This window comes from Equus przewalskii, chromosome 28 (genome assembly GCF_037783145.1).
Source record: "Equus przewalskii isolate Varuska chromosome 28, EquPr2, whole genome shotgun sequence".
Taxonomy (NCBI): Eukaryota; Metazoa; Chordata; class Mammalia; order Perissodactyla; family Equidae; genus Equus; species Equus przewalskii.
In genome coordinates this window covers 7,446,930-7,735,287 of record NC_091858.1, presented here as the reverse complement: position 1 = coordinate 7,735,287, position 288,358 = coordinate 7,446,930, and the positions used below count along the sequence as shown (strand labels likewise).

The 288,358-nt window shown below is 37.8% G+C and overlaps 1 protein-coding gene and 1 pseudogene across 1 annotated transcript; both read left to right on the top strand.

Annotated features, from left to right (window-relative positions):
- The first annotated feature begins 110,492 nt into the window (after positions 1 to 110,492).
- On the top strand, positions 110,493 to 260,894 carry KCNU1 (potassium calcium-activated channel subfamily U member 1). The gene is made up of 26 exons (XM_070598090.1): positions 110,493 to 110,768; positions 113,479 to 113,598; positions 129,185 to 129,246; positions 130,336 to 130,426; positions 131,616 to 131,727; positions 132,669 to 132,744; positions 133,994 to 134,069; positions 139,485 to 139,655; positions 140,580 to 140,671; positions 142,259 to 142,369; positions 162,691 to 162,796; positions 163,924 to 164,006; positions 165,132 to 165,201; positions 171,438 to 171,590; positions 174,836 to 174,948; positions 175,319 to 175,387; positions 179,020 to 179,109; positions 179,248 to 179,345; positions 195,084 to 195,183; positions 233,697 to 233,793; positions 237,221 to 237,445; positions 238,815 to 239,001; positions 244,871 to 244,942; positions 248,010 to 248,149; positions 255,453 to 255,647; positions 257,662 to 260,894. The coding sequence occupies exons 1-26, from the start codon at positions 110,574 to 110,576 to the stop codon at positions 257,785 to 257,787; spliced, it is 3,030 nt and encodes a 1,009-aa protein (XP_070454191.1). The 5' UTR covers positions 110,493 to 110,573; the 3' UTR covers positions 257,788 to 260,894.
- A 17,816-nt stretch (positions 260,895 to 278,710) lies between these two features.
- LOC103567592 (exocyst complex component 3 pseudogene) lies at positions 278,711 to 280,913 on the top strand (annotated as a pseudogene).
- The last annotated feature ends 7,445 nt before the right edge of the window (positions 280,914 to 288,358 follow it).

Here is a 288,358-nt window from a genome sequence, read left to right as displayed (position 1 = left end):
GAGTCAAAATGGCAATCACAAATGAAATTTCAGAATACTTAAAAATAATGATAATGAAAATGCTATATAGCAGAACGTAATTTACACGATCTTCCAGAAAAAGATTAGAAGAGGAATAAGAATTAGAAGAAAGATGGAAGAAGAGGGAACACTTCCCAACTCATCTCTATGAGTCCAGTATTACCATGACATCAACAATCAGATAAAGATAGTACACAAAAAGAAAACCAGAGAAAAATATGTCTTATGAACTTAACGCGCAAATGCTCAACAAAAGATTATCAAACCAAATCCAACAATATATAAAAAGAATTCAACACCATGACTAAGTGGAATTTAGTCCAGGTATGCAAAGGTGGTTCAACATTATAAAATCAATCAATGTATCGACTGAAGGAGAAAAGTCATATAATCACATCAATTGACAAAGTAAAAGCATTTGAAAAAACCCAACACTCATTCATGTTAAAAACCATCAGTAAGTTGGTAATGAGGAGGATATCTACCTCAAATTAATAAAGAGCATCTACAAAAACCCTACAGCTAATGTTACACCAAATGTGGAACACTGATGGCTTTCTCTCTGAGATCAGGAACAAGGCAATGAGTTCTGCTCTTACTACTCTTATTCAACATAGTACAGGAACCTTTATTTGCTACTATAAGGCAAGACAAGCTAAAAAAATCATCAGGATTAGAAAGAAAGAAAACTGTCTGTATTGTCAGATGATATTATCGTCTAAGTAGAAAACTCCAAGGGATCTACAAAAATACTCCCAGAAATAATAGAGTTTAGCAATGTCACAGGATACAAGGTCAACATACAATAACCATATCTATCTACTAACTATTCACATGTGGAAACCAAAATTAAAGCCATAATACCATTTAAAATCATGCCAAAGAAAATGAAATCATTTAGATATGTACTGAGAAAATAGGTACAGGATCTGTATGCTGGAAGTTATAAAATACTGATGAAAGAAATCAAAGAAGAATTTTTAAAAAGTAGAGAGACATATTATTTTCAAGGTTGTCAAGATTCATTAGCAAATTAACCCAAATTGACCTATACATTTAAAATAATTCCTATCAAAATCCCAGCAATGTTTCTGTAAAGAGATATAAGCTTATTCTAAAATTTCTATACAAAAAAGACAATTTAAAGACTGGGAGAAAATATTTGCAAACCACATATCTGACAAAGGACCAGTATCTAGAACAACCAATTCAATCAGAAAATGGGCAAAAGATATGAAAAGACATTTCATCTGAGAGCATACAGATGACAAGCACATGAAAAGATGTTCAACATCATTAACCATGTAAGTAAATTTAAATTAAAATAATATTAAATGTAAATTAATGAAAATCAAAACACAATGAAATATCACTATACACTTATAAGAATGGCTTAAATAAAAAATACTGATAACACCAAATGCTGACAAGAATGTAGAGAAACTGGGTCACTCCTACATTGCTAATGAGAACATAAAATGATATCGTCACTCTGACAAACAGTTTGGCAGTTTCTTAAAATACCAAACATGCAACTACACTTTGATCCAACAATTGCACTCCTGGGCATTCCTCCCAGAGAAATGACAACTTATGTTTACGCAAAAACCTGGCCAGGTGCAACCAGCCAGAGGGAGCTTGACACAGCACGTGGCCTGGACTGAGGAGTCTCTTTGCCCTTGCAGGCAAATAATTCATCGGATATGGTGTCTTTAAGCAAACAAGTAGAAAGAATTTAAAAGTCCATATGTACAGGGACTGGTTAAAAAGAACAACTACTGTACAATGGTTAAAATGATCGACATAGTTTCATATATCCTAATAAATTATACTCCAAAATGCATTAAGGGAGGAAAAGGTTAAAAACCATTTATGTAGTATTCTACATATGTGTTAAATTATACAACATATATAAATCATATATTTGTGTGTGTCTTATACAGTTATGCTATAATGTATACATACATATACATGCATGTATACATATGTATAAATACATATTTTAAAAAACAGCTCAGGAAGAAGGTATAGCATTTTAAATGATTTATTCTATTTTTATAGCAGTTTAAATTGGATTTTCTTTTACTTCTACTTGAACACATTCTAATGATATACTCCATAGACTGAATACTTTAAGGTAATTGAGGAGCCACAATACCCTCTACTCCTCTGTATCCAGAGATACTATACATATTTGTTCCGAGAAGAACAGTGTCTAAGGAACAGAAGCACATGGATTTACCTTAATTCACCCCATTAAATGGACTCTGGAGCTTGGTTTTGACCAATAACATCTAATCTGTTTTCTTTCCTGAACAAGTAAGAACCAAGACATTGTTTCACATATAATATCTTTTCCTGAAGCTTAGGAAACTATAAAAAAGGGTTATTTCTAAATTATACTAAATTTTTTATAAACTATAGAGTTTGCATCTCTACATCAATGTGTGGCCAGCATACAATCAAAATTTTTAAGTGAGGAGAAACTGTATCTAATCTACCATCCCCTATTTTACTCTAGAGAAGTAAAATGACTTGCCTAGATCATAAACTAGTGAGAGGAAAATCTAGACCCCTAAATGCAAATTTAATATACTTTCCATTATGCCATATGGCCAAATAGCTAATAAAAATGTGCTAAACTGCCTTCAAAAGATTAGTGTGGATTCCAAGTCGAGGAAATGTTGATACCCTGACCAATATAGTTCATCTTCTCCTGCAATGGGTCCAGACAGCAATATCTGTGAAGAATTTCCACTCTGACCTGTAAAAACAAAAGCTGGGGGGTGTACAAACTGACAAGCAACATCCATATAGACACTGTTTAATGGACGAGAACAAATAGCCCATGTTCTCATTAAAGAGCTTTTTGTAATGACTCCAGAGTATGCCCATAAATGTAATTTACTCTCCGGCTGTCAAGGCCTCCTGACTAATTGCTCCCCAGTCCCTTGATTGTCTTGAACAAGCAATGTTGACTGGTTTAAAATGTCAGGTGACTCAATTGAGCAGCGATATTGAGCAGCAAAGTAGAATGCACATTTTTTGGAACAGTCTTGTAAATTTGAATAGTACATCATTTTCATAAAAAAAGATAAAACAGCACAGAGATGTGTCAGGCTCATAAATAAACCCTCACTACCAGCCATGAGAAAAGAATAATAGAAATCCTAAAATTCACACCCGAAATAACCAGACGTTATATTCCTGAGATTCTATGGTTTCATTATGGGTAAAGTTCCTCATGATCTTTTAGATCACGTGCCTCACGTGTGTCCTTGCTGTAGAATATACACTGGTGATAGAATGACTGGGTTAGAATCCTTCCTCCACAACAGTGACCTTGGATGAGCTATCCAACTTCACCTGTACAGTAGAGTTAATAATGTTTTCTACCTCTTGTAGTTATTTTATTTGTGATCTGGCACTCATCCAGTCTGTCTACAATCAACAGGTGCTCAATAAATGAATGAATGTCAACCAGGTTTCAGGCACTCTGCTCTAGTGGGGTCATATGGAGAGGAGTAAAACATGGTCTTGGTCTTGCAATTAAATAGGGGAGAACAAAGGACAAGGTCAGTACAGTAAAAGTGGTACAGGCCAAATTCTTCAAACATTCGGAGTGGAGCAAAGTCAGATTCAATCAAAGAGAATTGGAAATTTATGCAGGAAGAGGGAATGGGTGAGATAACACTTATAAGATAGGCAAAATGTTGACAATATGAAGGTAAGGATATAGAGCACATTTTTTGAGCACACTGGGAAGTCCAGTTTGGTTGAAATAAATAGTAGAGGAATGGTAAGAGAAGATATTAAAGCTAGGCTAAGACTGCATCAAATTATCATTGTGAATATTTTGACTTAATTCTGTAAGCAATAAGCAACAACTTAATATTTTGAGCAAGGTAACCATATGATTGCAACCTGGCTTTAAGAATATTAATTTAACCAATGTGTATATGAATTGGAAAGAAGAAACTGGTAGTAGTGGTTGGGATACTGCAGGGACAATTACTGTACTAATGTCCTAAAGACAGAAAGCAAAGTGCCCACCATCATGGAGCTTTTAGTGGAGGAGATATACAAAATATAAATAAACTAATAATGGTGCTGTCAAGTCATGATAAATAAAGCAAGGTAAGAGGATGGAGTGTGGGGAGGGTTGATGTTATATACAGTGTTGACTAGGGACGAATACTGTGAGGAGGTGTGTTTTGAACAAAGACTAAATAAAATGAAAGTCCTTGATAGAAAAACTTTGCAATTTTGGAAGAAGAGCAAGGCAGTCAGAGTGGCTAGAATGGAGGGAACAGCACAGGAAGAAGCAGGAGATGAAGTGTGAGAGGAAAGAGGCCCAAGTCCTCCAAGGCTTTTAAGTTTCTGTAAGCAATTGAGATTTTCTCCTGAAAAATTGATGGAGGTGTTTGGATTTCTTACACACTCTAGAATTATCTGATCGCTGATTTCTCTCTCAGTTTCTAAGCCAGTAAGAGGAAGGTAGACACTAACACAGCTCTGGCATTCTGTGTTTGATTCTCCAGTGAGTAATTTGGACTTCTAATGTTCTCTTACTCTTTAACCTATTGAAGCTCCGGAGTGAGGTACCATCCATTATGCATAGATGTAGGGTATTCTCTAAAGGGAGTTAACATTTACCTTATCAGTCATCTAAGGAAGAGTGATGTCCTTGAGATGAGGTGGACCTTGGAGGTCAGCTTTTGCCAGGTGAGGAAGTGTCTCTGTTTCTCGGGACTGCTACCTTGGGCCTGGATTTCAAGGAGTCTAGTTCAGTGGTTCCCAAATGCTAGTTACATCAAAATCATCCATAACACTTTAAAAAGTAAAGTTTGTCAGATCCCATGAGTCAGAATGGGTAGGGGAAGAAGTGGAATGAATGGAGCATGGGAAGAAAACAATTAAGCATATTCTGAGAAACCAGGCATTTGGGAATCATTTCCTAGTTTAATATTCAGGATACTGTTACTGCATTCCCCCTAAAACTCCATCCTCACTCATTCGTGCTAATGAAAAGTCACCTTAGTCACATTCCAGGAAGCCTATGTTCCCTAAACAAGTTTAGTAAGTTATTTTTGGCGTTAGTTTCCATTTTGTTATCTGTCTTTGAGATAGTATTATTTTTTTTTAAGATTTTATTTTTTCCTTTTTCTCCCCAAAGCCCCCCAGTACATAGTTGTATATTCTTCGTTGTGGGTCCTTCTAGTAGTGGCATGTGGGACGCTGCTTCAGCGTGGTTTGATGAGCAGTGCCGTGTCCGCGCCCAGGATTGGAACCAACGAAACACCGGGCCGCCTGCAGTGGAGCGCACGCGCGAAACTAACCACTCAGGCACGGGGCCAGCCCAGAGACAGTATTATTTTTAATGCTGCAGCCTGTCTTCTGCTGCTCCGTGAAAAAATGAAGAATTTATGACTCGTTTGAGCTCACTAGTGTATCAGTAGCAATTAGTTAAAAAAACAAGAAGGAATAAGGTTAATCGAAGGAAAAAATGAGTCAAAACTTTGAAGTTCAGGAGGCCCACTATGTAGAAATTTTTTCGCCACTGCCAACCTTGAAAAGTCATGATCTGAGTTTATGCAGGAAGCTTCAGCTTTCTTTTTGAGGAGAGCCAAATAATCAGAATATATACGTAAACTGACGTCAAAACAGTGACAGCTACTTTAGCCATTCATTGCTCTGCCCAATGCCAGTACTTTACAAAGTAGGGACCAAATTCTCTTCTGACTCCTGTATGAGTTATTGAGTCATTTCTCTGCCTAAAGGTATTTTCCCCTGCGTTATGTTATGTTATGTTATTTACATTAATTATAATTTCTCCTGGGTGAAATGTTTTCCCTTGCCTAAACAGTTAGTAACTGATTGCCACATAGAAAATATTTGTGGAGTTGGTTGGTTGGTGAATAGAGAGGAAGCTGAGGCATCTGTCATACCAGAGACAATGTCTCTGGTCTCTGAAGCTGACACATCCCTCATTCCAATGGCCTTCAGTAAAGTCTGCAGTCAGTCAAGTGTGCATAATGACTCTCCAATATCAATCTGTCTCTAGAGGCTCACCATCACCACCACCATGGTGAACATCATCCATGCAGTTGAACATGACACACATATAGGATGATAACTACGTAAAGTAACACAGGACATGTGCAAATGTAATGGACAGACCATAAGTGTAATATGGAACATAATTTCAGGAAAAGATCTCCGGTGCACACACAGAAGACTTGATTGAGGAGACAGATCTTGGAACTTGAAGAAGAGAATGAAGAGGGAGTTGGCTGCATTCTAGGAGGGACTGCATGTAAATTCGTTTTAGGAAGCTAAATCTAGCCTTGATACTAAGCATAGATTTGAGGAGGTGGTAGGGAATAAAAAGAAATCAACTAGGAGTGTGTCACAAGGAAGATGAGGAGACCCTGGAAGATGGTGCTAAGATGAAAAAGTACAGATAAATACATCACAAGAAAGTCTTTTTTTTTAATTGAAATTACTAATTGACTTACTTTAATAAAGAATCACAGTCATAGAATGTTAGAGTTGAAATGACCTCTACAATTTGTCTCATCTAATCTATTCATTTTACAGATAGAGGAATTGGAGTCAGTATTAAGAAAGCATTTTATCTAAAAATACACTGTACTCTTATTTCTTTTTTATGAGAAACTCTTGGTGAAATAGACAACCGTCTAGGAAAATATAACGCAAAAATGGACTGAAGATCAAAGAAGGAAATATGAATAAAACAATAAACAAGAAATTCAAAATTATTCCAAATAATTACTTTCAGAAAAGGTGCCAATTTCAGATGGTTTTGTGGGTTAATTATATCATATTCTTTAAAATAATATATATATATATATTTTAGAATATAGACAAAGTTGGGAGTCCCAAATCATTTAATGAATGTAGCATAACCCCAATGCCAAAATCTCACAGTGAACTTCAAAAAAATTAGAATCCAATCCTACTTATGTACATAGATCCAGTTATCCTTAATAAATATTATGAAATCAAGCCCAGAAGTTTATTGAAGAATACTTCGAAACCAAATAAAGATTGACTCCACCAATGTAAAAATGGTTCAATAACATCTATTAATTTAATTCAGAACTGTATTAGATCAGACTTATAAAAGCGTGACATCATACAGTAGATGCCTGCAAGATATTTAATAAAAGCAACACTATTGAATATAACTTTTTTAATTTTGTAAATTAAAAAAACAATACTCCACCCAAAAAAATAGTAAAAATTTACTTTTTTAACAATACAAATATTATGCATCTAAAGAAGGACCATGCACCCCATGTTAACAGAAATACTTCTCATCTTTTATAACCCAGGAACAAGACAAGTCCATCTATTATCACTACTGTCAATTTGCATTGTTTTGGAAGTTGTAGCCAATATAATATAAGAACTAAAATGAACTTTAGGTATTAGAAATAAATATCCAAAATTTTCAGTATTGTAATAATATTTTCTAATTCCTGCATGAAAAACTAAGATAACCAACTGAAAAACTATTAGAAATAATCTGAATTTAGTGAATTAGAATCTAGTAAAAAAAAGTCTTCCTTCTATATCTACAAAGCCAATTAGAAAATATGGGGACATGACCCTACTCATAAAATTTAGATAAATGAGCAAATACATATTAAAATAAATCTAGCAATAATTATAATAATTGCTTTTATTTGTTGAAGAGTTATTACTGTGTCAGGCAATATGATAAGTATTTTCACACATATATCTCAACATTCTCTTGTAAGGGAGCTACTATTAGTAAACTCATTAAAAAAACTTACACTTGAGGTTAAGTAACTTGCCTAAATTTACTTTACTAGTAAGTAAATGTGTAGAAACATGAAAATAACTTTAAAACTCTACTGAGTGGCCTAAAAGAAAGCCTGAATACATTGAGTACTATATCTCTGGATGGGAAGATTCGATAGTATATCAGTTTTCTCATTACACTTTTACATGTTAAATTCTAAAGTTTATTAAAAAGAATAAATAAGGGAGCATAACTCTAAAAATTTGCAGAGGGAAAAAATTAAGCAGTCTGAGGAAAAGCCTCAATCGTGAATATTTGGATAGCTTGGATGTATAATATAATACGTATACATATAAGCCATTAAAAGCTGTGAAAGTGTACTGAATGACTTGGGAAAATATTTATCATGCATATTTATGTGAAAAAGAAAAATGTAATATTTTCTATGAGGTATTATTTCTTACAGCGATGCTGTCTATTTGCAGCCCCATGTCATTCTTAGCCTGTCTCTCCCTGTGGCTTCTACAGCTGCTTCAAAGAGACCATGCTTTCTAGCTCATTGAGGATGGCATTGGTAATCTTATTTTTCTGTTTCCTGGATTAAATAATTTTTGTGGATGGGGTGCCCCACAGAGTATAGTTGTGAATTTTCCTGGATCAAAGTATTTCCCATAAGCTTTGCTGCCGGGGTGTGTATGTGTGTCCTGGGTGCTTGTTCAGGATGGAGGGGAGTTCTCTCTAGACAGTGTGTTTGTCAGTGGGCCTTGTAGAGTGTCTTGTCTTGGACCTTACGACTGACCATCCCATCTCGTGGTCACACAATTAGACTACATTTCCCTGACTATCTTGTTAGGTGTAGTCATGTGACTAAGTTCAAGCAAGTGAAACATGAGCAGAGCTATTGTCTGCTATCCAAAGCCTGGTCCATCAAGGACTCCCTGCTCTTTTCCTCTCCAATGGCTTTGTACAAACACACATAGAAGTCACTTGCTCAGGATGGGAGGTGGCTCGGTTCCTGAATTGCTGCTTAAAAGGGAGCTGTCCACTGATTGGGAACCCTTGATTTGGACTGGAGGAAAATGAGAAACAACCTTCTATTGTGTTATAACATTGAGGTTTAGGAGTTGTTAGAGCAGGCGCCATTGCCCCAATACAGCTGGATAGAAAAACAATTAAGATAGAGATTGTACATTCTCGTTCTGCCACAGTAGTGGATAGAGAAATTCTCCCAATTAGATTGTCATATGAGGGTCAAGAAAGATCCTGCTCAGATTGTTCTCTAGCTCAGATGGCTAGAAAATTAACTCCTAGCTTCTAGTGATCAGGTTACTCACGTTCTTGTGCACCATGTAGGCTAGTTTCTACTTTGGTTTCTGAAGGAAAGAGAAGTAAGTCTAATTTCCTTTAATGAGAGAACAGGGATATTTGATAGCTGAAATAAAGGGATACAGTGATGTGGGACGTAATATCTGCAAGCTGCAGTCAAGGTGATGGATGTCCTGGCCTCTTGGATGCTCTTCCCCAGCCCCTGCTACCAAGTTGTCTTTGGGCCCAGATTTTTCTGTTTCTTACTAAATGCAGGTCAGGACTCTTTTGGCAGGGCGCTATGTGTGACCTGGCCCCAATTAGGATGCTTGGGTCATAAAACTTTCTAGGTTTTTATGTTATGAGGTATTCCTATGTCTGGGGTACTGTAGTAGGTGTTTTGTATGCATTATCACACTCAATATTCAAAACTACCCTGTAACATAGTCCTACTAATTACCTATCTTATAACTGAGCATATGTTAAGTTCATTATTGGTAGTCAGCTTCCCAACTGAGGAGAAAAATAACAGAATTAGGGAGGAAAACAAAGAAAAAAATCCATTGTTCTCTTGGTTGGGCTGGAAAACATCACAATGAAAAAGAGGGAGATACAGAAGGGGAGGGGAGGTTTCAGCATTGATAAAGGAGGTCTGCATTATATCAGACTAAAAGTGCTTTATCCAGTCATTGTTATTGACTTTTAATCTTTAATGTGGTTTGCTGGCCCATTTCCCTGATTGTGAGGAATCCACTTTCACACTAGGAGAAGGACTCTTTGTTTGTGTACCAAGGGGAAAAGTCAGCTTTTCTCAAACATCTGAAAGCCCACAATTCATTTTATGCCATGCAAATAATACATGGGCTTGTTAAACAGAACAGCTGGCAAGTGTACCCTTGGGTGAGGGGAATTCCCTTTTCAGGTATACCACGGGACGACAAATTAAAGTGTCTGGCTACTAGTTTCTCTCTCATGAGACGAAGGTATTCTTCTCCACAGGCAAAGCAGGATGAAGTTGAGCCACCTTCTGCTATCTTCACTCCTTTTCTTTGATGTACACAGAGGTGAAATACATGAGCAACAGGTGTTCCCAGCCTGCACCTGGGCTGCTCCCATCTTCACCCCATCCCGCAGTTCACTTGGGGGAGTTATAACTCCCAAAACTCAGTGTTCTACCACCAGCCGCTTCTGCTTCCTGTGCTTTTATTTTCTAGAAAATATCCTGGGATAGCCTGTTTTCTGTTGTTGCAGATCTTGGGTTTCTTGTTCAAAGACGAGGAGGAATACGGTGCTACCCAAAAGTTCTTCAGGATAAAAGTTTGCTCTCCTTCATGTATGTATCAGCATCTGTCGCCAATCATAAATCTCTTTTTGTCATCACGGACCTTCCAAACTTTGGGAAATTACATACTGTTACAGTAATTGATTTGACTGTGTGCATGCACGTTTGTGTTTGTGTGTTATAACTAGATTTTTTTTCTCTCCAAATTTTCATAAGAATTTCAAGGGAGTTGAGAATGGCAAGATTATCTCTTAAACAAGAAATTTACTTTATTTTGAAAGAGGACTTAAAATGTGTTATATTTTTCAATATAAATTTTATTAGTAGATTTAAGATCCTTGTGATATTCCCTATCTGATGTTCTTGCCTCTGGGTCTGAAGCTCTTAAATCTTATTCCAATAAGGAAATGGCCCACCATTGCTCAAGGACATGCTTCTCTTGGCCCAAATAATCTAGCCTCCTACTGAAAGCACTTGTAGAAAGCTCCAGACCCCTGGGTCCTGATAGATAACTTCACATTCAGTGACAGGAAGCATTCTCCTGAATGACTCGGGAGCTCTTGTTCGGTGATGGGGTGAATCAAGGTTAATTTACATTTCTGAGCCTATTCTCTTCATTGTTCTATGGTGACACAATTGGGTTTCCAAGAGACAACCAAAATAATATAGTAAAGCATAACTTTAATGCTGTTGAAAACCAAGAAGAGTCATGATTAATTACCACCAAAGCTGAAAGGAAGAAGGGAGGACTCTAGAAATCAGTTTAATTAATCACTTGGTTTAGGATTAGTAAAATTCCTGTAAACCTGGTAAGAAAGAAGGGTTGACAGAGAGTAAATAGTGTTTGCTCTTCAGGAAACTGACACAAGCTCTTAATCTGGAGAAAAACTGAGGCATCTTTGAGTCATTTGCTTTTATTTTGCTTTATTTTTTAAAAGTAAACAACATTGACTCTACTTCTCTCTTTTTGATAAAATAGATGGCAGTGCAGTCTAGGGGTTTGCAAAGAGGTAAATGAGGCAAATCTCATTTCTGCTATGTGCAACCTACACAGTGAGTGTGCGCTGGTCCTTCTCTTGATGCTAATCAAAATCCCACAGAGACTAGCTGCATTTGGAGTGTGGGGTGAACGACAGAGTTTCATAATTATACAGTGCCTGTGATCAATGAACATAACCAAACCAAACAGCTCCAACCCCAAACTGTGTGTTTCAGCTTGAATGATCCACGCATCTACTTGGCGCTCTAGATTAACCAAGTAATTGAAAACTCTCTCCCTTATCACATGATGGTAGAAAAGACCCAAGAGATAAACTTTAAGTTTATTAGGAAAATGATGGCATATCTTTGGGGTAGCCTTTATTTCTCTAAGATGAATTGAATCAAAGTGAGAGTCAGAGCATGCAGAGCTGTGCAGAGCTCCAGCTGTACTTAGCACAGGCCACCCCATGTGGGTTGCCTTACATTCCTTCCCACTGAAGCCTCTTGACCTTGTGCTCAGGGAAGAATAACAAGAGTGAGCACCAATGCAGCAGTAGCTAGTGACTGATGAAAGCTTTTTATTTATCAGGCACAGTGTTTTCACATGTTATCTTATTTGACTTTTTGAGTTGTCACAATAACCCTCTAAGGTCCTATAGCTACGAATGGATAGGTCAGAATTTGAATTCAGGCTTAGCTGACTCTAGGCAAGAGCACTGAGAGAAACAGAAATCTTCACTTTATAGACCTATTTATGCATGGTAGTAACCAACAGTTTCTTAACCCAAAGAATAAACATGAAAAGAAATATAATTGTTATTATTTATAATCAATGGCTGGTCATTATCTCTCATCTGAGGCCCCCAAAAATAAAGTTTGGATGTTGGTATCATTAATACAGGCTCCGCTTTCCGAAGTGTGACATCAAAAGCTGAAATTCTCAACCCATTTTTGCTAAAAAACTATCTTTGGAGTTTCACATTCCAGAATGAAAGTCTGACCACACGTCAATGCAGGTATCATTCAAATAATCAAACAATGAAATGAACATGAATGCTTTCAGCATCATGGAGGTACATCAAGCATTATTTGTGGGGGAAGTCCTTCAGCAGAACACTCAGGATTAGAGAATATTTCTAAGGTGAAACTAGAGTGAAGACAGAGTAGAATAACAGTTTTTATACATGTTGATTTCTAATGTCAGCTCTTAAGCAAAAATCACATACGTTGAAAATTACCCATAAGAATCTCTTAGGCAATTGGCATGTTGAAAACTATACCATCTCACAAATCAGTGCGCCAGCATTGGATGAGACAGCTGTTTCTTCATTTGGGCACAGAGGAAGGAATTGGTTTTTGCTGGAGAATATGTTTTCTGAGAAGTGTATACCTCTAAACAATCAAATAGCACTGAATGTGACTAAACACTCATTTCCTACTCCTAACCTTGAAGTGAATGATTATTGAGTGAGTCATTTTAGCTCCATTGTTTAAATACTCTTTTCCTGTGTCTCCTCCTTGTCTTCTCTTCTTTCCTTGGCTTTCTATCTCTCTCCAGAAAGTGTGTTTAATTGAGTTTATTAAAGCTAAAAGTGCACATGACAACCTGATTAAGAAACAAGCCAAAGCCCTTAACCGACACCTCACCAAAGAAGACATATAGATAGCAAATAAGTACATGAAAAGATTCTCCATGCCCTATGTCTTCAGGGAAATGCAAATTAAAACAATAATGAGATAACACTACACACCTATTAGAATGACCAAAATCCTGAACATTGGCAACACCAAAAGGAACTCTAATTCACTGCTGGTAGGAACACAAAATGGTACAGCCACCTTGGAAGACAGTTCGGTGGTTTCCTATGAAACTAAACATACTTTTACCATATGGTCTAGCAATTGGCCTCCTTGGTATTTACCCAAAAGAGTTGAAAATTTATGTCCACACAAAAGCCTGCATACAATGTTTATAGCAGCTTCATTCATGGTTGCCAAATATTGGAAGCACCCAAGATATCCTTCAGTAGGCAAGTAGATAAAGAAACTGATACATCCAGACAATGGGATATTATTCAGTGCTAACAAGAAGTGATCTATCAAACCATGAAAATACATGGTGGAAACTTAAATACATATTACTACACGGAAGAAGCCAATCTGAAAAGATTATCTACTGTATGATTCCAAATATACGGCATTTTGGAAAATGAAAAACTACAGAGACAGTGAAACAATCAGTGGTTCAGGAGAGGGTGGGGTGAACAGGTAGAGCATAGAGGATTTTTAGAGTAGTGAAACTACTCTGAATAACACTACAATTATGGATATATGCCATTACACATTTGTCCAAACCCATAGAATATACAACACCAAGAGTGAACCCTAATGTAAACTATGGACTTTGGGTGATAAGGATGTGTCAATGTAGGTTTATCATTATTAACAAATGTACCACTCTGGTGGGAAATGTTGATAATGGGAGAGGTTATGCATGAGTGGGGAAAAGAGGCACATAGGAAATCTCTGTACCTTCCTCCCAATTTTGCTGTGAACCTAAAAATGCTCTAAAAGTTAGAGGCTATTTTTTAAAAATGTGCATAGGAAGTAAGTTCACTTCACCTTGTTGATTCCTACTTACACAAGCATGAAGTAGTACAGTATATATTTGGTAGATGACCAGATGATATTGAAAAAGTTAGATAATGATTCTCTCCTGCACCTCCTACTGCATTTGTTAAGTTAGAGAACAACTTCAGTATCTTCCATTTGAGCCAGAATCATTTAGAAATAATGATGCTGATGAACTGAAGAAAATGGTGATAAAAATAATAATAATAGGAAGAAGAAGGAGGAGGCAAGCAGGCGGAGGGGGAAGAGGGGGAGAGAGGGGAAGAATGAGAGAAGGAGAAGGAAGGGGATGGGGAAGAGGAGCTAATATTCTAATATTTATGGAACCCTTATCATATGCCAAGCACTACGCTAGCTATTTTTCTTGGATTATCCTCTACAACAACTATCTAAAGTTAGTACAGCTTTTATCACCCCCAATTTAGAAATGGGGAAACTGATGCTTAGTAACTTGTCTGAGCTAGTAAGTGATATAGCCAGTATTCCAACCCAGACAGTGTGATGTTAGAGCCTGTGTTATCAGAGTATGTGCCTGAGTCATCTCCAGTTCTATGCTCTCCACCCACTCATCCCACCACCTTAGTTTCTGCCAGTCATCAAGTCACGAATGATCGCCTCTATTTGGATGTTGCCCCTGGCTTCACTAGGTGAGGCAGCCCCTTCCTTCTCTATTCTCTCATACTTGTTACGCCTACCTCAATAACAGTACTTAACCTCTTGCATGATGACTTTCTGAGTGGAGGCCTGTGAATTCCCTAACAGCAGTGATTATGTAACATCCAGGGCCCCCTACAATCCAGTCCCCACCTATATTTGTAGCCTTATCTAACTACATGTAACTAATATGCCTGACATATCATACTAAATCATATCCTCTGGATATCATATGATTTATTTCTTCTGTGTAATTAATTGGTCATCCCATCTCTTCTATCTGAATACGTTCTCCCAAATCCCAACATACCAAAACCATTCCTATACTTTTGGGTCTGGTCTAGATATTACGACTTCCTCAAAATTTTCTCCACCCAGAAATGTTCTCTTTTCCTTTGAACTGCCATAAAGCTCCCTGAACTTTGGCCTCATCTCCCTGGTACTTCATCATTTTCTACTTTGTATCCAGCTTCTCTCTGTCCATGTCTTAGTTCCTCCATTCTAAGTCAGCCCCTTGAGCCTTTTATTAGAAATCAATTCTTAGTCATCTTTGTTTCACCTTCTTATCCAATCTACTCATCCTTACTTTCCTCCTGCTTCAAGCCCAGCCAGGTGTGATGAATGAATAAATAAATGTTAGTGACTAGCCATGTTGGTCATGCCACTTTCATCCTCATATTCTCCTTTTGCAAAAAAAAAAAAAAAAAAGCTCACGAGAGCAACAGTGAGCTAAGAAATAGTTAACACTGGAAAATGGACTGAAGGCTGTCCTTTGGTTTATGCTTCTGGGTCTAGTTTATATCAAAACTTAGTTCTGTCTGATCTGAGTATATTGAACTGGAGTTGATAAAACTCTCACTGGAGAAGAGCAATCATGATAGATAACAAATGCTTGTGTTTTTAGGGTATTTGCCAAGCATTTTGTGTACATTTGCTGATTCTTCATAGCAATCCAATAAACTAATACCATTGCTAGTTTTACACCTGAGAAAACTGAATTGTAAAGAAGTTATATAACTTATCTAAGATCACAGAGCTCAGTGGTAGATCTGGGAGTAAAATCCATGTCTGTGTGACTCAAAGCTCATTGTGAGGGTCTGTCTTGTGTGTTTCAGGATTTTTAGCAGTTGTCTAGGATCTACCCACTAGGTGCCAGTAGTGCTCCTGCACATCCCTCCCCCTCCCATTTTTGGCAACCAAAAATGTTTCCAGGCATCACCAAGTCATCCCCCTGAGAACCACTTGGTTTAAAGGAAAAGAAAGCCTCTTTGTTAGGATAGCACGTCTCAATCACTATTCAACCAAAATGCTAAATAAAATGATATTGCAAGAGAAAGAATTTAGGCTAGAACAGTTCGTCTCGCCTGAGTGGCCATTAAGGCGGAATTTCCTGAGGTGTTTCTTTAACATTCATGCCTCTCCAAGGAAAGTGTATCAGAACCATGGACAGCGGTTAGGGCCGCTGAGGCAATAACATAAATCTTTCCTCAAAGGGTGAGGACGCTGTAGTATATACAGATGTCGAATTACAATGCTGTACACGTGAAAATTACATGATATTATAAACCAATGTTACCTCGATAAAAAAAAAAAAAAAGGTTTTGAATAGCAAGGCAAAACAAACCGAGAGAGAGAGAGAGAGGTAACAGGACCAGAGGCATTCCTATGACATTATTTAATCCATGTGGAGCCAACATCTAACATTTTTACACTAATAAAATCCAGTTAAAATGGTCATTGAGAGTGCTTTTTCAGAGGAATAGCTATAAAGGAGCACTTTGAGCGGAAATATGTGGAAAAGGAGGGAGGCCACCCCAAATTTGCCGTGGTAACAGGATCAGGTGTTTTAATGGATTGCTCACATGCGAGTTTTAGTTTTCATTTTACTTTATTTATTTATTTTGAGGAAGATTAGCCCTGAGCTAACAACTACCAATCCTCCTCTTTTTGCTGAGGAAGACTGGCCCTGAGCTAACATCCGTGCCCATCTTCCTCTACTTTATACGTGGGACGCCTACCACAGCATGGCTTTTGCCAAGCAGTGCAATGTCCACACCCGGGATCCAAACCGGCGAACCCCATCCAGGCTGCCGAGAAGTGGAACGTGGGAACTTAACTGCTGCACCATCAGGCTGGCCCCAGTTTTAGTTTTTAAAAAATTAGTGGTGGGGGAGTTCCCTTCCAAACGCCTATCTTCCATTACTACAAAGAAGGCAGTCATAGATCTTGGCGTTGTAAAATTCAGCTGCAGTACCCAATAAAAGATTACAGATAACTAAAATCTGAACAAAGAATGACTTAGCTAAATTCATTGAGGGGCTTTTGCATTTTTAAAAAGGACAAAAGCTGAAAAGTCAAGAATTTTTCAAAAAGCATTAGCGGTAGAAACACAGCCAGTGACTTTGAAATTCTTAGCTTGAAATTAGATGTGTTGAGGGCACTCTTCTTATTAGCGCTCAGATTTTACCTTGTGGCCATCACCCTGGTCCTCCTGCTCATTAGATGAGACCTCATACAAATCATTATATAGATTTCATGAAATTCTTAAGCTGATTCAAATTTCAATCAACAAGTACAAGGGAACCATAAAAAGTACTATTTGTATGGCTACTGTGAAGAGTAAGTATAAAGAAAGGCAGCCCTGTCTTTTCCTCATGGTAAGTACTTAGTCACATTTTTTAAGAATGTTGATTTTGGAATTTACTGTTATAATGAGAACATTTTGGAAATGATGTGGGAAAAATCCATGCTTCTCCTCTTACCAGCTCTCTAACATGGGATGTGTCACTCAATTTCTTTGAACCTCAGTTTTTTTCCTCCAAAAGATGAGAATAACAATACCTATATTGAAGAGTTGATGAAGGGTGATGTTATTTATTTTCTCCTCTTTTTCCTTCTAGGCTTTTCTGTGCTTGCCAGGAAGGGTATAAAGTATTTAAAACATCACATATGCTATTATTCCAGTACAAGATGGTTTCTCTCCCTTTCTGTTTATTCATGGATGCATTCATTCACCCAGCAGATTGATTTTCAGCAGACTGCCAGCCAGCAGTTACATATAGAAAGTCCTGAATACTCAGCTTCATTCACTTTGGGCAGCTCTTTCATGGTCTCTGCTGCACAAATATCTGTTATTTTCTATTATTTATGCTGCTGTCATTTCTATAAGACCTCACATAGCATATACTTTGTCAAAACAGGGACACTATTCAGATTTCATCTGCTGACCTGCTTTGGCATCATCAGAAAGGCTGGGAGGCAATGTACCAAGCTGTCCACAAAGGCTTGACAGCTCCCTCATCTTCAACCTTCTCCCGTTTCCTGCCCTTGGCTCCCAAAGTTCTATAGAGTAACAGTCAGGACAGCTAGAACACAGCAGAGAAATATGGTAAGAAAAGGAATTGCTTACCAAGATGGTGTTTTTGAAACCAGGCACCATTTAAATGGTGTTTGGCTGCATTCAAACTTCACTAGGGTCTCCATTATCTTAAAAATCTGTTATTTTGTTCTGTACCAGATATGTGCTGATAGCAAATGACATTTCTCAGTAACTGTCCAGGAGAAGGCTGTGGGAAAAATTTCAGAACAAGGAGGCTGATAGTCAATCTCTTTCAGTCCAAATAAGCCATGAATTAGCCATGAAAATGTTTAAAATCATGATTTTAAATATGAGTTCCTTGGATCCTTGGATCCCTAGGGTTCTTTAGAAATGCCTGTGAGGAGCCATCTCGGAAAACTGGTAAGGTACTTGAGTTTGGGCCTCCAGACCCTCCATACATGCTTAGATCAAAGCAGCTCAGAGTTAATCTATTTTTAATATATTAGAATTATTCATGAGATTCTTTAGAAAACAGTTGTATTCCTAAAAACACATTCATTTGAAGTGGTGCCTTTGGGGCCTCGTGTGGAAACCTCCAATCCCTCCCTACACTGGATGAATTTGGGACTTTTGAAAATCAGTGACTTAAATAGCTACAAAAATATGAAGGATGTTCAAAGGAGCCTTGGTCAATTTCCCACCACAGTCATCCTTCCCTTCCATAAATGAGCACTTACCCCATTGTATTGTCATTGTCTGTTTACCTTTTATATCCCCCATCTAGACTCTAAGACTACAGAAGATGGAAACCTGTTATATCTCCAGCACTTAGCAGTGTATCTGGCATTCGGTGAAGAATTCCCAATGAATGAACAAAGGAATGGCCTCTGGAGAACAAAGAAGAAAGTATTTTAGATTAGGGACTAAAGATAGTCGAAATTTGAGGTGTATAAAAAGAAGAAACTGAAAATAGACAAACAGTGGGGAATTTAGTTCCAGTGTGAAAGGATCATTCAACATCATTTGAAATATGAGCCCTGTAAGTCATGTAAGACAAGATATGTAGGATTTAAGGAGTTCTGGAATTTGCCACATAGATGTGAAACCAAGTTAGATTTTTTTAACTGGACTTCTGGGACTGATATGGGAGAATAAATGTTAAAAAGGGAAACCTGAAAAGTAACAGAGCCTCTCAAATATAAGCCCTAAGACTAGGGTGGAGGACAGTGCTCCATTAATAAATACTCAACAAATATCACCCATAAATAAGGGCTATACTAGGAACTGAGGATTCAGAAATGAGTAAGCCGTTTTTCTTGGTTTAATGAATTCAAAACATTGGGAGAAAACCACCACCAACAACAACAAGGAATCATTGCACTGCATTGGTAGGCACAAAAGCTACAAGTGAAGAAAATACTATAATTTCATGCAGAAGGGAACCACCAACTCTACTTTTCAGGAAGACTTCCTAGAAAAGATGACAGTCAAACTAAGGCATGAAGAACAGATGAGTAGGATTTAATCTGACAGAGAATAGAAGTAGAGGAACTTTAGGAAATTCTGAGCAGAGAAAGTGCCAATCACTAAGAAAGAATTATAGGGAGAAGCATAGCATGTTCAGGAATAGCAAGCAGACCCATGAAACCCATCATAAAGTTTATGGAGAGCAGTGGAGATGATGAGGCTGAAAGGCCAGCAAAACTCGGACCTTGAATACCATGGTAAAGTGACTAAAGGAATGAAGTGGACACCAAGTTTTTAAAGGAGATTAATAACATAATCAGATGTAACCTTAAGGAAAGCTCGTCAAATGATTGGAAAGTAGAGAGATTAGAAGAGACTTAGATGAGTGCCAAGGAAATAATCCAGGACCTTTGGATAACTTTAAACATAAATGGCTCACTCACAGAAATGATGAAGTGTGTGGTGCGTGTTGGCGGGGTGGCTGTGTGTATGACAGGCAGTATGTTGAGAGAGAGTAGCTGAGGTACAATTTCTGCTCCTCCAAATCCTTGCTTTTCCCACAAGCAGTGCCTTAGCAATCTTATTCTTCCACACAGTTTGAAAAGGTCAAATTCCTGAGTTCATTTCATGAGGTGAAGGGAAACTCAGAGAAAAGATAATAAAGCATATCACAGGAAATAAAGTGTTTCTTAATCTTTAAAATGATATCTGTCTAAGTAAATCCATCTGCCAGGTTTCATCTCGTCTCTTCAGAGCACCTTCCTAGGTAGGAGGGAAGTACTTTTCTTCAACATATTATACATGAAATATTAAAATCCCAGGTAAGTTCAGAATGCGAAGGTCAATGCATTTGTTAAAATATCAATACAACAAGAACAGCTGGCTTGTTCCCTTCCTTGAAAAAAATAGTCTTCCTGAATATTCCTGGCTGATCTGTCATCTCTTCCTCAAGCCGAGTGACAAGTGAGTTATACAATGGGGCTTCAAAAGGTTCTAACCATATTGCACAGCAGATGCTCTGAAACTATTATTCAGAGAGTCTGCCTGGGCCCCCTATTGCCCTCTGATTCCCTTGAAGCAATTTATGACCCACTCTTTCTTTACATCAGTTACGTTATGACGACATTAATCCAAAGGATGCATTAACTTCACCTTTTCTTCAATTTCTCTAAATCCTCACCCCCCACCCACATACCTTACATCTCACCACATATGTATATATATATATATAATGCTTTTTCATATATCGTCTACAGCAGGATTGTTTCAGAAATGTATTAGTACCAAAATGACCAGTTTGATATATAGTGAACTTTTACCTAATTCACTAGTTCTGGTCCATTCTGCCTTTGTTCCACCATAAATCCCCCAGCAGTTTGTATTTTGGAGGACAATGATCTTCTTCTCTTTTCTATTTCATCTTACTTCCCAATCAATCTCACCTTAAAATTAACCAAGGTTAGCACTTCATATGATTCTTGCCCTATATGAAATTCTATAGATCGTCCTTAGATTTACATTTTAGAGTACTCAGTAGTGTTCATTATAATGCTACTTTCAGTGAAATCTTATCTTTGACATATTGAGAACACAAAATACTTTGCATTTATAGATCTTGTTGAATTCATGACTATTACCCACATAGCAGCAAATCATGAAAATTAGAGTTGGAAAACTCTTATTAAGACTGAGACTCCATCCCCAGAGGCTATGTAAGAATGTTACTTATAATTCAACATTTATTAATCCCCCAAAATGCACTAGGCTCTTCACAGAACAAAGGGCTTGATGGAGTCAGAGCCTAAGTTATTTATAATAATGCACCATCACCGAGTCCATTTTTCTCCCCCAAGGACTCCACAAATGGGGCTTCTAATGTTTTCCACAAACGATTCTATGGCTTGAAAAATTTTTCTGGTGAGAAGTGTTTTTCTGGTATCTAGCATATATACTCATTTGAAGACAAACTTAATTCACCTTGTGCCAGTTAATAATCAGCAGAAAAATAAACCTACGGAATATGAACACTGGGAGTAACTTCTTTCAGAGTTGCATGCAATTTCCTTTTCTATCTGGGAGCAGGACAAAAGAAAACAAATTCTCAGTAAACATAGTTTACATAGCTTGTAATAATTGAATAGCTGAATAATGTCTCCATGCTCTTTCTCTTCTTTATTTTTCTCTCTCTCTTGATAAAAATTCATTTGTAAATATACCTATCACTTACCACAATACATTACACTATTCTTGGCAGGTGGTAAACATGTAACAAATTTTTAAGTGGAGGATAAGAAAACAATTTTTTTTCAACAGCATATGATTGTGGTATGCTTGGCTCATCTTTGTATTATGAGACTAAGACAATTAGGGGAAATAGGCTGGCACTTTGAATATTCACCAGGCTTTAAAAAATTCACTGGTTCAAATACACAGTTCTCTAGTGCACCTCTAAGATACATAGATTCACAAATCATAGAGAGTTTAAGCGAACTAACATTCACACCAGGAATTTTGATTACCATTCAAAAATTATTTTGACTGAACTATACCAATGTCCAGTGGGTGGGAAGTTTTAGAACAAAATAAAATCAGGTCACCAGGGAGGAGAGGTGGTGGGAACTATCAGGTGAACTAGTGTCTCATTTTTTCTTTCACATAATTGATTGAACTGAGAAGTTATTAGTTTCAGATAAAAACTTATTATTTAAATAAACATACAGGTGCTACAAAAACTATATAGCTGGTTGACGAACTGAATATATTACAACTTCTCACCACTGTATCAGTGCCAGAACCTGAGCATTCAACGCAAATACCCCAGGATGCAATTTATAACCCATTCTCTCATCTGGGCTCTGGCAATAGAGTGATAATTATACTTAAGTTTTTTTTTAAATCTCATGATAATTGCCATCTAATAAGTGAGACATTGATCCTCAATTCTCATGCCAAAGAGAAAATGGACACTGGGGAGTATTTCCTTTTCCAAACGCTCTCTCACAGCATCCCCACCCCAACCAAACAGGGGACATATGGAGATGTATCACAAAAGTATTTGCCTGAAAACATAAAGGAAACCTAATATTCTTAATCCATAGCCTCTGGAGGTGAAGAAACTAAGTGTGAAAATATTTGCAATTGAAAGTACAAAGACCTTCGCTATTTAAACAGTAGACAACTGCAATAAACTGTAGCTGTGTTAGAAGGCTTGTTTGGGAGCGCAGCTGTGGGAGAACCCGTAGCAGCTCTGATCTGCTAGTCAGAGACAGGAGGCCAAACATGTGACCTTCAGAAATAACGCACGTGCCTTTTCTTGGTTTTGGTTCATTTGACTGTATGATAAAAAGATTGAACTAGATTATTTCCAGGGTCTTTGCTGCTAATAAATCTCGTGTTTTTTCATTTTTATGATTTACAAAGCAATTTTACAGATCTTGAGGTGATACAGAGAATATGATTGGACTCTTGGTTTTGTAACTATGTATAATAAAATTCTGATATGACATTAAACATCCATAAGGTAAATATGAAGAATGCCATTCCTTACTGAGTATTAGCATTTAATCCTTGTCACTTTGTCACATCCCTACAGAAAAGGCATTCATATCTTCACTTTACAGATGAGTAAAACTGAAAGAAGATAATTTGCTCTGTCACATGGTCTCGTAAGAGGTGGAGCTGGCTTTAGAACCCAGGTCCAACCGCAAACCCAGCTCTTTACAGCACACAAGAATGAGGCTTAAGCAATGAGTTAGACTTTGGTACTGTATTAACAATTTCCAATTTTTTATTCCAGGAGCCACTGAAATATAATAATGATACCTAATATATTTGATCCTTTCCACTGCACAAAACACTGTTCTAAGCACTTTATGTGTGTTATGTCATTTAAAATTACAACAATCCTAAGGAGAAACGGAAGAAGACAAATGGACAGAGAGATCAAAGTCACACAGAAAGTAAGTATGAGAAGTAAGATTTGAATCCCTCTATCTGATGTCAAAGCTTGCTACCCCATACTATCTCTACACAAAATACCTCTGGATTTGAAACTGAAATTCTTACTTAAGCAGATAGAGAAAATGCTTACGAAACTGGGTCACCGCATTGTTACCTGAAGAAAAACATTTTAGGGGCCGGCCTGGTGGTGCAGCGGTTAAGTGCACACATTCTGCTTTGGCAGCCCAGGGTTTGCCGATTCCGATCCCGGGTGCGGACATGGCACCACTTGGCAAGCCATGCTGTGGTAGGCATCCCACATATAAAGCAGAGGAAGATGATCACGGATGTTAGTTCAGGGCCAGCCTTCCTCAGCAAAAAGTGGAGGATTGGCAGCAGTTATCTCAGGGCTGATCTTCCTCAAAAAAAAAAAAAAAGAAAAGAAAAAACATTTTTTGGTGTCAATCTCAATGGGATACTCCACAGTATATCCCAAACTAGAGTATTTGTTTAAATCACTGCTTTCTCATACTTTGGAGTGCTCACAAACATTTCTAGGCACCATCTGATACTGCTGCTTATCTCCTTGTTCTACCACCTATTTCAACTCCAGTACTCATCTCTAACCTATTCCCATTCCAGATTTAACCTGTGAAGGGCACCTGATAGCTCTAAGAGATTGATGTGGACACTGTAATAGTGAAGATGGGCTTCACTATTTTCAACAGCTGAGTGTTTAGTAAGTGATACGTAAATTGGATATGTGTAAAATGAATTACACTTCAGAGTATTTTAATGTACAGGAGCCAAGAAGCAAGTAGATGTATATAAAGCAGAGATTCTTTTTGTTTTCTTTTCAAACATATCTGCACTAAATTTTCAATTTTTCAGATATCAAGTTGTAAAGGTTGGCATAGCAGAAAAATTGAATATTTGGGAAATACCAATTCCTGGGTTTGCTTTCTGAGAAAGAGTCATTCCCACCCCTGCTGACATGCCACTCTTTGGTAAGATTTTCATTGATACTAAACATGCCTGAAGTGTCATCTTCTGAGGGTGGAATTCACAGTCTCCTGTAACTTAGAAATGCTAAATTGTTCCTTTCATCAGAAGGGTTATGCTTCTGGCTATGACACACTGAATAAATCCATCATTTTTTGGTCAGAAAGTAGTATCCCAATTTGGATTCCTTAACTCAAGCAATCATACTGTGTCCACAGATAAAACCTGACATGAAAGGAAACAACCAGCTATTGACTGAATTCAGCAAAGTTTCTCTTTCATCATCTTCAAACAATCAGTTCATTAAATTTATTCACTTTCCCAAGCCAGTTTGTATACGTCAAGATAGTTTGAAAGAACACATTTGACTCCTAAGAATATTCTCACCTTACACAGTGAAGAGGACAACTGACGTTTACCCTTATTACCCCCTTAATTTAATAAATATTGGCAACCAATCTCCATGATTTAGTCTCTAAAATGATGAAAATCTGGGAATATCTCAATAGCTCCACAGAAGTGCTCCTTCTATCTGGAATGCTTCTCCCCCAGTTGTCTGCACAACTCGCTTCCAGTTCTCTGTCAGACCTTTGCACAAACATCATTTGATCTGTGAGGCTTGCTCTGATCCACTCACTTTAAATTGCCAATGCACTCCTCTTCCTCATTAGCACTATTGCATCTAAATTTCCATATATTTTCTCTTATTTTTAGTGTCTCCGCACACTAAAATGTAGATTCCATAAGGGCAGAGAGTTTTGACTCTTTTGCTCTCTGCTGAATCCAGTGCCTAGAACAGTGCCTGGCCCATAGTGGGTGCTAAATAGGCATTTGTTGAACCAGTGAGGGACTGATATCAGATTCTCAGAACCTTAGTTTTATGGGAATGTAAATTAAAGAACGTAAACTAAATGATGCTTGATTTTGTTCCATATTCTGAAATTCTATGATTCTTAGGATATTGTCTTCCATCTATCCAATGTTTTAAGCATTTCATGTGTGTATAATGTACTGGTTGATAAAAAAACATATAGACAAAATAGAAGACCTAAGTGTTCACTAAATAGATATAGAAAATAAGGAATCAGGAAGATCTATTGTCCAGATTTTTATATGTAAATTTATGTGAAAGTTATTTAAAAAGTCAAATTCTTTGGCTTACTTGCCATTACCTCCATCATTGACAGTTCTGAACTGGTGAATTACACCCTGCATAAGCACAGCTTCACGATTCTTTTTTTATCCAGATTACAAAGCCACTGAACTGTCTTTTCATCTTGGATGCTCCATTGAACATGCTATACAATTTTTAAACACCATAATTTGATCTGAGAACATCTGCAAAAAATCTGGAACACATTTTTCCCCTTCTCAGCACTTGACTTCAAGCCTCAGATATCAGACATTCTTCCATAGTTTCTGTGACATACTATTGGGCAAACCATCAGCAACACTTCTGTTTTGGAAAGTGTCAATATGAACAGAAAATGAGCACGATTAACATCATCATTAACAGAATTCTAAATTACAAGCTTACCTATGGACAAATCTGTACTTTTGGAAATGAGAATGTTGTGGCATTTTCCCCACTGTTTTCTTCATTTGAAATTGCTTCTTATATACAATTGAGATTATTTCACTTACGTATCATCTCAAATAAAGTTTTCTGAAAATAACTGCAAGACTTTCCCTGAGGTTGGTGTTTTAAAAGGTGAAGAAGTTCAACTAAACATTTTACCTCAATGACGCACACGTAAAACCTAATGTTTACTTTCTCTTATTGTATTCTTTCCTTCTATGCCTGTTAGTCTTCTAGGCCTCATTTCCTCCTTTCCACAGAAATTCATCAAGAAATGCCCCCATATCCTTTGGTTCTCTCTCCTCGTTTTCTCCTTCCTTTCTTACTTGCATCCTATTAATCATTTCTTTTCATCTCATTTTCTTGTGGATTTCTAGATATCTACTACTTTTCTCTATTCTTTCTATTTATCCTCAGACGATTTTTTATTTTATTTATTTTCTGGTTCTGACAGACTAGGTGTCTTAAACAACAGATGTTTATTTTCTCACAATTCTGGATGCTAGAAATTCAAGAGCAAGGAGCCAGTAGGGTTGGTTTCTTCTGGGGTCTCTCTCCTTGACTTCTAGATGGCCATCTTTTCTCTCTGTCTTCAAACGGTCTTCCCTCTGTGTGAGTCTGTGTCCTAATCTTCTTTTCTTGCCAGGACACCAGTTACACTGGATTAGGGCCCATCCACAGGACCTCATTTTACCTTAACTACCACTTTAAAGGCCCTATCTCCAAAGACAGTCACATTCTGAGTGCTAGGGGTTAGGACTCTTAGGGGTTAGCATATGAATTTGGAGGAAACACAGTTCAGCCCATAAATGGTTCCCTCCTTTTTCTTTCTCTTTGGTTATTTAATTACAATTTTTCTATGCTTTCCTGTTTTATTTTTATAATTTACATTTTTCCTCTGATCTCTATTCTTTAGACCTATCCCCTTCCATGACTCAGGGATAATCTTATCCCCACTGCTCTCCAGGGTCACTCACTCTCAAGAATTCCAGCACCAAAAACCCTTGTGGCTTTTGGTCTTGAGACTAAAGAGAAGAATAAGAAGATAAGATGTGAAAGTGGTCATGCGTGCCTACTCCACCCCGAATGGCTGGGAGGCCTTTTCCAGACAGCACTGCCACAGCCAAAAACGAGAAGGGAGACAAAAAGGCCAGGCTGCCAGATTTTATCTTTGTATTTGTTTCCATGAAGGATTAGAAGTATATTATCAATTTTTTCATTTTAAACTTTCTGTTGACTCTTTGCTCTTAACAACTAAGCAGAAATACATGTATACTTTCACATCCACCATCTTTACAGAAGAAAAAGCTACTGATCTTGTCAATTACCCGCTGAAACACTGCTAGCCACCGAACTCCAGAGAAAATCTCCATGGTTATCTCACTCAGAGGTACGAGGAGACAAACATTCAGTCCCTGACTAATCCCTTCCATCGTAGATGTTCTTACCTCCATTCTCTTGCTCCAAGTGTTTGCTGAATCTGAACCTTCATTCCGTTTCCCAATCTAGAGCGCAAGAGAGATGCTACCACTCTGGAGACATACTGTGCTGTGTTCAGTCAGTTCTGAGTTTCCCAAAAGGCAGAGAAAGCATATGCTTAGGGCCCTCTGCAAAGCAGGAGCACCAAAAAGATCTTTGAAAGAGTTTTATGATTAATAATGATGTTTCCCAACAAAAGCATTAAATGAGCCATCTTTGGAGGAAAAAAATTAGATCTTTATCAGACTTCTTTACTTTTATTTTACATCTTGGTATTAATATTTTGTAATTTTTAATTATTTATCTGGGAAGAATGGGCACACCATAAGATTCTCAGAGCCACTCTCTCTAATTGTCTTAGTCCATCTTATTTTATATTTAAATTTCAGTTAGAGATGATAAATTCTTTGTTTGAATAAGTTTGAGGGGCCAGCCCCATGGCCAAGTAGTTAAGTTCACATGCTCTGCTTTGGAGGCCCAGGGTTCACAGGTTTGGATCCTGGGTGTGGATCTGCATGCTGCTCATCAAGTCATGCTGTGGTGGCATCCCGCATAGCAGAACTAGAATGACTCACAACTAGGATATACAACTATGTACTGGGGCTTTGGGGATAAAAAAAAAAAAGAGGAAGATTGGCAACAGATGTTAGCTCAGGGCCAATCTTCCTTATGAAAAAAAGCTTAAAAAATTAAAAAGTAAAAAGAAAGTTTGAATACAACTAGTATTTTAACCACTCTTGAATACACTTAGTTTTCAAAAGCATTGAGTTTGAGGCATAGATGAAAGGCATGATTCAGAATATTCATTAGTCCTTGGCTTGTAGCATTTTTATTTCATTGTGAATTGTACATATATTTTTCAAATTCCCTTAAATTATTACTTATTGGTGTCTCTAAGTATTTTGTTCATGGGAACCAATCCAACATGAATTGCTAGAATGTCTCCCCAAGGACCAAAGCCATAGAGTGACAACTCAGTCCTTGTCCTGACCCCATCTAGAGGCTTCAGCTCCATGTAGACATTAGGACACATCTTCTTCACGTTAGAAAGAATTTAAAGAACTCTAGGTTAAGAGTAAAAAATACCCCCATCCAACTAGCCTCTTTGCCCTCCTTGGTCTCAAGTTTTAGTAACTGAGTGCAAATACTGGGATTGTATCTTCTCTTGCTTTCAATTCCCTCAGTACAATGTCTCTTCACCAACAGAAGTTCATTCAACCTAAGGACAACACTGGGAAGGACCTGTGGCAGATATTACTCCCATTTTCTTCTGAGTATCTTCTACCAATTCTACTAGTGAGGAAATTAAAGCTCAACGACTCACCCCAAATCCCATGTCTTAAAACCAGGTCTTCTGATTTGGCATATATTGTCCTTATCTCAGCTCTATTCTTTCTCCCAAACAGCCCTCCACCCTGCAAGATAGTGTGCTTCCTGCTTACCACACAAAATAATCTGATGCTCAATTAAAATGAGAAGTTTCAAATGGAATTTAGACACCCAGGGATTATTCAAGAGCAACAATTAGAAAGAAGAGTTAAAGCATCTGGTTTAGATGTTGGAGCAGTTCCTTCCCCTGTAGTCCAATACAAACTCTATGCTTCCTTCTGGAGAAGAGGAAGTCAGTATTGGCACTCACTATGATCTTTTGCTCCACTTTTGACCTTATTATATCACTCATAAAAGCCCAAGGTTGAGAGTCTAATGCTGATTCTTGTCCCTGCAAATATAGCTGTGTTTTGTTCAACTTCTCTTGTTTAGCAATTTACAGTACAACTTTTGCTTTGAAAGCTACAAAGCTCAGAAAGTAAGGTAAATACCAGAATAATTTACGAATCAATGTTGCATTTACCAGAATTCTGCTTTTGGTTTATCTAAATATTTTCCACTGAAGTGAGCTTTAAATGACTTGTATACAGTGTATGTCCCTATATCTATAAGAACCACTTGAATAATATTGTAATTAATATTCACAGTCACACAAATTTGCCCCATGAATATAAATACACTCTCTACACAGTGTATGTACATTTATACTTATTCTCTAAAATAAACATCAATTGACTTAACTGGAGTGACAGGTACAACCTGTAGCAGATTACTGAGCATGTAGAATATACTAAGAAAGATGCATATGTGATGGAGGCAATGTTAAGCGTGTAACAACATGACTGATGGGAGTTCTCTGCAGTAAAGTCCGCTGAGTGGGAAATATCTTGCTGTGAGATTATACAGGGCGATGTGTGAAAGCTAATGTATAACAGTTGTAGAAGCAGATGATTTGAATGAGTCTCTATTCAAACCTCCAGAGGGCTGCCACTGATATTGAATCTTAGTTTTAAATCAGAGCAAAGCAGCAACAATTTAAACAAGCTTTTAAGACAGAGCTTCCTTTTTTCCTGTTGTATGTGTCACTTGCTGGGCAAAGGGCTAAGTGGTCAGAGCACCAGCATGTGACCTTTCCTGTCAGGAAAGAAAGAAGAAGGAGAATTTATGAATGACCTTGGGGTCCAGTCTTCCGTCCGGTCTGTGGCCATGAACACAGGGACTCATGCCTATCCTCATGGTAGGGAATAGGAACAGGAAACTTGAGGTATTTTCCTCAAATCCTGCCTCTCCACTTTATAGATGCCAATTTGAGAGCTAGAAAAGCTATGTGACTAACTTAGGACCACATAAGTAGTTAATGGCAAAGCCAGGACTTTATCCAGACCTCTGAATTTCCTACCTCTGCATGTTTGGTATTTGGAGATGAGGTAGGTGTTGATGATAGTCAACTGATAATCAATACATGAGGCTACAAAATAATTTGTATCTGAAAATTCTTTTTTTTATTATACTGACAAACTGACCTCCAAAAGATGAGGTCAAAAGTGAGCACTGATATCCAAGGGACCAATTGCCATTAAGAAATCTGTCGTCTCCATCTGCTGCAAGAGATGTTCACACCCAACTTCACACACAGGCCTGCAATAAATGGTAACAGGCCACTTAGCTGCCACAGTGCTCTGGAAAGTCATAAGGCAGGGGCAGAATTTCTGGGTCAGGAAAGTCTGAGAGGCCATCTATCCCAAAGTCTCGCCCATCACAGTCATCTTCCCTGTAATATTGCTAATAGGTGATAATGATTCAGCCTTTGTTCTAGAACTTCTAATGGCAGAAGCTTGTTATATTCTGAGGTAGTGTGATGCATCTCATTGTACTATTTATCTGGAAATTTGTAATCAAGACTACAAAGTATGGTTGTATAAGCATTTTGAGATCTGCATAACAATGTTCTGCCAAGCAAAGAGAGAAGTAACTCAAATATAGTAGCCTGTGACCTGCAGTGATTGTGCCTACCTGGATGAAGGGACATTCTTTGTACAAAAGCACCTCTGTCTCCCAGGCCAGTTATCAGTGGGACTCTTAGCAGCTGGGGGCAGGGAGGGGGAGGAAGTCAAGCTTTTTCCAATTTACACTCAGTATAGCCTAGTGGTGGCCCTAGTGGCACTAAGTATAATGCTTCCAGACATCAAGAGATAACTGAGAAGAAAAGGCTGTAAGAGAAGAGTACTGACCTGGGTACTGAAGCCCAGAAGTGGTTTCTCCAGGGTGGTAAGTGGATAAACCAATCCTTCGGTCTAACACCAGCGGTGAGCTCCTGTACTCAACAAAAGTAAAGGTTTCTGGACCCTGTTAGAGATTAAAGTAGTACCTGGGGACTCTGGTTGGACAACCTCAAAGATGAAAGTAAATATTGCGCTGCTAAAGGCCCACAATTGTAGAGCGTCTCCTAATGTAGCAAGATCCCAGACTCCTTGAGCACCGGGCTTTAACCTAACTTCCCAGCCTCATTACCTGCCACTTAGACCCCTCCCTTACCTTACTTAGCATTCCCCTTCAGCAAACTGACACCATCGATATTCCAGCCACACTGCACTTCTCACCATTGCACAACATCAGGCTCTTTGGTCCTCTCTCCCTCTGTGGTAAACTCCTCCCTCCTATTAGTCTAGCTTCTCCCCTGGAATTGACCTGGCATGCTCTCATCCATAAGCCTGACTCAGCCCAGCAGTCAACTCCTTTGGGAACATACCCTCCTCCAAGCTGTTTCCATAAACTCAGGTCTCAAAGATGGGGACTATTTCTTACTTATCTTTGTGTCCTTGATATTTAGAATGAATCAATGCACATCTTGTTGTATCTGTCTCCAAAGCAGGGCTGTCTGAAACAGTCCACTGGACTTTGCTTTTATTTGGCTGTAATTTTTCTACACTGTCTTCTGCTTGTTTTGCTCCCAAATTCTTGAAATTCCAAATCTATGTGATCTCTGGCACTTCAGTTTCCTCATCTAAAATTGAAACAATGATATAAATATGTCACAGGTTTAGAGAATTGAATGAGATAGTATATGTACAACGCTTAGCAGAGTGCCTGATAAATTAACCAGGGCTCGATTATTGTTGACTTATATTCCACTCCCATGATGTATATGCTTTTGGATTAGACTGAAGGATTTGTATGTGCTAGACGGTAACAGATCAAACTTCTAAGACTAAATCAGGAAACCACTCATGTTAAAGTAAGAGGAGAATAAACATAAAATCAAGGAACATGAATTTTGCTTTAAATTGTGACCCATGTCTATCAGAACTGATAGTTGTTTCTTTGACATTTTTGGGAACTCACTTCCAGTTCTAAAATTTCCAGAATTCCATGGCTTTCAAAGACTCAATTCTCTTAATTCTAAGTAGAAATGAGGCATATATAGCTGGTTTACTTTTGATCCATTACCCTTTTCGGCCTCATTCATAAGCTAAGTGTCTGCATTATAGAAGAAGCCTGCTCAATGTATAGTCTAAATATTTCATATCGTATTTAAAAAATCCATAATCATTGCTCTGAATTTGGTTGACATTGGAATCAGACTATCCCTCTCTTCCACATAAAATCCACTTTACTCTAATTTTAAGTCACAGGTCATGATTTAAGCTTTTCCTTCATAAGGCTAACTCATCTCCATTCCTCACAGACCTCATTTGCATTGTGTTTTTAAACTCTACCTATTTCAATTTAAAATCACTCTAAAGTGTATCAAACTGGGCCCCTCCAAACACATTTTCTAGTTAATGAAAACCAGTATCATTGCCACATCTATATGTCTCAAAGAACAAGTTTAATCTTACCCAGATCTGTCACAATTATTTGTCAGGCTGAAAGCTATTGATTATTAATGATAATTACTTGCTCAAGGAATCCCTTCCTAGGTTCTGAATTTCAAGTCACAGCCCCTCCAGGCTTGCTGGCAGAGACTATTACTGGGACTGAAGAAAGAGGGAGGGAGCTGAAGTGGCAGGCCTTTCCTCTGGGAGGCTGCTGAGGAGATTGATGAAATCACAGATAGTCTTTAACCAAATACCAAGCCCACCTGACAGAAACCACACAGCAATTCAAAGGGTCCAGGAGCAAGAGCGATGCATTTTAAACACACTCCCAGCTGTCCGTCTGTCAGTAACAAATTAGACTTGTCACTTTCTCCAAGCAGATTTAGTGAGGACATTACCAATGCTAATGATCTGTGCTTGCCACAGGAGGAAGAAGCTAGAAGCAGAGTTTGGTAGCGCCCAGGGAAAGCTTTCATTTTCTTTTCATTTCTTTTATTTTGGGTGCATGGTAGCATGACTTGTGCTGCTTTTCCACAGTCATCCCTCTCTCAAGTTTGGGAAATGTCAGATAATATAAAAATCTCTTATATATTCTTCTCTTCAACAGACAGGCTGACACTTACTCACCGGTTACTCCTATGCGTGAATTCAATTTAGGAATGTCAGGAGAATTAACCTCCAAGTAAAGTGTGTATGTTTGTGTGTGCGCGCGTGTGTGTGTGTGTGTGTGTAAATGGAGGGCTTGTTTTTACAGGATGCAGGTTCCCCTGGGTTGCTTATGGAGAGGTAATGTTTGAAGAGTGGTGTGATTTAAACAGGATCCAAACTCCCCTGGGTCTTGCTTCTACTGAATCCCATTTTCTAGAGGAAGGAACTTGAAATTAAAGTTCAAGCAGGAGCCCAGTGTTATAACAATGAACTATCAACATACAGCATCTCCACCTTTAGGAAGAAAATGCCTTTAATTTATCCCCAATAATTAAAGATTTTTCTCTAAATGCACAGACGCAATGCCATTGATAAGCATACTCTACTTTCCTAAAGCATTTTCTTTAAAGCTTGCTCAGATAGGAAAACAATAGGGGCCGTCCCCGTAACCTAGTGGTTAAGTTCACGAGCTCTGCTTTGGCGGCCCACGGTTTCGCTGGTTCAGATCCTGGGCGTGGACGTGGCACCACTCATCAGGCCATGCTAAGGTGGCGTCCCACATAGCACAACCAGAGGCACTCAGAATTAGAATATACAACTATGTACTTGTGGGGGGCTTTGGGAAGAAGAATTAAAAAGAAAAGAAGATTGGTTGTAGATTATTAGCTCAGGTGCCAATCTTTAAAAAATAAAAAGAAAAGCAAGCAACAGTAAAATCAGGATGGTTCTCCATCCCAATTGAAGCCATTTACTTTGTAGTGAATCATGGAAATCAATCCATCCTAACCTACTAAGCTCCAGCAATGATTTCTGTGACCCAAACTCCAAAGCTGATAAAAAATTATTGATGATGGCTGAAACTGGTTGAAAATTAAATTCACCAAATGCTCACAGAGATTACTAAATATAAGACAGAATAAAATGTTGTGTTATAGTAAAGGACGTAATGCATGTCGGAGAGAAGACTCTGAGGCTGGGCATATTGACTTGGGCTATTTATAGAGGGACATCTCCTGAACGTGTCAATAGCTTTTCACTTGCCTTTGAAATCAAGCTGCCCCTTGCACAACCTGCAGTCCTGGGCCCAGCAATCCACAAATGCGTTAATAAAAACTATAATTAATGACTATTCAGGAAGGAAATTTACTTCATGTTCTTGCTATCACGGGCTGTTCATTAACTGTTATGATTCCTTGGATTGTGGGGGAAAAGATCAATGGCAAAGAGCATACATCAAAGGGATGGTCTCAGCTCTCCTAATTTTCCTGAAGACTTGACAGAGTCAGCTTTGCGCCCTGAGTCTGAGCAGCCTGGTAGCCGGAAAAATACCAAGAACAAGGGGAAAAGAAAACAAGAGCCCAGACAGGCAACCCAAGGAAGGCTTTCTGAAGCAGCTTGAGTTTATTCTCTCACCTTTTTTAGTCCAAGCCAGCACGTGCTCCAGCACCGAGGCAGTAGCAGCAGAGCTGTGTGCTCATCTCTTACTGGAGGCTAACGCCTTCTCTGCTTTGATCCTCTGGACTTTGAAGTATTTTACTGCACACACCCAAGTCGAATTTCTACAGGGCAAACTTCAGGGTTTTTTTTTATCAGAATTTTTTTCTTTTTCTCTCCTCTTGTCTTCCTGCCTCTTTCTCATCTACATTTCTTTAGCAGGCACCTCACCCCCAACCGCACTTTCCTTTTAAGAGCTGTCATCCCTAACCAGCCATTCTTAGTCAAGAAGCGATGAAGTTCCGGGAGGCATCTCCCACTGGGGACCTTGCCTCAGTGCGAGCGGGTTTGAGTTGCAGGTTGGCTGCATTTCTGATAAGTCCGGAATATAATGTACTATCAACCAGGGATGGAGGCAGCCAGTGGCATTTGGACTGAGTGGCTCAAGGAACACATTTTTCAGACATATTGCATTTTGCAAGTCTGCGTTGGATTTTGCCCCACAGGTGTACTACTTATTTATTCCTTTAATTTCCAGTCCTTTGTGGATTTAAGAAGGCCTGAATCCATAGGAGCAAATGACAACGAAGCCTTTTAAAGTTCAGCTTAAAACTCAAGATGCAAAGAAAAATCTAAATGAGTGGTGATTCTGAACTTAGTAAAACATGGTTTGTGTCTAACATGTACAACTGTTTTTAAAGTTCAGCAGTAAACAAAGGATAAACACAAAGTAATACATGTTAATGTATATATTTGTCAGCTTTTGCTGTCGCAAAAGATGATCTCAGTAGTTTATAACACAAATGTTTATTTCTTACCCATGAGTCTGTGGATTGGGTGCAGCTCTGCTGGCCTCAGCTGGGCTTGGCTGGGCTCGGCTCCAGGTTGCACTTTAGCTCAGGTGTGCTCTACTAATCCTCGTTCTGGCAACCAGGCTCAAGGAGCAGCCACTATCTGGGCCATGCTGTTCTGGTGACAGAAGACAGAAGCTCAAGAGGATGAGCAGAAACATGGAATTCCTCTTAAATCCTTCACTTGGAGCTTGGGAGCTTGCATTATGTCACTGCTCTGCTGCCCACATTTCACGGTTCCAACCAAGTCACGTGATGAAACCCAAAGTCAATGGGGCATGGAAGGTATGGTATAATAAAAATTAAACATTTGGTCTTTGTCCCTGGTTCCTGGCACAGAGCTCCTAAAAGTCTTGTAATTTACTGTCTTTTGTATGCTAACGAAATGACTTATAGGGAGGAGCCCTAGGCAGCTTTAGGATGGGAGCTGGTTACCAGAAAAAATCAACCATGTGAACACAGGTTTAGAACTTTCAGCCCTACCCAGAAAGGAGGTACAAGGGGTTGGCAATTGAGTTCAATCACCAATGTCCAGAGATTTAATCATATGTGACTTTGTAATGAAGCCTCCATCAAAACTTCTATGATGCAGTTCAGGGAGCTTCAGGGTTGGTGAATACATTGATGCGCTGGGAGGGTACCCTGCCTGGAGAGGGCATGGAAGTTCTACACGTCCCCACTCCCACCTTGCCCACTATGCAGACATCTCTTTCATTTGGCTGTTCCTGAAGTTGAATTCTTTGTAATAAACCAGTAACACAAGTGAAGTGCTTTCCTGAGTTCCATGAGGCATCCTAGCAAATTTTTGAACCTGAGCGGGAGGGTTGTTGGAACCCCTGAATTGGTTGTCAGCAGACAGAAATGTGGGTAACCTGAGGAAACCATTTTTCAGCCAACATCTGAAGTGGGGGAAGGTTTGTGGGACTGAGACCTTAACCTGTGGGTTCTGCATTATTTATGGGTAGTTAATTCAGAATTGAATTGAATTGTTGAACACTCAGTCCGTGCTAAAGAATTGGAGACTTGGAATGACACATTTGGTGTTGGAAAACATCAGGCACAGGGGTATTCTAATCACGGGGAGATCAAGCTTAAGAAATGAATAAATACTAATGAGCAAATAATATAGTTGACCACAAGGTACTCTGGAACAGATTTAAAAGCATAAAAAATACTTAGCACTATCAAGGATCCTCAAATCCCAATTTCCCAAGCTTCTCCCCATCCAACTGTAGCAAACAATATCATCTTTTTCATAAAAATGTCAATATCAGCATTAGGCAGAGGAGGTCCTCTGTTTCCTAGTAAACATTTCATATAACTTGAAATGACAGGACTTTTGGAGGTATGTTCTGGGGCCCTAGCTAGGCTTCAAGTATTTGAAGAAAGATGCTTCTTCTTATGTATACCCTGTGCTGATTCACACAAAGTGTGGCACATAGACAGTGCCGGGTACATTTTGCTCATTGATATGCTGTACTAGTTAGCAGAACTTTTACTCTTATGTGTGTAATTATAAAGACATCTACTTAAAGAATGTTTAAGAGAGTCCCCCAAAGAATATCATTTATTTGTTTTCTCAAGCTTTACACATACCTCTGGCTTGTCTCCCACTCTTTACAGAGTTAAAAAAAAATGTAAAACAACACAGACAAGACCAACACTGTCCTGGTGCTTCCTTTCCCTTAGCTCCTGTGATCCTCACAACACCTCTGGACGGGGGACACCACCACCCCCACGTTCACCCCCAGTCATCCAGATGAGGAAACTAAGACACAGAGACAAAAGTGATTTGCCCACAGTGGCACAACTAGCATGTAATAGAACCAACATTTGAACTTAGTCCTGTACAACAACAGCTTTTCTCTCTACTCTATACTTTTTCATAGAAAAGGTCCCAGGATTGACTCGTCTCAAGGAATGATCAAATAAGAAATGCTATCACTTATATTATGAAATCTATCAATGATACCTGTATTTGGGGAAGAAAGTGGTAAAATAAGGCTATATTAACCCGAATAAAGGAAGCTAGTGTTAGACATCTGTGTCATAAGTTATTGTTTACAACTAGGGCTGGTTTTGCTTATTTTCCAGAGCCTTCTAGGTGCCTTACACTCTAAAGTTATACAACATATTCGAATGACTAAAGTAAGAAAAGGACAGCCAACAACAAGTATTCACAATGACGTAGAGTAACTGGAACTCTCATACACTGATACAAAGTAAAATTCTATAATGAAAATTGTACAACAGCTTCATAAAAGAGTTTGGCAGTTATTTAAAATAGTAAACAAACCATATGAACCAAATATTTGACTACTAGATATTTACCCAAGAAAAATAGAAATATGCATATGTATGCAAAAGCATTTATACATAAATGTTCATAGCTGCCTGATTTGTAACAACCAAAAATTGGATACAACTTAAATATCCATCAACAGATGCCTGCATAAAGTGTGGTATATCCATACAATGAAATACTACTCATTGATAAAAATGAATGAACTACGGATACACACAACGACAAGGTTGAATCTCAGATATTTATGCTAAGTGATATAAGCCAGACCCCCCCCCAAAAAAACCTATATGATTCAATGCATGTGAAATTCTAGAAAATACAAACTGATTTATGGTGACAGAAAGCAGATCAGTGGTTGGACAGGAACAGGAGGTAGGGAGACATAGGAAGGAGGAATTGCAAAGAGCATGAGGAAAATTCTGGAAGTGATAAATGTTTTTTATCTTGATTGTGATGATGGTTTCATGGGTGTATACCTATGTCAAAACTTATTAAATTGTATGCTTGAAGTATGTGCAATGTACTGTATGTCAGTTATACCAAAATAAAGCTTTTCTAAAAAAGTACATCACATAGACACATTGTGAAGAATAAATACTTTCAAACACGAAAACTTAGAACAGTGTCTGACACACTGTGGGTGTTCTATACATGCTAAAATCTGACTACTATTATTTTTATTGTTATTGAGAGGAATGTTGCAGTTGTTGCTGGTGTTAAGTATAATCTGCAAAGATCTACTTTCTACTTTCTGCAGCAGCTGCCTTCCTATGTCATTGCTCAACCATGACAGAGTTGACAAAATCTAGGACAAGGTCTTAGGACTCTGACCAAAGGGCATTTTCTTATGTCTACGTTTCACGATGTGAGAGGTATGTTAGGAAAACAGAACCTGTTCTGAGTGAAGTCAAATTGTTTCCACTAAGAAAGGCTTTTGATAATCCTTAATGAGCCACAATTTAGCATCACTGAGCTCGAGTTTACGTTCTCTCCCAAACATCTTCCTTTTTCACTTACTCTGAAGGCAGAATGGGACTCCGAATTTTCTGAATATTTCATTGCTTCTTGGGGAACCGGAAGATAAACTAGTCCAGCTCTCAGGTAATCAGAATCTGCATGCTTTGGCAGTTGTGCCAATTTCCCAGGTATTAAAAAAAATTACTTTCTTCTGCACGCCTTACTTATGCCCCACGTGTTCTAATATTGCCTGGTATTTCACTTTGATGGTGAAACAGATTCCTATCGAGGCCCAAAGACCCTGCAGGAAGTGGCTTTGGACAGGTAACAATTTATGAGTTTCTCTTTAGGTTGTAAACACAGGCAAGAAAGAACATGTACTAAGAGCACTGGGGACTGGCCAGGAAAGTCAACAGCAAAGTGGCTGTAAGCCATGTCTTAGGTGGGAATGTACAAGTGACTGCATTTGACAGGTAGGGCCAGGTTGAATGGTGATCAAAAAAACAAGGGAGAAACTAAAACTTTGCAAAGATTAGGCTTGAAGAACACTGGTGCTATAAACATTTCTAAGTTTTTTTATTATACCACCCTGACAACTTTCATCTTCATTATTTAACAATAAGATCTTTTGGTCTCAACTTTGTCCTGGCTGCCTTATACATAGACGTACTTTCTATTTTAATATCACTAAGAGAGGACGGGGGTTGAGGGAGGCAAAGTTCATGTCATTTTTATCTTCATCAAGTATGAATTTTACTGCTTTTTGTCACTTTTTAGCAACACTGTGTGGAAGTTAAGAGAGAAGGTTGAGCTCAGGTTGGATCAAATGTGATCTTGTCCTCACATCTACAAACAAATGCAACTTCATTGAATTAAGGAAATCATCTGGCTCACCCATGTAGCCCCAGCACCTAGAACATATTGGACAATAGACCACACTAAAGAGAAACAAAGAGAAAAGAATTCTTCCTTACACACTGTGAAACAGTTATTTATTCCTCCCTTTTTAAAGATGGGAGAAATAAGATATGGACTAGTCTAAGTGATTTTCCAAAGAACAAAAAGCTAGTAAGTCACCTTTTCTTCAAGTACAACAAGTGTACAAAAACGCCCACCCATCGTAAGTATCTAGCTGGATGAATTGTCACAAATTGAATCCATCTATGTAACTACCGTCCAGATCAGAAAACAGAAAATTACGTGACCCCAGAAGCCTTCCTCATGCCCCATCCCAGTAAATACAGTTCCACAAATTAACCGTTATTCTAAAAATTAATATCATAGGTTAGTTTTGCTTGCTTTTGAACTTCTTATAAAAGGGATATGTAATGTGTTCTTTTTTCTGACTGTTTTTTTTTCACTCAACAGCGTTTGTGAAATTCATACATGTTGAGTGTGCAATAGTTTGTTTACTCTTCTTGTTGTATAGTATAAACATAAAAACATTTGTGTATCTATTTTTCTACCAATGGACATTTAGATTTCTGCAGTTCGAGGATATTACAAAGAGTGCTACTATGAATATTTGTGAATATTCATATTCATGTGTATATCCACTGGGTATATACCTAGGTATGGAGATGCTGGGTGTTGGATATGCATATATTCAACTTTAGTAGAAATTGCTAAACAGATTGCTAAAATGATTGCTACAATTTATGCTCCCACCAGCAGTGTATGAGAGCTCCAATTGTTCCACATTCTCAACACTGGAAATTTTCATTTTCGCAATTATGGCAGCTGTGCTAAGGTACTTTCTTGTAGTTTCAGTTTGCATATCCATAATGACTAATGAAGTCGAGCACCTTTAGATATATTTATTGGCTATATGGATAAGCCTTTTGTGAATTGTCTCTTTAAGACTTGCTCATTTTCTCTAGTGAATTTTTTTTCTTATTGATTTGTCTAGGATCTTTACACATTCTGGATGTCAATCTTTTGATGAAATTATGTATTGAAATATTTCTCCCCACTCAGGGAATAATGACTTGCCTTTTTATTTTCAAATATATATTTGACAAATAAAAGTTTTTAATTTTAATGTTTTCTTTTATAAACCAATTATTTTATGATTAGTACTTTTTCTGTCCCATTTAAGAAATCTTTGCCTACTTGAAGGTAATGAAATCATTCTCCTATGTTTTCTTCAAAAAGATTAATCATTTTAGCTTTCACATTCAGATATACAAACCATCTAAAATTTATTTTTGTGTATAGAGAGTAATAGGCATTGATATCTTTTCTCCATATGAATATCCAATTGATGTTATATCATTTACTGAAGAAAGAAAAAAACAACGAACTACTTTTCTTCCATTTCTTTGCAGTGGCAATTTTTTCACAAAACAAGTGAGCATGTATGTGTAGGTCATTTTTTGGAGTCTTTAATTTGTTCCATTAGCCTACTTGTCTTTCCTTGAGCTGATATTACACTATTGTAATTATGTAGCTTTATGCTAAGTTTTAATATCTATTGGGGAAAATACTCTACCTTTTTTTTTTTTTTTCTCTTTTTGTTTTGGCTTTTCTTGAGCCTTAGACTCTTTACATAAATTTTATAATCAAATTCTCAGGTTCCAAAAACAAAACAAAACAAAAATCTTTCTGCAATTTTGACTGAGACAGCTTTAAATTTAAGCAATCAATTTGTGGGAAAATTGACATCTTAAAATATTGAGTCTTCTAATTCATGGACATAATAATTCCTTCAATTTATTTGGCTCCTTTAAAATTAATCTCAGCAAGTAGGTTTCAGTGTAGAAATCCTGTCCATATTTCATTAGATTTGTTCCTAAATAATCAAAGTTATTTATGCTACTATAAATGGTATTTTTTATAAATTTCAGATAAAATTTATTTTAGATGATATATAGAAATATAATTCATTTTTGTATGTTGACCTTGCATCCAATGACCTTATTAAATTACTACCTCTTCTAGTGTTCTGTGGATTTCTTTGTATTTCCTAATCACACACTAAGGCTTTGTCTGAATAATGACAATTTAATTCATCTTTTCAAATCCTCACAATTTTCATTTCATTTTCTGACCTTTGTTCATTGTCTAAGATTTTATTACATATTCAATAAAAATGGAAATAGCATAAATCCTTTAGCTGTTAGTAAGACACTGTTAAGTATATTATTTCTTTAGGTTATTTTTTGATAAATGGTGATTTTTATCAGACTAAGAATATTTGCTTACATCACTAACTTGCTAAGAGCTTTTATTATGAAAGGTTGTTGGATTTTATAAATAGTTTTTCCATATCTTTTGAAATGAGTACATCATTTTTTCCCCTTTGTTCTATTTATGTAGTGCATTTCATTGATTGAACTTTTTAATGTTAGATCAAACATACAATCAAAAAATCAATCAAATTATGTTATGCTATAAAAAATGTTCTTATATATAGTCAGATATAATTGGTTAATATTTTACTTAAAATTTTGCATCTATGTTCATGGTTTGCTGATCTATAATTTTCTTTTCCTGTATTGCCCTTGGTACAATACTTTTGTATCAAGATTTTGGTAACAAAATTACTCATGCTTCATATGAATATTTCCTTTTTTTTTATTTTGTGAAAAAAATCGGTAAGAGATTCTTAAGCTATTCATTCATTTTATCTAAAATTTCTGGCATTACATTCTTAAAAAGATATCTTTTTTTTAATACCTTATATTTTTAAAATATTTTTGTAGTGCTGTCCCTCTGTCTAGTCTTGATATTGGTGATATGTGCTGTCTCTCTTTTTTCTTGATATGTCTTGCTAGGGCTTTAGCAATACTATCAGTCTGTTAGAGAACCAACATTTTATCTGTTGATTTTTCTCTATTGTATATTAGTTTTCTATTCCATTAATTTCTACTTTTACTTTGCTTCATTTTTTCTACTTTGAGTTTATTATTCTGCCCTTTTCCTAACATCTTGATTTTGATTCTCAGATAATTAATTTTTAGAGTTTCTTTAAAAAACTCTGTATTGTGAATTATGCTCTAAGAACAGCTTTATTTTTATTCCACAAGTTTTAATATGTTGTTTTTCCATTGTGAGCCACACAGTAGGATTTAAATCCAAAATGTCCAATTCTAACCTAGAATTTTTTCAGTTGGTGTACTATTCTTAGTTCCTTGTCATGTTTTTAAACTTTTATGTGAAAAATTTATTCCAAAAGGAATACAATTACCATTTTTAGTTTGCATATTCTGTGCCAGTAGATGGTCAAGCTGTGTCTTTATTTATTTATGATTTTATATTTAATACAACAACCTTGGGGGTTATGAATTATTATCTCCTCTCTACAAATGAAGAAACATGCACAAAGAAATTAAGGGATTGTGTCCATCCAACTAATATGTAGCAGAACCAGACTTGAAGATAAACAAGAAAAATTTCTCTAGCTCTAGAGTCTATGTTCTTTTTGTCTTATGCTCTCCTACGTTTTGCTACTTCTACACATGTACCGTGCATTCACATCATAGAATCTAAGAAGTACAGCAAGGATGAGCAAGGCATCTTAGACCCTTATATTTTTCAGGTGAGAAAACTAGGTCCCAGAGAAGCTGTATCACTCATCAAAGACCATCTTCCCAGTGAACGGTTGAGCGAGAACCAAATCTAAAGTCTTCTAATTTCTAGGACAATGATCCTCCTGCACTTCTAAACTGCTTCACAGTTCACCTTTTGGGAAGAGGTGGCTGTGCCACGTCATCAACAATGTTTACATTACCGCTCAATTCATATGGTTGCAAACCTTAAGAAGTTAGTTTGTCAGTATTACTGTAAAAGAGTACAGAACACTGATATTAGTCCTCATTAGCTCCTTAAAAATATTTTAATAACTTCTTCAAAAGTCTTCTTGTCACTCATTGGTAGTCACTGAGGGGAGTTAATTCCGAGAATAGAGGATGAGAATTCCCAAGTTGTCAGCAAGACTATCCCCTGGAAGTGCCAAAAACTGTCATGTTGGTTTAAATTTGATGTCAGGGAACAGAGTTCAGGTATGTGGATTCTATTAGAGTTGACTAATAAAACTCCACCTGCCAGTTTTTTCCATCGCTTGGACTCTGGCACTTTCAGCAGCTTACCCCCCTGCCCACTGGGCAATTCTATTAAGGGTACCCAAACCTTTGATATGGGGTCCCTGTGGGCTGTGACAGGAAAGAGGAGATTGTAGCTGCATGATTTAACCTGTCTTCGCCATCTAGCCTCCTTAGCAGAGAGAATCTCTGTCACATAGTCTAAAGGCAGAGATGAAGCTAGTGAGAAAAACTATAAACAGTAAAACTGTATTCTGAGAAAACACATCATCCAAAGAGTGCCTTGTAGTTTTTGCTGAGAGACAATAAATGGTACTGCTTTACGGTAAGGAGAAATGAGAAACCCTATTCCCAAGGGAGAGAAAACACATCTCCACGTATGACAAGTAGTTAACATTATGTATAGCATCTGCCTGGGCGCTTATCATGATCTACATTTGTTTTCCATCCACTGGCTTGAATAGCAACAAAATAATATTGAAATGTGAATAAAGCACCAAACACAAATTTTATTACAACTTCCATGGTAATCTGACCGTGGGGGAAAAAGTTTAGAAGTGAACAAAAGCAGACAGCAGTTAATCAAATCTAGTATTTATAACCTATATTGGAAAGCCAATATTTTTATTAATAATAAGCCAAATGCCTCTTGGAATGAATAATTATTTTAATCTTTGCCAATGTTATATAATCGGAGTTTACATAAAGTTCCTGAAATGGTTTGTACTAACTTGTTGACAAAGATTGTTTATCATCCCTTTTGGATGAAACATAAAATGAAATTTTGGCCACAAGGCTCATAAAAACTATCTTATGCCTTTTTTTTCCCTAGAAGTAAACATACTCGTAGTGAGGTTCTGGATAAATCTACTTCAGATTTATCCTTTGTATTAAGCCGCTCAGAGACAGGACTCATATTTCTTATAAACTTAGTGTAGCACATAATTTTAGGTGAGTTTGAAGGTGTGCATTGACAATAATGAACTGGGGACTTTTAAGACTTATGGGATGACAACAGAACTCCTGCTTGAAATGAACTCTAGCATTTCAAGTGGACATAGGAGATTTTGTAAATTTTCTTTCTATTATTTATATATGCAGTTTTCTCAGGTGTCTGGCCTGACTTTTAGAGAATGCTCATTTTTACCATAGGGCTAAATGCTTTTAAGAAATGGAGATATATGTTTACTCACTGCTAAATTAGAGGCTCACAAATTGTTACTTGTAAAAGGAAAGCGTTAGGTAAGTGACAGAAGCCTTAGAAGTGAGGTTACTGGATGAGAGAACGTGAATATTCTCAATATCTCTTATAGGAAGGTATCAGAGTTAGCGTGTCCTAAGCAACCATAGTAAGATCTACGTATACTGGTGAGGGATAAAATCAAATGTGGCATATTTATTTAGTAACATGTGGTCAATAACAAAAATGATATTTTCAAGTAGTATTCTCCCCAACATATTAAGTTTAAAAAATGGGGGGCTGGAATAGATACAAAAAATATAAGGAAGTGAAAAAATACTATATGTCAGGACAGTCAATGCATTTGTTAGAAAACATACTTTTAAGTTCTTGGAATTAGAAAGATCAATCCCGAGGAAACTTGAGTGATGGTGGCATTGTGCTACATGAGGCACAGAGAGGGATAAGGCTGTAATACAGGTAAGGGAAAGGAGAGTCGAGAGAGAGAGAGAGAGAGAGAGAGAGAGAGAGAGAGAGAGGAAGAAGATGGGGAGAGAGAGAGATCACAAACATGCAAGGGAGCCAGGACATGAGAAAAGGCCTGGCATTCTGCATTATTACGTCTTCTCTGACCGCCATCTTTTAACCCAGTCTTCAGCCAAAGATCAGAAAATTTGAAAAATTTTGCAAAAATCTTTGTTTCTTGCAAAAGTCAGGTAATTAACTTGGTTTTGCTTTCAAGGAGTTGCCAGATGTCATAAAGACTAGAGGTAAAAATATTAGGGCTCAGAAGCAGAGAGAGAGACAGAAATCTTTGGAAAAAGCACAGTAATAATGAGTTCTTCAAATGATAGTCAGCCGTGCTTTTGGAATTTGGACCCAGTTGCACAGATCTGTAATGATGGTGGCAGGGTGGGGTATAGCTGACATTTGGATCAAATGTTTAATGTATAACAACAGTGTACAATTTTGTGGCTATGTACGTGCATGTATGTGTATTTATATAAGTGTGTGTGTACATGAAGGGATTACATAGATACATAAAGGAATTACGTATGTCTATATGAAAGAATAATATAAAATATTGATAGTGATTGTCTCTCTGGTTGATGATGTTATATGAGATTTTCATCTCTATCTTCATCTATTTATTTTCCAAATTTTCTACAATGAATATTCATTATTTTAATGTACACAATTAACTATAATTTTCCTAAGAAAGTCTAAAGTTATTGAGCATCTCTAGCTAACTTCTGAAAAGACAAGAACTTGAGCAGACTTTAATTCCCTTTAAAGCAAATACCTCTCCCATCTGCATCTTTCTAGTTGTTCAGAGATTTTATTGGTAATTTTTAATAAAAGTAGTAATTTTTACCAGTTAACTAAATTTAGGATTCTACTTTATTAATGTCTCTGCTGCTGGTTTTCTTATGTCCTGCTTTTTCCTCAGTATTCACTTTTCCTTGTGCTGAAGTATTACTTTTAAAATATCTTTCAGTGAGAGTTTGAAAGGTTAATTTTCTTAATCTTCATCTATCTGAAAAAGTCTTGATTTTGTTCCTTATTTTTTAAATGGTAAGTTAGGTGGGTATAGAAGCCCAGGTTGTCAATTAGATTTCCTTCAAACTATAAGGATATATTTCATTATCTTCTGCCATTATTACTGTTGAGAAATCTGCTGTCAGTCTACTTTTTTGATTCTAGTAAGAAATCTGCCATTTCTGGTAGCAATTTTTTTTATTTTTATATTTAAATAATTTCAGATATATCACATATACAGAAAGGTGCATTAAGTATTTATATATAGTCTAAGGAAAAATTATAAGTGAACACCCATATAACTATTATTTGGATCAGGCCATAAAACATCACCAGCATTTTAGAAGCCTCTGATATGTTTCTTCCCAATCACAATCTCTTCTCTTTTCTCTAGAAGGGAAATCTTGATATTTATGATAGTCATGATCTGATTTTTTTTCATTAAAGAAGTTTTACTCATTATATTATACCTGTAAACAATATAGTATATTTTACCTGTTTATGAAAAATATAACTAAATGCCCCCATACAGACCAAGACCTCTTTCATTTATATTAAGGAGACAGCCAAGTGCCTCTCATTTCATTCAGTTTTCTGGTAGCTTTTTAGAATGTCCTCTCCTTGGTGGTCTGCAGATTCACTGCAATATGCCTATATCTTATTTTGATTTATCCTTCTCAGTATATGGAGCATAATTTCAATCTGAAACTCAAGATTTACTTTTAATAGGGAAAATTCTTACCCATTACGTCTTCAAATATGATTCCTTGGAAAGCTCCTCTATAAAAATTCATGTATATATGTTGGTGTCTCAAAATCTGTGCTCCCTAGCTCTTAATTACACATTCATATATTTATGAAAATCTCTGCCTTTCTTTGCTCTTCTATGTGATTTAGTTAGTACTACTTTTCAATCTACTAGTTTTATGCCTGTATTTAGTCCAGAGTTTAAATATTTTAAAAAATATTTATTTCAGTAATTACATTTTGTATTCCCAAGATTTCTAATTGGTTCTTTTTCATTTTCTACCTGTTCATGTTTTGTTTCTGCATTTTTTCTTTTCTTTAATAGTCGTTTTACATTTATCTTCTTGATTATATGAATATTTTATAGAAGTTTTTCAGAATGTTTTATTAATTTAGTATCGTCTAGAGAAAATTTATGTTCTGGTTTTGGCATTTTGTAGTCTTTCTTAGCACAAATTTGTCTCCTTGTGTTTAGGAATCTTGGTTTGCAGTTACATATGGAGGGGGGAATTTCTCCTTTTTTCTCTCACTTATGCCTACTGTCTAGTTGTAGTTTCTGTCCTTAGTCCCTTCCAGGCTCCCAGCCTAGAACTTAGTCTTATGTCACTGATCTAAAGATAGCACAGATCTAGTTCCTGAGGCCATGGGTGGTTTGGCTCAGATTTGATCTTACGTATGTGTCCACATCCTCCTGTTCTCTCCCTAGAGATGCAGCTTCATGGAAGCCACAGATTCTGTCAACTACCAGGAGCAGTTTTCAGCTTCTTTTCACAAATGGCTTGGAGAAAAGGGACACTGCTTCCTCATTTCCTGGTGTCACTGTGTGTTTTGATGTTTTATCGATTTATTTTAAGTGTTTGGATCCTAGAGAAGTTTATTTCTGAAAAGTATGTATTACTTTTGCATTAAAAAATGGTATTTTGTTTTAAATACCATTGAATATGGGATGCATTGACCAATGATATAATAGTCAATTTTAGAATAATATAAGTACAGAAAGGTGGTCTCAGGACCCAAAGAATGATTTCAGAGCTGGAAGTGTCCACAATTATCATTGATTCCAACCTCTTCAGTCTAAAACGGTGGAGCTGAGATGCAGAGAGGCTGTGAGTTGCCTCTCCTACATTTAGATTCCAAAGGTGTGGGAAAGAGGGACAGAGTGAGATTTCATTCTTTCAACAAGGCAAAGGCCATGATAAGTCTTCTTTAAGATGAGCTGTTCATCTCCTTAAAGGATTCTGTCCAAGGGCCATGGGAATGTGTCTGCATTATGGAAGGCAGAAACAAAGAAATCAAGATTGTTTCTAACCTACACCACACAAACTGCAAGGCTGAAGGAGCGAGGTCAATCAATATGTGTGTCATTGCATTTAGTCCTGGCTGGACCACTATCACAGACAAGCCAGAATTCTAGTTTTTGCTCCTTGTAGCTGCAAAGGTCTGCCGGATCCCTTGTGTTGAATCCCCGTTGGTAATAGTCCTCTCTGTTGGAAAGTGTCAGCATTCTGTGAATGGACAAGGCTATTCGCATCTATAAATTGATTCCAGGAGCCAAGTGAGAACCTTCTTAAAATGACAAAGTCAAATTAACTTAAAACACACACATTGAGAGAGTATAGTAATTGGTGGGAAAAAAAAATGAAGATTTTGCGAACCCTCTTAGTTCCTGATCCCCTTCACTAAGGAAAAAGCCACTGACAGGAACACGAGAGCTTTCCAAAAAATAAATTACTTAATAAATTTAAATTTCCTTTCCCTTCCACTCCAGTAACTAAATGTAATATTAAAATCTTAATAATGCTTCCTACGTTTCACATATCTTACATAACTTAATTCTAAATAAGACTTTGGGAATTAGTTACTGTAATAGCTACTGTGGTCTCTGCTCAGATCTCCTTGTCAGGACTCATTACCCATTCAGCAGCTGCAGGGGAATATTAGCTCTGACTGCTCACAGCTGCCTTCCTCCTGAGGCTTTGCCCTTGGCCTCAAGGAACTGCCACACCTAAGAGTTTTGCCTCCTTCGAGAATGTGACCTTATGGCCACCTCCAAAGAACATACATGCTATTAATCTGGCAAATGCATTCTTTTTCCTCTCCATCAGAAAAGAGATTTAGAAGCAGTTCTCACTCAGCTGGACTTACTGACAACAGAAAACATTTACAGAGTATAGTCTGTTAAAACATTAACAGAGTGAAGTCAAGTAGGCACAATTATTGTAATGAGTGTCAAGATATGAGCAGTAGCTGAGAGGCCTGGCCTGCAGAGATCTGTGAAAACGGTTACTGGAGGCAAGATAAATGGGCAGCTACCAAGGATAACATTTGTTTTATGCAACAAATAAATCAAGAATAGATTATCAGGAGGCCAAGTCTACCCCACATGATGTTAAATAATCAGTATCCTCTGTTATCTCTTCCACCTTCCAAATAGCCCTGGACTGTCTGGCCTTTTCTCAGACTATTACACTGGTCCACTCTATTGATAATATAATGCTAGTTGATCAAATTGAGCAAAAAGTGACAAGTACATTAGAGACCTTTGTAAGAATGTGCTTCAGAGGATGGAAGATAAACCCTATGAACACTCTAAGGCCTACCATATCACTAATGCAGTTAGGGGTTTAGTAGTCTGGGTATGCTGGCACATCCTCCCCAAAGTAGAAGAGACGTTGCATCTGGTACCTCCCATCACTAAGAAGGGAACACAGTGCCTATTAGATCTCTTCAGGTTCTGAAAGTAGCATATTCCTACGTGGGAATACTGCTCTTAACCATGAGAAGCGCCCAGTGAACTCACTATGAGCCAGGCCTGGGTCAAGATTCCACATATTATCTGAATCCCCATATGCCCCACTGTAATAGCGAGGCATGATAACTTTGCATCCCAGAAAATCAATGTTGGCTTGGACCCAGTATCAAACAGTTCTTGAAAGGTCTAAGTATTTCTCTTTCCCCAGCATACATTTACCTGAGCAGAGGGTGGTACTTCTCTCTGGGAGGGACTGGGAGAATCACTGCTCTATCACTACTGCCTTTTTTTGCCAGGGTGCTGTAGAATCCTTCTTCATTGTGACCCACCTCTCCTCCATTAAAAGGATTATGGGTCTGAGAATTGGCTCACAGCTGAAAATTGAGCAGGGATACTGATTATTTAGAATCATCTAGGGTAGCCTTGGCCTCCTCATCATCTATTCTTGATTTATTTATTTATTTGTTGCATAAAATAAATATTATTCCTGGTGGCTGCCCATTTATCTTGTCCCCAGGAATACTGTGTTCCAGTAACCATTTTCATAGCTCTTTGCAGGCCAGACCTCTCAGCTACTGCTCAGATCTCAACACTCATTACAATAATTGTGCCTACTCTACTTGACTACGCTCTAAGTGAAGTCGCCTGGACTCTAATTTCAGATCGTATTATCCCGTTGCTGTCAAGGAGCCCAGTTGTATAACAACATCTGCTGCTCTCTTCTGTGCCCTACAGAAGGCAGAGTACCATTCAGCTTTCCCATGATATTTTTACCCAAATCTCCAGGGCGTTCTTTATTGCTTTGGTAACTACAGTGCCCTCTGGACCCTCTAGAATGCAGTTGGTAGGTGAATTTTCTGGACTTCCTCTAGGATGCTCACTTCTCTGGGTTTTTGATCCCTCCTTCCACTGTGTTCCATGTAAATTCTAGCATTTCAACTTAACTTAGTGTGGGCCTCAGCTGTCTCCAAGCTTCTAAGAGCATCCTATCAGCGTATTAGCATTATCTCCTAAGGTCCTTGCCAGGGCATTAAAACCTCTGTGTCCACATCTTTAAATTCTTCATGAAGTTGTATAACTTTATATTCTGCTCCTGTTGACTTTGCACCATCATGTTCCAGTCTCAGGTGTATTCTTCTTACCCTTTTTTTTATTAAACATTTTTATTGATTTATTTTTCATGAGGAAGATTGGCCCTGAGCTAAAATCTGCACCAATATTCCTCCATTTTGTCAGTGGGATGCCACTAAAGCATGGCTTAATGAGTGGTATGTAAGTCTGTGCCCCGGACATGAACCTGTGAACCCCAGGCCACCAAAATGGAGAACACAAACCCAAGTACTGAGCCACCAGGCCAGCCCCTATTCTCCTTATTTTTGCCAACTAAATCCTTAGTTTCCTCAGTGTATTAGGCTTTTTCCTCCCTTAGCAGGCCCAGTACTTCCCAGTCAGGGCAATATGTTCCTTGACCCTAGATATTCCTCCTATGAGGGCTATGAAGGGAGGTGGGAGGAGATTCTGAGGTGGAGTTGCCCTACAAGGCAAAGATCTCTGCAGTCTTCAAACAAATGGAGATTGTTAGTCTTCAACTGGAGGAAATGAGTCACTTCTGCAGTCTCAGAACATTTGAGGCAGTCTGTGGATTCAAGATTTTCAATTGCGTAAACTCTGATGTGCCAACCCAGGTATCAAGGTCTTACTTCTTCCTGATCAGATCCTTGACCTTGATGTACCAAATTTACCAGGGCTGAGAGGTCAACCCTCTCTGGAATTCTGCTACCCTTAGGCATTGGGTTAACAGCTGCCACTGGAGAAGAAGCATACTTTGGATGAGACAAGCTCCCTTTGGCAGAGAGCAATTCCCAGAAAGGAACTCAGCTTTGAGACATCAGCAACCATCATTTCTGACTGCTGGGTGAATGAATCTTCAGTCCTAAAAAAGCAATCTGTACTATATACCATAGCATCTTTTATAGTGGCCCTGGGTTTAGGGATAAAAGATAAGGGTCTGTGTCACTCCACCAAGCAATCAACCTAAACCAGCAAGTGGTTTCCTCCACCAGCAACCTCACAGCAAGTGTGAGGTTAATCTAGAGTGTGTGGAGGATGAATGGGCTAGTGAGTATCAGTCGTGACCTTGAGATCTGCTGTGCCAGTAGAGGCTATCGTGTGGGCCAGTGACTCTTCTCTTATAAGTTTCTCTAGAAATGAGACCAATGAGAATCCTGAAGATGATTTCCCTTCATAGGTAAACTTACTATATGAAGCAAGTGGATTTGATCCACACAAAAAGTGGAGTGTAGATGATTTTGTCTGAAACTTCTTTTGGGGTCAAATCACATATTCCCTAAAACTGAGAATGTTAGCTGCTAACAGTTTGTGGCTGTGTCGTTCACTGAGAATTGCCTTCCACCAAGGGATCTGCTTTGTCCAATATTATGTCCCTTCCCAGCAGGTGCCCCTCAGGCAATGACTGGATGATATGGGGATGTAAAAACTTGGCTTCTTGCCTTGACTTGAGACAATAGAGGTGGAAGCTCCCCTGACCTATCCACATTGTCTTGAGTTGCCAACCCAAACTTCAGAGTTCTCTGTAGGATCAGCTGAGCCTTTAGTTGCAGCAGCACTACAGGGAGATTCTCTTTCCAAACAATAATGCATTTTTCACTTCCTGAAAGGCATATATTCCAAGTGTTACTTCCCAACAAACCTTTAGAATTCACCTGTCCATCTTACAGATTGCTTCCAGGGAACCCAATCTAAAAAGTTATTATCATTTTGCTCATTTATACTTAAGGTTTGTCAAAGTCCCAGGTGGTAGCTGGCAGAGCCAGGGCACTTATCCAAATTTTCTATCATCAAATCAATTCATGTTCTACTCTACCGCAATACTAGTATTTATCCCCCACTCTAGTACTGTGCCCAGGGAAAGGATTGAATTTCCCATTCATTTTCCTCTGGGTTATAATGGCACCAAGAGAAGGCATCATCTTGACAGATGGAGTAATATGCCCTTCAGAGCATAACTACTCAGAAACCTTTCTTCAATGGCATTATTCATTCCAAATTGATACATGAATTCATCATCTTTCTTAATCTTACCAATATCCCACATAGGTGTAACATCCATTTCACATCCTCAAAAAAGCCTTGACTAACTGTCCCAGGTCACATTTTTGTCTCTGTTAATAATGCAAGCATCATGTCCTCAATGGTAATGTAGAGAAAGTGTCAAGTTTCATTCTTGAGTGAATTCTTGGGATAAATATTGTCTCATATACTTTTCCAGAAGCAGTATGGTATCGTAGTGAGGGGAAAAGGTTTTGAGTCAGACTAACCCAGGTTCAAATTTTGACTCCACCATTTATTATCTGTGAGCTCGTAGTAACTCAAGGAAGTAAGTTAATCTCTCTGCATCTCAGTTACCTTGGACTGTCAAATGAAGATAATAATAACCACCTCATAACCCAATGATCAATCTGAGCATCATAAATAGTGGGATATCAAGCTACTGATATGCCTCCTAATATGTTGTACTATGATATATACACCACCACTTATCAATAATTTTTGTCAAAAAAATCTTTAACCTGGATCTTTAAAATAACTTCCACTTAAGAAATAGGAAATAGAGGAATATGTTAAACAACATGACAAGGAAACAGAGAAATCCAGAAATTACTACATTCTACAAAATAATTAGCCAGACTCTTTTTTTCTTTTTCTTTTTCTTTTTTTGTGAGGAAGATTAGCCCTGAGCTAACATCCATGCCAATCTTCCTCTATTTTGTATGTGGGATACCTCCACAGCATGGCTGATGAGTGGAGTAGGTCTGCACCTGGGATCTGAACCCACAAACCCCAGGCGGTCAGAGCAGAGCACACAGAACTTTAACCACTTGGCTATGGTGCTGGCCCCTCTTTTTTTATTTTTAAGTAAACTTCGTTTTTAGAACAGTTTTTGCTTTACAAGAGTAGTTCAAAGATAATACAGACAGTTCTCACATACACAACACCCCGTTTCTTTTATTATTAATATCTTACATTAGTATGGTACATTTGTTACAATGAGTCAACCAATATTGATACATTATATTAAACTAAAGTTCATAGTGTTTTCAGATTTCCTCAGTGTTTACCTAATGTCTTGTACTTATTTCAAAATCGCATCAGGATTGCACATTACATTTAATTGTCGTGTTTTCTTAGACCCCTCTTGGCTGTGACAGTTTCACAAACTTTCCTTGATTTGATGACCTTGACAATGTTGAAAAGTACTGGTAAGTTATTTTGTAGAATGTCCTTCTATTAGAATTTATTTGATGTTTTTCATGATTACTCTGGGCTTCAGGGTTTGGAGGAGGAAGACCACAGAGGTGAAATACCATTTTCATGACATTGTACCAAGGGTACATACTATCAACATAACATATCGTTGTTGATGTCGACCTTAATCGCCTGGATGAGGTAGTGTTTATCAGGTTTCTTTATTACAAACTTTCTTCCTCTTTTTCCCTCTTTCCACACTGTAGTCTTTGGAAGGAAGTCACAAGTGCAGCCCACACTTAAGGAGTGGGGAGTTATGCTCCTCCTCTTTGAGGATAGAGTATCTATATAAATTATTCGTAATTCTTCTGCATGGGAAATTTGTCTCCTCTACGCTATTTATTTATTCAATCATTTATATCAGTACGGATTCAGGGATATTTAACTTATGCTTTGAGTTATAATTCAATACTACTTTATTTTGTTTCTTAAACTGTTCCAGCTTGGGCCATCGGGAGCTCTTTTTTTTTCTTTTTTTTTTTTGGAGGAAAATTAGCTCTGAGCTAACTACTGCCAATCCTCCTCTTTTAGCTGAGGAAGACTGACCCTGAGCTAATACCCATGCCCATCTTCCTCTACTATATACAGGGGACACCTACCACAGCATGGCCTTTGCTAGGTGGTGCCATATCTGCACCCTTGATCCGAACCCATGAACCCGGGGCTGCCAAGAAGCGGAATGTGCGAACTCAACCTGTGTGCCACAGGGCCGGCCCCTGTCAGGAGCTCTTTTACTTGACCCCTATGTCCTTTTGACATATCCCCACCAATGTGAGGTTTGGTTTTTTTTTGTTTTTTTGTTAGCATTTCTTTCATTTCTGGAACTACAGGATGGTCCAGGCTCATCTTTTATGTTTCCTGCCTCAGTCCTAGAATCAACCATTTCTCCAAGGATTCTTTGGGAATTGTACTAAAAAGCAAGATTTGGGCAGTGACCATGCTTAATGCCACCAGGGTGTGATTGCTTCTAGTCATTCTCAGCTGTCAGAGTGAGGAAATACATGCATGTATATTAATCCTCGTTGTATACATATCTATAATATTTCTCTCTACAACCAGCTCTATCTATATTAAACTAGACATGAGTTCAAACTGTTATCTCCAACTCTGCTCTGTTACTACATGGAGCTTTCTAACCTCCTCCCCTTCTTATCTGTAAACTCCCACCCCAACAGTGAGAAACCTGGCTCCAGCCATTCACTATCCACTTACTTAATTCTTAAATTCCAGAGTATACGTATAATAGTATCAGAATTGTTAACCCCTACTGCCATGGGCAACCACTTTATCCACTGGATTACGCTGCTATGTGCAGTCTTTAGTCTCACAGACTACTCATTTCCAAAATTACTTAGGTTATTACCTCTCCTCCCTACTCTCTTCAGTGAAAATTGTTTCCTACATGTGTAATACACTTAGATTATTTTTGGCCACAGTGTGCATTTCATCCTCGGATCTCCTGATCTCCTAAATGATTTCTTTTAAATTTGAAAACATCAAAGTTGACTCTTTGTGCAAGAAAGTTCTCCGGGTTTTGACAAATACCTTATGTCCTATATCCACATTATAGTTTCACAGAGAATAGTTTCACTGCCCTAAAAATTCTCCTGTACTTCATGTATTCAAGCCTTCCCATTTCCCTCTGAATCTCTGGGGAATGCTGGCCTTATAGAATGAGTTAGAAAGTATTCCCTCTGCTTCTATCCTCTGAAAGAGACTGTAGAGAATTGGTATAATCTCTCCGTTAAATATTTTTTCAAATTTAGTAGTGAACTCTGGCCCTGGTGCTTTCTGTTTTGAAAAGTTATTAATTATTGATTCAATTTCTGTAATAGATATAGGTCTATTTCTTCTTACGTGAGAGTTGGCAGATTGTGTCTGTTAAGGAATTGATCCATTTCATCTAATTTTTCAAATTTGTGGGCACAGAGTTTTTCATAGTATTCTTTTATTATGTTTTTAATCCCCATGAGATCTGTCACGAATGTTCACTCTTTCATTTCTAATCGTAATAATTTGTGTCCTCTCTTTTTTACTCAGTTAGCTTGGCTATAGACATGTCAATTTTATAGATCTTTTCAAAGGACCAACTTTTGGTTTTGTTGATTTTCTCTATTGATTTCCTGTTTTCAATTTCATTGATTTCTGCTCAGATTTTTACTATTTCTTTTCTTCTGCTTACTTTGGATTCAATTTGCTCTTCCTTTTATAATTTCCTAAGGTGGAAACTTAAGTTATTTATTTTAGGTCGGTTTCTTTTCTAAAATACACATTCAATGCTATAAATTTCCCTTTAAGCACTGCCTTTGCTGCATACCACAAATTTTTAAAAATTGTGTTTTCATTTTCATAATGTTCAAAATTTTTTTAAATTTCTCTTAAAATTTCTTCTTTGGCTTGTGTTATTTAGAAGAGTGTTGTTTAATCACCATGTAATTTGGGGGATTTTCCATTTACTTTTAAACTGTCTGAGTCTTTATATTTAAAGTGGGTTTATTGGAGATTGAATTGGTCTTGGTTGTTGTTTTTCATTCTGAAAACTCTGTCTTTTTTTTTTTTTCCCTAGTGAGGAAGACTGGCCCTGAGCTAACATCTGCTGCCAATCTTCCTCTTTTTGCTTGAGGAAGATTAGCGCTGCTAATATTTGTGGCAATCTTCTTCCATTTTGTACGTGGGATGCCTCCACAGCATGGCTTGATGAGCAGTGTGTAGGTCCATGCCCAGGAGCCAAACCCGTGAACCCTGGCCCATCTAAGCAGAGCACATGAACTTAACCACTACGCCACTGGGTCAGACCATGAAAATCTGTCTTTTAATTAGTCTATTTAGAATATTTACATATAAATCAATTATTGATTTAATTGTATTAATATTTATGATAGTTGTGACTTTTCTATTTGTTGCACTTCTTTATTTTCTTTTATTCCTCTCTTTTTCTCCCTTTTCTGGTTTTAATTGAGAATTTTGTGTGATTCCATTTTATATTCTCTTAGCATATCAATTGTAATTCTTTTAAAAAAAATTTTAGTAGTTTTCCTTGAATTTGCAATATATATATTTACAAATAAACTCTGTTCACCCTTAAAAACTCTATACTGCCTTGCGTAGTGCAAGTATCCTATAGCAAATGACTCCCAATTCTTCTCTCTCATCATTTATTACACTACTGTCATTTATTTCACTTATCCATATGCTATAATCACCTAATACGTTATTAACTATTACTATTTTAAACATTTATCTTTTAGGTCAATTAATAAGAAGAAAAATAAAAGATTTATTTTACCTTCATTTAATCTTTCTCTGATGCTCTTCGTTTCTTTATATGGATTCAAGTTTCTAACCTATATCATTTTTCTTCTCCTTGAAGAACTTCTTGTAAGATTTCTTGCAGGACCAATCTGCTGGTAACGAATTTCCTGAGTTTGTGTTTGTCTGGAGAAGTCTTTATTTCTCCTTCAGTTTTCAAGAGTAATGTGATGTAGATCCAGTTCTACCTGTCCAGTTCCCATGTCTCCAAATTTTGGTGTGAAACTTTTTCCTGAGACCTCAACTCTCTGATAGATCCAAGAAAAGTCTCTAATAGTCAGTTTGTTTAACCTTTTTCTTGTTGTAAGGTTGGGAGAGATGACTTCTAGCTCTTTATATGCTAGAGCTGCAGCTGGAAGTCTCCTAATCTCTTTTAAAAGTTAGTGTCATAAAGAAAAATGATGGAGAGAGTGGATTGGTGTTTACCAAGGGTGAAGGGGGAAAGGGCAAAATGGGTGATTAGGCTTACATGGAGGATGGACTGTAATTAGTTTTTGGGTGGTGAACATGATGTAATCTACACAGAATTCGAAATATATTATGATGTACATCCAAAAGCTATATAATGTTATAACCCAAAGTTACTGCAATTAAAAATAAATAAACAAATAAAATTGAAAAAAAGAAAAAAACTTATGGAGGGAAGACTGTTCTAGAGGAAAAGAGCGTTAACATAAACACTATCAAATGAAATTTGTATTACTTTATTGGATCGCAGTTGGGACAGCATGTATTTCATAATCCTACACATTTTGGGCACAAATTGGCACACTTTAGTATGAACTTGATATCAGATGATATTAAGGAAATGTTGCTATATTTTTGTGCTATACTGGTATTGTTAATAGTTATTTCAGAAACTATGCTTTCCTTGAGATATATACTGAAGAATTTAGGGTAAAGCATTATGATATATTTAATTTACTGTTAAAAACCTAAAACAAAATAGATAAAGTAAATATTGCAAAATATTAGCAATTAAATTATTAAATCTAGGTAATAGGTATATGTATGTTCATTACACTATGCTGTCTACTTGTCTAGATGTTTAAACTTCTTCATTATATAATTTTGACATAAGTTTAAAATACAATATAATTAATAAAATTTAAAAATAAGTTTAGAATAAATTCACCTTGTCATATTAATGAGTTATAGGAGATAACAAATAAAATGCAATGGGAGACACATGGAAGGTGCTCAATAAGAGCTACATAATATCCCCAACGGGGAATTTTCTGTTCTAGAGTAAGGATTCATGTGTTCACGTAGGGTAAAGAATGTGGTTATCTGAAATTAGTTTCGCTTCACCTAGTACTCATCTTTTTAGAGCAGTGAAGGGTATATCAATGTTGCTTGACAAACAAACACTATTAGCGTGAATGCAGCATATGTTAATGCTACTGAAGCTTAACGATAAATGATCAATAAGTAAAGCAAACACCTACAATACTACCTAGTTGTGAATTTCCTCACCTGTGGTAGACATCTATTAGGTAATTGATGTTTACTGAGGAATTGGCAGGTGAGCAAATTTCTTGATTTTTCTGTTCTTCACAGAATGTTCCAGTCCTTGGAGATAAGCATTCAGGAGGTTAGCATGCATTTAGGATGTGCATAGTTTAGAAATATGAAGTTGTATGCCTTCTTACCACCCCATTGGGCTATTTGACAATTCTATATTCTATGAGAGATGCATTACTTTCAAAATCAATGAGAACATAGAAATCATCTGACACAAATCTCTCATTTCAAAGATGAGGAAACTGAAGCTTAGGGAAATCAAATTACTGGCCAGACCAGAAAACAGAACTCTCAGTTTTCAGTTCTGTGTCCTGATATATAAAATACATATAAAGGATGCTTTTTCAAAAACCTTTGGATGAGACTTCAACATAATTTAAAAATTACTTTTTGTTGTATTCTCAAATAATTTTGGTTCCATCAAATACACATTTATTAGTTGTTTACCATGTGACAAGCAATCAGGATGCTAAAATAAATGAACTGTATTTCCTGCCCTCAGCAAGCTCACAATCCAGTGTGGAAATAAAATGAGCAATGGTAAACAAGTCAACTGAGAGCTGTGGAAACATCAAATAGAGAGGAATTGATTATAGCAGAGTTGGCATGCAAAGAGAATAGATGTCATGGAGGAAATGGATTCAATCTGGGTCACAAGGACAGTAAGTACGTATTCACTGGAGGAAGTAGGAGTGACAAGGGACAGCATGAGCAATGGCACAAAAATATAAAAGGACTTGGTACCTTTAGAGAAAGGTGATGTTTGCGGTGCAGTGTTGGTGTGTGCAGTAGGAAGGTGGGATATCGGGGGATGAAGTTATCAGGAAATGACCTTCAACTGTGGCTATGTATTAGAATCACCCGGCAACTTTCAAAAAATGCTGATGTCCAGGCTGTCCTTCCAGACTAAATTATACCTCGATATCTGAGGGTGGTTGCAGGTGTGGGTATTTGAAGTGTTCCTCAGGTTATTCTCGTCTGCAAGGTTGCATACCGGTGAATTAAGGTGAGCTTGCTATGAAAGAAAAAGGTTTTAAGTCAAGTTATCTGGATCACGTTTATCTGAACCAGGATCAGATCCTGAATATTAAATGCCTTTTTTATTTCTGAGCAAGTAGTCTTAATCTAAAGACAGTAACTTTATCTTATGACTCAAGGACCTAGCTTCTGCTGAAACAATTAGTTTTAAAAAACACTTCCTAATTCTCTGTAATAAGGTAAACGTCAGAATCGGGGTAAGAAATTCAATTTAAAATCAAAAGACTCTGTTTCCCCAAATCTAGCCCCCACTCAAATATCTAATGACGCTGGTATTAAAGAAAGCACGACGTAGGACATCAACTTCCCTGGATTTACCAAATCCTCATATGGCAATCCTAACACAAAAGTTCTCCAGTGTTGTTTTGATTCAGTCATTTCAACTTTCATTCATTTAAAAATATTTATTGTATATTGATTGTGTGCCACGCACTGACCTAGGTTCTGAAGACATAGCTATGAAGAAGGCGCACTCATGGAGTTCACATTCAATCAGAGGACTTCCTTCTTTCAGTTCACTTCAGCACTTCTAAATTCACCCTCTAATTCTTTAATTATTTAAACCACAACAAATTTGGGGTTTGATTAAAATATATACAGTCATCCCTTGGTACCTGCCCGGACTTGGTTCCAGGACTCTCAAGGATACCAAAATCTGCAGATGCTTTGGTTTCTTATATAAAGTGGAGTAGTATTTGTATATAACCTACTGCACATTGTCTCATATACTTTATTTATTTATTTATTTATTTATTTATTTATTTTAATTTTATTATTTCCTTTTTCTCCCCAAAGCCCCCCGGTACATAGTTCTATATTCTTCGTTGTGGGTTCTTCTAGTTGTGGCATGTGGGACGCTGCCTCAGCGTGGTCTGATGAGCAGTGCCATGTCCGCGCCCAGGATTTGAACCAACGAAACACTGGGCCGCCTGCAGCGGAGCGCGCGAACTTAACCACTCGGCCACGGGGCCAGCCCCTGTCTCATATACTTTAAATCGTCTCTAGATTACTTGTAATACTTAATACTATGTGAATGCTATGTAAATAGCTGTTATACTGTATTGTTTAGGGGATAATGACAAGAAAAAAGAGGTTGTACATGTCCAGTACAGATGCAATCACTGAAGACATTTTGATCTGCAGTTCATTGAATCCATGGACACAGAACCCACAGATACTGAGGGCTGACTCTAATAATTTTTTCCATCCCTCTTCTTATTGTCCCTTTTCCACTCATCTTCTTGATTAGTCTTAAAAATACCATTGTCAGTACTTATCACTCACTGTTCAAAAATCTCCTATAGATCCCTGTGGCTCATCACAGTGAATCTGTGGCCATTTTTTAATCTCTTGTCCCATCTCACCCTTTTTGAGGATCAATGTTGTGTCAACTCCTGTTATTGAGATGAGTGGGCACATTCCCTGGGTATATTAGGATGGAGAATAAAACACAAATTCCTTACACTAACTGTAGCCACACTTGACCCTACAACTTCCTGTTCAGCTTTGTCAACCTCTGATACAGGAACATTAGTGCATTCAGTGCTATTTACATACTTTCTGCATCACTGCCTGAAATCTCTTTCTTCACCCTCTTTCTCTCACCTAAAAGGCCCCAGTGCTTTTGGCCTCTTTCATTCTTCTGCACTTGTTTTTTTTTTTTTTTTCTTGAAATATTGCTCATGCTATTATTTTCATCTCTATTTACCTGGACAGATGAATAACCTCTTGAGGGATCAGGGTCATATTTCATAAATGTGTGCATTATTCATATCACCTGCAAGCAGTGGGCACCCAGAGAAAGTACATGATAAATGCAAGAGCTTTGGGCTTAGAAGACAATAGATCTTGATTCAAATCCAGTTTAGAATCCAATAGACCTTGGTTCATTCAGATACCAAGGAATAAAAGAAAAACCAGTAGATTTTTTTAAAGAATTGCAACTCTGAGTCTAGTAACTTGACAACAAGGGAACATATAGCCTTGAGATAATTCACTTAGTTGTTCACTAGGTAGAAAAAGAAATCGAGGGATTTTAAGTACTAGAAGGGAGTTAATGGTGGCTGTTCTAGTTAATCATTGGAGACTAGCATTATGAGTAGAACAGAATGAGTCCACAGGTCCAGCACAATGAGTTGAAATAAGTCCCATTGTTCATTGGCTAGGATAGTGACTTTAGTTAGGTCCAGTAGGGATCCAGAGTGCTGGGATCATTCAAAGTTCATGCCTCCTATCTGCTTCAGCTGTTCAGAGTCAGTTATTACCAAACACAAGAGTGAAATTTGATATCTCCTAGGAAAGTCCTACTTTAAGTGGAAAATTTCCTTTATGAAGGACTGTTTAAACTTTTTTTAAAGAATTGCTTAATATGTATGCATTGTTTAGCACTTAGTAAACACATAATAAATTTACTTGTGGCATTTTTATTGAGTAATATTTGTTCACTGATTAATTTTTAGATTGGCCCCAGAAGGCACATCCTTGGTTTTTTATTATCTTTGGAGAAAATCTGGAAAATGAGGAGAATTAAATATATTGATTTTAACAAACATTATGCAAGGGGCTATGTGGCTGAACTGTGGTCCCCTCAAGTTCATATGTTTAAGCCATGATCCTCAGTACTGCAGAAAATAACTATATTTAAAGATAGCGCCTTTAAAGAGGTAATTAAGGTAAAAAGAGGTGGGGTGTGAGGGGAGCTAATCCAATGTGACTTGTGTCCTCATTAGCAGAGATGATTAGGACACAGACACATGCAGAGGAAGGACCATGTGAAGACACTGAAAGAAGACATCCATCTACAGGCTAGGGAGAGAGACTTCAGAAGAAACCAACCTTACTGACACCTAGTCCTCAGAATTCTCACCTCCCACACTGTGAGAAAATAAATTTCTGTCATTTAAGCCACCCAGTCTGTGGTACTTTGTTATGGCAGCCCCAGCAAGTTGAAACAGATTTTGGTACTGGGAACCAATATCTGAAAATGTAGAAGTGGCTTGGAACTGAGTAATGGGTAAGACCGGAATCATTTGAGGTGTGTGTTAGAAAAGCCCAGATTGCCTTGAAAAGGTTGTTGGTAGAGATAAAACCATTAAAGGTACTTCTGGTAAGGTCGCAGACAGAAAGCAGAAACACATTATTGGAAATTGGAGAAGTGATCCTTGTTACAAAGTGGCAAAGAACTTGGTTGAATTATGTTCTAATGTTCTGTGGAAAATAGGGCTTGTAAGCGATAAATTTGGATATTTAGCTGCGGAGATTTCTAAGCAAAGTGTCCAAGATATGGCCTGGTTTATCCTTGCAGCTTGTAGCAAAATGCAGGGGGAGAGAGAGAAATATTTAAGCAAAAAGGAACTAGAACTTAAAATTCGGAAAATTCTCAGACTAACCATTGTAGTTTAAATTTACATTTCCCTGGTGGATCGTGATGTTAAATGTCTTTTCCTGTGCTTATTTGTTATCAGTTTATCTTTTTTAGTGGAATATCTGCCCATATCTTCTGCCATGTTCTAACTGGATTTTTGTTTGTTTGTTTGTTCATTTGTTTATTGTTGCTGTTGCATTTTAAGAGTTCTTTGCTATTCTAGATATTTGTTCTTTGTTAGATATATGGTTTACAATATATCTTGCAATCCACTCAAAAGATCTTTCAAAAAGAAAAAGATTTATTTTGGGGGGCTGGCCCCGTGGCCGAGTGGTTAAGTTCACGTGCTCCACTGCAGGCGGCCCAGTGTTTCGTTGGTTCGAATCCTGGGCCCGGACATGACACTGCTCATCAAACCACGCTGAGGCAGCGTCCCACATGCCACAACTAAAAGGACCCACAACGAAGAATATACAACTATGTACCGGGGGGGTTTGAGGAGAAAACGAAAAAAAAAATAAAATCAAGAAAAAAAAGAAAAAGATTTATTTTGACAAAATCTAATTTAATTTTTTCTTTTATGAATCATCAAATTTATGGATCTTCAAGTCTCTTTGTATCAAGTTCAAGAACTTTTGCCCAGACTTAAATCCCAAAGATATTTTCCTTTTTAAAAGTTTTATATTTTTCTGTTTTACATTTTAGTCCATGGTCCATTTTGAGGTAATGTTTGCATGAAATGTGATACTTTGATTGAGTTTCACTGTTTTGCTGATGTATGTCCACTTGCTGCAACTTCATTGTTTTTTTCTTTGCTGAGGATGATTCGCCCTGAGCTAACATCTGTTGCCACTCTTCCTTTTTTTTTCGCTTGAGGAAGATTAGCCCTGAACTAACATCTGTGGCCAATCTTCCTCTATTTTACATGTAGATTGCTGCCACAGCAAAGCTGAAGAATGGTGTAGTTCTGCATCCAGGATCCAAACCTGTGAACCCAGGCTGCCGAAGCAGAGTGTGCTGAATTTAACCACCAGGCCACGGGGCTTGGCCCCACTTTTTTCAAAAGACTATCTTTCCTCCATTGAATCACTTTTGCACTTTTGTGGAAAATCAATTGGTCATATTTGTGTGGGCCTATTTCTTGGTTCTCTATTCTGTGCCATTGATCTATGTGTCAGTCCCCATGCCAATCACATACTGACTTGACACTGCTAATACACATACTAAAAAGTCTTAAAATCAGGTGGACTGAATCCTTCTTCCTTCTTCATTTTCAAAATTAGTTTAGCTATTTTAGTTCTTTTGCATTTTCATATACATTTTAGAATAGTTTTATCTATACCTACAAACAGTTTTGCTGGGATTTTGGTAATAATTGTATTAAACCTGTACCGTCATGTGCCACATAATGACACTTTGGTCAATGATGGACCACGTATATGACAGTGGTCCCCTCACACTAGTACCGTTTGCCTCAGGTGTGTGGTAGGTTATACAATCCAGGTCCATGTAAGTACACTCTGGGATGTTTGCACAACAGCACAAATGCCTAACAATGCGTTTCTCAGAATATTTCTCTCATTGAGTAACCCGCGACTGTATATCAATTTAAGGAAAATTGACATCTTTATATGTTGAGTCTTCCAACACATAAACACCATATCTCTCTCCATTTATTTAGATATTCTTTAATTTCTTTCATTAGGGTTATATAGTTTTCAGGATACAAGTTCTACACATGTTTTGTTAGCTTTACACCAAAGTATTTAATTTTTTAGGTGGCTGTAAAAATGGTATTTTATTATTATTATTATTATTTTGGTGAGGAAGATTCACCCTGAGCTAACATCCGTGCCAATCTTCCTCTATGTTATTTGTAGGATGCCTCCACAGCATGACTGATGAATGGAGTAGGTCCGTGCCCAGGATCTGAACCCACAAACCCAGGTCGCCAAAGCAGAGTGTGTGGAACTTCAACCACTCAGCCACCAGGCCGGCCCTTGTATTTTATTTTTAATTTCAGTATCCATGTGTTTGTAACTAGTATATAGAAATACAATTTATTTTTTATGTTTATCTTATATTCCGCAACTTTGCTGAACTCACTTTATGTAGACATGTTATCTGCATATGGAGGCAGTTATATTTCTTCCTTTCTAATTTCTTTGTCTTTACTTGCTCTTCTTGCATTATTGCATTAGCTAGAACAGATAGCATGAAGAGTAAGAGTGGATGTCCTTGCCTTGTTTCTGATCTTAGGAGGAAAGCATTCAGTCTTTCATGACTAAATATAGCATTACCTGGAGGGTTTTGGTAGATGTTCCTTGCCAAATTGATGAAGTTACCCACTATTCCTATTTTACTGAGAGTTTTTATCATGAATACCAGGTGAATTTTGTCAAATGATTTATCTGCATTGATTGAGAGGATCATGCAATTTTTGGTTTTAGTCTCTTTTATAGAGGGTTATATTGATTTATTTTTGAATATTGAACAAGCCTGTATCCTTGAATTAAATCCTGTTTGGTCATGGGTATAATTCCTACTATATACTGCTGATATCTATTTTTGTTTTTTGAGGAAAATTAGCCCTGACTTAACATCCACCGCCAATCCTCCTCTTTTACTGAGGAAGACTGGCCCTGAGCTAACATCTGTGCCCATCTTCCTCTACTTTATATGTGGAACACCTACCATAGCATGGCTTGATGAGTGGTGCATAGGTGCATGCCCGGGATGCAAACCAGTAAACCCCAGGTTGCCGAAGCGGACCGTGTGAATTTAACTGCTATGCCACTGGTCTGGCCCCCTACTGATATGTATTTGTTAATGTTTAGCTAAAGATTTTACTGTCTGTATTCATGAGATAGATTGCTCTGTAATTTTCATTTTTTTGTACATTGGTCTCTTTTTTTATTGTTGTTGTTACCTTAATCCTAGTTTTATAAAATGAAATGGCAAGTGTTCCTTCCTCTTCTACTTTCTGGAAAAGTTTATTTAGAATTGCCATTAGTTCTTCTTTAAAAGTTTGGCAGGATTCACCTGTGAAACTACCTGGATCTATAAATTACTTTTTTGGGGAATTATTAAATTATGAACTCAATTTGTTAACAGTTACAGGGATATTAATAGCATCTATTTCATATTTGGTGAATTGTGGTGGTTTGTGTTTTCTGAAGAATTAGTCCTTTTCATCTAAATCATTAAATGTATGCATATGGAATTATTTATAATAATCCCTTGTTATTATTTTAATGTCTGCAAGGTCCCTAATGGCATCTTGTTTCATTCTTGATATTAGCAATTTGTTCTCTCTCTTCCATCAGTTTCATGAGAGGTTTGTCACTTTTATTGATATTTTCAAAGAATCAGCTCCTCGCTTCTAAGGTTTTTTCTATTGCTTTTCTCTTTCAGTTTCATTTATTTCTGCTCTTACTACTACTATTTCTTTCCTTCTGCTTGTTTTTTTTCTATTTTGCTCTTCATTTTCTATATTCTTTAGATAAAAGCATAGATTATTGATTTGAGACTTTTCCACTTTTCTAATATGCATTTAGTACTATAATTTTCCGTCTCTGTACTGCTTTTGCTGTGTCTCACAAATTTTTTATATGGTGTACTTTCATTTTCATTCAGTTCAACATATGTTTTGATTAATCTTCAGACTCATCTTTGGCCCATAGATTATTTAACAGTGTGTTATTTAGTTCCCAAATATTTATGTCAACATCCTTCTCTTAATAATTAACATAACAATTAGACAGAAAATCTGCATGAATATAGAGCTCAATACCATGAATGAATAGGACGTAATCCACTTTCATAGAAAATAAACCACATTTGGGCCATAAATCCAACCTCAACAAATTTAAAGAAAAATGAACTCAGATTGAGTGTGTTGTCCAACCACAACTGAATTAAAGTAGAAATCAATAATAGGAAGATAGAAAAATTCTATTGAAGACTGTTGACTTCTCCAAATATGATTGTGGTTTTTATCTATTTCTCCTTTCAGTTCTATCAGTTTTTAAAGAATAGACTTTATTTTTTAGAGTAGTTTTCAATTCACCGCAAAAATGAGTAGAAGGTGCAGAGATTTCCCCTATATTCCTTGCCCCCACACATGCACAGTTTCCCCCATTATCAATACCCACCACCAGAGTGGTACATTTTTTACAGTCAATGAAGCTTCACGGGCACATCATTCTAATAAAAAGTCCCTAGTTTACATATAATGCCAAAGGTTTTTAGTTGTACTTAAGAAGAAAGGGGAAAAGTATGCCTAATTTATCTTCCCAGAAGTAGGAATCCCAATGCAATATTTTAAAAGTCAAAATTTATGCAAAAAATACATGTGTACAAAATGTCAACTTTTAAATAAACACAGAATCAGTATTACTGAATTACCTCTTCTCTCACGCTCCAATATGGCCCATCATAGCACGGTTATTAATCTTCCTTATACTTAAGATTTAGAATTTACCTTCATATAGCAAACAAAACAACAACCAATGGGTTAAACAAGAGAGAAACTTCATTTTTTCCTGCCTAGAGAAAGTCCTGAATCAGCAACTCTGGGTTGGGAGAGAGCTCCACAGCACTGTAAGAATCTGGACTCCTGCCTTTCTATTACGCCATCTTCAGACTGTGGCTTTTTTTTCAATGTTACCTTGTGGTATGCATGACTGTGTTGCGTAAGAAGGAGGGGAAATGACAAAAAGAGCACAGAGGAGTCCTCCCTTAGCTGAGACAGCTCTCTTCAAGCAGACTTTCCACAAGTTGTACACATTTCCACTTACGTCTTCTTGGTAAAGATCCATCTTTTGCCATTTCTAGTTGGTAACGAAGGTTGGGCATAAGAGTCTTTTATTCTGGGCTGCAATGTGCTCAGATAAAAATTAGAATCCCCAATCTAAAGAAGAGGCAACCAGATGGGGGAAGGGAATTAGCCATCTCTATCATACGTACGATACTCCATTAGATCCCAAAGTCTGAAGGGGGCTGACCCAACTTCTATTTATTTCATGATGCCATAAATATTGGTAAATAGTAATAATTTTATTTGTTTTTTTTATTTGAGGAAGATTAGCCCTGAGCTAACTACTGCCAATCCTCTCCTTTTTGCTGAGGAAGACTGGCCCTGAGCTAACATCCATGCCCATCTTCCTCTACGTTATATGTGGGACATCCACCACAGCGTGGCTTTTTGCCAAGTGGTGCCATGTCTCCACCCAAGATCCAAACCGGCGAGCCCCGGGCTGCTGAGAAGCAGAACATGCAAACTTAACTGCTGTACCACAGGGCCGGACCCCCGTAATAATTTTCTTTGACTGAAATTGTGAAGAGAAGTGCACTCAGTATAAGTGCAAGAATTTGAAGGTACATGCATGCTGAGAACTGCTGGAAAATATCAACATGAACGGTTCCTGCCCACCATCTTCCTAGGGCTGTCTTGGAAGTTCCAACGTATCACCCTGGTCAATACGAATGTGTACTGTTTTAGATCAAAGGGGTAATTCATCCCATTCACTGATACAAAGCATATGGGGTTTTTCTTCTAATGATGGGTGCATTGCTCTGGGTGTTAAAGAGGCAAGTTCTCATCAGCTTCAAGATACTGTGATTGATCTCAATATGTTCACACTTCCCTTACTTCTCATTGCTGACAGCTATATATAGGTGGCTGTAGTTTTCCAGGGCAACTCATCAGTCCTGGAGCAGCATATCTACTCAAAGAAGAGCCTCATATTGTAACAATTTTGAACAAGGTCAACAGAGCTTTTTTTTTGCATCATCCAAACCAGAGCAATATCAGGATGGGAGCCCCAAACCAAGTGCTGAAAGGCAAGATTTTATTAAATCACTACGGGAAAACACAATAAAGCCATAAATCTACAATAGGGAAATTTTTGTTTGTTTGAAGACCAAAAATATATAAATAAATATATAAATCACAGAAAATATATAAAGCACACATGAAGGAAGCATACCATTTTAGTTTTCATTGCTTATACTTGATTTATAGATTTTTGAAGTAAGCAAGCTTTATTAAAGATAAATTCAGAAAATATTTTAGTATACTTCAATTTGGGGAAGCAAGGAAAGAAAAGAAATAAATAACAGTTGAAAAGACCTTGTCACTTGCAAAACACTATCCAGATGTTAGGAATAGGATCCGGACGTCTCCACAACACAAGTGCTAAGCATGTGGTACTGTCTCTCAGAGAAATGAAGACATTCCCCTAAGGTTATACATTTGGGATGAGTCACAGCTAGGGCTCAGACAGATCTAAACCTTCTAACTGCAGCAGAACAGGCTGCTGTCCAGATACGGGGAAAGAGCAGACATGAAAAGAAGAGCGACAAAAGCGGTAGCCAGGCCAGTGTTTGAGACCAGCAGGAAGGCAGGAGTGGGTGCAGTTCAGGGGTCCCCAGGTTTCATAAATCACTGACATCACTCTCTGCTCTCCACTAAGGATCTCAAAGTTTCTTCCACCTCTTACTACAGTGTTTTGAAATGTGATATTCATGTGTAATCACTGTTCATAGTTCTTCAATTCTATTCTGCTCTTAAGCCACATGAAGTGCCCAGAATGGTGAATTTGGAGGAAATTATCAACAGGATTAAACAAAAATGACTCTATCCACTTAACTCCAGAAGAAAATTAAATTAATTTAGAGGACCCTTCCTCTCCTAGGCTGATGGCTTCTCACCTTGATTAATGGTATGGTGGGAAAAAAACATTTTGCACCCAGCTCCACTTCCCCCATAATATGACTGCACACAAATGCACAGAGGGGCAACAACTGCCCCATTCGTCATTGGAAAATTTCCGTCTCTCCTCTCACCTGCTTGCTTCTATTTGTCAAGTGGTCTCAGTGTGTCAATCACTTGTAGCAGGGCACTCCTGAAACAGTTATGCATGCTCCTCCACTAACATACATTTCTCTAATTTTCCCTTTATCTCTGTTCTATCAGTCTCAAGAAAACAGTTTTGTAATTCATTAGTGACTTGTTAGTATTAGGTTGCTGTATTAATTTCCATGAGAGATGTTAATATTAACAAGAGAACCTAGGAAAGAAAATATCTTAATCAAAAAGTAGCACTGGTGAATAAAACATTGTGAAGAAAATAGATAGGGATGTTGGGGTTTCAAGTCCCTAGAGACTTCTGCCAGGATGAACCTGCTCACAAGGATGGAATCACGAGCTCCCTGGCTATCAACAGCTGCCTGGCCGTCCTTCCAACTTGAAGGCAATACAGAGAACATGGTCATGGTCTCTCCTCAGAAGTTCCACTGGATTTTCTAGGTACCCAAAAGACCCAGGGGCTGAGAATGGAAAAGGAGATGCTTTTATTATCAGGAGAAATAGCCATAGCTACAACTTTAGCCTCCTGGATTCTAGGAGGTCTCTTCTGTAACACATTGTCCTTCAAGATTACATGGGTAGGAGGAACATTTATGTGGTATATCAGAAGCATGAAGTAAAGTTTAAAATAGCAAAATAGTACATTCAGTCACAACACTGTATATAATCCTCTTTAAGAAATGGTTCTTTCTTTTGTTTAGTTTATTTAATTTAGTCTAAGGTTCTATCACAGATCTATGGCATCATCATAAAATTTTAAACTGAGAAAATTAGTTCACTATGTTAAAGGGTAAAAAAAATTTCTCTTCAGAAATGTTAGTAAAAATGGATTAAAATGTTGAATACCATTCTCTCAAATAAATCTGACAGAATGTCAGTCACTCTTAATGTGTCTTATCCCCTTTAAGAAATTCACCAGGAGATAATGGTATCTTTTCTTCACATACTTTGAATGGGTTTAAGTGTCCTCATTTGTCTCCCGACTCAGTTGCAAAACAAAGGGCACTAAAGACCAAGATTAGAGTTAAAGTTCTTACGTAAAATGTGATTTGGGGTTTATTCAGGACATCATCTAATCCAGGAGAAATGACAATCCCAGAACAATTTTCAAAATAGGATCCAGTTATGAGTTTTCCTGTCACCTGACATTATCTGAGCTTGCCTTTTGTCCAGACGCAGAATTCATTCAAATTTTAAGCAAATTTGTAGACTTATCAAGCAGATAGGAGCAACAAACCCAATGTAGATAGATTTTCTGTTCTTCAGAGCATGGGCAGCCCTGGCTAAGAGTTAATTTATGCAACATTTTTGGTGGAGGGAAAGGAGAATGAATTGAATTATTCCTTCTTTATTGAAGAAATGGTACTCCAGACTTTGAGATTGCCTTGTCTCTAGTTGAATTATAAGCTTTTATAACTCAATGTCTCTCAATGTCAACAAAATTAACAATTATTTTTACACCCTCCTTAAGTTTCTTGAATTGTTCTTTTTCTAGCTTTATTGAGTTATAATTGACATATAACACTGTGTAAGTTTAAGGTGTACAATGTGATGATTTGATACATGTATATATTGCTAAATGTTAACTACAATAAAGTTAGTTAACACATCCTTCACCTCACATAATTATAATTTTCTTGTTGTTGTTATCGTTGTTATGGTGAGAACACTAAAGCTCTACTCTCATAGCAACTTTCAGGTACACAATACAGTATTGTTAACTACAGTCACCATGCTGTACCTTAGATCCTTGGAACTTATTCATCTCATAACTAAAAGTTTGTACTCTGTGACCAATGAGCTCTATGTTTTTAAATTCCACATATGATTGAGGTCATATAGCTGATAAGAAGAGTTAGAAAACCCTTTCTTTGCCAAAACAACTCTCTTGGTTAAAAATACACATATTTGCTCAGAAAAAGCATTTTCTTTAAGATATTCTTCACTTAAAGTTTAAAGAATTAAATATTTAAGAAGATAAAATTCATGTGCCCTAAAATATAAGGTATAGAATATATTTTAAAAAACCAAGGGCTCTATTGTATTGAATCATATAAATCATTGAAATAATCCCACTTTATCAAATTAGAAACACTATTTCAGCAAGTTAGTCTCTACTAGATCCTACGTTTGGTGGACACTCATGCCCATATGCATGAGTGTTGACGAGCCAGTACAGTCCAAGTAGTTTAAAAATCTCTTATATGCCTAGACCTGGGCTGTTTGGGCTCAATCAATATTCATGAGAATTGCTCTGACAATTAGCAGTAGGAAACAGAGAGAGTGTGATAGCCTAAAGCTTAGAAAATTTTTAAGATTCAAAATGGTGCGATATTTTAAGGTAGAAATCAATCACATAGATTTCAATTCTAGATTCCTAAGAACAGTTGCAGAAGAGTATGTCTAGTGTGGACTGATGAGCCTTTCTCTCCATGGGTTATCCAGCAAAGCACTTTATTGAAAAGCAGGGGCTAACTCTGAGACAGAGAGGAATGAAGTCCTATAGTTTATAGGCACGCATTCAATGACAGACACTCTAAGCTAATGTGACAAGGCAGAAGATTTCTGGAGAAACCTCAGAATACTCCATGGCTAAACTAGGATTGTGTGAAGGCTAATAAGAGATGTCACAACAGAATCAAAAGCAAGAAAGCCAGAATTCTGAAAATATCCAAGAGCCAAATCATTTACATTTTATTGATTCAAGGGACTGAAAAGGAAACTAATATTTGGGGAGCAGCTCAGACATACAAGAAAGTACTAGATACTCTGAAAGTATTGTTCCTTTTATATTAAAAACCTTATAAAGCAGGTATTATTAGCTTTCAAAATCACAGAGTTTATTAGCAAGCTTTATATATATTAATTATATATTATAATTATATACAATTAATTATATACTATATAATTATATATTTTATTATTTACTAATCAGGACTCAAACCCAGGTCAGTGTGACTCCAAAGTCCAAGCATTTCCTACTGAATTTTGCCACTTATGTGGATGAGGCTGCAGACATTGGAGTGTAAGTAAAATTAAGTTACCTAAATTACAGATACACTCATGCTTTGACCTAACAATTCTACTCATGGTAATTTACTTTGAAAATGTACCTGCACAAGTTCAAAATATTATTCACAAAGTTATTTATTTCTGCATTATTTGTAATAATAAAAGTCTAGGGAAAAAAAGGACCACAAATTATCTCCCAGTAAAGGAGTGATTGAATAAGGTGTGATGCGTTTCTACATTGAATTAGCCAAGTAAAAAGAATGAAAAAGATAACTACATCCTTACAGGGAATAACTTCCGGAAAAAAATTTTAATTAAAAAATAAGGTGCAGAACACTGTATACAGTGTGCTAGCATTTGTGTGAGGAAGGAAGGAAATAAGAATAAATATATAATTATATTTTTATATAAATATAAATATTATACACTTATAATGAGAATCATCAAAAGAAAGAACCAAAAGTAATAAAAATGGTTACATAGAGGTGGTAGAGGGATAAGGGGTGAGAGGAAAAAGAAACTAAATTTCTTAGAGTTTGAGATTTTACTTTTAAACTATGTAATATTTTACAATGGCTAAAGGCAAATGATAAGAAAAAGGAAAACAAATCTATCAAGTCCTAAAATTAAAAACTATCTGAAACAGGGGTCAGTCCAGTGGTGCATTGATTAAGTTCATATGTTCTGCTTCAGCAGCCCAGGGTTCGCCAGTTCAGATCCTGGGTGCAGAGCTATGCATTACTTGTCAAGCTATGCTATGGCAGACATCCCACATATAAAGTAGAGGAAGATGGGCACAGTTATAAGCTCAGGGCCAGTCTTCCTCAGCAAAAAGAGGATGATTGGTGGTAGATGTTAGCTCAAGGCTAATCTTCCTCAAAAAAAACTTACAGATCTCATCAAGATGGTGGCATAGGCGGACTCTGAACTCACCTACTCCCACAAATGCAACCAGGTTACAATTATTCTTGTAAAAATCACCCTAGAGAGAGAACTGAAAACTAGATAAAAAGAACACCCAGAACAAGGGATAGTCCTGAGTGAGGCAGAAGAGGCAGAAATTCCTTCTGGAGAGAAAAAAAGCCAACTTCCTAAGCCAGCTTCCTGAGCCAACTTCCACAACCAGCCAGGTGGGAGCTGCTCTAAAGTACTCAGCCCTCCCTGGGGGAGTGGGGACCTTATTAGGGGCCTGTTACTGCTATAAACATCCTTCAGACTCAGCACAACTGAGATGAGTGTCGTACTATTTGACTTTGCTTTCTATTAACTGCAACAGGAGAATAGCCCCAGAAAAACTATCAGACAAAAGCTGAAAAAACCCAGCTCTTAAAGGCCCATTCACAAATTCATCCAGCTCAGAGAGCAACCTAAAATCACCAGAAAGAAAGCAGTGAAGGGTAAATCAATGTTGCTTGACAAACAAACACTATTAGCAAGAATGCAGCATATGTTAATGCTATTGAAGCTTAACGATAAATCATCAATAAGTAAAGCAAACACCTACAATACTATCCTAGTTGTGAATTTCCTCACCTGTGGTAGACATCTATTAAGTAATTGGTGTTTACTGAGGAATTGACAGGTGAGCAAATTTCTTGATTTTTCTGTTTGTCAGAGAATGTTCCAGTCCTTGGAGATAAGCATTCAGGAGGTTAGCATGCATTTAGAATGTGCATAGTTTAGAAATATGAAGTTGTATGCCTTCTTACCACCCCATTGGGCTATTTGACAATTCTATATTCTATGAGAGATGCACTACATTCAAAATCAATGAGAACATAGAAATCATCTGACACAAATCTCTCATTTCAAAGATGAGGAAACTGAAGCTTAGGGAAATCAAATTACTGGCCAGATCAGAAAACAGAACTCTCAGTTTTCAGTTCTATGTCCTGATATATAAAATATATATGAAGGATGTTTTTTCAAAAAACTTTGGATGAGACTTCGACATAATTTAAAAATTACTTTTTGTTGTATTCTCAAATAATTTTGGTTCCATCAAATACACATTTATTAGTTGTTTCCCATGTGATGAGCAATCAGCATGCTAAAAGAAATGAACTGTATTCCTTGCCCTCAGCAAGCTCACAATCCAGTGTGGAAATAAAATGAGCAATGGTAAACAAGTCAATTGAGAGCAACCAGCTACACTGGGTGCCTACCCAATTAACAGGAAAACTGAACAGTAGTGTGCTATTAGATCTTGTAGCCAACAGTACTGGGGCTCCCCAAATCCGATTTACAAAAACCAGCCAATGAAGGAAAGACTATACTCCCTGGGTACCTGCAGTAAGAGCAACCTTGTCACAGCAGAAGGACACAAGTAGCCAAAACAGTGGTCACTCCTGGATAATTTGGACTGGTGATATGAGGGAAGCACACTGCTGAGCCTCAAAAGGCCTCTCTTACATAAGGCCATTTCTCCAAGATTAGGAGACATAGCTGACTCACCCAATACATAGATATAAGCACAGTGAAAGAGGCATAATGAGGAGGCAAAGGAATGTGTCCCAAGTAAGAAAACAAGACAAAACCTCAGAAAAAGACCTAAATGAAACAGAAAGAAGCAATCTACCTGACAAGTTCAAACAAAAACTCATAAGGATGCTCACTGATATTGGGAGAAGACTGGATGAACACCGTGAGAATGCCAACAAAGAATTGGAAAATACAAAAAAGAACCAATCAGAAATGAAGAACACAAAACTGGAAATGAAAAATTCACTAGAGGGACTCAATAGCAGAGTAGATGATACAGAAGAAAGGATCAGTGAGCTGGATGAAAGACTAGAGGAAATCACCCAAGCTGAACAGACAAAATAAAAAGAATTAGGAGTTACATCACTGTCACAGAGTAGTGAGCTTGCCCAGGACTCTCCTCCCACATACAGCAAAAAGGAGAACCATATTCCAACAGAAAATACCCTAAAAGCACAAAAATCCTTGGAAAGTCATGGAAACCACACAATGGAGTGCAGAGAGGCTGGAGACCCTCTCAGAGGAGCAGGAACAGGATAAGAGAGAACTTTGCTCCCTCCCCTAAAGACTGCAGTCACTGCCATGGGAGGCTCTGTGAGAGAAGGAGTAGGGGACAGGTCCCCCATCTGCGGGATCACCCAGGACTACCTAGAGCCCTTGCAGACTAGAAGGATTCTCTAAAATGGTGAGAAAGCTTTCACGTGGGGGTGACCTCATCAAGCCAAGACCCCAGGAGACCAGATAGCAAGAGCTGGTCAAGAAACCTGGGACTGAACACAGGATAAAGTGCTCCTACCCCCACCCACCCTGCACCATCATGGCTGAAGACAGAGGGCCCAGAATACTCAGCTCTTGACCCTCATTCAGTGGCGATAGGCTGTACCTGCTACTGAATAATATCACAGTGGAAAACATCTGTCCTTCCAGCATCAGGCAATTCGTCAAATCTCCAGACCAGAGACAAAACGACAAACATTCAGAATTCAGTCCTGAGGACGCAGTAATAAGTAAAGTAATTGGCAATGAATTCAAAATAGCTATTGTCAAAAAACTCAATGAGATAAAATAGAATATAGAGAAACAATTCAACAAGTTCAGGAGCTACTTCACAAGAGATTGAAACTATAAAGAAGAATCAATCAGAAATATTAAAGATGAAAGACGCAATGGAAGAGATAAAACAAAATTTGGATTTCCTGAATTCTCGTGTGGATGCGATAGAGGAGCAACTCAGCATAATTGAAGATGGATATGTTGAAATGCTCCAGACAGAGGAGGAAAGAGAACTGAGACTAAAAAGAAATGAAGAAAGTCTCCGATAAATATCTGACTCAATGAGTAAATGCAACATAAGAATTATCGATATTAAAAAAGGTGAAGAAGAGAATGGAACAGAAAGCATACTCAAAGAAATAATAACAAAGAACTTCCCAAATCTAGGGAATGAGAAGGAAATGCGTGTGGAGGAAGTTTTCAGATCTCCTAGATTTGAAAATGTAAAAAGACCTACTGCAAGGCATATAGTAGTAAAACTGGCAAAAGTGAATGATAAAGAAAGAATACTCAGGGCAGCAAGGCAGAAGAAAATAACCTACAAAGGAACCCCTATCAGACTTTCAGCAGATTTCTCTGCAGAAACCTTACAAGCTAGGAGAGAATGGAACGACATATTCAAAACTTTAAAAGATAAAAATCTTCAGCCAAGAATACTCTATCCAGCAAAAATATCCTTCAATATGAGGGAATAATTGAATCTTTCCCAGACAAACAGAAGCTAAGGGATTTCGTAGCCATGAGACACCCCCTACAAGAAATCCTCAAGAAGGCGCTCATACCTGAAAAAAGAAAAAAAGGGAGAAAGCAGTCACAAAACACAGAGTAAGGAGACAAATAAATAGACAGAGTCAGAATAGGATAGCAAATATTCACCTACAGCATTAGGCTAGAGGGAAGGAAAACATCAAAAACAAAGACAATCTTGTCACTTTAACCATAAACTCACACCACAAGTTGGAATAAGATATGAGAATAATAACTTAGGAGGGGAGGAGGAAAGAGACTGAATCAGTTTAGACTACGGAAATAAGAGGCCATCAGAAAAGAGACTATGTTATGCATGAGATGCTGAATAAAAACTTCAGGGTAGCTACTAAACTAAAAGGCAGAACAGAGATGCAAAGAATAAATAAGGAAAAAACAAAGAAACACAGTATAGAAAACTACATAATTCAATGAGTAGACCAAAACACACAGGATGAGAAACAAAGGAAGTGCAGGAAAGCCAGAAAACGAGTGATATAATGACAGCATTAAGCCCTCATACATCAATATCACCCTCAATGTAAATGGATTGAACTCTCCAAGAAAAAGACACAGAATGGCAAGACAGATTAAAGAACAAGATCCAACAATTTGTTGCCTGCACGTAACACATCTCAGCTCCAATGACAAATACAGGTTCAGAGTGAAGGGGTGGAAAATGATGCTCCAAGCTAATGGCAAACAAAAGAAAGCAGGTGTCACAATACTTATATCAGACAAAGTAGACTTCAAATAAGGCAGGTAAAGAGAGACAAAGAGGGCCAATATGTAATGATCAAAGGGACATTCCATCAAGCAGAATTAATGCTTATAAATATCTATGCCCCCAACAGAAGAGCACCAAAGTTCATGAAGCAACTATTAACAAACCTAAAAGCAGATATTAAAAATAAGACAATAATAGTAGGGGACTTCAACATCCCATTCACATCATTGGACAGATCATCCAGACAGAAAATCAACAAGGAAACAGTGGAATTAAATGAAAAGCTAAAACAGTTGGACTTAATAGACATATATAGAACATTCCATCCAAAAACAGCAGAATACACATTCTTCTCAAGTGCACATGGAACATTCTCAAGGATAGACTATATATTGGGAAACAAGACAAGCCTCTATAAATTTTTAAAAATTGAAATAATAATGAGCATCTTCTCTGATCATAATGCTATAAAGCTAGAAATTAATTACAAGAAAAGAGCTGAGAAAGGGACAAAGATGTGGAGGCTAAGCAATATGGTATTGAACAAGCAATGGATCATTGAAGAAGTTGAAGAAGAAATCAAAAAATATCTGGAGAAAAATGAAAATGATAACATGCCATACCAACTCATATGGGATGCAGCAAAAGCTGTATTAAGAGGGAAATTCATCACAATACAGGCATACCTTAACAAACAAGAAAAATCCCAAATAAGCAACCCCAAATTACGCCTAACTGAACTAGAGAAAGAAGAACAAACAAAGCCCAAAGTCAGCAGAAGAGAAATAATAAAAATCAGAGCAGAAATAAATAAAATAGAGAATAGAAAAAACAAAAATAAAGTCACTTTTTGAAAGGATAAACCAAATTGGCAAACACTTAAGAAACTAAAAAAAAAAAGACAACAAATAAATAAAATTAGAAATAAAACATATTACAATTGATGCCTCAGAAACCACAAAAGACCCAAACAAACTAAGCAATTTGAAGCAAGAAAAATAAAGTTAAAGGCATCACATTTCCTGATTTCAAAATATATTACAAGGCTACAGTATGAAAAAAGTATGGTTCTGGCATAAAGACAGATATAGAGCACTGCAACAGACTAGAGAACTCAGAAATAAACCCACACATGTAAGGTAAACTGTTTTTCCACAAGGTTGCCAAGAATACTCAGTGAGGAAAGGATAATTTCTTCAACAAACTGTGTTGGGAAAACCGGATATCCAAAGGCAAAAGAATGAAATTGGACCCTTATCTTATGCCATAGAGAAAACTCAACTAGAAATGGATTAAGGACTTAGATGGAAAATCTGAATCTATAAAACCCCAAGAATAAAACATAGGGGAAAATTTCATGCCATTGGTCTTGGATATGACCCCAAAGCACAGACAACAAAAGCAAAAATAGACCAATAGAATGACATCAAAATAAAAAGCTTTGCACAACAAAGGAAACAATCAACAGAGTGAAAAAGCAATCAATAAAATGGTAGAAAATATTTTCAAATCATATTTCTAATAAGGAGTTAATATCCAAAATACATAATAATTGTTACAAATCAATAGCAAAAAAACAAATAATATGATTTAAATATGGACAAAGGACTTGAGCAGACATTTCTCCAAAGAAAACATACAGATGACCAACAGATTTATGAAAAGATGCTCAACATCACTAATCATCAGGGAAACGCAAATCAAAACCACAACGAAGTATTACCTCATATCTGTTAGAATGGCTACCCTAAAAAACAAACAAGTGCTGGCCAAGATGTGGAGAATTTGCAACTTTTGTACACTGTTGGTCGAAACGTAAAATCGTGCAGCCTTTACGGAAACCATGGAGGCTCCTTAAAAAATTAAAAATAAAACTACTGTAGGATCCAGCAACCCCCCAACAAAAAAAGCATATATCCAAACTAATTGAAATCAGGATTTAAAGGATATTAGCACTTCCATGTTCAATGCAGGATTATTCACAATAACCAAGACACGGAAACAATTTAAGTGTCTGTTGAATACATAAAGAAAATTTCATACAGTGGAATATTCGGCCTTAAAAAAGAAGGAAATCCTGCCATATGCAACAACATGGATGAATCTTGAAGACATTGTACTAAGAGAAATTATCCATGGAGAAGGACAAATACTGCATGATTCCACTTATATGAGGTATCTAAAATAGTTAAACTCCTAGAAACAGAGAGTAGAATGGTGGTTGCCAGTGGAGCTGTTTTTCAACAGAAATAAAGTTTTGGAATACAATATGAATAAACTCTAGAGATCTGCTTTATAACATTGTGCCTATAATTAATAATACTGCATTTTGCACTTAAAAGTTTTTAAGAGGGTAAATCTCATGTTAAGTGTTCTTACCATGTTAAGTGTTCTTACCACAATTTTAAAAAACTGATAAAACTTATTTTCAAAAATAAGTACAAAAAAATCTTAAATTTCACTCAGTTTTATTTCAATGGTAATATTTATTTAATTATTTTGAAACTCTTTTATGAATATTGTATTATGCTACCAATAAATAATCATGTTTATATTATTACATGTCATGATTTCAATGTATGGGAAAAGAGAAACAAATATAAAGTACAAGAAATTAAGTAAACCTCCTGCTATGTTAAAATTGAAATGAAAAATATGTAAACTCATGATTTTTAAAAAATAATATATTTGAAAGAGGCTAAGAGCAATAAAACCCAAGTGGCATTGAGGACCTGTTGTACCCAAATTCTGTTTTCTAAATAATATTCTCTACTAAAGAAGACAGTGCTCTTTTCTAAAAATGACTGTTTCCAGATCCAGTAGAAAAAGTGCAAGGTATTGGGACATCTTTTTGTACCAGAAAGCAAAAAGGCATTCAAAGAACAACGGAGCCCGTCAAAAGAATGCAAAACCCAGTTGAAAGGGATTCTATTGGTCAAAGTCGAAACACTCTGAACAACAAAATAAATACTAAATGTCTTTGTTTGAAGAATGTTGTGTGTATACAATTTCAGTGCACAATGGTGTATATCATTGTGAAAATTGTATGCACACACATATAATAAAGGCTTCCATTGGAGATTACAGGTGTATCAACACCTGTAAAAATTAGTGAATTAATGAGAAAGAATTAATTAAGCATTTATACTTTTATTTTAATGACTATAAAACATCACCAAATAGCCCTAGTTGATGAAGGAAAGCTCTTTTGTTATAAAAGACTCAGCTATCAATAATAATAGATGAAATAGGGAAAAAAGCATCACCATTTAGTAGCTTCTAATAGATATTCTATTCAGGCAAGGATCATCAATGAATGCCAAAACCATTAAATGAAAAGTTGATGGGGCTAAAAATACTGCCACATAGATTATTTCCCAGTCATAAAGGGGAAAATACACCTTTACAATGGAGACATCTGATTGTCACCATGATGATCATGAATAAGGAATCAACTGGTCATTCCGTGTCCCCTAATGTGATGCAATATAAAGTACTCAGCATCAATAATGAGTTATTTTTTTAAATTGGGATCAAATTTACTATTTGATCATTTTTAAGCATACAGTTCAGTAGCATTCAGTACATTCACATTGTTGTGCAACCATCATTGCTATTTATGACTAGAATTTGTTTTCATCTTCCCAAACTAAAATTCCATACCCACCAAACACTAATTTCCCATTCTTCCCTTCCTGAAGACCCTGGCAACAACTGTACTACTATCTTTCTTTAAGAATTTGACTACTCTAGAAACCTTGTATATGTGGATTTATACAATATTTGTCCTTTTATGAATGGTTTATTTCACTTAGTGTGTCATCGAGATTCATCCATGTTGTCAGAATTCCCCCCTTTTGGAGGCTGAATAATATGCCACTGTATGTATATATCATATTTTGTTATCCATTCATCCATCAACAGACATTTGGATTGTTTTCAGCTTTTAGCTATTGTGAATAATGCTGCTATGAACATGGGTATTTAATGTCTTTTCAGATCACTGCTTTCAATTCTTTTGGATATATATCCAGAAGTGGAATTGCTTGATCATGATGATAATTCTATGTTTAATTTTTTTAGGAACTGTAATACCATTTTCCAGAATGATTGTACCATTTTGCACTCCCACTAGCAGTGTACAAGGGTTCCAGCAAGTGCTTTTTCTGTTTTTTCAATAATAGACACCCTAACTAGTATGAAGTGGTGTCTCATTGTGGTTTTGATTTGTGTTACTCTGATGATTAGTGATATTCAGAATCTTTTTAAGTCCTTATTGGACATTTGTATATCTTCTCTGGAGAAATGTCTATTCAAGTCCTCTGACCATTTTTTAATTTTTTTGATGTTGTTTCGTTGTTGATTTGTAGTTTTATAATATATTCTGGATGTGTATTAATGACTCATCAGATATATAATTTGCAAATAATTCCCATTTCATAGGTTGTCTTTTCACTCTGTTGACAGTGTTCTTTGAAGCACGAAAGTTTTTAATTTTGATGAATTTCAATTTATTTTTATCTTTTGTTACCTGTTCTCTAGGTGTTATATCCAGGAAATCATTTCAATTTAATCTCATGAAACTTTTCTCCATGTACGTATCTTTTCTTCCAAGAGTTGACAGTTGTAGCTTTTAGGTCTAGGTCTTTTGGTCCTTCTTTAGCTCATTTCTGTGTAAGGTAAAGGTCCAAGTTCATATTTTTGCAAGTGTACATCTTTTTCCACACTCGATTTGTTAAAAATATCGTCCTTTCCCCATTAAATGGTCTTGGCACCCTTGTCAAAAACCATTTGATCATATATGCATGGGTTTATTTTGAGGCTCCCTATTCCATTCCATTAATCTTATGTCTATCTTTTTGCCAGTACCACACTGTTTTGAATACCAGAGCCTTGTGGTAAGTTTTCAAATCAATAAATGTGAGCCCTCCAACTATGTTCTGTTTTTGGAGATTCAGGGTGCCTTATGATCCCATAGAAATTTTAGGGTGAATTTCTCTGTATCTGCAAGAAACATCTTCGGGATTTTTATAAGGATTGCATTGAATCTGTAGATTGCTTTGGGCAGTATTGGCATCTTAAGGATAGTAGGTCTTCAATCCATGAACACAGAATGTCTTTCCATTTATTTGTGTCTTTTTAAATTTCTTTCCAAATGTTTTCTATTTTTCAGTGAATAAGTGTTTCAGCTCCTCGGTTACATTTATTCCTAAGTATTTCATTCTTCTGGATGCTCTTGAAATGTACTTGCTTTCTTAACTTCTTTTTGAGGTTGCTCATTGTTAGTGTATAGAAATGCAACTGATTTTTGCATGTTGATTTTGTATACTGTAACTTTGCCAAATTAGTTTATTTGTTCTAACAGTTTTTTTTAATCGTTAGTGTTTTCTACACATAAGATCTGTGAACTGAGATAATTTTACTTCTCCCTTTCCACTTTGAATGCATTTTCTTTCTTTCTCTTGCCTAATTTCTCTGGCTAGGGCTTCCAATCCTATGTTAAATAGAAGTGGCAAAAGTAGGCATTTTTGTCTTGTTTCCAATCTTAGAGGAAAAACTTTGTTTTTCATCACTGAGTATGATGTTAGCTGTGGGTTTTTCATACATGAATTTTATTATGTTAAGGTAGTTTCCTTGTATTCCTAGTTTGTTTAGTGTTTTATCATGAAAGTGTGTTTGAATTTTTCAAATTAAATTGAGATCTGCATCAATTGAGATAATAAAATGGGATTTTTTTTCTTTCTGCTTAATGTGGTGTTTTACATTGAGTTATTTTTGTATGTTGAACCAACTATGCATTCCAGGTATAAATCCTTCTTGGTCATGGATATATCCTTTTAACATGCTGTTGAACTCAGTTTGCTAATATTTTGTTGAGGATCTTGGTTCAATATTCATAAGCAATATTGGTATGTAGTTTTCTTTTCTTGTAGTGTCTATCTAGCTTTGGAATCAGGGTTATGCTGACCTCATAGAATGAGTGAGGAAGTGTTTCCTCCCCTTTAGTTTTTTGGAAGAGTTTGAGATTGTGTCAATTCATCTTTGAATGTTTGGTAGAATTCACTAGTGAAGCCATTTGATCCTGAACTTTTCTTCGTTGGGAGATTGTTGATTACTGATTTAATCTCCTTAATCTCTATGGATCTGTTAGGATTTTCTATTACTTAGTGATTCAGTCTTGGTTGCATGTTCCCAGGAATTTGTCCAATTCTTCTACGTTATTGAATTTGTTGGCATATAATTGTTTATAGTCCTCTCTTACATTCCTTTTTATTTCAGTAAAGTCAGCAATAATGTCCCCATTTTCATTTATGACTTTAGTTATTTGAGACTTCTGTCTTTTTTCTCAGTTAATCTAACTAAAGATTGTCAACTCTGTGATCTCTTTGAAGAAAAAACAAAGACCCAGTTTTGCTGATTTTCTCTATCTTATTTATCTCTCCTCTGGTCTTTATTATGTCCTTCCTTCTGCCAGCTTTGAGTTTAGTTTTTCCTTCTTTTTCTAGCTCTTTAATGTATAAAGTGAGGCTCTTCATTTATGACCTTTGTTCTTTTTATAATATAAGCATTTAGTGTTATAACTATTCCTCTTAGCTTTTGCTGCATCCCACAAGTTTTGATATATTGTGTCTTTGTTTTCATTTGTTTCATGATATTTTTTAATTTTCCTTTTGATTTCTTCTTTGACTCATTGATTATTAAAGTGTTATTTATTTTCCACCTATTTGGTGGATTTACCAGTTTTTCCTTTGCTATTAATTTCTAGTTTCATTCTATTGTAATTAGAAAAGATAGTTTTATGATTTCAATGTTTTTAAATTTGCTAAGACTTATTTTGTGGCCTAAAATATGATCTATCCTGGAGCATATTTCTTGTGTACTTGAGAAAAGTGGATTTGCTGCAGTTGTTGGATGGAGTGTTCTGTATATGTCTGTTAGGTCCAACTGATTTACAGAGTTGTCCAGGTCCTCTATTTGCTTATTGATTTTCTGTCTGGTTGTTCTATCATTATTGAAATGGAGTATTGAAATCTCCTACTATTAGTGTAAATCTGCCTACTCTCTTCATTTCTGTAAATGTTTGCATCATATATTTAAAGCTTTGAATTTTGATGCATATATATTCACAATTGTCCTCTTTGTGAATTGACCCTTTTCTCATTATATAATGTTCTTCTTTGTCTCTCATAACCATTTTTGACTTAGTGTCTATTTTGTCTGATATTAGTACAGCTATCCCTGCTCCCTTCTGTTTACTATTTGTGTGGGGTACTTTTGTCCATTCTTTCACCTTCAATCTATGCATGTCCTCAGATCTAAAGTGAGCCTCTTGTAGACAGCAAATAGTTATATCCTGTTTTTCAGTCCATTTACTCAATCATTTTTTTCAATGGGGATTTTATGCCAGTTATATTTAAAATAATTATTGATAGAGCAGCACTTACTATCACCATTTTTCCTTTCTTTTCTATGTATCTTATAGCTATTTTTGTTTCTCATTTCCTCTAATACTGTCTTCCTTTGTGCTTTTTCTGTTGTTGTTGTAGCGACATGTTTGAGTCCCTTCAATTTCCTTTTGTGTAGCTTGTATAGATTTTTTCTTTTGGTTACCATGGGAATTACATATAACCTTCTAAAGTTATGGTAGTCTATCTTGAATTGATATCAATTTACTTTCAATTGCATACAAAAACCCCTCTTCTTTTACACCTATGCGATTCTTTTTGTTATTGATGTCACAAATTATCTCTTCATATTTTGTGTACATATTAACATAGATTTATGATTAATTTTTATTTTCAATTAACAACTTTTTCTAGAAATTACTCCATATAAGTATATAGTTATCTCTTCATCCTGACTATGCTGTGCTGTGCCAGGGAAGGAGTCAGGCAGGAGTGAGAAGAAATGCCATGAAGCTTCCTGCCATTTTGAATGTGGTTTGTTCTTGATCTTTGACTGGTTTCCAGAGCTCCTATAAAATTATTTTAGTAATTCTGCAGTTGTTTATTTAATATTTCCATAAGGAAATGAGGGGCTGAAACTTCCTAGTCTGCCATCTTGCTGACATCACTCTACCAATTATTTATTCTTAACAAAAGGTTTAACCTAAACATAATCAGATCTTTAAATATAACCTCTAGATTGAGGGAAATATGAAAGATAGGGAAATGACATAAATTACACTATAAAGAACAGACAAACCCAGAATATGAAATATTCCACAACAACTGTTGGCAAAACAAGTAACATAAACAAGAAAGAAAAATTGGTGAGCTTTATGCTCCATTAAAAGAGATAAGATTAGGGTAACCATATGTCCTAACTTGCCCAAGATGGTCCCTATTTATACTTCTTACTCTATTATAATTATTAATAGTGTCCTTTCACTCTTTTCTGAGTCCTGATTTAGCTGATAAATTATATGGTCATCCTGCTCAAGAGAAATAAAATCAAGCAAAGTATATGATCACTAATTGGATAGCAAGCTTAAAACACATTACTGGGACAAATGGTGTCATTTGAATATAGATTGAAATTTTTATATCATGATGGTTTTTTTTTTAGCTTTGCTAACTTTGGAGATGCATGCTGAAATATCTAGGGGTGAAATATGATGTCTGTAATTAATTTTGAAAACGTTCAGCAGAAAATTTAACATATGTATGATTAATTTTTATTTGTACATGGACATGGACATTTTTATGTCTTTTACTTATATATGTAATTTTAATATATGATATATATATATCTATATGTGTGTGCTTGTGTATGCATATATATGGCATATGCTTGTATATGGCAAAATGTTGACAATTGTTTGATTTAGGTGGTGGGTTACAGGGTGTAATTGTAGTATTCTTCATGCTTTTAAATGTGTTTAAAATTATTAGAAATAAATGTTTAAAAATCAAGAGATTATCTAAATTGAGTAGAACAAGATTAAAGAGGACTTTGAAAATCCCTCAGAAGAGCTCAGATGTGTGGTCTACTTGAGCTGAAGTAGATAAACAAAGATCATTGTGGTTCAACTACTTCCCACTTTCAATAATCTTTCATCCATGTTTCCCTAGCATATATATATATTTGACTATTTATTATAAGATAGGTATGCCTGTGCCTGTAGATCTCAGAAGAGTGTAATGTTTTCCTTCCTACTAGATTATAAGCAACTCGAATATAGCAACAGTATTTTTTGCTCCTTTTGTCATTCCTTATAGCACCTACACATAGACATACTGCAATGATTATAAGTCACCAAGAGACTCATGAAAATTGCAAGAGGAAGGTGACAGATTACAAAATATGCCATAATTCTCCACTCCAATGTTTATCCATGCCTCCTTGCAATGTGACTTTACAGGACTTCCCAGCAAGAGGCAGAATCTATTCCTTAATCCTTTGCATCTGGGTTGTGCTTGCTTTGACCACAAAATGTGGCAGAAACAATGCTGTACCAGTTCTGATGCCTCATTCTCTCAGAATGCTCCCAGCCACAATGTGAACTGACACAGGCTAGCCTGCTGTACATTAAAAGATACTTGCTCTATTGTCCCCACTACCTTAGCTAATAAGCAGCCAACCCTCTGAAGTAGAGCCTCCTGGCTGACCAGAGCTGACCACAGACACATTACTGAACAAAACTGAGAGCGGAATTGCTGACTCATGGATCTGTGAGCTAAATAAATGTTGGTTGTTTCAAGCCACTATGTTTGGGTTGGTGTTTTGCATAGGGAAAGATAAGTGATGCAAGAAATGAAAGGGAAGAATAAGGAAGAGAAGGGGGAGAAGGAGGCAGAAAGGGAAAAGAGACAGCCTGAACATATGAATGACTTTTTTCATGGAAGCCCTGAATTGGATAAATTTTTTAATCAGAGCTGCTGTTACGTTGGTAGCATTCAGCAAAGTCACAAAAGTTATGTTGTGTTCTTTTCCTATTTTATCAAACTTGAGGTTTGAAATATTCATACAGATAAAAGAACTCATTATAATTCAGGAGAAATTTCTTCATTTGCCGTTAGTTCATATGCACAGAGGCAGCATCTGTCTTTTAGCGTTGGGTAGCTACTTAGTCTTGCCTAGCAATTTTCCCTTTGATTAAGCCCAGATACACGAACATTATTGCTTCTCTGTGTCTATTAGGGTACTGGTGCTTTACTTTTTCTTTTCTTTCTTTTTTCTTTTTGAGGAAAATTAGCCCTGAGCTAACATCTGCCACCAATCCTCCTCTTTTTGCTGAGGAAGACTGGCCCTGAGCTAACATCCATTCCCATCTTCCTCTACCTTATGTGGGACGCCTGTCACAGCATGGCTTGACAAGCGGTGAATAGGTCTACATCCAGGATCCGAACCCGTGAACCCCAGGCCGCCAAAGCAGAACATGCGAACTTAACCGCTGTGCCACCAGGCCAGTCCCTTGGTGCTTTACTTTTTTAAGGCTGTTGGTAGAGTATTGAGTGAGGTGATTTTTTTTCATAGAGACATTGACCAGATTCCTGAAGCCACAGGAATTCTGGACTCCAATCTGAAGCTCCTAATTTTTTCCCCTCTTCCAACTATAAACCTCCTCTGAGTACAAAAAAAAAAAGAAATCAGGAAATATATGAGGAACATTATTCAGTGAAAAATACTGACAAAGACATGAAAAAAAAATTGATCAGTATCACAGTTTAGATAAGAGATATTTATCTGGCACACCATTGGAACATCAGTGTTCTATCTTGATTCCGTGCAAAGACCTCAAAGAATATCTGTGGAGAGAGAAGATTAAAGAAAAAAGCAGAAAGGTAAAATGAGAGAAAGACCAAACCCAAGAAGCACTCAATGGCTTACCCCCTTGCTAAGGGTTTTTAAAAATTGGAAGAAACCTGGGGTTCTCTACGAAGATGTTCAGGGCAGAAGTGCTTACACTAACAGAGACTTGATTGGGGATAAATAGAGGAAACATGGGATAGAAACATCTGACCTGCTTTTCCTCCTGTGATTTTGGCTTCAGCCACTTTTCTCTTGGATCTTGGTCTTTTCATTTGGTGGACTGCTCTGGCAGATCAAAATAAAATTATTAATGCCAATAAATTTAATTCTACTTATCAGGATTCCTGGACCTGTCATGCAGTCACACTTCAATAGTTAATGCAATTATGTGTCCCCTCCCGACCCCCCCGCCAGCCCTCCTTCACTCTAGGGTAAGAAGGGCTGGAGGAGATGAATGGTTCCCAACACACTTGTGCAAGAGAATTGCCCTAGATATTTTAATAAACAAGGTAGACATCTCTCAGATTAGAGCCCTGAAAATTCAAATTCAGACAACTCCCCCAGTTAATTTTCCTGCAGTCAAATAGATATTGGCTCATGACCAGATTTTTGGAAAACATTGGACAAGATAAAATTAAGGTCAAGATTCTGCGATAGGGTATTCGAAGAGTTTTTGGTAGAGTAAATTGATTTCTATAGGAATAGTTTGGGCACTTCCATAAAAACACCACTTGAGTGAGGCTTTAAAGCAGAGAACATAAATATAAATACCTACAGAATGGAGTGGGCCAGTGGAAAGTGTGAAAAACTAGAATGCAATACCCTCTCTAAAAGTCACAGCTTATTACTGCCATCTGGGAATGAGTGTGCAGTATGATTTTTCAAATACATTTAGAAGTCCAGATATTTTAAAGTGAAATTTCTTGACTTTAAAACGTTAACAACTTATTTTTAAGAACCTGAAACACTGTCCTTGGGCCCAACTAAATGTTTCCCTGGGCTTGAACATGACAGCTCTACAAGCTACCGTAGGGTATCTGCAGATGTGATGTTGCCTTTGTATAATTCCACTCTGCAATACAGATTCTGATGTGCTCCAAGTATCAGAAGATGTTAAGCACAGCAAGAAAATTACTCTAGATTGAATAATGACTAATTTTTACCAAATATAATTTTTTCACCTTGGTATACATCAGTGTAGTATGACCTCATACTAAACAGACAGATGTGGGGCTCAGTAGCGCCCCTCTCCCACACATCAACTCAAACACACACACACGTATTTCTCTTTCAGTGTCTATTTATGTGAGTTTATACACATGGAGTGTTGTTTTTTTGACTGGAGGAAGGCACGTGGTAGAGGGACGCTGGATGTGAGAGGTACCAGAACAACAACTACCGCTGTCAGTATTTCCTGAGCTGTGGCTTTTCAGTCCTTGTGGAGAACGGTGTTAAAACCACTGGATAAACAGCTCTTTCCTTAAGGGATCTCATGAGACTCGGAGCCCAACAGTGCTTCTTAGAGGCACAGGTGAGAAAGTCAACACAGAGCCAGGGAAATGGTCATTCTCTCTATTTCTCTCCAGATTACCACATGGCTCCAGCACCTGGAGGACTCAAAAACAATACGGCTTCATTTGGCACCTCTAGGATGTTGTGACACATAGTGGGTTGGGGTCGGGGGGTTCAGCATCTTACTGAGGACAGCACTGGCAGTGACAAATGACCTACTTCAAATTGCTTGCCAGCAGACACCACCCAAAAGGAGACCTGAGTTGACATAAGCCAACTCATTCCTTATGTCAGTGAAACCACCCAGGGAACGACCAGAAAATTGGTCCCTGCTTGCCATGTCCCTGCCATCATCACCCTTTGTGGCCCTACTGAATGCATTACTCACCCTAATGACCTAAGCCAGTTTAGCCATTCGAAGTCTTTAGGTTCTTTTTGGTGAATGTCGATTACCTCTGGTCATCGGTAATGTTTGAAGCCAGTTGTTTCCTCTGCAATGTCATGGCCAGATATTATGTTTTAAGAAAAGCAAAACCATACCTAATTCTGCCATAAGTATTAATATTTATTAGTGAGCAGGCACCAAAACATATAAATAATGAGGTCTTGCAAATTTGATGAAATTCCCACTCTCCATCCTTTCCATTCTGCCGTCTCTAGGCACTCCACTAGCCCCTTACATTAAAGGCTCATCTTGCCACAATAAATATTCTGATGGCAGAAACAGTTATGTTTCTAGTTTGATTGGAGCAAAGAATTCTCTATAATGTGGGGAACTCAAGAATAAGTGGAGTTCTAGACCGAGGGTACTACTCAAAAAACTTTAGCCTGCTGGGATTGTCAGAGTATTAATCATGCAAGCGTAGATTTTTCTGTACAAATCTTTCTGGTTGACATGTATTGACACTATTCATTTCTCCAATGACATAATTTAATATTCTTTATGTTAATAAACCCTCCACATATCAGACTGTGATGTGTGAAGCACTTTCTGTAGCCTGCTCTGGGGAGTGTGAGCTGTAGACTAAGATTTTCAGATTCTAACCCACCACCTCTGAAATATTTTGAAGTGTAAATTACTAAGTAGCATGCTTCACATGTTATGTGACCATCCCTACAGTATATATTAATGTTAATTTAGACATGCACACACACCTCACACTGTCAACTGAAGTACTTTAAATAAATTTTAGAAAATAGAGTAATATTTCACAGAACATTGTTTTGGGGCAAGGAATCACTTTTCAGTGAGTCAGTTTACAGTGAAAGAATCCAAACCCATGGAATTCACTGATCTTACCGTCTAATTCATTATCTAGTAGCAGCTATGTCTGTGTCATTAAGACACAATGTCAACTAAGAGAAAACACCAAACAAGACAGGGGTGTGGTCCACAGGTTTGGTATTTGCTCTACACCAGAAACCAGTGATGCAGCTCCTTCTCCCAGAAAGTACAGGTGTAGGATCCAGGAAGCCACAGTGAAAAGACCCTCTCTTAGTTTCACACACATAATGACCCTCTCACAAAATTTCATCTTATGCAGCAGTGAACATATTCCCCCTTGATAATCAACATCAATTTTTTTGACCAATATTCCAATATCACAAACCTCCTTTATTTCTATTTAATCAGTTGCTGGAGAAGGCCAAAATAGCCAGGTGTATGTTACAGCCTCAGATTTAATGGAATCATTGTTGAGTTTTTTAGTGAAGCACTATTCTGAAATATTAAGATATGGAAACCATAGAAGCCCAGGGTCTATATTGGTATTGGATAATGAAAAGAGTGATATATAGCAGTAATAACACTTTTTTCCAGTCTATTATTTCAATTTCCTTTCAATATTTGAGGAATTCCTCACATTGTGGGTTGAAGTGAGGCAGGACCTACCTCCCACTATAGAAGCTCAGGTGCTCCATTTCCACATGGGCACATGATTACATAGCTAATAATAAGCACTCATCCTGGAACTTGCATAAAGAAGTGGTAAAGCAAGACATCTGAAAATAGATGTAAAGTGCATCCAGTTTCCAAGAGCACCAACATCTGAAATGCCGGCAAAAGCATTCAGTTGAAGGCTGTGACTATTATAGTGCCTAGAGCTTATGTCAGTTTCCTATTGCTGTGTAACAAATTACCACCATCTTAGCGCCTTAAAACAACGCAAATTTATTCTCTTGCAGTCCTTTAGTTCAGAAGTCTGGATGTAAGAAGAAATCAGGGTGGTGGCCTGCCTGAGCTCTTATCTGGAGCCTCTGGAGGAGAATCTGTGCAGGAATGACTCTGCCATGGCACCCTGCTGACTTTGCATGTATCCACATAGGTCACCCAGGCAATGGCTGGAACCACAGCTTGTCTGAGCCTTGGGAGAATGCCTTGTGATCTTCTCAGCACAAAAAAGGATGGCAGGATTATAGGGAGCTTCCATGAGGCCATCTCCCACTGCACCTATCTCCCCTGGGAGGCCTTCATAAGACAGCTAAGACAGTTTCTCATCTGTCACCTTCCAGGTTATGATAAGGTATGGGACTTCTTTCCCTGCCCCTTCCTCTCATCAAAATAGAATTGTAGGATATGAAGCTGATTAGCCTTAGCCTGGAATTGACTCATCAGCAATGAGATATTCCACAATTTGCATTATAGTCACCTTTCACTTAGGTGTTGATCTTTCTGGTGTGTGCAACAAGGACTATGGGGAGCCAGAGCCTTTGGCTAATCTTCCTTTTGCTGTTTGCATAAGTAATAAACTGTCTGAATCAAAGAGCAGCTCACTGTATCTTTACCAGTCGAAACAGTAGGGTCTTGGTCTTAGTCTTGCCTTGTGTTGGGTGTGTTTGATGATCCACTTCCAAGCTCATTCAGGTTGTTGGCAGGACTCAGTTCCTTGGAATAATAGGTTGAGCTCCCCAAGTTTTGGCTAGCTATCAATCAGGAACCTCTCTCAGCTCCTTAAGGTGACGTGAACTCCTCATTACATTGCCTCCATCTTCAAATCAGCAATGGTACAGAGTCCTACTCATACTTTGAATCTCTCTGATTTCTCTGCTTGCCACATGGCTTCTGCTACCAGTCAGAAAAAGTTTTCTATTTTAAGGCTCATGTGATGTGACTGGGTCCTCCTGGATAAAAATGTCTGTTCTCAGGATCCTAGGATCCGTCACCTTAAACACATCTGCAAAACCCCTCTTGCCACGTAAAGTAGCATATCCACAGGTTCTGGGGACTAAGATGTGTACATCTTTGGGGCTCAATTCTGCCTACCACAATTAGCAATGATGCTGGTATCTCAACAAGCCAGATTCGTGGCACTGTTTTGATCGCTGCTTTGGCTATGTGGTCCACAAGCTTGATTGTCCAACACTCAGCTACTCAAGCTACTCTGGTTTTCTAATATTCTACAAATTTCTTTTCTTTTTATCAGGGTCAGTTTCTGTTTCTTGCAACTAAAACTCTGACTGATAAAGATACACATGATATTCAACACTATTGACAAGTACGGGATGAAATTTCTCGAGGCTTAAAATTCTTTTCCAAATAATTACAGCTCATGGACTGGGCTAACAAATATGTTCTTTACCACTCTTTAGTAGAAACGACAGTTTACACACCCTTTTCTTTGTTGAGAGAGCTCTACCCTAACACTTGTGGTATCTGTGTCTATAACCCTATCTTATGAAATAATTCCTGTGCTTATGAGTGTCCATTGTAATAGAAAATGACTGAGAAAATAGATACCCAAAGACCAACACCTTGCTTCTCACTCTCAATGAGAATCTTCCAGCCTGCTCTCCCTCTCTCAGTCCTATCCCCGGTCAAGATCGTTATACAAACATCATCTGGGATTGCAGAGGAGAACAGCCACTCCGTATCATTTAGTTAATTTCTTGGGACTATAGCTGGAACTAATTGTTCCCCTTCCTCTGGGAGATGGCCAGAGGTAATCCCACAGTGTCCTGCTTCCTGCTTATTTAAGTGCCATCTGTACTCTCGTATCTTTACTGCTACCTTCACTCACATCCTCTTCCTGCTTGGGACACCTCACGGTCTGATATATTCCCCACACCTTTCTGCCCCTGCAAATCCTCTACTATGCACATTGGATCCCTTCATCTGGAAACCGTAAACCCTCCCATAACTCTTCATGACTTTGCGTTTACTAAAAACTCTCTCTCTCCAAAGATCTCCGTCTCTCTCCAATTTTCCCAGCTGGAGCCCTTTTATCTTCTTCTCTCACTCCCCCACATGCAGGGCCATGAGGCAGTGTGAGAGTTCTCCTTACTCCCTATTGCCTCTTCCACACCACTCCCCCTTCCTCCTGCAATATTCCATCCCAGCTCCTCCAATACTTAGGCCCTCAGGACACACCAGAGGTGCCACCTCTCTTCATTGCTGTCATCTACATATATCTTACTCTTTCCCCTTCCTTTACTGAAGAGATGATTCTTGCAGCCTCTGTCCAGATTCCATCTTCTTAGAGGAGCTTTCTATGACCACCGCATCAGAAGTCATTCTACCTTCTCCTCATTTCTTCTCTAACTCATCATTCTGTTCATTTCCTTCATAGCATTCACATTGTGAAACTTTTCATTAATTTATCTTTTCATTTATTTAGTGTATGTTTCTCTTGCTAGAATAAGTCAAAATTCTTGTCTGTGTATTTCACAGGTATATCCTCACTATCTGAAATAGTATCTGACACATTAGGTAAAATTACCCCACCTGAAATTGGGTTACAAAAACTATACATGTACCTCATAGTTATATGAAGTTCGATCTTGATATATTATCTAAATAGCCAATTTTCCAGATACTGTTCATGGAATAGTAGGCTTCCTCCTTACTAGCGTGCAATGTTTTCTCTATTACATATTAAATACTTAGAGAAGGTCTATTTTACGACTTTCTACTCTTCACTTGCATGCATATGCCTGATTGTTTTGCCAAAGCCAATTTATTTTAATCACTGAAACTTGGTAAACTTTGTAATAACAATAAGGCAAGTTATTACTTTTCCCCTTTTCAGCTTTTCCTAGGAAGTCTTTTCCAGATGAACATTAGTGTTCAGACTATTGGGGCACTTTCAGAGAGGAATGAAAGTTGAAAAAATCATGAAGGAAAAAACCCCTAAATTTGATGACATAAAAATGTGAACTTCTGTACATTGGAAAACATCAGAAACAAACTTGGGAAAAGTATTTGCACAATATCATCAGTATTTGGGTAGGTGTCAGACAGTTGCTATGAGTCCTCATGACGTCAGGTTATACCATCCCCTGGAGCCCTCCACTGCTTTGGAAGGACCAGCGCCTACTTGCTGACAAGCTGCCCAACTGCCATGGAATGTTTAGGAGAGGGGAAAGATGCTCAAATTGGCCTTTCACTTGGATGGATCTAGGAGCCGTAGGAAAGAGAGAACATGAATCTTGAGCACATTCAAATGTGTCTGCAGATCTGCCCAATGGACTGGACAGAAAGGAGAAAATTGAGGAATATGTTTGGAAGAAAGTTCCAGAGCCTAGAGATCAGTGGGAAGACTGGTTCCAAGAAAAGTGTGAAGTTAGCCTGGCCATTGTCTACCACAGCACCACCTCCACCCTTGGAGCACCGGTGACGTCTGAGAAGAGAAAGCCAGGCCCGTGGTATAATTGAGGAATCTGACTGTCCTGGTGTGGAAAACCCCTACCAAGGAGCTGGATAAAAAACATAGAGGAACTTATGGCCAGCCGGAGAGAAGAGCCCCATTAGTTCGGGAGTAGGGAGAACAGCATCCAGTTGACTGTCAAGAACACGGAAACAGGAGGAGCAGCCGTCTCTGAAAGGTATGGATGGCTTACCTTTATGTGAGTTCTCCCTTTTCCTAACCCAGTTTCTAGAGAATAATGTGGCAAGGGCAGCCCCAGAAGTGCTTGATCAAGAAGGGAGAGGCTCTGAACATTAAGATTTGCGGAACTGCCGAAAATTTGTAATCCCTGGTAGGTGAGGCCAGAACATCTTAAAAGAGACAAAGGGTTAATATTATCCTTAATACAAAAGATGTTCTTAACACTGAAACAAAGAAAAGGCTGCTTTTCCAATATAAAAGATATCAAAGGATATCAACAGGTAATTTACTAGTGAATGAAGGAAACCAGAATGTCCTCCCAAAAGACGCCTCTTTAACATAAAAATTATTTTAAGCTGAAAACAATTAAGAAACAGCAAATGTAGGAAAAACTCCTCTCTTTCTGCCTAAAGGCAGGATAGAAATTCTCCTCTTACTAGAAGTAGACTTTTATCAGCCCAGAGATGCACCAGAGGAATCTGCAAATAAACCACATTAAACTAACCGTTATCTTCCTGGTTACTCCTTCATCATTAACTACCACTAGCCCCAACCCCTCTGTCTTGTCAATTCTTCACAAATTTATTGTTTTTTGTCTAAAAGGTATAAAAGCTTCCCACTCTGATGTGATCTCTTCTTCAGGGCTTCATTTTCTTGTGAAGTCTCCCATGTGCATATAAAAATTCAATAAAATTTGTATTCTTCTTTCCTGTTAGTCTGTCTTTGTCAATTTAATTTTTAGATCCACCCAGGGACTCTAAGAGGGTTGAGGAAAACATTTTCCTGTCCTACACGAAGAACTTTGACTTATAAATGCATATGTACAATGATTTTATCTACAAATGAAAAAAATAAAATAATTAAAATGATAAAAAACATCAAATTATCAATTGAACCAATATATGAAAAATGTTAAACATGACAGTGGGGGTGAAAGAGAGAAGGCCCAGGAGTTCCCATGGGAATAAAAATAACACAAGCTTTCTAAGAAGAGCTTTGACAGTAAATATCCAACACTTAAAAATGCTCACATTCTTTGAGACACTAATTTCACCTTTAGGACTCAATCCAATGAAGTCACTAGAGATGGGGACAGATATTTACAAAGATACTTATTGCAGCATTTTTATAATAAAAACACTGAAGACCAAAATATCCAGGAAATGGCTAAATAATTAAGATAATATAATGGGTATTATACAGTCATTGAAACAATGTTTCAAGGTAATTTAGTGACATGGGAAACATCCAATATCTAATGTACAACAGAAGGAGAAAAAAAAGATGCATAACTGTATAGTCTGATTATCTGCAAGCCATGACGTCACTGAACTGTACATCAGGCACCACCCAGACCCCTGCAATTATTTTATGGGTGAAGGAATTAAGGTTCAAAAAGATATTAAAGGATCAAAGAGGATAAACGACTCTCCCAAGGTCACAGAGTTAGTTAGGAGAAAACCAGGACCCGAATTCTAGGCCCTAACTCCCCATTCATAGTTCCTGGAGTTTGCTCACATCAATTTCCTGATTCACATCTTGCATTTTAGGGGTTTCCAACCTCCCACCTGCATCACTGCCTCCTTCTCTTCACCATCATTACCCTCATCAACTGTTATGACTCTAGGTCAAACTGTCTTATCTCCAAATCCATATCTGACTGGGTAAACGGAATTCTTTTTTAAATACTCTGCATCCTCTGCTCTCTGAGTTCTTTTGTTCTTCTTCTCCACACCATATCATTAACACTTTAAGAAATATGCATTCCTGAAGGAAATGTCCTTAGGTCTTCTCAAATTCACAAATTTGAAAATATCACTATTACATATCATTCCCTCTAGAAAATGCCATAAAACATAACTTAAAATTTTAAGTGACTCACTTAGACAATTAATGATTCTATATATTCAGTGCTAAAGTCTTTTATACAGCTATTAAAATAAATTCTGGTGGAAGCACTTGCTGAAATAGTGTCACAGATTGCTTGCTCTTGTTTCTCTGAAGAGTACATCATAGTCCTGAGCTGAATTCATCATTTGACTCCTTAATATTATTTTCTGGCTGAGAAACATAACCTTCAGAGCCACTTAACTTTCATCACCAACCTAGTTGTTGACTTTCTTTCAAGATATTTTCAAATGCTTGTTTTTATCTTCATCACTGAATATTCATGTATCTTTTCATTTTTCCAGTAATGTTTAGTGTTTCTTATAAATTTTGTGAGTTACTTATAAGAGATAGCAACATTTGAGCCAATTATTTGTAGTAAAAATGTATTGCTTGGTTTAATTTTATGTGTATCAACTATAAAATAATTAATTTCCATATAATCAAAGAAATCCATTTTCCTTTTGTGATTTTTTCTTTATCTTTATGCTTAGAAAATCTTTCCCCTTGCCAGATCAGATAAATAGTACCTGGATTTTCTTCTGGTTTTAATTACTTTTTCTCTCTCTTTTTTTTCTTCTCTCTCTCTCTTTCTCTTAGTCCACCTGTCTATACACTTTTAGACATTTATCTGAAAATCTCATTTCTCTTTTATAGAATCAAGCTCTGAAATTAAGAGAAGACATAGTTTGAAGGAAAGCAGACACTCTTTGGGATCAACGTATTGGGGCTTCTACTCCTGATAGGTCTACGGTCTTAGACAAGTTAACCCGCATCCTTGAGTAAACTGGATATCATAACACCCACCATCCAGGACAATTGTGGAGGAGACACTGTAAAATGGTTAGATCCCAAAGATGTTATTTCTGCTCCCTCTCCCCTTTGCATATATGTTCATTCTTGTATTTCATGAAATTTTCTCATCTAGAATGATTTTCTTGGTTTCCTTCATCCTCTAAATTCTACCTGGTCTTTATTATTGTCTCCTCCTTAAAAATATTATCTGATATCATGTCTTTAGGGCTACACCCCTGAGGTTATCATTAAGTACTAAATGCCTTTTCACAGTTTCTCACTGCTTTTTGTATTTGCCATTTCTGCACAGCTATCTTCTCCACTAAACTCATCTTCTAAAATGCCAACAGATTTTGCAAGATGCTGTAAAGACGATGAAAGCAGACCAACAAATCTTAGTTCACTGATTTTTTTTTAATTTATCAAAATCAAGCCAATACACAAGAAATTAACCCCTACTGCTAACTCCGGCCTAACCAAGGAACTTGAACCGTAACAAGTATATGGAGGGGTCAACTTAATCCCAGCTACGCAAGCACTCAATGGCAAATGATATATTATAGGTTATATCCTTTTCCCAATGCATTTCAGAGCTTTGAGGCTATTTCCCTATTCTGAACACAGTCTCCAGAGTTGAGATCTCAAACTGAAGTACTTCTAGATGACCTGGGCACACCACTCAGCATCCTCTCCTGCCTGTCTCCCAGGGGACAGCAGTGCCCTTAAAGCACCACAGCCTCCTAGAGCGACTTCTCCTTAGGAGGGTTCTCCTCCCTGCAGGCTGCAAAATGCTGCTGATTAGGCGTAGTGACTGCCCTCGCCCCTTTGGTGTGCTCCACTTTCCCTTTTCTCCATCTCTCACCCCCTTCTTTCCTCCTTAGACTGAAGAGCTGCCTTAGATACAACATCATTTCCAAATCAGAGTGGTGGAGGCAATCAGGATACTTATATAAGGCCATTAAAGATCCTTCATTAGCATCAAGTGCCCCTTTGTAATGATCCAGGTAGCCTGGGAGGAAGAAGGTTTAACCTCTCTGCAGGGAAGAAGCCTCAGATGCTGAAGATTTCACTGTCCAAGGTAAAGGCAGCAGCTTACAGCAGACCACTCTGTAAAGCAGTGCTGCTTAACTGTGATGTTGAGGTGGAAAAAAGTTTTCCTCAACCCTCTTAGGATCTCTGGCTGGGTCTGAAAATTAAACTGACAAAGACAGATTAACAGGAGAAAAGCATGCAAATTTTGTTGAATTTTTACATGTACATGGGAGCCTTCACAAGAGAACAAAGACCTGAAGAAATGACCCGAGCAGGAAGTTTTATACATTTTAGACAAAGAAACATTAAATGTGTGAAGAAATGACAAGACAATGGCGTTTGGGCTGGGAGTAATTAATAGTGAAGGAGTAACGAGGAAGATAAAGGTTAGTTTAGTTAGGTTTGTTCATACCGCCTTCTCAGCCCTAAATTCTGGGTCTCTGGTGATAAGGATGCCTTCTTCATCCAGCTCCAGGGAGGGCAAATTTCACATGGGAGATTTATGACCTGTTTCAGGGAAGAACATCTAAGGGGAGGGGAAGTCAGAGTGACTTTCTTGCTTCTGCCATTTTTAAAAAAAATTCCTTAAGATATTTAATATGCTGAGGTGCCATATTTTGGGGTAGCATGTCCTGAACCCCATCAGTGAGAACACTGATTCTGGAGTTGACTAGACTGTCACCTGAGCTTTGAATCAAAACCACCATTTGTTAGTTCAGAGACTTTGGACAAATTGCTGAGTTTCTCTGGATCTCAAATTTTTAATCTCTAAAGTTGGGAAATTTATAGCTATCATGCCCAGTTGTGATGATTTAGTGAGACAATCTGCAGAAAGTGTTTAATATGCTCAATAAATGACAGTTATTATTATTGAGTGTCCAATGGCTATCCCACTGAGGGCTTAATACTTTAAATTTACAAAGTGCTTTCCTTATAGTACCCAACTTGACCCTCGTGCAATCTATGAGGTAGACAGGGTAGGTGTTTTATCTCCCAGGAGACTGTTTTTTTTTTTTTTTTTTCCTGATCTGGTAAGTAGCACAGTCAAGACTCAAAGTCATCCCTTGTGGGTCCAGGGCACTTTCTCCTGGCCTCAAAGGAGCTCTTGACTCTCCAGGAAGGAGCCATCTTCTGCAAAGGCTTTGATTCCCCCCTGTGAATAATGAGTTTCTACACAATGTGCAGTGGTGTGTTTTGGTTATTTTCATTCCATCTACTTGATTCAGCCAGGCACTGTTAAAGCTGAGAAGTCCAGCTACTCTGTGCTGTCAATTTGTTTAAAGATTATTCCAGGAGCTGGTGATTTCTATTAGAGGGCAAGTGACAGATTGCCCATTAGATAGAAGTGGGTGTTTTTCAAACTAGGGCCTCTCAGCAAACAAGGAAGCAGAGCTGGCTCGTCCCCAGTCCCACACCCAATAGAGTGGTTAATGATGTGATTATCTGTGTGTTGTTTGTCCAGGCTGCGGTACTAGACTCTGGACATCTCTACTGCCAAATGTTGCCTCACTCCAGCAGTGAGAAGCATATGGGACAGGTAGGAGGAAGGAGAATGACAAGTGTGTGACAGGTTTAGAAAGGAGACTCTAGAAACCAGAATGGATCCCAGAAGTTTATTTTCCAGCTGGAGAAGGGATTAGGGAGGACTCACAAAGTCAAGGAGGAGAGTCCTGCACCTTCTTTCTTACAGCACCGATGTCTTTCTTGGGGAAATTTGTTCAATTTCTTCTTCTTTTCTGTGCTTTGTTTTGCAGTGTCACATTAAATGGAGAAAATTTTTAAGATTCCTCTGCCTGTTCCTTGATTTTGTAGTGGACCTTGATTGTCTATGATTGAGAGCACTCTTGCAAGGTGGTCTTTGCAGCAAGAAAGCTCATGGAAAAGAAGTCATTTTGAGTGGAGATGCAATAAACTAATTTATTATTTTGGTTCTTTCATTAATCTTACTAATCCAAGGGTGATGCTTCAGGGCAAGGATTAACTTTGCAAACCTAGGTAACAGTTCTCTGACATATGAAAATCCAGAGAGGAAAGGTTTCTTGAGCAACATTTCCCAAACAAATAAGATGTAGGGCACAGCCCCAAACATCTATCCTTGCAACTTCATTGAGGTGTTGGCTAATGAATTTGCAGACAAAGGGAAAGTCAATGGCTCTCCTTTATCTCATTGTTTCTCAGGACTCCCTTTCTTTCTCCCTACTCTGAGCGGGTACTGCAAAGGTGTGATTTTTGAAGAGGTTATCTGGATATACACCAGGGCAAAGAAGTCTAACTTCACCTAAAAAAAAAAAAGATAGAAAGGAAAGGGCCTTCAGGGGAAAAGTGAGTCAATGTTGCTCCCTAGTGGTAAGATTTCCAAAAAGCAACCTCTGCTTTGGCGAGTAACTGCAAGGACACTTGCTATGCAAGAATGTGGCCCTTGGCGCTACTGATTATAGACACTGTCCATGAGGAGAGGAAAGGGGTTACGTGCTCAGTGACGGCCATTCCATGTGGAGTTTGCTTTTCTCAACTGGCAAAGAAAATCTTGCCACCAAATTGCTCTGCTTTCTCCTTTCACTCTCTTTCCCGGCTAGAAAGGATTTGATCTCTATCTCTCCTGTAGCACTTTTGTTCCCCCCCACCAATGTTTGTTAGAAGTAAGAAAAGATATTTTAGAATATACTCAGGCAGTCCAAAGATTTTACCAAAGATTTATCTTTTTTTCTCCAAAATGCTGTGCATTTGGATGGATTGAAGTAGCTTTGCTTTCACAAATTGAAGAAGAAATTCCTCTGCCTTGGTCTTGGTGTCCTTGTTTTTAAAGAGAAATGAGTAGGACTTAGGGATAAACAGATTTAATTCTCAATAGTTCTTGTATATCAGTGCTTATCTACATAGTTTTGCATATTATATTCCAAAAGTCCCTTACTCCAAGGACATCCTGAAAACAGAAAATAAATATATTAATGCAAAAGTTACATTCAAACTCTATATCAAGGGCATTGCTTATAGAGGCAGTTTTTAGATGAATGCAATTAAAATCACAATAGTGATGAAGAAAGTCAGAAATACTAATAAAGAGCGAACATTACCCTTTGATAGGAGAAATAACAGAGCCGGGTGAATAAGTAAAGCTCTGTCTTAGAGGGTATTAACCAGTTTCAGAGCACTTCATTTGCCTCATGCATGTACCTTATATCATCTATTTGGATTTCCTTTAAAATATATAGACTAAAATAAATATGGTTTTCAGAAAGTTATTTTGTATCTACAGCATTTTGGTTTCTCTCCCGAGATAATTGGAAAACTGCTTGGCTTATCCCCAAACCAGAGATAGAGCTGAAGTTTCCTTCATCTCCTGCCAAAGCTTGCAAGGAGACAGGAGAGTTTGCAGAGGAGTGTTTGGGCGAATGTGCCAATTCAACGGGAGCTGATACAGACAAGATGGCTTTCATCTCCTAGACTGTTGGTGACAACTCAGCTTTTCAACTAATCTTCAAGTTGGATATGACTGACTGCCCAGAGACTCAAACAAACACACGGTTCCCTGAAATAGGGATTTTGGACCCACACTCACATGGCACCCAGAGGAATAATGCAACCAGCTGCTGGGACAATGCTTGGTGATTCGCCTTAGCTTTTCAGTGGTAGACCAGTAACTCCAAACAGAGGATGGGCAGAAAGAAGGCAGAGTGATCATTGCACTGGAACCAGGGCCAGAATCGCTGGTTGGAGCTGCCAACAGTGAGCCTCCACTGTTGTTTCTCTCACTCTACTTTTGCTGGTGGGCATTAAGCATTCCGATGAAATCACCAGCTTGATGTTCAGCTGTCCTGATTGCTGAAGAGACTGATTGCATTATTCAGTCTCGTGAAAAGATTTTTAGGACTCTCAAGGAGCCATGGAGATTATATTAAAAAAAGAAAAAAAGAAAAACAACTCCAGAGTTATCAATAGTTTAATTTATCCTCTATTCTTTCAAAAGGGGTAGAGTCACAGAGGATAAACAGCCTGAACAGAAAATGGATTTTTGGTGAGATTGTGTTTGGGAGGCCTGCATTTTATAGGATTGAGTGTCCCTTTCTTTGTCTATTAGTTCGTGTGTTTCATTTCTTCTTTCTAGGTCTCTTCCAGACAAGTCTTCCCTCTTCTTAAAATAACAAAACTAAAACCAGACAACAACCAGACAAAACCCTGCTGCTTGCTGAATTCCCTATGAAATACTTCCATCTACTGGCCAAATGGAGAAGGCTCACGTCTTAACCTTGTTATACTTGTACCACGATTTATGACAACCACCCTCCAAACATTTAGTACAATAATTAAGAATCACAAATCAGAATACTAAGGAGGTTGAGGAAATTTTGCATTCTTCACTTAGCAATTCACACAAGTAATACCCCCATGTATTTGATATACATGTGAATACACACATGCAGTCTGCAAACACCCAAAATGAAGCATAGCTCTGCAGTATCACAGAAAGCAAATTAGTGAGAAAAAGCAAGGGAGACTGGACAGAGAGAGTGGGAGACATGGTCTTTCTCGCAAACCGGTCAGCATATTTCTCATCTGATCACAGAAGAAAGAGGCTCTGGATTCAGAGATGGAATCAGAGACTGTGACCAAGGCAACCATAGTCCCTCTGTGAAGAAAAGTAATTCCATGAGATCTGAAAAGAAACCAAATTGAGTTTTAAGTTAATTTATCAAAGGGGGGACCCCTTCAGTAAAAAGCCACCCAAAAGTGATGTTTCTGCCTTCTGGTTTATTTTTAAAGAGAATGCATATGAGGAATGAGGTTAGACACCGAAATATGGAAAGAGGTTTACAATCTATTAGAGAAAAAATCTGACATTATGGAACCAAAGATTCAGAGTGTGTATAAGCTGAAGTCCATCCGCCTCATTTTACTGATAAATTAGGATTGGAGAAGCATAAGAAGCTTGTCAAAGGCTTATGCTTCAGAAGTAAGCCAACAAATCTGAGGAGATAAAAAGAAAATTCAAGGTTACTGTATAGATTTTAAATACAATTATGTAGTTTGTAATATCAGCCTCTCCAGACCCGATAGTTTCTAAAACCAAACTCATACCCTCACTGAAATAGTGTAGACATTCTCTTGGGTTAGAGTGGCTCCCTCAGGGCAACATCGTCTGTGGTTTGTCCTCTTAGAATAAACAGGGAACAACAGAGTGAAGAAAAAGTACAGTGCCTTATAGTGTGTGTGTGTGTGTGGAAGATTAGCCCTGAGCTAACATCTGTGCCAATCTTCCTCCACTTTATATGTGGGATGCCTGCCACAGCATGGCTCAATAAGCAGTGCCTAGGTACAGGCCTGGGATACAAACCGGTGAACCCAGGCCACCGAAGAAGAGCATGTGAACTTACCCGCTATGCCATCCATGCCAGCCTCAACAATGTCTCTTTTAAAGGGCGAGTTTCAATAGATCATGGATCTAAATGGAATATGGATCCCCTCAAAAGTAGTTAATACATTCTCTTTCCTATTCCGTGAAACTTAAGGAGAGGAATTAAACCAAAGCTGAAACCTTAAGAAGGTGAAATGTTAAGACCTGGTAACTAAAAGAGCTTCACGTAGAAACACCTTGAGAGACTGAGGCAATAATCTTTATTTCCACTGTGATAGAGACATTACATCAATAAGAAGATGTTTACCCCAGAGACAGCCTGCTGTGATGTGCGTTCACTATGACGTGAGTGCTCTGCGGAGCACCTGACTTTATAAGATTTTTTTTTGAGGAAGATTAGCCCTGCGCTAACATCCGCCACCAATACTCCTCTTTTTTCTGAGGCAGGTTGTCCCTAAGCTAACATCTGTGTCCATCTTCCTCTGTTTTATATCTGGGACACCTACCTCAGCATGGCTTGATGAGTAGTGCGTAGGTCCGCACTTGGGGTCCAGGCCAGCAAATCCTGGGCCACCGAAGCTGAGTGCGTGAACTTAACCACTGCACCTCTGGGCCAGCCCCTCATCCTTGACTTTAGACCTGATTCTATCATTGACTAGCCGCATGAACTGAGGCGTCATCTGTCTTAACCAGTGCTCTTGACCTATGGTGTGGATATTCCTCGGAGATATAATATAAAACTCTGCTTAAAGAAATAGAAGAAGGTAGGGTTTTACCTAGCCAGCCCTGGTGGTCTAGTGATTAAGATTCAGTGCTCTCGCGGCCACAGCCCTGGTTCCTTTCCCTGTGAGGGAACTACACCACCCATCTGTTGGCTGTCATACTGTGGTGGCTGTGTGTTGCTGTGATGCTGAAAGATTTGCCAGCAGGGTCACCCATGGGGGGCAGGTTTTGGTGGAGTTTCCAGACTAAGACAGACTAGGGAGAAGCACCTGGCCACCCTCTTCCAAAAAACTGACCATGAAAACCTTCTGAATAGCAACAAAGCATCATCTGATACAGCACCTGAAGGCGAGAGGATGATGCAAAAAGACTGGGTAGGTTTCAGCTCTGCTGTCCACAGGGTCGCTAAGAGTCAGAATCAATTCCATGACACTAACAAGGGTTATACTGATATCGACCCTGATATCAGTCTCCCCACATTAAACCCAGCATATATGGGGTTAAAACCAAAACACTCATTCCCTGCTTACTCTCTGGCTTCCTGCCTTCAGATTCCACTATCCTCCATGGAGACAGACACTGTCCAGGACAAGCACCTGGATCATCTCCTCCCCACAAAGAGATACAGGCTGGTGGGAAAGCTGCTGACCAGCAAGGTCATGGGCTCCCTCCTCTCTGCAAGCGTCTCAAGGCCAAAGACATGCTGGTGGGAAAGCTCTGACCAGCAAGGCCATATGCTGCCCCTCCCCTACCTAAAATCCCAAATAAAAACCCTTCCTTTCAGCTTTTCGGGGAGTTTTGGATTTCAGCATTAGCTGCCCTCTCTTCTTGCTCAGCACTGTGCAAAAATAAAATTCCTACTTTCTTCCACCACCCCCGGTGTCAGAGATTGGCTCGCTGCCCAACTGGTGAGCGAACTCACCTCAAGATCAGTAACAATATCACTAAGTGTGATGTATAGATTTAGGCCCCTAACAGATAACATCACAATTTCAGAAGCATTAAAAACACACACCTACATTCATGAGTGCTGCTATATACGCTTAAAAAATGAAGTTCTTACTTCCCTTTCTCAAACATGGAACATTTTTTGATGAGAGCGAATTTTAAAAATGAAACATTTATTCAATCTCATTATAAAGCATAATTTTTCCGGAATATTTTAGTGCCCAGAGGTAAATTACAGAGATGTGTACAAAGTAAAGCTATTTTTCTAATCCAATCGCTGACATGTTAAAAAATTTATCTGAACCGAAAAAAACAAAACAAAATAGTTCTTCAGCAGCATCATCTTTGCTTCTTAGATCTAGCTTTAAAGGCAGAGCAGTCAAAGGCCCCAACAAGCACACAGAAGAACCAGCCAGAATGCAGGGTCTGCTTTGACGTGTTCTCACCCTCCTCTCCCACATGCAGACATGCAGATGTTACTCCTGGATCTCACTCACACCTGTTCCTTGTCTCCACGCACTGGCACAGCCCGTGTGGACTAGCCTCTTCTCACTGTAGACTAGTGTCTTTCCTGCACTGAAGCCAGGCCCATCCTTTGACAACTGGCATTCAATCGCTTAACGCCCTTCTTTAGAATCCCTCGAATGTTTCCTCTTAAGATAAAGGTTTTTTGTTTGTATTTTTTTTATCTTAAACTACAACACAAGGCTTTGCATTATCTGGTTCCTTTCATATACAGCCAGCTTTCTTTTGGGTCCTTGCTTTCCCTCTGATCCCCTCCTCTTCAGAAGCACCATTCTCCTTCCCACCTTTGCCCACGATCGCCCCTCAACCTAACAATGTTTGTTCCCAGCTTCCCCAAGCTCACCTGGGGTCCTGGTCCAGGTGGCTTCTCATGCTTCAGACCTCTACTTCCTTCGACCATATGGGTTTTTCCCCAAATGCTTCTCCTAGTTTGTGATTGTAAACATCTTACTCAGTTACCTGTATCTCACGTCAGGGGGTGAACTAGGTTTGTTTTGTTGATCATTGTGCTTCCAGTGCCTGCACATAGTATTTGCTCAACACATGCACACCATGTGTGCACACACAAACACATTTGACAAAGATTCTGGCTTGTAGTAGGTAGCCAACAGAGTAGTTATTTTTTATTTCTTTAAACTCTCAAGTACCAAGAGAGTTCTTTTTTTGTTATTGTGAAGAGTAATGTTGCTTCAAAGTTGTTTGCCTCCCAAATTCCAAGCACTGAATTGCTACCAAGCTACATGTTGGCAGCTTTTCCCTGGTCACACACTTCCACCATGACAACTCAGTAACTTTGAGCAAAGTTATCAAATTCAAACCTGTCATCAAAGATAGTAACACTTTGAATGGCACTTGATCCAAATCAAATGCCCTTTCCGCTACAAACACACATATACACACACACACACACACACAAAACTGTGCATATACATGCTGTAGACGGCACTTCCTTCATGAGAATAGTTTGTAGTGAAAGGTGGGAAATATGGAGTCGAAAAGTGTAGATAACATGGGGCAAGGTCTATGTAGCTTTATTTTTTCACTCACCTAACATTTTTATGGATCAATGATTTATTCATTCAGTCACCAACTATTTCATGGATTTGCCAAGCATGTGCCAGGTATGTTCCTATCACAGGGTACTCAGTGATGAATACAACAGGTATGGTCCCTAAGCTTATGGAGCTTACATTCTTGTGAGGGGAGATAGAAAACAAACTAGGCAACAAAGAAGGAATGGAAATACAGTTATTAGTGCTATGAAGCCCTGGGAAGGAAAAGGTGAGAAGGCCATAACAGAGAATCCTGGGGTGTGTGGCAGGGCCCTCCTTTCTGTATTTGACTCCTCCCTCCCTTCCTTCCTCTGTTCCTTCCTTCTTTCCTTCCTTCTCCTTTCTCTATAATCAATGTCATTCAGAAAAGGAACTGAAATAGCTAATGGTATCTCTTCTTTTTTGAGTTTTATGCTTTTCAAAATATGATCATTCTGCCTTAGTGAATCCCTATAATAATTCTATCAGGTAGGTATTATCTTCACCGTAAAACAAGATTATGAAAAGTAAAATGACTTGCTAGATGTCAAACAGTTACTTAATAGAAGGACTGGGGGGGGGAAGTCAGGGCTCCTAACTCCTAGACCAGAGTTCTCTACAATACTGCCCTATGCCAGTTAGCTAGTTTAATGACAGGATTTTGTGGAAATTGTTGGTAAGCTTAAAGGAAGGAACTATAACTGTGGCAAAAATCCTAGAAAATGCTATAGCTATCTTCCAGAAATAGTCTGCTACACAAAACAGAGTCATGGTGTGCTCCAAAGGACAACAAAATTTCCCCTGGGTCTCATCATCTCCTGTCAGGTCATCTTCACAATAACTGGGGGGAAGTAGACCCTCCATAAGGCTCTGACATTTTGCCTGCCACTTGTGCACACGGAAAGATGTGACATTTCTTACACTTTTGAAAACATCAGAGAAAATAAAAGAATTGCTCTCGTTCTGAACTTTACCTCTGCTAGACCAAAGGATTTGCTGACAGGGCAGGGATGAAAGCAAGAAAGGGGAGGATCCCAGAAAGAAGAGACAAGAGGAACAGATCCCCAGGCTCAAATAACAGTTGACCAATGATCATACTGGTAAAATCGCCTTCTACAATACCTGCACTCTATACCATGCCTTTCCTATTGAAAGGATCAACAAAATTCTTGAAGTACTTCTCTCATCTGTGCTTCCAAGAATCCTGAGAATATGACATCCGCTCAGGAGAAGAACCAACTCATTGACACACAGTTGATTGGATGTCATTTCACTCAAAAAGGTTGTTTTGAAGTTGTTTGCACAAACCAAATACATAGCCTGTTGACCAAAGCCACAAAGGACGTAATTTCCTCAAGTTCATAAAGAAAGTCAGTAACAGAATCAGGTCTAGAATTCTCATCTTCTGAAGACCCGTGTTGTGGACCCTGCCCTTCTGCCTCTGCTCATTCATTTGCATCATATGAGTCAGCACCTTGGTGGTTAGTGCACCTTGTTTCTAGAACCACTCATTGTTATTGCACCCAGCATTAAGACTCGGTAATAAGTTGAACTCTAATTCGTGGAATCACTGCCATGTGATCATGACATCATAGAAGCCCCACAATTCCGTCTCCTGATGATTCAGTGCAAACCACAGACTGATAGTGGGGAAGGTCGCAGAAGCCCGACAATTCCGTTTCCTGATGTTTCAATTCAGGCCACAGAATGGCAGTGGGGAAGACATGGGGAAAACATCCTGCACAATAGAGATCCAAGCAGCATTTATTCTTTCCTCTTTTGTGACCTTCTTCAGTGGACTTCTCATCTTATTTTTTTCCAGGCTATGCTGGAGGGCCTTAAAAAAATGGCGAGACATCAAAGGAGCAGGACTTCTCTTGGTCAGTTTTCTTATTTGGGGTTCCACTGTATGAAGATCAGAGACAGGTTTGACATGCGTTTGTGTTTAGAAAATGATTTAGGCATCATTCAGTTTTCATGGGCAACAGAGCCAGTTCTGATAGGATGTCTTAGAAAGGGCTGATCCTGTTCAGGGGTGGAAAACAGGAGCCTAGACCACCATTCCAAAGGCCACAGGGACATGGCCATGCCTCCTCTGCCACCAATCAGAGAAGAAAGGTCTCACATGAGTGGTGATGAATGCTAGTTAGCTCTGGAAACAGAGGTCACTCTTCTGAAAGAAACATACACGAACATTATGTCTATGCCCCTCTTTGAATTTTAAAATGACAGTTGTTGTGCTAGGTACTGTGAGGGAGGCAAAAAGGAGCATCAAAGTCAAACTCAGTTTGATAAGTCATTCATGCATGATGCACAAGCACTCATATGTGTACACTGCCTTTCGTGTACCATGTTAACACCACACACCGAATCGCACAAACCTATGCACAGAAACCCATGCGTATGTGCACATGCCATCTAGCCACAAACACAGACACACTTCTCATGCCATACAATAACAGAATTTGTGGTAACTCAGTAACTTTGTAAAGTCTTTGGCAATATCATAATATGGAATTCAGGTTTCTGCATTCAAGAAGTATTCAACATTGAAGTTCACAGATTTTGTTGCTAAATGAGTTCACTCTATTAATAATTATTTCTAGATTAGAGACTTTAAGCAGCAGCACAAAAATTGGGGAAAGAATTCCGGGGTACTGCCTTCTAACAACACGGATAGTGTACACAAATGAGTAATGGGTATAAACCTACGTTCCACCTCTTTTTTGAATGCACAATTGAATTGCTAGAGCTGTTTCATCGCTTTAGACTTCTGTTCCAAGAAATGCATCTTCTTCCCAATTATATTCATTTTTGTGTGGTTGCAAAAATGTGAGAACCCATTTGTCCACTCACATTTGCTGTATTTTTCATTTCTTTTGCTGGATGTAATTCTTGTCTACTCTTCAGTCCAGAGGTGCTTTTTAATTTCAAATAGAAAGCAAGCGTTACAAAATGTGAAGAGGTGGGGTCTGAGCAACCAGAGTACCGTAGTGTTCTGCTTTTGAATCTTGAGAGGAGTTTGATAAAAGCTGAGTGACTTCTCAATAATTTGTCGTATTTAATTAAATTGAGAGCGCTATAGTTTTCTCTAAGCCTTTGGGAAAGTTGGCATAATGCAAATATGTCACAATTCTAGGTACTGTGAAAAGTTCTTTTAAAAATTATTTGGAGAGTCATAATTTTCTCCTTAAATGTGCATTTTGAAAAGGTTTAGTACATTCATAAGTACAATTTTATTATATCTTAGGGCCAATTTGTTTTCCCACAGAAGGCACCTCCAATTTTCTCATGAAACTCAAATGAATGTCCCACATTAACATCATACTGAATATTTTTTAAAAATCAATTCTCAGGCGACACCTCGGGAATGCACATGATGGGTCATAGGTATTGGAGGATAAATCGTTGATCAAGACAGGGACTCTATCAAATAGTCATTTAATGAGACTTCCCTTCCCATGACTCAGAAAATATGAGTAGAAAAATTGTCAGCAGAAAGCCTGACTCTGCATAAAATGAGCTTTTCTAAAGGTCATAGGGTCTCAATCAGCCTGCTGTGGTCAATGCTAGCTCACCTGTGTCTTTCTTGGTGGTGATTCAAGACTATCAACAGACATGAAGTCTAATTCAGACCCCAGCCTTTCCTCATTACCTGCTCGCGGGCAAGTCTTTTAATTTCTTTATACCTAGGCTTCTTTATCAATATAAAATGAATTTAATCATACTGACTTTGTCTACCTCATGGGCTATTATAAATTTCCAATTTAACAAGTAAAGGCATTTTGTAAATGTGAAGGAAGGATTATAATTTCAGCAGCTTGTGATACCACATGAGGAACTAAAACAACATAAAATTGCTGAAACTTTTCTTCTTATTTTTTTTAACTTTTGCCCATATTCCACTAAGCAATTTTTTTTTTTTTGAGGAAGATTAGCCCTGAGCTAACTACTGCCAATCCTCCTCTTTTTCTGAGGAAGACTGGCCCTGAGCTTATGTCCATGCCCATCTTCCTCTACTTTATATGTGGGACACCTAACACAGTGTGGCATGCCAAGTGGTGCCATGTCCACACCCAGGATGCGAACCAAGGAACCCAGGGCTGTGGCGAAGCGGAACGTGCACACTTAACCGCTGCTCCACCAGGCCGGCCCCCAAACTTTTCTTCTTCTTTCTCTCTCAAAAAGGCAGGTGCTTAAGTAATCACCTAAAAATCAATTTTTTCGTTGTCCGTGTGCCTTGACGGAAAAGGATAAGACACTTCTTCCCAGAGCATAAAGAAACATGTAGCTCCTGGTCCTGATCATGATGGCCGTGTCATTGTGAAGGCCCTGGGACTGAGATATGTGAGAAAGGCATGATGAAGACTGCAGACTTCAGAATTAAAAATCTGTGCAGCAGCAAGTAACATGCAAAGCCACTAACACTCATTTTGTGTGATACCGAATAAGCCACATCAGGGCTCCCTGGGTTGGACCAGGTGAAGTGATTTCTAGCTGATACCACAGCAGAGGCTCCATCAACAGCCATAAAACAGATTACTTTCACTGAGATCCAGCTCACTCTCGATCTTTTTCTCTTGCTTGTAGGGATTAGTCTTGTCACATAGCTTTGGTGATAGACATTTAAAACGTCACCACTTTCATGGAGTATTTCGTGATCGGATAGAAATGTTGCTTTCAGCACAGACCTTTGTGGGGCAAGTGTTGGTAAGTACATTTTCACTGTTAGCTTGCTAACAGACTTTAGCCATGAGGTTGATTATAGTCAGTATATATAATTTTATTACCCACGTGAGCTCTGGTGTTCCCTGTTGGCCTTATCTAAAATGTCACTACCTCCCAGCTGCCATCTCCCTGAGTCTATCCTCCATAGCCATTGTTCCGCTTGCTTTTTCTTTGGAGTGAATATAATTACTTGGCATTATATTTTCTACCTGTAGCCAGCCTATCCACCAGAAGAAAAACCTTACTAGGCCAAAAGTTGGATGCATTTTTTTCTCCTTGTATGTAGTTGGATGTCTGGCATATTGTAGATGTTTCCAAAAATTTGATGTTTAGTGGATTATCTGGCCTGAAAATGTACAGCTATTTTCCCCTCCTTTGATTCCAATACCTTTTTTCTTCATTACACAAGCTAGTCTTTTTTGCCCCTCTATGATATTTATCATTTTACTTCCTGTTTTAATCTAAGTAACTTGGACGTATTAAAATGCAATTCAGGCATCATCTCCCGGAGGAAATCTTACCTTATCTCTATATTAGGCTAGGAATCCCTCGCTAAGCTTCTGTAGTATCCATTGAAGACTATTATTAAAATTGTCTGTACATATGCCTGTCTCCCCCAGTGCACTGTGAGCTCCTTGAAAGAACAGACTGTGTCATGGAAATGTTTATCTCCCATTAGCTAGACATAGCCGATGCCCTATGAATGAATATTCCACTGATCATCGTTTCAGTAGTACAGTTTGATCTGAACCATTAAAAAATAGAACCTGTAATTTGAGGATATGCTGCCGTCAGATAGTGGTATGATGAAAGTAGATGCATGTGAGCTAGTGATTACCTTCTGCTTTTTTGTGATTAATGAAAACATTTCTCTTTTCTTGTTAATGTTTAATTTGGATGTAATTAATTTTTAAAACTTATTTGGAAGGACAAAAGTAAAATTGCTTTGAAAAAATCTGCAGGGAATGCTGAATCATCTGGGAAGGTGCCTTTCCTTTTTCTTCTGTAGTTTTGGTCTCTTTTCTGAAATCCCTCTCAGTATAACATGCTAGGGAAGGATTTTGTGATTCTTTCTGAATTTATCAGGGATTTCTTGGCTGGGATCTCTTCAAATATTCAAATCATGCTGGTTGTGTGAGGATGACATTGGGAACAATGTATTAAAGGTCATGGGGGGGGCACTGATGAGCACTTACATCATCCATCACACAAGCGTTGCATATGGGGAGTGGGTGGAGAAGGAATGATCATGGATTACATATCAATAAAAATTGCTTCTTTACTGAGGGGAAATTGTTCTTTCAATCTGTTACAGCTGATGATTAAGTAGTTGGAACAACAGGAGGCATGGAGGAAAAGTTAGATTAGAATAAATATTCTAGCATTGAAAGGCATAGTAGAGACTTTCATTAGGGGTCCCAGGCAAGTGCTTTACAAAAGGATGAGAAGAGAATAAAATAGCTTATAGATTTCCTTTCCATCAATCCTTCCTTCCTTACTTTGTAATTCCCCTACTTACTTCTTTCAACAAATATCTATTGTTTGTCAACTACATGCAAGGCAGACACTCTAGACATGGTGAAAAATGCAGGCAAGAGTCTTGCACTTATGGGACTTAAATTCTAGTTTCATTGATCCTTTATACTATTTTTTTGGTTTCAATTTAATTTATTTCTGCACTAATATTTATTATTTCCCTCCTTCTGCTGACTTTGGCTTTTTTAATTCTCTTTCTGATTCTGTTAGGTGTAGCTTATTTGAGATTTTTCTTGTTTATTAAGGTGGACATGTATTGCTATGAATTTCCCTCTTAGAACTGCTTTTGCTGCATCTCATATGAGTTAGTATGGCGTATTTTCATTTTCGTTTGTCTCTAGATATTTTTTGATTTCTTGTTTAATTTATTCAATGATCCATTTGTTGTTTGGTAGTGTGTTGTTTAGTCTCCACAAATTTGTCACTTTCCCAGCTTTTTTCTTCTAGTTGATTTCTAGTTTCATAGCGTTTATGGTTGGAGAAGATGCTTGATATGATTTCAATCTTCTTAAATTTATTGAGACTTGCCTTATTTCCCCATATATGGTCTGTCTTTGAGAATGCCCCATGTGGACTTGAGAAGAATATATATTCTGCTGTTTTTGGATGGAGTGTTCTCTCTCTCTCTATATATATATCTGTTAAGTCCATCTGGTCTAGTTTTTCATTTAATTCTGCTATTTCCTTGTTGACTTTCTGTCTGGATAATCTATCTATTCATGTAAGAGGGGTTTTGAGGTCCCCTACTATTATTGCATTGCTGTTAATTTCTCCTTTTAGGTCTGTTAAGAGTTGCTTTATATACTTCCGTGCTTCTGTGTTAGGTGCATATATATCTGTATATGTATAGATATGTTGTCCTCCTGGTGAAGTATCTGTTTTCTCATTATATACTGCCCCTCCTTGTCTCTCATTGCCTTTTTTATCCTGAAGTCTACTTTGATATAACTATGGAAAAAACTGCTTTCTTTTGTTTGCCATTAGCTTGGAGTGTTGTCTTCCATCCCTTCACTCTGAGCCTGTGCTTGTCTTTGGATCTGAGATGTGTTTCCTAGAGGGAGAATATTCTTGGGTCTTGTTTTATAATCCATCCAGCCACTTTGTCTTTTGAATGGAGAATTCAATCCTTTTATATTTAGAGTGATTATTGATATATGAGGATTTAATACTGCCATTTTATCACTTGTTTCTTGTTGTTCTGTATTTCTTTTGTTTCTTGTCCTGTTTATTTCCAACAGCAAATTCAGTTTGATGGTTCTCTGTGATGGTTTTCTCGTTTTTGTTTATCATTTGTCTCTCTGTTCTGAGTTTTTGTTTAGTAGTTACCACAGAGTTTGTATAAAAGATCTTGTAGATGATAAAGCCCATTCTCTGATAGGCTTTTATTTCCTTAGTCTAAGCAGGTTCCATCCCTTCCCTCTTCCCCATCTAAGTTATTGTTGTCACAACTTATTCTATTTTGTGTTGTGAGTTTTTGGTTAAAATGAAGTGATTATAGTTAATGTTGATGTTTTCCTTCCCTTTACCTTTAACATTATAATTAAGTGTTTGCTATCCAGTTCTGATAGCTGTGATTTTCTGATTTTGTCAGTATATTTATCTCCTTGTTCAAGGCTTTGTAAACACTTTCTCTTTTTTTTTCAGGTATGAGGGCCTTCTTGATCATTTCTTGTAGGGAGGTTCTAGTGGCAGTGAATTCCCTTAGCTATTGTTTATCTGGGAAAGGGCTTATTTCTCCATAATATCTGAAGGATACTTTCACTGGATAGAGTATTCTTGTCTGAAAGTTTTTGTCTTTCAGAATTTTGAATATGTCATTCCACTCTCTCCTAGCCTGTAACGTTTCCGCTGAGAATCTGCTTAAACCCTGATAGAGATTTCTTGGTAGGTTATTTTCTTCTGCCTTGCTGCCCTGGATATTTTTTCTTTGTCACTGACTTTTGCCAGTTTTACTCATATATGGCTTGGAGAAGATCTTTTTACAAGGATGTAATTAGGAGTTCTATTAGCTTCATTTACTTGTAATTCCATCTCCTTCCCCAGGATTGGGAAGTTCTCCACTATGGAATAATTTTATTTTAATACAAAGGGAAATCACTGAGGATTTTTTTAAGCATGGGGTCAACTTGGTCTAATTATGTTTTAAAAATTCAAGAGGCATTAAAGTTTGAAAATAAAGGAACTGTCAAAGTTATACCAGGCAAATGACAACAGAAGAGTGTTGAGAGTGTGTGTGTGTATATATAAATGAGAAAGATTGGCCCTGAACTAACATGTGTGCCAATCTTCCTCTATTTTGTATGTGGGATGCCACCACAGCATGGCCTGATGAGCAGTGTGTAGGTCCACACTTGGGATCTAAACCCATGAACTGTGGGACGACAAAGTAGAGCATACAAACTTAACCACTATGCCATCAGACTGGCCCCTGGAAGCACATTTTAATATCAGATAAGTTTGAATTCAGAGCAAAAGACAATAAATGAAGCCAAGTAATCTGTGTTAGTTTCCTAGGATTGCTATAACAAAGTACCACAAACTGAGTGGCTTAAACAACCGACATTTTTTTGTCTCACAGTTCTGAAGACTAGAAGTCTAAGACCAAGTGTTGGTTCTTTATGAGGACTATGAGAAAAAATATGTCCCATGCCTCTCTCCTAGCTTCTGGTGGTTTGTTGGCAATCTTTGGTGTGCCTTGGCTTGTAGAAGAACCTAGATCTCTGCCTTCATTTTCTCATGGTATTCACATAGTGTTTCCTCTGTTCATTTCTTTGTCCAAATTTTCTGTTTTTATAAGGACAGCAGTCATATTGGATTAGAGTCCACCATCATGACCTTATCCTATCTGGAAAACCATATTTCCAAACAAGGTCACTTTTAGAGGTACAGAGGCTTGGGACTCCAACATATCTTTTTAGGAGGACACAATTCAGCACACAACCTTTGTAATGATAAATGTGAGGAACATCAACCAAGAAATAACATCATGAATATCACTACACCAAAAACATAACTTCAAGATAGTTAATAAATAAAAAATTAAAAGAGATATGGAAAACACATTAGTAGTATGAAATTTTAGTTCACCTACGTCACATCAGGACATAGTAAACAGACAGAAAAAATAAAAATAATAAGCATAAAGAAAGCCAAAGTAACTTAATGAGAGCTGATTGAAATGATAAAACTCCACATGCTGAAAACAGAAATTAAATTTACAAGTGTCTATGGGCTATTCATAAAAATCCAGCATATATTAGGCCATGAAAAACTATCCCAATTATAAAACTTACAAAGTAAAGACAGACAACGCTAACCGAACACAATGAATAGATTAGAAAATAATAAACAAACCCAGAAAAAAAAGCAAAAAAGACCTTACTGCTAAAAACTTTAAATCATTCTGCCTTAAATGACTCTTGACTCAAAGAAATCAAAATAAAAATTGCAGTATATTTAGGGTTTAAAGATAATGAAAAGACGTATCTCTTGCACCTACGGTATAAGGCAGGAGTGGGTCTGAGTTAAATGCCTAACAATAAAAGCTTATTTTAATAAATTAAAAATAATTAAAATAAATGAATTGAGTATCAGTCTCACAGTTAGAGAAAGAAAACACATTAAATCTAAGCAGAATAAATATAAAAAGAGTCAGAAATTAATGAATTATAAAACAACCAATTATTTGAAAAAACAACAAAATAGAGAAATAAATAGATAGCCCAAGAAAGGAAAAGAGGGAAAAACCACAAATATATGTGGAAAAAAATTAAAATGAGAAAATAAGTACAGATAAAAAGGAAATTGAAAGATAAATATGCAATTAAATACAAAATCTAAATGATTCCTTCGAACAATATAAATTAACAAACTGACCATAAAAGAAAGAAACTTAAACAGAGCAAATACTGGAAGAAATAAAGATGTTGTCAAAGGCCTATATCATCACCACCACCACCACTCCTCTTCCCCTACCTTCTGTGGGAAACCTAGCGGATTTCAAATTCTAGTCAACCAGATCTTCAAGGAGTGGGTATCTCTAATTCCAATTAAACGGTTCCAGGGCATAGAAAAGAAAAGAAGCATCCGATTTTCTTTCTCAATGAAGGCACAGTGTCTATAGCAAAACCCCCAAGGATAGCAAGTTAAAAAAGTTCATAAGCTAATGTCCTTGATACTTTGGGGGAGAATACATGGTCAACCAACCAGTGGAAGAAGAAGAAGAAAAAGAAGGAGGAGGAAGAGGAGTGGAAGGCGAAAAAAAGTGAAAGAGAAGAAGGAGGAAAAGAAAAAGATGGAAAATAACAAGGAAGAGGAAAATTCCAATAGTTGAAGGGAAAGAAAATATTTTCTTCAAGACAAGATACTGTCTGGGGCCGGCCCCAGGGCCAAGTGGTTAAGTTCTCCTGCTCTGCTTTGGTGGCCCAGGGTTCGGATCCTGGGCATGGACATGGCACCACTCATTAGGCCATGTTGAGGCAGCGTCTCACATGCCACAACTAGAAGGACCCACAACTAAAATATACAACTACGTACTGGGGGGATTTGGAGAGGAAAAAAGCAGGAAACAAAAGAAAAGGAAGATTGGCAACAGTTGTTAGCTCAGGTGCCAATCTTTAAAAAAGAAATAAAGGATACTGTCTAAAGATCCTTCTAGAGATCAGAGCATGGCAAAGTATTGATCAACTCTATGAGCTTGTTGTTTGAGTTATCATAAGGTATGTTTTTATAACCACCTGTGGGAAATTTTCTTCTGAATTTAGTTCCAAATATAGTCCTATTCCTAAGCAATCTATTCCTTTCCTTGGTGGGGAGGGGTGTTGTTAATTGTGTAATTGACATGTTCTTCTGTTGCTCTGATGGCTAGAAGGTTAGAACCAAAACCATGCCTTATCTTTAGTAAGTGTATCTATTTTTAGCATCATTCTGGGCACTATTGTATGTCCATATTTTATTTTTCTGGCTTCTTTGGCTTCTATTTTTTCAGGTAACCTAGCATTTTATATCTTTGTATTCTGCCTTAAATCCTTTCCGTAAATGCATAATCTTTTCTGTGACTATGTAATCCTTTCTGTAAATAAATAAACCCTTAGCAAGAGCAACTGTTGTCAATCTTAGCATACAGAACAACTAAATGACCAAATGAAGCATGCAATTCATTTGGAAATGAGAAAGAAAATTTCAAAAATGATGCTGGGAAAACTGACTAAATAAAAATTTATTTTGCTGTGTTTTCCCAATGAAATGCTACTTCTAAGGGGGAAAAATATAAAACGTGCTGGAAAAGATCAGTCTCATACTTCATACTTTATATCCATTGTTTATATTTAAAAAAATAGGATTTAAAAACCTCTTCCACTGGCTAGAGATGAATTGTATTCTCATCTTTTTTTTTTTCATTTCCTTTCATTATTTCTTATTTTATAATTAAAACACCACCAAACATCAGAAACTTATTTCGGTATATAGTATGAGGTTCTGCTTTAGTTTAGGGATCTTTATCATGTGAATAAAGAAAATATTGGTGGAAAATATTACACAATATTCACACTGATTATTTGAGGATGATTAGATTCTTTGTCCTTTTATGCACATGGTGCAATGTTCAAAAAGTATCAAAGGGTACGTAGTAAAAAGTTAGTTTCTTCCTTCCCCCATCCCCAATCACTGCTATGAGTTTCTTCCTTCAAACTCCTAGGTTCTCAGCAAGGTTGTCAGATAAATTTTCTTTGGGTGTTTAAGAGACTTGAGACAACTCTTCTCCCCCCATAAGTTGTATCCATAAAATTTAAATTCTGAAATAAATCTTATTATTCCCCTTGGGAGTTCTTTGTGGAGAGCAGTGAAGCGGTTAATGGAGCCAGTGGAGGTAAAATTAGATCTAAATTCAGCTTGGTCCACTGATCTTGTGTCTTCAAATTGGGATACACCCCCAGGGACCGCTGAGGGGGAAGGAAGGTGTTCCAACAGACTTCCGAGGGGCCGGCAGTCAGCCATCAGTCCTTCAGCGTTGTAGGTGCTATTTCCTAAAACGGACCTACCTGAGGACTCCTCATGCCAGTTCTCCTTTCCCACCACCTTTTACAACCCATTTTACTTCCTTTTAATAAATGATGAATCTAACACATAGATAAAACGTAAAATATACAAGGATGAAAAATACTATATATAGCTGGTTTATTTCAATGAATAAAAGAGTTAATATATGAAAATGAGTTAACATATTTTAATAATTACAGGAGTTAATAAATAAAACATATATATGCCTAGCATATAATAAGTGTATATAGATATTAACTATTATTAATATTTTTGTAAGCAGAATACACATGCTTATATTTATAAAGATAGAAAAATGACTAAAATTGATGCTGAACTTTCTTTCTAGAAATAAATAATATACATAAATACATACGTTAATTGAAAAAATAGATGAATTTCTATACAATTTGACTTTTTATGTTTGATAATTATCAGAATTGGTAATATAGTTTATTGCTTTAATCAAATGCATCTTAACAACAACTGTAATGATAATTCAAGCCAGAAGAAATTTTTTTAATTAATATTTAGAGACATGTGTCAGAAAATTTAGATTCCCTTTTAATTCCTTGCGCCTATCTTAAGATTTCCAACCTATTTCTCCTTTTCTCCATTTGATTATGATTTCTTAGAGGCGTTAAGCAGTAACTACTGAAGCAACATGACAATATATGTTATAAACAGGATAATCCATAAGCCCACGTTTTTGCCAGTTGTCCTGGTGTAACTGTTAATAGAGTCTCTTTCATTCTTAACAGTTTGTGAGTTTGGACAATTAATAACATCGCTGCCTTTGTTTTAGATGAAAAGTTTTGTTTTTCAAAGCCACAGGACATTCTCCAAGGAGAAGGAGCCACCAGAGAGAACATACCTTTGAAGGTCTCCTTGACTGCTCCATAGATTAAAATCTGCCTTTGGCTAGAAAGAACCCTTTTTTCTCTATATATTCCTAATTCACGTCATTCCCCTCTCCTGATGGACTATGTCCCTCCCTTTTGGTCTCATTGAAGCTTGCTGAAGATTTATATATATCATTAGCTTTGTGATATACATATATATATGTATGATTAATATTTTTTTATCCTTCTTAATTTCAGCATCCTGTTTTTTCCCATTTATTTTGTTTAATTTCTTCCCTTTTTTCCTTCCAATCAGTTTCAATGAATGGTAGTATTATATCACATGATATCTTACCAGCTGAGGGTGAGAATTTTCTAACAAACCTTTTCAGATTCTAAAACTGCTTTTTTCATGTCATCCAAAGGTCTTCCCCAAACTTGGGGAAGAGTTGACTGGATGGACCCTGAGTTTATTGGGAAAAATCCACAAATTGACGTTTCCCACTTTGCAAGGAGCTGGGCAGGAACAGCTGAGTTCTAGCCTCCAAAGGAAGAAGCAGTAACGATACAACAATAAACATGTTCTCCTCCTTGCGAAACTTGCCCTTAAAAATAAACATCCTTAACCCAGAGGTTAGTTTTTCAATGTGGCAGCGGCTCACATTGTGACTTGTGGCAGAGGGCCCCTGTCTCCTCCTGGAGATTTGACCCTCCCTCTCCCAACAGCCGTAGGGAGCCAGGTTGCGGTCAGCCTCTGCCATCCTGTGCGCGTCATTCGTGCTTCCTCTTGATCACCTGCCCTGGCTGTGGAAAGCCGCCACAGCTCCTGAGACAGCGCCTCAGCACCACCATCCGCCAGTGCTGCTTCTCCTGGCATTCAGTCATCATCTACTTCAAGGCCAGGAAACAGCCGCATGAGTCGGCTAGTGGCACAGGGATCTGGTACAAATGGTCAACCTTGAGGATGGGTCCCAGCCCCATGACAGGCTCACAGTATCGCAGTGCTCAGTGGAAGGTGGTGTAGGAGCAATGTTCCATGGTTGCTTGCTGTTCAGCAGAAGCAGCGTAGTGCTTCCCCAACTGCTTCTTTTTCACAGCTTCCTCAGACTGTGTCATGAGGTTTCTGGCCAGTACGAGCTAACAGATGTTGCAATCTTTCTTTTTTTCTTCTTCTCCCCAAAGCCTATCTATGTAGGTCTTTCTAATTCTGCTATGTGGGACGTCTCCTCAGCACGGCCTGATGAGCTGTGCTATGTCCAGGCACAGAATCCAAATCAGCAAAACCCTGGGCTGCGGAAGCAGAGCCCCCAAACGTAATCACTCATGGGGCCGACCATTACTTTCTTTCCTCCTAAATCATCATGTTGGTCAATTTGCTGATCAGTGGGTCTCCAAACACAGTTTACTCTCATCGCTCAGGCAGCTTCGATGAGCTGATTCTTCCAGATCTCCAGCTCATAGTCCCTCCTCATTCGGCTCTGCCAACAGCTTGCAGTCAGATTGGTTGTCAATCTGGAGATCCCCGCATTCGGAACGCTAGCATACCCCTTCGCCCGGCTTATTCAGGAGACCGCAGGACAGCATTGCGCACGCCGGGTGCCAGGTCTCGTCTCATCACCTGCGCAGCCCTCCCTGTGGATGCGTCTCATCTTCCCAGATTCTTCAGTTGAATTCTACTTATAAGAATTTTCTTCTCAGAGTACTTGTTTGGCCATATCTCATAGACTTTGGCAAATAATGTTATTTTTATTAACGCTTATTTCATTTTAAATTGTCTTAAGTTTTAATTTTGATTTCTTGTTTGATTCATGATCTCTCGAGAGGAATGTTGTATGCTTTTATTTTCTTGGAGATAGAGTGGCTATCTTTTCTACTTTGGTAAAATTTACGGTTCAAGAATATCATTGCCTTTATGATTTCAGGTTTATGGAATTCATGCAGAAACTGTTGTCCTGTACATGATCAATTTTTTTTTTTTACTACTTAACGTACTTTTGAGAGAATATGTACTATCTGCCTGATATATAAGCACTATTAATTATGTTTCGTGTACTTTCCATGTCCTTAATTATTTCTTGACTGATTGAAACGAGCCTGTCAAAAAATCCCATTTATTATTTTATAGTTTTATTGAATATCTCGCCCTTCCAACATATTTTGAATTAAACATTTTATATAACATCAATTAATGGATAAAGTTACTCATTATATTTTCTTGGTTGATTGTGCCTTTTACCAATATGAAATATCCATTTTTGTCACATTTAGTGATGGGTTTGTGTGTGTGTGGGGGGGGAGGGTGGTTACTGGAATATTTTAGAATACAATATTAGCATGTAACATAACATTGCTTTCATTCTATTCATACTTGATTGGGATGTCTTTGCTCCAGTTCTCTTTCAATCTTTCTGTCTTATTTCCTCTTAAGTATGTCTCTTGTAAATAGCATGTAACTGGCTTTTGATCTTTTATTGACTTAAGAATATATTTATTTGTTAATTTACCAGGAGAATTTTATTACTCTCCTTTATGGTGATCTGTTTTATTGGTTTTTATAGTATTTAGAGATTACATTTGCTGCATAAATGGAATATCTAAATATCAGTGGCTTAAAAACAAACGGGAGGTCTGTTAGTAAAGAAAGGAAGAATGGGTGTTGGATATATAACTAAGAGCTCTGTTATGGTCTTAATTCCTTATCTTACTGGAGAGCCAGAATTGCATGGTGATTGTGGATTTTAAGAGATGTGGACTCAAATGCTGGCCCCTCCACTGCCTAGTGTGTGATCTTGGGCAAGCTAATTTTTAGATTCATTCGTATAATGTGAATAAGGTCTTTTAAAGTATGGTAGGGAGAATTATATGGTAATACGTGCAACCCATTCAGGGCACTGACCATTGGCTGGTATTTCCATTTCTTATTTGTTGCTTTTTATAACTTTTATTTTCTTCCATCTTTGGACTTGGAAAATTCCATTTTTGATAGAATATCATAGGCATGTTAGGTAAATCAAATGCAGAACAAACTGTCCATTCTCTGTCTTTCCATGTATCTCTGCAGGTTTTATATCTAAATCTTCCTCTCACGTGAGACCTTGGGCATGTTTTTCCTCCACACTCCCCACCCCCATCCCCGACTCCTTCCTTCCAGAAATTGTTGAGCTAATCTGAACATTCAGCTCCAGATTGCTATTGTGGTTTTTGTTTGTTTTTAGCAGTATACATCTGGCAAGCTTTTCTTCTTAATATTTTCATTAAAGTTAAAATTACATTAATTTTACCAGTTTCATTAGGCACCACATTTTCTTAAATAACATATTTTGTCTTTTTTTTGTCTTGAGTACTTTTCATATTCATTTGCAAGCGAAGTGTGAGTGGTAAACTTTCTGAATCCTTGAATGTCCAGAAATGTTTTTTACTCGCTCTCATAAGTGAACAACAATTTGGTTGGGTGTAGAATGCTTGATTTGCAATCCTTTTTTCCTAAAATCTCTATAAATGCTGTTCCAATGTCTTCCAGCACTTAAGGCTACTTGCTAGATACTAAGCTATTATCTCTCAGCTCCAGACCCACCCTCTCTCCTCTGCTTTGTGATGGGAGGTCAGGCCTCAGCATTACAAGTCTCTTTTGTCAGCTCACTCACGCTTATAGGTGGGCTCTGCCAACAGCGGGTACAGAAGGAGACAGGACGCCTAAGGGAGGGGAAGGCAACAGCTCCTCTGTGTTTTGCTTTTTCTGTTCAGTCTCACTTAATCAATGGATTTTCACTCTGGTAGCAGTTCTTAGTTCTTGTTTCCAGTTTTTTTCCCTACACTGCCAGATCAGGCTCGCAGCATCACCTCAGAGGTACCATTACCAGCCAAACTGGGACCCCTCCTCCCAGGTCTCAGTCCCAACTCCAAAGAGCACCTCTTTTAAGATGCTAAATATTGGTTATCCCAACCTCTTTTTGTGGATCTCCCAGCCAGCCCTGGGAGTGCAGCTTCTCTCGCATCTCCTACTTTGTGTTACGACCATATCCTCCTTCTGCCTTTCCAATCCACCAATGCTATTTAACAGATTTTTAGAATCTCGTTAGGAAAACTAATTGTAATTTTTAAAAGTTTAATTATGTATTCTATGTTAACTCTTTCACTGGAGGTCATTTTCTCTGTCTGATCCTCCTGTTTTCTTACACTTCTCATATAATTGGCAATTTTCTATTGTCTGCTAGTAGTCATAAATGAAGGCTTAGAGTATTGACTGGTCTCCTGTTAACAGCGTTGGCCGCTGCTTGTATTCTGAAGACTCCCATAACTACCCACCAACTGAACAGGGAGTTTTAAGCCCCACTGTGGGAATAAAACTGTTGATTTACTGTATGTTTTCCCACAAAGACAAACATGGGGGATAATGCTGAGGCCAGCACCTCTGCAAACAGACTCTTTCTGGATGAGGTCTCAAATTCTTCAGTTTATTCTTCTCTGACTGCTTTCCAAGGTGCTTCTGAGGAAAGAAAGGCTGCTGCTAGCTGAGAGGTTCCTCCTCAGCCACTGCTTGGCCTCAGAGTGTCTCCTCTAGGCCCCTCTGGCTTTGTGGCTCCATCTTCGATCTATAGTTCAGGTGGAGGACTTTCTCATCCTCCCAAACAGATAGCACTTCCAGGTTTGCCTCCCAACCTAAGAGAAAGTTACAGATCCTCTAAGAATTATCTCCCATTTCCCCCTGACTCACTGAAGAGTGTTCACAAGCTTTTAGCTTCCAGTGCCTTCTTTTGGTTTGGTATACGTTTTGCTATTTGTTACGCATTATTTTTAGATAATATTCTTTAGGTTTGTGGCATGAAGTTGGTATTGTTCTTAGTTTCACTATACCTAAAATTTTCTCCTTTTTTTGTTAATTTCTTTGATTTAGTGAATTGTAAATATATGGCCTGCCACCATCTTTCAGAAGTCTGTCAATATATGATTTATAGTTGAAGAATCACTTATGAGATTTAGTAAGAGAAAAAAATATATAATCATATGTAAAGTGAAGAGAAAAGATTTCATGAAAACTATTTCTTAATAATTATCAGTATGCAGATATATATAATCTCCAAATATCCATTTCCAACACTTTTCGTGAGCTTTGGAATTCATTTCTGGCTAAATATCTCCATGAAACCCACGAACTTAGTAATATCTCTATTGACGCTTAATTTGGTTATTAAAATGGAACTTCTAGTAAGAGCTAAGACTCCAAGAAAATAGATGCAGCAACTCCCAACTTTGAGTAAGCTGCAACACTGCCACTTACAAAGCAACTGGAAGAAAACCAGTTGCAGCTGTCAGCTTCATATGTAAATTAGGGCAAGTTGGAAACAGAAGAGGATTTTTGGAAGAAGCTCTGCTGTGGCAGAGATGTGGGAGTATTTTCCTCTCATGTCAACCCTAACGAAAGAGGCTTAAGAGGGACCACTCAGAAATTTCAGTTTACACTTTTGGAACTTTGGAGACACAGGACTGACATCTGGCTCATTTGTGATAAGGGACTGTCACGCTAGCTGCCCTATGCCAGAGAAGTTGCCACACTGAAGATAATCTGTCCTTCCAGTATTTGTTGGGGCAGAGAATGCTTGAGCTGTTCCATGGGCCAGATATGGGTCACGTGTGAGAGTCTTCTCACCTGCTCAAGTAGGCATGTCGGGGGGTAACAGTTCCAGCAGAACAGGGGAGTGTGAAGTATACTGGGAGAAGAGTTGTGAGCAACCAGTGAGAGAATATGCTTTCACCCAATTCAAGGGAGCCACTAGCAACTAAATATTTTCAAGACTGCAACCCTCTGCCCCTTTCCTTTGCATTTCTGATCCCCTTTGCTTGCTCTACTTTATTTTCCTAGCGTGTGTCTTCTAACATACCATATACATTGGATACTAATCATCTTTACTTAATATCTAGACTGTATGCTCCATAAAGGCAAGGATCTTTGTATATGTCATTTACGGATGTATCCCAGTCACCAGAATAAGATTTGGGTCATGGTCGTTACTAAAGAAATGTTTTTTGAATTTGAATATGCATTGAATTAGGATCACCAAAGAGCAATGAAACAACCCATGGAAGTAAACATTCAACATCTCCCGTGCCCAGAGAGCCCCAGGGTGAGAGCATGGTGATCTAAAGCCACCCAAGTCCAATGTTTCATACTCTGACCTCCCCTTTCTGTTCACTCCCCAATACTGACCTTCAATTCTGGGGAAGTCTGAGGTAGGCTAGTCAGTGGGCAACTAGGAGTAAAAACCCAAAACGGGTTAACAGAGAAGAAACCAACCCATTTCCCAATATAAGTAGCCTGCCCAAAGAATATCTGAGCTGGAAGGGAGTAAAGCTTTAATTATAAATAAAATTCAGAGTTTTATTTTAAGTATTATTAGTGTTACACTGGACTTTCTAACATATTGAAAACAACAAGTGGTTTGGAAACTAGAAATAACTGGAGGAATGTTCACTTACCTAAAGTTGACCTGAAAATGTCATGGAGGCTATGAAAGATTACCTCCAAATGCATCGAGGGTTTTGAACAGATAGATTTCTGACTACATTCCACAAGGTCTGCTCATTTTGCACACCAGATGCATTGGCACATTAAAAGCACTCATTGTCTTTTCCTCACTTATAGTACTTGCCCTCTTGTCAAAATTCTGACCATCCTTTAGATGGACAAGTTTGAGACTGTTTCTTCTACATTATCATGGGCAGCTCAAGTCCAGAGTCCATCCAATAGCCCTCATTTTCTAGCATGTGACAGAGTACATAACACGTATTAAACTCTTGATTAATGCTTGATGAGGGAAGGAATGAATAAATGGTAGGACTTCTTGAGAACAGAAAGATTTACAAGCAGCAGAAAGAACAAACTGTTTATTCTGAAGTGTGTGAGGGTTAAAATTAGTTGAGTAAAATGGATGAGTACATGTTCATTTATTGAATACCCAGTAAAGGTCCAGTCCATTTTTCTTGAATGAATGAATGAATGATAACATAAATGAATGTGGGAAAAAATCGCTACACATAATATAGGCAAGATAAAAAGAGAAAGCACAATTTTCTTAATTTGTTTATTTAGTGTTCCTGCCAAAAAACTGGATTTGTACTTTTGTCCCTGTTTTCTTTCTTTTTTTTTTTTCCAGGTGATCCTTGTCTTTGTCCTGAGCATCGGGTCTCTTATAATCTATTTCATCAACTCTACTGAGTGAGTAAAATCCCCAGCCACCCTGGTCTGTTATAGCAGTAGGTTGCTAGCTAATTTGGAATTTTCTCTCAGGAATAATACTTAATATGCTTTACAACATACTCAAGCTCAGAAAATGGATAAGTGTTTAGTTCTTCCCAGAAAGCACTAACCCCAACGCCCAAAAAGAATGCATGGGTTTCCCCTGCATCCTATATCCCCTGTATCCTTCACTGCTAGGGCCTGGGGAGCTGGAGTGCTCTACTCTAGACTCTCTGGGACTGCAAACCTCCAGCTCCTCCCTTGCACCACTTATGATGGCTTTGGATGCCTTTGCATTCTTTAGGTGTTGAAGCAGAAGTTCTGTAGTTGTTTCAGGGTTTCTCAACAACTTTCAAACAACTTTGGATGGCCTTGAGAAAGGAAAATGCTAGACCTTACCTGAGATAAAGGAGCAAATTATTGTCTGCCCTTCTCTGAAGGCATTCCCTTCTTCTAGCCCAAAGTTGGAACAGTTTCTTGGACACAACCGGATCTAATCTGAACTCCATACTGATTCTCTGGGAACTAGGCTGGACTTCCAGCTGAAGTAAAGCTAGGATTGCAGGGCCGCAAAAGGCAGGCAGCTTTAGAAATCCTAGGGAAACTAGTAATATTTGCTTTGTGAATTCCTTACCAATATTTTAGGAAATTTTCTTTGAATTTGGTTTGGATAAGTCCATTTGACTCTAGAGTAGCTCTATATCAGAAGGGTACAGAAGCCAAAGTGTCCTGGCTAGGTAGATGTTCTTACAAACTAACAAGAGCTACGTAATCTCTATGCCTCTGAATCCCCACTGTTAAAACGGAAATAGAACCAACAAACTCCATGAAAGGAATAGCAGATTATTTTTGTTATTTTCAGCTCCATGCACAGTCCAGTGGCTTTGTTCATGCATACCTCTACTCCCAAGAGAAAAGTCATTTCCTTGAGATGTGAACTTAAGTGTCTGGATTGGACATACATGATGAATAGATAGAAAATTGCCTACCTTTTCCTTTTATTTGGTCCTATATAGACACAGCTTTTAAAATGTACATCTTTATAAATTGTCCTTGTTTCTTTTCCAGTCCTGTTAGAAGCTGTTCTTCATACCAAGACAAAACCATCCCTATTGATTTGACTTTCAATGCTTTCTTTAGTTTCTATTTTGGGTTGAGAGTAAGTACCTATCGAAAGTAATAGTAAACAGATGAACACAACAGATGCAGCATAAAGAGACTTATGTGTGCCTTAGTTATACAATCTGCCTATGTTTTCAGGCTCTAAAGCTAGAGGGCCAGTGCCATAAATTGTTAAATGTATAATGAGACGTAAAAACTCTCTCATCTATACTTGAAACTATAAACCAGGTCAAGAATTCCAACACAAATGAAAATGATTCCTTTTTTAAATATCATCCCCCTGTCGTATTGTCCTCCTTATTGCCTTTCCACCTACCACTGAGAAAACTTTGCTAATAATCACAAGCTAGCAGAACCTGAATAACAAGCCTCTGAAAATGTCATTGGCTTCACTTATGGCATATGTGCCATATAACTATATAAAATACTTTTGTGTCTTTACTTTTGTTATACTCATTTATTAATGTTTCTCTCGTTCCACAAGCATTTATTGAGGACCCATGCCAGATCTAGATTTCAATGTATTTATCCATCCCATGTTTGTGGGAGACTATATACATATACATACCTATATACATATGTGTATATAGGTATGTATAAAAGATATGTCATAAATATGTATATATGCAATTTGTATTTCTGGGACCTTCCTTCAAAACTTACTCCAACCACGCTGACCATCAGAATCTTCTTTTTAGAGCAGGCTCTCCCTTCTGGAAATGCTTGCTTTCTTAATTTAAATAGGGAAGCTTATAAATGAAGGCCTTGACTGACCAAGCTTCTAGACAGCTGTACGTTTTCCATTGAAGAGCATCCCAAATCATGCACCTTCACTGTGCACAAATGGGAGTTTTATCTGTGTAATTATATGTATCAGAAAGCTCTAGGAGCAGCAGGAAAGTCAAAGTGTTTATTCTGAAATGTGAGAGTTAAGATCTAGTAAGTAAAATGGGTCCATGTTCATTTATGGAACACCCACTAAAGGTGCAATCTCTAAATCTATATAAATATGTATGTATCTATATATCTATATAAATATATTCATCTATTTAGTTATATAAATATGTGTGTGTGTGTGTGTGCATTTCTATATATGTATGTATATAATAGAATGAGATCAGAGCTTCAGTTGCTGAATGAAATGTAGCTGAATAAAGCCAACCTTGTGTTCATTTTGAAATTCTTGAGATTAACGTAATTTGGGGTCTTTTGTTTCCATTTCATAGTTTCTGGCAGCTGATGACAAGGTCAAGTTCTGGTGGCAGATGAATTCGATTGTAGACATCTTTACCATCCCACCAACCTTTATTTCTTATTATTTGAAGAGTAATTGGCTAGGTAAGTGTATTGTGGGAATCAGGAGCAATACCTAAAAGGACCCACAACATTCATTCATAAGGATCCCTCATTTTCCTTTAAAGCCGAAATGCCATTTAAAAAAATTCCTCACCATGATTCTATGGTTTTATAATATATTTCAGAACCCATTGTTTTTATCTCACTCCCTCACAATATCCCTGATTCACAGTGGATGTCAGTGGTTGTTTATTGTTTATGGACTGGCTCGTCCACAGCCAGAGAGTCAAGGCCCCAACATCTCACCCCACCACAGCCCTTTATGCTGGGCTCCCACACGCACTGGGAGGATGGAAGCCTCCTTTGGTTTTTGAAAGCTACAAATTATCATATCTAGATATGCTGTGACATGTCAGAGGTTTATTTAGTTGTTTCCTTTGTCTTTAAGGTGGATGAATTGATAGCACATGGGCATTATGCAGTTTTATCAGTTTTTATGTAATTTTTCGTTATTATTATCTCTATATTCCTTGCTATCATTGTTATCAAACTACATAAAGTAAAACATCATGCAAATAGTGAGGAGCATATCATAGAGATTCCAGAGGCAGGAGTTTAAGTGGTTTGTGTATAATTTGGTCTCTATTCTAAAGAAGAGTTGAATAAAGTAAAATGTGAGTTGTGCTTATTTTATACTTTATATTAGCGCAACAACACTGTGAGCAGGTACTGTATTAATTCCCACTTTACAGACGGGAACTAGAGAAGTTAAGGGGATTGTTGTGAGGACAATGTCTATTAAGGGTCAGGGCCAGGATTTCAACTCGAGCCCATGCTCCTAAACCTATGACATTATAATATACATATATGCGAGCGTTTCAGGGAGAGAAAGAATGTAAGCAGACCCAGTTGTGTTACAATTCAGACAGCTCCCTCAGTGACCCTCTTCTTTTGGCAGCTTTCTCCTTTCCATTGCTTTGTAGGTTTAAGGTTCTTAAGGGCATTGCGGCTGCTGGAACTTCCTCAAATCTTACAAATTCTGCGAGCAACCAGGACCAGGTAAATGCCAGCCCTGCCTCAGGTACTACTCACTTACTGGTTTGGATTAGGAGATTAAAATATGAACTGAGCCTTCAACTCAACTCATTTCCCATCAGAATCTCAGTGCAAAAATTGTGAACTCCCTTAGCTGCCAAGATAGTATTTTCTCACTTTCTCCCGTTAAATATTAACATCCTGCACTGGCTAAGACGTTTGTAATTATTTTAAATATTTTGTTTCTTTGTTTTATAGAGCTAAAATGTGTAAGTCAATCTAGACTTTAGTTCTGCCCCTCCTCCACTCAAATGAAAAATCAAAGTAATGCAGAGGCTTTATTTCTACACATTTGCTATGTGAATCATGTCTTTCCTGTCTAGGAATATAAGACAGTTCCTTTGAGCATGAGTGTTGCCCAGTAGCAGCAGTGAACTATTGCTTACAGAAATAGACCACCTAAATGGCTCAAAAAAAAAAAAAAAAAAACCAAACCACCTTTGAACATCAACACTTCTAGTTTTTAACCAGTTTGGTCTTATGTTACCACACAAAATCTCCATGCCTCTACAGTCCCATTAGAAGGATCAGATATGACAAGCCAGGTGGATTCCACTGCTAAGTGTTTATCATGGTAGAGCAGAGTATGGACCCCAGTCAGGATCAGAAAGGCCTGTTGTGTGTCACAGGTGGCCCTGCCTGAAAACCACAGAGATTTCAGCTAACTTCTAGGACTTGACTTAGGAGACAGGAGCTTGTCTGATCCTCTTCATCCAAAGATCCTGCTATGAGTTTAGCCATAGGAGATGACATTTCTGCTATGTACTCAAAATTTTATTTTGCAAGTCACTTCTCTGGATTCCTGGGACACTGTATTTTGTACCATTACTTTAGGCAATGTAGCACTCTATTAAATTTATTTTATGGTGATGCACATGTAATATATTTTTAAAAGCAGTATATCAAGCTAGTGGCTATCATAGCAAAATATTTTTGAACACGTGTGTGTGACTGGGAGTATTTTAGAGCTGTGCATCTCAAACTCTGATGACTCATACACAGTATGAGTCAAGGAGAGGATCTTGTAACAATGCAGACCTATAGAACAGGGGTAGGGCCTGGGACTCTGCATTTCTAATAGGCTCCCAGGTAATCATATCTTTGCTTCTGGTCCATGAACCACACTTTGAGTAGCAAGATTTTAGAGGATGAAGTAGTTGTGCTGTTCTGGAACCTGTCAGAACCCAACAGCTCTTTGTCTTTCTTCCTCCAGCAATTCAGTGAAGTTTTCCAAGCTGTTAGCCATAGTTCTCAGTACCTGGTTCACCGCTGCAGGATTCATTCACCTGGTAGGCATCTCAGCAGACTCTCTCATGTTACTGGTCAGCAGGAGCATCTTTTCTTTCTTTCTTTTTTGTTTTATTTGAGGCAGTAAATTTTCTTTTTTTTAAGCTGAGATATAATTGACATAACACATTGTATTAGTTTCAGGAGTACGACATGCTTTGATATTTGTATATATTGCAAAATGATTGCCACAATAAGTCGAGTTAATGTCTGTCATCATACACAGTTACAAAAATTTTTTCCTTATGATGAGAACTTTTAAGATTTACTCTCTTAGCAGCTTTCAAATATGCAATACTGTGGTCCTCCCTTATCCGCAATTTCTCTTTCCACAGTTTCAATTACCCATAGTAAACCCCAGTCTGAAAATATTAAGTGGAAAATTCCAGAAATAAATAATTCATAAGGTTTAAATTGCATGCCATTCTGAGTGGCGTGATGAAATCTCACATCATCCTACTCCGTCTCGCTGTTGACGTGAATCATCCCTTTGTCCAGCTGATCCAAGCTGTATACACTACCCACCCTTTAGTCACTGGGTAGCTGTCTCTGTTAGCAGATGACTGTCACAGTATCGCAGTGCTTGTGTTCAAGTAACCTTTATTTTACTTAACAATGGTCCCAAAGTACAGGAGTAGTGATGCTAGCAATTTGGATATGCCAAAGAGAAGCCATAAAGTGCTTCCTCAAAGTGAAAATGTGAAAGTTCTTGACTTGTTAAGGTAAGGGAAAAAATTGTTTGCTGAGGTTGCTAAGGTCTATGGTAATTTTTATTACAGTGTATTGTTCTATTATTAGTTATTGTTGTTAATCTCTTACTTTGCCTAATTTATAAATTAAACTTTATCATAGGTATGTATGTATAGGAAAACATCTTTTCTTTAAAAAATAGAGGTAAACCTTCCGAGCTCCTGTCTCCATCACTGTAACCAGTGTGAGGTTTATCCTTTTATTTGCCTTTTCTGGATTTTCTCCACCACCATATTTCTCACAAGTATGTATCTCCCACACTCAAGGTATCTATGTTCCTTCTTTCATTTTTCAAAACTTACTCCTAGGAAAGAATCTAATATGCTTACCCTTCAAAGGTGTCAGCAATAGGTAGAATTTATCACTATATCTCCATAGATGTTCCAGCAGTAAAAAAAAAAAAAGAGTCAAAGAAATGACTCCAATGAGAGAATTTGACACTTATAAAAGCCAGAGAGTTGGGAGGAGTTGCCAAGTTGCAAAGGGAAGCTTTCTTGGTTCTCCTGAAAGCAATCTGTATACGTAGCTGCTTCCTTTTCCCACAAGAAAGGCTAGTTTTTATCCCACATAATCAGCAAAATAATAAATGAATTTCAACAATAGGAAAGAAATTCTTGGACTTTATTGCTTGAGGACAGTTGAGGAACAGTCATTAGAAAATTCAGAAATTGAAGTGCGATGTTAAAAGCCTGCAGAGGCCTTTGAGAAAAGCAAAACAAAATAATACAGTAGAAGTCTTTTGCACTTGAGTCTTTCTCCTAAAATCAATTAAAACAGTAACAAGGAAAAAAGCAAAAAAACTTACCATCTTCAATTCACCGAGAAAAATGTCAAACACCAAATGCAAACTGTGATATGAACAATCCTTCAAGAAATCTGAAACCAGCTACATCCTTCCTCAGGACTCAATCAGGAGAGAGATTTCTCTGAAAAGCAGTGTCACAGCAATCAAGACAGATCCCTGTATCTGAGGATTGGACCTAGGGGCATGGGCCTGCAATGGAAGGAGAATCATCAGTGTCCCTGTAGGGACCCATTGGCCATCACATAATGGCAGGCAAGGGAATGCTAAAGGAGAAACCATGGTAACAGGACTTTCTTGCCTTCAATAGCAGTTCCAATGAGGGGCTCTTGGGCTGAATGTGGCCTATAGGCTTATTTAACTTGATCTACTTATGTTTATATTTTGGTTGTTTTTGCCTGGTAACTTTTGAGGGGAGCTCACAAAAAAACCATGTTTCTGGACTCTGGGAAATTACATGATTCTAGCAACACATTCTCCCAAGGCCACTAACAGTCTTAGTCGAAGACCAGCTGCTTCCTGTAAATAGCATGGGCTTCCAGGCTGGACACAGTCTCTCCCAGGCTCCCTTGAATCGTTAAAGTCTTTTGCTCAACCCTGTTAGCAGGTGAACATGTTCCCTTGCTCGGCATCCAGTCACCCAGGTGAGGAGACTTCCAATGAGGATGCACGCAGAGAAAGGAGAAGCAACTAGCTGACTTCTGACTTAAGGGGATCCACTGTGAGTCACATCAACATCTGGAATGTTAAAAACATAGAAAAGCTATATCTCAGAGCAAAGAAAATAGCAGATTTTCTAGAAAGAATATTTGAAATGACAAACCAAAACAAAAACTGTGATTGTCCCAACTCACTCACTTCCCATACTCACTCTGTCCTTTGGCTAAAAGTTGATACCATTCAAAGGTGAATGTTTACCAGAAAGTAATCAATATGGTTCCTATGCTTAAATTCTGCCAAAAATAACAAGGAGGCGTAGTGGAGAGCAGAGAGACATCAGTATAACAACAGTTACATAATATGTTATCAGAACAACAATTACAAAATAACTTGCCCAAGGAAACAAAGGAAAAGTTAAGAAAAAGCCCTCCATATTTGAGAAAAAAATACAAACAAAAGGTTGTAAAAAACTGAATGTGATAATTGAGACAAAATATATAAAGTTTTAAATAAAAGATTATTAAACAGTGGCAGGAGTTGAAAAATGGGCTGAAAGATACCACAGAAAAAGAAGAGGAAGAAAAAATATTATAGAGCTGAAAACTATGTTAGAGGAAAACAAAATTTAATAAATGTGACAAAAATGTGCTCAGAAACATAGTGGACAGGATTGAGGCAAAAACACTAACATGGAAAAGAACAAAGATCCTCAAATGATTGTAGAGAGGAAACATGAAAGATGGGTCATATTGATTCAACCTACTATGAAATGAGTGATCCTGAAGAGGAGGACACAGTAAATGGCACCAGAAAAGTGTTTTAAAATAAAGTCTCAAATCTGTGGATTAAAGGGTATACTGTATCCCAGGAAAAATAACCCTAAATTATTTATTTTAATCATAGTTTGGGGCAGTTACTGACCTTCAAGGATAAGGGGAAAATCCAAGAAGAACAAAGTAAGGTCAATATGAGGGGAGGAAAAAATGAAACTAGCCTCAGATTTCTTGGCAACATCAATCAGTACCAGGAGACAATTGAGTAGTGTCCACAAAGTTTGTGCAGAAGTGTAACCTATCCTGTTATTTTAAGCATGAAAGAGGAAAGAGCACCTATGAGCCCTTATAAAAGTGGGGCCGGCCAAGTGGTGTAGTGGTTAAGTTCGTGTGCCCCACTTCAGCAGCCCAGGTTTGGAGCCGGGGCGTGAACCTAACACCACTCATCAAGCCATGCTGTGGTGGTATCCCACATAAAATAGAGGAAGACTGCCACAGGTGTTAGCTCAGCAGCAATCTTCCTCACCAAGAAAAAATAGTATCTTAATGAGAATATCCAGCCACATAGGAGATGAATCAAAACTAAGAACTCAGGAATCGAGCAACCATGATAAAAAGTAGTGGTGGCGATTACTGAATGAGTTTAAAATAGAACAAAGATGTAACCAAGGGAATTATGGTTGCAGACTGGAGCACACATGTACGATGGAAAAATAATATAACTAATACAAATGAGGGGGAGGTAAGAGGAGATGACAGGGTGTCCTTATATCCTCCTCCATGGCATATCTTATCTAAAGTTGAAGCATGAAGTTTGAAAACATAAAATTTCAGTTTTGAAATATGGAGTTAAAAATAGATAATAATTTAATATTTTAACATCAGCCCATAACCCTTTATCTTAACTTTTAACTTCTTTCCCATCTGGGGCTGATGAGTTGTTGCTAACATGGTTGAGGAAGAGCAGAGTGAGCAAGCAGACCAGAAGGAGGCTGCCAGCTCTTAGAAAGGTGCTGGGGGATGGGGAAGGATTTGAAAGACCAAAGTAATACTCCCAAAAAGAGTGAATTAAACCTTAAAGTGTTGTTTAACTTACTCTGAGGGAGATTTCCAGGTTTAAATAAATTTAGTTTTAGTTTGTACATCATCTTGTGCAAGAATTTGATTGAATCCCTGTGCTAAGATGTTGTAAAAGAAACTACAGGGTTTTAGTTTAAAGGAAGCTGTTCCGAGCAACTCATGTACACCTTAAAAAAAAAAAAAAAAAAGAATGATTTAAGTCTGTGTGATTTAAACTTGGTTTTCTTATAGTTCACTAGTCTCAGAAAATAGTAAAGTCTCCAGAAGTTGGTGGAAGCAGGTTAGCAGACTTTGCAACAAAATCCTCTACCAGCCACGGGAGTTATGTATAGACAAACAATCTCGTTCTTATTTTGGAGTAGGGTATTCTAGAATGCCACACTCTTAAGCTACTCATCAAATTTAAGAAAGGGTCAGGACTTGGCACACCACTTTTAAAAATTGATCAAATACTTGAGCATACTCCATTATTTCTAATTTCCATTCTACTTCCTAACAACAAAACAAAAAAACTACTTTCCCCAGGCATCTCTAGAATTTTATCATGTTTATGCTAGATAGGAATGGAAAACATCTAGGGAATATGTGAGGTATTTGGGAAAAAAGTCTCCAAATGGAAGAACAAAGGAAAATTGTATACATTATTTATAATTATTATATGTTATATAGAATATATATTCTATATTTATACGTTTATATATACTATAAATATAAAGTTTTATAACTTATATAAGTTATTCTATTTATTTAACATAGAAAAGATGATCTGATAAATTTAGTTTCCTTAAAATGTGAAGACTTGGGGGAAAATCAGAGGAAAATATTTTTCAGAGTTTTTTAATTCCTGAGAGGATTTTTGGGGAGAAGTGGGGAAATAACTTGGAAAACTTGTTTGTTTGCTCTTCCTTAGACACTAGCATTCATGTGCTTAAACTCACTAAAATGAAGTGGCCATTTAAGTGCTTCTTTCCTTAATGACAATCCTGATCTGGTGAAAAATAAGAATGAATAATAATTGCTCAATCTGAGAGCCTTTGGAGTCTCATGGCTTCAGGATACAATGATGTGCCCACATGAAAAGAGATGTGGGCAGCCACCCCTCTGTGGAGCATTCCCAATGTGGGCTCAAGCTACATGCCCCCTCAGGTTTCACCAATAATCACAATGATGGAAAACAAGACTTTACTGTCACTACCCACAATTTGCGAACCCTTCACAACAGCCTGAGAATCATTTAATATTGCATTTGGATTGAGTTAAGGTGAAATTAATCCAATGTTTTGCCTATTCTTTGTAAAGTTTCCCTTGGATTCCATTCAGAGATCTTTCCTTAGTCTTTTCTCTTTGGACAGGTGGAAAATTCTGGTGATCCCTGGCTCAAAGGTAGAAATTCACAGAACATATCCTATTTTGAGTCCATTTACCTGGTCATGGCAACGACGTCAACTGTTGGCTTCGGAGATGTGGTAGCCAAGACAGCCCTAGGACGGACCTTCATCATGTTCTTCACCCTGGGGAGTTTGGTGAAGAATATTTTTAATATCTTTGAATATAACTACGTAAACCAAAAACATTTGGTTTATAGTGAGAAATAAAGCAATAGAGGTTTGAGAGGGAATGTTGCATTGATTTAGAGCAGGTCTCAAATGAAAATGAAAAGTTCCCGGGATCCCAAATTTTCCAAACTGCATCCCCTGGAGCACATGATGTAATCACTTGGTTGCCAGGGATGAAGCATGGTAGACATAGGAGAGCAGAGTTTCCCTGTGAGTCTCTATGCTGACTTGAGCAACGGTATCTTCCTTCGTCGTTTGTCCATCAAATTAAAGTCATTCTTCCAAAGAGGAAGGGTATTTGAGATTTGATCTAAAGAATGTTCTTTCCAGCTCAAATGAGTAAGTGCTCTCTAGACTTCATTTTACTTCAGGTAAGTGAACATCTGTGCTTGATTCAGGAGTGTGTCACAGACAAAGGAAGCCTCCTCTTCCTTTAGTGACTTTAATTTCAATTCCTTAAAATCCATGACAGAGTTCTGAACTCTCTGCCTTCCTGATATTCCCCTGTCCACAACTGCTACATCTCCTCATCTCAGTCTTTTTCCCCTAACCCCAGAAGCTTTATTTTCCCAAGGACTCAAAGAATATAAAATCAAAGAGTCAGAAGGGCAGTTAGAGGTGACGAAGAGAAAAACTGGCCAGGGAGGTCGCCTTACTGCTTGTCCTTGCTTTCATCATTTTGAATGCTCAAAAGTATTTTATTAAATTTTAACCAAATCCAAAGGCTGAAGTAAGGAGGAGAAATGGTCTCCCTTTTAAAAATACAGTTCACAGTCGTGCTCCACCTAGATGAGAGAAAGTTTTACATACCTTCTTTCTCCTTTATAATCTCAGAAATTTGGGGCGTCCTTGAAAATAATGAGACCTAATTTTATTTTCTGATCATTTTAGATACTATTTGCAAACTATGTCCCTGAAATGGTGGAACTCTTTGCTAACAAGAGGAAATATACCAGTTCCTATGGAGTGCTCAAGGGGAAGAAGTAAGTGGCTTTCAAGCATAATTTCTACAGTTTAGGATATTCTACTAGTCACTCCAAACACCTGTTGTCTGGCCTGGGTGAATATATTGGCAAGGTGTTTCATTCACCATAGAGGGCCGTGCTACAATGAATACGATAAGATGATGATTGCTCCTTGGTACAAACTACTGTACAGATGCTTGTAAGAGCACTAAGTCAACAAAAATGACAGATAATGTCATTCACTGTGAGATATTATTGATTGTGGTAATATTTCTACATTCCTTATCACTGTTCTCTTATATCCATTACTAACTGTCATATTCATTTTCATCATGTGGTTAACTTATGGCTAACTTTACATAGTGGACCAAATTAAAGCTGTGGTTCAAACTTAAAATAACTCACCTCGGTTGTCTTAGCCAAAACTTTCTTAAACTATATGGGGCTCATTCACGGGCAGAGGTTTGCTAGAGTGTGGAGCAACTTCATACTTTTCTCCAATACCTCGTGGATCTCCTGTTTTGGCCACGGCACGGTCATTTGCTCCCAGGGTGAACTGGAGTTGGAGTCGTTTTCACACTGCTTCTCATTGGATATATGTTACCTCAGTTTCCATTATGCTTTTTGATCCCGGAGAAGAAAAGAATGAATTGGAGATCTTAAATTTGGAGTGATTCTTTTTTATTTAGTCTCTATCTACTGAAGAGGAAAGAGGCGCAATGGAAATAAACTCCTTGGAGTGGTCTCCTAATGCAGTTGGTTGAAAACAGAGATTGACCTAGGAGTATGATGAGGAAAACAAAAAGAAAAAATAATGAAACAAATGCAAAACAAATAAACTAGATAAGCCAAAGTCTGACCCAATTCATCTCAGAAAAGGGATATAGGACACATGCTAAATCAGCCAACAAGGTCTGGAAAATTTAAGGTTAAGTTAGGTTAAAATTTTGCTTTGTTTCCTTAAATGACTAATGGGGAGAAAAATAGCTTCTTTATGTATATTAAGCCTAAGGAAATTGACAGCTATTTTTCACCATAAAAGCTCCATGCATAGATTTTTGCACCGGTCCTAGATGTCTCTCCATTGGACTCATTTTGCTGTGGCTACTAGATAATTTTGGATGTGGAAGATAAACCAAAATAACCTAGAATCTAATGCTACCATAGCCACAGTATTTGACTATGGGAAAATCAGTGAACCATTTCAAGCCCCAGTTGTTCCTCAGCGAAGAAAGACCATATGAGCCAATCAGGAATCAAGTGGAAAATGAAGTGAAATAATACTTGTTCAAGTCCATCACAAGTTATAAATAACTGTGAAGAATCTAGCAAATACGGTAATTATTGTTGCATTCCTGAAGAGCTATGTGTAATTAAAATGTGTGGATTCATACCCTATATGAGATGAGCTAGGGACTAGAGAAATCTGGTGTTTCTTTTTTATATTGGAGATGCAGTCCTTGGTGTTTGTATTTTTAAAATCTATGTGATCCAAATACCAAATTTATTTAAAACTAATTTTAAGCTAATAATCCATCACCAAATCTAGACAGGAAGACACTTCTTTCCCTCAGATGATCCACCTCACGTGTTCTTGCTACCTAGGTTCATCGTGGTATGCGGAAATATAACTGTTGACAGTGTGGCTGCTTTCCTGAGGAACTTTCTCCGCCATAAGTCAGGGGAAATCAACACCGAGATTGTTTTTCTGGGAGAGTAAGTGTATCTGTATGGCTCATGGGCTCTAAATTAATGCTTGAAATATGTCTGAGTACTTTTAACGAAAGGAAATTACCCTTGTTATATCCACAGAAAAATTAGGAAACAATAATAGGCAAAAACAAAAGAAAAAGAAATCTCATGACCAGAGTTAACTTCTGAAAATATTTTGGGATGGATCTTGCTGGATGTCTTTCTGTATAGGTACTAATATTATTTAAGTGATTCTCTATCATTTCGGTTATTCTATACTTATCATTTTAATGACCAGAATTTTGTGCACATGTCTAGTGCACTTCATAATTATTATTGTAACTGTTCTTCTAATTATTATTCTTCCAATTCTCAGAATTGGAAATGTGAAGTTCAAATAGATGCAGATTGTTTTTCATGATCTTTTTGTTCTGTGCAGTTTACCTTCCAGCAAGCAGAGTCCAAGTCAAATATTTTGTAAATGAGTGGGAAATGCATATTGAGTACAAACAGATTTTTAAGTGGGCAAAATGATTCCTAATTGTTTTATTTTATAATTTTGATTCCTAGTGAGATTGAATAATTTTTGTGTGTTTTGATAGTTTCCTTTCCTTTTTGAAATTCTTCTTTATTTCTTTTATCCTCTTTTCCATGAGGATGGTCATCTGTAACTTTACTGACTTTTAAGTGCTCAATGTATTTTGATATTAGCTGTTTTGTGTCATATAGTGTAATTACTTTTTCTCTCTCTTTGCCTTTTAAATTTTTGTATTTTTTAATTTTATTATGGAAGAATTTGATTTACATATGCTCCAATCCTTTGATTTTCATTTTCGCTTTTTGCTTTTTTGACATTCTTGGGCTCTCTGTTCTAGAATTAAGTAAATATTTCTCAAGCAGTTTTAAGTTTTTATATTGAGATCTTTTATATTTAAGTTCTCTGGAATTGATTTCCTGTCATGTGTAGTAAACTAACTTCTTTATTTTTTCCGAATGGTTAATCGGTTATCCAGACATCACTCATTTACTAAATAAGTCCATCAGATAGGAAATATTTTGATTGTATACAGGTTTATATGTAGGATCATCTCAATCTTCATGCATTTTATAGGTGAACATTCTGTATGTTTTACATCATGACATTTTCAATTCACCACAAATTTTGGATCTCATATATGAGATGACCAATAAGAATTTTGACCTCCTTTTTGGTATTGCTGATGGACAGCCAACAGTTCTGTTTCAGTATCATTGTCATGCCTTTCTCGTCAGTAATTTGTGCATTACTTGAATCCTTATTTAAAAAATAATTTAAAAAACCAAAGTGCTGAAAGTGATAAGAGGCTAATAATTATAATCCATTTATAGACAAAGACAAAGAGGAAATCATTAGATGTATGGAAATTGACATTTTATCAGCTGCTGTATTTTTGTGGACTAATGTAGTTTATTGTAGGAACTTGTTAAGATAATAAATGAAATTTTTTAAATGATGCGAAATGTTGTAAGTATCTGTCTAGACTTTTACAATTACATCTATGCTCTGATGATTCCACAATTTATATCCTCCACCAGACATTCTCTGTGGCTCCATATTCACCTAACTAATTGCTCACTGGATATTTCCACCCAGGTGTTTCAAAGGCCAACATTATCAAAAGTAAACTCATGACCTTATGTCCTCCTTTCCATCTCACAAGTCAAATAAAAGAAAAGTAAAAGAAGAAAAGAAAACAGCATTTTCTGTCTCAGTAAATGGTACCTCATCAATGCAGTTCCTTAAAACAGAAAATTAGGCATTGCCTTTGATACTCTTGTCTCCCTCAAGAGTATCTATATACCCTTTGATAAATATCTTCAATTTTTTCTCCTAAAAAAATCCTAATTCTACTTCTATCATTCCCTCTTCACTATCCCAACCCTATTCAAAGTAAATATCTTGTCTCTTCCAAATTTTTGTAAAGGCCAATTTATTGATTTGTTCTTTTTGCTCAGAAGCTCTTCTGCTACCTTTATATGATTAGCTTATTTTCATCCTTCAGCATTCAGAGTCCTTCCCCATCCAACCTATCTAAATTAGTGCCTTTTAGTCCTTCTAGTTCATTACTCCATTGTATTTCCTTTAAAGCAATTATCATAGTCTATAATTGCAGTAGATTTTCCTTTAATACAGATGTTAAGACTTCCTTCCCTTACTGTACATTCATGATGCTCCTCTCAATAAAAGACAGAGTTCCTTTCTCTTTTTCTTTGAATCTGGGCAGGCCTGTGACTTGATTTGATAAATAGAACGCAGCAGAGGTGACACTTTGCTAGCTTCAGGCCTACGCTTTCAGAGAACTGGCAGTTTCTCTTGGAGCTATAAGCCTTCACATAAAAAGTCAGACTAGCTTGTTGGGGAGAAGGTGCAGCCAGCTCTCAGCCACTCCAGTCACATGGCTGAGACAACAGTCATATGGGTAAGTCATTTTTTGTCACTCCAGCTCCCAGTCAAGCTCTCTCCTGAATGCACCCACGTGAATGGCCACTGTCAACACTATAGGGAACAGAAAAATTACCTTGCTGAGACCAGCCAACCCACAAAATCATGAGAAATAATACATTATTGTTATTTTAGGTCAATAAGTTCTAGAATGGTTTATTTTGTGGAAAGGGATATCTAATACAAAAAGTAGTACTGGAAGTCAGGTTCTATCATAAGCCAAAATTTGCCCTTTTCTTTGGAACCGATGGTAGGCAGAGGTTTGGAAAGGTTACATGGAGACTCTTAGTAGAGATCAGGAAGTCAATGATGAAATCTCTGTTGAGTATTGGAAGAAGAAACAGAATTTTGATAATAGTGTCACTAAAAATAACATGGAAGATGGAAAATGTACTTAGTGAAATTGTGAAACTAGCTTAGAAAATTTTCTGAAAGAATGTTGGGTGTCATTTGCCTTAGTATAATCACATATGATAAAGTATTGTGAGAAAATTGAGCTAAATCTCAACGAAGTGGGTATGGAGGAAACATACCTCAATATAATAAAGGCCATGTGTGACAACCCACACATAACATCATACTAAATGTTGCAAAGCTCAGAGCTTTTCCTCTAGGATCAGGAACAAGACAAGAATGCCCACTTCTGCCACTTTTATTCAACACAGTATGTGAAGTCTTAGCCAAAGAAATTAGGCAAGAAAAAGAAATAAAAGGGATCCAAATTGGAAATGAAGAAGTAAAACTGTCAGTATTTGCAGACAACAAAATGCTATATATAGAAAACCCTAAAGACTCCACCAAAACCTATGAGAACTAATAAATGAATTCAATAAAGTTGCAGGATACAAATTAATGTACAGAAATCAGTTGTGTTTCTACACACTAATAACAAGCTATCAGAAAGAGAAATTAATAAAACAATCTCATTTATAATTTCGTCAAAAAGAATAAAATGCCTAGCAACGAATTTAACCAGGGAGGCGAAATATTTGTACTCTTAAAACTATGAGACTCTGATGAAAGAAATTGAAGATGATGCAAATAAATGGCAAGATATATAGTGTGTTTACGAATTGGAAGAATTGCTATCTTTAGACTGTCCGTATTATCCTAAGCAAACTACACACTCAGTGTAATCCCCATCAAAATACCAATGGCATTTTTCACAGAACTAGTACAAAGAATGTTGAAATTTGTATGGAGCCACAAAAGACCCCAAATATTCAAAGCAATTTTGGGAAAGAACAAAGCTGGAGGTATCACACTCCCTGATTCCAAACTATGCTACAGATCTACATTAATCAAAGAAGTATGGTACTGGCACAAAAACAGACACATAGATCAGTGGAGTTGAATAGAGAGCCCAGAATTAAACTCATGCTTATATGGTAAATTAATCTATGACAACGAAGGCAAGAATATAAAATGGAGACAAGACAATCTCTTCAATAAATCTTGTTGGGAAACTGGACAGCTGCATGGAAAAGAATGAAACTGTACCACTATCTTACACTGTAAACAAAAATTCACTCAAAATGAATTAAAGACTTGAATGTAAGACCTGAAATTGTAAAACTCCTAGAAGAATACATAGACAGTCAGCTCTTTGACAACTATTTTAGCAATATATTTTTTGGACCAGTCTCCTCAGGCAAGGGTAATGATAGGAAAAGTAAACAACTGGGACTACATCAAACTAAAAAGTTCTGCACAGTGAAGGAAACCATCAACAAAACAAAAACACAACCTATGGAATGGGAGAAGATATTTGCAGATCATACATCTAATAAGAGGTTAATATCCAAAATATTTAAAGAACTCACACAACTCAATATCAAAAAACCCAAACAACCTGATTAAAAAATAGAGGACTTGAATAGACATTTTTCCAAAGAAGACATACAGATGGCCAACAGGCATATGAAAAGATGCTCAGCATCACTAATCATCAGGGAAATGCAAATCAAAGCCACAGTGAGATACCACCTCACACCTGTCAGAATGGCTATTATTAAAAAGACAAGAAATAACAGTGTTGGTAAGGATGTAGAGAAAAGGGAATTCTGATACACTGTTGGTGAGAACGTCAATTGGTGCAGCCACCATGGAAAATAGTATGGAGGTTCCTTAAAATTGAACTGCCATGTGATCCAGCAATTTCACTTCTGGGTATTTATCTGAAGAAAACAAAAACACTAATTCAAAGAGATATATGCATCCTTATGTTCACTGCAGTATTATTTACAGTAGCCAAGATATGGAAACAACCTAAGTGCCTTTGATGGATGAATGGATAAAGAAGATGTGGTATATAAATACATGATGGAATATTACTTAGCCATAAAAAAGAATGAAATCTTGCCATGTGCAACAACATGGATGGACCTAGAGGGTATTATGTTAAGCCAAATAAGGCAGATAGAGAAAGACAAATACCATATGATTTCACTTATATGTAGAATCTAAAAAGCAAAACAAACAATTAAAATGAAACAAAAACAGACTCATAGATACAAGAAACAAACTCGTGATTACCAGAGACAGGAAGGGTTGGGGGGCTGGTGAAATAGGTGAAGGGTATTAAGAAATACAAACTTCCGTTTATAAAATAAAGAGTCACTGGGATGTAATGTACAGCATAGGGAATATAGTCAAAATATTATATTAACTTTGTATGGTGACAGATGGTAAATAGGCATCATGGTGATCATTTTGTAATATATATAAATATCAAGTCACTATGATGTACACCAGAAACTAATAAGATATTGCATGTCAATTATACTTCAATAAAAAAATTTGAGCTAAAGAAGAAACTCTTTAATTTTCTAGCAGAATTTAAAGGAAATACAGAAGGCCCTGAACAGTCTTTCCAGCTGGCCAAAAAATGTAAAATGACCTCAGGGGAAAAAAATCAAACCCAGGGCATTACCTATAAAATATGACCTGAAGGTCAAAGGTGAATATCCAATCAAGAATGCAGCTCTAAGGCCCTTTGTTAAGACCTCAGAAAGATTTAAGGTGTTGGCTTGTAGATGCTCCTCTCAGTCAGGCAAAAGGCTTCTAAGAAGCTGAAGGACATTCTTCTCAGAATCTCGACCTTGTCGAAGTAGACAGAGGTCTGTCTCCAAGGGAACCATGCATATGACTTTGAGCATGACCTCAACCTGAATAATATTTATAGAAAGTAGTCAGTGCTTTACAGAAAATTTTACTGGTAAAAGTACTGTCGGCTTGGAGTAAAATGGACAGAGAGAGTTCAAAAAGGAAAAAAAAAATGCCTCTGGGCCTCAACCTAGCACAGGCAGGAATCAGGCTGAGAAAAGTACTCAAGTACAAACCTGGGCCATTTATTAGGGAAAAGGAAGGGTGACTCAGAGGGACAGAGAGCAGAGACAAGAATCAAGAAGATAGTGCATTAGCTCATAAGGACAGACACGGGCCCTAATCAATAAACATCTCCACCCCTGGAGTAGGGGGTCCTAATAGTATGTACTCAGATAGATTTCAGAATTTCTATGGATCAGTGAGTTCCATGTGCCCTGCATCACTTCCCCCGCCTCTTTCGATTGGGAATGTCTATTGCAGTTTTCCTATCCGTGCCTCATCATGGTACATTGGATGTTGAGGTGGGGATAATATCTTACCCATTTAGTTCACAGGTCTTCAGATGAGAAGGAACTTTGCCTGAGTTGCCCCATCTACATCTAGACCTGATTTAGGTGACAAGATCAGGACTTGAGCTGATGCTATAAAGAGTTGAGACTTCTGGAGGAGAAGGCAAGAGTATTTTGTACAGGGGAGGGATGTAAATTTTTGTGGCCAGAGGGAAGACTGTGGTAAATTGTTTTTAAAATATGGCTATCAGCAATTCCTCCCAAATGGTTACACGTATTCTACTCTTCCCACCAAAAACAGAGTCTGTTCTCCATTCTATTGAATCTGGTTTGGCCTTTTGGCTTATTTTAACCAATAAAACATGTATATGTGACTGGGCCAGTTATGGGCCCAGCCCTTAAGAGGGCTGGCGGCTTTTGCTTTTAGTTTCTTGGAGCCCTGAACCACTGCAGACATCCCTCAATATCCGGGGGGACTTGTTTCAGGACACTCTGTCAAGACCAAAATGAGCGGATGCTCACGTCCCTTGTATTTAATGACATAGTATTTGCATATAACCTATGCACATCCTCCCATACACTTTAAATCATCTCTAGATTACTTAAAATACCTAATACAATATAAATGCTATGCAACTACTATAAAGGTTATACTGCAATGTTTAGGGAATAATGACAAGGAAAAAAAGCCTGTCCATGTTCAGCATAGATGTAGCCATCCTAGACCTTTCTATCCACGTTTACTTGAATCCACGGATGTGGAACCTGCGGGTCTGGAGGGCCGAATGTGTATAAGAAATTCAAGAACTCTGATGGAGAGGAGGCCCTTCAGCCGCCAGCTCCTCCAGCTGGTTCGTTTGAGGCAATGGACATGTAGGTGATGCCATCTTGGATGATCTAGCCCACCAACACTCTCAGGTAAATGCAGTCATATAACTGACTCAAACAAAACCACATGGAACAGAAGAATCGCCCACCTGAGCCCAGTCAAAACAAAGAATTTCAAGAAATAATAACTTGTTATTTTAAGCCACAAAGATCTTGCAAGATTTCAGTCAAAAATAAATAACTGATACGGAAATTGTCACTTTCTTTTGGTTACTTGTTTTATGATTTAAGCAAAACAATATCCAAGATATTATGCTATGAAATATCATAAAGGTAAAACATTAATCTGTATTTCTATAAGTCAGAATACTTAGTGTTATGCAACAAAAATCATGGCTAAATTAAGCAGAAAGAAATGTGTGAATAGATGTTATATGGCTCTCAAAACCTCCAGAAGAGCCAGATAACTAGGCTTAGAGACTATACGACAAGGAACAATAATAAGATGATGCTTATTTCCTTGAGTAATCTGTATTATTATTGTGCATGAATGGGTACCTAAATGTTGATTTATTATCATTCTTTATACTGAATGCATACGTCTTATACACTTTGTATATGTACAATTTTTCACAATAAAATGAGAAGATGAAAACTTTCTAGAGTTGAAAAAAGATAGTTCTCGGACTGGAAAAGTACGATAATGTTGATCAGGATTAATGAAAATCATGTACACACACACTTACTTGAAATGTGAAAATTAAAACGTAGAGATAAGGAGAGGGAGTCATGCAGATGAACGTTGTCATAACCTAGAAGGGACACCTAATTCAGGAGACGTTGGGGGAGTGGGGAATATCAGCGTAGGCACCCAGAAGAGAGTGCTATTCAAGAAAGTAATACACGAAAATAATTTACACATCAAATAGCAGAATACTTGTCACAAAATATTTATTCCCTTCCCATTTTCCCAGTTCTACTGCTCAGAGATAACTATTCTTAGCTCTTTCAGATTTAATATTTCTGCTAACTTTAAATCCATGTTTTACCACTCTTTTGACTCCTCAGTGTTAGACAATATTTATTCATCACCTGATACAGCAGGTAAATATTTTTCAGCACTATCTAGCACTTTCCCTTCTTCCACTGTTCCAATATAGTTATCTTCCATTTTGTAGTTACAGCAACGATCAGTGTTTATATCATTATGGCTAATAAATGTTCCCTGCAGATTCAAGAAATGTCTTATGATAACTACATTTCCTCAAAGTTATTTTTTAATATTTAATGAATGCCTCATTTTGTAACATAGCTATCATGTGTTTTCCAATACATATATTACATGCGTAGCAATAAATATTTTCTAATTTCTTCAATATTAGATAATCCCATAAGATCAAAAGTTGAGTGAAAAATTTCCAAGAGATGCACACAAGTCATTGGAGTACAGGAAAAATATCTTATGGGGCCGGCCAGGTGACGCAGCAGTTAAGTTCGCTTGTTCCGCTTCTCAGCCGCCCGGGGTTTGCTGGCCCGGTTCCCGGGTGTGGACATGGCACCGCTTGGCACGCCATGCCGTGGTAGGCGTCCCACATATAAAAAGTAGAGGAAGGTGGGCACGGATGTTAGCTCAGGGTCAGGCTTCCTCAGCAAAAAGAGGAGGACTGGCAGTAGTTAGCTCAGGGATAATCTTCCTCAAAAAAAAAAGAAAAAGAAAAAATATCTTAGAACTTCTATTCATTTTTAAAATAACGAGGAATTGATTAAATACCATGTCTAAACCTTTTATATCCTAAAATATAACTCAGAAAGAAAATTACATAGCATTACGATGTACATTAAAATGAATCACTATAAAGTGAACACCCATGTAAGCATCAGCCAAATCAAGATAGATTCTGTTGCCAGCACCCCAGCATAACCCTCCCCAGTGTAACCCCATCTTTTGGTCCCTAGAGGTAACTTTGTCTCACAATTTTTTAATTGTCTTATCTTGTATGTTTATTTAGAATATTTAGTTTTTTCCTTTTTTAAAAAACTTACATAAGTGGGATATAAATTTATTTACCCCAATATTATCTTTGTAAGATTCATCTATTTTGTGGCTGGATCATGGCTATGCCTATTCCTTATCATTTCTGTGTAGTAGAGTATTCCATTATATGAATACACCACAATTTTTCTTAATCCATTCCACTGTCGGTGGACATTTCACCTCACTTTTTGACTATTATGAAGAATGCTGCTTTGAAAATTCTTGTATGTATATCCTGGTATCCAGGAATAAAATTGCCAGTTATCTGAAATGGTTTTACCCATCTGCACTTGCACCAGCAATCATGAGAGTTCCTCTTGCCCTATATCCTTGGAAATATAACTTTACACGCTCTCTAATACTTAGAAACATCAGTCTTTTTAATTTTAGCCATTCTTCACGGTTGTGTTTTATAACACGATGGTATCTTACTGTGGTTTTCATTTTCATTTTTCTGGTTACTAATGAGGCCAAGCATATTTTCATATGTATAGGCCATTTGAATTCCTTTTTATGAAATGACTACTATCTTGCCCATTTTTTTTCTTTTTTTGAGGAAGATTAACCCTGAGTTAACATTCAATAGCAACCCTCTTCTTTTTTCTGAGGAAGATTGGGGCCGAACTAACATCTGTGTGCATCTTCCTCTACTTTATATGTGGGGTGCCTGCCACAGCATGGCTTGTCAAGTGGTGCATAGGTCCGCACCCGGGATCTGAACTGGCGAATCCTGGGCTGCTGAAGAGGAACGTGTGAACTTAACCGCAGTGCCACCGGGCCACCGGGCCAGCCCCCTATCTTGCCCATTTTCATCCTGAATTAAATGCAGATCTGCCAGTGACAAGCTTTTTTTTTAATGTCTTTACTTTTTCTTCATTCTTGAAAGGTAATTTCATTGATATAGAGTTCTATATGCCAGTTCTATATGACAGCTTTTTTTCCTTAAAAGCCGTGAATGTATTAGTCTATTGATTTCTGGCTTTTGTTGTTGCTATTAAGAAGTCTGTTGAACTACCTTCTTTAAAAAACATCTTTTTAAAAGATCATGTGTTGTATTTAATGAAAACATTATACTTTTAGTATGATGCGTATAGGTTTGGATTTCTTTTATTTTATCATGCTTAGTTTTCATAAATCTTCCTAAGTCTCTGGATAGGTACCTTCCACCATTTCTGGAAGATTCTCAATTATTCATTCAAATATTGTCCATGTCACCATTTTCTCTCTTCTCCTTCTCTGAGACTCCAGTTATAAGTATGTTAGCCCTTTTTAACTGTTCCAACTATATTTCTTACCCTTTCTTTTGTGTTTTCCCTTTTTTGTATCCCTGTGTTATATTCTTGATAATTTGTTATGACCTACCTTCCAGGTCCATGATTCTCTCTTTATCTGCATTTAATCTACTTACAAACCTATCCACTGAATTTTTAATTTCAGTTATTGTATTATCTATTATCTGGTTCTAGAATTTGTATTTGGTTCTTTATCAAATATTCTCTGTTTTTATAGATTTTTTTGCATTTCCAGGCTTACCTTTTATTTATTTCAACAAAATAAGCATAATTATATTGGAGTCTGTGTCCAATAATTCAACATCTCAGGTCTTTGGTTTTATTGTCTGCTGTTTCTGCTGGATGTCACACATAGTATCATGTTTCCTCTGTGTGCCTTATTGTCTTAGATTATGTGCTGATTCTTATATTAAAAATTATTTGTAGAAATAATTTATAGCCTAGAACAGTGTTGCATTCTTCTGGAGAGGATATTCCTTTACTTCTGCCAAGAACAATGGGGCACTTCTGCTTCAGGACCACCTTAATCCAAGTTCAAGGCTGGAGGTTCTCTGTACTACCCTGGTAACAAACTTGGGATTACAATCCATCTAAAAACTAGTTTATTCAATTTTAATCTTCTTCTATGTTTGTGTACCTTTGTTATGTCAGTTTGAAATTTGGATGGGTTATCAAACTCTTCAGTTTTAGTGTGAAGGGAGCTGGACATTTTTTGCCCCCTTGCCCTGTGGGACCACCAAAATGTTAGCTCACTTTGGTAGATGCTGCTTCTGGATTGCTAAATGCTTTCTGGGGGAGAAAAAAGACTGAACTTAATCTTCAAGACCTTGATTTCTCCTAGGATTTCACCTAGTAATTCTTCATGGTCTGGCTATATCCTTGATGATTTATCAGAAGATGTTTTTATATTTTATCCAGCATTTTTATACATCTTTAGTAGAAGGTTGGCAGAAGTTACCTAGTTTATTATTCCTGAAAGCAGAAGCCCCCGGCTCTAAATATTTCATATATGGATATATGCAAAGTTTTCACTTGTCCACTCATGTTGATGATCCAGTATCATGTACTGAATATAAAGTGTTTTAAGAGAATAGGGAAAGTTTTTTTGTACATCAATACCATTGTTTCTCTCTCCTATAGTTTTATTGCATCTATGTACACTATCAAAATGTTCACATTATTTTAGATATGTTTAACTTCATAGAAGGAAGATCATGCTTATGTAATCTTGTGATGCTTAGATTTTCCTCACTTTAAATTATATAGGATGCATATATAATATGTATAAAATGATTATATGATGTATATAAGATACATTAATGTTTCTGAGTGTGGCTCTAGTTAATTGGTATTTATTGTTATATGATATTTTGTTGATAACCTATACCTCAGTTTATTTATCCACTCTTCTTTTGATGTAATTTGAATAGTTTCTAGATTTTGCCATTGCAAATAGTTTTGTTATTAATGTACTTATATATGGCTCTTGATGGCCCCATGCAATAGTGTGTGTGTGTGCATGTTTAATAGTGTGAAGTATGAGAATGTTCATTTTTAAAAGATAATATAAAACATTATTCCAAGTGGTTGCAACATTTTCCAAGCCTAGCAGCAATATGTAAGAGACTTTGTGTATTTGTATATCTACATTCTTTCTAACAATTGATATGGTCATACTTTTTAATCTTTGCTATGGAAGCAGTATAAAATGGAACCTCATTGTGGTTTTGATGTGTATGCTCCTTATCTCTAAGGATGTGGAGTTTGTCTTCATGTTTATTAGCCACATGTGTTTCATCTTTCTGTGAAATGCCTGTTCATGTGTTTGGCCCATTTTCCTATTGGATTGTTTATGGGATTTTTTTTAATTTAATTTCTAGGAATACTTAATATATTCTTGACACTAATTCTTCATCAGTTGTGTGAATTGCTAATATATTATTCCAGTTTTTAACTTGTCTTTTTACTATTAGGTGTATTTTGATATTTGAAAGTTTTTAATATTATTATAGTCAAATTTTCAATCTTTTCAATTATATTTAATGCTTTTTGGTTTTTGTTTAGGAAATCTTTCTCTATCCCAATGTTTAAAAAGTATTTAACTGCACTTTCCATTACGAATTTTAAATTTTGGTTTTTGTCATTTAAATCTCTAATTCAACTGGAATTTGTTTTGTATATGGCATTTCACGTGAATAAATAAAATTTCACCTTTTTCCATATGGATAGTTATTTTATCAATGCTAGTTATTGAATAAACCCTGACATGCTACCACTATGAATAGGTCTGCTCTGTGTTTTCTATTTTATCAATCTCTCTCTCACTGCATTAATACTACACTTTTTAAATTACTAAAGCTTCATAATTAGTCTTTATATATCCTAGGGTAAGTCTTCCCTCCTTGGTTTTTTCAATAATTGACAAGCTCTTTCTGGCCCTTTATCTTTCATAGGAATTTTTCAATCATTCTATTGTGTATGAAAAACTTTGCCAAAATTGATGGGAATATGATTGAGACTTAAATTGAAAATTGACTTTTTTATGTTACAAACTCTTCTTTTTTTTAAATTTTTTGTTTTTGAGGAAGATTAGCCCTGAGCTAACTACTGCCAGTCCTCCTCTTTTTGCTGAGGAAGCCTGGCCCTGAGCTAACATCAGTGCCCATCTTCCTCTACTTTATACATGGGATGCCTACCACAGCATGGCTTTCCAAGTGGTGCCATGTCCACACCTGAGAAGCAGAACATGCAAACTTAACTGCTGCACCACCAGGCCAATCCTACAAACTCTTCTTAACTCTGACTATGCTATGGTTATCCATTTATTTAGTTCTCATCTAATGTCTCTTAATAATGCTGTATAATTTCTGAGGAGTACTGAGTTTTATTATATATATGTAATTAATATATATATATATAGGTACTTGATATTTTCTGATATTATTGGAAATAGTATCTTATTAATTATGTTTTCTACTTGTTTGCCATTGGTATAAAAAACAGAATTCAGTTTTGTGTACTATTATTCTGTTTATCCATATTGCTAAATTCCTCTATTTAATTTTTTCTGTAGTATTAGGGGTTTCTAAGTAAATAATATTATTTCAAATAAAGATAGTTTATTTTCTTCTTTGTAGTCCTTATGTGTACAATTTATCCTGATTTTTTATTATACTTGCTGAGACATCAAATAGAATGTTGGGAAAAAAGCGGTGGTTGTATCTTCATTTCTGATTTTAAGGAAAATTCTTCTAATATTTTCCCATTAAGGTCATCCTTTTCATTTTAAAGATGCTCTTTATCATGTTAAGGATATTCTCTTCTATTTCTAATATACCATGAATTTTATTTCTTAACGGTGAAACAATATTTTTATCAACTTTTTCTCTGCATCTGAAATAACTGTATAATTTTTCACTTTTGATTTGTTAATGTGGTAAATTACATTAATAGTTTTGGTATCATGATTATTTTGGATTTGATCCATTTTGAGTTTATTGTTGTGAATGGTGAAAAAGAATGGTGAATTTTCATTCTTTTACACGTGGCTGTCCAGTTTTCCCAGCACCACTTGTTGAAAAGATTTTCTTTTCTCCATTCTAAGCCCTCAGCTCCTTTGTCAAAGATTAGCTGTCTATAGATGTGTGGTTTTATTTCTGGGCTTTCAATTCTGTTCCATTGATCTGTGCATCTGTTTTTGCACCAGTACCATGCTGTTTTGATTACTGTAGCTTTGTATGTTTTGAAGTCAGGGATTGTGATGCCTCCAGCTGTGTTCTTTTTTCTCAGGATTGCTTTAGCAATTCAGGGTCTTTTGTTGCCCCATATGAATTTTAGGATTCTTTGTTCTATTTCTGTAAAGAATGTCATTGGGATTCTGATTGGGATAGCATTGAATCTGTAGATTGCTTTAGGTAGAATGAACATTTTAACTATGTTTATTCTTACAATCCACGAGCATGGAATGTATTTCCATCTCTTTATGTCATCATCAATTTTTTTCAGGAAGGCCTCGTAGTTTTCATTGCATAGGTCTTTCACTTCCTTAGTTAAATTCACCCCAAGCTATTTTATTCTTTTTATTGCGATTGTGAATGGTATTGTGTTCTTGAGTTCTTTTTCTGTTAGTTCGTTATTAGAGTATAGAAATGGTACTGATTTAGGTAAGTTCATTTTATACCCTGCAACTTTGCTATAGTTGTTGATTATTTCTAAAAGTTTTCCGATGGATTCTTTGGGGTTTCTATATGTAAGATCCTGTCGTCTGCGAACGGCGAGAGTTTCGTTTCTTCCCTCCTTATTTGGATTCCTTTTATTCCTTTCTCTTGCCTAATTGCTCTGGCCAAAACCTCCAGTACTGTGTTGAATAAGAGTGGTGATAGAGGGCATCCTTGTTTCATTCCTGTTCTCAAGGGGATGGCACTCAGTTTTTGCCCCTTGAGTATGATGTTGGCTGTGGGTTTGTCATATATGGCCTTTATTATATTGAGGTAATTTCCTTCTATCCCCATTTTATTCAAGTTTTTATCATAAATGGCTGTTGGATCTTGTCAAATGCTTTCTCTGCATCTATTGAGATGATCATGTGGTTTTTATTTCACAATTTGTTGATGTGGTATATCACGTTGATTGATTTGTGGATGTTGAATCATCCCTGTGTCCCTGGTATGAATCTCACTTGATCATGACGTATGATCCTTTTGATGTATTGCTGAATTCGGGTTGCCAAAATTTTGTTGAGAATTTTTGCATCTATGTTCATCAGTGATATTGGCCTGTAGAATTCCCCAGGAAAGCCATCTGGTCCTGGGTTTTTATTCGTTGGGATGCTTTTGATTGCTGTTCCAATCTCTTTCCTTGTGATTGGTCTGTTCAGATTGTCGGCTTCTTCTTGACTTAGCTTTGGGAGATTGTAAGAGTCTAAGAATTTATCCATTTCCTCTAGGTTATCCATTTTGTTGGCATATAGTTTTTTCTAGTATTCTCTTACAATCCATTGGATTTCTGTGGAGTCTGTTGTTATTTCTCCTCTTTCATTTCTGATTTTGTTTATTTGAGCTTTTTCTCTTTTTTTCTTTTTAAGTCTGGCTAGGGGTTTGTCAAGTTTATTTATCTTCTCAAAGAACCAGCTCTTTGTTTCATTGATCCTTTCTACTGCCTTTTTTCTTTCTATAGCATTTATTTCTGCTCTGATTTTTATTATTTCTCTCCTTCTGCTGACTTTTGACTTTGTTTGTTCTTCTTTCTCTAATTCAATTAGGTGTAATTTGAGATTGCTTATTTGGGATTTTTCTTGTTTGTTAAGGTGTGCCTGTATTGTGATGAATTTCCCTTTTAATAGAGCTTTTGCTGTATCCCTTATGAGTTGGTATGGCATGTTATCATTTTCATTTGTCTCCAGATATTTTTTGATTTCTTCTTTAATTTCTTCAATGATCCATCACTTGTTCAATAGCATATTGTTTAGCCTCCACATCTTTGTCCCTTTCTCAGCTTTTTTCTTGTAATTAATTTCTGGCTTTATAGCATTATGATCAGAGAAGATGCTCATTATTATTTCAATTTTTTAAAATTTATAAAGCCTTGTTTTATTTCCCAACATATGGTCTATCCTTGAGAATGTTCCATACACACTTGAGAAGAATGTGTATCCTGCTGTTTTCGGATGGAGTGTTCTATATGTGTCTATTAAGTCCAACTGTTTTAGCTTTTCATTTAATTCCACTGTTTCCTTGTTGATTTTCTGTCTTGATGATCTGTCCCATCATGTGAGTGGGGTGTTGAGGTCCCCTACTATTATTGTGTTATTTTTGATATCTTCTTTTACATTTGTTAACAGTTGCTTTATGAACTTTCATTCTCCTGCGTTGGGTACATAGATATTTATAAGTGTTATTTCTTCTTGATGTAGTGTCCCTTTGATCATTATATACGGACCCTGTATGTCTCTCTTTACCTGCCTTATCTTGAAATCTACTTTGTCTGATATAAGCATTGTGACACCTGCTTTCTTTTGTTTGCCATTAGTTTGGAGTATCATCTTCCACCCCTTCACTCTGCACCTGTATTTGTCACTGGAGCTGAGGTGTGTTTCCTGGAGGCAACAAATGGTTGGACATTGTTTTTAATCCATCTTGCCACTCTGTGTCTTTTTATTGGAGAATTCAATCCATTTACATCGAGGGTGATTATTGATGTATAAGGGCTTACTGCTGTCATTCTGTCACTTGTTATCCTGTTTTCTTGCATTTCCTTTGTTTCCTGTCCTGTGTGTTTTGGTCTACCCATTGATTTCTGCAGTTTCTCATGCTGGGTTTCTTACCTTTTTCCTTATTTATTGTTTGTGTCTCTGTTCTGTTTTTTCGTTCAGTGGCTACCCTAAAGTTTGTATTCAGAATCTCGTGAATAACATAGTCCATTTTCTGGTGGTCTCTTACTTCCTTAGCTTAAACTGATTCAGTCCCTTTCCTCCTCCTCTCCTAAGTTATTATTTTCATCTCTTATTCCAACTTGTGCTGTGAGTTTATGGTTAAAGTGATAAGATTGTCTTTGTTTTTGGTGTTTTCATTCCCTTTAACCTAATGCTATAGTTGAATATTTGCTATCCTATTCTTATTCTACCTATTTGTCTCCTTATTCTGTGTTTTGTGACCCCTTTCTCCCTTTTTTTTCTCTTTTCAGGTATGAGGGCCTTCTTGAGGATTTTTTGTAGTGGTGGTCTCGTGGCTACGAAGTCCCTTAGCTTGTATTTGTCTGGGAAGGATTTAATTTCTCCCTCATATCTGAAGGATATTTTTGCTGGATAGAGTAGTTTTGCTGAAGATTTTTATCTTTTAAAGTTTTGAATATGTCATTCCAATCTCTCCATCTTGTAAGGTTTCTGCAGAGAAATCTGCTGAAAGTCTGATAGGTGTTCCTTTATAGGTTATTTTCTGCTACCTTGCTGCCCTGAGTATTCTTTCTTTGTCATTCATTTTTGCCAGGTTTACTACTGTATGCCTTGCAGTAGGTCTTTACATTGATATATCTAGGAGATCTGAAAGCTTCCTCCACGCACATTTCTCTCTCATTCCCTAGATTTGGGAAGTTCTCTGCTATTATTTCTTTGAGCACACTTTCTGCTCCATTCTCCTTTTCTTCCTCTTCGGGGATACCTATAATTCTTATGTTGCATTTCCTCATTGAGTCAGCTATTTCTCAGAGGTTTTATTCATTTCTTTTTAGTCTTAGTTCTCTCTCTCCCTCTGTCTGGAGCCATTCAACCTGTCTATCTTCAATTATGCTGATTTGCTCCTCTATGGTGTCCACACATACATTCAGGGAATCCATATTTTGTTTTATCTGATCCATTGTATTTTTCATCTCTAGTATTTCTGATTCATTCTTCTTTATAGTTTCAATGTCTTTTGTGAAGTAGCTCCTGAACTCATTGAATTGTTTCTCTATATTTTCTTTTACCTCATTGAGTTTTTTGATGATAGCTATTCTGAATTCATTGTCATTTAGTTTACTTTTGTCCAAGTCCTCAGGACATAATTCTGTGGTTTTATTGTTTTCCTTCTGGTCTGGAGCTTTTATGAATTTGATGCTAGAAGAACAATTTTTTTGCATAGTGATATTATTCAGTTGCAGTTACAGCCTAACACCACTAGAAGTGGGTCGAGAGCCACATATTCTGAGCTGTCCACCTTCAGCAGAGATGGCATGGCACAGCGTGGGTTGGTGGGGGCACTTTCTCTGTGTGCAGACTCAGGTTTCCTGATCAGCTCTCACTATCTGGTTTCCTGGGGTCTTAGCTTGATGGGGTAACCCCACATGAAAGTTTTCACCATGTTCGAGGGCTTCCCTCTAGGCTGCAAGGGTGCTAAGGAGTCCTGGGTGATCCTGTGGATGTGTGGCCCCTCCCCCACTCCTTTCTTCATGGAGCCATCCATGGCAATGATCCCAGTCTTTAGGGGAGGGAGCAAAGTTCTCTCTTGCCCCTTTCCAGCTCCTCCAAGGGGGACTCAAGCCTCTCTGCCCTCCGTCATTTGGCTGCTGTGGGTCTCTGAGGATTCCTGTGCTATTAGGATATTTTTTGTTGGAATAGGATTGTTCCTTTTTAAAAATTTTTTTAAAGATTTTATTTTTCCCTTTTTCTCCCCAAAGCCCCCTGGTACATAGTTGTATATTCTTCATTGTGGGTCCTTCTAGTTGTGGCATGTGGGATGCTGCCTCAGCGTGGTTTGATGAGCAGTGCCATGTCTGCGTCCAGGATTCAAACCAACGAAACACTGGGCCACCTGCAGCGGAGCGTGCGAACTTAACCACTCGGCCACAGAGCCAGACCCTGATTGTTCCTTTTTGTTGTATGTTGGAGGGGAGAATGTCCTGGCCAAGCTCACTCCACCATGATGCTGACATCACTATTTCATTAACTTTTTTTTATCTCTATTTGCCTCTGGATATTTTATCTTCCTCATTCACTATATAAGTCATTTTTGTCTTCTCTTTTTTTCTGTAACTTTACTACAGGTTTGTCTATTATATTAGTTATTTTTTCCCAAAGAACCAACTTTTGGCTTTGATCATCTTCTCTGTTTTATCTTTATTTTCTATTTTAAGTTTGCAGTCTTTTTTTTTTAATTGTCTGTTTCCTTCTTATTTCTTTGGATATATTTCAATATTAATTTTCAAAGCTATAACTTTCTCCTAAGGCATTGCATTTATTGTATCCAAAGGGTTAGATATTTAGTGTTTTCAACATAATTTATTTCTAAGAATTTTATAACTTTCATTATAAGTTTTTAGACTTCCAAATGTAAAGAATATTTTTATGTTTTTTAATTATTAACTCCCAACTTAGTTGTATTGTGATCAGAGGTCATAGTGCATACAACAGCTAGTTTTTGCAACGTGTTGAGGCTTTCCTAACCAGTCAAGCAAATTATCATTTTGATAAACATTTGTGTGCTCTTGAAAAAAATACAATTAGTCACAATAGCCAAGGTATGGAAAGAACCTAAGTGTCCCCCAATGAATGAATGGATAAAGAAAATGTTGTGTATATATATATATATATATATATATATATATATAATCAATGGAATGTTATTCAACCTTAAAATAAGAAGGAAATTTTGTCATTTGCAACAACATGGATGAACTTGGAAGGCATTATGCTAAGTGAAATAAGCCAGACAGAAAGAGATATACTGCGTGGTATCACTTACATATGGAATCTTATTTTTAAGAAAAAGGAACTCATCAAACTCATAGAAACAGAAAATAGAAAGAAGGAGCTACGGGGTGGGGGAAATAGGGAGAGGTTGTTAAAAGGGTACAAGCTTTCAGTTTTAAGGGGAATAAGGTCTGATGATCTAATTATAACATGGAGACTATAGTTGATAACATTGTATTTTACAATTGAAATTTGCTAAGAGAGTAGAACTTAGACATTCTCACCCTGCAGAATAGGTAAATATGTGAGATGAAGGATGTATTAATTCACTTAATGGGAAGAATCCTTTCACAATCTATGAGGATATCAAATCATCGAGTTGTGCACTTTAAATATCTTACAATTTTATTTGTCAGTTATACCTCAATAAAGATGAAAGAAATGGATATCCCAAATGTTGCTTGCAGAATCTATAAAAATCAAACTTGATTTTTTTTTCTGCTTGATCTATCAGTAATTCAGAGAGATCTGTTGAAATCTCTCTTTCCAGTGACAGATCATCAATTTCTTTCTCTTGTTTGTCAATTTTTTCTTCATATATTTAGAAGCTATGTTATTAAAGTCACAGTTGTTTTAAAATATTTTGTTTTTTGAATAATTGAATTGTTTTTATTTGATACTGAACTTCTGCAGTCTTTTGTTTAGTATTAACCTGATTCATATTTTTTCATATCACTATGATTGATTAAACTTGAGCTGCAGGCTCATCCCTGGAATTAAGGTAGTGGTGTCAATATTACTTAACCATGTGGATTAATGATGGAGGATGGATGTTTTCCAAGAGGAGAGTAAAGCTGGTATTTAAATGCACTAAATAAATCTGACAATCTCTAAACTAAAGTCAATCATCTTTGGCACATCGTTTGTCCAGGGCTCCTCCTTCTTTGGAATTAGAAACCATATTTAAGTGCTACATGGCCTATACAACTTTTGTTTCTGGATCTGCACTAAAGTGGGAGGATCTGAGGCGAGTTGCGGTAAGATCTAGTTCTTTTTCTCCTGGTACTTTTCCTAAGCTGCAAGAATTAAGAAGATAGGATGTATTGCTCTTTCAAAAGTTATTATGCCATGTTATTAAATTGGGGGAAATATGACTTCCTCAACTTTAGAAACTGATGATACGGGAAATGTACTAATTGACCTCCAAATGGTCCTTAAAACATATCAAGCAGACTTCATGTTTTCCCTGTACTTAAATTTAAATTATTTACTTCACTAAACTCTCTATATGTCTAGAACAGTTTTATTTTATCAGCCTAAGATATATGAAAAAGTTATGGCTAGCAAAACTGTGTTTGATCTTACTATGCAAATAGGATTTTTACCAGATGAGAGATTTCTAGGAGTCCATCACCTTCACCAAATTTTGATAAACAAGTTGATATGCCTTCTGATAGGAGAAACATGAAGGAAAATAGCAGAAATCCCATTAAGGTTGAGATTAAAACTAATGAGCAACAGCCAACCCTCTAGACATCTTTCATTTGAGATCAAAGCCAGCTTCCTCTCATGTGTTAGGTTTCATAGAGTCATACAAACCAAAAGGCTTCAGTTTTTTAAGGCAGAGTTCTGTACATTTAACATAAAGTATGGAAACCAAAAATGACAGATACAGCATAATCTTTCTCTTCCCTGAAACTTAGTATTGTAAGAGCCACTTCAATAATTTTCCAGAACCTTAAGATTCAGAATCCACAAATATTTAATGACTGTTTACCTTGACCCAAGCAGACTTCAAGTTCCTCTATTCTTTGCCTATTCTGAAAGGTAAATAAATATATAGGTAGTTCTTTAAAAAGATCATATTACTCATCACTAGTCATAAATTGATGGTTATAGATGATAGGAAAATATAACTATGTTACTACACCCATTTTAAAGCAAGTTTACATCTATGTTGGAGACCCTGTGCCCTGGTCCATCTGCTACATCCCTTGCAGCATTTGCAGGATTATGATTCTGATGTAAAGACATCCTTATCAGAAGTCCTTCCCAAGTGTGTTCTCTTTCCTACTGGAAATTTTATAAGAAAACTCAAAAGGGGAACACTAGAGTATTTCCCATGTAATTAACAAGATGGCTGCTGTTTAATCTTGAAGAATAGGTGGAATCTGCAGAAGCATGCCTGATTATAGCCAACCCTTTCTGCAGTGATTTGCATGCTGAAGATACTTCAAACATTATGAGGTAAGAAACTGGCATTGTGTTTTAGATGCTCCCATGCTGATTTTATTTTTATCTCTTTTAAAATAAAGCCCAGTGCATAGGACTAAACAGGTGAAGATGTCATCTATCTCAGTACTAGATTCATCATATTTCAGGTTTCTGCCTATTTTTTTGTCCCAGAGGCTGCACAGATTATGAAAAAGGAAGTGAAAATAGAGTATCCTGAGTATCTATGTGCTTCTTCACATACTTTCTTGAAGTTTCATATGGATAATAGCTATCTAAATTTAAAAAGCAAGCATACAAATAACTGAAAACTGTTGAGATAGCACTCTTATAACTAACATCCTCTCCCCCTCAAAAAAAAAGAAAGATACCATGTGTGATTTGTGAATCTTATTAGTAGACTTTGCTTATTGGGGTTTTTATTCTTCTGTAATTCTAGTGAAAGACTGTACATGGTTCAATATGATATGCTTATAACTGTTGGCAAGTATTTCCCAGATGGCTAGAGTTAGCATTACCATCTTTAACTCTGAACTTTCTATGAGCAGGAACTTGACTTGTGGTAACACATTCAAACTAGCGTTGTGATGGCAATAGCATTGTGCCTAAGCCAGATGAAGTTTTGGCCCCTAGAGCAAAATAAATATACATAGCTAAAGGTGACTATACAAATAGGAAGAAACAGCTGAGAACTTAAACCACGCATAATACAGTAAATATGAGCTAGACCTTAGTTTCTTAATTTGTAAAATGAGAAAGTTGGATGAGACAATCTCCAAGCTGTTTCAAGCTATAGACAGTAATTCAATCTCTATTTTTTCCTGTAATTAATGTCTTTGAATTTGAAGGCTAAAATATATGGAACTGTTATTTCCTCCTCAAGAATTGGTCCCAGAAGACCACAGTTTCCTAATACTTAGAGATGACCTTTCCATAGATTTAGTTAACTAAGCCACTAAAAAAATAGCACCCTTCTGTGTTTATGCTATTAAATAGAACATTTTTAGAGAAGAGCATAATGATGAGCTTTATAATATGCTGTTTCCCTATGCTTACCCACACATCAATTTGAATTGAATTGTATTACAAAACCATTGGATATGGCACATCACTGATGAGCATATTTTGTTGTTTACGTAGGGTGCTCTCTATCAAGAACTATCACCCACAGACCAGAGTCATCATACAGATACTTCAATCCCATAACAAGGTATTGTAACATTCTAGCCTATCAAATCTCCTCTTATAGTCTTTGAAGCTAGATGAACTTAGTTCATCTAAGTAAATAGATGAACTTATTACTTGATAATGGGTCTACATGTAAAAAGTTTTTATCAGTTATAAGTGAAATTTGGAGTCTCATTAAGATTGCTATCACTTAAGAATGTAAATTGGGAAGAGATATATTTGTATACTTTAAAATCTGCTGCCTGAGGGTCTGTCTTTCAATCTGTCTGAATCCAGGTGCTTTTCAAGATCCTTACCTTTGGGACAGTGACAGGTCTTGGTACAGCCTCAATACTGGCAGCCACTAAAAATAAAGTAGGCTGCTTGAACAATCACAAAGGTTTGAAAGACAGCCAAGAGCTAGGGCCAGGCTCAATGATAAAGTTCATCCTCTACACAAGACACACCTTAAAGACTGGGAGAGGTGGCTGTTTTATCTAATGCATAGAAACCAACACAGAGAGTCAAGGCAAATGTGAAAACGAAGGAATGTGTTCCAAACAAAAGAACAAGATAAAAAACCTCAGAAAAAGACCTTAATGAAATAGAGATTGGTCATTTATTTGATAGTTCAAAATAATGAGCATAAAGATGCTCACCAAGTTTAGGAGAAGAATGGATGAACAAAGTGAGAATTTCAACAAAGAGATACAAAATACGAGAAAGTAGTAAGTAGAAGTCTCAGAGCGGAGGAACACAATAACTTAACTGAAAAATACAGTAGAGAAGTTTGACATCAGACTAGACCAAGCAGAATAAAGAATCAGCAAACTTGATGACAGGGTAGTAGAATCCACCTGATCAGAATAGCAAAAAGAAAAAAGAAGGAAAAATGGTGAAGACAGCTTAAAGAACTCATGGGACAACATAAAGCAGACCAACATTCACATTATAGGAGTGCCAGAAAGAGAAGAGAGAGAGAAAAGGGCAGAAAATATATTTGAAGAAATAATGGCTGAAAATTTCTCTAACTTGGGGAAGGAAACAGATATCCAGGTCCAGGAACCACAGAAAGTTCCAAATAAGGTGAATTCAAAGAAACACACACCAAGACACATTATAAATAAATAGTGTGAAAAGTTGAAGAGAAGAAGAGAATATTAAAACCAGCAAGAGAAAAACAACTTGTCACATACAAGGGAACTCCCACAAAATTATCAGGAGATTTTCGACAGAAACTTTGCAGGCCAGAAGGCAATAGCACAATATATTCAAAGGGCTGAAAGAAAAAACTACCAACCAAGAATATTCTACCTGGAAAAGTTGTCATTCAGAAGCAAAGGAGAGATAAGGAGGTTTCCAGACAACAAAAACCAAAGGAGTTCATCACCATTAGACTGGTCTTGTTTTATGTAAGTCTTATAGTAACTACAAAGCAAAAACCTACAGTAAATACACAATAGATAAAGAAAAAGGAATCTAAGCATACTACCATAGAAAATCATCAAATCACAAAGGAAGAGGGAAAAGAAGAAGAAAGGAACAGAGAAATTTAAAAACAGTCAAAAGACAAATTACGATAAGCACATAATTCTCAATAATTACTTTAAATACAAATGGACTAGATTTTCAAATCAAAAGGCATAGAGTGGCTAAGTGGATTACAAAAAAAGAAGAAGACCCATCTATATGCTGCTTACAAGAGACTCATTTCAGGTGTAAGGACACACACAGTCTGAGAGTGAAAGGATGGGAAAACATATTGCGTATCAATGGAAACCAAAAGAAAGCTGGGGAAGCTATACTTATATCAGATGAAATATATTTTAAAACAAAGATTGTAATAAGAGATAAAGAAGAGCATTACATAATGATTAAGGAGTCAATCCAGCAAGATAGTATAACATTTATAAATATTTATGCACCCAACATAGGAACACCTAGATATATAAAAGAAATATTAACATACCTAAAGAGAAAAATAGATAGCAATACAATAATAGTAGGGGACTTTAATGCTCAATTTTCATCAATAAATAGATTATCCGACAGAAAATCAATAAGGAACCAGTGGCCTTAAATGACACTTAAAAGACCAGATAGACTTAACAGACATATACAGAACATTCCATCCAAAAGCAACAGAATATACATTCTTTTCAAAAGCACATAGAACATTCTCCAGGATAGATCATATGCTAGGGCACAAAACAAGTCTTACTAAATTTAAGAAGGCAGAAATTATATGAAGCATCTTTTCAGACCACAAAGGTATGAAACTAGAAATTAATTACAAGGAGAAATTGGAAAATTTATAAATATGTCAAGATTAAACAACATTGAATAACCAATGGGACAATGAAAAAATCAAAAGAGAAACAAAAAAAATCTTGAGACAAATTAAAATGGATATACAACATACCAAAACTTATGGGATGCAGCAAAAGTAGTTTTAAGAGAGATGTTCACAGCAATAAATTCCAAACTCAAGAAACAAGAAAAATCTCAAACAACTTGATTTTATACCTCAAAGAATAAGAGGAATGAACAAAGCCCAGAGTGAGTAGAGGGAAGGGAATAATAAAGATCAGAGCATAAATAAATGAAATAGAAGCCAAAATGAAAAGAGAGACCAAAAATGAAGCATTCAACAAAATAGAGACAATAGAAAAGATCAATGAAACTAAGAGCTGGTTTTTTTAAAAGATAAACAAAATTGACAAAGCTTTAGTTAGACTCACCAAGAAAAAAAGAGAGAGGACTGAATTTAAATCAGAAATAAAAGACGAGACATTACAACTGATACCACAGAAATACAAAGGATCATGAGAGAATACTATGAGCAATTAAATGCCAATAAGTTGGACAACCTAGGAGAAAAGGATCAATTCCTGGAAACATACAACTTACAAAGACAGAACCAAAAAGAAATAGAAAATCTGAACAGACCGATTACTGGTAAGGAGACTGAATCAGTAATCAAAAATTTCCCAACCAACAGAAGTCCAGGGCCAGATGGCTTCACTGGTGAATTCTACCAAACATATAAAAAAGAGTTAATACCAATCCTTCTCAAAATCTTGCCAAAAAATGGAAAAGGAAAGAATACTTCCAAATTCATTTTATGAGGTCAACATTACCCTGATACCAAAATCAGACAAGGATGCCACAAGAAAAGAAAATTAGAGGTCAATATCACTGATGAATATAGAAGCAAAAATCCTCAACAAAATATTAGGGAACCAAATTCAACGATACATTAGATGGATTATACCATGATCAAATTGGATTTATTCCAGGGATGCAAGGATGGTTTAATATCTACAAATCAATCAATGTGATATACCACATTAACACAATGAAGGATAAAAATCATATGATCATGTCAATAGATGCAGGAAAAGCACTTGACAAAATTCATCATCCATTTCTGATAAAAACTCTCAGCAAAGTGGGGTTAGAGGGAATGTACCTTAGCATAATAAAGGTCATATATGACAAGCCCACAACTAGCATCATCCTCAATGATGAAAAGCTGAAAGTTTTTCCTCTAAGATCAGGAACAAGACAAGGATGCCCACTCCCACCATTTTATTCAACTTAGTATTGGAAGTCTTAGTCAGAGCAGTTAAGCAAGAAAAAGAAAGAAAAGGCATCCAGATTGGAAAGGAATAAGTCAAACTGTCACTATTTGCAGATGATATGATACTATTTATAGAAAACACTAAAGATTCCACCAAAAAACTGTTAGAACTAAGAAATGAATTCAGTAAAGTTGCAGGATACAAAGTCAATATACAAAAATCTGTTGCATTTCTGTATATTAATAGCCAACTATCAGAAAGAGAAATTAATAAAACAATCACATTTACAATGGCATCAAAAAGAATAAAATAGCTAGGAATAAATTTTACCTAGGAGGTGAAAGACCTGTACCATGAAAACCATAAGATATAAGACATTGATGGAAGAAATTGAGGAAGAAACAAATAAATGGAATGATATTCCATGCTCATGGATTAGAAAAATTAATATTGTTAACATGTCCACACTACCCAATGCAATCTAAAAATTCATTGAAATCCCTATCATAAGTCCAGTGGCATTTTTCACATAAGTAGAATAAAGAATCCTAAAATTTGTATAGAACCACAAAAGACTCCAAAATAGCCAAAACTATCTGAGAAAGAAGAACAAAGTTGGAGGCATCATGCTTCCTGATTTCAAACTATATCACAAAGCTATAATAATCAAAACAATATGGTACTGGCATAAAAACAGATACATAGATCAATGGAGCAGAATGGAGAACCCAGAAATAAACTCACAGCTATATGGTCAATTCATGACAAATAAGCCAAAAATATACTATAGGGAAAGAACAGCCTCTTCAATAAATTGTGTTGGGAAAACTGGACAGCCACTTGAAAAAGAATGAAACTGGACCACTATCTTATACCATATACAAAACTTTATTCAAAATTCATTAATGACTTGAGTGTACAGCCTGAAACCATAAAACTCCTTAAAGAAAACATAGGCAGTAAGCTTGACATGCATCTTGGTGATGATTTCTTTGGATTTAGCACCAAAAACAATGGCAACAAAAGCAAAAATAAACAAGAGGGACTACATCAATCTAAATAGCTTCTGCACAGCAAAGGAAACCATCAACAAAATGAGAAGGAAAACTACTAAATGAGAGAAAATATTTGCAAATCACATATCTGATAAGGGATTAATATCCAAAATATATAAAGAGTTCATATAACTCAATAACAAAAAAAATCCAATTAACAAATGGGCAGAGGATCTGAATAGACAGTTTCCCAAAGAAAACATACAGATGGCCAACAGATGCATGAAAAAGTGCTCAACATCACTAATGCAAATTAGAACCACAATGAGATATCGCTTTACATCTGTTGGAATGGCTATTATCAAAAAGACAAAGAATAACAAGCATTGGTGAAGATGTGGAGAAAAGAAAATCCTCGTGCACTGTTGGTGGGAATGCAAATTGGTGCAGCCACTATGGAAATCAGTACGGAAATTTCTCAAAAAATTAAAAATAGAACTACCGTATGATCCAGTAATTCCATTCTGGGTATTTATCTACAGAAAATGAAAACACTAACTCAGATAGATGCATGCATCCCTATGTTCATTGCAGCATTATTTACAATAGCCAAGACATGGAAATAACCTAAGTGTCCATCAATGGATGAATGTTTAAAAAAGATGCAGTGTATATGTATATATAATGGAATATTATTCAGCCATAAAAAAGAATGATATCTTGCCATTTGCAACAACATGGATAGAGCTTGAAGGCATTATGCTAAGTAAAATAAATCAGAGAAAGACAAATACCATATGATCTCACTTATATGTGGAATAAAACAAAAACAAACAACCCAGAACTCACAGATTGGTGATTGTTAGAGGTGGGGGTGGGGCTGGGTGAAATGGATGATGGGGGTCAAAAGATACCAACTTTCACACAAAATAAAGTATAAAATAAATAAGTCCTGAGGATGTAGTGTACAGCATGATGACTGTAGTTAATAACACTGTACTGTATATTCAAAAGTTGCTAAGACAGTAGATCTTAAAAGTTCTCATCACAAGCAAAAATATTTGTAATCACTCTGGAAGTGGATGCTAACTAGACTTATTGTGGTGATCATTTCACAATATATACAATTACCAAATAGTTGTGTTGTACACCTGAAATTAATATAATATATGTCAACTATATCTTGATAAAACAGAACACATAAGACAAACGAACAAACAAAAAGATTGAAATTTGGGATACAATTAGAGATCTAAACCATTTGACCTGATTTTGCAACTCTAGCTATTTTTGTTTTCAGAAGTGGGAGAAGTTGACCGCTAACTACTTCCCTTTTTTCAATTGAAGTAACATTGGTTTATAACATACAAATTTTGAGTGTACATTGCGACAACATGGATGGACCTTGAGGGTAACATGCTAAGCAAAATATGTCAGACAGAGAAAGATAAATACTGTAAGATTTCACTCATATGTAGAAGATAAAACAACAACAACAGACACACACGTAGACACAGAGAATGGATTGATGGTCACCAATGACCACTTTTAAATGCTGAATTTGTTCTTTTCACTTTCACGGACCTGGGCATCATCAGTGTTTTCAAGCAAATTAAATGAAAGAAAGACATCCAGAAAGAAAGAACTTTCTCGAGGTATATTTATTCCTAATGCTTGTCCTATTTTCTACCACGAAACAGGTTTTTCTGCCAAAGATTCCCACCTGGAGCTGGATCGGTGGGGACAACATCATCTGCTTTGCTGAATTAACGCTTGGATTTATCTCCCAGGGCTGTTTGGTGCCAGGCTTGTGCACCTTTCTAACATCTCTATTTGTTGAGCAAAACAGAAAGGTAACCTTGTAAATTGATGTTGAATCTTGGCTCTATCCCCATTTCCTCACATGCTAGGATCAGAAATAGAAAATAAAAATTCAGGAAAGCAAGAAGGCCCTAGGAAATGAGATTTGACTTCCACTTGAGCTGAGAAAGGTTTGAGAGATCTGGACCGAAGTCCTAGGTACTGCATTGATCTTGAGGGAGTTATTTGTCTTATTCTTGCCTAAGAGTATTTATCTGCAAAACAGAAACCATAACTCTGCTTTCTACCTGCAGCCCACTGTTATGAAAGTAAATGTATTCATAAAAGTAGAAGCACTTTGAGTTATTGAAAGTAGAAATATAAATAAAGGTTATATTATTAGTGGAGAAGTCGTATATTTAAATATAAATTAAAGGCAAAATAATTGACATAAATAACTCACCAAACAGAAATAACAATACAAATGATAATTAAAATCTAATTTTCCAGGTTATTTTTGGGACATTCCATGCAGTAATAATAATAGTGACCCCATACTATGTGCCTACTATGTGTTATACATTTTAAATATGTTTCCCCTCAGTAGGGTTTCAAGGTAGCATCCCAGTGATGGGTCAGTGAAGCCAACTAACTTGACTGTGTAGTAAGTTCGTGAATAGCAAAGGTGGAATTGTCTGACCTATGGTCCTACCACTGTGCCCCATTTGTTGGGTATCTACTCACAGTCTCCCACCTCAGATTCTTTGATGCCTTTGTCTGAGACAAAATAAGTGGTTAAAAGGGGTTATTGAAATGAACTACTATAGCACACAGAACAGCCTTCCAAATGCCAGTCCCATGAAATGCTCCAGGAAAGGTGTTCTGACTCTCAGCTGGCCTGATATCCTTTCTCCAAAGCCTCTTGGAGAGTGACCTTTCTCTCCATTTAATTATGAGTCCACATTTGCTTTTTCTTATACTCAATTTCCCTCTTGGCCTCTCTTTGCACTTGATTTCCTTTGTTCAAGAGTCAAAAAGTGTTTACATCTTTTCCAGTTCCTTCCCTGGTGCTGTTAAGAAAAGCAAAAGAGAGGAAATATGCTCTGGCCAGCAAAATGCTAACAGGAGAACACAGAATTCTTCTACAATTCCTTCTGTGAGTGTGAGGAGATACCATATACTGACAAATGGAAAAGACCATCGGCCACTGGGAAAGGGCTTGATGCTACTACAGTGAACATGCTTTAACTTTCACCTAATGGTCACTGTGTAGGGCCGGCCCAGGAAATGGCTTCTAAGGAAATTGTCTTTGCCTGTGTTGTATGCTTAGAGAGTGGAAGTTAACTGCAGCATCTGTTGTGACCATTGTGATTTTAATCTCCATGGCTGGAGAAAACAAATGGAATGAGAACTCCATATGTAGACTTTATCTCTTTTATGGAAATATAGAAGGTAGAGATGCAAAACCAGCCCTATTTTTTTGTTAATCTAAAGTTTTAACCTCCTCAAGGAGGGTGGACACTTGTCAATATTCGTCATACGATGGCTTTTGGAATACAGGAATTGAGAGAGAGAGATTTATGGTCGTGATAATTCTCTTTTTGTTTGTTTTGGAAGTGAAGTCTGACAACTTCTTTCAAAAATCCTAAACTGGGCAGTCAGGGTAAGGTCTTTTAATGCTGTACTCTGTACTGGTGCTTCGGATTCTGTAATGAACTATTAACTTGGGTTTAATGGCTAGAACTCCAGTGCCTTATGTCTCATTTTGGGGGGATTAAACACTTTTATTTTCTCTGACTGTCAGTTTCTGCATCTATAAAATGAGAATTATTAGTCTCATAATCTTATTTTTCTAAGTATTGAGCTAATATTTGTAAAACTTCTGAGTACTCAGATTAGGAGACTTTAAATCAATGCAGTGTGTTTTGACTATATTGATTACATGATAAGAAATTATGGTCTGAAGAACATTTTTGGTTGGTTCTAGGCACGGAACATTGCCTTAAGCTTAAATTTAGATTAGATCTAATCTAACTGGTTTACTTGAACTCCCTGAATCTGCTATCCAAACCCTAAATCCATCTTGTCTCCCTGTTTCCATTTCTGATCTTTTAAAGACTCAAGAAGACTTCTCCATCTTCATGGTTACCATTTTTTATCCTCTTTCAAAACTGAAACATTTAGATTAAAAGGTCAAAGCTAAGTTCTTTAGTAAAGGGGACTTAAATAGTGGTATTAACTGCCCAGCAAGGTGACCCCCCCCCCCCAACAGAGGAATTTAAGAAAGTGGGAAAAAGCAGAGGATTCAGCTGAATCTTGGGAAGAGGATGATGTGTGCCCAGATTGCCTGAAATAGGTGGTCCTTTTCAGCAAGGCAGAATTTCTTGCTTGTGTGTATGTTTTTGTTTTGTTTTTCCTAAACCACAAGATGGCCACCTGAGGAGTATTTTTGGATTGTCCCTAACTCTCCACTGCTCCAGTGTTTCAGAGTTTATAGAAATTCCAGACTTTCATCTGAGGTTCTGGGCTTTAAGGTGCCTGTCCTGACATGTCAGAGCAGTTGGTGGTGATTCTGATGGCAACAGGTGGGGGGGAATGAGGACGAGATAAATATAACTAAATTCCGGGAGATCTTACACTAATATCAGAGATGAGTTACCTAACAACCCTGCTCCACTCAGGCTGCATTTAGCCTTTTTGAGAGAGAGTCTTCTCCCTTCACAGCTACCATTTCTCTAGAAATCTTCTGCTGTCCTTGATTTGTACATTCTCATTTCCATTGATTAGGATGGCTCTCTGAGTTCCTTTGATCCTATGAAGGGTTCTGATACTGGGCAGAAGCCATGAAAAGTTTTTCTTTGTGGTATGTGGTTAGTAGAAAACTGATATGTTTAAAAATCAAACATAATATGTTGAAAAACTAGCCATATCTAGAGAGAGACAACTTAGCTTCTATATATTCTTCCCATCTTATTTGTTACTGACTCAAAAACCAGTCTACATTGCTGAAATTTTTAGGAAAAGAATTGTAATTTCCAGCAAGGAGTCTTGGATACCATCTGGGAAGAAACTAAGTCATAATACTTCCACTTCATTCTGAACTCTCGAGTGAAGACAGTGGAGATGCATCTTTTAGTTCTTCCTTTGACATTTCTCTGGTTAAGCAGTAGGACAAATCTCCTTTCTATGACCTAAGTGCAATAGGTACTGGATTGCTGCTTAGCAGAATATACAACTTGAATGACAACATCCTACATTCCATGGTATTGTGCTTCATGTGGCATGGTTGTTTTTCCAGATTTCTCCTAAATGGCCCTGGCAAAAATATTTCTTTAATGGCCTGAAGAACAAAATCCTGACTCAACGTCTCTCTGATGACTTTGCTGGAATGAGTTTTCCTGAAGTTTCCCGGTAAGCTCAGAGAAATACTTTCTTCATTCATTATGCAACGACATTCTTTCAACAATGTTCATTGAGGGCTCACTGTAGGCTAGGCTCCACGACAAACACTTAAGACATAAGTGTGAAGAAGTCTGAGAATCTGCAACCTAAAAGTTTACAGCCTATGTGGGACAATTTCATCCCTGTCCCAGTTGGCAAGCTGGCCGTGAGTTACTTCAGGATGGATTCACTTAGAAGTTAACATTCTACATTTGGGAGGCCCTTCCTTTGCTGAGGGGCTGGTGTTCTCCCAGGTGGATATCACAAAGCTTGGTCATACTATTTTGAGCTAGCGCCCTGCTCGCCTCTCTTTCCTCACAGTGCTTGTCTTCCTTCCCAGGCTCTGCTTTGTGAAGATGCACCTCCTGCTGATAGCCATCGAACAGAAACCCACAGTTCACGGTTACTGGTACCAATGAGCCTTCAAATCTCTTCAGTTTTTCATCAGACGAGAATCTTTATGATTAAGACTTTTCCAAAAGTACAGCCATAACTAAGCATTTTGCCATTTGTCGAGAGCCAGCCTATTGGGCGCCCAGGCTGCTGTGGTGCATTTAGTACTGTCTCTAACGATTGGGGTTAGAATCTAATGACTGGGGTTAAAATGATTACCCTAGTGGGTACACAGGCCTTTTTCTACAGCCCTGCCCCAATTCTCTCTCATGAGCAGGGGAGAGAAGAAATGGTCACTTTCTTAGATCTGTTCTTCTTAGTATACTACCAGATCTTGCAAATCTTGACCAGGAAACAATCCTATGAAATAGAATTATTTGTGATAAACATGTCCCCACAAACTCTGGTCTTAGAAACAAATCTGCAAAGTATGGCAAAACAGGAATCTGACTGGCCCACTAGAAAAAGTCTGCTGTTGATAAAGCTGCTGGGTAGGTAAAGGAAAGAGGTAACATTATCAGGCCACCAGCATTTCCTGAGAACCCATATTCGATAATATGAGAGGTAAGAGAAGTTATCATGTAATAAAAAAGAAAATCTAGGACAAACGGAAAAGGAATAAGCCACAATGATACAGAGATGTAAGATGCTGAAAAATAAGAAAAAGTGGCAAATGGACCAGGGAACAAGAAAGGCTGTTACGTTGGCTTATGAGTGTTTTTTAGTAGAAAACTAACTTGAATGAAATTGGAATCAACAACTGGATTCTGATCCTGATTATAATTTGCTAGTCCTGTGGCCTTGGAGAAGTGTTTATCATATGTGAAATGAGGAAATCATATTAGTTAATACCTAAGACCCCTTCCAGCTCTGAAATTGACATTACCAGGAGCCCTGGAATTATAGGGAAATAGTCAAAATTCAGTAATTTTGAATCATCTGATATGGACTACGAAAGGATGATTTTGTACGAAATGTTGGGAAAGAAGAAAAGATATGTCTAAGTAGAGAGGATGCAAAAGATATCTGGGCAAAAGAAATTAGTGGAGTACTGTATAAGCAAGTCATTAAGGAGACAATAATGAATAGTATTGTCTGGCTGGCTAAATTCTATTTAACAATCCTGCCACACTCAAGAAAACTTCAATCTCTAGACCTATGCACAAATGGCCTTTCTACTGGAAATAGGTCATGGTAAAAAGATGAAGTCTTAGAATCATAAGGCAGGCTGTTTGGGTTTCAGACTGGCCCAAACTTGATCCAGTTTTACCATCTTTGGCTTTGTATCAGAATTATTTGCAAAGTTTTAAAGACGTGTGGATTCCAAAACCCCGCTTCTGAACTTTATAAATCAAAATCTCCATGGGTGAGGGTCTGAGAATTTTTAAGTCCCATGATATAGACAGTTTATTCACTGGTATTTGGAAACTACTGGACCAAATGTTCTCAGGATCCTTTCCAACTCTAACATCCTAGTTTTATGTAAACTTTATTAAGATGACTATTAAGACATTCTAGACAGGAAACATGAATATTTTTTAAGCAGCTAATTTCCACATATATTCAAGAGGTCCTGGTGCTGTTTACTACCTAGCACACACCTACCCTCAGTGAAAGAGGAACCTGCTCCAAAATAGATTTAACTTTGCTTTCTCATCTAAAAGTCAGGTGAATCAAAGGGATTAAAACCTGATGTGGCAAAATATTGATAACTGCAGTCTCCTACATGATTGCTACTTCATGACCAACAGTGCTGTAAGCATTGTACTTACATTAACTCTTGAATCCTCACAACAATGCTATGAGATGGTTACACCTTTTAGTTGCATTTTGCAGAGGAGGAAGCTGAGGCCCAGAAAGGTTAAAAAGCAAGCTCACACCACTCCCAAGTGGCAGAGCCAGAATCTGAACTCCGTCTTGTTTCTGTGGCTGTGCTTCTCATCACAAAGCTGTGCTAAATCCACCACAGCGACTATAAGTGGAAGGAAAATAGGGCATCTCAGTGGCTGGGTGAGTATGCTGGAAAACTGGGGAAAAGCTATCTTTTCTCACCTTTTATTTTCTCTTCTAATTGACACACTTGAACAGACTCTAAGACTTGCAAAAGCCCTGGATAATCATAAGGATTTGTCTTAGGGGATAATTTGTCCCCTGCTAAGAGATAAAGCTGGATCTGACCCCAGATCTAGTTAATGTTCTTGGTTTGTTCCAGTGGCGAACATGCTCTAATAGCACGGCTGGCCATGACTCATGAAGGGGCATCAAGCAATAATGCCAGTTTGGGAAAATCTTCAAAAGAAGTTCACCTCTTCTTTCAAATGCAACCAGAGATATGATCATGACTGTATCTTCATAACTAAATATTTAACATAAGCGCAGAGAACCCTCTCGTAAAAAAAAAAGAAAAAAGGAGATATGAAGATACAACTAAGCACACGCTTGCTAACTAGTGAGCATCAACCAATGCTATTTAGGGGATAGAGGGCACAAGTCCATGGTCTTTCTCTTTCAAAGTTAAAAATAATTGTTCCACTCATTAATATCAGTCCGTTCAATAAATTCAGTGTTGAAAAAATATCACCCAGTTGTCTCAGGTGATAATCTACCTGAATATGGCTATTCAGCCTCTTTCTGCCTTGGCGTAGGCTGAAGAGCTTTCATTGTGCAAGCCCTTTTATATTTGTAAGGCTCTAACACTTGCACGTTACTTGAGAGTACCCTAACAACAAAATAAACTTCGCCAAAATGAAGACTTGACCCTTTTTCAATGTGACTATAAAAGCAGTGTGATTTAAAGGAGGAAAGGAGTACTTTTGTACCATGTCCAAACAAAATGAGGGGAGGTATGGGTTTATAAGACCTCACCGTACCAGAGGTCTGAAATAAAGGAAATAAAAACAGGAGATCCTGACAAACATAAGGAGAAATGTGAGGAACTCAAATAGGCATATGTAACGTGAAGAGTAATATTAATGAGTAATGGAGTACTGCATCAAGGAGTATCATGGATGAAATTTATAAGACAGCATCTTCAAACACACAAACTTTAAGAAAATAGAAAATCAAAATGTTCAAGTAATATAGAAATAGAAACAATTCATACGGTTCCTGCTCTCAAAAATCTTGCGGTCAAAATAGACAAAAATAAAGTCAAAAGAAATATACAGGTTCAAAAATGGTACAGGTGAACAAAAGGAACTTTTGAATCCAGCTGGTTAATTTGACATAATTTAATTTTAAATGTCAAGTAGCCTAAGGATGAACACCTCTACTATGACCGTAAGACTAGCAACTGTGTGGCCTTGGCCAATTTGGCATTGGATTCACAAGGCTCCATGCAGCTAAGTTGGATTGACCATCTCAGATTCAGGACAGAGTCCAGGGAGGGGGCTCACCCTTAAGCACAGCTGTGTATGCAGCTCAGCAATTATGTTGTGACGTGGCTCCCCTTAGTGTATTTAGCAGTAATGAAACAAAGAATTAAATATAGTCAAATTCACATTTTCTACTGCATTTGGCAGTAAAAGGGGATTGAATCCTATTAACCCTTCAATTTAGAGAATCCATTGGTAATGACAGAATGAAATACCAAATATTGCCACAGAAATTGGAGAGAAAAATTACTGTATTTTTATTTTCTGTTTCCAGTGGTCTGGTACTAAATCCATCTGCACAAGTTAAGCTGCATAAGAACACATTAGGGTTCTTTATTGCTGAATCTGCAAAGGAAGTCAGAAGGTAATTTTTTTTTTATCACTTTACAGGGAGAAAGTCCTAAAGCAAATGCAACTTAATGGCAGGCAGACTGAGTCAGCATCATGCTCCCTTTGTGTTAAGCCTCACATAAGTTCTTCTTGATTTGTCTTCATTGTCCAGAGCCTTCTTTTACTGTACCAGCTGTCACAGTGATGTGCATGTTCCTGAGCTAATAGAAGAATGTAGCTGCAAACACAAGAGCCATCGATTCACCACAGGTAACTGCACTTCGTATCTGGCTGTCCTCAGCCCAGCTTCTGGGGGCATGTCTCTTAAAAGACAATGCCCATCTGAACTTGGCCAGGAAGTGGCAGACATTTCCCCATTGGGCATACAAGACCTGAGAATCAGTCTTTTAGAGCTAGAAGAAACCTTACTAGTCATCCAGTTCAACTCCTTCACAGGCTAGACAGATGAGTTTCAAAAGTGATTCAGTGATGTTGTCCAAACTCACAAAGCCTGTTGGGGGCCTGCCCAACTCAATCCCAAGCACGCTGACTTTCAGCCATTGTTTGCTCGCTACATCGCACTGGTCTCCCTAACTTCAGTCTGGAAGTTCAGCCTGTATCTGACTGCTTGGTTGGCCATAAGGATGCCACCTCATGACCATGCCCTTTTGTTAAAATTAAATTTTTTACTGAGATATATTTGACATACGACATTGTGTAAGTTTAAGGTATACAACATATTGATTTGCTACATTTGTATTGCAATATGATTACCAGTGTATCCTTAGCTAACACCTCTATCGTGTCACTTAATTATCCTTTCTTCTCGTGTTGGGAACAATACCATCCCTTGAGGGATCTGCTTCCTTCATGGATTGCAGGGAGTTTAAAATTTACTCATCCTGACACAGTGTTGAGGAAAAGTAACTTTCTCTCTTTCCTCTAGTTGAACTCAATAGCTTGCCAAGAATGCTTTCTACTAAGTAGCGGGAAAAGAAAAATTAATCTCAAGCATTCATGATAACTTAGTCCCATCTGGTTTAAAACTTAATCTCTTTCAGGTATGTTAAAATTCTTTGGGTAAAACCCCAGTGTCTCAGCATTTAAACTTAATCAAGTCAAAATTTCAACTTCCTATCAGGACTATTCTTATCTCTAAGGTTCTTATCCTCTCCTTCTCCCCAGCATTCTATTTAAATGCAGGAGTAAACTTGCTTAACATCACAATTGCTCTTATAGTGCACAGCAAGACATCCTTTCATGCAAGTACTGACTGGTCCCTGAGGTGCCTCATTCCCTTTGGTCTGTGTCAGTTTCTGTGACCTCTGCATCAGCAGCCAGTGACTCTCTTCCTCCTGGCTTTGGGTCGCCTTCTGTCATTTGTTGCTGAGATCCATTGTCCCTGCCATAGCTTCCGGTCTTGAGGTCTCCAAAGCCACTTTTCGCATATTCGTAGTCTTTTCATCCATATGTTATTTTGGTTTCTTGGCCATTTGGGATTTTTCAATCTCCCCATGTGTGTACGTATGTCAGGATGTGGGAACATGGGTGGATGTCCTCTCAGGCACTCTCCCTGCTAAAACACACGTGCCACCAGGTCTCCTCTTCTGTAGTCATCTTGTGTTGTTACTAAACACTCCTGCAAGTACACTCCACCAAAAATCCACATGAAAAGGGAAGCACCTCTCTCATTTTCTCCCCTTGCACACCACAAAACTATCATATTTTCCTTGTCTAGCTACCCCTCAACAACCTGAAACATTAGGTGTGTGTATAGGGTGGGGGAGACTGGGTCCTTTCTCAGGCTCTGTCATTTTTCCTAATAGCTTTATCGAGACGTAATTCAAATACCATTAAATAAATACCATATTGATTTAAAGTATATAATAGCTCAGTGGGTTTTAGTTTGTAAACAGACTTGTGTAACTACCCCCACAATCAATTTTAGAACATTTTCTGTACCTCAAAAACAAACTCCATACTCAATAGTGGTCACTCCTTATTCTCTTCTTCCCACACCCCTAGCAACCACTGGTCTACTTTCTGTCTTTACAGATTTGCCTGTTCTGGTTGTTTCATGAAAAGAGAATCGTACAGTGTGTGGCCTTTTGTGTCTGGCTGCTTTCCCTTAGCTGTGTTGTAGCATGTATCAATAGTTCATTTCCTTTTATGGCTGAATAATACTCCATTGTATAGATATACTTTATTTTCTTTGTTCATGCATCTGTTGATGGACATTTGGATTGTTTCTACCTTTTGGATATTGTGGATAATGTTGCTATGAATATTGATGCGCAGATATGTGCTTGAGTTCCTGCTTTCAATTTTTTGTGGATATATCTGGAAGTAGAATTGCTCAATCAAGTATTAATTCTATGTTTAATTGTTTTTTTTCAAGGAGGTTTATCCATGAGCTAACATCTGCTGCCAATCCTCCTCCTTTTGCTGAGGAAGACTGGCCCTAAGCTAAGATCTGTGCCCATCTTCCTCTACTTTATATGTGGGACGCCTGCCACAGTATAGCTTGACAAGCGGTGCATAGGTTCCCACCCAGGATCTGAACTGGTGCACCCCGGGGCACCAAAGCGGAACGTGTGAACTTAACTTCTGTGCCACCGGGCTGGCCCATATGTTTAATTTTTTGAGGAACTACCATACTGTTTTCCACAGCAACTGCATCATTTTACATTCCCCACCAGTAATGCACAAGGATTGCAATTTCTCCACATCCTATCCAATACTTATTTTCCTTTTTTTAAAATAATACCCATCCCAATGGGTGTAAAGTAGTAGCTTATTGTGGTTTTAATTTGAATTTCCCTAATGGTTAATGATGTTGACCATCTTTTCATGAAGATCTTAATGGCTATTTGTATATCTTCTTTGAAGAAATATCTATTCAGATCCTTTGCCCATTTTTAAATTGGAGTATTGTCTTTCTATTATTGAGTTATATAAGGTCTTTATGTATTTTAGATATATGTCCCTTTTCAGATTTGCAAATATATCTCCTATTTTGTGATTTGTCTTTACATTTTCTTCATATAATTTGAAGCACAGAAATGTTAAACTTTGTTGAAGTCCAATAATGTATTTTTCCTTTTGTCGCTTGTGCTTTTGTGGAATATTGAAGAAGGCTTTGACCAACCTAAGGTCATGAAAAGTTTACTTCAATATTTTCTTCTAAGAATTTTATATTTTTAGCTCTTACATTTAGGTCCATGATCCATTTTGAGTTGATTTTTGTGTATGGTGTGAGGAAACAATACAAGTTCATTCTTTTCAATATGGATATCCACTTGCTAAGCACCATTTTGTTCCAAAGGCTGTTCCTTCCCTATTGAACTATTCTTGGCACCTTTTGAAAAAACAGCGGACTTAAAAGTGTGCGTTTATTCCTGGAATCTCAATTCTGTTCCATTAGTCTATGTGTCTAGTTTTATGCCAGTACCACACTGACTTGATTACTCTAGTTTTATGTTTTGAAATTAGGAAATATGAATCTTCCAACTTTGTTATTCTTTTTCAAGATTGTTTTGATTATTCTGGTTCCCTACATTTCCACATGAATTTTAGGATAAACATGTCAATTTCTGTAAAGAAGCCAGCTGGGATTTTGACTGGAATTTTGTTGAATCTGTAGGTCAATTTTAGATACACTGCCACTTAACTATGTAAGTCTTCTGATCCACGAACATGTGATGTCTACATCTATTTAGGTCTTTAATTTCTTTCGATTATGTTTTATAATTTTCAGATAATAGGTCTTACACTACTTTTGTTTTTAAGTATTTAATTCTTTTTTAATGCTATTGTAAATGAAAATTTTTTCTTGATTTTGTTTTCAGATGATCCATTGTACATGTATAAAAATACAATGGATTTTTGTATATTGATCTTGTATCCTGCAACCTTACTGAATTATTTTAGTAGGTCTAATATTTTTTTGTTACATTTTATTTCATTTGCTTGCCTAATTGCTCTGGAATTGTCTCCACTACAATGTTGAATAGAAGTGGTAAAAGCTTGTATCCTTATTTTGTTCTTGACCTTAGGAGAAAGCGTTAGGTATGATCTTAACTGTGGGTTTTTCATAGACGCCTTTTATGTGTTTGAGGAAGTTTTCTTCTATTCTCAAATTGTTAACTTTTTTTTCTTTTTTTATAGTGAAGCATTTTGGCCTTTGTCAAATACTTTTTTTTAATAAGGATGTGGTTCTTGTCCTTTGTTCCATTGAAGTGGTATATTACATTAATTGATTTTCAGATGTTAAACCAATCTTGTGTTCCAGGAGTAAACCCCATTTGGTCATAGGGTAAAGTCCTTTGTATATGTGCTAGGTTTTGTTTGCTAGCATTTTGTTGAGGAAGTGTGCTTCTATATTCAACAGAGATGTTGGACTATGGTTTCCTGCTTTTTGTCATGTCTTTGTCTACTTTTGCCATCATGGTAAAATTGGAAGCAAAGAATGAATTGGGAAGCCTTCTCTCTTCTTCTCTATTTTGGAAGAGTTTGTGAAGTAACCCTTCTTTAAACATTTGACAGAATTTTAATGTTGAAGCCATCTGGGCCTGACTTTATTTTTTGATTTTTAATTCAATCTCTTTACTTGTTATAGATCTATTCAGATTTGCTATTTCTTTTTGATACAGTTTTCGTGGTTTTGTCTTTCTATGAATTTGTTCATTTAATTCATATCAAATTTGTTCACAAATAACGAATTGTATAGAAAAGTGTTCTCTTATAATCCTTTTTATGTTTGTCAGGTCAGTAGTAAAATTCCCCCATTTATTAACATGAGTGTCCCCTCTTTTTTGTGACCAGTCTTGTGAAAGTGCTGGTCAGTTTTGTTGGGTTTTTCAAAGAATCAACTTGTGTTTTAATTGATTTTTCTCTATTTATTTTTTATCTTTTAATTAAATTATTTCCACTCTAATTTTTATTATTTCCTTGTTTTAGCTTGATATGGGTTAATTTGCTTTTCTTTTCTCAGTGTCTTAAGGTGAAATTTTAGGTTAGGTCATTGATTTCAGATCTCTTTTCTTCTTTAGTAAATATAGGCATTTACATCTATAAATTTTCCTCTAAGCACTCTTTAGGGGCATGCCATATTTTTGATATGTTGTGTTTTTATTTTCATTCATCTAAAAGTATTTTGTAATTTCACTTGTGATTTCTTTTTTTAACCCATTGGTTATTTAGGAGTGTGTTGTTTTTATTTTCACATATTTATGAATTTCTTTAATTTTCTCATTTCATTCCATTGTTATTGGAGAGCATACTTTGTATAATTACAATATTCTAAAATTCGTTGAGGCTTGTTTTATGGCCTAGTACGTGATCTATCCTGGAGAACATTCAACGCATACTTGAGAAGACTATGTATTCCTCTGCTGTTGACTGAAGTCTTCTACAGATGTCCTTTAAGTCTAGTTGATTATAGGGCTGTTCAAGTCTTCTATTTCCTTGCCGATCTTCATCTAGTCATTCTATCTATTATTAAAAAGTAGGGTATTGAAGGCTCCAGTTACTACTGTTGAATTGTTTATTTCTCCATTCAAATATGTCAGCTTTGTGTCATGTATTTTGGATTTCTACTGCTACATGTGTATGTGTCTGTATTTGTTATATCTTTTTGATAGACTGACCATTTTATCATTACAAAATGTCTCTGTCTTTAGTAACATGTTTGTCTTAAATTCTATTTTGTGTGAAATTAGTATAACTACTCTACCTTTCTTTGATTACCATGTGCATGAAATATCTTGTTTCATCCTTTTTCCTTCAACCTGTTAGTATCTTTGAATCTAAAGTATGTATCTTGCATGCAGCATACATATGGAGCATTTTTTTAATCCATTCTGCCAATCCCTGCCTCTTTATTGCAGAGTTTAGTCCATTCACGTTTAATGTAATTACTGTTAGTATTTACATTTACCATTTTGCTGTTTGTGTTGTCTATGTGATATCTTTTTTAGTTCTTAAATCATTTAGTACTTCTTTCTTTTGTGTTAGATATTTTCTAGTGCACCATTTTAATTCCCTTGCCATGTATTTTCATATACATCTTTGAGTTATGTTCTTGGTAATTGGACTGAGGTTTGCCACTAACATTACAGTGTATAACAATCTAGTTTGAATGAATCCAAAATTAATTTCCATTATATACAAAACTTTGTTCTTATATAGTTCCATTTCCTCCCTTTATGTTCTTATCATCACAAATCATATCTTTATATATGTGTGCCCATCAACATAGATTATCTTTGTGGAGTCTAAATGTAATCACAAGGGTCTTTGTAAAAGGGAGGCAAAAGGAGGGGATTTAACCACATATATAAGAGAAAAAGCCTTGAAGTGAAAGAAAGCAATGTAAAGAGATTCAGAGAGAGATGTTATACCACTGTCTTTGAAGAGGGAGGAAGGGGCCACAAGGCAAGGAATGTTGTTTTAAGCTATCAAGTTCATGGTAATTTGCTACAGCATTATAGGAAAATAATTCACATAGAGTAATAGTTTTCATCAAATTTGGGAAGATTTAATTCATTATTTCTTAAAGTATTTTTTTTATGCTCCTTCATTTATCTTCCCTCCTATTGGTCCTCCCTTTACATATATATGGTACACTTAATAGAGATCCACTTTTTTCTGAAACTGTTCATTTTTCTTCCTTCTTTTCTTTCTCACTTGCTTGCTCACTCTCACTCTTGCTTTTTTGGATTGCATAATCTCTATCAATCTCTGTTTATATTTGCTGACTCCTTCTTCTGGCAATTCAAATCTGCTGTTAGGCTCTGCCTTGGTTTCCAATTGCTATTGTAACAAATTTAGTGGTTTAGTGAGAAATTAACATTTATCATCTTACTGTTCAGACTTCTAAAATGGGTCTCACTGGGCAGGGGAGGGTCAGCATGGCTGTTTCTCTATGGAAGTTCTAGGCGAGCATCAATTGTCTTGCTTTTTTCAGCTCGTAGAGGCTGTCTGTATTACTTGGCTCATGGTTCCCTTCTGTCATACAAAGCCAGCAATGTCTTTCTCATTTCTCATTACTCTGATTCTGCTTCCATCATCACATGTTTTTCTCTGGCTCTGGCTCTTCTGTTTCCCTGTTCCACATGTAAAGAACTGTGATTACATTGGACTCACCTGGAAAATCTCTTCAGGCGAGATTATTAGCACCTTTAATTCCATCTGCACGTTGAATCTCCCTTGCCATATACGGCATAACGTACTCACCAGTTCTGGGGATTAAGACATGAACATCTTTCAGGGAGGCAAGCTTTTTCTGCCTACCACAGGCCCCTTGATTCATTTCCTAGGGCTGTCCTAACAAACGACTGTAAACTGGGTGGCTTAAAATAACAGAAAATTATTTTCTCACAGTTCTGAGGCTAGAAGTCTGAAATAAAGGTGCCAGTGGTGCTACTCCCCCAAAAAACTCCAGGGCAGAATCCTTCCTTGCTTTGCTTCTTCCAGTTTCTATGTCTCCCGGCATTCTTTGTTTTTGGCAGCCTAACTCCAATCTATGTCTCCATCTTCACATGGCCCTTTTTCTTACGTCTCTTCTTCATGTCTGTCTGTTCTCTTCTTCTTATAAGGACACCAGTCCTTGGACTTAAAACTCACCCAAAATCCAGGATGATTTCGTCTTCAGATCCTTAACTAATTACATCTGAAATGATACTCTTTCCATTTAAGGCACTGTCTCAGTCATCTTGGGCTGCCATAACAAAATACTATAGACTAGATGGCTTAAACAACAAAAATTTATTTTCTCACAGTTTTGGAGACTGAAAAGTCTAAGATCAAGGTGCTGGCCAATTCAGTTCCTTGTAAGAGCCCTCTTCCTGGCCTGCAGATGGCCGCCTTCTCACCGTGTCCTCACCCGGCAGAGAGAGTGAACTTATAAGAAGGTCTCTCTTCTTATAAGGACAGCAATCCTATCAGATCGGACCCCTGCCTTTATGACCTCATTTGGCCTTAATTACTTCTGTAAAGACCTTATCTCCAAATACAGTCACATTGGGAGTTAGGACTTCAACATATCAATTTCAGAGGGACACAATTCAGTTCATAACAGTCACATTCTGAGCTTCCAGTTAGGTGTGAATTATGGGAGACACTATTCAATCTATAACCCCTCTAGTGCATAACTAACTTCAGTTAGTGTACTTTTCAACTATAGAATTTCCATTTCATTCTTTTTTATAATTCCTATCTTTTTATTGATATTGTCTCTTTGAAGAGACATTGTCATGCATTTCTTTAACTCTTAAATCATGGTTTTCCTTAGTTCTTTGAACATGTTTATAATAGCACTCTGAAGACTTTATCTGCTGAATCTGACTCTGGACCCTCGCACAGGCAGTTTCTGTTGTCTGTTTTTTTTTACCCCCGTGTATGGTTCATGGTTTCCTGCTTCTTTGCATCTCAGAATTTATTTTTTGTTGAAAACTGGACTTTTAGAGAATATATTGTAGCAACTCTGGACACCAGGGCTTGTCACTGCTTGTTTGATTAGTTGGTTAGTGACTTGGTTGGACTATTTCATTGAAATCTATTTCCCATGCACTGTGAAGCTTCTGATGTTGCTCTTCAGAGAGTGCAGCCTTGGGCGTACACATAGTCACCCTGGGATGACAGTGGTTTTAGCAGAGCTCTTTGAAATTGTTTCCTCACCTGCTCTCTCTGTTAAGCTGTCTGCCTGTGTTGGTATCACACTCAGATCTTAGGCTACACTAATTGGCTTCAGATTACTCTATTATTTTTGACAATACCCTGAGGCATATATTGCGCTATAGTATTATCCAATTAAATTCTTGGACCCCTTTGCAGGAGTAGTTTTTGAGGCCAGTCTTTGAGGTTTGTTCTGACCCTGAGAGAGCACTTATTAGGTATCTTTTATCCTCGTTCACTGTAGTAAATTCTGCCCTATGGTTTACACATTCTCATGGAGTTACCAGGCTCCACTTAATCATTTGCCACCAGAATCACCATTGGTTTCAAGAGCACCCTTGGGCTTCAACTTCTCCACACTCTCTTCCAAGCCAATTCCCTTGGGAAGAGCTTCAGCGCTCTGTGTTCTTATGGCCTGCTTCTCCCGCTGAGCAAAATCTCTGAGCCTTTGCTCCAGAGCTAGGGAGATAGGGACAGTGGTCTGCTTCTCTTGAGGTGACACACTTGCTTTTTTGAGCAGGGCACTGGGCTGTGGTGGTAGCTTCTGAACTTCTTAGTTTGCTTCTCCCACTATGAAACCTGTTCCATAGGTATGAGTTGGGATGAGGATAATCAGTGCTCCGTTGTGTTCACCCTGTGATGCCTGAGCAGGGCCTCTGCCCTAAGAATGAGAGCTGTGTGGAGGAAGAGCACCTCCACCCTCTAGGCTGTACTCACCTGAAATCTGGCCTCTGCAGTACAGAGCTGGGGAAACGCGAATGCTGGTGCCTTGCCCCTCCCGGAGACATACCATAGCCCTTGGCTGGGAGCTGGAGAGAGAGGGAGCTCTGTATTCATGGGCACACTTATCCGGAATGGGGCTTCTGTCACATGTAGTAGGGGTTGGAGGGAAGGAAGCAGTTAGTGGCTCAAGTGCCACAGACACCTGCAATTCTTACTGAGACGTAGCATAGCTTATTGAGTAATTTTTCTTCCTTTGCTATAGCCTCATAGGACAATTTCTAGAGAATTTAAATGGTTGTGTATGTGTGTGTGTGTGTGTTTTAATAATTTTCACTAGTTATTGTTACACTGAGGTGCAGGTCCATGGAGTTTCTCATGCTGCCATTTCACATGCAGCGCTAAAGGCTCCATCTTAACCCTATCTTTGTTTTCCCTGAGTCTTTTCATTTACCCTTGAAGCTCTAAGACAATTTGGGACATAGAAAGAAACTATTCCTATGTAATTTCCTGACATCCCCATTGTCTGTGGGGTTTGCAACTGAATGCTTGAGTCTGAAGAATATTGTTAATTAAATGGGCTTCAAGATTCTATTTTGGATTCAAAAGTTAAACATTGACTTTTTTTGCATTCTATAATAATATGGATCTTTCTTGAGGCACTGGATAAGGCTAACTAAATAGAAGAAAGTTCCCATTAAAAAAGGTGTGAATAAGGGGACAGCCCAGTGGCGAAGCAGTTATGTTTGCATACTCCGCTTCAGTGGCCTGAATTTCACCAGTTTTGATCCCAGGTGTGGACCTACGCAGTGCTTCTCAAGCCATGCTGTGTCAGGCATCCCACATATAAAGTGGAGGAAGATGAGCAAAGACGTTAGTTCAGGGCTAATCTTCCTCAAAAAAAAAGAAAAAGAAAAAGCGTGAATAAGGAAGAAAAAATAATACATTAAAAGTATCATCTCAGTACACATATCTTTATACTATATGAAAATTTAGCATGGTTTCTTGCAATAGGCTTAGCCATGAAAACAGTGTAAAAATCAAACTTTTGCAAATAAATTATACACACTCATGTGCATGCACTGCCGTCATTCATTTTGCAAAACAAAAATGTGTTCTAAAAATGAATAATCACCCCTTTTTTTAGCTGACTATTGTGTGATTTTACTATAAATATTTTAACACAGGAAGTTGCTCTAGTATAAAGATGGAAAACATTTTGTGTAAAGAGAAATGCTCCGCCTTTATGTTTGTAGACATACCAAATTTTACCCACTTCTGTGACATGTATTTTATAGTATCTAGGGAATAAATTAGTAAAGACATTGAATTTACAATCTAATGTTTGAACTTCAATGTAGTTAATACAGTCCTCAGAATATTTCGTTCTTCTGGTAACAGAATCATTTCTTCTTCCTGACGCATACTGATCCTCAAGCGTCACTCCTACCAAGCCTACCCCACTGTATCCAGGAGAACTCAACTAATCTGGTACCCAGATTCTTAGATAGCAGGCAAGGAGTGAGTCAGCTGTTCTTGACCTCAGTTTGCCAGATGATGGCAGCAGAGTACCATGAAATGCTCACAGGTCTGGCGGCCAGAGAGCGGACTTGCAGGTGAATTTGAATCTGGAGAGTTAGTTCTAGTCAATTGTGCAAAGAGGACATCACTGTAGAGGGGCACTACTTGCCCTATTGGTTGAAAAGTCATGATAATATCTGGATATTCTCCTAGAGAATTAGCTTCCAAAAAGGACTTAGGAACTTACCAATAAATGACAACATAGAAAACCTTACTGACTTTGGATTAGTACAGATTTCAGGCTGACAATTTCACATTTTTAGAGCCATATGAAGAGTATTCCCAGCCCTCTCCCTTCCAATAATCATCTCTTTCTTGGGCTCATTAAGTTTGCTGGCTCCCACCAATTTCTTCCTCCTCATGTACTCAGTGAGAATTCGGAAGACACGAATTCTGACCCCAGCTGTTCCACTGGTTAACTGTGATTTAGGGAAGACATGTTTCCTTTTGGGATCTCAGCGTCATCATTTCCAACCAGGGCAGTACCCATCATCTCTACGGCCCTTCGCAATTCTGATATTCTATGATTTCTGATCCCTCTTCCTTTGATTACTCTCATTTTTCTAAACTAGAACCACACCAGAGGTTTTCCACTTAAGTTCATAATCTAACATTTTAAAGAGGCAGCATGGTAGTTGAGAACACAGATCCTGGATTGGTCACTTATTTCTTCGCTGTGTGACTTTAGGCAAATGATTTAAGCTCTCAGCATGCTTCATATTTCTGTAAAATGTCAATATAATATTACGTATCTCAGATGAGTAAATGAGAATATTAGTACATAAAGAGTATACAAATTGAGCAATATTAACATAAAAAGCATTAAGACCAGTGCCTGGCAAATAGTAAGTACTACATGTATTTTAATGATCATCTTACCTGTGAGAATATAAAGTCAAAAAGGATTCATTATTTCTTTTCTCATCAATGAAATACAGATGGAATAAGAACTGGCAGAGAAGTCCTAGTAGCCTATACTTATTTGAACTCATTTCCTGATGGTTTTTGGATTCAGAGCATGAGGACCAGCAGAGCTAAGTCTTCAGAGCAGGAGGAGTAATTGTCTTTCTGCTTTTCTGCTTAACAGAATTAGATAAGTTATTGGGCAGGAACTTTCCCAGCCCCAACTAACCAATTCATTGCCTGCTTTTTCACCATTGAAATCTCTAACACTAAGGTTTTAGAGTGGTAGTCTTCAACCTGGGCAGGGAGGAGTACATAACAATCTTTGTTTGTGATGGGGTGGAGGGAGTGCGCTATATGGAAATGGCCCTTAGGAAAGCTGTGTCCCAATTCCCCTAATCTCCACCCCTTGAGAATTATTTTAGAGTCCTCATTAAAATTTTAATTTTTGCAATGGAGTCACACCTAAAGGAAAGGGGAATTATTGAAAAGGAAATTGGGAAAAGGTGTGAAAGTTGTCAGGGACAGGATGATACATTAGAAAATGGTTTGAATAGGTGGTCCAATCATGAATAACTCTGTATTACAGTTTTCTTTAGGTTTCGCCCTGGGTCACTTTTTTCGTAAACATACAAGACTAACTGACCACTTTAAGAAGAGAGTCACCCCAGCCAGTATTCCCTAGGGAGAATTCCAAACTCAACAGTTTGAGATATAACTACGCTCATGAATGTAGCAGCTCATCTCCCCAGCTTGGCGTAGCTAAGCAGCCCTGCAGTCCAGTCCGAGTTCTCCTCCTGTAACAATGGTCTTAGGTAGGAGAAAGAGTAAGTGTTCCTGTATGACTTTTCTTCTCTAAAGCAGGGTCAAGGACCACATGACCACTGAATGCCAATAAAAGGGAAAGCAACTTGGTAATAAATCCACAAAGACCGTATACCAACATCTTGGATGCCTGTGTTTATGACAGTTGCTATTGTTTTTCTAATCCTACAGCTGACTAAGGGGTTCCATTTTCTCCAGTTCTCAGTGTCCTTCTCCACCTTAGCTGTGACCCTATTTATTTCTCATCCCAATGATTACACTAGCTGCTTTCCCTGGATCTAGCCTGTTTTCATGCCAATCTGTGCCATCTTTCATGGCTATAATGATTTTCTTGAAATAAATTTCCGATCATGAATGGATATAAAAATAAAAAAATAGATGGATGAATATATTATCCATACTTTTACAAGAATAAGGTGTTGGCTTGATCTGTTTCCCTGTTGCTTCTTCTGCTCCTAAGGGCAGTAGTTCTTATCCAGAATACACGGTATCACTTTTTATGTGTGTCACAATGATTGGTAAATAGCAAATTTTGTAAATAATTGCAACAAGTTAGCGATTTAGTAAATTAGAACAGATTCAGAATTATCCAAATAATATGGGAATTATTTTCACTCATTTGAACTATGATAAGATTTCTTGAGGGAGAAAGAGATTTATTGCTATCCATGTGGAAATCATATATGAGGCATGTCTTAACATGCAGTCCTATCTTACATGTTAAGAAAAGAAAATGCTTGCCTGCACCTTTCAAGGAAATCACTTCTTGAAGAAGAAAGATAAAATGTTGACCATGTATAGGAATTTCAGTTTTTTCCCAGTCATTCACAGGTCTTAGATGCCATGTCTTTTTTGACATCTAATGCTTTATCCAGAAAACTTCTTTAGAATATCCATTGGGTAGCCACAAGCCATGGCAAGACATTAACAGTCTGGCTACAGTGTTAGGCAAAAGTCCATTCCATTTTTTCCTTGCCTAAAATGTAAAAACATAATTACTTGCGTACTGTCAGCTGTAGATAGATAAAAATATAAATAAATTAAATGATCAAACTGCCTTAGAATAAAATCAGAGAAACTTCACTTGCTTGTCTACTGCCTTAAGAGAGGGGACTTTGCCTTCTTATTTTTATTTTATTCTTTGTTTCTTTCCCAAATGCTTGAAGCAGCACTCAAACTGGGGGGAAGGGCAATAATCAGTTATTGCCCGTTCTTAATTGCCTTATCTGCAACCTTTCGAGGGAACACTCTTAGATTTTTTTTGAAGGTCATTAGGATTACATAACTTAGAGTTGGAAGGGACCAAAGAGGTCGTGTGGGCCAGTTCATCTTTCACCTTCAGGCAGCCAACACACACCCAGAGACTTCACCAATCCTCATACAGACTGATCTTTCCGACCTCCAAATACATGCACATACCCCCATAATTATGAAAGCTTCCAAAATTATACAAATCATTAACATGTTTTCAGCAGAGAGTTTATTAAGAATGACACAAGGGAAGATTCAAAGCTTCAACAAAAATTTCGAGACGTTTGTATGTAGCATTCACCTCACCCACTGATTCCCTCCCACCCTTCTTTTAATACCTGGCAAATGTTGTTGGCTGGAGACTGAGGCTTTGAGAAAACAGAGGCTTCCCGAAAGTTCCATTGTTCCCAAGCCAGTTTGGGCCTGTTGCCTTTTGCATTCCATAGCTCAGCTTCTATCACATGTACTAAGCCGACTAGCCTTTGAAGACTGACACTTGGTAACACACTAGTCCTCACTCAGATTTTTCTTCAGATGTTTCCTTCCTGAGTCATCCCCTCAAGGGCAAAAGGTAACCACGAAATAAGGAAACATCAGTCAACCTGAAAACCCCCATCAAGCCTTCATATGTAAGTGAGGGCTTCTGAGGATTACAGGTAGGGAACAATCTTATTCCAAACCTAGCTCTCAGCACACCTGTGTGATGCAATTATTGCTGATTTAAGATGACAAATCACGTATCCAAAGGATGTTCCTCTTTTTCCTGAAATGTGTTTTGATTAAATTGGTATTTTCTATGGGTTAGAATGGTTCAGAAAGAATTACATGAAAAGAAAGGGATACCAAGATGTTTTTGCAGTTCTTTCTGTCTGCCATTGTCGAAAACCTGGTGATATGTGGGTTTAACAGCTTGTTTCACATGAACTCCCAATTTTGAGTAGTCTAAGTAAAGAGATGATTCTTAAATTGACACAGGAGGAAAAGGTCCTGTCTCTTTTCTCCACTTGGGTGGGCGGGAGAAAAGGAGTAGCAGTGATGGCTACTCTGACTTTGTCCATCTCCTTGGTAACTTCTTCTCACAAAACCTCACCATCTCTGGTCACTCAGCAATCAGATTCAGGCAAGCAGATAACGCAGAGTCCTTGAAGAGTGAAAGAGAAGCATTTAACTTCCAAAGTATGCTTTAGAATGTTATTTTTTATCACAATACCAAGTGCCAATTCTTATGGACCAACAATGGCTTTCTAGCCCAGTGTTTTGAAAGGATTCCTAGGTTGAATCTGGGTTCTGGAATAAGAATGACACGATTGAGTACCAACATATGGGTGCAAGAAGAAGTAATGGCTCATGTGTCAGTGTTTTCCATCTCGGTGTAACTTCATGTTGCTCATTTAATTATTAAATTTCAAACATTCTTATATTTATCCTCACAATCACCTTTTGAAGTCCCAAAACCGTGCACATGTTGCAGATTGGAAAATTATTTGCTTTTGTTATTTTCAGATTTGGAAATTCACAAATGTTTTGAGACATATCCCATGTAAGATCAAGATTCTTCAGAAGTTAAAATCAATCATAAAGGAAAACTTGAAGGAAAAATAAACTAGAAGGAGGCAATACCCAAGGAGAATGAATTGCTTCCTGAGCAATATCTGCAGAAAGGAGAAGGGGACCTGTATAGTTATCCTTTTTTAGAGTCCTGTAGTGGCTCTAGACCCTGCCTGTAGCAGGAAGGATCCCCAGATGCTAGACTCTTGGGTGAGATGAGAGGAGTGATGGATTAGAAAGGTGCATTAGCAACTTAATAGATACTTATTCTAACCATAGTATACGGTATTGAAATCCTTACAATCATTTTCCACTCACTTTCTAACTCTGTAGAAGGAAATTAAAGAGTTCTCTACAGTTTCATTTTTAGAATTAGTCAGTAGCTAAGGATCACCAGCCTCTCCCTAGTCAAGGGCCTAGAAATGTCCCAGCCGTAGGAATGGTCCAAAAATCCCTTATTAAGAGATATTATGCCAACTCATTAAGATTGTTATGCTATTGCAGGGGCAACAGTAGCGGTAAAGAGAAACAGCCTGAAGGAATTCCCTGGTACAGAAAGGCAGAATTTTCAAGAGTCACCATTAAACTTCAGCCCTGACGCCAAGTAAGAACCTTACAGAACCTTGGTCCCCTATGTTTTTCGGGGAATCACTGGGCAATAAAAATTTGACTTAAACAGAATATTTGCTTTATCAGCTCCTGTACTGACCAATGGAATTGTTCCTCACCAACATGAATTCACCCTTACTTCTCCCAATGTCACTAAACTAAGCAAATGTACCTTTCCCCAACATTGCTCAAATAATTTATACCTGCGATAACTGAAGATTCTCTACCCAGTTTTCTTTCAGATCACCTTTCAAGCCCTCTAGAAATGTAGGTTTGGATGAAATTTCAACTACTTCCAAACTACTTTTCTATTGTTAATCCATGCCCTATTTCCAACAAATTGATGATGAGATTGCCTTTATTTTTGAATTCATAAAATAGGGTCAACAAATTCTTCCTCCCCCACTTTCTTTTCCATATAGATCTTTAGTACATTAAAACCTGATTAACAGGGTTGGATATGAAGGGTGATGTGTTTAGTTGATTTTAAATAGAGGGTTGATCTAACGTGTTGGCAACATTTCAGTTTAGTAGCTAGAATATACCTGGGAAATCTTTAATGATTGAGAATTGTGATTGTCTACAGGTAAGTACTGTATTGTAGCAGAGCACAGCCATTTTGCTCTGGCATTACCTGAATCCAAAGGCTGACTCTAAGCTGTGTGAACTTGTGCAAGTTGCTTTACTCCTAGGTGTCTCCATTTTCGTATCTTAAATGAGTATAACAGTAGTGAATACTTTGTAGGTTTTTTGTAATATTTGAATGAGATTAGGTATTTAAAGCACTTTGCTTGATTTCTGGCTGGAAGTAAGTGCTCATGAAACGTTTATTATTGAAATTATCAATTATTATATCTAGGAAGGTGTATGAAATCGGACGGAATATGTAATAAGTGCAGAGCTTTCTAAGGATATGGATTTTGAAATAAATCCTTGATCTTGTTTTTGCTATTTTCCCTCTTTTAATATGTGAAGGATCATGCCTCTGCTTATTTGAAGATTCTGTATAAATGGGACTGGTTAACAGAGGTTTTACTGTACCTCTACCACAGGTGAGGCAGGTGTCAAATGTGTGAGCCACCAAAGATGCCACCATTCATGTGTGCACTTTCTAAGAGGAATATAAAAGTCCTAGGAGTTATAGTTTCTGTCCTTCCTTGCGTTCCACTCCAGGATTTTATGAAACTGAAATAATCTGTGGGGAAGGATTAGGAACTGTTTGGAGGAAAGGTGCTATGGAATTTTAGAAATTCAAATTTTGCCTCACTCTTAATGAAAACACAACAGAGTCAGACTAGCTTGAGGATTTACAGATAATTTTGTCTTCTTTTAAAATGCTTGATAAATAGGTATTTATTAAGTACCTCTATGTGCTAAGTAGGCACTGTGCCTGATGTGTTTATAGATATAGAAATCATATTTCAACCTCCATGCAATCTAGTTAGGTAAACAAGATGAATTCATATGAAATAAATCAGAGGCCGAATAAGGCAGCATTCCTTCAAGTGCTACATTGGTGATTCTTGCAGGAGGTCAAAGGAAGAAGAAGTCAGTGGCGGCTGGATGGATTGTTCCAGAAAGTTGCCTGTGGGAGGTAGGATTTGGAAAGGTAGAAGAGAGTGAGAATCTCACCTCCTGTGAAGGATGTGACATGGGCAAGGCATGTGGGAAAATGTGGCACCTTCCATGTACCAGCTAGCCTGAATAGAGGTGAGAATGCATGGCGGAGTGCTATAAGAAATATCTCACATTTCTTAAGAATATATTCTTGGCTGTTAGTATTGCACATGTGTGTATAGATGTCTGTACATTATGTTTATGTTAATGCAAAGTTGTTACAAAAACATGATTCAAATTTGAAAATTGTTTTGAGAATATAAAGACAACATAGGTGATAACACGTAGAGTGCTCCAATCACATTTATGCTTCACTTATTCTCTCCCATGACTTCTCTGTGGTAATAGTGGAAGGCAAGTCACAGATAATCAAAAGCCACAGAAAATCCTTGAATGTAATTGTAACCATTCAGTTTCACTGACTTTTCTCACTGTTCTTTAGCAAAGCCATAAAAACAAAACAATTTAACTTATTGGCATTTTTCCCATTGTCTTTAGTTCCCCCATTGTCTATGATAAATAAGGAAATGGTCTAAAGCAAGCACCCAAAGGGAGAATTGATCCAAATGCCCTGGTCCATCCACAGACTGGGCACAGCAGCCCTTATCTGACTGGGGGAATCCCTGAATATGCTTCAAAAGCCCGTAAAGCCCTGTGGTAGTGATAGTTACCCATCCAAGTATTCTCCAAAGATGATGCTTAATTCACTTACACCTCTTAATTTAAAAGCAAGATATGTTCACATGAACTAGAGGCTTAAAAAAAAAACCCAATCAGGGCCATACTGCTGATCAGATGGTGGTGTGCACTTCAACAGACGAATGCCATGTATGGGTGAATTTCTGTGATATTTCATCAATGTAGTTGCTTAACTCAGTTGATTTAAGTACAGTGTTAATGAGATGAATCACAGATCCTACTCCCACTTAGTACTGGAGCCTAGGGTTGGAATTGTTTGTTTCATTCTTTATTACTCTTTTTTTTTTTTTTTGCCGGGTAAAGATAACTCCAGTTAGCAAATCGGCAAACATATGTCTTAGGTAGCTACAATGAGTGGTAAAATACACTTGAAGGCTTAAGAGAGACAACTAGGCATTATTGGGGGAAAAAAATGTAAAACGTATGGAATGTGCTATTTGTGATCCATTTTTGATGTGTTAATAGTACTACATTCACATACCAAAAACAGCATAATATTATTTATAGTTTTGCTGACAATGGGCTTGATGCTTTTAAAGATGTAATCTTCAGGTCACCAGTGGGTTTTCTGGGAAATTCAGAAACAGCTCTCTTCTATTCTTAGCACTTGAAGCAATACAGACAGCCGTAACTTACACAAAAGTTATAGTCCAATATTTCATTGCATCCCTAGTATCTTTCTGTTTCCATAGAATAAGCAATGCTATAAATAGCAGTTAGCTTCTCAGACTAGCACACAAAAGCCCTTTAATAGACAGTAGTTAAATAGGTGTTTGTTGAATAAATAAACAAACACTAGCTCTATTCACCTGAATTCCGTGTCCTTAAATCAAGGGGTCGTGTAATATGAGAGAGTGAAGATGAATATTCTCTCTTTATTTTCAAGGTGATAGAGAGAGACCCATGCAAAACTTTACAATAAATAAAAATGCATCTCAGCCACTCCCTGAGCCCTTTGCCCTCTCTTCCAACTTCTTTGATATACTGTGGCCAGCCTACTTCACATCAGCTTCACAGGGTTTTGCCCATTTTCCTATTCTATAGTTAGTTGTTATTCTCTGCCTCTTCTTTATCAAAATTCACTTTTTCAGTAAAACTGACTTTAATTAGATATTAGAAAAAAAAGACTTAGATACAACTAATTCATGTTATGTTGTGGACTGACCAATAATACAATAACCTCACTAAGTCATTCAGATTTTGAAAAGTAGGTGTTTATAAACTCAAGTAGATACTGATAGATATCTAACCAATAACTCAAAGAGAGGCAGAAATTTTCAGGCGGTGCATGATAGCTCTGGGTCAAGAGAGGAAACCATTTCTGACAGAAAGGTTTACCTTCTTTGGACACATCAGCCCTTCCCTAGAAATCCTCCCTCCGCGTCTGCCGAATTCAACTCCTAGATTATACTGAAATCTAAGTACTTTCCCACATAACCACCCTTCCCACTGTGTCTTTGTGAAACTTATGACTAAGATCATATCAACTTCATCTTCATACTCTCCATGTTCTTTGAGTGATACCAGAGACTATGGATATTACTTTCTCTCTTTCCTAATTTTCAGCTCAGTTCTTTTAAGTTCAAGTGGCCCACCAATGTCAGCCGTGAGCCTTGCCCCTATGGCAGGCGCGAGGCCTAGATCACCATCCTCTTTGGTCTTTAAGCTTAAGTTTCCTCATCTGCAGCTTAGAGATAATATTAGAACCTAAACAGTTGAAGTGTTGTGAGGATTGAATGAGATAAAACAGGTTAAGTTCTTATAGTGTCTAACATGCAGTAAAAATTGAGCAAGTGAAAAATGGTTCATGTTGCTGTCTTTCTGTTCCCCCACCCCCCTCTGCCATCATTTCCCTGGTTCTTAGATTTCCATGCTTTTGCAACCAATTTCTGTCACATTCAGGGAGAGAGGGTTTGAAGTTTAAGACTTTCCAAAATTTCATTTACTGTCTACCACCCACCATCCATAGACTATCAGCTCAATGGAACATGTCAACAGGGTTTTCAGTGAGGATCTATAATGCAGTACCTCCCATGGTGCAGTCACTTTGCCACATCTGAGTCTGCCTGTAACTTGCCATTCCCCCTCCAGAACACTCTTTTCATGGCAATTCCAGCTCCTACCTTGGCTATTTCCCAATGCCTTTCAGCACAACTGATCCCATGGCAGTCTTCATTTTCTGAGTAAATTACAGTCCATTGAGAAAGACTGCCAGGATATCCTCTGCCAGGCCAGAAGCTTGTTAGTATAAGAGGTACACTGATCACGAGGACATAGGGAAATCCATCCAACTGAGGGAAATTCTCTCTCTTCTGGCACACCCACTCCCTGCCCTATATAATTTATGCCCAGGCACAACTCTTGACACATCTGTCCCTAGGACCTCTCACTTTCAGATACTATGCCCCCTCACCACACACACACACACAAACACACACACGCTATTGTCTTAGGAAAAGAAGCTGGACCCTCCTTCCATTTTTACTCTCAGTTCTGCATACCTTATTGGATTCTGTGCCCTAGATGATCCAGGCTAGAGAAATGCCATCTTCTAGACTCAGTAATGTCTAAACTACTAAGGACCAGCTTCCAGAGTCTTTCCAGGTGCAGAAGATTAGATATGTCACCATACATGGTACTTCTTCTCTCTCCACATCCTGTCTGAGCTTCCTACAGAAACTGATCATATGAGATCATCTGAGCAGGTGTTTTATTTCTTTTCTTTTATATTAGGCTTTTAAAATGACTTTCCCTCTAGACAAGCATAGACTTTTCTATTTGAGTAAAATATAGTCCATAAATAGTAAATCAAAAGCATTCTTTGAGTCTTTCATTCTTATATGCTTATTATGTCCCTACTATAGCATTTAAAATCATCTTCTAGAAATACACATTTACTTAATATTGTATAGCCAGCTTTTCATCTTTCAGAGTTCCTGTTCTCTAAGAATCCAAATAACACTTGTGTTCCCAGTCCTATGATTTCCTAACTAAGATTCCAGAACCTCTAAAGATACTTTTCTCATTTCAATTGATGTTATTTGGCTACATAGGAATCGCTAGCAGGGAGTGTGTCAGCCATGAGGTTTCATGAGCATCTTCATCAAGTCTTAATACAAAGTCCAAAGAAAACAGTAATACAAATGTATCCATATAGAGTTATAGGTATAAGTATGGGTGTAGGGACATAGACATACACAAACACATATAGAAAGGATATTTTTAAGCACAATGAGCCTGAGTTCCAAAGACAGATGAAAGAGTTAGAATGGCAGGGAATAGAAGAACAAGAATTTGGAGAGAATGAGTAAGCAGTTTCCTTTAAACTCTCTAAATACCTCTTTTCTAGTTCTTGTCTTGTACTTATAGACAAAAACCAGATTTCCAAGAAGCAATGTGCCACAACTCCAGCAAAGTACTATGTATATGGGAATAATTCATCAAGTATGCATTGAGTAAGTGAATTCTTTAGATTAACAAACAGTACTTCACTATTATTACTTAAAAATAGGAGACAAAAAACTTCAGGCTTCATAAAAGCATCAGAGTAATACCTTGGAAAATTTAACATATTCCTTCCATTACTCTTGTCTTCCACACCCCGTCTGTTTGACTAGCTTAGAAAGCTGTCATAAAGGAAGGACAAAGGCCTTTTTTAAACCTCTTTGTGATTCTGTGGACAAGTCTTAAGAAAAATGAAGTCAAATTCTTCTAGGACTTGTGGGTACAGAAATTTCCACTGATTTAGCTGGGTGGTAAGATGAGGAAGCAGGCCTCACAGCATGGGACTAAAAATGACAATGCCACAACTGACCATTTACTGAGTGTATATATTTATTTGTGTTAAGTAATTAGTTTCTTCATGTTTTCATTTTTCTCATTTATAATCTTCTAAAAGGCAGGAATGAGACCTTGTCGGTTTAGGGTCATATATAAAAGACCAACTCAGCAAGACAAGGTGAAGATGATGGGAAGCTTAGGCACTGTTCCTAAGTAAAACTATTCAGGCACTAAGGACATGACTTAGAGTTTCTACGGAAAAAACGTGAAGTCAGCAGTTGCCCTTGGCTTTTCATTCTGCCTTCTTTTCCCTCTGTTTGAGACTCACCATCCCCCTTCTCAGTTTGACACCCCTCCCCAGCTACTTACTGTCCCCATCAACATCTACTATTTGAACCATCATTTGCAAAAGCAGAAGTTTAAAATATTAACCCTTCCCGGGGTAGCTTTTCTTTAATCACGGATCAAGGATTTCAGCTAAGGAACAAATCCCTAACTAGGGGATTTCAGGCATCAACCAGAATGGGAGGTATGATTTTAGGGAATGTCCAGTGAGGGCCTCCTGGCTAACATCTAAGACCACACCTCAAAGCCTATTGTGTGCTATGGTGTGTTAGTTTTTAGGTTGCTGCAAGAGTTATGAAAGAGGAGGCTGCCTGGTCTCATGATAACAGCAGGGGTTCCAGAAGTGGACTTTCAAGGGTCAGATTTTGGATCTGTGACTTCCATGCTGTGTGATCATGAACAAGTCACTTACCGTTCTGTGGCTCAGATCCTTCATCTTTAAAACAAGTGATACCACCAATCTCATGGGGCTGATGAGAAGATTATGTGTAAGACTCTTGGCAAAGTTCCTAGCAGAGAGTAAGCCCTCAATAAATGTTAGCAATTATCATGATGCAAGAGACAGGATTGTCCCACAAAATAATTGAACCCATGGTCAGGAGACTCACCCAAAGTAGCTTTTTGCAAAAATTTTACTAGCATCCTACAGTTGCGTTCACATGAATAGTATGAGTAGGAAAGACAGAGGACTTAGAGATAAATGTCATTTCAATTTAAATCTGAAGGGTGACAAAGCTGCAGCAGAACTCACCTTTAGTAACGCGAGAGCTAGACCCAGTTCCTGTCTCCCCATGAAGCAATATGGTCTTTCCCTGGTATGTTTACACAATGTATTATTCGTTTCATGCAATTATTTATAACTTTTCATCCAAATTTGCCAAGAACAAGTTAGTTTTTGAGTCTGTAACAGTCTCCAAATAATCAAGAAAATCTTTCTCACCATGAGAGGATTAAGAAAAGGCATCTTTAACAAACGGCTCTCCTCCCCACTCCAGAGCCCACTTCCCTTTCCCTCCCTGCTGCCTGTCTTGTTCTGCAGCTGGTTGATGAAGGCAAACCCAGGCAGGCAAAATTTCAGGGCTGCTGGGTAGCTGTCTTCAGCACATGCGCAGCTATCAGGACAATAAAATATTGTTCATTGCTTCTACCCCACAACCAATTAGGTCAGCTGTAAATATTGGAATTGCTTGGTAAACATGCTGGAAGATTGTGCTGACTTGTTAATATAAGTGAAAATGTAATTAGATTTATAACACTTTTCTTCCAAACCATAATTTACAACAACAACAGAAGAAAAAAAATTCTCTAGCAACCTGCTGAAATATCATTATTAAAATGCACATGAAAAGTCAATTACGCCAGAGGGAGGTATTTAAGAGAAGTGAGTTTCCATACCCTGGGATTACACCTTGGGGATTACATATTTCTTATTTATTTTTTTCCCCTGAGATCTTTGCTGCTGCCAAATGAAAAGGAACAGATATTTTACTTATTTCACTCTGAAATATTGCTGCAGATAGTGCTAAAAAGTAAACTAAATAAGCTGGCTCCCTGGAAACCTACTCTGCTCTCCTCAAAGCCCTGGGAAAAGCCGGGTAGTCAACATTCTTTTTTATTTACAAGCTCGACTCTCTTTAAGCATTAGTCATGTTCCTTAAAACATGTGGAAATCAAATATTTTTTTCTAAATGTTACTCTTTTTAAACTCTGAGTAGATTATTATATGTAATTCTATGGAGAATTCTTATGTAAAGACAAGAAATACCCCCTTATTTTCATTTTAAAACCTGGAATCTCCTCTATTCCCAGGGTCATATTGGGAGCACACTCTACCCGCAAACGAGATGGCACAGGTGCCACCACTTGCCCTGGCTGGGCCAGGAGACACTGGCGTCTGCGCACTGAGCTGGGCTTTCTCTGCTGCAGGGGCCTCTGTGGGTGAGGCGAGGCTCCACCCCTGTTCCAGAGGCTGCAATTCCACTCCCAGTTTTCAATTTTAACCCAGACAGGTTGCTGCCTCTCTGATTTCTGGTTTCCTCATAATGAAATGTAGGTACTATTATATCTTATCTGAGTTTAAGGTACCAGTGGGGAAAAGCTAGTTTAAAAAAAAATCATAAAGCAATTTGCAAGTGCGAGAGAAGCTGCCATTTTCAGTCTCAAACTTCAGCTACAATGTTCAGTTTAGATAGTGCAAGGAATTTTTAATACACATTTTTAGAATTGCTAGTGCATGTATTGCAGATAAATTACTGTTTAGGGGAAGATTCTGGTGTTGCTATATAAGAATCAATCAATAAAGTAGATCACATAGATCTGTGCATACATGTATGTATATGATTTACTTTATACGTTTATTCTTTATACACACCTACACATACATGCATTACAGATATACATCTCTAGAAGAAGATCTAGAAGAAAGAGCCTGAAATGGGGCATTACAAACTTACAGACTTTGATTCAAAGTAACGTCTTAACCCATGGTTATGCTCAGTAATTGAGAACAATGTAAATGGTCTTGCAACATAAAAATGTTCACAGTTTTGATTGATTGATTGATGTAATCATTATGGTTAGTACCTTTATGATTTGCATTTTATTACAAATAAAGAGCATATTAATATTTCTAATTCTTGAAATAATATTTTATGAGAAACTTTTTCATACTGATGAACTAGATTTGCTCCAGCTGAAATATTCTGCTAGACTTTACAGTCAGCTAAGCCTGGGACCTGACTTTTACACTGTTTGGGGGTAAATCTGAATATTCCTGGACCTTTCTAAATGCCCTTGGTTTCCTTTTGCCCTCAGCTTAGGTATTCGGCTGCCAGGACCATGGGTGCTATGTTTCCTTTTTTCTCACTTCTGTTTCACTCCTTTGAGAAACCCTTTTTGTGGAGCAGCCTTGCAAATCCAGTTTTAAGTGACTTAAAGGTGGCTCAGAGGTAAAAGATAACTGGAAAGGATTGGAGGGCCAGGTCAAGTATCTACTTGGCCCATGATCTCAGTCTTCCAGGAACAGCTCCCAGCACCCACTCCCCACTCAGAGTAACTGATTTCTAGCCGTGTCCCTTACACCCACCCAGGAACATGCTCTGAAGGAAGAAAAGAAAAAATCAATGAACCCAGTGGCGTAAGGCTTTGATTTCTCTATATGGATTCTATCTGGTTTTTTTTTTTTTTTAATAGCTAATTTGTAGGGGGAAAAAGTGAACATATTAAAGAATAAAACAAGCAGAAACCCTCCTGGATAAGCTTATATTTATCAGTTTTTCAAAGTCAAAGGCCTATGTCAGATGATTCTAAATCATGTTTGGGACCAGGAAGAACACAGGAGAAAGCTGTTTGTACTGTCTGCTTAGCAGTTCTCTCTATCAACCCTTATTATAGTCCTCCATCCAGAGGCTGGGTCAAGGTCTACCTTCCCGCTTGGCACCTTTTCCTTTCCTGGTGGGGAAGGGGAGTAGAGGAAAATCGTTCTCACTCTTTCACCAGATGCTCTCGTCTCCACTTCCCGATCTGTAGAGCTGCCTCCGTCCTCTTCCTCCTTCTCTTACTCTTTCTTTACTCTCCTTCATTTTACTGTTTCAGCCACTGAATCTTGTAGCATTTTCCCAAGTCAAGAAGTAACAGAAGAGTAGAGAAGGAAGGAGATGGTAATTCCCAAGAGGAAGGGTATGTGTATATAGGCTCGGATATAAAGATGCCAGGGGACGGGAGGCTTCTTTACATCGTATCCTGACCCATGATCTAATACCACCCCCTGGCTGGTTGTTGTCACAACGAGAATCACAGTGGACAAGGCTCAGCGCTAATGACAGGAGCTTTGAAGTTGAAAGGAAGCGTAAAGAAGTGGAGAAACAGGAGAAGTAATTGGATTCTGGAATAGTGTCACTGTACCAAATTAGAGGATAAAATTAAAACCTTCCCCAAGTACCTGACTTCTGACCTGCCTCTAATAACTATACTCATAAACACACTCTGAGGTAGGCAAAAGCAAACAATAAAACAAACAGACCCGAGCTGGGTCTATCAGCAGCTAACACCTGGGCTGGAGGTTTTGGTAGGGATTAAAAGAAACAAGTGAGGAAGCTGTGAGGTAGGTTTCTCTCCTAAATTCAATCAATTCTCATGTTTTTTTCTATTTTACCCCTAAAAATATCTTAAATCCCTCCACCTTTTCATCTCCAGTTGTAATCCCAATCCAATCCGCCATCTTCTTTTTCTAGACCACTGTTGAAATGGTCTTTGACCTGGTCTCCCCACATCTCCTCTTGTTCCTTGTTATCTATGCCTCTATTACTGTTAGGAAGATGTATCAAAAATGAAAATTTGCCAATATTTATTGCTTCCCTCCAAAGGTTTTTCAGTGCCCTTAAGAATGAAATCAAAATCCTTAACAATGCCTTCATCATGTAGCCCCTGCCTCCCCCAAAAGTCCCATGAACTCAAACAACACTATATTCTCTCACTTCTCCAAATATGCACCATTCTTCTTTTCCTCCCTTGAGCTTGTGCATATACCTAGAATGAGCTTCCCTTCTCATCTTTGTCTAGTAAATTCTTACTGTGTTCCAAGGGTACCCCAAAATTCAACTCAAAATACCCTGGATTACCAAGATTCAAAAGGCTTTACATTTGATTAACATCCAAAAAAGAAATCCAGCTTCTCATATAAGGAATGAACTCCTTTCAGACTAAGATAGGTCTCTCATGTGGTCTTTGTAAAGCTAATTTGTCAATGAAATATAAACATTTTGATGTTCAGTTACTTGCAAGTAAGAGAAACCCTTTTAAACTAAAGAAAGACAAGAAAATTTCTAATAACAAATCAGAGAACAGGCAACTGTAAGGGAGAAAGTGATGTACATCATCTAGTGAGCCTGGAGCCGGGAAGTAGAAATCTGTGTGCCCTGAGGAGGCTGCCCTCAGCTGCGCTCTGCCACTGGGTCATGGAGCTGTCATGTAGGCTTCATCTTCTGCACAAAGGCTCTCTGTAACTCTCTGCTCTCCAGAATCTGGCTACCTCTGTCCTAAAGTCACATCCCAGCTCCAGTACTGCAAACTAGGTAACTAGATTCCCAATATCCTAGTTTCCTGTTACAGGAAGAGAGTGTCTGACTGGCTAAGCTCAAATCAGGTTCCTGACTTGTCTAATCATATCCAGGAAGTGGAGTCATCAGGAACAAATTTCGCCATTAGGTGGGGAATGAGGCAGTTCTCTAAGAAGAAAGAAAAGTGCAGATAATGGGCTTGGTAGACACCCCAAAGGATCTACTCCAAATAAACACAAGGCTCATGATTGTAATAAATAAAAACATTTAAATAATATGTCAATTAAACAATATCATTATATATATATATATATATATATATATATATATCATGCCCCTACAAAGTGCACAATGGTATAGCAAACCCTTGTGGTGCCCATTAAGCAGTAAATTTATCCCCAAGGAGCATGTGTGTGATATGCAAGAAAAAAGGTGGCATCAATTAATTGCAGAATGGATTGAATAAATCAGTGCACTGCATGCTTCCATCTAATATGTGGTGAGTGTCTTTGATGTGCATTGTGCTTTCACGGATTCATTAATTAGAAAGCTGTGTTGTGGGATGGGTCAGGTAGCTAGAGATCAGAAAATTACTGAAATTAATAAGGAAGGCTTCCTGCAGGAGGCAGATCTTGAGCTGTTTGGGATGCCAACTGCTTTAACAGCTGGCATACCGTGATCTGCATGAATAATATATAATTAATACAAAGCGAGGAAAACCTGATTGAACAAAAATGCAGGCTGTCTTTCCTTCACATGAACTTTACCTGGCAAATGGTAAACCATTAGGACATTGCTCAAGTCACTTTCTCGGGTATTCTCGAAGGCCTGCCTAGAGTGGGGGCTGCAAAGATTGGTTTATGGCTCAGATATTTGTTACATTTTAATACGGCTTGGAAACTTAGATATTATTCACTGCAGCTGCCAATCAAGTACCTACATAAAAGCAAGACAAACATAACAATAACTGCTAAGCACTGCAGTGTTCAGCGACTCTGGCAGGATGCACTGCAGGCTTTATGAATGTGTGAGAGTGAATATACAGAAGCTTGGGAAAAGGTCATTGGTATTTTTGGAGCAATAAATCAAGTATGGAAAGATTTGCATTTTGGCTGTATAACATACAGGACTGGATTAGAGGGAGAGAATACTTTGAAGTAATATTTCTCTGCTGACTTGTTTTATTAGCTTCCTTTAAACATGTTACATTATTGCTTATAGAATTTCATTTACTCGGATTGGCAGCTTGATAAATATGTCTATTGGCGATGATTTGGATTGCTCTGGGCATTAATATTATTAAAACCTGTCACAAGGAAATGTCTGAAAGATGACTTACTGTAAAGATTACAGCATGAAATAAATCATCCTGTGGTATTTGTTACCATTTATGGCCTCTTGGAGCTGAGTCAATCCCTTTTTATGTTGCATTATTTTTCAAGTTTTTATAGCCTTACATTATATATTGCTGTCAGAAATGAACAGATGGGGTGTCGAACATGAGCTTTCTGAATAATTCCCACCCTCCAGTTATTTGTATGAAGGACAAGTGCAAAACTGTGTGTTCTCGAGCAAAAAGGAGAGAGAAAGAGGTGGAGAAGCTGCTGTTGAGGAAAAGGGATCCCTTTTGTCAAGATTGTTTAGGCCAATTCCACCAGCTGGTTGGAATCCCTGACTGGCAATCCCCCTGTTTGGGTTTCAAGCAGAAGATGAGGTGGCTGTATTTGGCTCCAACAAGCCAACAAATGCCGTTTTCAAATGCATTTTCTCAGAGTGCCTCTTGCTGAGACCCCTCCTCATTTGGAGGTGAATGTGTCATACTGTCTTCCTAAAAAGCTGAGAAATTTGAAAACACACACACAAAATAGTAGAGCAAGAAGAAAGACACATTGAAAGGATTTAATATTCTTTGAGTGACGAATGTGCAGGCATGCCATGGGGGTGCACAAAGGATTCTGTGCAGTCTGAACTGTTCAGCAGGGCCCTCGAAATCAGTGTAAAAGGAATAAAAGGAGCCCCATGGAGGTTTTCAGCCCTTCATAGAGGAGGCAGGAACAGAATTCTCCAAGATCTTGTACACATTGAAGCAATGTGTGTCCTTGGGAGTCTTTACTGTCCTCCTTTGATCGGACTAGGCAGCTGCCTAATTGTCCCATGAGCCCCTCTGCAGAATCCTGAGGCTTTGTCACCATTGGAGGAGGGGAGAAAACCAATGCATTAAAAATCCAACAATTTTTTTTAAGAAAAGCAAAGCATGTGTGAATTTTCCTCATTTACCTTCTCTGCTCACCACTGCATCCATTCTAAGCAGTTCTATAAAGTGCCAGCATATTATAGAGGAACACACAGTAGACCCAGAGTCTGGGTAACAGGAATCCAAAGTCATTGCTTACCATCTTGGGACATTGAGTGAGTTGCTTAATTTCACATCATCCGAAAATGTGGATAAGAATATTTTTCCTGCTTACCTCATGGTGTTGCTGCGAAAAGTCAAATCTTACAACACACACACATGCACACACACACTAAAGTTTACTGGCTCCTATATCTGTCAGAGGTGGGTATTTTAATTACCATGTTGCAACCACACTCTTGCCTTCTCCCTATTCAGCTCTGTATTTTCTCGAGTTTATCACTCAGTTTTACTCATCTCCTCATGCCCAGATTCCCTAATGTCAAGGCCTCCCTTCATTGTCTCTTAAAGTTGTTACTTTACTAGGAGTCATTTGTAGACAAATAATCTGAGCTTCATCAGCTCCCTCCCCAAGACCAGACCCATTCTCTCATGCTGTACCTCTGACTCCCTTGTCAGAGGGGCAAGGATCAAGATCTCTTCTTCTTCTATGTCATCTTCTCAAGGACCTTCCATATGAGTTTCTGTTTGTCACATTTGTCTGAGCATGCCATCTGGATTCACCTATATAAATGCTGACATTTACTGGTCACATCTCAAATAAGCAGAGTTGAAGAGGACTGCTTCATTCTGGGCAAAGTTCACAGCTCTGCTGTCTTTCATTTGAGATTTCACTCTCTAGCAACACAGAAAGTTAACCTAGGGAGAGAGTACCAAAGGGTAAATTTCAGATAGTTGGTGAGTTGATAAAGGCAGTCAATTCGTTATGCAGAATTGATTTTCTGTATCCCTGTAAGGAATACACTCCTCACTCTGTCTCTCTCTCTTTGTTTTCCTCATTGCTTCCCCCAACAAAGAAACATTTGCATAAGCCCCACCACCGACCCATCAAATTGGCAATGCTGAGCCCTCATAGTCTGATACATAAATTTGTAACTCTTAAATGTTACCTCTATCTATAAAGAATGCATTTCCCTTTCTTTCTCTCTCCCTTGTCTCCTCTCTTCCTTTTTCTATTCCTCCCTCTTTTACTTCCTTCCTTATCTCTTAAATTTTATTTACTTTTGCTTCCTCAGAGGTGTAGTGATTGAGTCATCAAAATTCTTAGCCTCTTGTGAATAAACATCGTGATGTCTCTGTTTCCATATATTAGCTCTCTTGTCTCAGATGAGGCTGTAATTTGCCAAGCTAAACAATCAGTGAATTGCTTTTTCTGTATTCTGGAAACTTGTTATGGACCTGACTTCGATGTTCTCTCACTCAGTCCCACACTGAGAAAACTTTGATGTTCACCAATTTCCCCATCATTCCATGGCCTTCCGTACACGAGATAGGAGAAGCATGATGCTAAGCTTGAGGCCTGGCCCTTTTATTCACTGGCAGCCACATAATTTCTCTAGGCTAAATCCTCTATCTGTAAAATTAGAGACAAGTTGAGACATGATCATTTAAAGCTAACTTCAAGCTTTAAGGTATCACTTGCTCCTGTTCCAGACCATATCTTGAAATATCCTCATAGTAACTGATTTCTCCTTGCTTTGCCTTTTCTAGAGAGAAAGGATTCGCTTGATGGTAATTACCAAATCTCTTTCTCTAATTTCAAGACAATACCTCATTCAGAGTTTACAAATCCTTCTCCTCCTTGTTTTAGCTCTCATTAAAAAATTTACCATGAATCCACTAAAACCATTACGCCATTCACTAAAGTACCTTAAAGATGTGTTTGTGTGTGTGTATGTATGTGTGTGTCTGTGTGTCTTGGGTGTGGGGTCAGGAAGAGATACAATATGACCTAGAGCGACCTGACATAATAAAGTTTTATAGTAATGTCTAATTACTGCTACCTACCTCTTTATTATTAATTCCACAATTCCGGCACATAAAATAACTTAATCATTTTCAGAATTTGCATGACTAATGGAGCGAGTTCTGATAGAATAAGGATAAGTTTCATAATTAGGTTTTGCCAGGAACTTGTGCAAACCAGTCTATTTATAATTTGGTCAGCTCCTGATTTTTAGTGAGGGCACTGAGAGTGACTGAAGCCTCTGGCAGCATTCACTTCATATTTTAATTATGCACAGTAATTCTGACGATTACATACATGTTATAAATCACATCATAATGACCCATGAAGAAAGTATATTTAATTACTGAAGGGGGAGTTCTCAGATTAAACAGGTAGATGGGATGTGCTGAGATGTGAACCACATTAGAAAACTGAGCTGCTTGATTCTGTGACGTGAAAGAACCAGCCTCTGAAACTTGCATTATAGAGAATAAGGAAAGCCATTGCCAAATTCCCAGTTTTAGCTCCAACATGTAAAGAGCTTTTAAGTCATCCCTTCTGTTCTTACAAGAGAAAACTGAACAAACTGAAAATTAAAGACTTTTCCTCACCCATCAGAGAGCCGAGGTTGCAGGGCAAACCATCACGGTGAAATCTGGAGACTCAAATCAAGATCCACTTACCTGGGGAAGGAGCCACTGGATCCGTAAACTGGTAGGAACACTTAAATGATCATTTTGATGAAGGACTGGAGGTCTAGTATGGACTAGGTGAAGAGTGAGAGACTCCTTGGGGCTACAGCCTTAGAGGGACCTCCACACCTTGGGGGTTTTCCCTCCAAGAACCCTACCAAATTCTCACAGTGAAGAGCCAAGAAAAGTCCTCTCAGTAACTCTGAGAAGGGAAGAGTAACTATAGTGAAATACTACTCTTCAGGGGAAAAGATTTTACCAATCTTATCTCAGGCGAGGGAATGTCATTTCTCCCACTCTGGCCTCCTCTAGCCCTCTTGTCTCTCCTGAGGGGAGCAAGGCGGACCTAAGACACATTTGTGAAGGCCACAGCCCCAAGATACGGGCCAACTGAAAAACTAAGATTTAATCACAAAATTACAGAATCTTCCCCCCTCCCACATATTACTACCACACCTACAGGGCTCCAGTACAGCAACGGTGAATTATAGTGGAAAGAGCTGCAAAGTGCAGACTATGCATGGAAGACTTCTGAGAGAAACCCAAAGCTAAAAAAGGAGACAAAAACAAGGACACTAGAGGAATTAGAATGCTCTGGAAACTACAGCCACAGCAAACATTAAACACAGTGCAACTGCTTGCCAGATTAACGTAAAACCTCATACTACAGATCTATCTAACCTAGTTCCTATTATCTAATACATCATATCTCATTGTAAAAAAAATTAAAAAGCGTGCTACAAAGCAAGAAAAAACACTATCTGAAGAGGTAAAGCAGGTATTAAAAACAAAGCTTGGATATCTCACCAATATGGAGTTATCAGACAGAGAACTTAAAATAAATATGATTAGGAGGCTGGCCTGGTGGCATAGTGGTTAAGTTCACATGTTCCACTTCAGCAACCCAGGGTTCATAGGTTCAGGTCCTGGGAGCGGACTTACACACCGCTCATCAAGCCATGCTGTGGCAGTGTCCCATGTACAAAGCTGGGGAAGATTGGCATAAATGTGAGCTCAGTGACAATCTTCCTCAGGAAACAAGAGGAAGATTGGCAACAGATGTTACCTCAGGGCCAATCTTCCTCACCAAAAAATAAATAAATCAATAAGCAATCAAAAAGTAAATGTGATTAACATGTTAATGGCTCCAAGGAAAAAGATAGACAACATGGAAGAACAAATAGCTAATGTAAGCAGAGAGATGGAAACTCTAAGAAAGAATCAAAAGGAAATGCTAGAAATCAAAAATACTGTAACAGGAATAAAAGAGCAAGTCTTGATAGGTGCACCAGTAGACTGGATAGTGATCTTGAAGATACGTCGTCAGAAATTCCCCAAACTGATGCAAAAGAGAAAGAAGGAGGATAAAAACCGGAAAATACTGAAGAAATGTGGGACCACTTCAAAATGTGTAACATATGTATAACTGGGATATGAGGAGAAGAAAGAGAGACTGGGGCAGAAGAAATACTTGAATTAATAGGGGCTGAAGACTTTCCAAAATGAATGTATCAAGTCACAGATCCAGAAAACTTAGAGAACCCAAGGTATGATAAATACCAAAATATCCACAACTAGGCATACGATATTCAAACTGCTGGAAAATAAAGACAAAGAGAAAATTATGAAAGAAGCCAGAAGGAAAAAACCACCCTATCTACAGAGGAACAAGGACAAGAATTAGATTGGTCGTCTTGTCAGAAACCATAGTAAAGAAGAGAGAGGAGTAAAATATTTAAAGAATGGAAAGAAAAAAACTACCAACCTAAAATTTTATATGCAGTTAAATTTGAAGGAAATTTAAAGACTTTCTCAGACAAACACAAACTTAAGGAATTCATCACCAACAGACATTTCTGCCCTGCAAGAAATGTCAGAAGAAGTAAAAAGATGTTCAGGAAGAAGGAAAATGATATAGGTCAGAAACTCAAATCTACATAAAGAAAAGGAGAGCATTAGAGAAGTGATAAATGAAGGTAAAATAAGATATTGTATTTTTCTTATTCTTCACTGATCTAAAATTTAACTGTTTAAAGTAATAATAGTAAAATTGCATTGGGTGATTATAGCATATCTAATAATAGTAATGTCATAAGACATGGGAGGGAGGAACCGGGAACACTCTGTTATAAGCTACCAGCACCGCACATGAAGTAGTGTAGTGTTATTTGAAGATGAACTTAGATTTAAAATGTACATTGTGGGGCCGGCCCCATAGCCTAGTGGTTAAGTTTGGTGTGCTCTGTTTTGGCAGCTGGGTTTGGTTCCTGGGAGTTGACCTACACCCTTTGTCAGCGGTCATGCTGTGGCAGTGATGGCGATCCACATACAAAATAGAGGAAGATTGGCACAGATGTAGCTCAGGGTGAATCTTCCTCAGCAAAAAAAAAAACAGGAAAAAGAAATATTTCAGAAGAAGAGATACATAGTGCCACTAAAAAATTACGTTGCAAATTTGAAGGCAATTCTTGATTTTTTTTTTGAAAAAGAAATACGTGTAATATGCTAAGAGAGGAGATAAAATGGGATCATATGAAATGCTCAATTAAAACCAGAGATTAAAGCCAAAAAAAAAAAAAAAAGTGATGAGAGAAGAACAAAACAAGTAGCAAACAGTTACAAATGTGGTAGACATTAATCCAACTATATCAGTAATCACTTTTAATAAGAACAGTATAAATGAAACAATTTAAAAATAGATGCTGTCACAGTGGATAAAGAAACCAAACCTAACTGTATGCCATCTATAAGAAGTCCACTGTAATAATACTATTTGGATAGGTTAAAAATGAAAAGACAGAGAAAGATAAATCATGCTAACATTAATCAGAAAGAAAATTTTAATAGTTATATTAATTTTAGTCAAAGAAGATTCAGAACAAGGAAATTGTCACAGAAAGAGAGTGACTTTACATAATGATAAAGAGGTCAATCCTTCAAGAAGATATAATAATCCTAAACATATATGAACCTAAAAACAGAGCATCAAAATACATGGAGCAAAAATTGTTAGAATTGAAAGGAGAAATAGACAAATCCATTATTAAAGTTGGAGATTTCATGACCCCTTTTTCAGTAGTTGATCAAATTAGCAGAAAATCAGTAAAGACATAGCTGATCTGAACAGGATTCATTATCAATCAAATTGTTCTAATTGACATTTGGACAATACTCCAACAAGAGCAAAATGCACATTCTTAAGTGCACAAAATAGACTACATTCTGGGCCATAGAATATAAATTAACAAACGTAAAAGAATAGAAATCTTGCAAAGTCTGTTCTCAGAACACAATGGAATTAAACCAGGAATCAATAACCAAAAGTGAGCTGGAAGATCCACCAAATATGTAGCAATAAACTTCTAAATAACACTTAGATCAAAGAAGAAGTCTAGAGAGAAATGCATACATTAGGAAAGAGGAAAAAACTAAAATCAATAATCTAAGCTTCTACGTTAAGAAACTAGAGAAAGGAAAACATGTAAGCCTAAAGCAAGCAGAAGAAAAGTAATAATAAAATTAGAGGATAAATCAATTAAAATGAAAACAAGAAAACAAAAGAGAAAATCAACAAAACTCAAAGGTAGTTCTTTGAAAATATCAATAAAATTTATAAACTTTTAGCCAGACTAAATGAAAGAGGGGCCATAACTACTGTTTCCATGGACATTAAAAGGATTATACAGGAATTCTAAGAACTATAAGCAAAGAATTTGATAATTTAGATGATATGGAAAAATTCCTTGAAAGACACAAAACACCAAAACTCAAACAGAGAGAGATAAATAATTTGAACAGGCCTATACTTATTAAATATGTTGATCTGATGATTCATAAACTTTCCCCACCTCTCCTCCAAAAAATGTACTAAGGCGGGAAGGTTTCACTGGTGAATTCTATCACACATTTAAGAAATGATACCAATTCTCCACAATTGCTTTCACAAAATAGAAGCCGAGTGTATACTTTCTAACTAAAAGCTGGCATTACTCTGATACCAAAGCCAGCTATAGATATTGCAAGAAAGGAAAACTATAGGCCAATGTCTCACATGATTCTAATGCAAAAATCCTTGACAAAATAAAGACAACTCAAATGCAATAATATGTAAAAAGAACTAGAGACCATGACCATGTAGGCTTTATTCCAGCTATGCAAGCCTTCTTCAACATTGAAAATCTATCAATGTAATCAACTACATCAACAGACTAAAAAGGCAAAATCATATGATCATTTCAGTTGATTCACAAAAAGCATTTGTAAAAATACAACACTCACTCATGATAAAAAAAAAAAAAAAATATCAGCAAGCTGGGAAAAGAAAGGAACTTCCACAACTTGATAAAAAGTATCTACAAAAAACCTGCAGGTAACATCATACTTAATAGTCAGAAACTGGATGCTTCCTCCCTAAGATCAGGAATAGGGCAAGGATGTGCCCTCTCTTCACTCCTAGTTGTTTTCTGGATGCCCAGCAAGTGAAATAAGGCAAGAAAAGGAAAACAAAAGCTATACAGATTGGAAAGGAAGATATAAAATTATCTTTCCTCACAGATGACACTATTGTCTCTGTAAAAATCCCAAAGATTCTACAGAAATATACTTGCAACTATTAAGTGATTATGATAAAGTCACAGGATATAAGGTTAGTACTGTATACAAAAGTCAATTGTTTTCCTACCGCAAACAACTAGAATTTGAAATTTTAAAAATATCACTTATAAAGCACCAAAAAAATAACATATAAATCTCACAAAATGAGGCTCTATATACAAAAAAACAAAACTTCTATGAAAGAAATCAAAGAGGATCTAAATAAGCGCAGAAATAGTGCATTTTCATCAGTTGGAAGACTCAATATTGTTCAGATGTCAATTCTTCTAAATTTGATCTATAAGTGCAAGACAACTCCAATCAAAATTCCAAAGAGCTATTCTGTAGATGTTGACAAAATGATTCTAAACTTTATTTGAAAAGGTAAAAGATCTAGAATAGCCAACATGATAGTGAAGAAGAAAGTTGGAGGACTCAAACTCCTCAATTGCAAGAAAACTAGAAAGCTACGTTAGTCAAGACATCACAGTGTTAGTAAAAGAATAGACACATCAATCAATGGAACACGTTACAAAGCTCAGAAATAGGACCACACAAATATGGTCGATTGGTGTTTGACAAAGGAACCAAAGCAATTCAATGGAAAAAGGATAATCTTTTCCATAAGTGGTAATGAAACCACCGTATGTCCATATGCAAAAACAAACAGACAACTTAGATGTAGACATTACAACTTTAACAAAATTTGGTTCAAAACGGATTATATATCTAAATGTAAAATGCAAAACAATAAAACTTCTGGAAGAAAACAGGAGAATGTCTAGGTGAACTTGGGTTTGTGGATGAGTTTTTAGATAAAACACCAAAAGTACAATCCAGAAAAGAAAATATTATAAGATCGATAAATTTGAATTGGTTAAAGTTAAAACCTTCTGCTCTTCGAAAGACACTATTTAAAAGATGAAAAGGTAAGCCACATATTGGGAGCAAATATTTGCAAAATACATATCTGATAAATGAATTGTATCCAAAATAAACAAAGAACTCTTAAAACCAATAAGAAAATAAACAATCCAATTAAAAAATGGGCAAAATAGCTCAATGACAGTTCAGTAAAGAGGGCACACAGATGGAAAATAAGCATATGAAAAGATGCTCAAGTCATTTGTCATTACAAAATTGCAAATTAAAGCAACAATGAGATACTACTACCTACCTATTCATTTGGCTGAAATTCAACAAAACTGACAGTACCAGTTGCTTCCAAGATGTATGGCAACAGGAACTCTCATTCATTGATGGGGGTATGCAAAATGGCCCAGTGATTTTGGAAGATACTTTGATAGTTTCTTACAAAATATAGTCTTACCATACAATCCAGTCATTGTGCTTCTAGATATTTAACCAACTTCTTTAAAAACTTATGTCCATACAAAAACCTGTATGTGAATATTATAGCAGCTCATTCACAATCACCAAAAACTGCAACCAAGACATCCTTTAATAGATGAATGGAAAACAAATTGAGCTATAGCCACAGAATGGAATTTTATTCTGCAATTTAAAAAGTTAGCTGTCAAACCACAAAAAGACATAGATGAATCTTAAATGATCATTGCTAAGAGAAGTCAGTCTGAAAAGGCTACATACTATATAATTCAAATTATGTAACATTCAGGAAAAGGCAAAACTATAATGATAGTAAAAACAAAAACTATTACCTACCTTTCAAAACTCAGGCCAAATGGTTGCCTGTAAACAAGATAAAATTTGTGTACGTTTTGAAACATAGCATGATGTCCCATTGTCCTCCAATGAATTAACTGTACTGCAGACATGCATTTATTTTTCAAAAAATTTCCAATATTTTGTCTTTGTAAATGTTGATATCAATATCTAAATGGGAGAAGCAGACAATATTTGCTTGCTTTCAAGCCTTCTCATAGGATGGTACTCAGTTTTTTAATTTGCCACATATTAAAGTCTGCTTTTCAGCTTGATAGGCTCTGATTTGGCCTTCCAGGAAAAGCTATATACCAACCAAGTGACTATATGTTACTTTACAATAAAACCACGTATAAACCTAAATGCTCAGGTTGGCATGGCCAGTGCATCCTTCCTTATTCACGGAGCATCAGTGGGACCTTGAGCCAGTTACCTAGCTTCCCCAAATTCCTCATCTGAAATTGAGTTAATTTCAGGGTTCCCGTGAGGATCAGCAATGATAAATGTAAAGTGCCTAGCACACTTGCAAGCAGTGCTCACTCGGTACGTGGTATCCAGTATTATAAAACAAATTGTAATCTTAAATTTGCCTAGAGAACATGAAATTAAGCAAAATAAGTTAGTTGAATGATCATAGCCTATTGCATCCACACGTCGGGACCAGAGTCACCTCTTCGACCTGTTGCTTAACAGCTTCTAGATTATTCAATTATCATTAAGAATATCAGTAATTATATGTGTTATAGTACACGGTACAGTTATAGTTAATTGAATTGGAGAAGAATTTGACCCTACAGGAAAATAAATAGTAGAATACTATGTTTTGTCCCTTCTCACGGCTACTTTTTTTTAATGAAAGCGTTTTTGGAATATACTGTACTATCCACTCTTTAAACTGTACAACTCAATGGTTTTCAGTATAGTCACAGAATTGTGCAACTATCATGACTATCCAAGTTCAGAATAGGTTCGTCACCTCCAAAGGAAACTTCATAGTCATCAGCAGTCACTACCTAGTCACCCCTCCTCACATCCTCTGGCAATCACTAATCTACTTTGTGTCTTTATGGATTTTCCTATTCTGGACATTTAATAAAGATAAAATTATACAGTATACGGCTTTTTGCATCTGGCTTCTTTTACTTAGCATAATGTTTTCAAGGTTTATCCATGTTGTAGCACGTCTTTTCTTCTTTACTTTTTAGGACTAAATAATATTCCATTGTATTGGCACACTACATTTCATTTATCCATTCATCAGTTCATAAACATTTGGGTTGTTTCTTTCCTTGATTATCATGCAGAGTGCTGCAATGAACATTTGTATAGAGGTTTTTGTATGGACACACTTTTTCAGTTCTCTTGGATATATACCTAGGAGTAGGATTGTTAGGTTATATGATAACTCTATGCATAGTATTTTGAGGAACTGCCAAATTATTTTGCAAAGGGAATGCATCATTTTGCAATTGCAACAGCAATTCCTGTGGGTTCTGATTTCTCTACACCTTCTCTAACACTTTTCATTGTCTGTCTTTTTGATTATATCCATCTTAGTGGGTGTGAAGTGGCATCTCATTGTGGATTTTATTTGAATTTCCCGGATGCCTAATGATGTTCATAATCTTTTCCTGTGCTTATTGGTCGCTAGTATGTTTTCTTTGAAGAAATGTCTATCAAGTCTTTTACCCATTTTTAAATCAGGCATTCTTTTTGTTGTTGAGTTGTAAGAGTTATTTATGTTTTCTGATAAAGTTCTTTAACAGACATATTATTTGCAAATATTTTTTCATATTTCATGAGTTGTCTTTTCACTTTCTTCGTGGAGTTGAACCACAAAGGTTTTTAATTTTGATGACAGTATATTTTTGTTTATTGATCTGTATCTTGCAAACCTTGCTAAACCTGCTTATTAGTTCTAATAGATTTTTTATGTATATTTCTTAGGAATTTATAAAAATGGAAGATTGTGTCATCCAAATAGAATTAATTTTACTTCTATTTTTCCTATCTGGACATCTTCCCTTTCTTCCTTCCTTTTCCTCTTCCCCTTTCCTTCCTTCCCTCCTTCCCTCCATCCTTCCTTCTTTCATTCCTTCCTTCCTTCCTTTCCCTAACTGCCCTGAGTACAATCTCCAGTACAATGTTGAGTAGAAGCAGTAAGAGTTGACAACTTTTGTCTTATACCTAATCATAATAGGAGAGCCTTTAGTATTTCACCAGAAGTATAACGTTAGCTGTGGGGTTTTTACAGATGCCCTTTATCAGCTTTAGGAAGTTACTTTCTATCACTAGTTTGTTGAGTGTTTTCATCGTGAAATAGTCTTGGATATTTTTAAGTACTTTTTATTTGCATCTATTGAAATGATAATGTGGATTTTCTCCTTTATTCTATTTATTTGATTTATTACACTGACTGATATTTGTGTGTTGAACCAACCTTGCATTCCTGGGATATGTTTCACTTGATCATAGTATATAATCTTTTTTATATGTTTCTGGATTCAGTTATGCGTGTGTGTGTGTGTGTGTATACTGTATATATATATATATATATATATATATATATATATTTGTCTGTGTGTATGTATTTGTGATGTGTGTGTGTGTGTGTGTATATATATATATATACACACAAACTTTAATATTTACCTATATAATTGTTTTCACTTTTTTGTTGATACTCATTATTTCATGTGGATTCAAGTTAATGTCTATTGGCCCTACATTTCAGCCTGAAGGACTCCCTTTAATATTTCTTATGATGTAAGCTGCCAGCAACAATTCTGACAATTTTTGTTTATCTGGAAATGTCTCAATGCCTCTGTATTTTGCCGATATAGAATTCTTGATTGATTGTATTTTTCTTTTGGAACTTTGTATATATCTTCGCACTGCTTTCTGGTATCCTGTAGATGATGAATTTCTTTTTTTCTTGCTGCATTCAAGATTCTTTTTTTGTCTTTGGCCTTCCACAGCTTGATTATGATGTATCTAAGTGTGAATCGCTTTGAGATTATTCTACTTGGAGTATGTCAAGCTTTTTGGACATGTAGATTAAGGTTTTCATCAAATTTTGGAAGATTTTGGCCATTATCTATTGAAATATTCTTTCTATTCCTTTTTCTCTTTCACTTTCTAGGACTCCCATTATGTATATGTTGATACACTTGATGATGTCCCAGTTTTCTGAAGTTCTGTTTATATTTCTACGTTCTTTTTTTCTATGTCTCAGATAACCTCCATTGATCTGTACTCAGGTTTGTTAATTTTTTTTCTTCTGCCAGCTTAAATCTGTTGTTGAGTTATCCTAGTGAAAACCTTTACACTTATTACATCTTTCAACTTCAGAGTTTCTATTTTGTTCTTCCTTGTATTGTCTCTACACTGATATTCTTCATTTGGTGATACACTGTTCTCAGAGTTTTCTTTAGTTCTCTGGGAATGGTTTCCTTAAGTTTTTGGGCTATATTTATAATAGCTGTTTTAAAATCTTTGTCTAGTAAGTTCAAGTTCTGGGCTTCCTCAGGGACAGTTTCTGTTGACTGATTTCTTCATATGTATAGACCATACTTCCTTTGCCTTTGTGTCTTGTAATTTTTTATTGAAAGCTGCATATTTTAAATAATATAATGTGGAAACTCTGGGAATTGTTTTCTTTCCTCACACCAGAATTTGCTGGTGTTGCTCCTACTGTTTGTTTGTTTAGGAACTTTTGTGAACTAATGCTCTAAAGTCAGTATTTTTTGTGGTATGTTGGCACTGAAGTCTCTACTATTCAGCTTTGTGGTTAGCTAATGATTGCACTGAGATTTCCTTAAATATCTTGAACCAATGTCTCTCTGCCTTTGCCAAGGGGCTCTGTGTAAGATTAAGGAATGCCTTTAACACTCCAGCAGTTCACATCTCTGCCTTAGCCTTCATCTCCTGCTTGTGCAGAATCTCAACAGCCAAATGTAAGTGATTATGGATGTCTCAGATCTTTCCTGGGAATCATGTGAACAGCTCTGTACATGCATGTGTTTTTCTTTTAGACTCTTAGAATAAATAAGTCAAAGTTTTTCAAAGCCCCCTATGGACTTCTCATTCTCCAATTTTTTCATTTAAGGATTTTGGTTAACCTCTTGTTTGATACACTGATCTCTCTACCTCAAGTATCTGGAATTTTAAACAATTGCTGCTGATCATTTCTGGAAAATTCCCCAGGGAACCAGCTATTCCCACTGAGGAAGCTCTGAGTCAGGTCAAATAAAGACAAGCCTTGTGATTGAGTGTCTCCAGGGAGCTGCCAGAAAGCTGAAATAATGACATTCTCTATGAATAGGGCTTTTTGGGAAGTTCAAATTCATTCTTACCTCCCTCCCCCCAGTGGCTGCTATACTGCTGGTTTTCACAGGTCTGTGATTGTGAGGCTATTGGATTTCAAGGCTACTGTAGAGCTGAGGAGAGGGGAACAGGAATAAAGCAAGTTAAATATGCCATGAAAGTCACAGTTCTTACCAAGATTCTGCCATTTTTTTCTTGAATTAAACACTTCCCAGATTGCCTCAAGCCTCTGGTTAATTTCTAGAGTTCTGTAAAAGTTCGTTTTGAGAATTTTTGTCAGTATTCTCCTTGTTTCTATGAAAGAATGGATTTCAGAGGTCCTTACTGCCATTCTGGAAGTGCTTTTCTCCATGACTAGTTTTTCTAGTTTGTTTTTCATCTTCCCATTAAAATTTTTATGATCCCTTAAACTGATGTAAAGCTATCTCTTTACAGCAACTCCTTTCTTTATAATCTGCCACTTTTAATCTACAAATCCAAAAAATCAAACATGTTAGAATTATAGATAATGCATGTAAAAAATTGCTATTACCAAATGCCACAGGGAACTTGTGATATCTTTTGTCTATGCAAACATTATTTTAAAATGATTTCAGGGTATTTTCTAGATCAGGGGTCACAAAATTATGGCCTGAAGGCAAAATCCAGCCCACAACTTGTTTTTGTATGGTTTGCAATGGCAAAGGAGTATATTTAATTTGTAATGACAGTACAGTTGTGCTAATAGAATGCAATATACATTGACATTGTCAGACTAGGCACTTACACAATATTCCTAACTCACAGTAAAGTGCTGGTTTAAAAAAATTAGGAATTTTAAGAAGACTTCCTTATCACAGGAGAATTTGCAACCAAAGTTTGTTTATGAGTGGCTCATTTGGTAGCCAAGCAAGGAAAGTCATTTACTGATGGGAGTCAATTAAACTGTGTTTAATTGCAGCAGACAATAAATGTGTTCAGAGAAAATAAAATTAATATTATCTACCTTTTAGCAAAAGCAGTTGCTTCAAGAGGTGATATTGGGAGCAATATCAAAAGTCAATTAAAAAATAAGGAAAGTGATTTTGAGTGGTTTCCTTTGGTTCCTTATGAGTTGATAAATATTACTGATACCGTTTAGTTATTGTTTATTAAAGGAGCCAATACTGAGTTTAAGGTAACCAAAACATTAGCCTCTGTGAATAGTCTACCTGCTGCAACTAGCTGTGAAAATATAAATTTAAACTGTTGAGAAAACCCTAGTTCAGTACGATCTGAAGTGGAATCTGCTAAGATGTGTTGGAACTGATAGCTGTAAAAATACATGTGGAGCAGAAAAAATTCCTAGTTGAACAAGTTTACTGAACTTGTGAAATTCAAGGTATAAAGATACCATGCTAATTCATTGTATTATTCATCATCATGTATTTTGTTGGAAATATTTGACTTTATCATGAGTTATTTGGCTAAGAATGTCAATGGTCAACTTCATTTGCTCTCATCGACTTCAGCATTGTTAGTTCTGTGACTTATTGTCAGAAATAGAAGCTGAATATCCTGAATTGACCTACCATGGAGCAGTTTAAAAGCTCAACTGTGGTAAAGATTTATTGTGATTTTTTTTGAGCTCTGGGTTAAGTGTGAACTTTTTCTGATTGAGACCTGCCATCAATCACTATTGTTGAACACTAACTGGCTTCAAAACTTAACAATCACTGCAGCTTTGATAATTTTTCTTTATGAAATAAATATAAAATTAAAAACAAAGCAGATCTTACATGTGAAACATTCTGTGATAAAGTCATTACAATGACAATTATTGTTCTTTGAATCACAAGTAATGTCATGTTTCTTTATAGACTTCCTATTATGTCAAAAGTTAAAACCAGAAGCGAGATCACCATTTCAACACAAATTTGCAGTGGATATATTTTCTAATCTCAGTTCCACCATTGTTCTTTTTAGGGGTGGGGCCTTGATGCAAGTGCAAAGGAAATCTCTGTATTTTTAAGTACATTTACCTGTGCAATTGAGGAGCTTCCCCTTAACCTTCCATTGCAAGTGATTAATCTGCTATATGATGACATGCTAAAAGGCGAATATTGAGAGAAGAGCCTAATAGAATTCTCTAAATGCCTTCTAAGTGATGACTATGCTCAATTAAAATCACATGGAGCATTATCTGTATTTGGCAGGACCTATCTGTGTGAAAAGATGTTTTCAAAGATGGTAAATGTAAATCTCACTAGGATCAGCATTGACATATGAAGATTTGCAATTGATTTTGATGATAGAGAACACTAACTTTTAATGCCATATTAAGTAAAATCCCTTTAAAAATTCCTTTCTTTTCATGAGTAGATCTGTCATACAAAAAATATATTCATTATTATTATTAAGTTTTGAATACCATCAATGAGAAATTGTGAAAATTTATTTTCTCTCTTGTTCTATCACTATATAATATCAATTTGGTCTCTTGGCCTGCAAAGTTTACGTATTTCCTATCTGGGCCTTCACAGAAAAAATTTTATTGATCCTGTTCTAGATAATTAAGTTGACCAGTATCACTTCAGATGACTGGAAAAAATAGGTAAAGACTAATTTTAGGATAATTTTACAAAGGCATTAATTCTCCCACCCAGGCTATTACTAAAAGTTTTGACTATATTAAAAGAATGTTGAAGAGCTTGGAAAAGTAGAGGTGAATAAAGAGTGCCCACATAAAGAATAATTGACTCTTCAATTATGAAATCTCTTATATATATAAGATAAAGGAATCAAAGTGTAGAATAAAATAATTATTAAGGCACCTGAAATTTGGTGCAGCTACTGTTAGACTTTTTCCCTGTAGTCCTGAGTGATAGAGGATGAGTTTCTGTCATATGGTCAAGTGGAAGAAATTGGGAGAAGATTTCACAAAACATGTAGTTTCTTTATTTTCTTACAGAGTGATGAGAGCTCAAGCATACCTTGGAATCTATTTCCATGGAGATTGTGATATGGAAGAGAAAGACATGATAGGAAAGCAATGCATTCTTGCAAAAATCAAGAAACTACTCACCAGGAAGGCAAATATTATTTATATTTGTATTAAGTATCTGTATAATTCTGTACAGATGCCAATTCTAATCTATAAAAGTAAGAGCTTCTTAGCTGAAAACCTTGACAGTGCTCTAGTTTGGATCTTCCATTTGATCTACAAGGGCAGTAAAGAGGGACATGCACACACTTCTGCCTGCTGGACGTCTAGCGGTGGGCCCTGGGTAATCTCATCAGGGCTGTGAGACGTGGCAAGAAAGAGCCAAGTCGAAACCCACTTATCAGCATACACAGTGGTTCCATGGTGCAGGAGACACTTAGATGAGACATAAGAAGGAATTTTACTGCCAAAAGTTCTGTGTGTGTGTGTGTGTGTTTAGTGGTGATCTTTATATTATAGGAAAGTTCCCGGGAAGTTTGTAGAATCATACTTTCTCTCTCCCTCTCCCCTCCTCTCTCTGCTCTAAATGGCTGCAACTGAGTACATAACATTGGAAAGGCAATAAATGACTCCACAAATTCCTTCTGGGGATGAAGAAGTAGGGGTAAGAGGTGGGGCATCCAGATGGTTTCTTGATATAACAGGCCTGAGCTTCAAGAAATTCATATACTAATGTCACCTATATAGTCACACATAAGAAAAATCGAGGACTTGACGTGCTGCAGAACCTTAATTTCAAGTTAGAGGTGAACAGAGTAGGATGAACATTCTACTTCTTTCCTTTTGTTCTCATTCATCTTGAATTTAAAGAGCTAAAACGTGGAGAGCATCTCAGGAAGAGCGCTCACAACTTTACTTCCTTATCAGGCTATCCCACCCTGTGACTCCTCTTCTGTCTCCCACTAAAGAACCCTGGTTCTTACCTTTCATCCCTAATAACAGCCTGACTTTAATCCCTTCTTCTTATTAAAGCACGCTAACACTCTAACCACAACCTTTCCCTCCCACCGAGACCTCTAATTCTAACTTTTCACCTTTAATCAAGGCACACCACTTTTAAAAAGTAGCCATCATGTAACACACAGAGCAGGAGGAGAGCTCCACATCATGAGTGATCCCAAGTGGCCCCCGTCTCCATTATCTCCATTGCTTCTTGACAGGTCACCTGTGCTAAGTAAAATGTTATAACACTCAGGATGCCTTTATCCAGCAGGCTTCCCTCCAGTGATGGCTTCCAGATGTGAAGAAATTTTAAAAGTCTGTGGCCCTCAACACATCGTTAGGTCCTTCAACCGTTTCCAAAAATCTGTAATCACCAGCATACTAATAATTTGTCTCCATTTTGACATCCAGCAACAGAGATTTCAGAGAAACCAAAGAAGGTGGATAAAGAAGACTTCACAAATAAGTTCCTATTTCTAGAAAAAAAATCCACTAGTATTCATGTACCCTGGAATTATTTTTACTTCCTCTGTACTGTTTGTACCTTTCAATTTAATAGCCCTCCCTCTCTCTCTGTCTCACACACACGCACACTAGCACATGTGCACACTCACACCAGTAACATTTTGATGGATGCTATTTTTTCCAGTCCTAATTTCTTCTGGGAGGTTATTATTGTTAGTAATTGCCCAGGCCAAACCGCTCACCTTACTGCATAAGGAAAGAATTTTTGTCACGCTAATCTCTGACCCAGGCTCAATCCCATAAAACCTTAGAAAGTACATCGGTCGAACGAAAAATGAGCTAGTTTTCAGATATTTCAAATTCCTACTTCCCACCTCCATATCCGCCAAAAAACTAAAAGAAAACTCTTTTGCTTGAAATTTGCATTTGTTTCAGTGAGTGTTTTAGGATCAAAAGAATCAGCGTAACCGACATAATTGTTCAGCTCCTAGTCCATTGAACGGAGAACACTGTATCCCAAACCGCCCATGAAAGGAAAATGTTTTTCATTTAGGTCAACCTCTATGTTTACAATGTCATTTGATATTTGGAAAGAGTTGGGTGGTGTGAGAAAGAGCACCTAAAAATACAACCTCATGCTGAAAAGATTAGCTGAGAAAATTGTTCCCATGAGATGTGAGGCTTGCCCGAAGCCCGGGGCTCTTCTGCCCAGGGCTCAAACTCCAGCCTTTATTACAGGTACCTGCTGCTCTGGGTCATGCCTCATTTGTCCTCACATTGTAGGAAATCCCAAATGCAATATCCATAAAATATAAAGGGATTTAAATGAAAGTCTGTCTGGGGAATGGGTGAGGAAGAGGGAAATTGTCTTTTTTATCTTTCTCCTTGATCTTCCGTCTGGTAACAATTTGAGTTCTTAGATGCCTACATGCATGTTTTCACAGAAGATGCTCTGCGGAAAGCTGTCAGTTTATACTCATCAGAAATAAAGCAAAGCTTAGCAGAGAGATTCTCAAATGGTGAGCTCAGATGTGGGTTTATCTAATACCATCCTATTCTTGCCCAGCCCTGGACCCAGGCTACTCTGACCTCGAGTCTAGCTTCTAAGCAAGAGGGTTTAAAAAAATGTCTTTGCAGAGATTTTAAGTGGTAAACATTGAAAACAGAGGCTGTGGATTTGATAGACTCCACCTGTAAAGCAGCATTTAAAGGCAAACAGAACACTATTCACAGCTGATTTGGTTTACGTTAGAACACAGTTTACATCCTCCCATGTAGACTGAAGTAAGATTACACTGAATCTAATGATATCCTGAATTTTAATACATCTCCTCTTTAAAATATTTACAGTCTTTTTTTAATCACACCTACAGTATTTGCTATTAAAGTTTATAATTTCAAAATGACTTCATGAAGACTTTGCATATTCAAAGAATCAGGAGACAGGAACCAGAGGGAGGGTGAAAGATATAATTCACTGGAAGCTGTTTGTCTTAAAACATCCAGGACTCTGGCCACCCAACTGTCCTTTCTTCCACTGAACATCAACCAAACTCATCTATAGACATAGAGGTGTAGAAGGTTGTCTGGGCGCATCATGGAAGGTTTTCTGGGCACAGTGTTTTGGGTGTTTTATTCTTCCTTCTCCCCTCTTCCTCCTTTTCTAGGAGTTTTCCCCATTTTGGCAGTAGAGTGACCAGTTTTAGTACTGAAATTCTCCAGTCCCAGGAAAGCCCTTTTCTGAGCAAACCAGAACAGCCAGTCACCCTCGCTGCCACACAGCAGATTTCTTATTCCCTTCCTTTCCTAAGGTTTCCCACCTGGCAACCAAGATGGTTTGGTGCTTTGCCGATGGCCAGGCTCCTGTCAGCACATGTCATGTCCTATGAGATTTCATGGCAGGTTTTCTCTCCTTTTACCCAGTAAAGGAGGCTCAGAAAGACTATCTGGTCAAGCTGGAGGGATGGCATGGAAGCTCATGCACGATTTCTCCTTCTCTTGGCGAGGAGTGACCACAGAGGCCTTTCTAACAGGGAAGCTAGATTGTTCTCCTGCCTTCCTGAGATTCCTCACAGTCTCTTGATCCTGAAAGTTCTCAGAGCTCACAGGAGCCCCTTTCTGCTTGCTTATACACAGGTTCCTAGGGGAATGGACTGTAAAAAATGATCTATGTTTTTAAATCTTAAGTTTCCCTACAGGTAAAAATAATGCCTCGTAATGAATAAATAACCACCAACTGAAACCTAGAAAAATGAAATCATCAAGTGGCCATAAAGACTCATTTCTGAAATTTGACTGTAGCATGGGTGTCAGTGTGTAAGGGTGTATGTACATGTGTGTAAGATTGAGAGAGAGGGAAAGACCACCACAAGATAGAGTGGGAAGCACTGATAATACAACTTGCCCTCACCTCTTCAAATTTTAGGTGATTTTCTCATTCTCAGAACACAAAAGGTGGTATTCAGAAGTGACAATAAATGAGCATTTTCAGATTAGGGGTGAACTGAATAGGCTTGTTGCTATATACAAAGTCATTGGAGAGAAGGCAGCTGTAGCCTGCAAGATGCAAAGTCCTCAGCAGCACCAAAGGCATCCTAGGACTGAGCAATTTTTCTCCATTTTTGGTGGGAACTTGATCACTGCCTTCAAGAGAACATTGTAATGGATTTTTCCAAAGATTGAACCATGAAGGGCGCTGAAACTCCTGGCCCTAAGGACACATTCCTCCTCTCCTCTCCAACCCTTGGCCAAGGGATTTGTTCTTCTCCCCATGCTAAGACTTTATGAAGCTTGTTACTTTTACTTAACTCAAGCCTTGAGCAAAAATTATATCATTCTGCATACAGGCCAGAAAACTCTCTCCTGAGAATTTACAAGCCGCCTATGAAGATTAACAGAGTTTTCAAATGGGATGGTCACATGCCAGGATTTCCTAATGCATCCAGAAATGATGTCTGCAAAAGAAAAAAGGAACCATAGGTGCTTTTTGAACTTTCTAATCGCTATTGTGAACAGTGGAGGGTCTCATTCATTGGTAGATCATCTTTAAGAATAACCGGAGTCAACTCTGTAAATTGGAGATGATGACAACAGACTTAAGCTCTTGGAAACCATGCTTCCTGACCTGGCACTGAAACCTACCCCACCTTCTTAATAAGGGTTTTCCTACATAGTTTATCTCTCTCCCTCATCAGGTGCACCACTGGAAACCAAAGGCACGTGGTCCTTCATTTATATTTTCTGCTATGTGATAGCATTCATACAGGATAAGTTGCTATGGACATGGGAGAATAAAACTTCTCTTCAGAATGGTTCCAGAAAGCAGAGAAGAAACAGCCTGCCTTCCTTAGCTAGGACATGTTCAAGCATGTACTCCTAAGACATTGGCTTTATGCATGTGAAAGAAGCCTGAAGAAAGCCAGTCATCAGTAAAAAAGCCAGAGGCTTTATTCACGTGCTGCTCTGCACATCCACAAGTGGACTGGCTGCAAAGGTTGTTCTCGCCCAGCACATTTGACCTATCAACTTCCTAAGGTGGAAGTCAGAGACCTGATTCTGAGGACATTTCAAGGTTTAGTGCCTCCTGGATGCTCTCAGGTTTCAGTACGACACTTTGCTTGGACACCCAGAAGCCTATCTTGTGACCAGTGAACCAACTCCACCCACATCCCAAACGTTTCTTGTTGAGGGCTCTCTCAGATAACTCCCACCATGTTTCTTGCCAAGCTGCCCTACCCAGAAAGCCCCCTCACCTGAGAAAGAGGCCTCTACTGTGGTCAGGATGTGGCTTTTCTTTTTTGCTCTGAATGACCTGAATGGTGCCTTGTGGCTACCTTGTCCTCCAATAGCATCAGTCTTTATGTTATAATACTTGTTTCCAAGTTCTAAGACTGCTAGTGCTGCACATTCTCATAGATGATTTATTAGTCTCTTTAGGAAGCTATATTTCTGCAAGATTCATGTCATTTGCAAGGCATATGGCAGAAGGGAGCTTTAGTTAAGGGATGGTGAACTAAATTGCATCAGGTTTTGCTTTGGCAAGGACACCAGATGGATGCCTTTATGATGAAGTGGGTCTCCTCTAGCCTCTTCTTTTATGCAGGGCTCCAACAGGTGTTTCCTCTAAGGCATATCTGTTTTCCATAACATCAGAATGAAGAAAGATGTTGGCTGTGACAGCTTGTGTACATAGATCATGCTTTTATTATGATAGAAAGGTGTACAGTGATTGATTTGCTATTCTGAGTCAAGTTAAAATGTACTTGGAAGAAGATCATCTTCCATTTGCCAAAAGGGCATTTAATTTCCAGACCAAGCACTCTCCATTCATTGGGGGAGGAAGGAGGGAAGAGGAGAGGAAGTAGGAAAAAACTGCAGAAAGTGACCAGAAGAAAAGTAGGAGCATTTGTTGTAGACTGGAGTGGTGAAGGCAGAGAGCAGGAAGCCATTTCCCTGAAGATAACTTAGCCACACTATATCAACATCTGAGGGACAGTGTCTAGGAAACTGCACATAGAGAGAAGAGAAGTTTCTATGAATGAGTAACATAGCCAGTTCTCCAAATCCTGATAAAAATCAAAACCAGACTCAGGTCTTAGGTCTGATCCCTGGTGAGTCTCTTTAATAAGCTTGGCATAAAGCCATCACACTGGTCCTGTCTAGTACCATTAAGAGAGCATGTGTTGTGTGGCTCTTAGAATTCTGTGTTGGGACTCATGACTTCTCAATATTTAAACCACCAAAAGGCATGTTAACTTGAATGAACAAGGTAGCCTATTTTGGTCAAGCTGACCTTGAAGCTTACAACATCTTTTGGCTAGGTAAATGACCACAGTCCACTAAATTTATAGTTAGATCTTAAATGGAGAGAAAAATAAAGAAATGCACCTAGGCCTTGGCCAATCGGGTTAGCAATTAGCTTCTCTACTTTTCCAAACCCTTCTCAAGTGCCCCATCCTTCCACCCCAGCTTCCCTGTCTGGGTCCTCTCTCTATCCCATTACTTTAGGCCTGACACTTCAACCCAAGTTTAAGTAAGTCCCTTTGTCTGAAAAATTATGGCCTAAGATAGCAATTTAGAAACTAACCTGGGTAAAGAGAGCAAAATTGCTAGTCATTATATTGGAGTCTGAGTCTTTGGGCCAGGCGTTGGATAACAGGCTGTGTTAGTTCACAAGGAAAATCCCTAACCCTTCAGCACAGAGAGTAATAGGTTGTATTTCTCCCAGGACATACAGTAAAATCTCACAGGAGAATGATGTCATAAGCTACCAGAGCTGAACCTATAGTGTGACATAGTACAGTGTGTCCCCAAAGATGTATCAAGGGATAGTAACATATTTTTAAATAAGTAAGTAAATAAATAAAACAAGTACATAGTAAATAGTAAACGTTTTGGGGGTCAAATAAGTGTGTGAAACATTGGTGTATACAAATTTTAAAGGATTTCCTTTTTGTAAGACTTTTCAGAACCTTCCATATGCTAAAATGTAGTATGAATCTCGAAGAGGGGAAACTTTTCTCAAGATTTATTTGGCTACAGAAAACATTTCCTCAGGAGTTCTCTGGTTACATATTCCATGGAACATGTTTTGAGAAAAGATATTTGTGTTAGGATAAGATGGACTTAGGCGGTGGTAACAACCACAAAATCTCAGTGGCTTAGCACAACAAAGGTGCATTTCTTGTTCATGTTACACATCCAGCACGGGTCAAGGAGGAAAGGGCACTCTGCTCCACATTGTCACTCAGGCAGTCAGGCTGGTCGTATCTATAGCAGGTTAGGAAAGAGCCTGAAGAATCACACCGGGACTTTTCACTATGTCAGCCATCACTTCTCACATTTCATTGGCCAGAACTAGTCATGTGGTCCCACCTAACTGCTCCTATGGTAAGGAAGGAAAGGAGAATTGAATGTTGTAAGCACCAGTAATCTCAACCTCAGCGTTATATTCAAATGCCAGCTTTACAATTTGTTAGCTCTTTGACTTTTATCCCTAAAATAAGGAGTATTCTTTAAAGTCTCTGGGAGAGACAAAAATGCTCACTGAATATTTCAGTTGTTTCCCAGGTTCCTCAGCCCCCTTAAAGTTAGCAGGAGCCATGTGACTAGCTCTGGCCAATGAGATGTGAGCAGCAATGATGTGTGCCACTTTGGTCCAAGGCAGTTAAAAGCCTGGGCTTGACTCTCCACTCTCTTTCTCTTCCTGTGCCTTAATAACTGAGGAGGATGTGTGTTCCAGGTGTGTGGGCTTAAGATGATAGAGCCTCTGTCTCCCTAAGACTCTGAGTGGCAGTATGGAGCAGAGACACCTGCTCACCTGAGTAAAGTATATATTATGAGTGAGAAGTAGCATATGTTGTGTTGAGCCCCTGGGATTTTGAGGTTCTTTCTGCAGGCCACACCTAGATTCTCTTGACTTAAATAGATCCTTTCTAACCTTAAACTTTCTGTGATCCTAGAATGGTCTCCTCTCTAATAAGCAAATGTACATTCCTTAGGATGTGAGTTGGATTCTCCCAAAGATCATCTAACCCTTTTGGTGACCGAATATATTACATGATAAGTGTTGTGCCTAAATGCAATGTGGGGTGATCACGTAGAGGGCTTTGCCACGAACTTAGATCAATATTAGAGCAAAGTTTAGCCCAATGTAGGCTGGTGATGGAAGCTGTAAAGAATGCAGAACACATTTAATAAGTAAGAATGTTTCAACACAGACTCATAAGGAAAGATATGGAAAGGAGAGCAGAGGAAAACAGGGTAAGGAGAGAGATGCCACGGAAGACTCAATCTCACAGCCTTTTGAGTTCTGTATTCAGGTACCTAGGACACCTCTCATGACTTCACCCAAGCAATGGCAGCATCATGATAATAACCAAATTAAGAGCAGAAATGACTACCTTCAAGGCACATATAATCTAAGGTAAAAAGAGAGACTGATGGATCTGTTAAACACACATGCAATCCTTGTGGCCTTGTGCCCAAAGTGCTTAGTATGTCTTCAGCTGTGATACAGTCGGCATTCAGCTCTTGGTGTGCTTCAGACATGAATCTTTATTTTGGAGCCTCACAAACCTGAGGCTGTTCTCTTCGTGTTGTTCTTTGCTTTGGGCTCAAGGATCTAACGAGTTTGACATCTTGGCTTTGTTACACCAGAGCCCCAAATGTTCTCAGGCTAACTCTCTGTTCTCCCTATTCAGGACTTTTCCACATGAAGTGCAACAAGATTTTAGCCAGCTTGACAGCACTGGCATGTTTCACTGGTGCAAAGCAACCGCTTTGGAGAACGTGATTCTGGTAGGTTATCTTGCACCAAATCAAATCAAATAGACCTTCTCCCAGGGTAAATGATGTCCTTCTGCTAGTCATAAGTACCTGCCATTTCTCTTTGTAAACTGTGGATTTTGAAGGAAAATACATACCTCATCAGCCATTCAAATTGCATGCAAGGTAACAGATGTGGCTTTTGACAAAGACTATGTAGGTCATATGCTAGGATTTAAAACAATTAGATCAGATTCTTCAACTACTTCTTCCCTCCATTAACAGTTTAGCTGAGTCAGTTATTCAGAATAACGTTCTCCTGAAACTTTGATGTTTTGCTACTAAATCTAATCAATTTAAATGCACCAGGGAAATATACTGTTTACAAGAACTCTGCAGTCTTTCCTCTTTTTTTTTTAAGTAAGTAATCATTTTCCTAGTTTACTGGTTTTTTGGAGGGGTATTTTTGTTGAGGAAGATTGTCACTGAGCTAACATCTGCGCTAATCTTCCTCTATTTTGTATGTGGGATGCCACCTCAGAATGGCTTGATGAGCAAAGTGTAGGTCCACACCTTGGATCGGAACCCGTGAACCCCAGGCTGCCGAAGTACAGCATGCGAAATTAACCACTACGCCACGGGGCTGGCCCCCCTAATTGACTAGTTTTAAAGTTTGGATTTTCTATAGCAGATTTTCTTAAAGCTGTCTACACATAGACTTAACACATTCACCAAGAATGTATTTCCTAGATGCTCCCCTCCCCGTACAACATGAGTGAATCCTTATGTTAGAATCCTGTCCCTGTCTCTGTCCTTTCAAGGAGGCAAACCAACTCAGCTCACTAAAGTGTCAGCAACTAAGAAATAAAAAGCCTTATGTCCTAAGTCTTCTGGATCCCCATCTATTCTCATTTTCCAGAACTGGAAGCTTGGGTCTAATCCCAGTGGTCTACTTTGCAAGCAGTAGTTGGTAAATTTAACTAATAAAAGTGATTGCTTGCATATTGTATGAACTCTATATCATTTTTTCAACTATGACTAATTGATAATTATATATTTTTTCCTGCTTTCCAAAAGTGGTTTAGTTCACTTTTTTCTGTTAAACACACACACACACAAGATCCTTGTGGCTCAGTGCCCGTGTCCTGTCAGAATATGTTCCAATTTTTGTAAAAGCAGATCAATCATTTGATCAGAAGCACAAAATTGTCAGTGCTGTCATATCCACTAGAAGGCTATTTGGGTTGCTGAAACTCACCATTTTAGCAAGTATGTCTTATTCTAAACTAAGCAAAATAAACATCCGTTGAGCAGGAAGCCAAACATGTTTTCAGTGGGAGGGAAATCTTTGAGGAGGTTGGGAAGTTGGTTGCAGATGGAGGCATCCAAGAGACCAAGAAATGGAAATCACAGACGTTCTCTGATGCCATATTTATTAGGCACGCAGTCAGGTTGCTGTAACAGATCTCCCCCTTATGACACTTGACGTGGAATACAGTTCAGAACACCCACTGAGTCTCTTGATACATGTAGAAGGGCTTCTAGTTTAAGAAATGCTAAGTGTCTCGAAACTTGTGGCCCTGGAGGGGAGATGTCCAGATTGCAAAGTTCAGGGAGGCTTTGAACTTGGTTTAGTTTGCAGAAGGGTCCAGGGGAAGCAGTCGATTTAAGTTACTTTGAACGAACACTGCATCCTCCTCTTCCCCCAAAAGCCACCATCTCTCTCAATTGGGAGACAATTTTGTGCCACAGTTTCCTGGAGAAATTGCCTCTCTAGCTGTGCACAGTAATGCACTCTGCCATGTATCTTGTTTCTAATTGTTTAGTTCTACTTACAAGAGCAATTGTTGGACTTCAGGCATGTTACATTAAATACTGTTAAAGGCTTCATTATTCAAGTTAAAACTAATCAGATTAGCTAGAGACAATTATTTAACAGGTTTGGTTAAGATTTATATCACTCTCTAGGAAGGCTCTCCAGACAAGTAGCTTTATTCCCCCTCAGAACATGATTCCCTTTGGAAAGAGTATTTCCCAATGTATGCTAATTTGACATACTCTAACTGTTGAGATGTCAGATGCTACTTATTTATCTTGTTAGATTTCATCCACTCCTGTTTCATAGAAGTTTGTCATTAACCCAGCTAAGGACTGGCATAAGGTAGAATGATATACCCACTGGAAATATTCTGAGTCTTTATGTGCTCAGGAATGTAGGACACGCTTCATAGAGGAAGTCCTTTTAAATACATTTAACTTATTCTCTACCACCCTCCAAGAGTCCTCCTCTGGAAATCTAGGAACTCAATAAGATTCAGATCTTATTAATAGTTATTGAAGAATAGTGAGTCAAACAGCGTACTTTCAATCTATTAATTAATTTCCACAACAGAATGAACTTTTATTTTTAAACCATTTAAACTTAAAGAAATTGAGGGTCAGGGATGTCAACTAGTTTGTTCATAGTCATGCAACTAATGATGAAACCCGCATACAGAATCAGCTCTTCTCACTCCAGGTCGAGTACTCATTCCACTCCATCCCAGCGCCACGAGAGATGATTGATTCATTCCCTGAAAGAAATCATACCAAGGCTTAAAATAAGTTTCCTACAGGAATAACATTCTTTTTTATTAAAGTTACATTTATTGTTTTTAAAAGTCTGCATGAATGTGGGGGAAATCTCATCTAAATATTCGTCATGAATATTATTTTGTTTTCGACTTAGAGGTATAAGGGAGATGTTATCACTTGGCAATGCTGATGATAGTGAGAGACATAGTCAAATGTTTGGGATCAAATGGAATTTTTATAACCTTCTAATTTCTTTTGTGCGTTTTGCATGATGATTTCCCTCAGCTCTGGAGTCTATTCAATCAGTTCAGTGTATGAGGTTAAACCATACGAAATTGACAATATTCAACCATTTTTGACTTTTTATAAGTCAATTTCATGTGGTTCAAACTAATATGTATTTTCATTTGTATGAAAAGCCAGTGAAAACTGCAATATGTTATACAGCTTGATGTAATTTTTAGGGCTCTCTAGAAGACTTAAGTTTAGCAATGGAATTTGGAATGTTTTAGTTTTTCATTGAAGCTTCCTACAGCACGTACAAGGCTAAAAATGTATAATGAAAATAAGAGATATTTTCTCCATTTGGTTCAGTGATTTCACACCTTGAGGTATGATGCTGATCTGAGTTTTAATTGATGCACTTCAAGCTAATAGAAAACTAAAAACAGTGAAATAAGAAGGAGCTCCGCAGAAAGATAAAAAGTATAATTGCACACTGTTGATAAGGTCCATTTTTTATGAGCAATTTGCAAAATTGTATTATCCTCATGAAAGTGCTCCTGTGGTTGTACCTAGAAGAGTTGGGATGAGGGGAAGGAGCCCTCTCTGAGGGACTGTTGTCTTGTTTCTAAAAATGACCAGACTCTGGCATGCTTATGCTTAGAAACGAAGCGACAAGTCAAAGCATGAGTTTCAGAACCACGTTGTAGCATGTATCTTTGGAGACGCCCACTCAACGCTGATGGGGCTTCGGAATTTTGTAATGCCTTTGAGAGCTAGCAACTATACCCGGCAGGAGCTGAAGGACATTGTGTTCATTGGCTCTCTGGATTACCTGCAGAGAGAATGGCGATTTCTTCGGAATTTTCCGCAGATATACATTCTGCCTGTAAGTATCACATAAGGGATAGTGAATATTTATAATGATAATAACACTAACAGTACTAGCATTAATAATAAGAATAAAATAAAAATGGCTTGCAGTTATATAGTGCTTATTGGTACCAGAAACTGTTCTAATCATTTTACATATATTAACTCATTTAAACATCAAAATAACCATATGGGGTAGATTTTAAAGACGTTGAACTTTAGGGATAGAGAGAGTAAGCAACCTGTCCAAGTTTACACAGCAGGTTAGTAGCAGAACTAGGATTTAAATCCAGACATTGTGGCTCCTGAGTTTATGCTGAGGGGCCACTCTGTTTTATGTTTATAACTATGTTTTATAGTCTTTCTATAGATCAGAGTTTCTCTGCATTTCTGAATCTGATTCTGACTTAATGGCTGAACCTAAGCTGATACTGGCCAGCCTTTGCACTCTACCTCTCTCTTCTTTTCTGGAGACACGGCTTTTATGGAATAACGCCATGCAGTCCTTGATAGATGAATGAAAAGGAAGAATTAGCTTTACATTTCTGAGAAATGGATCCACTATGCAAATGTGGCATTGAGGTTGTTATCATATTTTCTCTGAAGCTTCATAGGTCTGTATCCCATTATATGCCACCATTTTCCCGGATGAAAAACAGCCATTATGTGTGGTGTGAAATGCCACCAAAGCATTTGATTTTTCATGAAATAATGCTGTCAATATGTAAGGAGTATTTTTCAAACTTCAAAAATGGTTCTCTCAAAAAGTAAATTTTGTTTGCTTTTTAAAAAAGCCACCATAAAGTTCCCTGCCATGCTCCCATACTTTAGTCCATAGAAAAGAAGAAAAGAAAATGACCAGAAGTCTCCAGACCCAGCTAGGAATTACCAATATTCAAGTCTAAGCTACCTGAAGGCAGGACCAGATCTATCCCTGTTTCTCCACCAAAGGAAAGAAGCAACCAGCACTTTGCTAGTTAATCTGGAGAGTACAAGCAGGGTGAGCTACAGGCAAAATTGTAAGGATGCAGAATCTGCCTTTAGACTCATAACTTCTCCTTCCTCTGAATTTTCCTCACCACTGTTACCCTTACTCTGCTTCTCTGCTCCCACCTGAGTCATCTAAATGGATTCAGGCTCCTCCCTCCCCACCCTCTTTTGTGTCACCCAACATGCTCTCAGAAAAGGGTCTGTGAAATTTAGTCACATTAAGATATTAATGATTGATGAGGCTAAATCTGTCAACTATCAGGCACTAAGTCAATGGAGGCTGGAGAGGCTTTGGCTCAAAAATCACTTTACTCACAAAGATCCACCACCATGAGTCATGATATAAGATCCTTTCATCTGAGAAGTCCCTTCTTTACCTGGTTTTCTCTCTTTAGGGATCTGCACTCTATTCTGGAGACCTCCATGCAGTCAACATAGAGGAATGTTCTATGTGCGCTGTCTTATCCTCCCCATCCAAGTCAGCAAGCAGCCCGACTCTGGCAGACACAGACACCATCATGGCCACCCTCGCCATCGGATCATTGAAGATTAGGTGCCATACCCAGACAACCTCGGAGCCACGTAAGAACAACTCCCTAACAGGAATAGGCTAGGGAGAATGGAATAAGGAAAGAGAACTAACTCCTCTCTGAAGCACTTTAATCATGGGGATGAGGAGAGGTTGGGCCAGATGTCCTCTAAGATCCCTTCCAACTCTGAGAATGCTGTCGTAGAAGTAGTGGACAGCTCAGTCCTTGGGAATCCTAAGTCAAATGAAAAATGATATTCATCTCTTGTAAATGGAATGCACATAACACTGTTTCCCCATTTTAAGGAAAATCACAAAATTGTAAATGCTATTATTGTTGTTATTGATCAACCATCAGTGAACATAACAATTGGTATATTATTGTAATTAACAACAGGTATTATTGTTGTCAATCAATTCTCATTGGATCTTATAGATGTTCAAGTTACTATTCTTAGTTTCATGGTTGAGAGAATGACATATATTCTCATCTCTTCAAGATGCTTTCACTATATGAATTTTAGAAGATTATCTCTAAGGTCCGTTCCAATTTCTATAGACTGAAAATGTCATGTTTCAGCTTCAAATTGGAAAGAGACGGTGAGAAATGGAGATGTCTTCAGGATGGGGCTCGTGTCTTTTGCCCCTTTGTATTTCTCTCAGTGCCTAGTACAACTAGTAGTAGATGCTTAATACACACCTATTGAAGTGAAGCCAATGAGCCAGGGAGCTGGACTCTTGAGGAGTTGCCACACATGTTACACTACCCAGAATGTGCTTGAGGTAAATTCCCACTACAAAATTGTGGTTTCCCTTCTCTCCCCAAATGGGAAAATGCTTTCTACAAATGTTCTACTAGCCACTCAACCTAATATGAAAGTGCTGTTACTGAATAATTTTCTGTATCTAAAACAGACTTTCAATTCAAGAAATAAAGGTAAACCATGATTGGAGTCCATACATAGAGCCATTTCCCTTGGGGCTGTTGATCCTCTGTAATCAAGCTCAGGTATTCAGTCCTCTGGCCACATAGCTGGTGACCACAGCTATTCCACTTTGCATGGAACTTGGAGATGTCAGATGTCAAAGGCATTGTAAGGCTTTCATGATTATGGCTATGGATAAAAGTGTTCGTGAGTCAAACTGGAAATACAAAAGAACTCTCTCTGACTCCTAGGCACTGTTGCTAGGAAGGAAAATATAAGGTTCTTCGGACAAAGGAATACACAAGTAATCTAGTCTAATTTTTGGTAGGTGCACTGAGCCAGCTACTTGACACACCCTCACTAAGCAACCAAACACCACTCAGCACCCAGGATTTCAGGAGTTTTTGCAAAGCAGAACTAATAGCAAAGTACCTCATGAATATCACAGTACCATGAAAATTCAGACTAAGGAGGTGTGAGCCATACCTCTGCTGAGAAAATCTGAAGATCCATGAAAATGCTGTTGTGTTCAGCTTGTGAATCCTTAGCTTAGCAATTAGGGTCACTCAGATTTACAAAAGATTTGTGCGTGGTGTGTGAATGTGAGTATATGTGTGTATCATTCTTGCAACTTTCTGTAATTGGGAAGAAAAGAAATATTCACTTTAAAGGCAGTATCATCAATAAACAAATGAAAATGCCCACTCAATAAAAGCTTGTGATAAAATGACAACACCAGAAGCCATCTAGTTAATCATCTGGGTGACTTGTCTTTCCTGTTATTATATTATTTTAATCTCACATCCTATGTAGGCTAGAAAGATATAAACCTATGATTTTAATTCTAGTTTCCTTTATATCTAATGATTTTCATCCTTTCTCTTATTTATTCATTCATTCAACAAAAATATATTGAAGTATGATGTGTCCTGTGCTCTTTTATAGGCTAGAAGGTTGCCCTTAAAGGAACAACTAAATGGATTGGTAGAAGGAGATAGAGGACAGAGGGAAAAAGGATTGGAAAGAAGGAAAAGAAAATGAAGGACTGTCAAAGTATTTGAATCTCATGAAGTATGAGTAGGCGCTTTCCTCAAAGATAAAAGAGAAAGTTTAGAGAAAAATATATTGTGTAGGTCTTGTACCATCCTTCTGTGGATGTCATCATACCCTTTTGTGTGATGGGGAAATATAAGTCCAGAAAGGCTCTACTGTGCCACCTAGCAAAGGTCATAAATTCTGTTTATCTTGTGCTATAGCATCAGTAAAGTCACATTGTCAGCACATATGAATAGCAAAGGACTATTACTCAGAACTTCACCAATTACTCTGGCATCATAGAAATCTACCTGGAGTTTATATATAGAAATTCCCAATCCTCAGAGAAGCTTGTTTGGTTCTGTTAACCACTCTTTCCATTTCATATTAATACTCCTCTTGCACCATACCTAAGAGGTGGAAACAGGAATACCCACATCCAAGAATTGAAAGTATAAATGATGGTGAAATTCTTCCAGGAGGTAGAAAGCATCTTCCGTGCTGAGCACCAACATAAGTCTGGCTGATGCACAATTTTCTTTCCCTTCCTCTAGGACAGTTATTCTCAACCAGGGTCAATTTTGCACTGAGAGGTCATCTGACAATGTCTAGAGATAGTTTTGATTGTCACAACGTGGGGGATGCTTTTGGCATCTAGTGAGTAGAGGTGAGAGATGCTGCCAAAGATCCCATAATGCACAGGACAGTCCCAAGTAATAAAAAACTTTTTGGCCCCAAATGTCCATAGTACTGAGATTGACAAACCTTGCCCTGGCTTACCTGGTGAGACTTTTGTGGGATTAGTAGGCTTTCCCACACCTTCACGGTCATAATAAAGTTGCATAGGAAGCTCATCTAGGACCATCAAGGTTGTTGCATACAGTGATTCACCAAGAGATGTTGGGGGTGGCGGGACAACGGAATCAGGACTCTCCAAAGGATCAGTAAGAACGCTGGGCCTCCTGGACACCTCCATGGAAAACTTCAGGTTTTCCAGTGATATTGTAATTACTGCCCTGTCACGTCATAAAGAGAACAGGTAGGCAAACCTAGGTACTGAACTAAATAATCTGTGGCATAATCTAAACATATAACGGTAATTAAGTCTGACAACTTAATATGCTACTGAAATTTAAATGTACAGTAGTAATCTACAATTAAGCAATCTTTTGTAATAGCAACCTGCCAGCCTGGAAGATTTCAGGTATAATACTGTGTACTATTAGGTAGAAAAATATTGACATTAGTAAAATGTGCCCAGGCTATGATCTGACACATATTCAAATTAACTATTGCTGTACAGGAAAAGATGGAGTTAAGGCAGAAAGTCAGCTGCCATCCTTCAGCTGGTGTCAGAAGCAGACATTTAAGCAGTCACTTCAGCCGATGTGGATACGTCTGTATCCAATGAGAACATTTGACTCTGAAAGTTAGGATTTTCCAAGCCCTTTGTTCAGGGAATTGGAATCAAAAAGTAGGGGTCAAAGGAGAATTTCCTCTTTGAGGGAAACTGATCTCAATGTCTTACTGAAAATGCCAGCCAAACTTTGTATATTTTAGTAGGGCTACAAATTAAAAATGGCATGGGCTTTGATCTTGGTGCTCATCAGAGTATGAAAACCCATCCACCGTTTCTAAGCTATATAATCTTAGGCAAGGTATGTAAAGCCTGAGTCAGTTTTCCCATCTTCATTAATTCACAGACTTGATGTGACCGTGGTATAATTCTTATCTCCCTACTCTTTCTACTGCTTACAGCAGCCAGAGGGACCGTTTACAGATATTTATCAGATAATGCCAATTCCCTTCTTTAAACCACAATGGTGATTCATGACAAATATAGGAATATCATATAGGGTCCTGCAGGCCAATAGGGAGTTTGAATTTTCTCCTATTTCATCCTTTTTATACTGGCTCTTTCCTACCTTAGGTCCCCTATGCCATTCCCTCTGCCTGGAGGGAATTTTTCTCATCCCTCAGGACTCTGTTCCACTGTCGGAGAAGCCTCTCCTCAAACCCTGTCTAAAGTAACCTACCACCTAAAGGTTTGGGTTTTTTGCAGCCCCCATCACTATATGGAAAAATTTTGTATTTGCAACATGTGGTATGTCTCTGGGGCAGGGACTCTTCACAGTCCTAGCATGGAGTATATACTCTAAATATTTGTAGAAGGAAGAAAGGAAGGGAGGAAGGAAGGGAGGAAAGGTACATAAACCATCTCTCACAGTTCTGGGAATAAAGTAGAATCTCATTCGCCCCAAGTCTTCCTGCATTATGGAAATCCCCAGAGATTTTTTTAGGGAAAACAGCTTAAGGTATTCAGATCCCATCATGAATAAGATTTACCAGGATATTAGGATGTCTGAACTCTTAGCCATCAATGTAAATCTTCCTCTTAAATAGCAGTGTGAACAAGGAAAAGATGGAGTTAAGGTAGAAAGTCAGCTGCTGTCCTTCAGCCAGTGTCAGAGCAAATGGACTTCCATTCCCTCACCTGAAGTTAAAGGGTTTTACTAAATTACTAAGGTCAGGTCTAACTGTAAACCAGATGTGTTGAGCTCTTCCCGTGGGGCTTCTGTTTTTACCCTGAATCGTCCTTGAAGCATGACTCAGAAGTTTAGTGGCTATCAAAAATATAATCAGCTCTACTCTGCATTAATAAGAAGTGAAGGCTTTTTATTGAATACTTCTTGGGGAGATGGAAGAGATGGTAAATATTGTAGTAAGTGGCATTCTTTCTGAAAACAATCTCTTTTTGGATTTTCTCTTTCCACATCCCCATCCCCATGACTAGATCTCCACAGCCTCTCTTTGTCTGTCTCTTGGGCTGTCTTACCACCTAGCTCATCTCCCTTCACTCCACTTTTCACTCTCCCTCCCCTGCCACCTACCTGGCTCAGGAAACAAAGGATCCTCCAAATATTTCACCTTCTTCCAAGGCAGCAGAGAATTTTAACTACAAGTAGAATTTTAGCTTTCACAGTATTTTTTCCCCATTACGTGATATTCTAGGGAAAGTTCAAGAAAGGTAACCAACAGTTTTAAAGCATAACTTCTGATGAGATCCTTGTGTGTGGTTTTGTTTGTTAACGAGACCCCGATTCCCATTTCTCTCTTCTTTTTTCTTTCTTTACATTTTTTATTTTAATTTGGAGACCCAAACTCTGGTATCCTGCTTTTTTTCTTTGAAACTCTTCATGGTTCATCATGTGATCATGCTGTGTTTCAGACCAGTGCTGAGCATCCGCTCTCTTTTGGAGAGACTAGATGAGACTAGACCAAAGGCAGGAGGGAAGTCTGTCTGTAGCTGAATTCAAAGGTCAGAGGCCCCCAGTGACACTCTACCCAGTCTTTAAGGAGCTCCAAAGGCATTCCAGGTTGAGGCAGACTAACCAGAGATGGGAAGCAGCCAGTTCAGCTGAAGAAGAAAGAAGACATGAGCAGTGCTCCAGCCCAGAGAGGATCTCAAAGAGCCAGAAACTAGTCATGATGTCTCCAAAAGCACTGATGGAACAGCCATTTGTTCAGTTTCCTCAAGGTTATACAAGCAAATGGATGTGGTTTGAAGCACTTCCTGCCTGAGCCATTGTTCAGCACCACCACTCCATGGAGAGTAATCATTATTTACTTATGATGTCAATGAGCAACTACTGGGAGAGCTTTGTCTTTTTTGTAATTCATGTGAAGTGCCAATTAGAAAACCTACACACATACACACTTACACACACAACACACCATATGTCTCAAAAGGAGATGCTGAGGAGGCCCAAATTTTTTTTTTTTTTTTTTTTTTTTTTTTTTGGAAATATGCAGAAGGATTTAGGATTTGGGCATGACAGTAACTTTGCCAAGAGAAAGTATTTAAGTTACACGGTGTACTTCTATATCCTTGTCAACGTTTGCAAGGCACTTTATTTACATTTGTCAATCTCTTTTCTTCTTTGTTATTATCTGTCTACAGAGTCTTCAAGGGGCTGTAATGGATATTCTGAAAAATCAGGCTACAGAAGAATTCCCATTCTCACTGAACTGAGTAAGTTGTGTTTCAAAGACAAAATTCAAGGGACAAATCTTTGTGAGCCATGATTGATGTTCCAAGTTTCTTTTTAAAATCCACAATCCAAGGACTGGGGAACCAGAACGTGGCCTAGAGAGCATTAAGTACTTGACTGGACTTTACACCAGGCTTTTACCCAATTGGTGACATCATCCAGCAAAGCATGCTAGATCTGGGTGTCAGGATGCAGGAATAGCATCTGCTTTCTCCACTCTTCCAGTTATCAGAAAAGGGAGACCAGCAACTGGCTCAGTCTCACTGAGAGCGAATCTCCCACAGGCTGGGACATGGACTTGAAGACTGCTAGAAAGGAGCTCTGTATACCAACTTACCTACCCATCATGGAGCTTAGGTCAGGCAGCTTCCTTTCCTGTAGTGATAGCAGCACTGGCGTTGGGGTGAGGAAAGTAAGGCACCCAGGGTGCAGACTTTAAGGAGACATTCACTCTTGGGGTCCTTAAATTTTGTGTCCCAGGAGTCTCCCTGTATCATCTTAAGCCCGGCTCTGAGTGGTGCTCTTCTGAAATGGAAGTACTCCATGCAGAAATAACAGGATAAACTTCTATCTCTCACCAACACCTTATGGAAAATGCACATACATGAAACTTTCCTAGATATGAGGAGCTCTGAGAGCAGAAAGAAGGGAAGGGAAGACAGGGAAGGTGACTGGGTGCATTTTGGGGTATGTTTGTGAGGCACTAGGGGACACACTGGGATTTAATACTGGTAATAACTGATGAAAAGAGGGGAAGATGCCAGAGAGGTGAATGGTGCCTTTAACAAAGATTGGACCAACTCAAAGATGATCTCTAAAGCTGGTCCTGAGCATGTGATTTGACTCGATTGTATAGTGTAGCAAGATTCCTAATGGGCATTCTATGATTCAGGGTATCTAAGCTGAGTGAGACTTATACCAAACTAGATGAACCCAGAAATGAAGTCCCAGAAATGAAGCAAGGGTACAAAGAGAGGAATCAGTAGGTGACATTACCAAGTTGTCTGGGAGTGACAATGCAGTAGGTGGGAAAGAGTCTAGTCCCCCTGAATCCCGGACCAGCATCTCTTCGGATCCAGCTTTGAAGATCTCAGATCTCTTGATCCTGACTTGTACCTGCCAGCCCATTTGTAACCCTCTCAAAACTGTCAGCTACATTTTTTACTTTTAATTTTTCTACCTTTTGAACCATCTCTAACTCCGAGGTGTATATATACCAAGGACATTGATTAGAAGACTGTAATGTAAGAGTATTTGGAACGGAATCAGCCAGCTTCTCACAGGCCCAGAAGTGTATCTGGTCCTTCTCCAGGGACTTATGTCTTTGTTCAACTAAAGGCTTTCTGGCACTAGGTGGCCCTTGTCAAATTAGCCTGACAAGTCATCTGCCAGCTCACTTAGTTTTTTGTTCTTGTTCCGGCTGGAAAGGGTCACAATTACATGAGAGTTACAGGTCTGACTGCCAGCACTTTGGTACAGAATGTACAGTGAACTACAGAAAAATAAGGAAAATAGCTAGAGAAACTGAGGCTGCTGGTTTAGGATAACACAGTCAGATTTGGACAAGGGCTCCTGGGATAGGTGTGTGCATTGAGGGTTGGCAATGCGAGGAGAGGAAAGTGTGTGTACATAGGAAATGTGGGTTGATATTAGTCATACACTGCTCATCTTTTATAAAAGTATGTAGTACTTAGAGGAAAATGATTCACTAATACCAGCAGTATATCATTTCCCCCAAACTTAATAAGGAACAATTAAAGAATTAGGGAATAATCCAATCTTAGTCAGGAATGTATTCTGAGTTGTCTATCTAGTAGGTTTTTTTTTTTGTTTTTTTTTTTTGATCTGTAATGTGACTGTCAAGAACTGTGAAGGGTCTAAGACTTTGTGCTCCTTGCAAACTAAGAAGTTAACCTGCCACAGTTTCATGGATGCTGGCAGAGGACACAAGACCGCTGGGTCAGAAATAAAGAGCAGTTATTATTCACAGCAATAGCAGTAGCCAGAGTGTCCTGTTTTGTGCTGGTTGCCCAAGACCTCATTCCCACATGGTGGCATGAGAAGGGCCAGGTGATACCTGTACCCACCATGGATTGCTTTATAAGAGAGGTACCCAGAACTTAGGGAACCAGGATCTTTTATAGTGGGAAATAAGCATGCCTTCTCTTTGCTCTGGTGGGAGATATTTCTATCTTCCAATGCTATTCTCTACACAAACACTTTTGAAGCAACAGACTTGGAACAAAGAAGATCAGTACCTCTGCCCACACTGCCAACAAAAACCAATTGCATTCCCTCAGAGGCCACCCACAAGGGTCTGAGTTTCAGCCTGGGGCCAATATAGATATGCTAATGGATAATTTGGCCACTGCTACATTGTCCTCAATTAGGATGATTCTCTGAGGCCTTGCTGCTCAAAGTGTAGAATATGAATGAGTAGCATCTGGAAGCTTGTTGGACGCTAGAATCTCAGGCCCTACCCTAGCTCGACCTGTGAATCAGAATCTGTGTTGTAAAAGAGCCTCAGGTGATTCATATGCACATTAAGTTTTGAGAGATACTACTTTAACTCCTTCTGGGCCTGGATAACTCTAGAAACCCAAATAAATACCAAGTCATGGTATGAAAAAAGACTATAACTGGGGTGATCACATGTTCTATTTATGCCTATTGTCCAGTGCCATCATTGAGAGTGCCTCCCCTTCACTTCCAAAAGTGTCCTTGTTTGAAAGACAAATTATATGCGGGTGACAATTAGGACACTTGCTTGGAGACACTGGGCTGGAGGCACAAAGATATCCCCTTGATGATGAAGGTACCCAGGAGGGATACATGTCTTTAGAGGAAGAAGATACTTGGAAAGACAAGAAAAGGTATTGAAGGAGAGGTAGATCCCACACTGACCCCAGAGTAGGCATCAAATCCTTTGATTAAGTGGTCACCTTTTGCCCTGCCTTGTATGGTAGTCTTATATTCCTAAGCTTGTCTGCCTACCTTTGTTCTTTTTTCTTTTTTTGTTTTTTTTTTTTGACCTCTTTTGATTTGCAGAAAATCCTTCCAACGTCCACTTTATTGAACAGCTTGGTGGAATGGAAGGAGATCTCTCTGGAACAAGCCTGCATCTCAGCACTTCCTTTGCCACAGGCACTGTCTTTTCCGGCAGCTTCTTGGATTCCCTCCTGGCCACAGTAAGTAGAGCTGAGCCAAGGAGCCCCCAGGACCAAGCCCCTTGCAGAGGGAGAACGGATGGCTTAGGGCTTGGGTAGATGATGATAATGCCTCACAATTCTAAGTTCTCTTTGATTTTCCAAGAAAGCTTATTCACATACATTATTCCATCTTTTCTCACAACCAGTGGACAAGGGAAGCAAAATTTTCACACTTTCAAGATTAAAAACTCGAGGGTGTTAGAGCTGGAACACTTGATACCAGGATGAACGAGGGCATAAGTGGCAGAGAGACTGCCTTTTGGCTTCAGGTGCATCTCAGCAGATCAGGCCCTTTGGTGTCAGAGCTTAGGAAACATTGCCGTCTCTTCTCTCTAAAATATCCCCAACAGCTTACAGAGAAGGCAGCTGTAAAGGGACACTGGGTTTAAGGGAAAAGCTTTGGCCTTTGGTGGTGTAAGTTTTGTTCAGAGCAAAGTCAAATCTCTCTTCTCCTTGCCCCTCACTTGGGGTGCATGTTTGACCACCTGGTTGTTCTTTAGCTCTCAGCATCTCTTTGACCACAATGCTGATCCCTTGTATCAACTACAGGATTTCTGTACATAGAACTAATTCATTGTATGAATACCTTTTGAGCACCTACTCTGTGCAGGGCACTGTGCTGGGGGCTGGGAAACAGCAGCAATGGAACAGACAAAAGTCTCTGCCCATGTGGAACTCATGCTGGTGGAGGAGATTGCCATAGACATGATAAGAAGGAACATAGCAGGTATGTCAGACAGATAGAGGGATAAGGTGATGTGAGATAGGCAATGTAGGGTTTGGGGAAGGAGTTGCATGTTTCAATAATGCGGCCAGGGGAGGCAGCCCTGGGAAGGTGCTATATGAGTCAAGTTCTGGGGGAGAGGAGAGCACACGCCATTCTGATCTTTGGGGAGGAAACACTGCAGGCAGAGGGAAGAAGGGCAGAGGTGGGAGCATGCCCAGTGTGTTCTGGAAATTTGACAAAGACACGCAAAATCTGAGTGTAGCCATTTGTGAATGGCTGCAAGAACTCCTCGAAAGGAAATCCTTGTAACCCGCTACCTCACAGACTCTTCCCACCTGGATTTTCCAAGGGAAAGGTTCCAACAAGGCTGAATATCAACATACAAATGCTTAAGTGCCCAAGGCTCTGAGCACAGTTTGATAAACTTGCTGCCTTCTGGAATTCCATGTAGAAGAGGCATCATTCCTGAATTGTATGGATGCCTCCAAAGTGCGGTGTGCACTTTTAGGGGAATGTGACTAGGACATGTGCATCACCCTCATGACTGAAGCTTCAATGTCATTTGGTCCTAAGGAGATTATGTTGCCCTGGGCTCTGCCCCTCTAAGCCTTTAGGGGTTGGGGGGATCTCACAAACTCATCGAGCTCTCAGGAAGATAATACCATATCAATGATAATTTAACATTAAACTGGTTGGTAGACTGTGGTTTTCCTAAAGGGTTAAGCAGCACTCAGCCTTGACTGAGCCATGGAGAGATGTACCGGAGGGAGTAAAGCAAGGTTGCTGTTCTGGGAAGGCGGCTCTGTCAAGGAAAGCGTGTTATCACCGTCTGTCACTTTAGGTCAATTAGCTTGTCTGTGATTAATGACTGGAGTGTGAAGCAGGAGGTGACTTTTGATGAACTGGTCCTGTCTGCAGGATAAGTGTAGATGGGTTTAAGGTCCTAGTCCTCCTCAGAGATCCCTAGATAGGAGGCAGCTTGGTGCCTTAAATTAAACTTGAGCCTTAATTAAACTCTACTACCCACACAGGTAGGAATGAAGTCACAGGTTCTCTTTAGAGTTGGTGGGAAGAGCAGGATGGGCAGAGAAGGACTGATAGAGCATAAACAAATACCAGTGAACACATCACACAAGCCAGCAGAGGAAACAGGAGCTTGGTTATAAGAGTCAGCTGCTGGGCCTCTCATCACTGGCCACATGAGTGTGACCTTGTGAGCTTGTGAGGAGTCCCCCTTCCTCCTAGGCTGCCTTTGGATATTGTATCAATGGGCTTCTCAGAGGGAGAGGACAATCTAATCCTGCTGGAAAATGAAATAAGCTAGGTGAAAACTCAGGAGTCTTCTGAGGCCCCGTGATGAAGTCTGTGGGAGAGTGAACAAGCCACATGCTGTGGCCTGATATAGGGGAAGGGTTGTATGATGACACAAGCCACACTGGACCATTAGCTTGTCCTTGAGGATTCCTGGTAAGTGCTTAGTTTAGGACGGGCACTTGGTCAACTGAAATGGCAATGGCGCTTTAGGGTAGAAAGCATCCTTTACGTTAAGGGGGCCGGCTGGGATCTTCACCCTCTAAATCTCTACCTAGTGGCCTTCTGCCCCAGCTTCTGATATATGGCACAGCGAAGCAAACACACTTTAATACTATTCAGAGCTTCAGCCTTAAATCTCCAGCCATGATGAGCTGAACTAGACCTTCAAAAATAATCAGAGAATACTGCCCACACTTATTCCCCTTCCCTCTGAGCCAGGTACAATTTGCTCGACTTGGCCTTCTCTGGGTGGGGATGACTTCCTAACATAGCAGCCACACAGGAAAAAAGAGCCCAAGGGTTAGGCCTTAGCCCCTAATTCCATTGTCTTCCCCCTTCTGAGTGCCTTTTGATCTTGGCTGGTCCCCTGACCATGTGGCAATGAGAGCAGGAGCCTCAGAGAGAAAGAGAACATTTATCCTTTTGCACTAAAAACATTTGGGGCCACTGTGGTGCCTCCAGAATATGTTCTCCCACACTCCATTTTATTCTCCACACATATTAGAGCATCTCCTTGTAGAAAAGTGTGGGAGGAAGGCAAAATACCCCTCTCCCCTTAAAGTTACGATGACAGTTATGGGCCCCAGGGTATCTCACCCTCTAGCAAACTCCCATGGTGGACACCACTAATGATCACAGTCTCGTGCCTTCAGCTCATACCTGTAAGTCTTTCCCAACACAGACCTTAAGGCAACTTCTTCTAAGTTTTATCATTGAGATAATATTAATAATTTGAGCAATATCTGCGATAGGAACAGTAATAGCAGCATCTCTCAGGTGCTTATGTTGTGCCAGGGTCTTTGCTAAGCGCGTTACCTACATCACCTTGTGTAATTCGTCTGTCAATCCAATTAAAAGAATACAATTATTAGCCTCATTTTACAGATGAAGAATCTGAAGCTTAGAGAGGTAAATAATATGCCAAAGAGATGATGAGTTGGTGTTCAGACTCAAATTCATCTGATTCCAGATTCAGAAGTTACTACTACAATCCGCTGCCACTCCAGAAGTCTTGTTCTGTTATTAGATGTATCCTTTCAATACACTGACGTTTTGCTTAGAGGAGTCCATCTTCCAGAGTGCTCAGGAGTTGCTGAGGAGACAGGCAGGGAGAAGGAGACCCCACTGTACCCACCCACACCTTCCCTCATCAGAACAACTCTACTTTCATCTGTGTTGTATATGAATCTCCCATGTAAGGATTTCTGTTGTTAAGAAGACTTTGAAAACCACTCCCTAGAAGTTAGAATATATGACAAACAGAGAGGCATAAAATTAGACCCAGAGGCCTGTTCTCCTCTATTCTGAGACCGGTTTCCGGGTTCCCATGAGGAGTCCTGCACGGAGGATGGGAGTCAGCCATTCTGGCACATTTTGCATGTGCCATCATTTCCCTCCCCAAAGAACATCCTCCAGGTTTTACTCTTCCAACCTGCCGCCCAGCATAACGCACCACAAGATCTGTTTCCCGTTGCTGCACAGAGTTATAACTAGAATCAAATGTTTGTTTCCCTGACACCTATCCTACCCAGAAGGGCGAGGCTAAAAACAGACACGTTCACAACTGACTCCCTCAGGAAAAGGGGCTAATGCCTCAGCAGTTTCTGAAACAAGATGAGATCACCAGTCTTGGCTCCAGTCATGGCGAACTGTATTTCCAACCTGATGTTTAGGGCCCTCTCTCTTCTCATGTGTGCTCAGAAGAATTCACGGTACCTCTCCACCCGTCCTCCAAGTAATCTTCAGAAACACGTGGGAGAATGAACGTGCAAGTCCTGAGTATCGGGCTGTGAACTTGTCGCTGTGGAGAAATACTGGTTTTGTTTTAGATTTTCATGTATTTTTTTTTCATTATATCCCCTGATACATTTGTGATTTTTTTCAGTATAAAATAATGGGTTTCTCCTCCAAATCTCCTGATACGGTTGGCACTCTGGCTTCAAGTATCCTGTGGTATACTACCGTAAACTTCCACCCCTGTTAGAGAAACATGCCTAGGAGGTATAATTCGGATTCACTTCTAATGCTCTATCAGTTCAGTGCTACCAAAATTAAAATATGGAGAAGTACTCAGGCCCACAAGTAGGGCTTCCATATGGTTTTACAAGAATAGAACTTCATAACTGGGTGTGAACTTAGGGGCAATTTCCTTTACTTTTAAGGAACTTGAGGCCCACAAACGTTTCATGATATTCTCGAGGTCACTCAGCTGGTTAGTTGCAGTTCTCTTCCCACATAGCCTCATTCTCAATTAGATGTATTTCTCTGAGAATGTTTGGTCTTAAGTCCTTTTGAGATGCTCAGAATAAAAAGCAGCAAGTGGCCAGGATGTTAATATCTTTATTATTAAGTAATATTGTAGATTGTGAGAGAGATCTCAGGCTTCCTCACAGCTCAAAGTTAAAACAGTTAGGGCTCCCACGTTTTCTAACAGTGGAAGTCCAAATTCTAGTAAATCTGATTATATTAGAAACACTATCCAAGTTTAGAAGTCTTAAAATATTTCAAGCACATTTCAACTTTCGTATTTTCTTAAGAAAGAAAAAAAGGAAGGAAAAAAGAGACCCATAAGCCCAATACCACAGAACTCCGAATCATAAGAATATGAGATGAGCTCACAAAGGGTGACATGTAAATCCCTTTATTTTCCCCAGTATAGAATTGCAATCCTTTTGATGTCGAAACTGAAGAAATGATATATTCAAAAGCTAAGCCTCTCTCAGTTAAATATGTAAAGTACCTGTTTTCATAGAGCCGTGGACACCAGGATAACCCTGGAATTTACACCTTATCTTTAATCAGTGGGGAATTATTCTAACAGCATTATGTTTGATCACTCTACACTACGGCCACTTGTTCTTAAACGGATTGTGGCTCGACCTGGATTTACAGCCTCCCTTCCCTCCTGGATTTCAGGGAGCCAATTCCACAATACCCTTCTGGGTGGTGGCGGGACGGAACAGGGAAGAAATGTGAGGAGGACGCTGTCACTCAGGTGATTCCCTCAGTCTGGACATTAGAGTGGAGAAGGCATTTGAAGTCATCTTTTAATCTGAAAAGTATTATAGAAGCTCTTTTCTTTTTATTTTCTCTCAATTTATGTAGATTATATTATTTCCTAGGTTACCTTTTTCCAATGGCCCCTACATTTTATTAGCAATATTTATTTGTTAAAAATCAACTGCTAATTGCAGTTCTTACAGCTTTTAAATGCACTCCTTGTTCAAGGCACTGTCGAGGACATGACTGTTAAGAAGACAAAGTCTGTCCTCTGAAAGAGCATATAATTTAAGGAAGTGTTGCTCAGAGTGTGATCTGAGGACCACCAGTGTCAGAACCACCAGAGGTACCCTTTAAATTCTGACCCAGTAGATCTGGGATCCCAGAAACCTGCACTCTTGAATATCACTCTAAGTGATCCAGATACATAAGAACTAATGTTGAAAAGAGTGGAGTTTAATAATGTTTGCTCTGTATCTCATTTAATCCTGCAAACAACACTCAAAGGTAGGTATTATCGCGTCAGCTTTAAAGATCATAAAACTGTTGCCGAGAAACAATACATGAATTGTCCAAAGGTATTCAGCTAGGACATGCCAGTCCAAGAACCAAACTCAGATGTGTTTCAGATAAACCACTAACTATAAAATACGGAAGAATGAAATAGAGTAAAAGCCAGTGACCATGGGATCACAAAGAAAAAAAAACTTCGTTCTGATGAGGAAGCCAGCAAAGTGTTCGCCAAGTTGATGAGAGATGAACCAGATGTTCCAAAGCAAAGGCTTGAAGGAGTAAACGTATAGCTTGAGCGATTACAGATAGACTATTGTGCACTGGGGGACCATTCATGGGGGAGAGAAGCTTGGTTTTACAGCAGGGGTATGACACTAAAGGTTTGGAGAAGTGGATGGGGTGATCTGATTTGTGTTTCTAGAGAATCTCTCTGGAAGCATTTTGCACAATGGATTGCAAATGAGAGGAAAAACAAGGAAGACTAGTAAAGAGGGTTCTTATCATAATCTAGGCTTCAGAAGATGTTTCCGAATTTGAGAGTAAAGTGAATGGCAAAATTTCTAGAATAATAACAATTGAAGTCATGCTTATATATTTATAATGAAAACAAGATTTTTGATTTTTATATAGATGATATATAAACATATAAATTGTCATGTCTACTGTTAAAAGTTGAATTTAGATAAAACAAAAGGTAGAAAATTTTGAAAATTATGTATTTAATAGATTTGAGAAAACCTAATGGGTAATATATTACAATGCTAATTACGTATATGTCAATGCCTAGTTTACACTGAAAGTGGTAGGGATCCTTTGGAAAAGGAGTTTAAGAAAATGGCTAGGATTATGCAGACTCAGGGTAGTTTAAAAATAAAAGTTGGCCCGCGTGTCTTCCTCTGGTTTCATTTTGCTGCCAACAATTCTAAAATTCCATTTATTTATTCAACACCTACAATTTGTGAAGTGTACCATAAGAGCTATGGAAGATCTAAATATTAATAAGACCTAAGTCAATCTTTGTCCTCAAGTAGGTCACGTTCAAAAGGAATACAAGGAAATTCACATCCAGAAGATATAAGTATAGATGACAATAATACTATCAGTAGTCCCCTAAGGAAAAATCTATCCAAGTCTCACTAAATACATATTTTTAAATATATGTTGATGATTATTAGGGTATCCATGGTCCGACCTGTTCTTCAGGTGATTTTTGGAAGAGGGGACATCCTTGGTGTCAGTATCATTACTCATTTTCTCCTTCTGCTACAGTGTAAGCCCTGAGGGAGCAGGAACTGGGTAAGTGTTATTTTCTCTGCATAGCACCTAACCCAGTGCCCTTCCCAAACTGCCAACTTTTAGCTAATTTTAATAATGGTAATGAGAGACACTGCTTTACACCATCAGGTCCATTTCAAACAGTGATGTCCACGAAATCTCCAAGTCTGTATACTTCCACCATTTCCGTATTGGCTCTTCTGACTTTGCACGTGGCTTGTCCTTGCTTTCCAGGCCTTCTACAATTACCATGTCCTGGAATTACTTCAGATGCTGGTAACAGGAGGGATAAGTTCTCAGCTGGAACATCATTTGGACAAGGATAAGTTCTCTGGGGTGCCCAAGAGCTACTCTACAATTTTGTCTGGCACAACACGTTGTAAACTGGGGCTTCTGTCCTTAAATCAAACCATTTTGTCAGACATTCAAGTGAGTCTACTCTTATCATAAGAGAGTTTCCCACTTCCTTACTTCTCTGAGTTTCTGAAAATGATCCAGACTGTTTGAGTTTGTAGATGGCCTGTAGCACAGAAATAATGACACTAAAAACAAATTCATACAACCTTGTATTCAGAGAGTATTTTACAATTTACAGTGCATTTTAATGTGTTATATTTACTTTTTACAACAATTCCGGAAGATAGATAAAGCTGTTGTTATTATCCCCATCTTCCAGATAAAAAAATCCAAGTCTGCAGGAAGCATCAGGGGCTCCAATAACTTTATACCTTGACAAGGGTGTTAATAATAATTGTAATAGCTAATATTTACTGAGCATTTCCCCTGTGCCTGTCTGCGTTGGTTTTCTTCACTTAATCTGTCCAAGCATTTGCATTATTAATTTCATTGAACCGATCAAGAAGCTGAGACCCAGGGAAACAATACTTACCTGAGACCGCACCGTCTCCCAGTGGCAAAGCAAGGGTCCCTCTAAGGCAGCCTGAGCCAGGGTCTGCCCACTCCGCCTACACCCGAACTGCTAAAGAAGTCTGATTGGGTCAGCTGAAATCAGCAGAAGGATTCTGTGTTAGAGTCCAAGAACGTGACTGGGCTAGCCAGTGGAAAATGCTTGTTTCCTTAGTCCACTGAGCTAGTGAACAGCAGATTCCAGCAAGGGAGAAGATAAAAATTCTGGCAAATTCCAATGGGGCATCCAGGTACGCGGGGATCAGATTAACATCCAGTCTGGGAATGAGTAATCTACATATCGGTTAGATTGGTGCATTTGGGTTTAGTTTTTTTTTGCATGAAGATTAGCCCCGAACTAACATCTGCTGCCAATCCTCCTCTTTTTTGTTGAGGAAGATTGGCCATGAGCTAACATCTGTGCCCATCTTCCTCTATTTTATACGTGGGACACCTGCCACAGCATGGCTTGATAAGTGGTGCATAGGTCTGCACCCAGGATCCAAACCAGTGAACACAAGCTGCAGAAGCAAAGCACACGAACTTAACCACTGCACCACTGGGCGGCCCCTGGTTTAGTTTTGATTGACACTGCATTCGGCTATCCAGTGTTATTATCAGGGGCAGGCCTTTATAAAGAAACATCTTTTGTTAGTTCAGAGGACATCAGCAGAGCCCCTTTCACAAACAGCGGACTCTTCTGGCCTCTGGGCCTGGTGTGTCTTGACAGATACTGCCAAAAAGGGCAAGCCCCATGCTCTGTGCCTCTGAGTTCCAGATGCAAACAATATTCCAAAGTTCCCTCAGTCTGGTCTGTCCGTTGCCGGTCTGTGGCCTGGCGCTCCTCACCTAAGGTTGACTTGTGAGTCATTATAAGCCCAAGACAACTGCTGCTGGCAACTTCCTGTTGGTATCAGAGGTGACAGTGGACTGCTCAACACTCCTCTCCTTCCTTTCTCAGTTTATGTCTTGTCCTCACTTTGTTCTTTACTCTGAGGAAGCACAGAGGTGAACAAACTATTGCCTTTTGACTTCACTCAATCCATTCGCCTCTGCTTTTGAACCTGTCATCTCCCGGTAGTGCCTTGTTGGCTCTAGCCTGAGAGCGAGGTCCAGACGAGTGCTTGGGGCTATAATCTGTTTTAGAGTGGGATAAGAAGATCACTCCCTGGACGTCACCTAACATCCCAACTCATTATCTACCTTGAAAACTGAATTTTCCAAGCTGTTGCTCATTGTTACTTCTTAATGGTTACCAAAACAGCAGTAGTAATAAAAATGAGCATAACAATGTGCCACATCATACCTACAAGGCTCTTGGAAGACCAGAGTGATAAAAACAAACACTAGGATTAGATGCCCAAAACTAATCATAAACTTGATTTCCAAGGCACTTGACACAGCCACCATGCAGTTATTAGGAAATGACTTTTGGGTCTTGCAAACTTCTACTACAAGTAAAGGCAAATGATAGTAAGTGCTTTCCATTACTACATTAAAGTGCCAACAGACACATGTTTTTGTCTTCTCTCCCCAGCCAAGAAAGACCTTTGGGCAGTTGTTCTGTGGCTCATTAGATAGTATTGGAATCCTGTGCCTTGGCTTATACCGCATGATGGATGAAGAGGAGCGCAACCCGGAACGCAAAAGGGGAGTACACTAGTTTGGGAAGTGGTAGCTGTCCATCCAGGCATGAGAGCGAAAGTTACTGTATTCAATGTGAAGCAGAAGTCCAGAGCTCAGGGTCCACAGTTTCAAAGAAGGGTACAGGGGAAGCAGATAACAATGTAGGAATAAGAAGGATAGGTATAAATAACGTGAATGAACCCCTATGGTCAGGGTTCAATTAGTATTGGCCATATAAGAAGAAAGGTATCTGTCCCCAATGGAAATTGAAATGTAGACCCAGATTTTAAATCGGAGTTCTTTTGTAACTTACCCCTCATCCATATCTACACAACTTTTTAAAGCTGAAAGCCACTGACCACATTGGAAAGATTGTATTCTGCTGGACTCATTGCTAAATATTTACTGAGTGTCTCTTTTCTAGCCACTGTGCTTTGTACATATAAATTAGGTGGGTGATATACTCAGATTTCAGTTTAAAGAATGATCAATCTGACAGCAGTTTAGGGGAAGATAGAGGAAATGTATGTAGAGGCCAGGAAGAGAAAAGAGAGAGTGCATTCTAAAGACAACAGTAATGTCAGTCCAAACTAAGATTCTCACAGTGGAGATGGGCAGGACTCTGTAGAGAAAGAGAAATTAAAAATAATAGAGTGGAAATAGATTGATGGAAACTTGTTCCAGGAGAAAGGGGAAGGAAGCCAAATTACTCAAAGTGGGGTAGTCTTGAATAGAAAGAAAGACAGTTCTCTGCTCATAGCAGAAAAGAATGGGTGCCAAGGCAGATATAGCTATAGGTGAGGGGAGTGCCTATGGGAATTTTTATGTAACCCTAGAATTTCTCAGTGAGGTACAGACACAGCTATTTCTGAGAGATAAGATGGAGGAAGTATTATAAGGAGTTGAGAAAGAGGTAAAAGTTTAGATTAACTACTGAGGAACAGAAGAAGAGGCTTATTGCGGACTTGTAGAAACAATACTACACTGTAAAGTCAAAGGACAAAGGATTGGAAATCCTGATGAAGTTAAAGAGTAGATGTACTCAGAGTACAGGAATGAGAGAGAAGGAATGATGGGAAGTTGTAGTCAGAGAGTGATTTATTGAAGCATAAAATTTGGGAGATGTCAGGAAATTACAGCATCCAGCATCTTGCCAGGAAAGTGGATTGGAGATAAAGATCACTGAGGAGTTGAAATTAAAGAAATGTGTCTGGATATTGGAATTGTAAACCACATACACACTGCAGGCACATAAGAGGATGGTGGCACTAGAGTTTGAAAGAAAAAGTGTTCCAAGTGCCAAAGGCCCAAATAAATAAGAAGGTCTATAGATGCCACTGATGAATGAAGAGGGAGGAGGATATGGCTGTACAGCATTAAACACAAAGATGGTGGAGGAGGAATGATGTTCTGGAAGCAGCATTGGGAAGCATGAGTGATATCAATCTCTTGCTCTCTCTCTCTGCCTGGACTCCATCCCTTTCTCCAACACCTCTGGAAAACCTATGGAACATGGTAATTGGGAGAATATACACCCCATATTTGAGAGGACATCAGGGAAGGAAATGATGTTTCTGTCTTAAAGGGAGTCTGTGATTATAGTAGATCTTATTTAGAATATCATGGAGGTGACAGGACACTCAGTGGGAAAGATGAAAGCAGGAAGATTATTCAGTGAAAGAAGGTCAATGGTGCGTGGAGCTGGGTGTTTTGGAAAGAAGAGGTGGTCATTTGGGGCAGCAATGAAGACATGTAGGATGAAAGTCAGGAAAGGTTATCCTGCTTCAGTGTTCTGACATCAACACTGGTGTATTAGTTCATTTAACTCATGTGTATGGAGGGTTTGCTGTGTGCCTGATATTGTGCTAAGGCATCCTGCCTTCCTACAGTCTTTCCATGCAGCTCCAGGCTCTGGGTGTTCTTTAAGACTCATTGACATTCACTCTTTGCTTACCAGTCAAGGTTTCAAATAGAACTTTGGTATAATTGTTTTTTCTTTTCTTCATTGGCCACACTACATTCTGAGTGAAAGTTGGTGGCAGAAGCATTTAGGTAGGTATAAGCTAGGGTGGAAATATCTGGAGTGCATGTAATCTTCCAGTTTTGACAAAGCTTGGCTAAGTGCCCAGCATGTGCCAATGAATTCATTAGTATGGACATTAAAAGCAGAGAAACCTGGAGTCAGAAAGGCCGTTAGAGATCGATCAGGCCAAACTCCAGTCCTAACCGTCTCCCATGAAAATGGTGAGAAAAGCAAGACCCAGAGAAGGGAGATGCCATGCCCAGAGTCAGAGATGGTTGGGTTCAGAGGCGGGGATGAAAACTAGTCTTCCAGTTCCTAGTCTGGGACTTCTCCTGTTGCACTATTGTGCCAGAGATATTTACTATTCATCAGAGACCAATGAAGCAAACGAAGCAAAACAAAAGCATTTCGTCTTTTGGTCTAGCAAAATGAACTTATTATTTTGGCCATTGCCTGTAGCCACATTGTCCCAGCTGCAGAGGCTCAGAACTCATCTCTGGCTTTTCTTACAGGTTTGTGATTATCCGGCCAGCCAATGATTTTAAGCTGCTGCCCTCGGATCTTGTGTTTTGTGCCATCCCTTTCAGCACTTCTTGTTGCAAACAGAATAGTAGTTCATCTCAACTTCCCTGTGAAATTATAAATCTAGCACCACTGACATCAAAGACACTTCTAGACATAAATAAGCCTCCTACAGTTAATCCAGTTAACCAGACTACAACACAACCATTAGTTCATTCTTTGGAGTCCAAAATTATCCCTGTTAGTGATTCTAAGCAACCTGTATTGACCCAGAATGGTAGCCTGTCACCCCAGATACATCTGGGCAAAACTGTGGAAGAAAATGGAGAGGAAAACATGAAGGAAATCTCAAAGAATGCCTTTGCAAATTCAAAGTCACGCTAGAATTGTTGATATTCTCTACAATCTCCTAGCTCACTACTTACAAAGTATCTGCAGAGATAATGAATTTGAACAGGGAAAATAAAAATGGACTCATGCCATTTTTGTGCCCATTACTTAGTGGTTGGCCAGCAAGCCCACACTGTTTTGGAAGAGACAAAAGTCTGATCTAATCTCACTGGATCTTGTGTGATAAATAAAGAAATATCTGATAAACACCTCTGTCAGGAAAGTTCATCACTCTGTGTCTCTGAAGCAGAAAGCATGTTAGCTTGAGCTGTGTTAAAGATGTTCTTCAGTACTGATTGGGTTTCTCCAGTCAGGGAATATAAGTAATCAAGATAAAAAGTGAGAAGGACTTAGACACAGGAGATAAGACATGAAAAGCGCCAAAATCAAGAATCTTATACTCTTTATCCTCAAACAGGCAAATAGTAAACTAGTATATTATCTCCTTCTCTTTTTTCTCATACTTTTTCTTTCTTCATCTCTTTCTATAGGAGGTGAGAAATACTAGATAGGGAGATGCTGGTTTGAATTGAAAACAAATTTATGTATAACTAAGACCTAGGAGTATGCCTGGCACAGGAAAGAATGTGCGAGTCTCCTGGGATGGGGTGCCTGGGTGAAGTCAGGGGGATCAAAATATATAACTTTCCAAATTCTCTAATTCAAGAATAAAGACATCATTTCATAAAAGGTATAATACATTTCCCCATTTTCCAAAAAGAACTTTATATTTAATTAAGTCATTTCATCTGGGCCTTTCTCTGTTAACTTGGTAAAGTTCAGCACATCCAGGAAGTATTTCCCATTTGGTGGCCTTATAATGGTGAACTTTGTAAGCAATGCCTTTTTGTGTTGTAGATACAAATAGGTAGAAGGGAAGAGCAAAGAAAATAATAAACTGTAGTTCTCAGAAATTGTTTTACATAACATTTATGATATCCTTGACATTTTAACAACATCTTTGCTGATTTGTTATTATTACCTCCATTTTACAAAGTAAGATCTATGTGACAAATAAAGTTGCCAGATAAAATAAAAAATATCCAGGGGCTGGCCCCTTGGCTGAGTGGTTAAGTTCACGTGCTCTGCTTCGGTGGCCCAGGGTTTCGCCAGTTCAGATCCTGGGTGCAAACATGGCAATGTTCATCAGGCCATGCTGAGGCGGCATCCCACATGCCACAACCAGAAGGACCCACAGCTATAAATACACAACTTTGTACCAGAGGGCTTTGGGAGAAAAAGGAAAAAATAAAATCTTAAAAAAATAAAATAATTAAAATAACTAACAAATAAAAAATATCCAGTTAAATTTCAATTTCAGATAAATAACAAATAAGTTTTTAGGACAAGTGTGTCCAAATTATTGCACTTAGCTAGGAATTGATCAAATCAACTTTTAAACCTCTTTTATTTCACTCCAGCATGTATAGATATTATGCCTCCAAGCTCAAAAATAAAAGAAATGAAACAAAACTAAAAGAAAAACAAAAATATTCATCTACAGGAAATAAAATTTTGTATAAGTTAAGCTTTGGTTGTAATGAAATCAACTCAATCTATGCGGAAAAAAGAGCAATTGTAAGAAAGTTGTCAGAAACCAAGGAAATATTTTTCTCTTTTGTAAGCTTCCTAAGTCTTCTTCATCTTTCTCTTTTTACAGAGTGACTTTCTTTGTTTTTCCATATACATGGCAAAATACATTTTTGTGCAATTCCAAATTTATAGGTAGAGTTATAGGCACATCGAAGATTTAACTGGCCTGTTTCTGAATCGCAAATCCTAATTTCTAAAGGAAAGTATGTCGTATGCTCATCAGCCAACAGTGGCTGAGAAGTAGGCGCCTCTGAACAGAGGATTTGTCCTCAGGAAAGGAAGGGAAGATGTTCAGGGTCTGGGAAGACATTCCACCAAACATCTACTGCAAAGACAGTGTCATTTCTTCTCTCCATTCCCCAGGCCATTTTATGCACATAGCAGGTTTAGTAGAAACAAAATATTTCTGAGAAAAGAAATATGGACTGATCATATGTGTATTCAACATCCATAAATCTAATGCTGTACACTTATTGATCAATCTGTTTAGCATCTGAACCTCAGTTCTCTGGAGTAAAAGCTTTTTCCACAAATTATCCCATTTCTACCACAACAGAGGAATGTGAACGAAAAATTCTTCAGTATTTTAGGATAATGGGTACCAGAAATATGGCTAAAGAAAGATTGAGGTATATGCAACTATAGTCAATGTGTGAGTATTCATACTGCCAGTCTTGATAAACAAAATTGGCAGAGTACCCTAGACTCATGTTCCAAGTGATGCCATAACTCCAGAACCAAACCCTTTACCTATAGATGGCAACATCTTTTTTTTCCTGAGGAAGATTAGCCCTGAGCTAACATCCACCACCGATCCTCCTTTTTTTGCTGAGGAAGATTAGCCCTGAACTAACATCTGTGCCCATCTTCCTCTACTTTATATGTGGGATGTCTGCCACAGCATGGCTTGATAAGTGGTGGATAGGTCTGTACTTGGGATCTGAACTGGCAAACCCCAGGCCGCTGAAGTGGAGCATGCGAACTTAACCACTGCACCACGGGACCAGCCTCACATGGCAACATTTTAATACATGTCCTTTGGCAGTATAATGGATACTTAATTCATAATGATTGTTATTAATAGAAGATTAAATTTTTAATTAATTAAGATTTTAATTCTTATTCATAGAAGAACTGATATGAAGACGAGAAAACAAAAAGGAAACTTAATAGTTCACAAACAATATGTGGACCAGGAGCTTTTAAGATTTTTTGAGCCTTTGACCCTTTTGAAATTTGGATGAAAGCTGCAGGCTTCCTCTCCAGAAAAATTAATATATGCGTGTATTCCACATAATTCATCAATGTGGGAGGAAGCTCATGGATCACTTTTTGTCTAGTCTATCTATCATCTTCCCAAATCCCTGATATAGACCTTCTGTAACCAGTGGCATGGTCCCCAGAAAGAACATAGGGCAGAAGAGCAGGGATATCTCATAAAACATTTGTGGTCTCGAGCAAGTTCTCAAAGCTTTCTCAGTTATGTTCCCAGGTTTTTTACTTTGTGTAAAAACAGAAAGTTGAACTAGAAGGTTTTGAACATTACTTCCATCTTCATTCATTGAACACATATTTATTCACTATCTACTGTGTGTCAGACACTGTCTAGATACTGAGGATACAGCAATTGCCAAGACAAAGTTGCTTTCCCCATGGAGCATGAACTCTATTTGGAGGAGGCAGAAAATAAAAGAATAAATAAATGAACAAGATAATTACAGATTGTGTCCAATACTGTGAAGGAAATAAACATGTTGATGTGGTGGTCAGGGACCACGGAAGGGTAGAAAGGATCTTGTGGGAAAACTGTTTAGGAAGAGGAACTTGATATGTTCAAGAAAAAAACACAAGCTGGTGTGGTTAGAGCATAATGAATAACCCAGAGGAAGAGTCACATGAGATGAGATTGGGAAAATAGGCAGGACCTGATTAAGAGAGACTCTGTAAACCATGAGAAACAGATTACATTTTATTTTAAGTGCAATGAGAAGCTCTTTAACAGTTTTAAACAGTGGAATAAGATGTTGTCATTTATATTTTCAGAGAAGACTCTGGCACTTAGGTTTCAGTAGTATGAATAATCAAATTCAAGTGAATTCTCTTCCTCTTACAAACACTCAGAAATGCTAGGTAAATTATAACAAAAGAATTTTTAAATGTACAGAAGCTCTTAAAAGAAATGGAAACTTCCAACCAGAAGCAAGAGGGAGGTTATAGCCAGAGATGGTGTCTGTGAGAGATATAGGAGTCATAAATGGGACTGTTTGGTCAGAGACCACATAGTGTCATATGGAGACTGGAGATGTAGATGAGAACAGAGACTCAATTTAACCATCACCTTGGAAGGACCAGCCCATCAGTGTAAGAGGTGATAAAAAGACTCTTCTTAAACAGGACTCCAAATAGACAGGAAAATTTATCATCGTTTATGGATCAGGTTGTAAAAAAGCACCTATCATGAGAAACTGAAGACTCAAGTTCACATCATGTGCAGATGTAGCATCCAAATTCGGACCTTGTGTGGTAGGAATTTAAAACTGAGAAAGCAATGCAAAAAAAATTTGGTTCCAGACCAGTGACACCTTTGGGGTTACTGCTAGAAAGAAATGAATAATCTTTTACAAGAAAGAATTCTACAACTCAGGGCAAAGAGGACTCCACGCAGGGGAAGAAAAAGTGAATTCAAGACTATTTAAAATTGACAATAAGCCCACGGTAAAAAGTTGGAAATGAAATGAAGAAATTATCCTGAAAAGTTAGAGTCAGCAGACAAATCACACAAGAGGGTTAGTATGACACCAGATACTGGGTATTAGAACACAGTGTTGGGTATTAGAACAATCTGAAAAAGACTATGAAATTGATACACTTAAAATTATGAAAAAGTCACAAAAAATATGATTAAGAAGTGAAAATGAACGAAAAGAATAATGTGAAAAAATGAGCAGGCAGAATTGAAAAAAAGTCAAAACTTCTAGAAATAGTTGATTAAATTAAAAATTCAGTATATGAATTGAGCAATAAATTAGATGCAGGTAAATCTGAGGAATTTACTTAAAATGTAAAATGGAGAGATAAACACATGGAAAAATAAAAGAGAGGTTAAGAGACATGGAGGAAGGAATGGAAAAGCACAATAGATAAATAATTCAATTTCCAGATGGGGAGATAATGGGAAAGATGCAAAAGAAGGCTGAACATTTTTAGAATTGATAAAGTACAAAAATCTTGAGATATAAGAATTTCAATGAGTCATGATCAGGAAAATTAATATAAATCTACATACAGACATATCCATATTTAGACAGAAAAGCAGACTTTTACAAAGGGATTACCATTAAGAAATTTAGGGGAAATAAAATATAATGGACCAATAATATCAAAATACTGAGAGAAAAATAACAGATGATGTAAAAACATGCATACTATACTATCTAAATTATTCAAAAGGGGAGTGAAGGAGATCTCATCAAGATGGCAGAGTAAGCAGACTCTGAACTCGTCTCATCTCACAAACACAACCAGGTTGTAACTATTTTTGGAAAAATTACCCTGGATAGAAAACTTAAAACTGGATAAAAAGAACCGCCACAACAAGGGACAGTCCTGACTAAGGCGAAAGAGGAAGAAATTCCTTCTGGAGAGAAAAAAAGCCACCTTCAGGAGCAGCGGAGTTTCTCAGCCAGCCAGGCGGGAGCCACCCTAAGGTACACGGCCCTCCCTGGAGGATTGAGGTCTGGAATGGGAGCTGATAGTGCTATAAGCATCCTTCAGACTCAGCAAAACTGAGATGAGAGTCTTACTACCTGGCTTCACTGGCTATTAACTGCAGTGGGGATAACCCCAGAAAAGCTATCAGACGGAAGCCAAAAAAAGGGCCCACACACAAACTCACCCATCTCAGCAACCTAAAATCACCAGAGAGAAGGCTGACAGTCCCTTGGTGAAAAGAGACTCAACTGGTGGGCACTGGGGGCATCTTGGTGAAAGGAGGGACCCCTCCAGAGACTGAGACATTGGTGGTGGCCACTGTTGTGACCTAGTCCAGGTGTGCTGACACAGACCCCAGCCAACACCACTGAAACTCTGCCCCTGGCCCGTTAGCCCAGGGGTCTGCCACACCCACTAGAGCACACATTTAATCCAGTTCAGCCAGGGTAGGCAGCCCCCCTAGGGACCAACCCCACCCAACAGCAAGTCCTCAGGCTACTTGTTGGCCTGCATTGACTGGGTGCCTTGATCCTTTATAGGCAGGTGAGTGTGTCAGTCTCTGTGGGGCAGGGCCTATGTGAGAACCACACGAACTGTGGGGGGCATTGGTGAAGAGATGAGGGCCTCTGCAGTGGGGCATCAGGGTATGCCCCAAGGGGTTTGGAAGTGCACATGGACCAGGACTGTGCTGACAGTGTGTGCAGTCCTGTGTGTGTGTGGGGGGGGGGGGCGGGTGAGGCTTATCAGTGGCAGAAGACCTGTGCTTCACAAATAACCATAAAAAGGATCAGCCCCACCCTCCAAAACCTGAAACAATTGAGTGCTCCTGTGCTAGGGCCAGCACCACTCAGCTGCACTCCTAAGAGATCTGACAACAGCCTTGTAGGCCTGAGGCCTATAGCAACTATAAGCCTCTGAGACTAGCAATCAGCTACTCTGGGTACTTACACAATTAACAGGAAAACTGCAACAGGAGTGTGCTGTTAGACCTTGTAGACAACCAAGCTGAGGTTCCCCAAACCAGATTTACAAACAGCTGGCCAGGGAAGGAAAGACTAAACTCCCTGGGTACCTGCATTAAGAGCAACCCTGCCACAGCAGAAGGACACAAGTAGCCCACAAAGTGGTCACACTTGGATAATGTGGACTGGTGATGGGAGAGAAGGACACTACTGGACCTCAAAAGGCATCTCTTACATAAGTCCACTTCTCCAAGATCAGGAGACATAGTTGACTTACCTAATACATATAAATAAGCACAGAGAAAGAGGCCTCGAGAGGAGACAAAGGAATACATTTCAAGCAAGGGAACAGGACAAAACCTTAGAAAAAGGACTAAATGAAACAGAAATAAGCTACCTACCTGACAAAGAGTTCAAACAAAAACTCATAAGGATGCTCACAGCTATTGGGAGAAGACTGGATAAACACAGTGACCTCATCAACAAAGAACTGGAAAATATAAAAAATAACCAATCAGAAATGAAGAGATTAGATATGGTTTCAAAAACAGAAAATGTGGGAGGAGAGGAGTGAAAAAGTAGAGCTTTTAGAAAGAGGTCAAGCTAAAGAGTCTATCAACTTGATACAGACTGTTATATACATAGAATATTACATAGGATCCTCATCGTAATCACAAATCAGAAACCTATAATAAGTAAACAAATAAGTAAAACAAAAGAAATCAAACATATTAGTAAAGAAAGCCATCAAACCACAAGGGAAGAGAGCAAGAGAAAAAGAAAGAAATGGAGAAGAACTACTAAAACACCCAGAAAAAAAAGTAACAAAATGGCAATAAGTACATATTTATCAACAGCTACTTTAAATGTCAATGGACTAAATGATCCAATCAAAACACATAAGATGAAAAACCAAGACCCATATATGCTGCATCCAAGAGACACACTTCAGACCTAAAGACACTCACAAACTGAAAGCAAAAGGATGGAAAAAGCTATTCCATGCAAATGGCAAAGAAAAGAAAGTGAGGTTAGCAATATTTATATCTCACAAAATAGACTTTAAAACAAAAACTGTAACAAGAGACAGAGAAGGGCACTACATAATGTAAAGGGAAAAATCCAACAAGAAGATATAACATTGTAAATATCTATGCACCCAACATAGGAGCACATAAATATATAAAGCAGTTATTAACAGACACAAAAGGAGAAATAGACAGTAACACAATAATAGTAGGGGACTTTAACACTCCACTCACACCAATGGATAGATCATCCAAATAGAAGATCAATAAGGAAACATCGGCCTTAAATGACACATTTGACCAGATGGACTTAGTGGATATGTACAGAACATTCCATCCAAAAACCACAGAATAGACATTCTTTTTAAATGCATGTGGAACATTTTTCAGGATTGATCACATATTAGGCCACAAAACAAGTATCATTAAGTTTAAGAAGACTGAAATAGTACCATGCATCTTTTCTGACCACAAAGGTATGAAGCTGGAAATGAACTGCAGGAAGAACTCCAGAAAAGCCACAAAAATGTTGAGATTAAACAAAATGCTACTGAACAACTATTGGGTCAATGAAGAAATCAAAGGAGAAATAAAAAATTCCTGGAGACAAATGAAAATGAAAATATGGCATTTCAAAAATCTATGGGATACAGCAAAAGCAGTTCTAAGAGGGAAGTGTATAGTAATTCAGGCCTACCTCAACAAAGAAGAAAAATCCCAAATAGACAATCTAAAAGCACATCCAAAGCTACTGGAAAAAGAAGAACAAAGCCAAAAATCAGGAGAAGGAAGGAAATAATAAAAATCAGAGCAGAAATAAACAAAATATAGACTAAAAAAAAAGCAATAGAAAAAATTAATGAAACCAAGAGCTGGTTCTTTGAAAAGATAAGCTAAATTGACAAACCCTTAGCTAGACTCACAAGAGAAAAAGAGAGAAGGCTCATATAAATAAAATCAGAAATGAAAGAGGAGAAATTACAATAGACACCTCAGAAATACAAAAGATAATAAGAGAATACTATGAAAAGCTATATGCCAACAAATTGGATAATCTAGAAGAAATGGATAAATTCTTAGAAACATACAACCGTCCAAGACTGGACTGAGAAGAATTAGAGAATTTGAATAGACCAATCATCAGTAAGGAAATCGAAACAGCAATGGAAAACCTCCCCTAAAATAAAAGTCCAGGACGAGATAGCTTCCCTGGTGAATTCTACCAAACATTCAAAGAAGGCTTAATATCTATACTTTTCAAACTCTTCCAAAAAATTGAAGAGGAGGGGATGTTTCCTAACTCATTCTACAAAGCCAACATTATCCTGATACCAAAACCAGACAAGGACAACACAAAAAAGAATATTACAGGCCAACATCACTGATGAACGCTGATGCAAAAGTCCTCAACAAAATACTAGCAAATAAAATACAACAATACATTAAAAAGATCATACATCACGATCAAGTGGGTTTCATTCCAGAGATACAGGGATGGTTCAACATCCACAAATCTATCAACGTGATACACACGTTAACAAAATGAAGAATAAAAATCACATGATCATCTCAATAGATGCAGAGAAAGCATTTGACAAGATACAGCATCCATTTATGATAAAAACTCTAAAAGGGGTACCAGAAGGAAAATCACTCAACATAATAAAGGCCATGTATGACAAACCCACAGCAAATATCATTCTCAATGGAGAAAAATTGAAGTCTATCCCTCTAAGAACAGGAACCAGACAAGGATGCCCACTGTCACCACTCTTATTTAACATAGTATTGGAAGTCCTGGCCAGAGCAATCAGGCAAGAAAAGGAAATAAAAGGGATCCATACAGGAAAAGAAGATGTGAAACTGTCACTCTTTGCAGATAACATGATTTCATATATAGAAAACCCTAAAGAATCCACTAAAAAATTTTTAGAAATAATAAATGAATACAGTCAAGTAGCAGGATACAAAATCAACATACAAAAATCGCTTGCATTTCTATACGCTAACAACGAAGTAGCAGAAAGAGAAATAAAGAATACAATCCCATTTACAATTTCAACAAAAAGAATAAAATACCCAGGAATAAACTTAACCAAAGAGGTGAAAGATCTGTACACTGAAAGCTGTAAAACATTGTTGAAAGAAATCGAAGACACAAAGAAATAGAAAGATATTCTGTGCTCTTGGATTGGAAGAATTAACATAGTGAAAATGTCCGTACTTCCTAAAGCAATCTATAGATTCAACACAATCCCTATCAAAGATCCAACAACATTTTTCACAGAAATAGAATAAAGAATCCTAAAATTTATATGGAACAATAAAAGACCCCGAATAGCCAAAGGATTCCTAGAAAAAAGAACAAAGCTGGAAGTATCACACTCCCTGATTTCAAAACATACTACAAAGCCATAGTAACCAAAACAGCATGGTACTGGCACAAAAACAGACACACAGATTAATGGAACAGAATTGAGAGCCCAGAAATAAACCCACTCATTTATGGACAGCTAATATTTGGCAAGGGAGCCAAGAGCATACGATGGAGAAAGGAGAGTCTCTTCAATAAGTTGTGTTGGGAAAACTGGACAGCCACATGCAAAAGAATGAAAGTAGACCATTATCTTATACCTTGCACAAAAATCATCTCAAAATGGATTAAAGACTTGAATGCTAGACGCAAAACCATGAAACTTCTAGAAGAAAACATAGGCAGTATACTCTTTGACATCAGTCTTAGCAGCATATTTTCAAGTACCATGTCTGACTGGGCAAGGGAAACAAAAGAAAAAAAAATGAATAAATAGGACTACATCAAACTAAAAACTTCTGCACAGCAAAGGAAACCATTAACAAAATGAAAAGACAACCTAACAATTGGGAGAAGATATTTGCAAGCCATATATTAGATAAGGGATTAATATCCAAAATACACAAAGAATTCATACATTTCAACAACAAAAAAACCAACAACCTAATTAAAAAATGGGGAAAAGATCTGAACAGAGATTTTTCCAAAGAAGATATACAGATGGCCAACGGGCATATGAAAAGATGCTCAACATCATTAGCTATCAGGGAAATGCAAATCAAAACTACAATGAGATATTACATCACTCTGGTCAGGATGGCTATAATTAACAAGACAGGAAACAACAAGTGTTGGAGAGGATGTGGAGAGAAGGGAACCTTTGTACACTGCTGGTGGGAGTGCAAACTGGTGCAGCCACTATGCAAAGCAGTATGGAGTATTCTCAGAAAATTAAGAATAGATTTACCATATGATCCAGCTATTCCACTGCTGGGTATTTATCCAAAGAACTTGAAAACACAAATACATAAGGATACATGCAAACCTATGTTTATTGTAGCATTATTTGCAATAGCCAAGACTAGGAGCAACCTATGTGCCCATCAAGGGATGAATGGATAAAGAAGATGCGGTATTTATACACAATGGAATATTACTCAACCATAAGAAATGATGAAATCCAGCCATTTGTGACAACATGGATGGACCTTGAGGGTATTACTCTAAGTAAAATAAGTCAGAGAAAGAAAGTCAAATACTGTATGATCTCACTCATAAATAGAATATAAAACAATGGCAAACACACACATAGCAATGGAGATTGGATTGGTGGTTACCATAGGGAAAGGAGGGAGGGGGTGGGCACAAGGGGTGATTAAGCTCACATGTGAGATAATGGAGTATAATTAGTTTTTGGGTGGTGAACATGATATAATCTACACAGAATTCGAAATATATTACAATGTACATCTGAAAGCTATATAATGTTATAATCCAATGTTACAGCAATATAAATAAATAAATAAATACGTATAAAGGCAAAAAAGAGAAGGACTCAATAAGTACTTGTTGGATGAATGAATGGGTGAACAAATAAATGATATATTCCTGGGGAAAAATAGGGGGAGAGCAAAAATAAAGATGAACAAAGACTGAGAACATAACACTTAGAGTCCTTTACTGAAAGAACTAGTAAAGGATATACTTCAGTAAGAAGAGAATGAACCCCAAAAGATGGAGCAATATATAAGGAACAATGATAAGAAAATAATTGGAAATTATTGAGGTAAATATAAATAGCTTTATTTGCAATAATAGTAATAATAGTAATAATTTTGTAAAGGTTAAGAACAAACTGGAACTAACATAATAGATAAAAATAATAGCTGGTATGAAAGAGGTGTGATTAAGCAAAACTGCTGTAAGATCATAGCATTGTTCAGGAGGAGAGCAGAGCTAATTATTAACTTTGGCATTTATTGTCTATTAGCATATGAAAATTTTGGAAAATAAATTCTGAAGAAAAAAAGAAAGAATATGTAACTTCCAAATCAGTTGAGAGAAACTAATCAGTAAAAGGACAAAAATATGGAATTCAAAAATGTTGACTCAACTCATGACAAGCTGGCATTTCTTTTAGAAAAGCAAATTAAAAGAATGGTATATAGAAAAAAATGTAAAAGGTAGTAATAAATGCAAATATATGATATTAAATACATATAAATGGATCAATAGTTAGGTAAAAAGTAAGATTTTCAGATTAGATTTTAAAGCCAGTTATATGCTGTTTATAGCATAAAATATAATGATTTATAAAATATGAAAATGAAAGAAAATAAAGAGATATAATACAAAAATATGGACCAAAAGAAGTGGAACTATTAGTATCAGATTAAGCACACCTTAAAGCAAAGATCATTACTGAGGAAAATAATTTCATTTTTTAACCATAACACTAATCTTCAACTAGCAAATAATAAAACAATTCTGAAATTTTATGCACATAACATGGCCTTAAAATTTAGAAAACTAAAACTGACAAAATTACAAAGAGAAATTGAGAAACCTACAATCATAGGGAAGAATTTTAACACACTTTTCTCAGAAACTGACAGATCAAGCAGAAAAAAATTAGTACTTGCACAGAGTAATATGAACTACGTAGTAACTACCTTGATCTAATGGAGATAGGTAGGTAGATAGACAGATGGATAGATAGATAGACAGACAGATAGATCACTGATCTAACAAATGGTAAATGGACACTCTTGTTCAGCACAAATACTGTTTTAATTTCCCATGAAGTCACCAACAGGGCCAGTCAATATGAACCAATGATACCAACCACATTGCAAGAAAATTCAAAATTGGTAACAAATACCCAGACCTCAACAAACAAAATTTACCAACATATTTGGAAATAAACAAAACAAAAATCCTACATCAACCATGGGTCAAATTTAAAACTTCATAATGGATGTTAAAAACTTTTGAGATCTAAATGATAATAAAAAGACTATATATTAAAATTTGTGACATACTTCTTCAACAAATGGTGGTGGGAACATTAGATATACACATGCAAAACATGAAGTGGGATCTTTATACCATATACAAAAATTAACTTAAAATGATTAGATCTAAACATAGGACCTGAAACTATAAAATTCCTCCAAGAAAAATAGGGGAAAATCTTCATGACATTGGATTTGGCAATGATAGTTTGTATATGGCACCAAAAGCCCAGATAACAAAAGTAAAAATAGATAAGTGGGACTACATCAAACTTTAAAAACTTCTGCACAGCAAAGGAAACAATCAACAGAGTGAAAAGGCAACCTACAGAATGGGGGACGATATTTGCAAACCATATATCTGATAAGGAGTTAATATCCAAAACATATAAAGAACTTCTACAATTTAAAAACAAAGAAATCCAAACAACCCAATTAAAAAATGAGCAAAAGACTTTAACAGACACTTTTCCAAATAACAAGCATATGAAAAGATGCTCAGTATCACTAATCATGAAGGAAATGCTAATCAAAATCACCAATATCACGTCACATCCATTAGGATGCTCACTATCAAAAAAGAAAAAGAAAATAAAAAACGTTGGTGACAATGTAGAGGAATTGGAAATCTGTGCACTGTTGATGGGACTGTCAAGTGGTACAGCTGTTATGGAAAAGAGTGTGGAGTTTCCTCAAAAAATTAAAAATAGAATTACCACATGATCCAGAAATCCCACTTTGGTATATTTCAAAAAAAAAAAATTGAAAATAAAATCTTGAAGAGTTATTTGCACACCCACGTTTATTACAGCATTATTCACAATAGCCAAGAGGTGGAAGTAAGCTTAATGTCCATCAGTGGAAGATTAGATAAAGAAAATGTGGCAAAGATATACAATAAAATATTACTGAGCCTTAAATAAGAAGGAAATCCTGTTATATGTTACAACATGGGTGAACCTAGAGGACATTATGCTAAATGAAACAAGCCAGTCACAAAAAGACAAATACTGAAGATTTCCCTTATATGAGGTATCTACAGTAGTCAAACACTTAGAAACAAAAAGCAGAATGGTGATTGCGAGGGAGTCGGGGAAGAGGGAAAAGGGAATTGTTGTTCAGTGGATATAGATTTCAGTTTTGCAAGATGAAGAAGTTTTAGAGATCTGTTGTACAACAATGTACATATAGTTAACGCTACTATAGGGTACACTTAAAAATGGCTAAGATGCTAAATTTTACGTAATGTTTTTGATCACAATGAAAAAATTGTGCTATGCGTATAAATCACTACAAAGAAGTGAATTTGTAACCTTATAAGCATATGTGGAAATAGATGAAAATTAATTAAAAGTTAATGAGGAAATTGCTCAATTTAGCAAATTCAATAAATAATAGCAAAGTAAACTAACATAAATCTAAAGAGATTTCCCACCATCCTTGGTGTTTCCCAAAATACTTGTCTGGAACAGGACATCAGAACACAAATCTAGAGTCAGCTTTACTCAATAGCTACCATTTGTTATTTTGAGAAATAGCAAGAATTCCCTCTATCAAACAGATTGTTCAGGTAGCCTAAAGAAATGCTGGAGCAATATTTGAACAAAATTGAGGAGTAGGGTAACTAGGTTAAGATGAAACTGGAGGGGAATATGCGAAAAATCTCTTTAAGATTTGCCGTTCAAAATGTGGTCCCCAAACCAGCAACCTCCACAACACCTGAAAGCAGGCTCCATCTCAGACCTATTGAATCTTAATCTGCATTTTAACAAGACCTGTAAGTGACCCATAAATTTAAGTTTGAGATATATGTGTGCATGTGTGAGTGTATATATATATGTATATATATATCTAGGTCAGCCCTGGTGGTCCGGTGGTTAAGATCTGGTGCTCTCACCACCACAGCCCTGGTTTGTTTCCATTCAAGGAACCACACCACCCGTCTGTTTGTCAGTTGTCATACTGTAGTGGCTGCATGTTGCTGTGATGCTGAAAGCTATGCCACTGGGATTTCAAATACCAGGAGGGCACTCATGATGGACAAGTGGCAGTGGAGCTTCCAGACTAAGACAGACTAGGAAGAAGGACCTGGCCACCCACTTCAGAAAAAATTGGTCATGAAAACCTGTGAATAACAGTGGAGCATTGTCTGACAGAGTGCCAGAAGGTGAGAGGATGATGCAAAAAGACCAGGCAGGCTTCCATTCTGCTGCACACAGGGTCGCTAGGAATCAGAATCAATTTGATCATACTAACAACTATATATGTACGTAATATATATGTATATGTGATATATAATATATATGTAACACATATGTAATATATACCATACATACATACATACATATGCATACATATATAAATACACACACACATATAGTGGCTTCTGAAAAATTAAGATCTGAAGATTTGGTTTTAGATAAAATTACCTCCTCCAACATGTAGCTATTTGGCATGTTAACTTCTATTTAAGACGTATGCTATGCTCTTTCCAAGTACCTCTAATTAACAGTAAAATCCTCAAGCTGAGGACCTTCAGACTGTAAAGGAGTTGAGGGAGGTTGAAGTTCAGTGAAGGTGGTGGATATTTTCCTGGAGAAACAATAACCTATAGCTCAAAGCTAGAGTTGTTTCTTCCAGGCCCCAAAACAAAAGAGCCCAACCTCTGTTGCCAATCTCCCTTTTTTTGCTTGAGGAAGATTCACCCTGTGCTAACATCTGTGCCAATCTTCCTCTATTTTGTATGTGGGTCACTGCCACAGCATGGACCCTGACGAGTGGTGTAGGTCCGCACCAGGGAACCGAACCTAGACCAATGAATATTCCTCAGCAAAAAAAGAAAAAAAAAAAAAAGAGCCCAAAATCCAAAAGTAAACTTACTGCAGTTTTCTGATTGGCATGCTTCAGGAATACTAGAAAGTGAGGAGAAGGGTGGGAGGCAGCCAGGGGAATGAGGGCTGCTGGGGGCGGGCGGGAGAAAGGGAGGAAAGGCTGTAACACTAATTAGGTTTGAAAGAATACAGGATGAGTCCAGCCACTGCGGGCAGAGAAGAAAGGAACAGGAGCAGCTGATACTAAGTTCCACTAAACTAACTGCACGTCCCCTGGGGACGTCACAGGGTAAACCTGATAGTCTCTGTCATTTACAATCATTATCAGGCAGGCTGCTTCTGTAATTTTACTGGGGAGCCAATTAACAGATTCCTGCAGCCAAAGGGGGAAATTCCCAGCCTGCCTCTTGTTTTTGAAAAGGAAAATTAAAGCAGCTTTTGTGCTGCTGTCTGCTGACCGCTGCCTATTGTAAAGGCAGGAAAGGGACAAACTTCAGACAATGCAGTGACTCCTCAGGTCGGGTGGATGGTTGGAGTCAGCCTTTTCACTGCCTTAATTTACTCTTTTCTCCAGCAACCTAAATTAGCCTCCAGATAGCCCAGTGAGCCTTGTTTCTTTCTTTTCTGAGATATGGAAATGCTAACCATCTTTCACTCTTTCTTGCCTTAAAGAAAATATCTCTGCAGCATTTCATCTTGCAAATAAGCGGGGAAAGGCCAGCTAAGGCACTGAGAAGGCAGAAAAGGAGGGCCACTCTGCTCTGATCTCCGATTTATGAGTCAACCATACCTCCTTCTCCTGATACCGTCCATTCTCTTGCCTTCCAGGCACAGTCAGACTTTTTCACTAGTCGTCCATATTCACTACTTTATTCTGACTTCTCTGATTCACCACTGAAGCCACCCCAACCTGGCTGTAAGCCCCATTATTCTGCTAAAAATACTCTTTTTAAGATCACTAATTACATTTCAGTGGCTCAGGATAGTAGAATATTTAGTACTAGCCCAACTCGAAGCCACAGCAGGATTCAGCACAGTTGATCTCTCCCTCCATCCTTTGTCTTCCCTTGACTGCCATGATACAACCATCTTCTGGGTTTTTGCTTTTCTGACTATGCAGTCTTATGTTACTCTCAGCTCTGCTTTTATACAACACAATTAGGTATTAGCATTACTCAAAGCTTCATTATGGACCTTCCTTTTTTACTCTCAGGGGTCATTGAGTGATCCAGTTAATTAAGAAAAGTGGAGAGCATATACCTGAAATTAAAACATTGGCTACTTACCTCTAGCCATTATTTCCACGCAAGAATGTAGGCCCAGTTTTCCCAGACTTAGTTTTTCTGAGAAATTGACAATTTTGATTTTTATATAAAAATATTTTATGCTTTTAAATTTTTGTTTATAGCTATCATAGAGTAGCTATAGCAGACCAACCTTCACTCCAAGGAAAAAATTTAAAACTAGATAAAATTTTTTTAAATACCTGTTTGAAGTAATCATAGAGTAACAGAGTCAGTAAGAACTTAAAAGGCTAAGATCCAAGAGAAAAGAAAAACACGGAGGTGAGCTCACTGCTCTCTGCTGTTTTTCCCTGGAGGCATTCGCTGATTAGTGGGTGGTACTAAACAAGAGATCAAGTTGAATTTTAAGGCTAAGAGCTTTCAGCAGTCTCATCGGAGTTGAGGGTTATCAGGGCAGCTAGGAATTGAGGAGACTAGGTTTTGGGGAAAAGAGAATGGGAAAGCTGTGAGCAGGACTTTCCATGCTGCTTTTGTTCTTGAGAGAATTATTTATTCCTAATATTTTCAACTTAAGAGGCTGAGAAGCCAGGAAAAAAGAACCAGCTAAGACTGGCTTTGGCCAGTCTCAAAGTGCTAGGAAGGTGAAAATGGGCATTCAAGCCCTGCTAAGGGGGATGGGCCCAGGGAAACCAGCTTTGCTTTCATTGGAGATTCTTGAAAGGTCCTCCTTGAGGATTACTTCCAGCTAGAAATAGAATGGTTCTCACAAAGCCTGAAATCAACTTTAATGTGTCCAGTTCCCTGATCATATCAAGGTGATCAATTCCTACGGTAACCACCTATCAGTAAAAAATAAATTCTCTCTGCCAGAAGATAGCATTATACAGAGTTTCTACACTCTTTATACACAATTCCAGCCCTCAATAAATGTGGATGGAGTCAGCTTTATCTCTGCCCTAATTTATGCTTTTCTCTAGCAACCTAAATTAGCCTCCTGACAGGCCAGCAATACTTGTTTCTTTCTGGTTCCTGAGATATGGCAATGTTGATAGGCTCTTTTATTCCTTTTTGCCTTTGAGAAATAAATAAGTAAGTAATTACCACGAATGACAGTACATAGACTCAAATGACCAAAAACCAAGAGAAAAGAAGTAGATAATGGAGACGACCCACAGATGATCTAGATATGATACATAAGACATAGGCTTTACGGTAACCATGATTAACCTGTTCAAGAAATTGGATGGCACTCCAGTCAGGCGCCAGGTGGCAGTGCAGAGGGATAACTCTGGTATCACTGATGCTGGCATTGCACCTGCTCTTTAGCCATGAAGGAGACAGACCAGGAGGCTAATGCAACAGCAGTGCAAAGGGTTGCTGGGATGCTTCAGTGTCTGGACAAGCTGGACAAAGTGGAGCAGTATTGCAGAAGAGAGGCCTAGAAAAAGGCCTCCGTGGACACTAGATTGAAGGCCATGATCCATCACAATTGAATGGGATGGACACAGGCCTGAGCCTGCTCCAAAATGCACTGAATGATCTCAAAGACATCCAGCAGTCCCTGGCTGATGTTAGCAAAGACTGGAGGCAGAATATCAACACCATCTAGAGCCTCAAGGATGTGAAGGATGACTTGTGTTGTGCAGCTCAGCCAGCTCACTACAGCTGTGGAGAATCTCAACATCTTCTCAGTGCCCCAGATTGTAGGGAGATCCAGGACCTCGTTAAGCAAGGAGCACTCCTGCAAGCCCTCTGGAAGCTGATGGGCCTGGAGTGCTCCCAAGATGGGATGACATTCGCAGCAGTAGCACCACATGGACAGTTGGAACATGGGCAATTTGACCCTCATCCATGGCTACTTTGGGAGCACACGGGGGCTCTCAGATGAGCAGGCCAAGCAGCTGTGGGTGATGCTGTAGAGGTCACTACTCAACATCCCTTATGACCCTACTTGGCTGATCTCAGTTTTCAGGATCAGCAAAAGGGAAGAAAAATTGACCAGAGCATATCTGACCACAAAAAGCAAGCTAGCTTTGTTCTTCCTTGGAGGTCCAAGAATTGGAAGGAGGAACTGTTTGCCCTCTTGGACAGAACCATGACTACTAGAATTAGGGGCACATGGTTAGATCCCAGGGAGTCCAACAAGATGTGGTTTGTCTGCCCCTTGGAAATCATAAGGAAGTACATCCAGGATGACCCATCATTGCCAAAAACCTGATGATTGTTTTTCTCCCCACTATGAGATTTTCAGAAATCTCCTGAACATGTACTACCAGGTCCTGAGTATGTGGATGCAGGCGATCAGTCAGAAGACCTAGAAGCAAATGAGATCATGAGCCTGTTTGATGTGGGTCTTAAACACCTACACAAGTGCAAAGATGCTGCTGAATGTGGAGCTCGCCCCAAAAGTAGAAATCAATGCCCTGGGCCTTTACTTGCTATAAACATGGTCTCTGAACTGCTCCACATGTACATGTCAGCTCTCACTTCAAACATCATTGCTTAGCTGTGGAAAGCACTAGAAACAGACAAGAAAGACTGTATAAAAGAGATTGAGCGTGAAGCTGACCAAAGTGAATACTCACAGGCAATGCTCTCTTCTAGATGTTTGAACAGACTCTTCAAGTTGCTGCTCAGATAAGTGAAAACTTGAAAACAAAGGTATTAGTTTATTTCTTAAGCAAATGAATTCTTTGTTAAGTAGACATAAAGGTGAGACTCAGTTGTATGAAGAAGCACATCTGAGAAATCACCAATACCCACACTATGTTCAGTGTGCCAACAACTGCCAGACCTTTAAAGAATCCATAGTCAGTTTAAAAAGAAAGTATTTTAAAAAAGAAGTGGAAGAGGGCATACCTCTGAGCCAACCAAACATGGATGGGATTTTAGACGCCATTGCAAAGAAGTGCTGCAGCAGCCAGGTGGAGGAGGTCTTCCTGGATCTGGAGCAATAGCTCAATGAGCTGATGACAAAGAAGTGGCTGTTAGGCTCAAATGCTGTAGACATCATCTGTGTCACCATGGAAGGATATTTCACTGATTTCACCAAAATTAAAAAGCCATATAAAAATAGGATGTGGAAGGTGGTGGTGCTGTCCCTGTGGGCCATCATCCAGAAGTATGTCTCATTCTAGAGTGCCAAGGAACACAAGGAGGGTGCCAAGAGGATGGTTAGTGACGCCTAGTAGCCCCTATTCCTGTTCCAGAATCCGTCTTCTGACTTTGGTGATGATATAGATGGGTATTGTGACACTATTGTCACCATTGCAGAAGTTATTGAGCTAACGGACCTGGAAGCTCTACCTGTCTGCTCTACACGGATGTCGCAACTCTGGTCAGCAAATACCCAGACATCAGAGATGACCACATCAGCAAGTTGCTAGCCATGTGAGGGGACACCAGCTAGGACATGAAGAAGACCATGATTGAAACTCAAAACAGGGCCTAATGCAGGCAACTCCAAGCTACGTGCCCATATTCAAGGAAATTGTAGTTTCAAGGCTGAACATGGCAAAGCTTCTCAAGTAATTTGTCTGTTTTCAGCTTTGTGTCCATTATTCCACACTCATCATCCCCACCCTCAGAAATATATTAAAGGAAAAGTGACTCTCCAGGGTTCACATTAGATGTTTCAGCTCCATGTGTCTGTCTCTTGAGATATCAAGCCTGTTGTTTGTGAGGTGCCCAAGCACATGGCTTCTTGAAGACTGAGCACTCTGATGGCTGTGGTTCTTCAGGCTTTCTCATTTTTGTCATAAACATCTTTTGTGAGGCAGGATTCTGATGTAAAATGCCTCATGGTTGATTGTTTCTCACACTGGAAAAGGTGTGTGGAGAAGGAAGAGGCTCTGTCTTCATTTACCTGTTGGTCTTCACTCACTTCTGCATGGTGTAAAGACTTCTGAAACTCTGCTGCTTAATAAGAGTCTAAACTCCCACAGAGAAATGAAAAAGAAAGAGAAAAATTGAATGTGAAAGTAAATAAATTTATCATAAAATGATGATCTACTGAAAAAATTAAGTACAAGAAGTAAAATCATAAATTTAATAGATGGGTTTAACAGCTGTTTGGGTAGATAAGAAGGTAAAATTACTGAATTGGAAAGTAGGTTAGTAGAAAAAAATACAGAGTAAATCATGGAAAAGAAATATGCATAAATGTGTATCAGAGATATATGGGACATGCTAATAAGATCTAAAATGTACTTGAAGCCCCAGAAAAACAGGAGAAAGAGAGAGAACACATGAGACAGAAAAAATATTTGAGGAAATACTGACCAAGAAGTATCCTAAACTGAAGACATCAGCCCACATATCCAAGAATCTCTTTGAATCTCAAGCATGACAAATGAAAAGAACTGCTAAACACATCATAGTAAAAATTCTTCAAATTAAAGTAAAATAGAAGATCATAAAGGCATCCAGAGGGAATAAAAGATACATTACATTCAAAGAAGCTACAATAAGATCGATGGCTGACATCTACAGAAATAATGAAAATCATGGAACAGGGGAATAACAAATTTAAAGATTTGAAAAAAAGAAACTGAGTACCTAGCTTTCTATGGCCAGTGAAAATATCATATAGAAACAAATGCAAAATGCAAAAATTACCAGAAATAGAAAGTGAGAGAATTTATCACATTTATACTTATACTAAAAGAAATACCAAAAAGAATTCTTTAAACAAAATGGAAAGATCCATAAATGGAAGTACAGAAATAAGTAAAGAATGAAGAACAAAGAAAAGGGTAAAGATATGGATAAATACAAATTAATATTGAACTATTTTTAACAATAGTAACATTGTCTTGTGGGATTGAAAATAAATGTGGGGAAGAGATAAACGGAATTAAAGATATCTAAAATTTGTTCATTACCAGAAAATAGTAGAAAACGCTGGTGAAAATACTAATTCATAGTCACTTTATTAAGTGAAAGATGCGCATTATAATCTCGTGGATAAACATTAAGAGAATAATGCAAGGAATGCATAATGAACTATGAAAGAGCTAAATGGAAAAAAGGAAACTTGATTAATCAAAAAGAGGGCAAAAAAGTAAAAAATAAAAAGACCAATACTAACCAAGTAGCAAGATGGCACCTTTTAAAAGTAAAAATAGACTACTCAAGAAGTAAAAATTTTGAGACTGAATAAACAATGTTAAACCATATGCTGCTTAGGAGACACAGCTCAAATATATGACACAAAAAGATTGAAAGTAAAAGGAAAAAAGGATAGAAAAGTGTTTATCATAAAAATAAGAAGAAACCTGGTGCAGCTATTTAATAGCAAATAAAATAGACTTAAAGGCAATAAATAGTAGAGATATTGAAAGACATTTCATAATGATAAACATGTTAACTAATGAGAATATATAAAAAAATTTAAATCATCCTTATAGTATGAAATGTTTAAAGCAAAAATTGACAGAAGAGAAAGAAAAATAGATAAATATACAAAGTGGGGTATTTTAACAAACATCTCTTGGTCACTGATGTATTTAGGAGAAAAATACCACTGACAGTATGTAACACTTGAGTAACATAATTGCATAAATCAACCTAATTGACTATACAGAACACTGTACCCAACAACTGCTGAATACAAGTTTTTTCCAAAGAGAATATAGAATATTCACCATAATTTGATCATACTTGGGCCATAAATAACATGTCAATGAATTTGTAAGGACTGAAATTATTTGAAGTATGTTTTCTGATGACAGAACAATTAAGCTAAACACTAATTTTTAAAAACCTAGGAAACCTCTCAAATGACTAGAAATGGAGCAATACAGTCTGAAAAGTCCATGAACTTAAGAAGAAAACAAAATAGCAATTAGAAGACTTTGGAAATTGAATTACAATGACAATATTATATACAAAAGAGTAGTGCTGCTAAAGCTTTACTTAGCAAGAAATTTATAGCTTTAAATGCCGATATTAAAAAAGAAGAAAGACTAAAAGTTAATCTAAATATCATTCTCCATAAGTAATAAAAAGAAAAGGAATTTAAGCCTAGAGAAAGTGGTAAAGGAATTATTTAGAGTAGAATTAACAAAATTAAAAATAATGATACAATACAGAAAATTTAAAAAGCCAGAAGTTGTATCTTTACAAATATTAATAAAATCAGTTAACAGTTATCGACTGATTAAGAAAAAATAGAAAATTCTAAACTTTTATGTTTATTTATTCTTATAAAAATTATATTGAGAAAAAAGTCAGTATTAGGATTTGAAAAGGGAACGTCTGTTTAAATCTTTCCTTTTATAAGAAAAATGAACAACATTATGCAATAAATTCAGTGAGTTGGATAAATTGGGAACATTCCTTGCAAAGTATAATTTATCCAAAATGTCATGAGAATAAACAAAATATCTGGAGTCTTTCTGTATGAGTCAGTGTCCAGTCAGGAAAAGAAATCTCTCCACTAATTTAAAGAGAAAATATTTAATGTAATAAATTATAAACAAATAACACAGGATTAACTGTGTAGAGGGATAAAGAGAAGCACAAGAACAGAACAACATATTTATCTATACCTCATCCTCATTATGGAAAAAAAACGCTTCTTAGATCTAAAATTCTTTGTTGAAAGTTATTTTCTCTCAACACTTTGAAGCTATCATTCCATTGGCTTCTGGATTACACTGTTACTTTTAAGGAATCTGTTGTAGTTCTAAATACCTGCTCTTGATGTCTTCCTCATGACCTTTTCTTTCTTTGTTATTCTATTATGGCACTAGAATGAATTACTTTTTATTTCTCTTGCTTGGAATACATTGTGCTAGTGGGACTTTTGTTTGCTATAGGAAATTTAGAGCCATTGTTTCTTTAAATATTACCCCTCTTCCATGTTATCTACTTCTGGGACTCTGATTGAACATACTTTAGACATCATCTATATATTGTAAAGTCTCTTTCATAATTTCCATTTCCTTTATCATTCTGTGCAGCATTCTTATTCATTCTTTGACTATATCTTTCACTTTACTAATTGTCCTTCAGCTATTAGTAATTTCCCATTTACTTCTTATACTCAGATTTTTAAAAATTCACCTATTAAACATTTCATTTCTAAGCATTCCAGCTGTATTCTTTTTCAATTCTGTGTATTTAATTTTTATAATATCTTTTTGAATGTGCATATTTGTGGTTGTATCCTTTATTTTTTGTTAGCATTTTATACATAAAATGCCTAACAATTCTATTTCAGTCCTTAGAAATCTAAATATTTGATTTGTGTTTCTACTTTCAACATTACCTTCATTCTCTTGGCTTGCTGATATTTTATTTCAAGCTTATTATTGATCTCAGTCAGTGGAATCATTTGGATCTAATTGTGGAACTTTCTTCCTGAAAGGCTTTGCTTCTACTGGTGCCAGTATCCAGAGGGCTCTACAGGCTGGAATCACTTCAGTACCACCATCACGTCTTCTCCTCCCAACACACACACATATACACACTCATACGCCACATTCAGTGCAAAGTTCCAAGCTCAACTTTCTACCTCCTAATAGTAGCTTTATAATATCCTCTACCCCTAGGTCAACTGCATCCCTGCAGTTTTTCCATTATTTGGGCCCAGCAATCTGCTGCATCTCTGGCCATAGCATACAGATTTTCGTTTGGGTTTTTGGTTCCCTGTTTAGAGCTGTGGTCCATGGAGAATGCCCCTACCTCTTATGTAACCAGCAATGCGTCAAAGCACATTTCCCATGCAGGGTGTATTTGTTCTGCATAGAAAGGGCCGTCCCAGGACACCTATCAACTATTATGACAGAAGCAAAAGTTCTAGTTTATTTTGGCTGGAAAGCAAATGAGATGTTTTCATGAGTAACTTTGATAAACTCTGGCCAAAAGCATTGTTCTAAAGGGGCCACGTGAAAGTATGACACAGGGATGGTGTAGGTGGATGCCAATGAACTCAATTATTCTTGAATGTCAGAACTACCTGGCATTTTGAGAAATGACAGTTTGCAGGAATTAGGAAGGAAACAGAACTCTTGGCACGTACACTGGCATTCTTATGGAGAGCTTCCTTGGCAGAAACAGTGGCATGGCGGCTTAACACATCAGATTGGATGCTGTCTCTACAGCATATACAGTTTATACCATAAAATTGATTATTTTCTTCTATAGTTCTGTATATATATAACTCAGATTGTTGTACCCTTTCTTTTACCTTTCTTAAAAGTTGACTTTAGATCATCCATTACTGAATCAAAGACATTAGACTTACTTTTCCTGCAACAAAGATCTCCTCGGATACCTTCCAGGTTGTTGGTCCCTCCACGGTGATTTGAGTGGAGCTGGTATTGGAAGAGCAAAATAGTGCCTTTGCAACCAGGAAAAGGCTAAGCTCCTGTGTCACCCTATGTCTGGCTGTCTTGCACCACAGCAAGAACTGTTCCATTATCTCAAATGGCACAGGCCGATCACCTTAATAGTTTAACAATTCTACCGAGTGGTCAATTGACTTTACACATGGATTTCGCCTGGGTTTGGTGCTTGAATCTGCTATAAGAGCCTACAAACAAGGACATCAGCTGCCTGAGAGTCAGATGATGGGATGTGGAGTTCAACCAGCATGATGCTGCACAGAGTAATGATTAAAATCTGCTTCTACCTGATGATTACTCTATTGACAAATGGGAATAGAATATACAGATATTTGAGAAATGGTAATACTTGCTATAGGGTGCCTGAAAGTCACCCTTATTCTCATAAAATACAAAGCAGACAACTAATATCTCAGCTGACTGAATTTCTGTTATTCTGGCTCCTAGAATAGCCTTAAAATAAATTTTACTTTTATAGTAAAGCTAGAAAATACATACCCAATCAGCCCTGGGCTTTTGCTGAGGGGATTAGAGGCTTAGTCAGGGTCAGGAGAAGAAACTCTGACTCTTATTGAACCTGTGTGGTTAGAGATTTGACTTAGAAGTCTCCTTTAATAGATAGCCAGAAAGTGACCCATACTAAAATGGACTTAGCTCTTCTACAAAATTGTCAATATTGAGTTGATTGTTACTGGCATTTGAAATCATGGACATAAGTAGAATGCTATCTAAGTCATGTATATTACAGATACCAACAAATCAGACTGGATGCTGTCTGCATAGAGGGAGCAGAGTCCTCGATCACCAATCCTTCCTCAGCATTGTCAGTGGTTACATCATTGCTGAATTCTGAATAGCTCTAGAAGGGTGGGTCACTTGGTATGGTGGGAGGGGAACTAAGATTAGTTAAAGCAGTGACTATTTACCAATCAGCATGGAAGTATTTTAATAACATATCAACCAGTATTGCCATACAAGAGCATACTAGTCACATATCAGCTGTGGTCCTTAGAAATCTAAGGTGCTTGCCATTTATTTAGAGCAAAACTTGCTATTCTATTAGAGACAAAACCTCTTGAGAAGATTTTCTAGAAGTTCCTACCACTTTCCAGATAAGACACATGATATTTTTTTTGGTCATGTGGCTGAAATTATTTTGAGAGTCCTTACGATATTGTTTTCCCAATCAAAATCATTGTTAGTTGCTGGAGTTGGAGTGAGTTGGAGTAACTCACTCCAAGTGGTCTTTCCCTCAGATAAATCCACAGAAATAGTTCTTTTCAAGGTCACCAGTGACCTGCATATCATTCAGCAGAGGGGCTAAGTTTCTGTTCTCCTTTCATTTGACCTCTCTGCATCATTTTACGTAGATTATTATTGTCTTCTTCTGAAAATCCCTTCTTCACTTCATTTTCATGATCCCTCACTCTCTTGGTTTTCTTCATTTCCCACGGGTCACTTCTTGCCAGGCATATTGAAAAGACCCCATTATCTACCCTTGTTGTGTATGGAATGTTCCAGAGCTCAGACTTAGGTTGCCTCATCTTCTCTGTGATCTCATTCCTCAGTGATCTCATTCAAGTCCATAACTTTAAATATCTTCTTTACACTGATGACTTTAAAATTCATGTCTTCAGCCCTTACATCTCCCCTTGGTTCCATGTGTCTATAACTTCAATAACCAGGATGTCTGACAGCATGTGAAATTTAATATAACCAAGAGAGAACCTCCGACTCCACCGCTACCTCCCCCAAATCCTCTCCTCCTCCATTGAGCTACATCTCAGTTTACTTTACCCACATGTACTCACTGCTCAGGCCAAAGGAAGAAAACCTTATCCTCTCCTTTCCTCAAGCCCATATCCAATCCATTAGCAAGTTCTGTCACTTCCACACCTAAAATACATCTGGGTTCCATCTACTCATTGCCCCTCTATTACCAGCATCTAGTTTACCCTAGTTCATCACTTCACAACTGAACTGTCTTCCCGGCCTCTTAAAAGATCTTTTAAGTTTTAAGTAAGTTTGTTGTGAGATTTTTTTAAAAGATTCATTGTCCCAATTACTACTGTATTCTTGACATTAGAATAGTGCTTCACATATTAGGTGCTGAATAGATGTTAGATGAATAAATGAATAATAAACATGAGATTTCATGCCAAAGGAATACTTTTTGTATTTTTACAAAATCTCACTTAGTTCACAAATAATTTATAATTCATTCTATTGTGTCATACCACTAGAGATGGGAACAAAAGCACTTCAGAATCATGGCAGCTCATTATTTTGGTGCTATCAAAGATAGTCTGTGTTTGGGCATCCTTATGCATGGGGATCTGATCTGAGACAGAGGAAACCTTCCTAGCCTGCTGCCAAGAAGTTAGCACTCCAAGAAGTCTGGAAAGAATTGTTCTTTTGAAAATATTCCTCAGAAAATGCGTCCTTTCTTAATCCATGCATTTAGAGTAGACTATTAAAAGTTCCCATTTTATTTATTTTCTTTATTAATAGAACCCACTTTGTCACTCCATTTCCCAGATGCCCTCCTCACTGCATTCTCATTTTATTCTTGCCTTTGCCTTTTAATAACCCCCAATCCAAATAACTTAATAAACTCTCATTAGG

Bases quoted from the DNA above. Each gene is read 5' to 3' on its own strand.
- KCNU1 (XM_070598090.1), top strand. From the start codon at position 110,574: ATGTTTCAATTCAGGCCACAGAATGGCAGTGGGGAAGACATGGGGAAA. The intron at 110,769-113,478 runs GTCAGTTTTCTT...TCTTGCTTGTAG, and splicing joins AAGGAGCAGGACTTCTCTTG to GGATTAGTCTTGTCACATAG. The intron at 255,648-257,661 runs GTGAGTCTACTC...TTCTCTCCCCAG, and splicing joins CCATTTTGTCAGACATTCAA to CCAAGAAAGACCTTTGGGCA.